Source organism: Prosopis cineraria, unplaced genomic scaffold, assembly GCF_029017545.1.
Source record: "Prosopis cineraria cultivar Desert tree isolate PC_DT_omini unplaced genomic scaffold, ASM2901754v1 PC4, whole genome shotgun sequence".
Lineage (NCBI taxonomy): Eukaryota > Viridiplantae > Streptophyta > Magnoliopsida > Fabales > Fabaceae > Prosopis > Prosopis cineraria.
In genome coordinates, this window is record NW_026555335.1 from 8,246,910 (window position 1) to 8,525,228 (window position 278,319).

Below are 278,319 nucleotides of genomic sequence, written 5' to 3' on the forward strand. Positions count from 1 at the left end.
ACTCAAACTGATCCATTTATCGCCGCCTATAAATACAGGCGCACTCTAGGCTGTCAAACCACACAAGAACCTTAATCTTCTCAAAACCCTCCCTCTTGTACTACGTATCAGTTTTGTTCTTAATTCTCCGTGCTCATCTATCATCATGGGAGTGTTCACTTACCAGAACGATAACGCCTCAACTGTGGCCACTTCCAGACTTTACAAAGCTCTGGTCGTTGATTTCGACAACCTCGTCCCAAAGATCATGGAAGGCGTCACCATTGAAATCCTCGAAGGGAATGGAGGACCTGGCACTCTCAAGAAGCTCACTTACCCCAGAGGTCACTTGCATACATGCATCATTATCTGTGTTGAACTCAGAACAAGCAAGCTAATTAATTGAAGAGACTCTAACAGATCAGATTGATGATGATAAATTTTGTGAATATGGTGCAGGTGAGGAAACAAAGTATTTGGTGCAGAAAGTGGAAGCAGTGGATGAAGCAAGCTATGCATATAACTACAGTATGATTGAAGGGAGTGGATTAGCAGAGGGAGTGGAGAAGATGACATTTGAGACCAAGTTAGTGGAAGGAGCTGATGGAGGATCTGTAGGCAAAGTCAGTATCACTTACTTCACCAAAACCGATGCTCCTCCAAGTGATGAAGAACTCGCTAATGGAAAAGCCAGTGGTGATGGCCTCTTCAGGGCTGTTGAGGCTTACCTTCTCGCTCATCCTGATCACTACAACTAATCAACTCACTCTCAACTCATATATATACACTACATATCATTGTTGTTATGGTTTGCTCCGTTTGTTATGACCAGGATTCTCTCTGAAGCACTTTACTTCTTTGAAGTATTTAAAGAGTATATATCCGTGTTCGTGTTCGTGTTCGTGTTTGTGATGATGATACAAGTTTTTGAATTTCTGGTACCGAATCAAAATATAATAATGAGAAAGTGTTTGCTTTTCTTTTCTTTCCCTACTTTCTTCTTGGGGTTGGATTTCTCAAATTCGATGTCAAGCTCGATGGTTGAGAGTAAATTGGAGGATGTAATGTAATATGAAATTGATGAATATATTTGTCACTTCTCTGGATATATGATGTAATAACTTTTACTTGTTATACTTGAATCAAAAGGAAGCATGTTAATTAATAATCTAGTGTTAGGGGGGAGAGACAAACTGGGTCAAAATTCCAATTATCAAGAACTGAAGACAAATATGAAAATTCCCTTGATTGAGTACGTTTGAGCTGTTGTTAATTCACGAGATGAGGATCCTTAATTAATTACGAATTGTATAGTGTATATAGTATATTATTATGCCGTCACGTATAGCGAAATATTCGAATCTGAAGGCTTGGACGGCATATACTGAGTACTATGGCGGTCAGAACAAAAAACAGACAAATGACAATTCACAGCACAGTGTATATATAATTTCCATCTAATTTACTAATTAAATTAAATAAAATTTTATTTGATATTCAAAAAGGAAAAAAAACTAAATGTTTACTAATTAATTGTTCATAACTAAAAGCTAAATTCACACACACACTTAAAGTCATATGAAATGCTAGATATTTTTGTTTGGCTAACTAAATGCGAGATAATTGATCGATCGAGGAGAGGAATAACACCGCATAGATCATAAATTAATTATCAAGATTAATGCAAAAATTGTTATACATAAGTAACAAATTTGTATACATATGTGATTGCGACTTTACGTTTATATCTTCTTTGATTTTTGGCTTTTTGTATTCACCTTGATTTTGATGATATTAGTTTGTAATATAAGAATCATTTTTTCTTTTGCTTCTTCCTTAAGATAAGTACTGACATCACTTGATAGATTATATATATTAATTGCCAGCTAATTCATTTGGACCATAATTAATTAAATTTAATCTAGTTTGATTTCACATGCAGGTACGTTGACTACACTCCAACATTATAATATATAAAAACAAATGTAAATTAAAAGAAAAGATCGATGTCAGTGAGTCAGTGACAGAATTCGGGTTTGGTTTCTGATATCTTCATCCCAGCTCACAAGAAATAGAAGGGAAGGGACGTGGAAGAAAGGACGGAAGCCGAAAGAAACTAAACAGTGTTTCTTCTTCTTCTGTTTTGTGTTGGTAAAAACCCTTCAAAGGATACCTCTCTATTTATATTTATAAGTAACTTTTATTATATTTTATTAGAATTTAAAATTTTTTTAAAATTAATTCTTTTCATTTGATTTATCTTTTTCATTTTCTTTCAGTTGATGTACTGTTTAGAATTGTGACATAAATATTTGATCTCCTTTGCCTAAAAATTGAATAAATTCTTTGATTTGCATTTGGTGTGATCACCTCAAGGCCCGGATTAATTTTTTCATTTTTTATTTTAATAAACATAATATTAAAAATATTTAAAAATTAATTTATATGGATGACATGAATTGATTTGAATTAAAATGGAAGGCTAAGATTGCTCCTAGCCCCGATGAGCACCAAATGCGGACGCGAGGGTGGAGTGGAGAGAGACAAATTAAATGAAACAAAGTGTGATGGGTTTGTTGGTTGTTCTGAGGAAGGGATGTTGAATTAAAAATTCATACGAGGTATCGTGGGTTAGACATGACTCTTAATTTGAATAACATAATAATTACAGAGTGTTTGGTTATTGATTAACTAGATAGATACATGGAGGAAGCATTAATTAAAAACCTGAATAATTAGGGAAGAAGAAATTTGACCCAAAAGAAACTGGGCGGAGATTCTGATATATTGCATTCAGTGGTTGTCAAACTTCATCGTTGTATAAAGCATCATGATTATATATAATGAATTATGTCAAAAATAATTGGGGAAAATACTAAAATTTGTTGCCTGTTATATAAATATAATTCACGACGGCAGGAAGAGCAACGTTGAATTGAATTATTGAATTAAATTAAACGTAAATTAAAAGGCATTATTTAGAATTTAGAACTGTTCACATGTGACTTTGTTTTAGTCGTCATCAGTAACACTTCCGACTCAATACAGCTATCATCAGTATAAAATATTACCATCATAAGTAACAATCTCTAGGGATCGCAGGTCAAAAATATTATTTCCTTCCCCTTTAAATGTAAAAAATTAGTAATTTAAAAAGTTTGCTTAAAAATAAAACCTCGATCTATTTTTTCTTAAATATACTCTTGTTGTTTGCACATATGATATATCAATAGGAATAGTTTTTAATATAAATCATTAATATTATAAGTATTTAAAGAAGTGAACCAACTCTTTTACAAATAATTAATAATTAATTTAACTAATTCTCTCAATATTTATGAATTAGTTATCGCTTTCATGTATTAAGTTAATTAAAGCATCCTTAACTCAGTTTTGTTATTCACTCAGTTGTTACCATAAGGATTTTTCCCCCCTAAAACAATCACTGATACAAAAATGACTTTTTACAATAGTTAAAAATAACTTTTTACAGTGGTTAAAGAGACGATGTTGTTTCAGGGGGTGTCTCTCTTTTTACATCGGTTATAAACTCGATGTAAAAATTAAATTTTTTACATTAGTTAAAGAGCCGATGTTGAAAATTATATACAAGAAAATAAAAAAAAATTTCACTTTAACTTTTTACACCGGTTATTACCATAACCGGTGTAAAAAATATTATATTCTATAATGGTTGTGGTAATAACCAGTGTAAAAAGTATTTTATTTTTTTTATACTATATTTATTTTATTGATTTTACCCATTTCTATGCATAAAAATTATCAAATCAGACAGTTCAATTAATTTATAATTGTTTAGCAAGTATTTATCAACTATGCAAAGCTATTTAACTATTAAAAAAATTAATAATTGTCTAAATTGTCAAAATTGCCATTCTTATGCATAAAAATTGCCAAATCAGACAACTCAATTCATTTACAATTATTTATCAAGCATTTATCAACTATACAAAATTATTTAACTATTAAGAAAACTAATACTTATCTAAATTGTGTCAACTATCAAAATTAAAACATATCTAAAAGTAACAAAAAACCTCACAAGTTCTCCGCAAAATAGGTTGCCCAACGTATGCAAATATCTGCAATTTTAGCTTTCAAAAATGCATCTGAATTATCGAACATCTAAAATTTGATTCATAAAATAGGCATATTAATCAATCTCAAATAACATAATAAAATAAAATTTTTAAAAATATATTTACCTCTTTTGTAAATTCGGTCATGCCTAATGTGATAATATTGAGCATGTGCTTCATGACATATAGACTGCATAAGTTCGTCCTCACCAGTTGTCTATGACTCTGTATAAGAATAAATCATAAAAAATTAGTAAGAAATCTTAATAATTGAACATATTAATAAAGTATAGCATTACCTTTGGCTCAATCCATGTGGGATCCTTAAGCTCATGTCCATGCTTTTGTAAGACTACATTTTGATATGTTCTCATTGCCCTATGATCAGGATTACCAAGTTAGTAAAAATATTCAAAAATAAATAAATTAAATAGTTTAGTAAAAGTATTCTTATAAGTCTATCGTCTTCTTCATTTCTTTCCCAAGTTTGTAATGGAGAGAGCATAAAAAGACGACAGTGTTGCTCTTCATTGAAAGAACAAATAACTACCAATGGTCCCTGCTAAATATGATACAAGTTAAAGTAAATTCATATTAAAAAACAATTAATTATAAATTGATCCTTACGAGTGCACATATGGAGCCATAAAAACATCCTTTTTGACTTCACATATTCTCTGTTGGAGGTACGCAGCCCTTAACTCTGGAGTATTACCTTTCTTTGTCATGTGATGAGGGCAAAGGAATCCAAACTTATCACCTTTGCCCGATGTAATGCACAAATAATGAAGATACCTACAATAATACAATTATATTAGTTTACTAAACTTGATGATTAAGTTTACTTACAACAATGCAATTATATTAAAGAAAAATATACTTACATCATAAATAATTCAATGTGTGGTGTGGTAAGCTGATTATTCGACAGAAGTCGAATCAAATCTTCTCATTCAATTGTCACTATCATGTCTTTCTTGCCCACAACCTCTAGATCCATTTCTAAACTCTTGAATTTGAATGATAAATCATACGCCATTAAGATCATTCGCTGATGTGGAGTCAACGAGGGTTGTGGAAGCTTTGGGAGATTCGGCGAAGAAAGCTTCTACATAATAAAAAGGCAAGAAATAGTTAATAAAAAACATATATTAGGAAGTTGCTATATAATAAAAATTCATGAAATTTCGTACCACAGCTTGAACTAGATTCACAAGTCTCTTAAGCCATAAGATAAAATTGCCAACAGCTTCAACCATAGTCTTCACCTCATCAGTAGGGAATGGAACCAAAGCATTTGGCACTTTTGGATTTGCAACCACCACTCTTACTTGATCATCTTGAATTTGCTTGTGGTGGATGGTTGACCCAAGCTATAGATGCTACCAAGCAACCAAGCATTTATCAGGATCTTCTAGAAATATCTCACATGGTTCACCAATGTTGTCACCAGAAGGACCCTCTGACACACGCTCAAAAATATTACTCCCTTTTGTACTATGAAATGCAGGAGACGTATGAATTGGTTCAGCAGTTGTCTCCTGTCGTGAGCTCATTATGCTCATCATCTCCTCCTTCATTTGCTCTTTCATTTGTAGAAGCCGAGGTGCAAATGAAGCTTCAAACTCATCCTTAGTTTGCTGCCTCACAGTGGATATTAATGTATCAAACTCTTCTCTAGTCACTACACCTCCTGAATTGGGATGTGCAGGTGCTCCAAAGTAGTCCTTAATGCCCACACCATATCCAACGCCTCTCACACGACCTGGATGCTCTGGCTTGCCTGTAGCAACTGTTAAGATATCATTTCTGCCCTCTGGAATGAAGCTTCCTTGAGCTTGTTGCTCCTTAAGAGTATCCTATAATATAAAAATAACAATATTAATTAATAATATATACAATTGTATAGAAATTTAAAGGAACAAGGAATAATAATTTTACTTACAATCCTCTCGGCAATCTCCCGTGCTATCTCACTTGTATAGCCTCCTTTCTTATACTGATGTCCATATCTCCATTTCTCCTCTCGAGAGACAGGTGATGGGGGAGAAAGGAGTATGGAAGGATCAGACTTGGATTCTTCTTCTCTCTTCTTCTGTTTCTTTGCCATTAGTATATCATCAACTCTAGCATACCCTCCACGAGATAAGGTGTGGGGGTATTGATTCTGCCTAACAATTTCTCGCCCTTTAGCTCGTTTTTCCTGTTAATAAATTAAATTTTAGATTTAAAATTGAAGTAAATCTAAATAAAACTTAAATAAATTAAAAATTAACAAACCATAGCCTTTTCAGAAGTTTGAATCCTGATAAATTCTTCCCAAGTATCTTCATCAAGGAACTGGTATGTATCAAGAAGATTGGACGAGCCTAACCCTCTGGCACCTTGATAAAGATATATCTTATAGCAAGATCAGTCTTAAAATTTCTCTAACGTGTTTCACAGTAAGAAATCAACTTGTGTCGATAATCTTGATTAGATAAAATATCGTATGTGAGCTACAATGAAGACATAAGATAATAATCAATAATTGCCCAATAATATATAACTGTAAAAAAATTTTAATTTTTAATTATTTACCCGAATACTTTTCCAAATCTGTTCCTTCACATGTTCTGACACATCAGGCCAGTCCTCAAACACAATAGGAGGCTTAGTACGCAATAGGAGGCCAAGAAAAGTAACAAACTTGGCTTTATGTGGCCCTATCGAATTCCATCTCCGGTCAAATTGAATTGGTAACCTACACCCAGCACTCATACTTAATGTCAGATCTCTTAATCGTGTGCCACATCTCCCCCTCCTTACAGACTGGCTCTGACTCGGCTCCTCACTAGGGGTGCCCTGACTCAGCTCCTCATTAGGAGCAACATCACCAATTGATTGGCTCTGAGTGTCATCACCTTGATTCTCCATATTCCTATTAATTCAAATAAATGAAATTAATTAAAAAAATAATCAAAGATAAGATAATTAAGAAAAACAATCCCACAACATAAATTTAATTGAACTAAATTAATATACTTTAATTTCAAAACTAAACTCATATAAAGATATTCTCCCAAATCCCTTCATGATGATCACTTCTTATGGCATGTTCATCATCTACTTCATCTACCACATCCAAAATTGGTAGCCCACTTGAGAAGTTAGGAGTTTCAGAAATATCAAAATTTGATTCATAATCGTCATTACTATCAATCATCCCTTTTCCTTTAAGTGCTATTGACCAATTTTTATTTGCTAGATCCATGACATAGAAAACTTGTTTAGCTTGGTCTGTCATAATAAATAGCTCATCTCCAAAAATTAGTTTTTTAAGATCAACCATTGTAAATCCAAACTTATCATTACGAATACTATTGACGTTAACCCACTTGCATTTGAAAACAGGAACTCTAAATTTTGTATAATCAACCTTCCAAATCTCTTCAATAACCCCAAAGTAAGTCCTGGATGCTAGTTTAGGTTTCTTATCTTTTGAATTAGAGAAGTGTACGGCTTCGGCCATTATCATAACTCCACTATTTTACACCGTACTCTTCTCATCCAAGGACTTTGTATAAAAGGAATACCTATTAATATCATAGGCACTTCAACATATAACATTAAAGTTAAGACCTCCCGCCAACCATTTAACTGTTTCAGAAACACCACTTTCATTCAAAATTTTTTGCTTGAACTAATTCATAAAAGTCTTTTTATGCTCTTTCAACAACTTTTGTTCTGTCATTCTCATCGGTAATTTGTTGCCTTTAAAAGTTCTTTATGAGAAGATATGTAATCTTTAACTTCATCAATATTATTCAAGATATATAAATGTACTTTTTGTAATTCATCATGATTCATGCTCTTCACTGATACTCCACGTGTGCCTTGACCATATTGCCTTTTCTCATGATGAGATTTAGGAAGTCCAATCGATTCTATACTTGACAAGTAATCAAAACAAAACTCTATAACTTCTTCAGCAACATATTTCTCAACTATCAATGCTTCGGGTCGAAATGAATTTCTGACATACCCTTTCAGTATTTTCATGTATCTCTCAACTGGGTACATCCATTGTAAATAAATAGAGCCACACAATTTTACCTCCCTTACTAGATGCACTATTAAGTAAACCATAATGTCAAAAAATGTAGGAAGAAAGTGTATCTCAAGTTGGCACAAGATAGTACAAGCTTCTTGTTCTAACTCTTCCAGTTTATGGGGATTAATAACTTTACTGCATATAGCATTGAAAAAAAAAACAAAGTCTGGTTATTGTAAGTCTTAAATCTTCTTTCAATATGCCTCGAATGGCCAAAGGTAATAGCTGTTGCATCAAGACATGGCAATCATGAGATTTTAAGCCTACCAATTTCAACTCTTTCACAGATACAAGCTTCATAATATTTGAAGAATACCTCGAAGGAGCTTTGATTCCATGTAAACACTCACAAAAACTTATTTTCTCAGATTTGCACAATGTATGAGAGGTTGGGGGACAATAAGTTCGTTTACCTTTTGGTCTTGGGTATAAGTCTTCCCGTATTCCCATTTCTTTCAAATCCAATCTTGCATTCACATCATCCTTAGTTTTACCTGGTATGTTCAGAAGCATTCCAATAATACTATCACACACGTTTTTCTCTGCATGCATAACATCAATACAATGCCTTACTTCAAGATTGCGCCAATGTGGGAGGTCAAAAAAGATAGACCTTTTTTTCCATATGCTTTTTGCACCAGTATTCTTTTTAGTTTTATCGAAGACAATATTAATATTTTTCACACGTTCATACACTTGATCCCCAGTCAAAGCATCTGGAGCATCATTGTGTTCTTGGTGACCATGAAAAGCTTTCTTCAATCTATGATATGGGTGATCTCGTCTAAGAAACCTCCGATGGCCAAAATAGACTGTCTTCCTTCCATGTTGAAGTTGATGGTAGTTTGTGCTTTCTTTACAAATTGGACAAGCTTTATGACCTTTCACGCTATAACCAGACAAATTTTCATATGCAGGAAAATCATTTATAATATAAAAGATCATAGCACGTAACTTAAAATTCTCCTTCTGATTTGCATCAAACACTTCCACACCTACCTCCCACAACACTTTCAAATCTTCAATCAGAGGTCTTAGGTAAATATCAATATTATTTCCTGGTTGTTTTGGTCCCGAAATCAACATGGATAGCATCATGTACTTCTGTTTCATGCACAACCTAGGTGATAGATTGTAAATCACTAAAAGAACAGGCCATAAACTATGTATACTACTAAGACTACTATAAGGATTCATTCCATCGGTAGAAAGTCCAAGCCTCAAGTTCCTTGGCTTATTGCCAAATTCAAGAAACAATTGATCAATTTTCTTCCATTGAGGAGAATCGGCTGGATGTCGAAGTTTTCCATCAGATATCCTTTCATTTGCATGCCATATCAAGTTCTTTGCATTATTAGTATTTGCAAACAAACGCTTGAACCTTGGTATAATTGGAAGATACCATAAGACCTTTGTAGGAGCCCCTTTCTCTTTGTACCGTGGTGCCTCACATTTCGGACACTTCTCCTCCCCTTCAAGCTCTTTTCTGTACAACACACAATCATTAGAACATGCATGTATTTTTTTATACTTCATACCCATTGGACACAAGATCTTCTTGGCATCATAATAATGATTTGGTAGTGCATTGCCTTTCGGAAACATTATTTGAAGTAACTCTAACAATCATGTGAAACTTTGGTCACTCCACCCAGCTCTTGCCTTTAAGATAACTAGTTTTAACACCCCAGATAACAAACTAAAATCAGTGCACTCCAGGTATAAAGGCTTCTCTGCGTAAGTGCACAAGTTATCATACACATGTGCTCGTTTAAAAGCCTCTTCCTCAACATCACGGATCATGTCCTCTAATCGATCTTCATTCATTTCTACTTCATCATCAAGATTATCAACTCCCACATATTGAGATGTGTTACTATAATTTTTCAATTGTTCACCATGCCAAATTCATATTGTATAATTTTTGCAAATCCCATCACAAACTAAGTGCTCTCTTATTTTCGCAACGCCTAGTCTCCTCTCATTCAAACAATTAACACAAGGACAGTAGAACCTTTCACTATTATCAACAGCATTTTTCTTAGCAAATTCAAAAAATTCTTTCACCCCATTATCATACTCATCACTCGTTCGTTTAGCATTCATCCAACTACGATCCATGTGTCACCTCCTAAAGAATATAACTAATGTTATTACCTTCAAATTATTTTAAGAAACTAAGTTCCTAATTAAATTAAGATTTGAAAAAATTTTGACAGAATCTCCCCTGAAAATTGGATCTCCCAAGACTTTTAAAAAAATTACAAGAAAAAATTGACAATTTTAACCAAATAAATGATCACATACAACAACCTGAGGCCTTATGAAGCTACTAACAGCACTCCCAGCAATAATCAATATCATTAAAAACTAAATTTAAGAAAATTAGAGGAAAGAATGAATTCAAAAAAAAATTTGACAGAATTTTTCCTAAAAATTGGACTTCCCAAAAGTTTTAGAAAATTTTACACAAGAAAATTAACAATTTTAAACCAAATAAATGATCACATGCAACAACCTGAGGCCTTATGAAACCACTAACAGCACTCTCAAGCAACAATCAATATCATTAAAAACTAAATTTAAGCATTATAAAATTTAAAAATTTATATTCAACACATACCTGGATGGCGGCAACTGCAGCAACAGCTCAACATTAAGAGGGGGGAAAAAGGAGTGGTGGAGGGGGCAAGAGGGAAGGAGAGGGGGAGGGGGGCGGCTGAGGGAGGGGAAGAGGGAGGGGGTGGGCAAGGGGATGAGGGGGAGGGGGAGTGGACGGCGGGACCAGGGGGAGGGGGGCGGCGGGACGAAGGGGAGAGGGAGGGGGTTGGGCGGACTGAGGGGGAGGGGGAGTAGGTGGCGAAGGGAGGAGGGGGAGGGGGAGGCGAGACAAGGGGGGCTCGGCGAACAAGGGGAGGGTTGGGTGGACGGGGGGAGGGGAGGGGAGGGGGAGGTGAGACGAGGGGGAGGGGGGCTCGACGGACGAGGGGGAGGGCTGGGCGGACCGGGGGGAGGGGGCTGGCGAGGTAGAAGATGAGGGGGAGTGGGCAGACGAAGGGGAGACGAGAGGGAGGGCGCGAGAAAGAGGAGAGGGAACTAATGAATGAAGGAAGGAAGGAAGGACGAATTTTAAAAAACACTTTTTACACCGGGTGCCCCTACCCGGTGTAAAAAGATCACTTTTTAATCCTTTTACACCAGGTGCTATCTTTTTACACCGGGTGGGGGCACCCGGTGTAAAAACTAGACTTTTAACACCGGGTTCTTGGACACCCGGTGTAAAAAGTGTCACATAATTCAATACAATTACAAAAATGCTACCGCCTTTATCTTTTACACCGTTTGCCTTCCAACCGATGTAAAAAGTACTTCATAAATTTTATATTTTGTACTAGTGAATGAACTAACTAAAATTATCAGATACAATCAGCACATTTAACCACTCTAATATTCACGTCTTCACCTGTATAAATACTTTGTAAATATATTTGAGTAAAATATTGCACTGCGCATATATAATTCCTTAAACACTAGGATAATAATTAGCCTCATTCTGATTTTATTGCATTAATTTAGTACAGTTCCAACGCTGATGAGATGAGACAAAATATATGATTTAAATAACAAGCGTGTGGAAAATGCGCTGCCTAAACAAATCACGAGCTGATACGATTTTAGGATTTCTGATATACCACATGAGCAGTATAAATACCAGTTAATGTATTTGCATATGCAAGCTCAGTCACGTACAAGCTTTAATTCCATCCAGTTAATTATTCCCTTATTCTTCATCATCAATATCAGTCATGGGTGTTTTCACTTTCGAACACGAGACGACTTCAGCCATTTCCCCAGCTAAGCTATTCCAGGCACTTATTCTTGACGCTGATAATCTCATCCCTAAGGTCGTGCCTCAGGCCATCGCCAGCTCTGAAATCCTTCAAGGCGATGGTGGTGCTGGTACTATCAAGAAGATCACCTTTGGCCCAGGTCTGTTGAAATCTTCATAGCTTTCGGCATTTTAATGAAGAGAGACAAGATAAGATTATTAATGTGTACGTACGTATTTGGAAATATTGCAGGAAGCCCGTACAAGAATGTGACGCACAAGGTGGAGGCTGTGGACAAGGAAAGCTTTGTGTACAGTTACAGTGTGATAGAGGGAGATGCATTAGCGGACAAGTACGAGAAGATAACGTACGAGACCAAGTTAGAGGCATCTGATAATGGAGGATGTGTGATTAAGGGTTCGAGCAAGTACGTGACCAAAGGTGACGATAGTATTCAAGTGGATGAAGCAGACGTCAAGGCTAACAGAGACAAGGCTTCGGGCCTGCTTAAGGCTGTGGAAGCCTACCTGTTGGCAAATCCTGGCCTCTACAACTAGACCCATTTAAACAAGTCAATCTCCACCATCTCATGACTCATATCATATCTCTTAATTGTTTTTCATATATATTTCTGAGTTTTTTTTGCCTTTCTAAGTTCATTCCGTGTGATTGTGATATGTTTGTTAAATTAAGATTGAGATGCCTGTTGTTGGGCCTCTCTTTCTCTGGATGCCATTCTGTTTTGGGCCTATAAAGTTTGTTCTATTGTTGTGTGTAGGGCTCACGGTAACGGTTGCAATTACCTGTATTTTTAATTAAGTTCCGCAATACCTAAATTTAATTCAATCAAAAAGTTATATAAAAACATATGATAATCTAATTAAGATATAAATTGTGTTGGAGCCAATGTCTTAAAAGCTAGACAAGATATTAATCGAACAAGTTAGGAGATCATGATTTTTATGAATTAACTTATTAGACAGACGATTGAACCCGATATAATATAGTTGAGTAAAAAATAATATTTATTTATATGTGTGTGTGAAATAAATTATTAATTTTCACAAACAAAATTATATATCTTCCCCTGATAAAAATAAATAAATAAATAATGTTTCAAGCTCAGCACAAATCAATATGACCGATACTATGCTCCAGGACATATAAACTAATCAAGGAGAAAATTAACAATGAGCTCATAGATTCACTGTGAGTTGCAGAAGGTGCTTGGAATTGGAGGAGATAGATGGAGCCACGGAGGCAGAGGGAATAGATTTATTTAAGGTAAGTTAGGCTGCGGATCGCATAAGAGCATTGATTTATTTATAAACAATCTTAATCCCTTTATGTAATTTTCAAAATTTGTGATCCCTAGATGTAATTAATTTCCCGCCACTCCTTTTTTTTGTTGTTCAAAGCAATGTTTTCATACCAGGATGGTCAAACTGTCATTCGATGACAAAAACAATATAGTTAAATCATTTAACTTGTTTTGACATTTGATCAGAATTGACTTGTTTTAAACTAGGTGGTTTTAAAGACTCGGAATAATAATCAGGAAGTGGGTTTTTATGGGTTGGGTGAATAGGGATAAATTTGGCATTTCAAAATTGGAAATCGCTTCTTCTGTTCTTCATTTCGGAATCATCACAGCTCGCGCAGGCGCCTCTCAATTCTCATCTCCACACTTCTCTATTCTCACTCTCACATCAAACTCAGCAACTCATCACTCAGCCTCGGCAACTCAGACTCAACTCCGAGTCTCATGTTCCATCTATAATCAAGCCTTTTATATTTGCAACTAATTATGTTAGGTTGCCTATCGGATAAGAGCATTTACATTTATTATGAAAAACCTTGATCCCTTTATGTAATTTTAACAATTATTGGTCCCTAAATGTAATTAATTTCCCGTCAACTTTTTTTATTCGGTTCAAAGGTTCATTCTAGGAACTCCTCTTTGTTGATGCTTCTCCGTCAAGTTTGTGTTGATGCTTACATAATGATTTTTTATTTAAAAAAAAAACAGAAAACAAAAACAGAGAGAGGTTGCAATGTGATTCTCATGCATATAAGATATATCAAAAATTAATCTACATATTTTTACTTGAGTTTAAATTAGATCCTTATGATTTATTTTGTCTTAATCAAACCCTTATAATTCAATTGATTAAATATATAAAAATTACTTCCTCCATTAAAGCATTTTGTAAGGACTTGGATGTTAAAAATGTAAGGTATTTTTAATCTTTTGAGGTGTAATTATTGTCTTTTTTTTAAAAGTGTCTTTCTTGATGAATGACTTTATATTTATTATAAGGTATTTAATAAAAATAAATATAAAAAATAAGATTAATTTAAAAGTAGGTAACTACTTTATTGAAGGTGAGATTTAATTAAAAATGCCTTATATTTTTTAACAAAAAAAGTAATTTATTTTGTTTTAGTCCTCAGTTGTTTAAATCCTTAATTTTTTAAAAAAACGAAATTAAAAACTTTTATGTGTTTATTAAACGATTATATAATTTTAGAATCAATAACATAATTATGGTACCTGCATATTAATTTTCCCAAAATTAAAAGAGAAACTTACCCAAAAAAAAATTAAAAGAGAAACACTTAGTTCCTTAGTTTTATATATTTAAAATATTTTTATATAATTAAATTAAGACAACTGAATTTTAATATGTTAACAATATTAATAAAAATATTTGTCGTAAAATAGCTAAGATTTAAAAAACTTACTTTGGTCAAATTAAAAACAAGAACATTAAGTATATAAAACTAATTATATAAGTTTGTTTTTCAGATTTGAAATAGTCATCAAAACATTTAATTAAGAGGATATTATCATTACGAAAATAAAACAAAATATCTTTATCCTTATTTTATATATGGAGGGAGATGCCATGCCTGTAGGTAGAACCAATATATATATATATATATATATATCAGACTATTGGAAATGTATGATACTTGTGTGATACTTAAAGAGAATGAAAAACTTGAAGATATGACCTTGGTACAATCCCTTCCATCCAAATTCCATGCGACATGTATTGTTCTTTATTTTTAAATTAGTTAATAATAGAATTAAAAAAATAAGAGTCCAGTTAAATGATAGCCACATGAGAAGATGCTCAGTCTGAACACCCTAACGTGGATGTCAAAGAGTGGAGATGACACACTGATTTCGAACGGAGCGTTTTTTCTTTTGTTTTTGGGCCAAAGGAGCGTAGTTGACATCTTGGACTCGCTTTAATACTAGTTGCAATAAAATTTATCAGATTTTTTTTAAAAAATACAATTGTACGTTATCATATTAATTTTTTAATCTTTTGAGGTGTAATTATTGTCTTTTTTTTAAAAGTGTCTTTCTTGATGAATGACTTTATATTTATTATAAGGTATTTAATAAAAATAAATATAAAAAATAAGATTAATTTAAAAGTAGGTAACTACTTTATTGAAGGTGAGATTAATTAAAAATGCCTTATATTTTTTAACAAAAAAAGTAATTTATTTTGTTTTAGTCCTCAGTTGTTTAAATCCTTAATTTTTTAAAAAAACGAAATTTAAAAACTTTTATGTGTTTATTAAACGATTATATAATTTTAGAATCAATAACATAATTATGGTACCTGCATATTAATTTTCCCAAAATTAAAAGAGAAACTTCACCCAAAAAAAAAATTAAAAGAGAAACACTTAGTTCCTTAGTTTTATATATTTAAAATATTTTTATATAATTAAATTAAGATAACTGAATTTTAATATGTTACAATATTAATAAAAATAATTTGTCGTTAAAATAGCTAAGATTTAAAAAACTTACTTTGGTCAAATTTAAAAACAAGAACATTAAGTATATAAATTAATTATATAAGTTTGTTTTTCAAATTTGAAATAGTCATCAAAACATTTAATTAAGAGAATATTATCATTACGAAAAAAAAACAAAATATCTTTATCCTTATTTTATATATGGAGGGAGATGCCCTGCCTGTAGGTAGTAAACCAATATATATATATATATATATATATAAAAGACTATTGAAAATGTATAATACTTGTGTGTGATACTTAAAGAGAATGAAAACTTGAAGATATGACCTTGTACAATCCCCTTCCATCCATAATTGATGCGACATGTATTGTTCTTTATTTTTAAATTAGTTAATAATAGAATTAAAAAAATAAGAGTCCAGTTAAATGATAGCCACATGAGAAGATGCTCAGTCTGAAACCCTAACGTGGATGTCAAAGAGTGGAGATGAGGGGCGGCACACCTGATAGGATCGAACGGAGCGTTGTTTTCTTTTGGTTTTTGGGCCAAAGGAGCGTAGTTGACATCTTGGACTCGCTTTAATACTAGTTGCAATAAAATTTATCAGATTTTTTTTTTAAAAAAATACAATTGTACGTTATCATATTAATTTTTAAATTATCAAATCATTACAATTATAATTAAAATTGAACACGAGATGAATGTATAAATTTTTTTGGCCTGTTGGCTTAAAAAGAAAAAAAAAATTCTCTTCAACTTGGTGACCTTTTATTTTTTGTTGTTTTTGAACTTTTACGTTCTTATTTACTTAATTCTTATTTTTCCAAAGGAAATTATACTTTTTTGAAATAAAATTAAAATAAAAAACGGGCTCAAAAGTGATAAGTTTTATTAATAAGTTTAATGGGTAAGGATGGTGACCTGTTGATAGCAATTTCAATCCCCCCAATAAAAATTGGGTCTAGTAAATGTGAATAATTTCTTGTGACATGGTAAATTAAGATTTGATTCCTTTCTAAAAATAGTTTATTATATCTAATATTTAATCATGTCTCAATTGATATTAATATTATTTTTAACAAGAAAAACGCACCCGGACAACAAGAAAAAAAGTTAGTTCAATACCATCGCTTTTCCGCAGGCGTTACATTGCGATTTTTTTTTAAAAAAAAAAAGATGTGAGAACATGCACCAAATAAAAACACAGAGAGATCTGAGAACATGATTTTGTATTATTAGGTTCTTTAAAGTTGGTTAAAAAAAAAAGATTCTTTAAAATAATTTTAACTTCATTGTTTACACATATATTTTTTATATCGTTCTTCGTTTGTAGGCCCCACAAATTCGTGCCTTGCTTAATAAAGTCCAAAGTTCAAACCCCCTGTTATTTCAAAACTATATAAATTTAAAATTAAAAAAATTGTCTCCCAATCGGATAAGGGAGTAGACAAATTGGTACAGGCCCTTTCATTGGTGATTTCAGGTCAAAGTGTGGACTTCGACTTTGATTATAGATTTTTATAATGATAATTTTATATTATATATTAATTAAGTAATATAATAATTATATCTTTGTTAAATGACTAACGTAACTGAATGCTTTTAATTAAATATCTCTAAAAAGAAAATATATATTTTATGAAATATTATAATTTCTCACACAAAATTACATCACATAAATGTAGCTAGAGTTTAATAAGTACTCTCTTAATCTCAAATTATAAGACATATTTAAAAAAATTTAACGTCCCAAAATATATAAAATATTTTGAGAAAATTAAGATTTTGTTAAAATATGTTTATTTCAAAATTATCATTTTTCTCTTTATTTAATTTTGTCTTCCTCTTTTTTTAATATATTAAATGAAAGGTGTTTTTAAAAATTATATTTTTGTTTTGAACAAATAAATTTGTTAAGTATATTTAATGATGTTTATTAGTATATAAGATTTTATTTAAAGTATTTTATAATTCGGGATGAAAGGAATATAAAATTTTTAAAATTCCTAATCAATTAATTACTCCCTCCGTCTCTATATATAAGTATTTTTAGTTAAATCTCGTATATTAATAAAAATTTAATATTTAGTTGAAATCACATTAAATCCCAATAATGTTTCAATTTTATCCTTGATAATGTCAATTAATTAAAGGAGAATCACATCTAGCCTCCCTTAAGAAATTTAATCACAAATAAGTATCAATAACAAGTCTCATTCAAAAAAAATAATAAATCATGTTTTTATTTAACAAAATTTGTTTCATAGTGATCTTTATCTGTGATTAATTTTCTTAAGGGGGCCAGATGTAATTTTGCCATTAATAATTAATATGTGATGGTGGGTAAAGCATCTAATTAATATATCTTACCCTTTTTAAGATAAAAAGTAAAATTATTTAATTACTCAAAAATATCATTACAACTTTTATATTTAGAAACAAAATAATTTTTAGAAAATATTCATATTATATATATATATATTATCTATATAAAAGGATGGAGGGAGTAGTAACTCTTTAGCTACCTTTCCGTCCAAATTAAACTTCAAGCAAATTTCATTCATAATACGCCTCCCAAATGTGTCGGAATGAAGCAAGAGTGAAATAAAATTTGGCACTCGAGTACACCAAAAAAATTATGCCACTTGATTTGTCGGTTGTCGGTTAGATGTTAAAAAAAAAAAATTCAAACCATTTTAATGTCACCTTTATCAACCAACTTATATTTTAAAACAGTGTAAAATTTCCCCCTAAAATGTGAGCAATATTTTTCAAATACGCCTGCACAGGTCTATCCCCATGTTCTTTTCTGCACTAAATGAAAAATTGAATTAACCTTCACATCATGGCATGCCAATTCTAGAAGAATGGCATCGTGTTGATATCTAAATCCGCCTTTCTTGACCAATTCTAGTCTTTATGCATCCTCTGGATTTTTCAATAAAATAAATAATGTAAAATACAAGCTATTTTAATTTCCTTAACGACATTAATGGTAGGCGGGCGAAAAAAAAAAAAAAAAAAAAAACAGGGACGAACGCCGGACTTTGTACCACGAGGTGGAACTCGATTTCGGTGCTCTTCGTGGTGGCAGCTTTTTTTTTCTTTTTTTAAATCACAAACTCATTATTATAATAATAATAAATAAATATTATAAAATTATTATTTTAATATTTATTTAAACAAATAAATATTAAGATGTTAAAATTGAACCTAAATAGTTTGACTTATTAAAATTTGATTTGAACAGTTTATATATAATTTTAGTCTAAACAATTTAAAATTGTATTGAAAAAATTAGATTTGAAATAAAAAATATTTTATTTTTTATTTTATTAATTTTGTACAGCTATCTATCTATGAAAAGTAATATTATTTAATACATAATCGGATATTAAATATAGATATTTTTTTAATAAGAATTCAAATATTGATTTATTACGGTGTAAGAAACTAACTCATTTTGCTAAACTCAATTTTAATTTTAAACTCTTCAAATTATTTTTTTAATCTTTTTAGTATAATTCTAAACAGTTTAAATTAAAATTTTTATTTGAACTACTTTGATTTAATTTTAGTATCTTAATATTTATTTATTTATTAAATATTAAAATAATACTTGTATAATATTTATTATAATGAGTTTGTGGTTTAAAAAAGGAAAAAAAAAAAAAAAACGTTGGTGCTGAGCACCAGGATGAGCACCGAAATCAATTCCCATGAGATGGGTGTGGAGTCTATAAATACAATGTCACCTTCCTCCCAAAACCACACCCATCCTCTCAAACCTGATCGTCTGCCTTGATCTTCTTCTTCGATCGTCTCAAAACTAGCTATAGCCCTCTCTGTTTCTTCTGATAATCATGGGTGTATTCACTTTCGAGGACGAGCACGTCTCCACCGTGCCTGCTGCTAGACTCTTCAACGCTCTCTTCAAACACTCTCACGTCATCCTTCCCAAGGTCATTCCCGACATTAAAAGCGTCGAGCTCATCGAAGGAACCGGCGGCCCAGGAAGCGTCGTCAAAGTTTCCTCCGTCGACGAAGGTGGGAATCCCAGGTACGGATTGCACAAAGTGGAAGTGGTGGATGAGGCAAGCTATGTGTACAACTACAGCATAGTGGAGGGCAATATTTTGTTGGAGCCGGTGGAGAAGATCTCCTTCGAGACCAGGTGGGTGGAAGGCGCTGCCGGCGGATCTGTCATCAAAGTTGTGATCAAGTACCACACCAAAGGCGACTCGTCGCCGCCGGAAGAGATGCTCAAGAACGGCAAGAGAAGGGAGGACATCTCTTCAAGTCCCTCGAAGGTTACATTGCCGCCAACCCCGATCTCTGCTAGAGTCTTTCTATAATTTTCTTTTGCGTTATGGAATTCGATTTGGTTTTGGAGCAAATTCAAGTTGTAATAAGGGGGTCGGATTGATATGACGTTGAGAACCACCTTGTTTGTGTTTTTGGTCAACATCGTCGTCCTCTCCTGCTGAGGATGTTGAAATTAAAGTTGTATTTTTCTGTTTGTGATTGGGTTGTTATGGGTTTACCATATTTGAAACTTCCCCTTGTATTCTGTAACAAGTATAAATTCAAAGAATGAACGCTGTTCCACTTCAATAAGAATATAAAATTATACATACATATTTATGTTTCACTTGAAATTCTAGAGTGACTTCACATGCATCATGGATGCTAGAATGACAAAAATATGGAATGAAAATTAGAGGGTTGAAAGAATATATTAATTAATTCAATTAAATGACAAACTCAAATGAATGTCTGGGTGGCTTACAATGTGCCATCAAGCAGCTCTAGAAACGGCTACTAACTAAGACCTAATTGGTATTTTTTGAGAGAAATACTTAAATAGATCGGATACATTATGTCATTTATAGTTTGTTAATAAAAATATAACATTTATATATCATTAAATATAAATTAATTCTGATATTAATTATAGTTGAAAGAAAAAAGATAAAAAATTAAATGAGTATTTTATTATAAAAATAAAATCAATTTAAAAAAATGTCATACAAGAATTAGATTACTTAGAATATTTTAATTAGATAAATTATAAATAACGTGTGTGTAATCAATTTATTTAAGTATTTCTCATTCTCTAAAGTAGAGCGGGCAATGTTTTCAGTTGGTAATTAATGAATTTAATTATTTAATTTGCGAGAATCAACTTAAGGAAGAAAAAGATATATTATATTGGTAAAACGAAAATTCCAACTTCATTCTTTGATGTTTGACTACAATTAATGCACAATATTTTTCATAGACTGGGGGTGGGGGTCAATGTTGCAGCCTTGCAGGGGGTAGAGAGTAAAGACCAGTTGTATTTTTTCACATGTTGAGGACAACATCAAGTAAAATGAATAACAACTTTTTTATTGGACAACAAAAAAATATAATATGTAATTCGGTAATTTTAGTTCAGGCAGACAATAAGATTCTCATAGTTTGTTGTTTGGTAATTAATGAATTTAATTATTTAATTTGCGAGAATCAACTTAAGGAAGAAAAAGATATATTAGATTGGTAAACGCAATTCCAACTTCATTCTTTGATGTTTTGACTACAAATAATGCACAATTTTTCATAGACTGGGGGTTGGGGGTCAATGTTGCAGCCTTGCAGGGGGGGAGAGAGTAAAGACCAGTTGTTATTTTTTACACATTTGAGGACAACACATCAGTAAAATGATAACAACTTTTTTATTGGACAACAAAAAAATCAATAGGTATTCGGTAATTTTAGTTCAGCAGCCACACAGATTCTCATAGTTTGTTGTGTTACGTTCAATTATAAGGAATTAAACCTTCTAATTATTTTCAGTTTTGATGAAAGTCCTTGAAGATGACACAAAATTTTACCCTTTCGCTGAAGTTTACGAAAAGTCCAAGGACTAATTCTTTGTAAAAATAAATTGATTACGGAGATCTTAGAGTCTTGACTCAATTTGCTTACAACTGTACAGATAACACTTGTGGAGGAAATATAGAGGAACATACTATTGATCTTGTTTGAGAATTATTGGCATGGATAAGATACTATCTCATTTATGCTCTGTTTAATAAAAAATATATTAATTCATCAAATAAAATCACGTGTATCATTATTTTGTTTAATTATAAGAGATTAAAGCCAAAAGAGGAGGAAATACAAATGATTAATTTAACTATTTTTCAGGTTTGTGATAGCCTCAACGGTCCCCATCAACTGAATTGTTATTGAATTCTAACCGGGCGTTGCATGTGGAGACATGCACGCCCTCCCTTCTTTGACTAATTCTTGTCTTCCAGCATCCGTTGGATTTTTCCACAAAAACAAATGAAAAAAGCAATAGCGTACATTTTCCTTGATGAAGACATTGTTATATTAATTTAGAAAAGGGGACATAACATACCTCATTAAAAAAAAGAAAGAAAAAGAAAAATCAGAGACAAATCCGTGTTCAACTTCTCGGCTGCCGAAAGGAGTACCATGAGCTATAAATGCCAATGTGCCTCCTCACAAACCCACACACATCCAGGACCTTATTCATCTTCCTCTGATCTTCTTCTTCGTCTCAAACCTAGCAAGCCCTCTCTGTGATAGTCATGGGTTTGTGTTCACTTTCGAAGCCGAGCACGTCTCCACCGTGCCTGCTGCTAGACTCTTCAACGCTCTCTTCAACCACACTCACGCCATCCTTCCCAAGGTCATTCCCGACATTAAAAGCGTCGGCGTCAGCTCATTGAAGGAACCGGCGGCCCTGGAAGCGTCGTCAAGGTTTCCTCCGTCGACGAAGGTGGGAATCCCAGGTACGGATTGCACAAAGTGGGAAGTGGTGGATGAGGCCAAGCTATGTGTACAACTACAGCATAGTGGAGGGCAACATATTGTTGGAGCCGGTGGAGAAGATCTCCTTCGAGACCCAGGTGGTGGAAGGCGCTGCCGGCGGATCTGTCATCAAGGTGGTGATCAAGTACCACACCAAAGGTGACGCGTCGCCGCCGGAGGAAATGCTCAAGAACGGCAAGGAGAAGGGAGGACATCTCTTCGAATCCCTCGAAGGTTACATTGCGGCCCAACCCCGATCTCTGCTAGAGTCCTTCTACAATTTTCTTTAGCGTTATGGAATTCGATTTGGTTTTGGAGCAAATTCAAGTTGTAATAAGATGGAGGGTCGGATTGATATGACGTTGAGAACCAACCTTCTTTGTGTTTGGTCATCGTCTCTCTCCTTATGATTATGGTGGTTTGAGGGTTATTTGTGAGTCAGTGTTTGGTCTCTGTATTTTGCCGTGAGTGATTTAGTTGTCAAGTGTTCATTATACTTTGTACTGTTGCTTGTATTTTGTAATAAGTATAATCCAAAGGATGAAAGCCATTCCACTTCAATAAGAATGCGCGAAACATATATATCATGGGGAGTTTTATTTGTATTTTTTAAAACACCACCTCTTATCTCTTAGATAGTCCAAATATGAATGGATTATTTGAACTAATATGAAATGTTTAACGTTAAACAAAATTAAATTTAATAAGTAATATATAACAAAAGAGAATGATTCATAGATTTAAGTTTTAACATTTTGGGTTAAGATCAATGTGATGTCATTTTGTTAATTTTGCTTACTCCTCTCTTTTAACATTATTAGCTATCCCCTCTTGGCTCTCGTACCATATTTCCCCCCTGTTTTTATAAGCTATAAATAACATTTTTATTAATCTATTGTTAAGTTCATTAGGATAGATTAGTGTAGAACATTATTGGTAATCCTTTTATCTGCGAGGGTCAAATTTTAAAACTTATACGGGAGAAAATAAAATCAGTAAAATAAATGGGAACTTCATGTTTTGACTAGTATAATAATATTATGCACCATATTTTGGATTTAGATTCGATGACTGTATTTAATACAGGTATTGAATACTTATATCATTTAAATCGTTTAAAATTTATATTAATAATTATAAATTTATACTTCACTTAAAATTAATAAATGAATGAATATATCTGAATCATTGATCTGAATTTCAATATTATAGATGGTAAAACATTCAATGTCTGTGTTAAGTTAGTCATCAAATTCAAATTCTTATATTTTCACATACTAGGGTCAGCAAATAATTACAGTTGAGGGGTAGAGCCGTAGAGGCCAATAATTATACTTTTCCTAAGTTGGAGAAAACATTAAATGAGTATTGTCATTGGCCCCAGCGACAAAAAAAAAGGCAGAATAGTTGAACATTTTAACAAGAAACAATGACAAATGACAAATGAATCACTCCAAAGTAGGCAAATGATGAGAACAATTCCTAAATGGTGTTTTGATTTTTATGAAAGATTAGTTACGTTTCATTGCTAACGGCCTGTTCTTGAGAAACTAAAAAAAACATTACCACGAAATGAGATAATTATTTTAAAGTCTTAATGACTTCTTTGACATAATTTTTGTGTGAAATTACATTTCTAACCCTCAACAAAATATTAAAGTGCATGGTGTTAAAAATTGAATTGTAAGTAGTTATATAAAAAATTATAAATTTGTTATTAATATAAAGAAGCATATTTGTTAGTCTAGTTATGCATTAACACGTATGGTTCTTATATTAACAGTTCCAGCTTATTGATTAGTACCCTAAGCATAGGTATTGACAATACATCTTGTCACTAATTCAGCTAATAGTCATAAAATAACAACTATGCTTCTCATATTAATAAATTTGTCTTTGTTATTAATAACTTTAATTTATATTTTAACAACCACAATATTTTCCATTATTTTGAAAGGGTCAGAAAAGTAATTGAAAAAAAATTATGCCAGATCAATCTCTAAGGACTTCAAAGTATTTATCTTATTTGTATTACTATTTATCATTTATCTATTTTAAAGAGTTAATTTGTCATTTTCACTTTTACAAGTTTGGCATCAATATCAATTCTTATATTTTTATGCTTTTCTTTTATTATTTTAATTACTTCCATTGGAGTAGATATATCCAATCGTCAAGAATTTGTAATATAGAAGCCAACTTTGGAAATCAGACGTGGGAAAATAGGTCAGAGGCTAGCATCAAGTTATTTAATTTATCAATCCAAACCGTATTCCTTGACTAATCCATGGTCTATCTTCTGATATATTTTTTTGACCAAAGCTCTATCTTCTCATTAACAAAAGGAGGAAGGAAAACAAAAAAAAATTGACAAACAATTCGCTTGTCTACTATTGCAATGAAATTTCAAAAGAAAAAACTAGGGCGAATTTATTATAGGATCATGAATATGATATTATTACACATGAGGCTCAATCAAATATATATGAAATTTCTACGTAGGGTATAAGACCAAATGAAATAAATTTTCTTGATTAAATAATGAATTAAGTGTCCTTAATAGAAATGAAAAAGAGAATGTTAATCATTACTTAACATGACTTATTAAATATAACATGACTTGTGAAATCCCTTACATATATTGCTTGTAAATTTATCAGGTCCTAATTAATTACATAACTTGTTAAAAACATTGGTTACGTTATTTTTAATTTTCTTATGTCACTTAATAAATCCATTATATATATTTAATACAAGTTGTAACATCCTGATTTTTTATATAATAAAGAAATTGTGGAATTTAGGTTTTGAGAAAAAAATGATAATAATAGGAATTTATATTATTTGAGGTTATTTAGAAATAATATTATGGTTAGGTATTTAATTATGAATTTAAAAATTTAAATTTAAAACCACATAAGCAATATATTAGTTAAGATATAATACATAAATATTTTTTTTATGTATGTGTTAAAAAAAAAAGAGAAGGTAGAAGGAACAAAAAAAAGAGGGTGGAAGGTTGTTTTTTCTAAGTCCCACATTGATTAGATGAGGGAAGAGAAGAGGTGCCTTCATGTATAAAAAAGAGGGGGTGTGTGCATTAGGAAGCATGAGAGGCTAAGATGCAATTTAGAGAAAATTGCAATTTTTGGCCCAAAGGTTTGAATAATTAAATTCAAACCTATAGTTTTTTTTAATATAATTTTGGGACCACAATCCCATTTTTATATTATTTTTCTCTCTTTCTCTCACGTTGCTCAGCGTTTTCTCGCAAGGGGGGATTATTTTTTTTTTCTTCAGGTATGTTCTAACTTTCTTGTTTAGATTAGCATTTAAAAATTTATTTAATTACAAAATTAATTTATAGTTATTTTCTAAATAATATTAGCTTTCTAGTGATATAATTATTTTGTAGGATAGAGTAAATATTCTGATTAGAATTTTTCTATAGGATAGTTAATCTGATGATATGATGTATTAAAATATAGGTTAAAACTCTTAGAGATATAATAAATATTATAGAATATTTTCTTGAGGTTGAAACTCATGTTTAAGAATTTTTGAGTTAAATCTAGATCTATATGGTCGAATTTATGTGGAATCTGAGATGTAGGGATGAACCTCTAATTATTAAATATTTATTTAAATATGAATAGGTATTTTTGAGGTTATAGAAAGGTGATTTGAGGCTTCAGGATAATTCTAAAGTTTTTAATTTATTTTTGGGCGAATTTTTAGAATATAGAAGGATGAATTGTGATACTAGAAGTAATTTGAGGCTTAAAAATAGTTTATTAGGGTACGAGAATTTTAGAAAAGAATTTGGGAAGTTAAATGAGACATAAATCTTAAATTAGTGTTAATATGGATTATAGATCTAAGACTTTCTAACTCTTTAAATTAGAGTTATGTATTTTAATGTAAATTAATACATAGTATTATGAAATAACTATGTAGATTGTGTTGACAAAGATAGTGGTGAAAGAGGAGTTGTGAAGGGGAACTTGTTATTCAAGACACAAGGTAATCATTATTAATGTGTTGTGATGGGTGTGTTTTGTGAATGGTTATGTGTTGTTTTATTGTTTGAAAAATTATGAATTAATAAAAATAAATACTGTATATATATACTTGTTTGAAATTATTGTCAAGTGGGTTAAAAATTTATTTTTGTTTATCATGATGAGATATTATTGTTCGGATATATTTCTGTTTGGATATTTGAATGATGCATGACTTGTCAGGGTATTTAATGTATGGTGATAATGGGAATTTCTGTTCGGTTAATATTACCACGTGGTAAGCCCTCATTGGACCCAATGAGTGGCGTGTCGCTTGGTCCAACTCACCTTTGGCCGGGTGATTTGGCGTCCGAGCATGGTGAAAGGAGGATATAAGGTGCAGTCATGCAAATTAAATACTTATTCGGTTTATTTGAAAGTATTGTTCGGTTAAATATTTTGTGTGCCCACTTAGCAATCGCATGATTAGTTACATCCGCATTCATCATTACATATTAATTTTTGGTTACTGGGACTTTTAAGTCTCATTCCCCGTGGTTAACATTTTTACAGGAGCGAGTCCGGCCGAGAAAGCACCAGAGGTGTAACTATGGTGTATGAGACACCATCTTTTACGTTGCCTCTTATTTTGGATTATACAATGTATCTTGTGCCAACTTAGGACATATCTTGTTTGTGGAGCATGTAAACTCTAATCCTGTTTATTAAATGCATTTATATGTCCAAGAGGATTATGTCTGTCCCTTTTGATTCATGATCTGATTTGAATAACATGCTATGAGGATCCTGACTGTCCCTCATGGTTCTAATTTCTTTTTGAGATATTTTAAGACCTGTGGTATATTGTCTTGGATGTATCATGGTAAGAAAATTTTCTACCATGATAATGGTTTTAATAATTTGCGAAAAATCGGTCTGTAAGTTTTGAGGGTGTTACACAAGTTAAATAATTAACAAGCAACGTAACATTGGACTTATCAAGTAAGGTAATGCAAGAAAATTAACAAAGTAACGTAATGCAAGAAAATTAACAAGTAATATAACCTTTTTAATAAGTTAAGATAATAGTTTAACAAGTTACACATTTAATTGAGGCCTAATAAATTCACAAGTAATGTAATGGATTTAACAAATTATGTTACACATTTAACAAGTCATATCAATTATTCAAATTCTCTTTTTTTTTTCATTTTTATTAAGGACCCTTTGATCATTTAATCAAAAACATTTATTTCACTTAATCCTCCTATCCTTTAGTGAAATTTCAAATTTGATGAGGCCTCATGTGAAATAATGTTACAGCCATGGATCATAATGAAATTCTCCCAAAAATACTATATCGCCTCCTATTTTCAATGGAGTTCCTCCATTGTCTCTCTCACAAGAGATAGTGGATAAAGGCTATTTAAATTTAATTTAAACAGTTTAAATTTAAAATATTTATTTATTAAAAAATTATGAAAAAAAATTAATATATATATTTTATTATTAATTTAGGTAGTATAAATTTAATATGTGTGATCTAAATTTAATATTAATTTTTAAAAAATTTAATATTAAATTTGGATCACCTATACTATAATTGGATTGTCTAAATTGATGATTAAATTTAATAAATTTTTTAGTTTTTATAAATTGAACTTCAGATATACTCTAGATAGTATAAATTTAATATTAAAATTCTAAAAAAATTAATAATAAATTTGGACTATCCATATTAAAATATGGATTGTCCAAATTGCCTATCAGATTTAATAAAGAAATTTACAATTTTTTATTTTAATAAATATAAAATAAAATTAAAAATTTAATTTAAATTATTCAAATTTAATATTAGTGAGAAGAGGGTGGGGGAGAGAAACGAGTCCATATTTAATGTGGTCCATATGTCAGTTTTGCAAAAAAGTTAATTTTTCCATTAAAAAATGTCATGGCTATAACTTAAGAACGCCGGCATGTGCCTAAACTAATGATACTAATTAATCATTAATTAACTAATTCCTCCATCTCAAATTATAAAATATTTTTAAATAAAATCTCATATATAAATAAATTTTATTAAATACACTAAACAACTTTATATTTTTAAAACAAAAATATAAATTTTAAAAAATATCAAAATCATTTAATACATTGAAAAGAGAAAGGACGTAAATTAATTACAGAGAGAGAAAGGATAATATTAAAATTTGTACATTTAATGAAATATTAATCTATCTAAAGTGTCTTATATTTCGAGATAAAAAAACTTATTCAAAAATGTCTTATAATTTGGGATGGAGAGAGTATTAACTATTAACTATTAACTAGTAATTAAATATCTTGTTTTCTTGAGTATCAACAGAACTTAAATTTGAATACCATCCCATATAGATGCATGTTACAAGATCCTTATTACGTAAGCTAATTTAATCTACTAAAAAGTCATGAGTAGCATCAATGAATTTTAAATGCCCTTTGCATCCAATATAGATCGTGTATTGTCAGCTCTAGTTATTAGTATGTCGATCTTCATCCATCCACTGGAAAATAATGCTTAATTTACTTTCTATGTAAACATGCTGCTTCTATTTATTCAGTCAATGTTTGGTATATGAAAAAATATTAAAAAATGAAAAATATATTAAGAACAAAATAGAATAGGTATATTTCTATTTTTTTAAAAAAATTATTTTTCAATTTCATTCAAATTAAGCAACTAAATTATAGTGATAAATGATTCAATTTAAAATTAATAATGTAAAGTAGGCAACTAAAATTTTGAAGCAATCTAAAGTCAAGAAAATTATTAGAAAAGCACTATAGAGTTCTAACATGCTCCATTGCACTCAACTTATCAAATAAATTAATTTTAATTTTAGTTTTAAGGGTTGGGATATTAGAATTAATTTTGAATATCTCTCAATTACTTAAAATCCTGATTAATTCTAACTCAACAATTCTTTGCCAAAATTAGATTAAGAACATTAAGTTCAAATTCCTTCTAACTACTTAGGTCCTTTAGGTATATTCTTATTCCAAAAGTAAATTAACTATAATTAATCTTAAACATTCAATTCCAATAATTTAAATGTAAATTCCTTTTTAAGTTCATTATATTCCTCCAAATTATCACATATTGGTGGCCAATCATCAAACAACAAAGCTAAATTGGAATTAAAACATAAAGCAACCATCAACCATAAAATAATCGGTAAATCAAGATACAACTAAAATAAATGAGTTTATAAGACTCTAAAGTATCAAAATTCAGCCACATATAACTAAATAAAACATCAAAAGCACAAAATAATAGTTCAAATTCAGACGTATAGGAGAAAGAAGGGGAAGAGTAATGAAAAATTCAATAAAACATGGATGATGATGAGTTATCATCGCCCTAAGCTCCAAATCCCCAAATCTCCAAAATAGTTTCAAGAACTTCAGAGACTTCCCAAAATGAAGTCTAGTTTGAAAAATATTAGTTCCCCTCTTTAATCTAATTGAAAAATTGAAGTTGTGAATTCTAGCATGAAATCTGTTATAACACCTGCTATAGTGTTTTTGTTTAGAATTTGCTTTATAACACTAACATATTATAGTGGTAACACTAAATTCCATTTTTTTCTCTTTAAAATCATATTTTTCTTTCTCCACATCTTTCAAGCTTTTGCAAAGATTTCTAAATTTAAAGTCACTCAAATTAACAATAAAAATTACTCTAAAAGAAATTAAAATATAATATTTATAAGACAAGCTAACTAATATTGAAATAAATACCTAAGACAAAAAAATTAATCAAAAATTAATATATGACTTTTTAATTAACCAATAAAACTTCTCAAAATACATAAAACTATAGAGTCACCAATTTTTCATTTCCTGTAATTTTTTAAAGTTTTTTTTATAATTTTCTCATCAACTAATGATAAAAATTAATTTTTATCAACATTATAAGTGGCATTGTGCCGTTTTAAAAGTTAAAAAGAAACATTGTAATAAAAATGAGTTTAGGGTCCTAGATTATACATAGTTCAGGGTTAAAAATGTAAATGAGTTTAGGGTCCTAGATTATACATAGTTTAGGGTTAAAAATGTTATACTTAGTTTAAGGTTAAAAATGCCTTTGAACCACAAATTGACCCTTAAATTAAATTGATATGTAAAGTATATTGACTCTCAAATTAATTTAATTTTAATCAATCAAACCTCTTATATATACACTGCGTATTGTTCTGTTGTTTTTTTAAATTCTCTAAGTATGTTATTTTTCTTCTGTCAACATAATTACATCTCTTTTCATTAATCTATATAATTGTCAACTAAATGTTTTGTTCCATGTCAATAATGGATTTTTATGATATTATATTCTCTTCAAATAATAAGTACTAAATTGATAATTAAAACAAATTTAAAGGATCAAATTGATAAGAATTAAATCTGAATAACAAATTAATAATTAAATCAAACTTAAGAGATTAAAAATTTCATTATGAATCCACTTGAATTTGCTTTCTATTCTTTCATTCATATACTTTTCAACTAAATCTTGCGTGGGACTTTCTTATTTTTCCTTATGTCTCTGAACATGCACATATGGGATGATTTGTTTTTGTTTTTAAGAAAAATGAACATGCTTAATTATGTTGGGAGTCAATCACACATTGAAAAGATCCAAGAGACCATTCCGGTTTGAATATGAATCAGGATACCTGCAATTATTTGCGGCTTTCTCGGACTGCAGAGGGCCGGGTTGGTAAGGTTGAGTGCGCCTGACTCGTCTTGTCGTCTTGGCCTATACGCAGCCCATGTGTACATTTTTTCATAACCTTAACACCTTCAAATGTGAAACCATCCACGTCATTTTTAATATATTCAAATCAAATTCTGAAGTCTTTAATTTGAACAAAACTCCTTGTTTACTAATACCTAACAATAAGTCGTATTTCCAAGATTTTCCCTGAAACCATCATTTCCACGAAACCCACCTCTGAGACATCTCTGCACCTATAAGAACACGGAAGCGAGAGCTGCGTATCTGCAGAAAGATTGAAACGACATACAAGATAATAGAAAATCAATCAGAATGGGAGTGACGGTGTTCACACAGGAGTATTCAAGCCCAATCGCAGCATCGCGAATGTTCAAAGCATTGATCGTAGATTCCAGCACTCTGCTCCCAAAGCTCTTGCCTCAGTTCGTCAAAGACGTCACTGTACTTCAAGGCGACGGAGGACCTGGAACCATCTAACAAGTTAACTTTGCTCCAGGTTTGTCTGCAATAAAACGAAGCAGCTGATTAATCTCTATCTCTCTCTCCATATATATATATATGACTAAGAGTAGAAATTAAAGTAATTAACTGGTTCTGTTTTGTTTGCAGAAGGGCCTTTCAAATATCTGAAGCACAGGATCGATGAGCTTGATAAGGAAGCTTTCGTATGCAAATACACGATGACAGAAGGGGGTCCGTTGGGGGAGAAGCTTGAGTCAATAGGTTATGAGGTGAAGTTTGAAGGAAGCAATGAAGGTGGTTGTCTCTGTAAGATGACGACCAAGTACAACACAGTGGGAGACCATGAGGTCAGAGACGAAGACGTTAGAGAAGGAAGAGAAAGCACTATTGGAATCTACAGAGTTGTGGAATCCTACCTCCATGACAACCCACAAGCCTGTGCTTGAATTCATTCACTTAATTCTCCTGGTTCTCATATATATCTTCGTTTTGAAGGAGTACAAGTTAAATAAACTCAAACCCATTCAATATTCTTAAATATAGTGTGCAAATAAAGTCATATGATATGAGCTAGAGATTTGTAATGATTGCACAATAATTGTTGCCATCATCAATATATATAATTTGTAATAAATATTATACATTTGTTGTTTCTTTACCCAAAAATTTAAAATGTTTAAATATTATAATTAAATTTTTCGTTTCTTTTCTTATTTGCCTTCCATTTTCTTTTTAAACCAACCATTCTCGTGACAGATTTATTAACATTTATGGTTATGGTTGCTGTGGATTTAGGTTAATAAATTTTTATTGGTGGTTAACCATTTCTTCAAAGATATTTCATGATCAATATACCAAATACTCCCTTTACTTTAGTCTTATTTGTGAAATTTTTTATACATAAAATTTTTTCACGATTCTCAATACAGGATACTTTACAAAATTTATCTATAAAGTATTAATAAATAAAGGAATTAATGCTAATGACCCTAAACTTAAAATTAATACTATGATATGTATATATATATATATAATGAATATGATCAATAGAGATGCTAATGACACTCATCTATATTCATGCTAAGATGAATTTCTTTTGTTGTAGAGAATTCATATTGTAAGTACTACCCTTATATTTTAGAAAATAATTTTTTTTTTGTAAACTTTTTTACTTTGGAATGCATCACGGATTCTCTATAGTATGAGATACTCCTTCCATTTAAGAATGTAAGATATTTTTTAAAAAGTTAAATGTTTAAAAATTTTTGTAAAGCATTTTTAACCTCTTGAAGTATAATCATTATCGTTTTTTCAAAAGTGTCCCTATTGATATTGACTTTATATTTATTATAAAATATCTAATAGGGATAAATATAAAAAGATATGATTAGTTTGAAAGTAGGTAAGAATTTATTAAAAGGTGAGATTCAATTAAAAATGTCTTACATTTTTAAATAAAAAGAGTATGCTTTTCATGACTAGTTTCCTGGTCAACATGAAAAAGTACAAGAGTGGCTTTGAACATAAATCTTGTAACACGTTGTTGGACTTGGAACCATGGCACGTAAGAAGCATAATGGAATTTGGCACCCTTCACAAAGTAACTTAGAATAATTTACCAATAAATTCAAACATCTTATGAAACTTGAGAAGGTTCAGTTTGTCTTCTTGATAATATCAATCCCATAAGATCATAAATATTAGTAGTTTAAAGCTGAAACTTTTTTCATCAACAAATCATTCCTCGCTTCATCCACTGAAGTTGCTTTAACCGTAAACCACATAAAGCTAGAAAATTTAATTTCTACCTTTATGAGATATATGAAGCCGTTGTTTTCCAAACTCAAAAGGCGAGCATCTTTTGGAAGTTTCAGCTCTCAAGTTTACAATTAATTAGACCTTTTTCTTTAAACAAGTTTTTTTTTTTTTTTTACTTGGCATGTACATTAAGTCATTAACATTAACGTTATAAAAGACAAGAAAATTGTCAGCTTACAAGATATAACCTAGGCTTAAATCACTTCCATACCCTAACGAAGCAATGCCAATTCTCGCTCCACCCAAAAAAGGAGATTCCTTGCATGTCCTCCATCTTTTGGCTTTTAAATATTCCCTAACATTTTACATATAGATGTCAAGTAAACAGATTCTATAATCATTATCCTCTGCCTTCAAGCAAGTTAATACCTCTTGGTCTCTCTAATTTCACACCTTTTCCTCATGGCTCCTGAGCTGCAGGTATGTCACCCAAAATCCATGCATATTTCATTTCAACACCACCCATGAATTGATGATACTTCATTATTTTGAAGCTTCCGCTCTGACAATTACTCAATGACATGCAGAGACCTCGAGTCACAGAGATACAGGTCCGGATGGACTGTAATGGCTGTGTGCAGAGGATAAAGAAAACTCTTAACAACATTAATGGTAAGCATAATATGATTACTCTTCCATGAATCTGTCTGTTACCTGTTTGAAAAATCTCATTTTCTCTGCAGGAATAAATGATATATACTTCGACCTCCCTCAACAAAAAATCACAGTCATTGGGTGGGCAGACCCAGAATATATCGTCAAAGCTATCAGAAGAACCAAGAGGAATGCCACCATTATTTGCACGCCTAATATTGAACCAACACGGTCTCCCATTCTAACACCAGAACAAGCCCCAGATGCAACACAGAAGAAAGAAGAAGATGGACCACCACCTGAGCAAGAAGAAAACTGCAAAGATCCTCCACCGCTTGAACAGCCTCCTGAGGCGACGGCATTGCCCAAACTAGATGATAGCTCAAGTCAGCAATCAGAGAGTTGCCCAGAAACAGAAGATGAGGGAGAGACTCATGAGATATACAAGCATCCACCTAACTATCGATCCAGATACGCTTCTGGTCATGATTATATTGAACAACGGGACAGATATCACAGGGAAGTATTTCTAAAAGAGCCACCCACACCATTATATGTGACACACTGCTATAACACGTGCCAGCCATCCCCTCATGTCACCGAATATGAATATGTCAGATCATACAAGCACACACATTATAGCCGTATGGAACTTTACAGTGGAGAATACTATAATGACAATGAAAATTTCACGTCATTGTTCAGTGATGAAAATCCCAATTCATGTACAATAGTCTAGATCGCCAAGAGATGGTTACCAGAAGTCAAGAAGACTATTTCTGCCAGATAAGTTGATGTATGAGATGATGGCAATAATTAGTAAAATTGTATAGCTTGGGAGTGGAAAATAGAATTATTTGGGTATGCGCGTGAGATTCAAGGCGCAGGAATTAGATTCTTTGCTTCTGGATATCAGAAGAAAAAGTTCCAGATTCCTTCCTTAAACGTACAAAAGCTCACATGGTATTTCGTGTGACAGAAGATACGAAGGTCTTGTATTTTACAACATTGCAGTCCCGGTCCACGCCGTCCTTAATTGAACATAGTTATATCAGAAATCAGAACAGCCTGAAGTAGAATCAGATGAGGATTTTTTTTTTAATTATTTTCAGTGACGTCCTTTTCCAACATGCACGAGATTTGTAATCTCTGCTGAGTTTATTCTAAAGCAGAAAGTTTATATGATGCTTGCACAGTGGAAGATAACATTTGATCAACAAGTATATTTTAATTATTTAAGCAACATAAAACTCCCTCTCCATTTAGGTATTTAACTCAACTATGCTTTGATCATCTTTGCTGAAAAGTTTGGAAGGTATTTATTAATTTTAGAGATCTTGCATAATTAATATATACTTTCAATATTTTAACTACTTAAAAGTAAAGTTGGGAATACGTGTGGGCCTGGCCTTGAAAGACCTGAGCCCTGAAGCCCGATTTTTTATTTTGAACCCCATTTATCAAGCCCGGCCCTTATGTGAAAAGCTTAAGGTCAGGCTTGATAAATGAGGTTCAAAATAAAATTAAACATTATGAATTAATTAAAATATTCTAAAATTAAAATTTTCATAATTTTTTAGAAAGTAAACAACACATATTTAAAAGTCTAGTAATAAAATTTAAATTTTGATTAAAAAATAGTTCATTTTTTATAAATACACAAACATAATAATTATAGAAAAATAAAAAAATATCAAGATTTTTATGCTATAAACTAATATTTATTAAATTATATTAAATGAATTTTAAAATAAATTAAAATTAATAATAATATAATGCATGTAAAATCAGGTGAGTAGGTCATTGGTTTCAAATATGTGTTCCATCAAAGATAATAATAATAATAATAATATAACAGGACTTAAAAGACTACTCGAGCCCGAATTCTTTTTTACAAAACTTATCAAGGCCAAGCCCTCAAGCTTGACTATTTTAAAAAAATTATTTTCAAATCTCGAACCCTTATTAAACAGGGCCTCCAAGCTCAGTCCTCCAGATCCGGCTTCTATTCCCAACTCTACTTAAAAGAACACGTTTTTAATATAAATTTGAATTTTAATGAAAATATATATTTTTATAATATATACTTTAATTTGACTTGTATTTCCTTTGTTAAAATTGTTACTCTAAAAAATGCAGAGAGCTTATTTTAATTAAAAATATACATTCGCATTAATTAAAGATATTTTATGAATAAATTTAAAACTAAACTGAAATGCAATATAACTTCAATTTCTTTTACTGTCATAGCAAAACAATAACCAATCGTGCCTTTCTCGGGGAGCATCTCCTTTGTTACTTTCTACCACTGACATGCATGGGATCTCTCTACTGCGCATAGCAGAGAATCAGAGTCCCAATGAGACACCAGATGTTTTTCATTATTGAAGTTAGGAGTATTTTTGTGATTTATCCAGGCTAAATCTTCTCAACTTAAGATGTTGCAAGAGAATGAACTCTCAGGGACAAAGAATTAACAATTAAGATGGTAAAGGAACATTGACATTTGGCCAGTACACGCTTCACAAGCTACTAACAAGTAGAATGAATAAAAAACTAAGCTTCATTGAACCTCATTTAATTAAAGTATCGCCCAAATCCATTACATGCTTTACATTAAAATCGCAATGAACTAATGCCAAAAAACTATGGAATTCTGAATGCACTACCAAAATTTCATCACTGATGAATGAAGATATGAAGCTGTACAAATAATATGCTGGTTTGCAATATGCAAGAATGCAATTCTAAGGATGAAAGCAAGGGGAAGACAAAAAGAATAATCCCGACAACTGTCTTATTGGAAGGAAGAATGTGGCCTTATCTGAGATGGCAAATGGTTAATTCTTTTTTCTTTTCTCTCTTTTCCTTATCCCCCAACAGGCTCAAGCAAGAGCGCTCGAGCATATGAATCTTTTGATGAGAAGGAAGGAAACAAAAAACAAAAAGGCTGCAGTAGATTTTTCGGTCCATCAACTTGACAAGAAATTTCATTTTTATCCCTTGATTTTGATGGTTCCAATCTCTTCATTATACCAAATTTTGTGAGGATTAGAATTAGTGATCCTCACATAGTTGGGTCTCTTCAATATGAAATTGGATCTCATAAATCAAGGGATAGAAGTAAAACTTCCTGACTTACGAAGCAAAAAAAAAAAATATAATGGGTTTGGCTGGAAAAAAAAAAAATCAGAGAACCGCTCTTTGTCCATTGATACTCAGCAGGGAAAAGCAGGAAGAAGAGGAGGAATTTGTTGGGTTCAGAAGATCAGGGCAGGGCTTTGGGAGAACAGAGTGAGAAAAGCCAGAGACATTTGAGCAATCCCACGAGCTGGAAGAAACAGGATTTATGGACAAGGTTATGTTGAAAAGACATATGTTACTGAAAGGTGATTCTAGAATTCCAAAGAAGCTTCCAGCAATTGTGATGTTTCTACCAATCACATTCTGCAAAGTAATGTGATTTAAAAATGGAAGAGCATCAGGATCAAACTTGTCATCCGGGTGAGACCCACAAAAGCCTGTGGCAGCAAAAGCTGTATTGACATTCTCCATTTCTACACCTGAAATGGCAATTTCTTTGATGTAACCACCTCGACCTCGGGTGGTTCTGAACTCAATGCCACTATTGGAGTTGTGAAGATGAACATATTCCACAAGAACATTTGATATGCCACCAGACATGTCACTGCCAAAAGCAAGAGTGGAGCCAGAAGATGCTCTAAGATGCATCCTTCTGATGTGAACATTTTTTGTGGGCCTGCCATAAGCAATGCCATACTCATCCCACCCACTTTTGAGCGCAATTGCATCATAACCCACTGTAATGGTACAATCCTCTATACAAACATTTTCTGAAGAATCTGAAAACATCAAGTGGCCAATTGTTAGCTTAACTATTTGATTCTCTCTATGCTCTAGTCTACACAGAGTGAACACTTCTATTTTCAGTTCTGTCAAGACAAGAAAACGAGAGCCAAACACCAAATCTGCCATGACAACTGAAGACACATTTCTGACTTGCATATCTACTTGTCAAAACATTTTTTTTTTTTTCATAGTGCACATGCTTGCTGAACATGACACAACCAAGAAGAAGCAGGAGGAAGAGGAGATAAAAAGAAAGAATAGAAATCCTATGTTGATCAGACAATGGAAGTTCTTTTTTGAATTTTGATGCATGTTTGTGTTTACGCTGTGTCCTATATTTATCTATATTGATATATTGGCATCTGTTCTTTGGAGCACAAAATAGTAAGAGAGTGAGAATTGAAAGAAAATGGCATCTCATAGACGTGAGAGGAGTCTCTCCTTTTTTCTATCATCATTTTCCCTCAGCTTCTTGATATCACTGTTGTAAATGAATTTGTTTTAGTCATGGGCTTGATGAATGGTCATAATTAAGAAGTGAAAGAAAAAGGACGGTAAAAAAAATGAAGAGACCCCTATCCCCTCATAGACTGGACAAAAACTAAAGCTAATGAATGGGTTATTAACAAGTTTTGGGTAGTATAGCCAAGAAAAAGAGGGCTGAACGCCACCACAACTGAAGACACATGTCTGACTTGCATAAGTGCATGTCAACACTTTTTTTTCCCAAGTGCAAATACTTGCCGAACATGACACACCCAGGAAGGAGGAGGAGGAGGAGATAAAAGAAAGACTAGAAATCCTATCTTGATCAGACAAGGTGGGGGTGATAAAAGAAAGACTAGAAATCCTATCTTGATCAGAGAGAAAAATGTTCTTTCATGATATTTTCATCATACGTGAACAATTTGAAATACATAGGCTAACATCTTTTCATTTTGTGTATGATCTTTTTTTTATTTTGATGCATGTCTGTGTTTATGTTATGTCCTATATTTGTCCATATTGATATATTGGTATCCGCGCTTTGGGATATAGTAAAATAGCGAGAATTGAAAACAAAATGGCACCTCAAAGACTGGAAGAAAACTAAAGCGAATGAGTTTATTACAAACCTGGTACTATACCAACAGTACAAGGGGATTCTGGAGGAGCAGAGATTGAGATATTTTGGATATATACGTTGCTGCATTACATCCACCAAACCAAATCAGTTATATACTTATCCTACCAAAAGCAAGTAATTACCTAAACGTTCAAAGAAGCACAGAATATACCTGCAATAAACAGGGTGGATGCTATATGCAGGGGCATTCAAGAATGTAAGATTTGAAACTACCACAGAATCAGATGCCACAAGTTCAACCAGATGAGGGCGACTGTAGTTCAAGGAATGAGAGCTGAACCACTCCCACCAAACCAATCCCATGCCATCAATGATTCCATTATTACCTGTTGACGATTAGAAAGTTCATGGCAGAATCAGACGAATGGCAAATCAGAAGGTTGCAGGAAGAGTTGCTAAAAGAGACAAATTAAAGAAGGAAAGATTTTTAACTAATCTTCCAAAATCCTTCATAAGCCATTCCAGTATATTGTTATATTCCCCAATTTAGAGGATTTTGGAACAGAAATTTTAAATTAACCATCTCTTTTCCTTTATTTTTCCCCCATATCATTTTCTCCCGATTACTTCTCTTCCCTTTGCCTTCTTCTCCCAACAGTCAAGCATATTATAAAGTTTGAAGCAGAAAAAACCTGTTATAACCACATCTTGTAAGCCGTGCCCATTGATCAAGCTCTGGTACCTTCCTCCAGGAACTTCAATCCCCCGCCCATAAGAAGGCAAGGGTTCAATAACTTCCCAATGATGTGGATCCTATACAAAGCAAGAAGAATGCCAGGTGAAAACTAAATTCTAATTTTTAATCGATGAAGCACTGCTAATTCAATAGACAAAAAATAAATAAATAAATAAACAAATCGTTTTTGAAATGTTTGCTGGCTATTCCTGTTAACTTTGTCACTACATCACTGACCTTTACAAAAAAATTTCCATATGTTCTGAAAAATCCAACCACGAACCCTTAAAAAACTTAAGATTTGTTCTAATTCCAAAACAGCATTGTACCAAGCAAAAAACAACTCTTAGAATTACGTATTTTATTGTGTAACTTACCCAAAGTAGGATTATAATAGAAAAACCATTCCTGATACAGGAAAAAAGAGATATTGATTCGAGAGACACAGAAATTTAAAATATTTTTTTGCTTGCCACGAATTAATCGCATACACATTATTATTATTTTTTTCCCCAAAGTAATGCTGCTTTATATGGCCACTGAGTAGGCCCCAGAATAAGAATGTGAACTACCTGCATATTTAACGGACAGCATAAAAGTTATGGCTCTCAAAACCAAGATAATGGAGGCAACAAGTAGTACCTGAGATGCAATAAGAACAGCACCTTTCTCCAGAAAGAGAGTAAGATGGCTTGTAAGATTGAAGCTTCCAGTGAGCCATTTTCCAGGTGGAACGTACAACTGAGCGCCACCCTTGTCAGCGAATGACTTAAGGTAGAAAACGGCGTTCTGAAAAGCGATTGTGTTGAGTGTTTTTCCATCCCCAACCGCACCAAACTCCGAAATGGAGACACTGTGCGGTCTTGGATCTAGCGCTGGCTTAAAATCGCATTGCCCATCACCGCCATCATCGCCATTGATTCTGACGGCATTGCTCAATGCCAGCAGCAAGAGCAACGCCACCTGGAAAAAAGGCACAAAGTGAAATTAAATGGGCAAATTCATTGATTCCCAGAAGATGTCCCACAGCTGCAATAAATATAACCATTGGAACATTATATGAATATCCCAGTTTGAGATGAGAATGAAGGAGAGCCAACGAAGACAGAGGTAAAGAAAATCTTCTTTGAGCCCATGTTTCAAATAGCTTCAAGGCAATTCTGTTAAGGATCAGCCCTATTTGGATTTTTCCGATGAATGGAAAGAGGCAAAGAAGAAAAAACCCAGACTTGTTGGATCAAAACGATAAGCCAAGAAAGAATCAAAGCTCACGTCTATCAACAACATTGAATTTGAATATAACATATGAAATGAATCGAAGACAGTGGAAATGGAACTTCGAACAAATTATATCCAGTCAAAGAGAGTGTATAGATCATAGAATCTGATTGAAACCTTTCATCAAGAGCAAGTAAGAGGCTTAAAATTGAACTTCCATTATCTGGCAAACGTGAAAGAGAACCCAGAGCAATGGAACAAACGCGTACTGGGACTCCAGAACCGTACATTCAATCAAAGACCGAAACTCTAAGAGACTCCCCCGGAAAAAAACAAAGAGACCTCACTGCGAAATGCCCGGTAGAAAATAAAAAACGAACCAAGAGAAACGAACTTACTATCATGATGGTGGTCAAAGTCTCTGACAATGGTGGCGAAGAACGAAGACAAAACAAGAACAGTCGCAAAGGCCAGCAGAGGCAGAGGAGGGAGAGAGGTAGAAGAAGCACCCAGAAAAGAAAAGGCAGGTATTTAAGCAATGAGCTAGAGGGAATAGAATAAAACCATTAATGAGAAACATGACAATACAAAAAACACGAGTAATGACCAATGGGGGGGTAAGATTAGGAAATGGAAACCGCAGGAAGGCATGGGATAAAAATGGACAGGCTTTTATTGTAATAAAATAAAAAGGTCGGGGGAAAGAAACAGAAAGAGAAAGGTGGAATGGAAGGAAGCCAAGCTGGGCGAAGGAGAATAATGGGGAAGCGAAGCGAGGGATACAATATTATTAAATGACACTAATTGGTAATAACAGTGTGCAAACGAATGTGATTATTGGGTCGTAACGTCTCTCGCCGACAACAATGTTTTCGAACGGCCCTCATGGCTGCACCGCAGGACCCAAGCCATGAGTACTGCTCTCTCTCTCTCATTCTCTCCACTTTTCTCTCTTCTTAAATACTACCATTAAACCATACCTTAATTTTTTTTTTAGTCAGAAGTGCTTGGTTCAATTGATTCAAGTAAAAAATATATATATTTAATTTCTTAGGTGAAGAAATTATCTTATTTATAAAGACTTGATCATGCTTTGTATGTTAAAAGGCAGAGCTTGTTACCTAGACAGTGATTTAATAATTCTCATTGTTAGGTAAATAATTTTTTTATTGTAAAATTTATGATAATGTAACATGATTAAATAGTTGGAATCATGTTTTAAAGTTGACACGACCCACCTACCCTACCTAGAAATGTCAACTCATATTTGATTTTTATGTTTTTCATAATATTTTATATACAATTCAAAACAAAAGATAATTTTTTAGTTGTCATTGGTAAAAAATATAATATAAAATTTTTATTTAAAAATTATGAATTCAAATCAGGGCTGTACTTATGGCTTTTTAACAATAAAAGGGCAAAAAAAAAAAAAACATCATTGGGAGCAGCATAACGCAACGCTTATCAGTGGCATGGACGCCAAAAGTAGAAGAGCGTTGTGTGTTTGATGTTGCCATGCTGGTGTTGGTAGAGTCAAGAGTGTGAATAAAGTTGATAAGCTCAAGAAAAAAAAAAAAAAAGATGATAAGTTGCCTGGTGAGATAGGGGCGTTGGGACACGTGTAAGAGGATGGGGTGAGGAGTGACTGGTGAGGGAGGGGGGGAGGGAAGGGGGTGGGTGAAACAGAAGGGATTGGATGGGGGCCATGTGGTTTGACAGAAAAGGATGGGGACGATGGGACCCGCCCCCAATCATCGCCAAGATGCTAGCCTGGCCTCCATCGCTTCCCTTGCCAAGTACATGCCCCTCTCAACACGTCACCGTTTTGTTCCTCTCCTTCAGCGGACAGCGCTCTTTTTGGTGGAGAATCGCAGTAAGGGCCCAGTGAACGTAATTACAGATAAGACTTTAATGAATTTAATATATTCCCTCCGTCTTTTTATATATAAAAGAGATTTTTTAAAATTTTTTTGATGTCTCAGTATAAAAGGCTGTTAGTATATTTTTTTAATAATTAAATTATTATATTTTTATTAAATTAAAAAAATATAAATATTCTCATTAATTTATTTTAAAAAAAAAAAGATTTATTTTTATTTACAGTAATTAGAGATAAAATTAAAATATTGCTATACTTTTAATCAGATAATTAATTTTTATTAATTTGCATGATTTAATTAAAAATATTTTATATATAGGGATGGAGGGAGTATCTTTAAAGACTCAGGGGCTTTATTTGTAATTATGTTTAATGTTGTAATGACTCAATTACCTCTCACATTCAAGTCACTCCTCAACTTCATACTTTCTTCCCTATCTTTTTCTTCCTCAGACTTCCTTCTTTCCCTTTCTCTTCCATGCCAATTTCCTATTGTTTTCTAAATGATTTCCCAGATAGTACTTATGGCATTGAATGGAAGGGAAAATATGATGTCTTGCATGCTTTCAATTATACAGTCATGAATCATAGGTAGCTAATACTGTGGGTAGCTGATGGCAAACTCACCATCACTACGAGCTATCACATGAGAGTTGATCATGTCTTATTCTACATTAGTAGAATTCCCACTAATATAATACATTTGATTGTAATCATACTTTTACAGCACCATCACACTAGATTCTCTGAAGAACATCATATTGTCATTTTCTTATACTTCATAAACCACGCTTCTTTTCCTTCCTTTTATTTTGTTGTAAAATATTTCATTGACCAAGGACCGTATATCTAAATAGACATTCTATTGTTAATAAATGAATTTTAATTGTTGTTTTTAGGACTTCTTGTTGTAAATTTCAAATGAGTTACTTATAAATTTTATCTTGCAATTTTCAAGTAGGACATAGTTGTTGATTTAATGAAAACAAGTTATTATTTATAAACTTTTTATTGTTTTTGATATAGATTTTTCTTTAGTCGATATACATGTTTGGGTGTAGATGCTATTTATGAAATTTATGTCGTCGTTTACAAAGTTTATGTTGTGCAAACTTTACAATTAACTTATGCAAATCAACAAATGTTTGTATGTATCATATAAACAGACCTTGTGTTATGAATATATGGACCTTTTGATGTTATTTATGGATGTTTTGTTATGAATTAGTTAATTATATCTTTCGATGAATTAGATTATAAGGAGGATAGCTTTTGCATCTTACTGTATAGTAGCATTTTAAAACTTTAACTTCTAATCTTCTAATAATGAAAAGATTGGATTATGTGTTATGAAAACATGAACACTATCTTGTTAATATTGGATATTCAATTGTAAAGTAATCAGATATAATATATTTGTTCTAAAAATTCAATGAAAACATATTGTCATGTGTGCCATATAAAAGGACTTTGTGTTGTTAATATGTGAAACTTGTCATGTTATTTGAAAATCTTCAACTTAATTAGACAGACCATATAAAATGTCCAGACAATTTATCGTTAATAAATGGACCTTGTCAGTTATATATAAACTTTTTGTTGTTTATAAACTTAAGAAATTTTTTTAAATGTTCAATTTAACAACATGAATCATGTGACATATATGGATATTATATTGTTAACAAATGTATACTTCATGTTATATATGAACTTTTTATTGTTTATAAACTTGAGAAACTTTTTTAAATATTCAGCTCAATAGCACAAACTATGTGAAACAAATGGATATTGTGTTGTTAATAAATGGACCTCATTATGTTATATATAGACTTTTTGTTATTCACAAACCTAAAAAACTTTTTGTTAAACCTAGCTAACCAATAAACTAGACACACATGAATTTTCAATTGGGAATATATGAATATTGTGTTGTGAATAGTAAATATCATGTTGTACATTGTCTTTCTAACTTATATATTTTGTTAAGCTTAGCTTACAAATCAACTAGACACACATGGACTTTCAGTTGAGAATATATGAACATTGTGTTGTGAATAATGAATATTATGTTGTACATTGTCTGCCTATCTTACATTTTGTTAAGCCTAGCTTACTAATAAACTGGACACATGTAGACTTTCAGTTGAGAATATATGAATATTGTATTGTGTATGGTGGATATTGTGTTATATATTGTTTGCCTAACCTGTACATTTTATTAAGTCTAGCCCATTGATAAACTGAATACGTATGGACTTTCAATTGAGAATATATAAACATTGTGTTATGTATAGTGGATATTGTATTGCACATTATTTACGTAACTTGTACATTATATTAAGTCTACTGATAAACTGGACACATTTGAACTTTTAATTGAAAATATATGAACATTGTGTTATGCATAGTGGATATTATGTTGTATATTATCGCACAGGTTGTGTTTTCAAATCATAAAGACAAAATCATACTTTTAGCCTTAAGAAAAATTGCAACAAGGACCCTTGAGCCTGCAGTGCAATAGCAAAATTTTCCAGACTCAAAGTACAATAATATGTCTTTTTTAAGGCTCTTAGTTCTATTTTCCATTTTTTTTCCTTGACAGGATGAAAGCTAAGGGGCTCAATGATAATTATATTTTTTAAAAAATTAAATATTAATTTAGTAATTTTAAATTTAATAGTTTTACTTATAAATGAGATATTTAAAATTTAAATGTAACTTTTTATTTATGATTGAAATTTTTATTTACAATTATATGAATTAATATTTATAATTTATTTTTCTAAATTTTGTTAAAATTTAATTATTATTAATTTAATATTTTATAGTTTTACTGTCATTCCCTCGTTTTTCCTCGCATCAGATTTTTTGCTAATGCCATGGGACCTCTATTTCACCCGAAAGAGTCCCACACTTTAATTTTAAATCGATAACACACACACACACACACACACACACACATTTTTGGAAAAGCCACACTCTGCTTCTCCTTCAATGAGTGTTTGTGTCTGTACATGAGAGGGACGTTTGCGTTTGTAGCTGTACACGGTGCCCTACAATCTCCAAAGGACCATTTTTTTAATATAAATTTTCAATATTATTTTTAGGTCTCTAATTATTGTGGCTTTTACTATTTTACAGAAAGGTTATTCATAAGTAACCTATGAATAATGCTGTACATATGTGTCTCATACTATGATTGTTGTCCTGGTGCTCACAATAAGTGAAAAGGAGAGCCACTTGAGTTGCATCACTTCAAGGATTAAAAGACAAATCTGTCTTTAATATTTTTACCCAGGCACACTTCATATTTTAAAGTATTTTTTTGATATAATTTTATTCTAATATTTTTTAAATTGGTGCAATATTGCCTTGACCTAATGAAAGGAAAGTATTGATCATTGCCACATAGCATCCACATCTTTTGTTTTTTTTTTAAATAAAAGTCAAATTTTTTTAATTAAAACTCAATTTTTTTCAACTCTAAAACCTAGATTCAATCTCTTCCCTGATGAGTTTAAGCTCTCTCTTGACTACCTTTGTGAATACGAACACTAACCCCTACTCCTCCAACTCTTAGATTCTAACATCACCACAACTTCTCCAATGTATAAGAGTTCGTTTGGATTTCAGTTGGATATAATTGATTATGAAAATAATTAATTAAATGATTGATTTTAATCATAATTGATTATGTTATAATACTATTTGTTTGGATATTATTTTTTTAAAATTAATTTTAACAAAATTAAAGATATTTAGATAATTGATTCATAATCAATTTTAGTTGTGTAAATTACTATAAAGGACATTACTTATTAAAATTAAATTATTAATAAATTTGTATCTAATATTATTAAATTTGTTAATTTTTTAAAAATAAAATATATTATTTAAATTATATATGTGATTAATTATAAAAATTTAAATTATATTAATATTAACAATTTTAATTTATGTAAATAAATAACTCAATACATCTTAATTAAAATAAATTTAATAAAAGAGAAAGACTTAATTCTTAAATACCAAACATTAATTTTATAATAATTAATAGAGATGATAATATAAAAGTTAATCTCTAATAACATCACAAATATAAGCCATATCTGATGAAGATGTTAAACACTGTCTAAAAATTCTGGCAACATAAAAAATATAACATTGTAACAAATGATGCAAAATCTCTCTTTCTAGACTTTTACAATAATTTTTGTAATGACCCTCAATTTTAAATTAAATTAAATTAATTTTTCTCTACTAATTATTATTTTATTTAAATTTGTTTTATAGCAAGTGTTAAGTAGAGGGTGATGGTTGATAGAAACTTATGTTAGTAATTTTTTTGAGGATCTAAAATTTAAATTTTACTAAAAAAAATAGAAAAAAAGAGAGTTTAATTTTATTTTTATTAAATTTTATATTTTTTTATAATTTTTTTGGACTTTTCTTACAATTTTTTCACATGCCTGTCTTGTAATTCGAATGAGAAGCTGACTCTAGCAGCTTGTGGAAAAAATTGATTTTTTAGATAAAATCGATTACCCAATTTATTAGTGTTCGGGTAATTGATTGAAAAATCAATTTTGAGTCAAACAAATTGATTATTATGCGCATCGAAACACGCACTAGCTGTCCCAATTCCGACGCAACCCCTCCTGCCCTCTCAGACTTTGGCGTGTCTACCCCTTCAACTCCTTCTAGCCTGTTTGTATAACAGATAAAATTGATTTTCTGAGCTAAAATCAATTTTTTAAAAAAGTTATCCGAACAACAATAATATTGGATAATCAATCACGAAGCAAAAAATTGATTTTTGATATAATCTTTTGGAGGTAGCTTCTCAATATCAAAAAATTTATTTTTTATATAAATAGATTATTACATTATTAATATAATTTAAAATTTTATAATTAATTAAATAAATAATTTAAATTATATATTTTATTTTTAAATAAAATTTAATAAATTTAATAATTTTATATACAAATTTATTAATAATTTAATTTTGAAAAAGAATATATTTTATGATAATTTATACAGTTAAAATTAATTTTAATTAAATTATCTAAACATTTTAATTTTGCTAAAATTAATTTTAAAAAAATAATATCCAAACAAAGTGAGTTATAATATAATTAATTATAATTAAAATTAATTATATTAATTAATTATTTCTATAATCAATTATATTTAATTAATATTCAAACGAACTCTTCATCCCTCAACTCGACCACTTCGTTATTAATAGCAAGTAACCATTGGAGTTGAAACTGTCAGATTTGTGTGAAGCTTCTTGGGAATTGGGGAAACATCTACATCAGCGTCTCCCTCATGGTTGCCTAATTTCAATAACAACAACAATCAAATGTTCACTGCAACAATTTGGTCATTACACATTTCACCACCACCGTTTCACTAATCACATATTTCACTTCAACAATTCGCAAATATGAAACTAAAAAAAATTGAAAGCTGAATAGACCCACGAGTATGATCCAGTGTAAAAATCCTAGATCTACAACCATAATGACATTCCAACGAAAGGAATACATAGTTGAATTTAAGGCTCAAATTTCATGAAGAACAAAGAAAGGTGCGTTTGATTGTGAATGGTGATGGCCGAAGAGTAATGGTGTCGAAGAAGTGATGATGATGTCGGAGAGGTAGGTACAAGAACTTACTAGAAATTCTTGAACCATGGTCGACTTCTGGTTTGTGTTTTGAGTGTCAGAGCCAGGGGGAGGGATGAAACTCGAAGCGGCCACATAGTCTCTTCTTCATCATTTTCAATTGGGTTCAGGCGAAAGCCATCACCGCATGTGGGTGTGACGTTGGAGTTGCCCAAGGAGAGAAAGCTTTGGGGTTAAAGAGATTTGATTTGCAAACGAGGAGGAAAGAGAAGGCGACGAAGGAAGAGGGTGGCTAGTTCGATGGGATTGATTGGAGAAGGGGAAGGGGGAAGGAAAAGTGAAGAAGACGATGGCTGTGTCTGGTTCCATGGAAGACGAAGGGGACAGGGGGTCTTTTTTTTTTAAAAAAAATTAAAAATAATGCCATGTGGGCTGCCAAATTGAAACTAATAGTCAACGGGGTTAAAGTTATTAGCGGGGGACATTGTACCAAATTGAAAGTTAAGAATATGGGGTGTATCTACACGAAAACTTTAAAGATAAATTCATTCCTCAACCTAAATTTTATATTATTGAGATGGGATGAGATAAATATGCGGAGAAGAATAATTGGGTCTTACACTTATATTCCAAAATTAAGTAATATATCCAATTACAAATGATACTTTCCAAAGTTGTACATATTTTTTTATTATTCATAGTATCTTTCTATTAAAAAAATTATATTTAAAATATAATTAGATATTAAATGTAGGCACTCCTTACAGTGAGGATTCAAATTGGTTGACCATGTTATGAGATATTAATCCTTTTTATTAGACTTAACTCTATTGGTAAGTTGCACATATATTTTGATACATAATTAACTATTATTAAATTGACTTTGTGAAACTTAGTTATCATTTTCCTTGTTGATGTTTAAAGCCAATGAGAGGAAGAAAATTCTTTCCATTTTTTTTCTCGCTCTTTTTTTTTTTTTTCGTTTTCAACCTCTTGGAGATAAGAAATTGCTTCTTATCATACATGACAGTTGCCTTAAATCTTGAATATTCTATTTTAAATTATAATTAATGTTAAGCTACGTGTATGTGTATATTTGTATGTATGTTCATTTACAAATTAATTACCCCCTCTATCTTAATTTTTTTAAAAAACATTTTAAGATAATTCAGCATCTTAAAATATAATACACTTGGATAAAAATAAGATTTTATCAATGATTCTTTTCTTATGTACCCTTCCCATTATATTCTCTCTTGTATTCTTTCACATATGAAGTGTTAAATAAAATCCATTTTTGAATTTTTATATTTTTGTCTTAAAAATAAGATTATAAAGTGTACTTAATAAACTTTTATTGATATATGTAATTATCTCTAAAAGTATCTAATTATTAATTGGGTTGGAGGGACTACTATATTAGGGACAAGAGGTTAATAATAATAATAATAATAATAATAATAATAATAATAATAATAATAATAATAATAATAATATAATTGTGATAAATTTATGACAAACTATATTATTAGCAAAAATTGAGTACTATATTTTTGACTTAATGAGTGGCCTAAATCTATTTACTTAATAAGCATCCCAACTACAGTAATTAAATTTTATTAACATTTAAAAATTATTAAAATATATTGTCTTTTAAAAATTTAAAACAATTCTCATGATTAAAATACTCCTTACCTACATTATACTCATAAAAAAATTGAAGATTTAATATTTTTTAAATATTATATGATAAAATCTATTATAATTATTTGAGTACGTTAAATAATTGTTATCGGACATTTATTAAATGAGAAGAATTGTACCATTTACTCAATTCAAATCGTTGATGGAAGTGGCGCTCACATGAGAGAATTTGAAATGCACTTGCACACCACTACGTGCTGTGTGACCTGTACCAACTACTTTTCATATCTTTAGAATTAGAATTGATCAGCGCCTACGTCCCAGTGAACGACATGTTCATATTATAATTATTATTATATGAAGGTTTACACACTCACAACGAGAAGGCAAAATCACTATAATTAATTCATTCAGAATAAACAGATTAAACCATTTTCTTTAATTTTTCGGCCACATAACACGAGAACATATAAACCTACCCTACTCAAGGAATCAGTCAGGTGCAAATCTCTACATAGATGGCACCCGAGAATTCAAAATACTTTATCAACTAGTTGTCTCTGGAAAGTGGTTCGTCACAGTGTCAGATTCACACACTCATAGAGAGAGCGACGTTTCAAAGTTAATATTAGTACCAGTAATTTGTGTTGTGTCGTAGTTCATGTGCATGAATAAGACAGCAGAGATGGCTTGAACCGCCAAAGCACAGTACCATACATAGCTGTCACAGGTTGGCTACAGGCAGTTCTATTTCCACACACACACACACACAAATACAAGCAATATAATCAAATGAAAAAACATACATTGCAACGTGCATACGTAGTCCAACATTAAAGACCACATTCATCAAACTTGTATTAGTAGGTTTTGCAGTGCAAACCATGGTTAAAAGGACAATAACCAAACCTTAATGCTCTAGGAAAGAAAATGAGAGAGAAAAGTAGAAGAGAAAGTAACTTTTTTCTTGTTTGAAGGAGGAAAGAAAAGTGAAAGAAAGAAAAAGTGAGAGAAAAAATAGAGTATGAAACACACTATATTTTCCCCTTAAGTTTTCTCACATAAGTGGAGAGATTTTAAAAAGAAAATCATTCTTCTGCAGCCCTTACTCTCATGTGTTTTCTCCCCAGCCCTAGGCCTTGACTACCTTAATTATTGTTTTCATCTTCAATGTAGACAGTGCTCAACTCAAACTCAGTGACAGGCAATGGTTTCTTCTTTTCACAATATACCACCTACACTCAGGCAACTCTGTTATTAATTACAAGGACACTATTCATGGAATGGGAACACAACATTGAGTGGGGATAATTTGGACAGAACCTTCAACTTAGATGAAAAACTATTATTGTATTTGATTTAAAAAAATACATAGTTTTAATTTTTTTTAAATAGAAAAATAACACAATTTTACTAAACTATTTGATATTAAATTATAATAACATGAAAATACACTTTTTATCAACTAATTCGATTTTAAATTATTTTGGTGATGTTAGTTTTAATATAATTTTTTAAATTTATTTTCATAAAAATAATTATATGAAATGTGATATATTTTAACATCAAGGTGTTATTATCATTATAATGGTTATTCATTTTCTTTCCTCCTTGTTTTCTCTTATCTATTCAAATACAGGAAGTGATAACATTTTTTTTTAATTTTTTCTTCTCTTCATTTTTTTCTCTCCAACTTTTTTTTAATCCAGTAAGGCTTAATGACTAAATCCTCTGTTTTTTTTTTAATATAATGACTAAATCCTCATTTCTTCAAGTTGTTTGTGAACTCGCATTGCGTGTCCGTGTGTTTGAGTCTAATATATTTCTCAAATAAAAAAAGAGGAAGAAAGTAGAGAGAGCTCCCCCCCCCCCCCGGGACATATGCGCATGTGGTATCTAGAATCCTTTGAACTCTAGCTAATTCAAATTGAAACTTCATTTGAAAACCCTACATTTAACTTTTTGGAAGTACTTTGAAACTTTTAAAAAATTAAAAGTTGTTTGGATTAAAAAAGTAAAATGAATGTACATTATGAAAATGCATTTCAAATGTGATTAAATATAGTTTTGGAAGATGTAACTTTTGATGGCTTTTGAAATTCACATTTGAAATGTAATTATTTATTTTACCTTACTATCCTTCTAACTATGTTCTTTTGTTTTGGTCTTCTCTGCCTCTTTTCTTCTATATTAAGAGGCTAAGATTAGATACTCCAGCACAATATATGGCTGTTATTTTTTTAACTTTTCTTTAAAGTGTTTTGTTTTGTATTATTATTGTTAATTTTTAAATCAAACATTCAATCATGTTAATTTTTCTTTTAACCTATCTGGGTCTATAATATTATGATCATGTAAAAAAAAAAAGAATCCCATTTAAATAAGCATGTAAATTTAACATATTAAATTTTATGTTATTTTAATTTTTTTATATTTTTTAAAAATTTTTAATATAGTATATTTATATAAAAAAATTACAAATCATTATAAATCAGTATCTTTTTTAATCATTGTATATTCAAAAGTATATTTTAAAAGCATAAATCATCATTAATTCAAATAAGTTTTAATTTATCAAATTAACTTTTAAAAAAATATATTTAAATATAAATTTTATTATAACAATTAATTTTTACTAAATAAACTTTTAACAAACTAAAAATCAAATACTCACACTGAATCAAGTCGAACCACAAGGGTGGCAAGTTCTGTCCTAATAAGTATTTAAAGCAGCAGCATACTATTAGATGTATGACAATTTCATATCGAGTGATTAAATAATTAATCACAACTATAAAAATATGTGGTGAGTCCTTCGAAAGTTGTTCAACCCATTTTGATGAAAGTGACAAACCGTACTTTGTAATTGATATAAAACTTCAATACAGTATCAAAGCTGGGCTGATTTGGAATTAAAAAGGACAAAAGGGAGAGAGAGAATAGATTGATATTAAAAAGAAAGAAGAGAAATAAAGAAAAAAAATAGTACGAGGTTATATTAATTATCTAATCGCTCGCTATGAAAATGTCATAGATCTCATATTCACTGCCCAAACTCGAGTTTTCTAGTTAATTTTGCACAGTATCTACCAAGCTTATCTAGGCGCTGGTTCGCAGAGAGAGTTTATGGAAAAAAGGTGGGTCAGGGAATGAGGTCAGTTTCGGTCACAGTGGAAACATGTGCAAGAGACACCTTTTATGTGGGTGGTGCATGAAGAGTCCTATCGGATCTCATGGATTTGGTTGACCAAAATCACATGCGCTGGGAGCAAAACATGCATGAAATAATTAAGACTAGCTAGTCTCCTTCTTAGGCCTCGCTTAAAGCCAAAATATACAGTCCCATCACATGCATGCATGCATTTGCTTTGCTCCCTCACCAGATGGAGAAACTTACAGTAAATACCGGTGTGTGTGTGTGTGTGTGTGTGTGGCCTGCCCAGATGAACGCATCCTCACTCAAAAGGCAAAAGACATCATTTAAATTATTAACGACCAAAACAGGAAAATCGGACATGTGTTTTAGAATTCAAAGTCAGACCCTGACCTGCACTGCAAGGAAAAGGAGAGAGCAGGGTCCCCTAACGGTCAAATGAAACTGTCATGTGTTGTGTTGTGTTCTATATATAGATGTAAAATAGATTTACTTATCCAAGGTCAGAAGCATTCTGAGGCTGGCATATATTATACCAGGATAAGGATAGTGAATGTACAAACCACAATCAGCTGCCAAAACTGACAGCGACTTCTTTCCAAAACCTTACATGGAGTTCGTTCATTAAAGTTGGGCGAAGAAAAAGACCCAAGAAAATGAAGTTTCTGATTTATAACAAAACTTTTTTAACTAGTTGAATGGCTAGTGTAGAAGCAGGGGAAAAATAAATTGCTGTCACGAAACTGAACACGCAAATAATTAACTTGTTTGGACGCTGGCTTTGTTATTAGAGTGAAGATGAACTTTGTAATCTATCTCTTTCCTTATTGATCCATTACATTTCACTCTCCTATACCTGAGTGTAAACTGTAAACCCAAAATATTTTGGTAGTACAAATAGCATCTGTCTTAATTGCTCATTTAGTACGAAAACAATCAATTATGATAGCCTTCTTCTTTTAATTGTTCATGACAGCCTCCTCCTCCTCCTTTTTTTTAAATTTTTCACCAAAGGAAACTTCCATTAATAGCAAGAGGGGTTCCAAAGAAACAAATTAAACTCTTCAAAAAAATTTAAAAAAAAACTTATCCAATCGCCTCTCTATCCATATGCTCAACTGGCTGCTGCAAGACAAAGGAAAAAGCACTTGAATCTTCTGCAGAATGGAGTAAAGCTAAGAAAGCGTAGGGGGTCAAAAACCCAATCGATAGGTCCCACCCCTTTTAAGGCAGAGGCTGAGAGAGAATCAGAAGCAGCATTCCCATCTTAAGATCGAAGAGATCAGTGAGCAGCCCTTGATATGACAGCAGTGTTTTAGAAAGGGACAATTATATTAAAATTTCACACAAAAAAATTAATTATTATAAGGTTCATTGATAATTGAATTACATTAATAACTAGACCTTATCATAATTAATTCTCTTATATGAGATCTAATTATAATTTTCTCTTTTAGAGTGTCATGATTTTGAATATAAGGTGATGAAAAACAATGTCAAGGTAAGATCATATCTAAAACCATCCAAATTTATACAGTTAAGAAGCGAGCTATCAAATATTGTAATATCAAAATTTTCATGCAATATTTGGCATCAAAATTTTTATGTGATGTTTGGCGAGCCATAGAATCAAAGCATTTTTTTATTTTTTTATAAACATGATCAAAATAATAATTTAATTCATCTAATATATGTCATTTATTTATATCATTTTCATATCACTTTTTCAAGCTTTTGACACTTTTTAGGAGTATTTTATGTATATTAGAAGCATTTTAGATCATATAGATCAATTGTATAATTTTCAAAACCTTTGAGGCAAAGTGAAAATTTTGAAAATTTAGGGGCAACCCGGTAATTTTTGAAAATAATTTCTTAAAAATAAAAAACTTATTATTTTCTAATTTTTATTTTTTTATTAATCTCATAAGTTTAATTTGAGTCAATTCAACTTATATTATAAGTTATTCATTAAAATATTTTTTTAAAGTACACACTTTTTATATTTTAACTGTACTTTTCATAAACTTTGGAGGTGTGTTAGATTTAATTTTTGTAATCAAGAACCCTTAAAAAACTTCACAAAAATTAATTCATCTCATAATTTTTCATTTAATTACTTTAATTTACTTCATCACATTTTCATAATTCACACCTAATTTGAATAAATTCATAAGACACATGAAATTATTTGTGCGCTACTTACTATTTAATAAGCTCATTATGTGTTTTAGGCTATGGGAAGATCTTGGATGATGGCGGCAGCCCCCTAGCACAAAATTCAGCCCTTGGATGATCAAAAGATCTCAAATAATTGATGAAATCTCAAAAGAACCTAAGGATATATAGTCATGAGAATTTCATCTTCCAAAATCAATTTCATTTTTCCTTATTTTTGTCATGTATTTTTTTCATCATCCCAATCATGTTATTTTTAAATTTTTCCATCCATTGTCAAATTATTAGTTGTCCTCCAAGTCCATTTATTACCATTTAAATAATTTATTTTCAAAAGTCATGACTAGATATACATGAAACATCATATGAAAGGACACTTTAAAGCACGTAAGGCTCACATTATTTTAGGGTACTTGGTGAGCATGATTCATAGTCATTAGATTGATCTTAAGGAGCCTCAAACACCCCAAAAACAATTAGAATTCATGCTGCACTACTGATTTACACTCTTCTTCTCCATCTATTCATCTTCATTTTCCTCTTGAGAAAGCCCATAAACTCTAGACCTCTTTCCACCCTTTCTCTACTTTAAACCATCGATTTCACAATCCAAACCCAGATTTAAACTGCCCTTAGTGTTCACAACAAACCCCGACAAACAGAATCAAAATCCCTTGCATTTCCTTAAAGGCCTAATTCTCAAGGTGCATCCATGGAATCTTCATTAAGGAGGAGCTATGGAGATTTAAATGAAGAGTGGCTAGACTTGTCTTCTCTTCTTAGGATACATGGATGACTCTCTTTGAGCTTTTGAATTTTGAAAATTTCTCTTATCTCTCACCTTTTATTTAATTCCTTGAATTTTAATACTTATAAAATTATAATGACAATGGTTGTTAGAATTGAGCTTTGTGTTGCTTGATTAAGTATCATATGAGGTTGTTATTGTTGTTTAATTCCCAATTGAGGTGCTGTCATGATGAGTTTCGTGTTGTCCAAATCTTTAATTAATCCAATCCCTTGTTGTTGCATTTAATTTTTAATTATCTCTGGTAAGCTTGTGAGATACGGTTTTTATAACACCCTCGATTTAATAGACAATAAATACTTTATTTTAAATGAAACTCACCAAGTTAATAAACAATGTGATCCTAACAAAATAACTGAGCTTTTCAAGCTTGTAAACCATTTCCATAATTAATTCCAAAATTCAAATAGATGGAAAATATATTTTAATAAAAATAATTTCCCCAACTTGCAATTCAATAAAAGTTTTTAAAACATTCTAAAAGACAAAAAATGCCATATTCATTAAAATGTTTCAAAACCAATAACATAATAAATAATACAAAATCCTAAGCTATAGCAATAACCAAAGTAAACTAGACATGTATGGTACAAGACAATTGAGTTATCACTCAATTCTCCGATGCCTTCCCTTGTAACCTTTTGAACCCTCACCTAAAATTTATAAGAGATAATGTGTGAAATCTAACAATTCAATAACAAATAGATATTCAAAATATACTAACAAACTAGTTCAAAATCTCCTTTTGCAACATATAATGACATGTATAAGGTCCTTCACAAACTCAATTTGCAAAAGAAAATACTATTTTTACAAGTCAAGAGTATGTAAAAAATAATCATACAACAGGTGATGTCATCCTTAACCCTCTCTTATACCTCTCATCCACCTTATTCCATTAGTAGGAGTCTAGCTTAAGGATGCACCCAATTAAAGTGCATTGTTTGCCAAACTAAACTCTCCTTCTTAAAAAAAGAGGTATCCAATGTCCCATAATCCTAAGGGAAAGGGGCCTGACAAGAAATGTGAAATTATTGGATCCTTAGTAGTGGCTTACCAAGTAGCCAAAATAATAATAAAATCTCCAACACATTCACCACAAACATATCCTCCGTTATACTCCTTACAAATGCATCACATTTAAAACAACTATAAATATACAAGCATGCTTAAAACGTTTAAATCATTGTATTCAGTTTCCAAAGCAACCAAGCATGCTTGACAAAGTTAAATCACAATCTAGTCTTCACTCAACACAAACTAGCATGCTTGAAAGGAATAAAGTAATGAAAAAACATAATCATTAGTCCTTATAATTTTATCGAGTTTGTTTTTATTTTTTGTTATTTTTTTTAGTATTTTCAGTCCTTATAGAGACTAAAAAGACTAAAAAAATTGAAATTATAGAGACTTAAAAAACAAATATCACCCAATTTTTTTAAAACTATAAGAACTAAAAATACTAAAAAAAACCCAAAGGATTAAAAGTAAAACCTGATAAAACTATATGAACTAATGATTGTATTTTTCCTAAAGTAATTATATACTTTAAGATGCAACACAAGTATGCTAGACAATTCAAAACCTAAATTTCCAATCTAAAATCAATCAAGCAAGCCCTCAATGAACACAACTTTCCCAAAACAATTTATATATAATAGTATAAAATAGTGGTTTCCTGATATAAAAAGAATAACCATCATTACCTCTTTTTTAAGCTAAAGCTACACGTATAGAAACGTGTTCAACACCACCAATTCAAACACTACTCTATAAAAACTAATAATAATAAATATAATTTATTAATAAGTATCAATAATTTATTTTATATATAAAATTAACTCTAACAGTTTCCAATGTTCCCTATTTAATTTCTAAATTATTTTATCCTTCAACTAAATTAATTTCCATTGATTTTATACCCTTTTTTCCCTCTACAAATTTAATAATAACCTTCTTATACTCAAATTTCCTTAAAGGATTGAAAATCTACCTCTAAAGTTTATCATCTAATTTCCCAATGTTATATATTCAACTCTAAACCTTATATTAAGCTCATTTATAAATAACTTTAATCTCCAAAGAAATTCTCTACACTATTAGACCATAAATCAATCGAAACCCATTAACCCTAAGTCTCTTGTAGCATTAAAACCTACTTTAGAGTCCTAAAAATCAATGATCTTGGCAAAACCAAACCATATAAATTTCTAATACAACCTCTTTAGCTCTTTTAACAACTCAAAAATGAGTTGGAAACACCTTACAAATTTAAAATATATCTAGCTCTAAATTTCTTTTTCTTACCCAATTCCAAAAATATCAAAAAGAAAAGACATGAGAGGGATAGCTAGATTACTTACCTAATTTTTACAAGTCTTAGAATAGATAAATCAGATTTTTGGAACTCAACAACATCCGAATCAAACTCACATTCGCATCAATATATCTTAGTCTCTCACTATCACGGTCTCTCGCTCCGGGGCCGTTGATGTCTCTAAGGTTGGGCGTTTTTTTCATAACGATTCAGTATCTGAAGTTGACAGTCACAAGTATTTTGAATTTAAGCATTATGGGGCCCCAAAGGGGGATGGCTCTTCCAAGTTCCAAGCATATTTTCTCTATTCCCATTACCCTAAAGATCAAACCCAAGAGTTAATAGTTAAGGGAATTCAGACCCGAGCTAACATGCATTGGTAAGTCTAGATGCTGTTCCCGGATGCCTTCAACTCACCCCTCTGAAATAGTACCTAAAGCTAAGACCTAAAAGCCTTAAAACAAATCATGGATCGTGCCCTACCACTGTCGTCATCATTATTATTATACCAAGTTGACAATGAAACCTACCAAGTTAACAATTATTATACGAAGTTGATTATGACGTCCCGGAGAAATTATGTGTACTATGATTTCTTGAATGAAGAGTATAGTTCCAGTGCTCATATATAGATTACCAAGTGGATGCCACCACCAAACAGCTGGGTTAAATTTAATGTTGATGGAGCAATAAATATTGCTAATAGAGAGGCGGGATGTGGAGGGGTTTTAAGAGATCATCTTAGGCATTGGATCATGGATTCTGTCATAACTTGAGAATTTGTAGCGCGTGTGAAGCAAAGAAATGGGCACTTTTGAAATGCTTTCAACTAGTCTGGGATTTTGGTTTTAAGAAAGTCTTATTGTAATATGATTGCAAGAGTCTTCTGGACAACTTAAATAGCACTCGAAATCATACCAATTTGAGAAGCTTGGTTTTCATGGAGATCTCTCAAATGCTACAATGGAACTGGGAGATCAAGCTGCAACACGTTGAAAGAGATCATAATAAAGTTGCAGTCAAGTTGGCGAAGGAAGGAATCTCATATTATGCTTTTTTTGAAGTTGCTCTTATATTTGTAAGGAGCTTGTTTTCTTCTGGTGTCCTGGGATTTCAATCCCCTTTTGCGTAATTTTACTTTAAACCTTTGGGCTTATTCCTCTTTATTACCCAAAAAAAAAATGAAAACCATTACTTTATTTCATTTATGATGTTTTCTCTTTTTGTTTCTTTTTATACTTATTATTTACTCCCTCCATTAAAAAATATAAAACATTTTTAACCGAATCTCACCCCTAATAAAGTAGTTACTTATTTTTAAATTAATTCTATTATTTCATATTTATCCCTATTAAATACCCTATAATAAATATAAAGTCACCATTAATAGGGGTACTTTTGAAAAAAAGGCAACGATTACACATCGAAAAACTAAAAATGCATTACATTTTTGAATATTCAACTCTTCAAAAAATACTTTATATTTTTTAATAGAGAGAGTATATTTTATTATTATTTTTTCTTTTGAAATTTTAATTTCTCCCAATCTCTTGTATTTTGATTTTGTTGACACTTTCTATAATTCGTCCAAGTCCTCTTTCTTGAAAGGCCAAAAGGTTAACTCTTAATTTGAAAATTTTGCTGACATATAATTTAAATTATAAAATAAGTTAAATTCCCTTCTTATTTAACCCCACTCAATCTTATTTAATTTTTCCTTCCTTAAAAAATATGTCTTGAAATTAAATATTCAAAATTCATTTTATTTTGAGTAGATTTTCCTTGTTCAAATCATTACATGATAAATTCCTATTACCATTAAATAATTTCTTCTTAATATTGCTTAAATTCTAGAAATAAAATTTAGAATGTTACAATTGTGCATTAAGCACATTTAGGGTTAGCTAATCATTTTTTCTAATCAATTGAGGTCTCGTTTGGCTAAAGCAGGGGCTGGAATTAGTGATTAACTTGATAATCAATTGGTAATTTTTAGGCATAATTAGTCCTAAGGATTAATTTAGACTCCTAGTTAATCTGAAGAACCTAAGAGTGATCATTCCTAGTGGTTACTAGGACGACTTTCAAACCAATTAGAGTTAAAAAGAAATTAATTAGATTGAGTAAGGATAAGTGAGGTGGTTTGTGTGCCTAGGAAGACCATAACTTTGCATTTTAATCACAAATTCATTCACTTTCCAAATCTGTCCAATCTTGAAAAATACAAAAAAAAAAGTTAGTTTTTAATGTTTGCTTGTTTTAATTCAAATTATTAAATCCAATCAAGTTGTTACTATTTTGGGTAGATTTAATCAATTAAGGTTTTGATTTTAATCAACTCTGTAAGAGATTCAATTGAGGTTGCTCCCTATACATATTAGGGTGTTTCTTAATTCAATTTGAATGCTTAAGCGACTAGTACACATCATCGTCATAAGTGAGATATTTGATTTTTTTGATTATCACTAATAGTGGATGGCTAGCAAAATGGTTGTGCCCCATGAGTGACAAAGCATTTATGGAATCAAAGTATATATTAATTTTAGAGAACTTCTCCTTCTCGCAAAGATTAAGAGCTTCCAAGACCTATGAGCTTAGCTGCTATGTTAGGATGATAGCCAAAGTATTTGAAAAATCCTTAATATCTAATTATTCTTGTTGTCTTTAATGATGCTTCTACAAGCAACATCATCGTTAATGTTAATTGACCCATCAGTGTCAATTCCAAGCTACCCCAGTCATATAGAACACCATTTAGCTTCATATTTGCTATCTATTTTACTTAAATGGTTGATTTTGGATTGAAGCTTTAGGGCATTAATAATCTATTGAGTGCAGGAGAAGGCATTGTCACTATTCAGGATATCATCTTTAGAGTAAATCATTTTGCATCTGGCTTTCCATATATTTTAATAGGTATGAGCGAAAAGTCTTTGCTAAAGTGTTCTTTTTATACTCATGCTACCTTTTCATTTTTAGTGTTCTAAATTATCCAATCTTGCACATAAAGAGAAAAAAATATTAAGTTTAGCAGGATTGACTAGTTTGTTTCAAACCCCTTCAACTTGTTTACAATCATATAAGATATGAATAGAAGAGTTAAGTGAGTTATAATTAAAAAGACAAGGATGTTGTTGAGGAGTATTTCTATTAATATGAACGTAGTTCATTTGGAGTTGATCCCAAATAGCATTGTAAAAGAAATATTTTATTTTTTCATAAGTAGAGTACTTCTAAACCTTGGACCAGATGTCAGAGTAGTTTTGGTCCTTCTAAATCTTCACAGCTTTGTATGCAGATTTGATAGAGAAGTTACCATCAGAGAAGAGTCTCTAAAAAACAATATCATCCTCGCCATGTTGATTAAGAGGTTGCACAAGCACAATCTATCTTATCACATTAGGGTGTAGTTAGCATTTTAAAAGATCAAAATTCTACTCTCTTATAGTATGACAAAAATTGGGGACCCTAGTATGATGAATAAAGTTGGCATTAAAGAAAGAAGGAAAGTCATGGCTTTGAACAATAACAATTCATCAGTTTCAACAATGAAGTAGTGATGATCACACTTAGTGAGGTCTTGACAAAAGAGATTGCTTTCTTTCATACTAGTATTTCAACCATTAGGCTAGAATCAGCTTGCACTTGTTTTGTCCAACCTATAAGAATCATGACAAATAAACCATCACAGTTAATTTTGATAAAACTATTACAAGGTAGAGACCATGACCTTGGAGATGGGTTCTGAGTAGGAGAATTTCTAGCATCTGTAAAATTAGAATTCCAAAATTATATAGTGGTGGCCTTTATTAGATATACAACCTTAGTAGGATCAATCTTAGCAGCAGGAAAAACCAAGGCTAATCTCCTTTTCCAAACATTCTCGCCTATCTCCTCTTCCAAATATTTGAACTCACATTTTCTACATAGACATTCCCAAAGTCAACTAGAGTGCTATCATCAGTAAAGAATCTACCACACCAATTAAAGAAAGCAAAAATAAATAATACACCAATTAGTATGTTTGAGGATATTCCTTACAGATAGGACATAGGGGATTCAAGGCATGTTTTTAGTTATAAAGTTCTTCCTTATTGGCGAGTTGTTGCATGCCTCTATAACAAGTGTTCTACTTTTTGTATTACTTTAAAGTGCCAGATATAACTCTAAATGGACTTACGAACAGAGAAGGTGTGTAACTAGTCTTGCAAATTCTTGTCTACAATAGATTTTAGTTGAAAATGAGCCATCTATAATGCCACCATGTACAAAAGTGTCATTTAAAGTGTTAAGCAAGGGGAATTCTTCTAATATATATTGGTAATATTCTCAGCTGTGCATTGATTTTCAATTGAAGATACATTCTAAGACCCATTGAGAATGAGGTATAGAACTTTCAGATCTTAATCTAACAACAACCCCATCAATTGTTTTTTAAATTACAAGTGTTGGATCAAATCTACGACCTCTTACTTATAAAGAAAAGAAAAGCTTGTATGTCATTAAATTACAAGAGCATTGACATGACCCTATTAATTTTAACAACCTTGAAATTACTCATGCTTAGGATCTAAGGGTCAAGTCAGACTTTTATTTTTCTACCAGAACCAATCCCCTTAAGGGGCATGTCAAGCTTAGTTTGGAAGTTACTCCAAACTAGTGTTTTGAAACTCGAACCAGATTGAATGGTCTAACAATTGATCACTTAATAAAACAGCTTAGTTTAACCATTTAGACCACTTGAACATTTGGACTGGGTTAACCCAAGTTATTTTAAGAAAATTGGATTTAACTTGAAAATCGGAGTGAGTCAAAGTCTCAAAAAAGGAAAAAAGGAAATTTAAGCTCAATCGTTTAGATTTGTTATTTCTTTTCTCTAATCTCTAGTTTTTTTTTTGGTCTTCTCTTCTCTAATAGCTAATCTCTTCTCCACAACCTAGGGTCAATTTCTAATCTCTCCTCCAGCCTTTGCCTCTAGCTCCAACTATCTAGCCTTTAATATCGAAATCGGAAGATCTTGAGTTGTAACATGACGATGTCATTATTGATATTTTTATATATCTTGGGTTTGTGGTGTTGTTGTTTGGACAATTAGAACATATTATACAATTATGGTGTTATTTGTAGTTGATATATTATGGTTTTTTTTTACAAATTAATATTTTATTTATATATTTATATATATAAATATTATTTTTATATTATCAATTCAACTGCTGAATTAATTGATTAAACTATAAGAATCAAGAGCCGTCGCTATTTTCGATTCAATGTCTAGTTTGCGTTGGAGCATTGAGAAAAAGACCCTCCAAGCCCTTTAAAACTTTAACCTAAAGATGATCAAGGTTATTTAGGACACGCCACCAAGCTCGTTTTGTGAGGGGGACAACATCATTAATGTTCATGAAATCACAGAAACCAATACCCCATCTATTTTGGCTGACACAAACTTGACCAAGCTCTTTGATATACACTACTTCCTCCGTTTTTAATTGTAAAAAAAAAATTATATCATATAACTCAAAAAAATCTATTAATTATATTAATTATGTTTAAAAATAAAAAAATTAAACTACAGTATTTTTTATTAATTGTGTTAATTAAATTTTTATTAATTATTTTTTATGATTATGAATGATAAAATTATGAGAGTCAATTTAAAAAGTTTGTAATGAATACCTATTAAAAAAATACAATTTTACTTATATAAAAAATAAATTAAAAATGATTGTTTTTTTTTCATAAATAGAAACGGAAAGAGTATTGTGTTTGTCATTCTACACCTAAGAAGAAGTCAAATCAGATTTGTTTCATTCAACTTTCCAAGGGAATCACTGCTAAAGAAAAAACCATTTACAATGTGCCACAACTCACTCATTCCAAGCTTTTCAATAAAAATGCCCCATTCACCATAAGGTATTGGTTAAATAGAACTATCATTTCAGTCTTTAGGAATTTACATGTTGCTTTAGCATAGGTGCGTCACAGCGCCAGTGGGCCTAGGTCACCATTTTTTGGTTCATGTAAATTTTTATTTTCTTTTTTCTTTTTAACTTTTAACTCACTCAAATCTATACCCTATATGCTTGCTGTTCATATTTAATTTCGAGACAAATTCACATAATATTTTATTAAACAGATTTATTACGGGACCTGGAATTGAATTGAGTTTCAGATTTTATGACCTATTAAATATATGACTTGTGAACACACAGTAATAAGCGATCATGCAATAGATGAAGTAAAGTAATATTATTGAAAAAATGATAATTAAATATCTTTGAAATAAGTAAATGATAATTATTATTTAGTTTTAAAGGACTTGTTTGATATTTTAATTTCTTGTGAAATGACAATTATGCTGCTGTCAAAATTCAAAACCCAAAAAGAAAAAATACCTGCAAACTTCCGGCATCAATCTTCATCATCTTCCCAAATTTAAGCAATTACTCAATCAAAATAAAACCCAAATTTGGAACCCATAATCAATGTCAAAATGTCAAAGCTCAAGTTGTTGGGATGGCAACGCTTTGATATGTGAACAAAACAAGAGGAACAAAGATCTTAGATTTGGGGGTGCCAGTAATAAGTAGATTCCACGACAAGAATCAATGGAAAGAAAAGAATTGATATGATTGCATTTGAATGTTTGCTCAGTCATATATACATAAACATCAAGCCAAGAAAATTCATATTTTACAAAATAACACAACACAATCGCATTCCCTTTATTAAAGCATCAAAGCTTCCAGATTCGCCTAGAACGCAGCAATAGAGCAAGCTCCCTTCTTTGCCCAAAGTCATAGCTGTTTTGGATGGACAAGATGTTGAGAAGACTTAAAATTGCCATCATCCTTGTCTGTTGTCAATCCCATGGTCGAACTCAAAATTGCCTAGCAACTTTTTTCACTGTTACCCTCTTCTTCTTCATCTTTGTCTTCAACCTCCACATATTTGATCCTTCGCCGCCGTCACCGCCATGTTCGGTCTCAAAATAGCACCAGCGACGATGATGAGTATGAGCTTGATGCTGGAGCTTCGAAGTTCCTCCATTCTCATGGGTTTTGAATTTTGACATTGATTATGGGTTTCTAGATTTGGATTTTATTTTGATCGAGTAATTTCTTAAATCTGGGTGGAAGACGAAGATTGATGCATGAGAGTTAGCAAGTTTTTCTCCCCCTTCCATGGGTTTTGAATTTTGACAACTGAGGACACAATTGTCATTTAACAAGAAATTAAAATGTCCAACAAATCCATTAAAATTAAATAATAATCATCATATTTTGCGGTATCCAATTGTTATTTTTATATTTTAAAAATATTAATTTTTTCTAATATTTATATATTAATTTTCACTTAGAAATATATGTTAGAATAATTTTCAAAATCTTGGATCAAGTATAAGATTACAAGCGTGGTTCGAGTGTCATAGGAAAAGATGTGAAATAAAAACATAAAAATAAAAATTGGGTAAAAGTATAAATTTGGTCACGTATTATTTTTTTTAAAAAGCATATGATAATATAAACTATCAGATGGTACAAAATAAATTGTAAACTTTCAAAACAAAACATTCATTAGCCTACTATTAATTTCAATAGATAAACGTTATGTGGGGCTTACAATGACATGTGGTGTTCCACGTCAGCGTGTATAAAGATACAAATTTAGTCATAAATTATTTTTTAAAGAGCAGTGGATAGCCTCTATAATAAAAAATAGACCATCTAACACATTTTCATCAATTTTGACCAAACATTGTTTATTTTCAGACTTATATGACCCACAATGCATCAAACTCTCCAATTTTCTTGCCTTCATTCTCAATTTTAGTTCAAAAAGAAGAAATTTAAAGAATTTTTATTTAAAGACATTCATGAAAATGACACCAACAAAGTAAAAAAAATGATTCGTGGATAAATTAAGCTAAAATAAGCTCCTTTCATGTATAATAAGATTAAGCTTCTATTTCATTGGCATGATCCACGTGAATGCCTTCAGATAAAATATTTTTGAACATTTTATTCTCAAGTTGAGACTAAGAATGAAGGCAAAAAGATTGAAGAGATTGACGCGTTATAGGTCTCATAAGTATAAAAATAAATGATATTTGATTAAAATTAATAAAAAAGTTTGGATAATCTATTTTTTTTAGTAGAAGCTATCCAATATTTCTTAAAAAATAATTCATGATTAAATTTGTACATTTACACATGCTAACATAGAGTATCACGTGTCATTGTGTCTCATATAATATCTGTCCACTGAAATTAACGACGGGCTACTAAATATTTTGTTCGTTAAAGTTTATGATTTATTTATGTCACATTATTTAATAGTTTAAATTGTTAAATATTTTAAAAAAATAATACCTGGTCAAATTTGTTACTTCACCTGTGGAAATTTGCCTTTTCTAGCTTTTGGTTTTGGGTCGCCCTATGCTTGTGTCCCCTGGCCATATGAAATCTTATCCTAATGGATCAGCTTTCCTTACAAAAAGAGCTCACAATAATTCTAGAGAAAAAAAAAATCACATTATATTTCCTCTAAACAACAACGAGAATGGGAATTTACCCCAAAAAAAAAAAAAAAGCAACAACAACAATAATGGGAACATTATAAAATGGTCTATAATTACTTCGTTAATCACGTTTAAGCAACTTCAAGCTAAAGTTTCGTTTGTGTATCGAGGGAATTGGAGTATAAGCAAAAGTGAGATTCAAGCTTTGAAGCTCGGAAAGTTGGAGTGAGAGTGATCAGAGCGGACGGTGAGAAAATGCCTTGGACTAGACTTTCAGGGTCAATATCATCACCGAAGGTGGACGTAGCAATCGACATGGGCAATCCATTATTGAATCTCACCCTCGATGGTTTCTTGAAGATCGGAGCTGTAAGTGTAAACCCTTCTATTCTTACCCTTTTCGGCGTCCAATTCGAACCGAACCTAACGTTGCCGTTCTCTTTTTCTTCTTCAGGTCGCTGCGACCAGGTCTGCTGCTGAGGATACCTATCATATTCTCAAAAGGGGTCATTCACGTCTCCATCCCTCTTCATTACTGTTCTTTCTCTGTGTTTTTTTCCCTGTTCAAAAGTTCGCTCATAGAAATATTTTTAAGGTTGGCGTTTTAATTATAAGATATCTTCAGTGAACTGATACGAGTTATGATACTGTTCTTTCTCTCTGTTTTTCCCCCTGTTCAAAAGTTTGCTCATAGAAATATTTCGAAGGTTGGCGTTTTAATTATAAGATATGTTCAGTGAACTGATACGAGTTATGATACTGTTCTTTCTCTGTGTTTTTTCCCCTGTTCAAAAGTTCCCTCATAGAAATATTTCTAAGGTTGGCGTTTTAATTATAAGATATGTTCAGTGAGCTGATACGAGTTATGATACTTGCTTGTCTTAGAAATGACATCTTCTTCCACATTGTGCTAAAACGTTAATTTGTTGTGTCACATTGTTCCTGCTATTTGGAATACATTGGTTTATTATATTGTGTTGTAATGTAATTACTTTACTTATTCCTTTGCTTTGTGTAGTTTCATCAAAACTTGATTATGTTCTTGGTACTTCTAGCTCTGTTTCGGGTGATTTCACTTGTAAATTCTAAGAGTCTGAGGCTAACAAATCATCCTTGTTTCCAGGAAATGTTTCACGTCACAATTTTGAGGATATGGTAAGTTCTTTGTTAAATGTGGAGCAAGTTCTTCTGATATTTCCTTTCCTTTGCGAAGTCTTCCTTTTAAGATGCATCACGGTGCCTTCAGGTCAAATTTAAAACATTATAATAATTAATATGTAAATAAGAATGCTTGAGTCTATTTTACCTATCCGTGATGCTTTCAAGTAATGGTCCTTTCGAAAAAGAATAGTTGAGGTGAGTAACAAAAAGATGAAAGCACAGACTTAAAAGCGCAAGTTTTAGAGATTTGTCTTCTATAGAGAAGCGAGCAAAAGGGACATTGACTTCTTCTTCTTCTTCTTCTTTTTGTCTATTTTGATTTTGGGATCGAAACTCCAATACCTCAGTCCATAAAGACTGTAATATCATTGAGCCAGAGCTTAATGGTAAAATACATTTACATTTCATTGAACACGTTATGCTCATTGAAGAGTGTTATTGCAGCTGAAGAAGATGTGTAAAGAAGGTGCATATTGGGGTAAGACTTGTGTTGCATGCATGACATTAGGTTAAATCTCATATTATTCAGGCCATTAAGGATCTTTCCCTTTTCTTTTTTCCTTTTTCACTCCAACAGGAACGATAGCTGGTTTATATGTTGGAACCGAGTATGGGGTAGAGAGGATCCGTGGTACCAGGGACTGGGTAAGTTTTATCGATGTCCAAACATCTCTGACACACCTCTAGTAGAGAACTATTTTAATGATAGAGATCCATGATGTGTTAAAAGCACCCATAGCTTGAAACAGATAATAGTACAACGATTCAGAATATTATATCAGTATCTCTATCAGTAAGTTTCTAATATATTACGCGCTATCAGGCAAGTTTTGGCAACTCAGACATCCATTTATGGGTGCGTTGTTGTCTGTAAAATTATCAATACAACTTTCTAAATTTAGCAGCAATTGAGATTCTGATCTTAATATTTTTATTTTCATTGGAATTTGGATGTAAAACAGAAGAACGCGATGATTGGGGGTGCAGTGACAGGGGCAGTCGTGTCAGCAGTGGGCAACAATAAGAAAGACAGGATTGTGATAGATGCCATTACAGGAGCTGCCATTGCTACAGCTGCAGAATTCATAAATTACCTCACCTGATTGATTTTTGTTTATATTCTACCTGCTTCCACTTAAGCCAAATACTAAGGCTTCAAAATAATCATCATTTATGCTTCTTTCTCTCCTGTTTCTGTTGAATAAAGCACATGTTGTGCTTATTCGTATCCTGCTCCTGTATAAATAGCATGTCACTTCTGGCATCGGGCACTACGATGAATCTTTGTTTTCAAAAAAGTAATCTTGTGACGAGTCAGACCTGATACTCCCAAACGTTAATGACACATAGAGCCGACCAAAAAAGACATGTCAAGAAATAAATAAGATCTGGAATGACAAATTTGTTTTTTTTTTTTTTTGGGAGGGGGGTTGTGGAATCTAAATGCGTTTATATTATAAATGCAAATGGTAGGTACTATAAAACCCCTGCTTCTGCTGGAAGGAGCAAGACCATGTGCCCCCAGTAGAGGAGAAGGGGGCGAAAAAAAAAAAAAAGGCATGTAAATTCTAGACAAGTTCCCTAGCTACGATGACGGCTGTGAGTTGTTTATAAATTATAACCATCTAATGGAGCAAAATTTTATCTAAGCAAAGCCTGCATGACTTTTCACCATTAACAAGCATCCTAAGACCGTCTTTGAGCTCTGGTATTCCTTCCTCCAAAACAGCGCACACAGGAAATATGGGAACATCTTTCACTCTCCTCTGCAACTCTTCATACACTTCCTCTGCCCCTTCCTCATCAATCTTGTTTGCCACCACCAACGATGGCCTGTTGGATAAGCCCTCCTGATGGTACTCGAGCTCTAAAATCAAATCTTTCAACTGTACCCATGGTGGAATTCCTTTTCGTGCATCTAAAGCAGCAGCCAAGTCTACTACATAAGCCAGAACCTTAGTGCGTTCTATATGTCGCAGAAATGCATGTCCAAGACCGCGGTTTTGGTGAGCACCCTTGATGAGTCCTGGTATGTCAGCCACTGTAATTGATAAGTCATCATAGTTTAGATTCCCTAAGTTGGGCCTAAGGGTTGTGAAGGCATAATGACCAACAGTAGGCTTAGCCCTTGATATGGCTCCAAGTAGAGTGCTTTTACCAGCATTAGGCATTCCCACAAAGCTCACATCAGCAATGCTCTTGAGTTCTAATATAAGAACTGTCTCAGAACCAGGCAAACCAGCACTAATGGATGAGCTATCATCATCAGAATTCTGGAGATTTGATGCTTTGTCTTTACCGGCTGCCTTAACTATCAGGGACTTCCTGGAATCTTTGGAAGCAGAAATGTTACCCAGACCACCCTCTCCTCCACGAGCAATAATAATTTGTTGACCTTCTTCTGTTAATTCAGCCACATTGCATAGAATCTGTTGTTCTCCTTCAGTTACTGTTGCCAATTTGGAAGTTCTGCATGATGCATCAGTTGATGAAGAGCTGCCAGTAGGCTGATCTGCTTTGATTTCCTCTTTGCCACTTGTGGCATTAAGGGTCAAACCATCACCAAGGTCAGAAAGATCATCAACAAGTGCACCAGGAATATCCCAAGGATCAGCATCTGTTGAAGATTGAATTTTCACTGTGGAAGGAATATCACCTTTGACGAGATGAAGCACAGTGCCAACTGGTACATGGACAACCTACCAAATATAATGTAGATTCTGAGAGAATCCATCAATTCTGCATTGCACGAAGGGCAAGACACAAGGGCATAAAAGAAAAAGAAAACGACAGTCTTGAAACAAGTAGCAGAAAGAATAAGGTGAAGTCAATTACTTTATCAGCCCCTCTAGTTCCTATCATATTCTTTGATGCTCCTTGTCCACCTCTCTCTGCTATCTGCTCACCAAAATAACTATCACTAGTATTTAAAATATGAGAAATTTGATCACTTCATAGAAGTTTGGTAGATGATATCTGTACATACCAGGTGGTGTTGCAAGCCACTGAAGTCCCAAACTTTGGGGGAGCATTCCAAAATCACATCACCTCCTCTTCCACCACCTCCTCCTAAAATTAGAAGTAGCAACGTCATGATCTCCATTTCCCTTTTGCTCCACTCAAATTTCTTAACTTTAATCGGAGAATATTAGAGATAGAATATTTCTACCCACTGAATAGTTACATTCAACAACGATTAACAATGAAAAACTATAGGTATTTCATGAACAATAATAGTCAGAAATCTTACAGCCAAAAATAACAAAAATAGTGAGAAATGAAAAGGGAAAATAAAAGCATGAAAGCAAGACTATTTAAAAATCGAACAGAAAATTAAAATGGAAAAAAATAATATATAAGTAAATATTTTCAGGAAAAAAACGAACCATCAGGTCTCCCTTTGCGATCATGACGGCTACGCCGAAAGCTAGAGCAGCCATTACCACCATCACCCCCTTTGGCAAATATCTTGAACCTATCTATCATTCTTCTCTCCTGCAAATAAAGACCCCAAATCCCAATGCATTTCTCAGAAACAAAAAGAAATCATAGGTGACCAAATTTATTATGCATTAGATTGTTAACAAGTGGTAGCAAAAGAACATACGATCAACCTGCAGAGGAGCGAGTTTGGATTTCTTGGAAGGTGAATCCGAGCAATAAAAATGAAGTGTAAAAGGCCATCTGGATGTAGAAATTTTTGTGAAAGATTCTATATATTTAAGGGACCTTGGCCGGAACACCAACATCTGTGCCAGATGGAACAACCACGCAGGGAACAGAGGACGCGGGGAACAAATTCAAATCTAGATTCCAAGCCAGATTGAACAAATCAATCTCACCAGATTTTGGGAGTAGAAAGAACCCTAGGGTTCGAACGTTTTTCACTGCTTGCCTGAGAACAACACGCAGGACCGACAACGGTGGACGGCGTCCAACGGAATGTGAGATGCTTGTAATCACGAGATTGTATTTTGTCGGGTTTTTCAAATAGAGGTTTTGGAAATTGAAAAACTTATTTTAAAGAATGTAAAGAAGATTTTAAATTTTAAATTTTATAAAAAATAATAAAATGAGTAAAAATATTTAAAAAAATAATCTTCATTTAAATTTATCAATTTCAACTTCAAATTATTTAAATCCTTCCAATAGAACTATATACCCTTCAATTTCATATTTTTAGTTTTTTGCTATGTTGCCAGGGATAAGCCAGGTAAAGTTGATCAAATAAGTAAAATAGGCAGTCAAATAGAAACATATTTCAACACATTTAATATAAATAAGAACAAGAATTCAGAGTATACATGAATATATTTTATATAATATAAACATACTCACTACAATATTAAGCATTTGTTAGAACCATTGTTTGGTTTAAAATATAAAACATTTAAAAATAAAAGTAAGAACAAAATGGGATGTCAATTCGCTGCAAACAAACAAATAAAAATAAATAAGGTAGAATGTAAGGAAGCATTTTTATCATTTATGAGAGAAGATAGGAATCAGAGCAAGAAAAATGAGCCTCAGTTCGATAATATATTATCGCTTACACCTTACGGTATAAAATGGGTTTAGTAATTTGAGGTAGACAGACAAAAAAAGAGTACACAGAACGCGCAAAAGGATGCATGAAAATCAGGGTTGGAACTGCTCCGCAAGTTTCATCAGACTGTAAGTTTCAGAATCCGGCCTAGCTCCTCCAAGAATCATCCTTCTCAAAAGATTTGGTTCATAAATTCTAGCTTTTACATAAGCCTTAATCAAGGTATTATATACAAATGTGTATCTACAGTACCTAGCCTTGTGAAGTTCTTCAAACAATCTCTCCACATTTCTTACATCACCTTTCTCAGCAAAAATATCAACAATTGAAAGAGTGGTTTCTAACCATGGGGTTGAATTTCTGACTCTGTTGCTAACTGTGAAACGCATGCCCAACTCTAATGTCTTCAAGGCTTGCTCCGTTATACCTACTTTCAAGCAGCCCAGAACAAGCTGGCGATAAGTTATGGCATTTGGTTTGCATCCATTTGCCTCCATACACTTGTAAATTCTAGTAGCTTTATCAATCAATCCATGTTTGCAATATACAGACATCATGCAATTGAATTGCTCTACAGACTTCAATCCTTTCCTTGACTTCATTTCTAACCACAGGTCTTCAGCTTGATTTAGATTTCCAATTCTACCAAATGCTTCAATGGCCAACATGTAACTTTTAGATCTAACCACTGGTTGTTCTTGAATGATGCCCCAGGTCCTCTCCAGCTCCTTCTGCTTCCTCAAATACCCATACAACATCAGTAGGACATCCAATGTTGACCAGTTCTTCCCAGTAGCCGACTTCTCAACAGCTTCAACATAGGCTTCAGCTGCAGTATACAATCTAGCCACTGCATGTGCAGTGGCTAAAATGCAATATGATATTTCATTTGGTTCGACCTTCGTTTGGTTCATCTGACTGAAGACCTTGACCAAACCTTCAATATCATGTTCATTAGCTTCTATTTTCATCAGAATATTGTAGGTGGAAACATGTGGGGTAACGTTATCAGATCTCATTTGAGCCAGTATTTTTGGTATCATTTTCCTGCGATTCGGTGATGAGTGTAAAATTATAAGGCGGTTGAAAACCAAGTGTGAGATGGGATAACATAATTCCCTCATTTTTTTCATGTACTCAAGTGAAAGCCTTATCACACCCTTGTCCAAGCATGTAATCACTAGATTGTTGTAGAGCAACTCATTATGATATTCAGGAGGAATATGGGAGAAGAGCTTCTCACCATGTGATATTCCATGAAGCTTTGATGTAAATTCCAAGAGATAAGAGTAATCTAGTTCCCTGGGCCTGTAAGGTCTTTCTCTGATCACCCATTCCATCACCTATCAATAGTCATGCATGAATAATTGAATATATATATATATATATATAAGCATTTATCTTTACCAGCATCTTAAATCAACTAGAGCTAAAAGCATCAAACAATGGGGTCAGTACAGAAGTGTAAATTCTTCTTTCTGGACAACTAAATTCTTTCACCATTTGAATACTCTTTTCCATCTTTATCATGTTCTACTTCAATTCATACAGTAACAGTATATGCAAGCTCCTGAGAGGGAAAGTACCCTTCATTCTCCTATCAGAATGATTTTCTGAAATCCAATAAATCAATACCAAACTGGTCATAAAGATGCTTTTGCTTGACTCAGTCGCTTATCAGAGCAAAATTAAATTAAAAACTAAAACTACCAAATCAAGCCCAACTGCAAATCTACTACTAGTCACGGAAAGCAAAAACACAAAGGAATAAGGGATATCACCTCAAGAGCACGTTTGTTCATCTTCAGCCTCCTTAGACGGTTAATGGCATGAAAGATGTCCCCTCTATGGATAGGGAACCCATCACCCATCCAGCTCTGGAAAGCAGACCCAACTGATTGTCCTTTGGAGAGCTTCTCAATTCTGTAAGATAAGCACTTAGGGTTATCTAACGTTTTGGAGTTATCTTCAGGAAAATTTTCTGCTGTATGAGTGCACAGGAATTTGAATTTGAGATGGATTTGAATGACACTCAAAGCAGTAGCGCAAGGAGTTTGATGAATTGCTTGAATGAGCCTCTCTTGTAAAATGGTTCCCAGTATTCGCATGCTTCCCCGACAGAACACAGAGGGAATGAGTAAGATGCAGGTGAGGGCTATATCAAATATGCCTACATCCCAACAACACAATACCCACATGATTAAAGTAAGTTTTCTGTTTCTGGTTTTCTTGGCAGGGTTGACCATGCTAACAAAAAGGCTCAAAAAGTAATTCATTCAAGATTAAACTTATAAAACACGTTAATAACAATAAATTCATTGAACAAGATAGCTGGGCGAGCATATTGGCAGCAGCGTCATCATTTAGGCTGGACTAACTTACCAAAGAGTAATGTTTAAATACAATTAAACAGAAAGAAGAAAGTGTAAAGATTAACATTCAGAAATAGTGACCAAGCTCCAGTGACGACTGCATGCATGAAAAATCATAAAAAACTTATACAGCCAGGAAGGAAACCAGGGGAGGGTAGTGGGTACAAGTTATAAAAGTGACCCACCATTAAAACGCGTGTTTACTACAAAAGATAATTAGAAGGATTGTCAGTAAACCTCAATGCCACAAAACATCAAATCAAAAATTAATAACGTTGTTTAAGACTCTCCAAGCATACTTAGCATCTGCAGAAGCGGACCTATATTGATGCCCCCACTGAAATCTTGGAAATATGCATAGTTGATATAACACTTTTAATTTTTGTTCCAGATAGTTTGACACAACTCGAGCCAAGTCATTTACAAGACCATGCATCACAAATATCTTTAGCGTTTTCTATATTGATGATAATATAAAATGCTCAATAAACAGAATGCCAATAGTAATACACAACAAATCCAACAATAACATTGCAAAACAACACAATCCAAAGCATACAAGTCGCTAGACGCTAGTAATCAAAATTAAAAGGGCAGAAGTATCACACCCAGTTACACACCATTCAAGCAAAAAGCTAGTACCACAAAAATAAATATTCCCAAAATTCAAAAGCGTCAATATTCAAACGATTACACGACCAGATTCAAAGCCAATTTAAAATGAAAAAATTAAAACACAGCAAGAACAACCACGCGGGGAACCGATGACGCGGGGAACATATTCAAATCTAGATTCAAAGCCAGATTGAACAAATCAATCTAACCAGATTTTGGGAGTAGAAAAGGCCCTCGAGTTAGAACCTTCTTCAATGCTTGCCCGAGAACAACCACGCAAAGCTGACAACGGTGGACAGCGTCCGACGGAGAGTGGAATGCTTGTTCGACGACAAAGAGAAATGGACCCGCTGCTCACGAGATTGTATTTTGTCGGCGTTATAATTAATTTCAGGGAGAATTTGGTATTGATCGAAATTAGTTGCTCTAAATAATAAATTTTATTTTATTATTTTATACTTACCGCGAAAGTATTATGGATCTTTTTTATATTTTTAGTTTTTATATAGCATTTCGTTTTCTTTTCTTTTCTTTTTTTTTTCTATATTCAATTCTTCTACATTTAAAAGGTGGGACAATATTGATATTTGAAAAAGGTTAGAAAATATCATTCAAGCTTAGGTAATTTAATATCAAATAAGAATCAAAATATTTTAAAATGTCATGGTAGAACTATAAGATTAATTTAAAAATAATTTTAGATGACAAAAGATCAGAACATTCATGCTTTTTTTTTAATTGATAAGTAGTCATTTATTAATTAATAAGTATTCATTTACATTTAACATAAAATTATTCGCTAATTGATGAATTTTAAAATTTAAAAAAACTTGATTATAGAAAAAGACAAGTGTAGATCATATTTTAAAAAGTAATCATTCATTAATTAATAAATACTTGTTCATATTTAATAAAAAATTATTTATTAATTGCTTATATGAAAAAATTTAGTTGTACAAAGGGATAAATGTAAATTATATTTTAATAAATAATTTTTCATTAATTAAAAAATACTCACTCGCATTTAACAAGAAATTATTTTTTAATTGATAAATTAAAAAAAAAGAAAAAGAAAATCAAGAGCATTATAGTCTTTTTTTATATAAAATTATTTTCAAATAAATCCAATGATCCTGCAATAATATTTTAAAATATTTTAATTATTATTTGATATTAAATTGCCTCAACGTTTTTTTAATGATATTTTTTCTAAAAAATATGAAAAAAATCTTTCATAATAGATAACTTTAATCTTTTACCACATTAAGTTGAAAAAAAAAACTACGATTAACTTAAAAGAAAAAAGGTAAAATAGATACTCAAGTTAAAATATACTTGAGAGAAAAACTTATACATTTAAGTTTTAGCCTTATATACTTAAAACATTTATTTTTAATTAAATCAAGATATATATCTTTTATAAATTATTTATTCTATAGTAAATTCTTGTTATTAATATTATTAATGCATGAAAATTCATATATTTTGATTTGATTGGATAAAAATATATTAAATATATAAAAGTAAGCACAAAAGTCTTCCTCTATATTCAAATAAATAATTTTATATTAACACAAAATGTACAGGAATAGTGAAGTTATGGAGCAGTCTTTAATCCCTTCCTTGATGAACTTCCATTATTTCTACAAGTCAATAAAAACTAGAAACATGAAATAAAACAAGACATGACATAACGTAAGATACAGCACAGGTGCGAGTGTTGTGCAGTTACTTGTTACAAAGTTTTGAATCAAAGGACATATCGTCGTCATCTTGCGAGTATATCAACCGCAGCGCCTCAGCCAGAATGAGTTCAATTATTTTCCACGTCTGTTTAGCCAGTAGAGCCTGACTGAAAGAAATCAAAGAAGCTATCTCCATGATCTGCAACCCACCCTCGCAACGAGGCCGACATAGTTCTGTCCATTTTGATAAGTGCATCTTCCTTTCATTCTCAGCATCTCCCCACAGAAATCTCATCACCTTCATATTCATCTCATTGCAGATCATCTTGGGAATCTGTAATTAGACAACGGCTATGAAACGTGGGCTCAGAGTTGTTGAGTGTGTGTGTGTGTGTGTGTGTGTGTTGCAAACTATCTAGGAGGATATACGTAACTATCGTTTTGTGTACATGTGTGTGTAGCAAACTATCAGAATTTGGAGGTTTTTGTATATCCACAAATTTGTTTGGGTACTATAAAAATGAATCATCCTACTTGCATGACTTGTTCATATGTTTGGTTAATATTTGAAATAATTAGGATAGATTAGATATTTAAAATTACGAAAAAATTTTGATAAAAAAATTGCATTCAAATCTATGAAAAATTATATATCCAAGTGCTGAATTTGATCCAAATCTAGTAGAGATTAAGTTTTGCCGGGTAAGATCCCCATGACTATCAATGATGAGGAGAGATTCAATAGACGTCCGAATATGGAGGATCTGGTTTAAGAAAGTGGCCAAGTGGGGGAGTATTAGCTCTGCAGCTTTACTTGTTCAGATCCTTCTTTTGGTCTTGCAATTGCACAAACTTAAGAGGCACTAAGCAGTGTAATGTTTAAACCCTTCCTTTTTTTTTATATATAAATTCAGACTTTTTACATCCTTTAACAACCCCTGGGAGGAGTGGGGAGTCTCTCCCTTTCTTCTCTCTCATTTTTTTCTCCTCCTTTTTTAATCATCACACTTCATCAGATTTGCAATTAAAATCAATAATGGAAATTGAAGAAAAACAGAAGAAAAAGGAGAGAAAAGAAAGAGAGAGACCCCTCTCCCCTGGAGGGCTTCCCTCCCCCCTCCTTTTGATTAAAGTGACATGGTGATTGCCTTAGCTGCACGATGCTTCTAATAGCACTGGCGAAATACAATCAATCAATCTATCTATCTACTATTACAGTAAAGTATAATAGTTTAATTATCCTCATTTGAGTAATACTCTCTCTGCTTTTTTATATTTTTTTCATTTTATAAAAATTTATATAATAATGGATTAGAGTACGTGAGATAAAAAAAACAAAATCAACACAAGTTAAATATGTAAAATACATGTAATTGAAAAAAATATCTTAACAAAAAATAAATTTGACGAGTAAAAGAAGAGACTAGCAAGAAAATAGTATAGGTTAAGAATTCTGCCAAGCAAATTGAGAGAATCATCGTATTAATATGCAATAGACTAATATTCTTAAAATTATAATATTTTACATCATGTACGATCATGACCGGGGGTAAATTCTAGTTGAATCACTAATCATCAAACACAAACTAAAAGGGATAATATAAACACACGATTAATGTATGTTTGGTATAAGAAAAAGCGGTAACTAAAAAAAATGAAGAATGTATCTAAAAATATGAAATAGGTGCATTTACCATTTTCTTTTTAGAAAACACTTTTCAACCCACAAACATTGCCTTAAATTTATCAAGCTTTAACTGCTGAGAATTCGGACAAAAACTAGAGAACAGAGAGGAGCCTCAATGCACCTAGCGCACGCATGCACCATCTGAATGGTGTTGAATAGGCCCATAATATAATTCATAAGCAATCTTTTCAGAACAGAGCAGCAAGCAAAATGATTTGCTCGAATAGTGAAAAGAAAAGACATCTACTTAAATCAAATTAGATTTGGTCTCTCCCCAAAGTACTGCAGACGTAAAAATTCCAAATACAAATTACTGATAAATGGATTTAGTTTCAAGCAAGGTTTCAGGATACTCTAACCGTGATACGGTGACAGAAGTCTTCCCCAGCCCAAATTGTGCGCCAGCACCAAGATTGAAGAAAAGATTGTGGTTTCAAATAAACGATAACTAAGCCAAAATCAATATATAACAAGTATTTTTCAAGAGCCATGAACGATGTATCTAATTTAATGCAGATAAGAAACGTCGAAGCAACACAGTACGTGATGCCAGTAGCCACTTGAACTGAGATACTAGAAGCAATAATCAAATGTGATGTTTGCTGGAGAAAATATTACATGTATTTTACGTATATGTTATCTTTACCTAACCATCTTTATGCTCGCCGAACACTGATACAACAATTAAGTAACAGTCAACCTAACAGTTTTACTATCATACAAGAATAAATAAAAAATTAATTCAAACAAACCATCATCTTTGGAGCTGCTCAGATGTGGAATTGTTGGTGACCGACGGTGATGCAGCTGTCCTACCATTTAGAGTCCCGTTATCAACAGGTGCTCTAACTCCCCACCTACCCTCAGAATCTGAGGGCTCCAAAACCTTAATGAATCCATCTGTCAGCCCAACAGCCAATTGATTTGGCTCTTGCGGATGTGCTGTAATAACATGAGGGTACACATTTTGGCTGCAGAGGGGACAAAAAGTTGAGAAATTGTCAAGAAAAACAACAAATCAGGGTAAGGGACAAGAGAATGTTACTTCTTTTATCACCTATTTATCATCAACATGAAACTGATCAATTACAAGACATTTATTGGATATCGTCCTATTACAAATGCCCATGTTTGATATGAATTACAAGTTGCCATGGAAATACTAGTTTCATATAAGAGTTAACACAGATGTAACGTAATAATATGGCTTTTAATTCATATAAGATGCCCCCCATATCTTGGATGCCATCCATCATCTTAGATATCATTGTACTAAACAGAGGCATTTTAAATCTTGACTAACAAACAAGATGTCAGGGTCAAGATAACAATATATCAAATGACTCTTGCAAATATTAAGCATATTTTCAACCCAGAAAAATATTAAGCATGTGTACAAATTTGTGTAGTCATGAGTATCAAGGCCAATGAAAAGATACCACTAAGAACAATAGGCAGAAAAATCTTGTATGCACCTGTTCGATGACTGCGGTAAATAAGCAGAAGAAGCTATACGACATCTGGGTCTCAAGCTATCAGCATCAAAAACTCCAATATTTCCATCAGTGAAAGCAGCAAAAATTAGTTGGCTATTACAGGAATAAGTCGCAGAGGCTATGGAACCAGGCATTGAATCTTGAGGCACCCACTGAAACGCAAGCAAACAAAAGCTATTAATATATTCATGATAACCACAAACACACACGCAGCACTGGGAGTAGCTATTTACCTGTCGAATTAATTCAACTTTTGAAGCATCATATATTGCTAACTGTGTCTCATGGCATACCAGCAAGTGTACTTGATCAGAGTGGAATTGCACTCGAGTATCACCAGCAGGTGCCTTACCAGTAGGCATTGGGATTGATAAAGATTTCTTCTTATCCCATGAGTCAATGCTCCAAAAGAAAATCTACCCAAAAAGAAAAAGAAAAAGAAAACCCATCAAGACATAGGCTAGTAGTAGAGTGAAATGATGATGAAAAATATGGTCAAACATACCTGAGCATCAGCACCAGATGAAACCAAGATATTGAGGTTAGTTGAGAAAGCTAAACCAGTAATACGTTTCTGGTGACCCTTCAATTTAGACTTGACCTACAAACAAAGCAAGTTACATCACTAACTGTTAACAAAGAAATGAAAATCAGAACTGCTTAAACTAATTACCTCATCAACCCTGACATTGTATATATGAATAGTTGAATCTTCCATTCCGATTGCAAGGATGTTATTATCTTGGGGATGAAATACAAGGAAAGTTGAGGCAGGAGGAGGTGGCATGAAAGTTGTCATTACCTGCAAATTAACAATATTGTCAAGCTGAGATACAGCCTGCAACACCACAGTATTGCAGGCATCGAAATAATAAAAACTGTCAAATTACCTTAAAAGTCATCATGTTGAACAGAGAAATTTTTCCTCCACATGCAGACATAACATAAGAATCATTCTTTGAAAGTGCTATGCAGGGAACTGCTTCTTCAGAATTGTCTGGAACATCATTGATCATCAGAAGACCACTGTTTGGTTGCCAATGCTGGGGAGTAACACTTGCTGTGGCCTTTAAGAACAACCAAAACAGACTAAGGAAATTTTAAAAGTAAAATATCCGGCAACTATAACAAAAATATAGGTGCACATGCAACAGATGAATGGATATGCCTGCAGACAAATGCTATTAACACATAAAGCAAAAGAAAGGCATTTTAATTATCTAGATTTTTCAGAATACAACACCTTTCCACTAGGATTCTGTTCACTACGACTCCATTTCCACAGTTTCTGAATCCCTTTAGAACCAAGAGCCAGAAGGCCAACACCAGAATTTGTGTAAAGAAGACGAGCAACCTTGGAAAAATTGAGTGGGGTTCAGGAATCATAAAATTCTTGACAAAAAATAGACAGTAACTACTTAAAACATCCAATACAATCAAGGATAGGTCCCAGGGAATACTTTGTTGGAGGGATCGGAACTGTCTGGCATGGTAACTGTTCGACACTGAGAAGGATCAACAATCTCAGTTAGTTCCCAAGGCTTGGACTTATCAGACACATCATCCAGACTTCTTTGCTTCTCTATGCTTCTAGCTGAAGAATCTCCTCCATTCTGAAGTAAAGAACAAAATGAGTTTGATCTACACATAATCAACATTAGACTAGAAGAGTTCTACAACAAATTGCATTGACTTAATTTTCTACATAAAAGATAGTTTTCATCTCAATTTTCAGTCAATGTAAATTGAGAACTGCTGAGTGTCGATATCAATTTTGTATTTTGTTTATCATACAAGCATTGGTGCAGGCCCAGCAGGTGAACTTCTGTCCACACGTTCTACTTTATTGATGAGTGGGTTGATATTTGCGACCAGAGAAGAACCAGATACCTATTCCAGCAAAATAGAACTAATCAAGTTCTGGACACTAAAAAACCAGGGAAAAAAAATTTGATCACAGAGAGTGAACGCAGAGGCTCAAAGAAAATAAAAACCTTAGTCTCCAACAGTGGTTTAGATGCTTCATAAGACCGAGCTTCAATGGCTCTTAAGTACTTGAGGCCTTCAGCATTTGCAAGGACTTTCAGACCACCATCTGCCGTAGTAACAGCAAGCAGATTTCCTTCTCTATTGAACCTCAACCGAGGAAGACTCTGGGGGAAGGCACCAGCCATGTAAGAAAACAATTTAGGAATGAATCAAAAAATGTAGACAAGACAAGGCAATACTCACAGGAAGACCACCCTCAGCATCTGTACTGGTAAGAACGTTGAGATTATCCATATCCCAAAACTTTATCTGGTTATCTTCACCAGCAGCCAAAAAGCGGTTTTTTGTTGTGTCAAATTGCACAATGCCAGCAGATTTCTTCCTAAATCCAGAATATGCTCTCTTTATTGCTCCTTCACTTTCATTCCACTCAACTAGGAAGGAATCTCCATCTTTACTTGTCCCACAAGAAAACAATCTGAAATATGAGGAAGAAACTTCAACTCAAATTAACACTCCAATGGGAACCAAAAGGGGGCCAAAGCATTAAATTAAAGGGTCACATATCCAACATTATTCTTCATTATATTACCTATTTCCATCAGCACTATAAAGCATTGTGGTGCACCACTGCCCAGGGGCATCATAATCGACCCTGGAGCCCATGTTGTCATACAACCAGGCCTTGATTTTTCCATCAACAGCAGTTGAAAATATAAACTGCAGAAACATGAAATAACAAATGTTTTCAAACCACCAATCAGTCATCAGAGTCCACAACAGGCTTCATAACAAAGCAATGTCATTATTTGCACAATACAGGTGTGCCTATTTCTTTCCAAACTAGACACAACAAAGCAACACATGGATATGATACAATCAAAGCCTAAATGGGAGAGAAGGATAACATTTTTACCTGGATGTTTTCCTTCTGGTGAGGACAAACAGAATAAACTGGTGCTTCATGACCTTCAAGGTTAAAGAGCTTCCGGCCACTCAAATCCCACACCTGTAACTCAAAGTTTATATCTCAGGATGCATCTAAACAGAGAACTAAACGCAAAGTAGAAGGCAATTTTTCTCACCTTTATCAACTTATCATCTCCACAAGTTACCATGCATAGTTGTTTGTTGGGGTAAGAAAATGCCAAATCATGCACACTACCAATATGAGCATCAATCTGTGAAGAAGCAGAGACATCAGTGAGCAACCATAAATAAGTATGAAATTCATGCAAGAAAACAACCAAAACATGCCTCCAAATGCTGCTTTAGATCATTAGGTCCTTGATAGGCATATAAATGAACCAAATGTTTTGTGAAAGCAATCCCTGAAAAGAAAAATTGATTGATTAATTAAAAAAGGAAAAGAAAAGAAAGGAATCTGAATCCCATTCAAAAACTTCACATACCAAGAAAATTGCCATCTGGACTCCATGACACACGGCTAACAGATATGGCTGAGTCCTTCACAATTGCAGCCTGAAAAGAGTCTCAATCACTAGATTGCAGCATTTATTGGAGAAAAAAAATTATATCATTTATGATATATAATTAAATTATATCATTTATGATATATAATTAAATTTACTACAGGAACTGGGAAAGGGAGAGGTAGAATGAGAGGCAAGCTACACTCTTTGGTGATCTGAAAATTTCACCATGTCCACTAATATGAGGGAAGAACTAATGCTGGAGGAAAAGGGATATATGAACTTTATTTAAAATGTCTAATTGTCAGCAGACACTAACCAGTAATATTTAGATACCCTCTAGTTTGAGCATCCTAGAATTTCCATAGATACAAGTTTTCTGTCTCTATTTTTTTAATTACGCTAAGCTAACAAGGAACATGGAAAACTTCATCCATTCCACTAATAAAGTTAACCCAAAGAAGGCTCCAAATATGGTGGTTTATCCCCAGTACTGCAGTCTCAAAGTAAATCACTTTCTCCCCTCTCTCCCTTTCCCTCCTTCCCGGGCAAAGCTTAAATATTGGTAAACATGAGTGATCTATGTCTTTACTTTTTCATTTGAGAAACATTGCAGTTACATAATGTAATGTAAACCTGAAATAAGACAGAGCAAGCAGCCATATCCCATATCTTGAATGGCTTTGTTATCAGTCTCTCTCGTTGCCCTGCTTCCCACAGTGAAATTTCACCATTGCCACAGCCAACTGTTTCAAAACAATATTCCCTAGTCAGTGTTTTAGCCATCTAAATCATATTGACTGGATGCACTCAGCCTTCATATCTTCTCCACATACCAGCAAGTAGCGAATGGAGGGAAGGATGAAAATCCATGGTAGTCACCGTTAATCCCTGAGGTAGTGTACAGTAAACAGTCCTAGGTAAGTCATCAATCGACCAAGAGGCTTGTTGAGGTGGCACAGGATATGTAACCTGCAGTATTGGAAAAGCAGTTAGCAACATAGAAAAGAAAGCATGCATCACAGCCAAGTCTATGGTGTGAATACCTCATCAACAGATTGTGCTGAACGCAACCGTTTCATCATTTGCTCGTGATCATTGTTTTGATAGTCCATCATTCCAAGAGCATTAGAAGGTGTTCTTGAATGCTTCAAGACAGAGACTGCAAGAAATTAAATGAAATGTGAGCACGCTAAAGGATACATATAATATTCAAAAGAATCTATTCAAACTGTATATTGAAAATTGAGAATACTTAAAACTTCACTAGTTCTTCAGCTTTTCAATCACTATATAATGAGGGCAGCAGATGTTGAGCGAAGGATTATATTCACAAAAGTCCCAGCATAAAGAAGAATAAGCTCTCTTAAGGAAAAGATTTCTATGAACATTGAACAAAGTACTCCTTGCACTTGCTAAGACAAAAAAATCAATCTGTCAAGAAAACTATAGAAGAAAGTTAATCATAGACCTTCTTTCACAATAATTATCTGTGTCAAGGATCCCATTGCCCATTTCTTGAGCACAAAATTCTCCCCTTGTTAAAAATCCCACCCCAAAAATAAATCCACTGACCCTAAAATGCCTCAGAGAATGTAAAAACAGTTTATAAAAGGACATAGATATATAATAGATTCATGAATTCCCTTTCACAATCTTGGCTATATAGTTTATTGAAATGTCATCTACTTCAAAAAGGCAGTCCTTGTACTGAATTAAACTTAATCAAGGGCAAGGTATCAAACCTCAATTTTTAATATTTCATTGACTTTAGGGATTGGAACCCTTTAAAACAAGCAAAAATAAGGACTATTGCAACCAGGCTTCTGATGATCTCTACTCCAGATGTTTTTCCCCAGCAAGAGAACCAGATTGCATCACTAAGACTGAAAAAATACCTTGATTTGGGGGAACAGGCAATGATGAAGCAGCAACCACAGATGATTGAACAGATGAGGAAGGATTAGCATTCACCATCCATCCTGCTAAAGCATTAGCATTGGCAGTTGGTGGGGCTGGAGGAAATGGCTGCACATAAGTAACAGATCTGAATTAAAAATCATGATAAAAAATGATGTTAGCAATGAATTTTCAAACACCAGATACGCCAAGATCATACTCCACCATGTGCTCCAAGTGGAGCATAAGTAGAAGGCTTTGCAACAGCTGCAACAGGAAAAGTGACAGGAGTAGGTGCTCGTGCTCCATTTGGGGGTGAACAAGTGTGATCAGTGAATAGAGTTTTTATGTCTGGATTTGGTCTTGGGTTTTTGCACAGCTGGTGCTGCCAATTCAAACTGAATAGCAAACATCAATGAAAGTATGAAACTTAACAATGAAAAAACATGATTAATTAACTTATAAATATTTAGAGAAATCATCAAAGGATGGAAATTTATTCTGCTTTAGCATGTAAGTTAAACCAGTATGTGAAAAAGAATAATCAAATGTATAAAACCCATAACAAGTTAATGATAAATATACATTTCTTACCTTTGATTAATCAGAGTTCGCAACCTCGATGCCTTCAAGGTGGGAAATATAAGCTTATCTCGGAAGAGGGGATTTGCTTCTATCAATTTTTTAAGTTCTAATAGCATTATGCTTCTTGCTGATTTGGTATCACCGTACTTTGACAACTGTTCATTTTCCCTGCAGTAAATTGAAGGCCAGATTTCAAGGCAACAATCTCAATGACTCTTATGATCATTTTATAATAGTACCTTACTGCACTCATAGCAACCAAAATTATTATTAATAAAAACAGAATTAAATTACCTGAAGTTATCAAGGGTTAAAAGTTGAGTAATTTCTTTGTACAAGTCTTCGTTAAATGTTGAAAAAACTTTTAGATCTTTCACCAAAATCTCAACAGCCCTCGCTTTGTCATGCCTGAACACAAATGATAAAAATTTAAGGAAGAGAATAAGGGAAAAGCCAAGGGGCTGAGTATGTACTGATAAGCATCAGCAATAGTTAATCAGCATAAAGAGAGAAATTCAAAATACTACAATTGAAACGCAGATAGAGAGTCAAAAAAAAAAAAATACTTGTCGAGAGCCTCGAGATACTTCTGCTTCCTAATCTCAAAGAATATTTTCATGGAGTATCGATTGTCATCCACTTTGGTAAACCCAGAAAGGTATTTCTCAACCTCGTCCCATTCTCCAGCCAGGGCTTTCTCCTCAAAATATTTCATATTGAAGAAGAAGCCTGATTCCTGCTCCAGCCTAAACTCCAGTACATACATTTCCAATTCACCACAGGCAAAAGACATATTAAAAAGGTAAAAAAAGAAAAAAGAAAACCAACACAATAAGTAGAATAACAGGGGAAGGGGCTTTACTTATGCACAGTCTCCTTGAATTTCTCCTCCTCGAGAAATTGAAGAATCAGAAACACCAATTCCCGGCTCAGAGACGACATTTTTGCTGCCGAACGCAACTGAATCAAAAGATACTCGAGAGAATTGACAGATTAGAACGAGGATGCAAGGATTTACGAGTTAGGGTTTCAATTGAAGGCAAATGAAAAAACCGATGGTTAGAGGTTGAAGAACTTGAAGTTTAATGTATTCTTTTACGAATCCAGCGCCGAAAGACGGCTGTTGCGCCGCCCGAGCTTCTGTAGGCGAAGTGCAGTGGGAAACTAAGGTTCAAAGCGCGCAGTGTGGAGAGGCAAGGTGGCTTCTAGGGTTTGCCGTTCCATTGCTTGTGGTTCAACGAAAACAGTAGAAGAGGAAGAAGAAAAAGCTGCCGAGAAAAAGAAAAAGATAAAAGAAGAAGAAGAAGCCAGAAAAAGAAAGAGAGAAATGACTCGTTCTCGCTTTTTTCGAGATGAGTGACAGGTTAACGTACTTATACACGACAAGTGATAAGTGAGTGCACTTATTGCTTCGTAAGAAGGCAAGAGAGAAAGAAAGAAAGATGGACACGTTGGCCGAAGCATTTATGCAGCGAGTCAGGCACGTTAGAGAGCCATTTTTATCCATTTTTTTAATTTTTGTGGTTGTCCGGTTCGATGGTTGATGACTTGATGTTACATTTTATTACCAAAGTACCCTTTCCACTTTGCGAAAATTACGGTAAAGGTCCATTCTGCAAAGCGCAAACTCACTGTCTCTTGGTGTTCTGAACTAGTGTCACATACTAGTTGACACGCGACCTACTCCTACCTACGTGGTTCTGGCACAAAACCCTTCGCTTTATTTCTTAATTATCAATATTAATATTAATATTAATTATTAGTTATTAATTATTGCTATTACTTATTTAAGCTTATTACTTCTGGTTGGAAGAAATAAAGCCTGTTTGAAAACTTATACTGAAAATAATTTTTTATTTTTTAAAATAAAAAATAAAAAAATTTATTTAACAATATATTTTGAAAAATAAAAAAATAAAATATTATTTAAAAAACAGAGAAATGAAAATAATTTTTAAATATTTTGTGATTATTGTTCTGAAAAATGAGAGAGAATAAAAAAAAATATCTATTTTTATTATTTTTTTTATTTTTAAAATATATTGCACAGAACATCAATTCTTAAAATAATAAAATAAAAATAATTTTAAAAAACCCCAAAACTTCGATTACTCTATTTTTCAGTACCGTTAAAAGGACTACTACGTCCAGTCTCTAGTTGTGGGCAGAGAATATCTTCAGTGCCCGCAAACAAACAAAAATTAAGTAGTAATGTAAAAATAAATAAATTTAAGTCGCCTTATTATATATTTAATTGCAAGAAATGAAAACTACACCTAATGTAAAATATATACCCCTCATGTCCTTTTTATAAAATAGAAAGAAAAATTTAGTGGCATTTGTTAATTTTTAATTATTCTCTTTATATTTTTATTATTATTAAATGCTTTGAATAAAAAAATTAATAATAAAATTTAAAAATATTTATTATGGGTAGGAATAAAGATGAAAACGTGTTAAGTTTTAAGATAAAATTAATGAAGTTTAAAATTTTTTAATTTCAGTAAAACATGTTAGAAATAACTTATAAATAGGAATAGAGGGAATATATATATAATAGGCTTAAAAATATATATATTTTGTTGGCAAAAAAAAAACAGATACTCCATACTTAGATTAAAGTTTTAATCTTAAAATGTTTGATTGATATATATATATATATATAAGTTAAAAATTCAATAATATGTTTCTCATCCTTTAAAATTTATAATGGACCAATAATTCTTCTATGAATTAAGGTTTATTTTTCCTCTAAACTTTTTTCAATATGTGTTAGGCACCTTGTATTAATAAATGAGAGAATTTTTTTCCTAAACTATTTTTTCAAGGAACAAAATACTTCTTACGTTAGTCACTCGTTAATTTTATCATTTTTCTACTAACATAATATATGATGGGGCCCACGCACAGTGACATATGGGATTGTGATCATGTCCTCTGATGCTAATTTATTCATAAATTTTTTTATTAAGAGCGTTAATAGAAAGACTTTAAAGTACCAATAATTCTTGAAAAAAATATTTTAGTACACCTAACATTCCTAAAAAAAAATAATTCAATGGCAAATTAGTATCAAAGAACATATATAGGATTCTAATTGTCATCACTAGAAAATGAAAAAGTTAATGGTTGAATAAAATGGATTTTTTTGCTCATTAGAAAAATAGTTTAGGAAAAAATTGTTACACTTATCAATACAAAGTAATCAACACTTCTTAAAAAACTTACAAATAAAAATAAACTTTAATCTTCTTTTATCATTGATTATTAACTAATAAATAATGCATTATGTTTTTCAAATTAAATCTCATTGTTCGGAAATAACAAGCAATCATATAAATGACAAAACCAAGTAACATTCTCCGCTAAGAGCATCAAACTTGCTTTTTCTTTTTGTTCTGTACGCAGGGGTGCGCATTAATAAAATTGGATTACTCATTGATTCACTAAACTGATCAAAGTGGATAAATTTAGAACTAGAGAATTGCTTGAAGTGAAATCTTTCATAGTTTTGTTTGTGCCCCAGAAAAAATAGTCAAGTTTAGATAAATAAGTTGAATTGGATTAAGTCATGAAATATTTTCATTCATACATGTGCATCATTACACACACGTGTATGTAACATTACAGCCTTCATGTCTTATTTACAAGGCAAAAAAAAAAAAAGATTTTGTTGTCTCATTGGTAAGTCATGTTGTTACATTTTTGTCACAAATTTCTCATGTTATCCCTCGTCACATCTTGGCAAGACATGAGAAAAAATACTCCTTTGATCTATATTACAAGACACTCCTAATTATCTTGCTAGAACTAATAAGAGGTTGTTAAGACTTTAATTTTGTCTAAAATAGGATAATCCAATCTTACCCCGATTTAAATGTAAAATTTTAAAATTTATATTATATTCTCTCTCATAGTTAATGAGTTTAAATAAGATAATATTATAATACTGTAATTAATATTTCATTAATTGCCTTATATTAAAAATTAAAAAATTCTTTAAAATGCATCTTATAATAGAGACTGGAGTAGTATATTGTTGAAAATATATATATATATATATATATATGTATATATATATTTAATATGCAAAAAATTTAGAACTTATTGAATTTTTAGATTAAGCTAGCGATTTTTAAATTTTTTTTAGTTCTAAAGAAATATGTTGAAAATAATTTATGAATAAAATCATGACAACATTTGATTTCACGAACCCGAGTTGATTTTAACTTGATAAACTTATTTTGTACCACAGTTATGAGCTACTCCCTTGATCCAAAATATAAGCAATTTTTAGAAAAAGAATTTACATGCTGATAAAGTCCTTGTTCCCATAAAAATATATGTTATTTTCTTTTTTACTCCTAGTTTCAATTATCAATGCATCTTACAACGAGTACAAGATGCATTAACATAAAGATTTAGGTTAATAAATGTAATGGATAATTTTTTTTATGTATAATAGGTTACTTATATTTTGAACCAATATTAGTTAATAAGAAGTGTTTATATTTTGAACCAAATGGAGTATTAGTTTAGTCAAAGTAGTAAAAATAAAAAAAATACTCCATTCATTTTAAATTATAAGATACTCATTCTATCCAAAATATAAGATATTTTTAACTATAATTTGAATACCAATCAAATTCAATTATATCCTTATTTTCAATTATAAATATCATAAGTTTTTTTTTTTACCCTTTTCTTCAACTGTCAATAATAAATGAAATAAGAGAGATAACATTTTTTAATAAAATACTATAATATAAAAAGCACGACTTTTTTTGCAAACTAATAAAATTTTAGCTATCATGAATAATGAGAAAAATGTAATAAATACTAATTACATCACACAACAAACTATGTTAATAAATATAGGGGTAAAATAGAAAAAAGATTTCAAAATATACTAAGTATCTTATGAGTGTCTTATAATTTTGACAAAAATAAGACTTCATTAATGACACATTTTTAATATTACCCTTTCCCCATACTATCTCTCTTTAATATTCTCTTATAAATGAAGTATTAAATAAAGATTATTTTTAAAATTTTATATTTTTATTTTAAAATAATAAGATTGTAAAATTTATTTGATGAACTTCATTAGCATGTATGATTTTATTTAGAAGCATCTTAGTAATTATTTAAAATGGGGGGAGTGCTGCATACATAAGTCATGAGTTTGCGCGCCCCAATTGCAGGACTTTCAAGTTTCAAGTTCCAAAGCATCAAATATTCTTCGAATGCACCTCTCTAGAAAGCGGCACATGAGAGAGCATTAGGGGGGAAAAAATTTGATGCAGGGAATAAAAACTAAGGAGTGTGAATATGCATGAAAGATTGATTTATTTGTGCTTTTGTTTATTTTATAACTATTCATCAAAACTTTGAACTTGGTAACAATATTCTACTAGCACCATTACAAAAGAGAGGTAAATAAATATATGACTCAACAAACATGATTTTATATCTTTCATCCATTCATGGTTGACATGTTAAACTAACCTAGCTACTTGTCTCGGATGCTCTTTCGGTATTTAAAATTTTAAATTTTAGGTATGACATGTTAAAAATCAAGTACAATTAAAATAGTTATTTTTAAAAAGGATATAGTTATTTTCTAATTGTTCATATATAAATCATAAATTTGTATAAAGAAAGTAATTATTTTCTATTCCATTTTAGTCAATAACCCAATTAAAATAGTCATTTCCTATGATAGTCAAGGAGAGTAAATATATTATTTTATAACAAATCAAAATGTCAAATAAATTTTAAAAAACTAAATAATAATTACTTCATTTATTCAAAAATATAAAGTATTTTTTGAGATGGGATGAAAAATATAAACATTTTGGGTCTTTCAAAGTGTAATTGATGAGATGTTTTTAAAAATACCCTTGATGGATATGTGTAATTGATAAAGTTTTCTAACTAAGATATTAAATTAAATTAAAGTAAATATATAAAGAATGTATAGTTTTGAAAACAACTTAACTAATCTCATTAGGAGGGTAGTTCGAATTAAAAAGCTTCATAACGTTAAACGGAAGGAAAATCACATTTTTCAATATTTAATTGTCATTTACAAATTTCTAAAATATTATTTAACTTTTAATAAATAATCAATTATTTGGATATAAAAATAGACAACAAATTATCAATACCAATATAAATTTAATATGAAACATAAAAATTACTTCCTCCATTTAAAAATATAAGGCATTTTTTAGGAGTTGGATATTTAAAAATACAAGATATTTTTAATCTTTTGAGGTATAATTATTGTCCTTTTTTTTAAAAGAGCCTCTATTGATAATGACTTTATATTTATTGTGGGATATTTAATAGGAATAAATATAAAAAGATAGGATTAGTTTGAAAATAAATAACGACATTATTAAAGGTAATATTCAGTTAAAAATGCCTTATATTTTTTAATGGAGATAGTATATTATAATACTCCTCCGTCCTAAATTATGGAGTACTTTTGAAGGAGTTTTTTCATTTCAAAATATAAAACACTTTAAGTATATTAAGGTTCTATTAAATGCATCAATTTCAATACCACCCTTTCTCTCTCTATAATTAATTTTCATATCTTTTCTTTTCAATATATTTTTAAAAGTTTATATTTTTATCTTAAAAAATAAAATTGTTAAGTGTATTTAATGAAACTTATTGATATGTAAAATTTTATTTAAAAATATCTTATAATTTGAGATAGAGAGAGTACTATGCAATTTTCAATACTAACACGGGTTCACTCCAAATTTGTAATTATAAACTACCATAAATGGTAAGTTTTGTATATACTCTAAACTATGAAGTTAACCCTCTATCTAAAAATGTAAAGTATTGTTTTAGGAGTTATGTGTTCTAAAAATATAAGATATTTTTAGTATTTTGATATGTAATTAATATATTTTTTAAAAAAATACTCCTAATAAATTAGTTACTTTTTATTTATTTTAAAATGAAACACTCTATTAAATATGAATAAATATAAAAAAATGATGTTAATTGAAAAATAACTAACTACTCATTATGATCTTATTTATAAGGTAAAGAGAATTTCTTTTATCATATTTATAAGTTATCTTATTAAATTTTTATTATAAATTTTTTTACTTGTCCTCTATTAAATACTGGGAGAAAAATATATTATTAATATATATATATATATTTAATATGGGTATTGTTGAAAAGTTATTAAAATTATAGAGAAAGTTCATAAGTTTTAAAATATTTTCTAGTTCTAATAAAATATATTAAATGATTTATGAATAGAATTTGGGAAATATTTGATTAAAATTATTATTAGATTAAGGAGTAGCTAATCAATTAATGTGTCGATGGGCGTCAGAGAGGCTTGCTGATGTCAGAATTACAGCTGTGACAGCGCCAATGACTTCATTTTGACAGGTGACTCTCTTCATGGTACTGTCCGTCTAATTAGGTATATTGGCATTTTCAGTTTATCAGCACTAATCTCACCACTGATTGCTATGCCTTTCGCTGTAGACACTCTTACTATTTATAGGAGCATGTACATGCCCACCCCAAGTATGCAAGTGCGTGCCTGCGTGGTAACCATTTATGAGAAACAATGATATTGAGGAAAAAAAGGTGTCCCTTTATCTTTTTAATAAAGTGTCTTATAGGTAAAAAAAAAAAAAAAAATTCTTCATCAGCCCTTTGAATAAGATCAAAGGGAATATAAAATAATTTAAGATAAAATTATACATTCTCCCCCTTCATATATATATATATATATATAAAAGATCTTTTAAAATTTTTTTTGTCCTTAAATATAAGAGGTTGTTAGCATATTTTTTAATAAATAAATTATTATACCCTTATTAAATTGGAAAGATAAAAAGATAACTAGTTTCATTAATTTATTTTAAAAATATATATTCATTTTTTATTTACAATAATTAAGGGCAAAATTAAAATATTATTGTATTTTTAGTTAGATAACAAACTTTTATTGATTTGTATGATTTAGTTAAAAATATTTTATATATAGGGACAAGAGAGTATATCAGTAAAAATAACACTTTACAAATTTATTTTTTAAAATAAAACTATGAACTTTTATAGATACCCCTACACAGTTATTTCTCTCTTTATCCCTATATATATAATATTTTTTGGAAACCTATCATGAGTAATTAGACAATTTTATTTCTATCTTAAAAAAAGGATGAGATATCAATTGCATGCTTTACCTACCATCATAATATTAATTATGACATTATTAGAGATAAAATTAAAAAAATTATCATGACTTTATGTGCTTTCAATTAAATAATAAACTTTTATTGGCATGCAAGCTAAAAACACCTTATATGTGATGATGAAAGAAGTGCATTGCAGTATCATTTTAATTCTCTCTCTAATTGAAGGATAGTATTAAAAAAATATTATTAATGAAACTTATTTTTCAAAATCTTATATTTTAAGATGACGGAATATTTTTAAAGTTATCTTATAATTTAATATGGAGGTAGTATAATAATATTAATATAAAATGTTCAAAATTTAGCTAATAATGATACTTATAATTTATGAATTATACTATATTTTTTCCTCATGAAATTTACTTATTTTGCATGTAAAAATTTAAGGGCAGTCCTAATGTAAATCTAAAATATTTTTTAAAATGAGAAATATTCTGTGTCAAGGGAGCCGTACAACATAAATTTTGTTTCTTTTATTCTATTCAATAATTTTTTTGATTAATTAAAATAAATGCCTTTAGGTTATAGTATTTTGTTTTGGATAGAAAGGCACGTTCTATTGTTGCACTAGTAGAAGGAAGCTTCCTATTATCAACTTTTATCTTGTTATCCACCTTCTCTCTAGTTCCTGGAGAGAAGGTTCAACTTCTTTCTTGATTTCTTAACTTGTTTTCTTCTTCTTGAGCTCTCGTATGATCTCTGAAAAGCCATTCGATCCCAACTTCACCTTCACAGCATCCATATCTCATAAGGAAATGATGAATCCCCCTGCATCCAAGGAGGAGATAGACTTCTTATTGAGAAATATTGTAAAGCCAGATGAGGTGATGCATGAAAAAAGCTCAGAAACGCTACAACATTCAAATGTTATCAGACCTACTGCAAATGAGAATACTCTTAATCATCCAATGGATACACGGCACACCTATGAAAATGCTACTAATCCAAGCAACAACAAGCCTGCATCATTCCAGAGTAATAGAGCTCCCTTATCATACAAAGAATCCTTAATTGGCTACAATGGGTGTTATGGAAACAACATTGAGGGAAATGCAAGCCACAAGAATGAGGATCTTGCTAAAGAATTAGATCATGACTGGTCACCTTCAGATAAAACTAAAAGACTTATGAAGCAATATCCGACCATTCATATTTCTAAGGAAGAATGGAAAAATATATGCCTTCCATGGACGGATGCCATAGTCATCAACATACTGGGTCTACACCTCGATCCTAAGTCCCTCAAACCCAGGTTCGCTGGAATATGACAGCTAAAAGATTTTAAGAATAGACCTAGTCAATTGTTATTACATTGTTAGAATAAGGGATCATCTAGCATATGATAGAATTCTCAATGAAGGCCTCTGGACAATGTTCGATCACTACATATTAATGCAATGGTGGTCACTTGATTTCAACCTGAATGATAACATTCTAGGGAAAATTTCTTTATGGGTTAGGCTCACAAACATTCCGATACAATGTTACAATAAAGAAATCCTATAGAGATTAGGAAATTGCATTGGGAAGACGCTGAAGGTGGACTCAAACTCACTATCAGAATCGATTACCAAGGATGAACAAGGGAAAATTGAAAGAGGAAAATTTATGTACTTAAGTGTTGAAATAGATCTTAAAAAAAAATTGGTGCCCAGACTCCTAATTCGAGATGAACTCTATAATGTTGAATATGAAATCTTATACTCGATTTGCTTCAGCTGTGGTTGTTATGGGCACAATAGAAATAGCTGCCTCAGAATTCTAAGAACACTAATCAAGAGAAGGACGCAGGACAAGGGAAGCATGAGCATGAATAGGAAAATAGTTCCCAACAGTAAAATAATAGAGCAACTAGAAATAATGAAGGAAGAAAAGCACCGGATTAGCCAGAAAAAAACCTTAACTTACCAGAAGAGGAGTACGGAAAATGGATGAAGTACAAGCATCCAAAAAATTCTCAATTTTCGAGATACCCAGTGGACCCTTGGCCTCAACGTCACAACCGAGATCTGGGCTTCTCTTCAGGTTGAGATTTGACGTCCTTACAACTCTAGATCGTGATCCTGACGGTGCAAGGCAAAGAAAATCCATGCCCAACGTTCCACCTACAGCTGCTCCTACTAAAATTGTCAGAAAAGAGTGGCGAAGAAAGGACATTGCAGGGGCTAAACATGCTCGACCGAAGGATATTGAGCAACTGGATGAAAAAGCTAGGGTTAAGTCAAGGAATAATGAAGTCACGTGTGTGTCCAGCAGTTTTGGGTTGACCTTTAAATGGGATGGGCCGAGTGAGGTTAATTTAGACAAAAACAAAGCAAAAGGAATTTAGCCCAATAATGCAAACAACAGGGCTTCTAAATGGGTTCACAATGTTATTAAAGGGAATAAAAGAGATTTAAACTCAAGTAGCAGGATGAGGACCGAAAATAGCACAGATATTGAGCCTGCTAATAATGTTGGAAAACCCGCATCAGGAAAAATTTATTCTCTTAATCCTAATATCTGGATCAATTCAAATTTTGGAAGAGAAAATCCAGCTCTAGAAATTCTCCATATCTCTTTTACCCCTCAAATTGATAACAGGAAACCTCCTGATCCAAATTACTCTCTTACAGCTGTACTAGAAACTCAATTTAATGAGGATACTCTAATGGAAATTCACAATCAAGTACTGAGACTGAATAATCCTCTTAATGATTTTGATCAAGCTGGCGTAGAGGATGATATACTGGATGATGATCGTCTTGATGAGGAATATGATCAGTAAATCTATAATGATAATTATGAAGATGATGATATTAGCGATGATCAAATTAAGGACTCGCAGGAACTTCGAGAGGCTTAAGCTTCTTCCAGGTTTTTCTATTCCTTTTTTTATGGATTTAATCTACTGGAATTGTAGAGATACTTGTGCTAAAAGTTTTCCTAAGCACATTAAAGAAATTACTAAATCTTTTAATACTCAAATTCTTCTTTTACTTGAGACTAGAGCTAGTGGTATTAGAGCTGATTCAATTGTTAGGAAGCTGGGTTTTTCTGACTGGATCCGTGTGGAAGCTACTGGTTATGTTGGCAGTATCAGGCTTTTTTGGAATAATGATTCTGTTAACATTGATTATATTTACTCTAATGTCCAATTGTTACACTGTAAGGTTAATATTTTAGCTGATAATTAATCTTATTTACTTTCTGGTGTTTATGGAGATCCTAATCCTCTTCACCGGGATCTTCTTTGGCAATCTATCAATTCTCTTGCTACTAATATTTGTGATCCTTGGCTCATCATTAGAGACTTTAAATCCTACCTCTCTTGTGATAATAAAATTGGTAGGGGAAGTGTCAATTAGAGATCCATGAAACAGTTTAGACATGCTTAAATTCTTCCAATCTTCTTGAACTTAACTTCTCTGGCGATAGATTTATTTGGAAATAAGGCAATGTTAAGGAACGACTTGATTGGGCTTTTTGCAACACTAAATGGAGGCTAAAATTTCCCCAAGCCAATTCCTTTCATATGCTTCGTTATGGTTCTGACCATCGCCCTATTAGAATTCAATTACTCGAGGAGCCTAAAAAGAATATTAATTCCACACCTTTTCGTTGCCACGCTGCTTGGATGATGGAAAATTCCTTCCACCCTGTGGTTAAAGAAGCTTGGTTGAACAATGATTGGAAGAATGGTACCATAAACTTTGCCAATACAGGTATCAAATGGAATAAAGAGAGAATTGATAGTATCTCTACTAAAAAGAAAAAAACTCCTACGAAGATTGGAAGGTATTAACAGAAACAAGAATCATAAAGATGATTATTTCCTAAGGAAACTGGAAAAATCTCTCTGGGAATAATATAACAAAGTTCTCTTGCAAGAGGAGTTGATATGGTTCCAAAAGTCTAGGTGCAAGTGGCTCAACTGGGGAGATCAAAACACTAAATTCTTCCACACCACATCCATTATCAGAAGGAAAAGAAACCAAATTTTATCTCTTAAAGCAAATGATGATAATTAGGTCGAGGACCAAAATTCCCTTAAAATCATGGTTGCCTCCTTCTATGAAGACCTCTTCAAGGAGGAATATAAGGATAGACCCAAGCTCATCACTAACAACAGCTTTCCCCTACTCTTTGATTCCCAACTCCTTATCCTGCACAGAGAAGTGATTGATGATAAAATTAAAAATGCCGCCTTTGCTATGACCCCCTTTAAAGCTCCTGGGCTTAATGGTATCAATGCCGGCTTTATTCACTCTTATTGGGATGATCTTAAAGTTAGCATAATAAACCTTGTTAAAGGAGTTTTTAGACAACCAGATTCTATCAGGGATATTAATGACACTTATATTACTCTGATTTCTAAGATTGACTATCCCATTAATATGAAAAAATTTTGTCCCATTTCTCTCTACAATGTTAGCTACAAGATTATCACCAAAATTCTCTCTAGCCGTCTACGTGAATGTATGAATCATCTAATTGTTAACACTCAAAGTAACTTCATTTAAGGACAATAAAGTAGTGATAATATTATCATCGCCCAAGAGATTATCCACTCTATGCGGAATAAAACTGAGAAGAAAGGCTTTATGGTGATTAAAGTTGATCTCAAAAAAGCTTTTAATAGACTATCTTAGAGCTTCATAGATGATACTCTCAAATCCATTGGGATGAATAAATCACTACAGGAAACTTATTCATAATGCTATCTCTACATCTCGCTTGAGGGTCCTTTGGAATGGTAAACCATCTCATGAATTCACTCCTTCTCGTGGTATCCATTAGGGGGATCCTCTTTCTCCCTATCTCTTTGTTCTTTGTATTGAACGCCTTAGTCATTGCATACTTAGTAGTATTGATAAAAATAATTGGAAACCAATTAGGCTAACACCTAACAAGCCTCTTATTTCTCACCTATTTTTTACTGATGATCTTTTGCTTTTTACAAAAACATCTTTCTCGCAAGCTCTTATTATTCAGCAATGTCTTTCAGACTTTTGTAATGCTTCCGGTCAGAAGATCAACACTGGAAAATCTAAACTCTTTTGCTCCAAAAATGTCAATATTAATAGAGCTTTACAAATTAGTAATGAATTGGGAATCCCTTTAACTGGCAACCTTGGAAAATATCTGGGTATTCCTATTATCCACGAGAGGATTACTAAGCTTACCTTTGCGCCCCTTATTAATAAAACTTATTCGCATTTAGGTAACTGGAAGAATCGCTACCTCAATATAGCTAGGAAATCTGTTCTCATAAAATCTGTACTTGTAGCTATTCCCAGCTATACCATGCAGACCATGCTCTTACCTAACAATGTCTTGGCTGAATTAGATAAAATTTCTAGAAAGTTTTTTTGGGACTCTACTGATGGGAACAGAAAGCCCCACCTTCTATCTTTGGATTGTGTTACTTGTGGAAAAAAAGAGAGGGGTCTTGGTTTTAAAAAACTCAAGAATCAAAATATCACTTTTATAATGAAGTTGTGTTGGGGTCTCATTACTAAACCTGATAGTATTTGGGCACAAATCATTCGTGATAAATACAACTGTGGTAAACCTACTATTCTAATAGTGATCAAACTGAACTCTTGCTCCTATCCTTGGAATAGTATATTCAAAATTTGGGATGTCTTCCTACCACACATTGGTTGGAAAATTAGTAAAGGAGATAAAAATCTCCTTTTGGTATGATAAATGGACTTCTCTTCCTGAACCTTTGGTTTATCATGCCTTTAATAATGCTGAGTCTATCCTTCATGCTAGAGTATTAGATTTATGCAAGACTAATGGTGGATGGAATTTTGATATTATCAACAGATATCTTCATCATGATATAGTCAAACGCATCGCCCATATCCAACCTCCAAATCAATCTAGTGGGGAGGACACACTTATTTGGAGACCTTCTTCTGACAGCAATTTCTCTATCAAATTGGCCTATAAAGCTATGGAGGACCACAAATATCAAAACCACTCACATATCTGGTCTATAATTTGGAAATGGCCCACATATGAGAAAAATCAATTTTTTTCTCTAGAAAGCTAGTTGGGATCGTCTTAAAGTCATGTACAATTTTTCTGATGGGAATAACCATCAGCAAGGCACCTGCCCATTCAGTTGTAACTCCCCTGACTCTTCCATTCATATTCTAAGGGATTACGGGGTAGCTAAAGAGGTTTGGGAAAAATTGGTATGCCCTAATAAATTTAATACTTTCTTCTCTTTTTCCACGCAGGACTGGATTCTTTGGAACGTAAAAAATGAAGTTAGAAGCACATCTATAAGGAGATTGCCTTGGAAGAAACTCTTTGCACAAACTTGCTGGAACATATGGAAAGCAAGATGCAAGAAGGCCTACTCTGAGGAAAATAATTTGGATAGTGATATAACTTTCACTAGTATGCAACAAATCATCTATGACATGAAGCTGCAATCCAAAGTTAATCTTCTAAGCAATCATGGCTCTCATGATACAACTAAGTGGATCTTGCCAAAGTCGGGATGGGTTAAACTAGATGTCGATGGCTCTGTCAACCTCAACGGAGTTGCAACTTGTGGTGGACTTATTAGAGATGATAAAGGCAACTGGATTAAGGGTTTTTCTAAAAGCATTGGCTATCTACCTAGCACTATTGCAGAGCTAATAGGAATCTTGAAAGGTCTCAAACTTTGCTGGAATGCCTAGATCCCTAAAGTCAACGTTTATTCTGATTCTATAGAGGCCTTATCTCTCATTAACTAGAGCAATACTCATAATCACCCCTATTCAGTCATCATCAAAAACATAAGAGATGTTACCATGCGTAATTGGGAGATAACTTTTGAGCATGTTTTCAGAGAAGCTAATAAATACGTTGACCTTATGGCACACAAGGCATCACCAGATAATTTCAATATTTGTCTTTTTGATATACTGCCAATTCATTATATAAGCCTTATAGCTTTTGACCTTACCTGATTTCGGTCCTTACACGATTTTACCGTGGCCTTTTATTCCAAAAAAAATTTTTATCTTGTTAGAGGTGTGAAGGAATTTCCTTCCCTGTTTGTTCGAAGCCTGCCTTGTTTCTTATGCGATAATTAATATAGTGCCCCTTTCCGACGACAATATTACACATATCAATAATTGATTCACAATTCTCAAAAAATATTAATCAGAATCTTAATTTTTTTTAAATACATTATTTTAATTTTATCCTCATTAAATATTTTACATAAGTGCTTTGACAGTGATAATTAAAATTCTAATGCTTTATTTAAAAAATAATAAATAAAATAGGAATATGGTTGAAAAAAATCATTTGCAAAAATTATCAAATGTACTATATTTTGAATTAAACAACGCTTCTGAAAATGTTTTATATTATAGTTTGAAGAGAGTATATAATATAAGGTTATTATCGCTTTGACATCATTAAATTAAATTCTTTTCTTAAAGCTCATAACAATTTTCGCACCGCACCACATTTAAACCTAGAACAACACTCCCTTCTTGTCAAGGATAGGAGAAACTAATCAATTCACACAATTTAAAAAAATTAGTTAAATATAATAATTATATTTAAAATTAATTTTTTTTACTAAATTATCCCTATAACTAATGAAACAAATTTATGTTGTGAGTAGTGACAATCAACATTAACTTTGTGAGGAATATATAGTTTAAAAAAATATATTGAATGTTTTTTAAAATTTATAATTTTGCTTATGAATATAAAAAGTAGGCACATTATAATTTTTATATATTCAAAAATAAAAGCACAACGTATTATCCACGGAAGCACACGCACAGACGTGCCCTGCTTAGTAGCCTATCGTTTATATTCCGAGTTCGGGACAATATTCTAAAGGCTAATTTCACGTGCATGCACAATTTTGCCGTCGCAACCTTTTTGTTTGGTTTATTAATTAGAAACTCCCGGCTTCTTAATTGATCACCAGGAAAACTTGAACCCCTACGTAAGAAATCTAATATCAACATTTACGTTTGATGGTTTAGAAGCAAATCGTGTCAAGATAGTTTAGTTTTCACCGAAATAAATTAAGAATCAAGGGTTAATTACACTAATAATGGACGACAAGATGATAAAAAAAAAAAACTGAAGTTAAATAGTGAAAGTGAAATGTTCTCAATATCTAACAACTCAAGTGTGACCTTGGCATCATCCTACGATCCTTTTTGATTTTCCGTTTTTCTCGTCATAGAAACTCGCCAGGATCTAAGACATTGAATATTTGAGCATGATGCTTCACCTGATCGAAATGTGCCTTGAAAATACTGATATAATAACACCTTTGATGTGACACGATAAGGAGCGCGCGCATCAAGATGCTTGTGAAACACATGACATTAGGTGATGTTTAGCTGGCGGCAGCGGAGACACATGTAATGGACAAGAAAAATGACATGTCTGAAAGTATAAAATTTTATATTTTATAATTTATATCTTTTATTTATTATATTTTATATTTTTTTATTTTCATATTTTAAATTTTAAACCCATTTCAATCTTACTTTTTTAACTTATATTTATTCAAATTTTTAACTTAACCTTATGAATATTAGCTTACAATTTCACTATACCTAAATATTAATATTATTTATTAATTGTTTAAAAAATAGAAAAAAATTTAATGTGATTAAATAGACTCACTTCTTGTCCTAAACATTACTCAGTGATTAGTTAAAAAAAAGATAATGATAAATAATAAAAATTCAAAATTCAAGAGTAAATTGGATGAATATTTTTTATTAGCTCGCTACACTTATGAATCTATAATTGAAAGCTGAATGAAAAATAAAAAAAAAATAATTAATTTAAAAGAGACATGAATGTCTTCTTTTATTGAGAATCCTAACTTTGTCATTGTTTCCTTAACTTAAGAATGAATAAATGAGAGCTACATAATAGTTGAGGGGATCTCCATCCCCTCGTCATCTTTCCTCTCTTATTCTCCTTCCCATCTCTAGATTAAGAGTTCAACACTCAACATTTAGCCAAATTCATTCATTTATTTTAATTATAATTTATAGTCAATATTGTAAGCTGCTTAGATCAAAAGTTTAGATATGTTTATTTCTATTTCATCATAATAGTATTATAAAATGTTAGATTTAACAGTTCAATTTGCAATCAAAGAGTGACGATGGGATGCAGAGAAAAAAATGATGGGAGATCCAAATACTAGCCAAAGCCAATATGAAAACGAAGTTTTATGATAGAGCATGGATGGTTTCCTCGTTGAACGGCGATTCCTTACGTAAAAAAAAAAAAAAAAAAAGCACCGAAAACTAAACTGATAATTAAACAAGTTAAGATATTAATTAATTAATGATCAAAATTATAGAATAATAGCTAGATAAATTATGAACAAAATATTTTACAGAACTGTCAAGATGCTGGTTCAAAAATTTACCACTTCATTTAGTTGTCATGACATGAAAATTTAAATCAAACTGTCCGGTCAAAACATTAAACCAATGTCTTGATTAATTTATGAATAATTTAATCATGATTCGACTATTATTTTTAATCTTTGAACTAGCCTTAACCTGAACTGGGTTTGTAAAAAATTTCTTTCATTATCAATTTTCAGTATTTTTTATTTTCTTAAATATTAATTAATAACTAGTAATTAATGCTCCTAAAATTATTTAAAAATTAACAATGAATATTCTGTGATTTTTTGTTTTATGTTGATTAATAAAGCGAGAGTGAATTGGAGGCTCGAACACTCGGGCAGATGAATCTCCTTGTCAAAGCTTCTGGTCGCACATGCTCCTGAAATCCTCTCGAATCCCCGAGAAGGTACAGCTCCGTCACCAGTTCTAAAGTAATTTATATTTTGATTGTTTTCTTCTTTCCTCGAAGTATCAAACGATCCCCATTGCATTGTGTACTTGTTTCTGCTAAAAATATATGTCCGTTATCAGTTTATTTGGTGATTATAGGAGATATTTGTTTCTTCTTTCCCGGTGACTGGAGCGGTTTGGATCTTGTGCGTTTGAAATTACTTGTTCAAGTACTTGCAGATTGCCTGTTTATTGTTTCGACTGCTCTTTCGATTGTTTCATTCGAGGAAAGCTGCATTACACTTTTGAATAGTGCACATTGTGTAGAATTACGAGTCTCCTTAGCCTCAACTGAGGATTAAGTTTAACTAGATTTTGTTCCATTATTCAAGGTTAAGTAACGGCTCAAGCCTATCGATGAAGCTCAAGCTTGGGCTTTGCTTATTTTCAGATAAATATACTTTCACTTAAATTTGACTCGTGAACTTCTTAGATTGAACTCACCAGTTTTTTTTTTTTTTTTAATCAATCAATAGTTTACACATGATGTAAAAATTTAGACGATAAATTTATGGCCAATTTAGTATCACGGAACTTGTGTTCAAATCACTGCATCTTTGCCATGTTTCATTCATCAAAGAAAAGAATTTATAAAGTAGAAAATGAAAAGGAGACTGAATAAAAAGGGGAATCTAGCATAAATTATGTGTATATTATTAAATTTAGAGGCTTAATAAATTAATACATTATGTTTTGGGTTGGTTTAGACCAATCTAAGGCAAGCCTTCAGGATCTTAAAGGTGTACAGACCTTGTTATCAAGTTCAAATTTAACTACTTTTGGCCTAAAAACTAAGCTTCAGCTCAAGGCCACTAATTTGGGGTGGGCCAAGTATACCAATCTATTGCACAAACACTTACTCCTCATAGGTTCTTAGTATTGGCTGATATTCTGGTGCTAGTTATAACTAAAAGTAACTTCTTCCGTTTACTGTTCTTTTATGAGCTGAAATCCTAATATGGCATTCATGCATGGATTTCTTACAACTCTAATAATAAAAAAATTATAGGATTTTGAAGAGGAATATTCAAGAAATTACTTGTTAGAGCTTAAGATATGCCATGGCTAATTAAATATTACTGCCTCTAATTCTGACTTGGAGCTTGCACAACTTAGGGGAGAGGATTAGACAACCAAGATATTGCCAAACAGGACAGAGTTAAGTATTTTCATGTGAGGAGAAAAGAATAAGAATCTGATAGTTCTTTCGATCCGTTAAGCTTTGTTTGTTTTTCTTCCATTTTCTCACATTCTAGTTCGAACTTCCAAATATCTGAAGACTGGTGACAGAAGATCAGCTCAAGGTGAAGAAATGATCCCTGAGGCAGGCTTATGCTTTTCTTTTTGTTTTTAAGGTATATTGACTGATTGGTTTGTTTTCTTTCTAAACTTCTGTATTTTCAATCTATTTAGTGTAGCTTGCCATTTTAATCATTTTCCTTTTCTTGTATCAATAGACCTGTATTAAGAATTGTTTACAAGCTGAAAGAGATGCTGTAGTTGAATAACTTCGGCCATGTTTTCTGATTCTTGTTTACAAATTACAATGGGTATGTTGTTTACTTAATAAAGAAGATGCTAGAGCTAGGCAATTGTAGTTGTCATTTGTCAATTTGAAATGTTCAATAAATTTAGAAAGTACTTTTAAGTTCATACTTGACATACAATTTTTGTTTTTTTGGTTGTTTTTACTAAAGCAAGAGAGCACAATGGCGTCTTGCAATCCATGTAGCCGACCCCACTAGTGGGATTTTTGTTGTTGTTGTTGTTGTTGTTTACTAAAAGCAAGAGAAAGTCACTTAACTACTGCACTGTGGAAAAGAAAGACCCCTACATATTGTCCCTCAGTAGATGAAAGCAAGCATCAGGTGGTCTGGTGAGGATGTATTTGGAGCCTGTTGAGTTTGTAATCTCCATGTTTTTGGTCCAATTCTCCTTTCATTTCAGTCCAATAAATAGACCCTGAAATGCACGCTTGCAACAAACTAAGTAAAACCAAGACAAATATGTCCAAATCTAGTCATATTTCAATGTAACTATGGGCTAAAAGCGGGTCTTTTACGTGAATAAAATGGGCTTGTCACACATTTTTTTACATCCCCCTTTTACTGGGACTTACAGGGGAGGGGGGATGAGTGAGGACATTTGCTGCTTAAGAAACTGGTAGTCATTGACTTGTGGACACACATGAACTTTTTTACAATTGACCATGTATCAGGAATTAAAGTGATTCACCTGTGCGAGTATTTGTAACAATACACCATTATACCATGGTTTTTAATGTTCTTTAATAGTTGGCTAATCAAGTAAATGAAAAACTTTGTGCAATCTTTATAGATTGATTTATCTAAGCCCATAGGTTTTGTTTTGTGGTTAATTTATTTCTGGATTCTGATTGGTTGGTGTTTAATGCTTTGATTTATGAAGATGGTGATGTGCAAAGTATTATTGAGCCATTTTGCTGGCAATATTGCTCTTCCCTATTTTGGTGTCATTTGATCCAATGTTTTAAAAACGAACTGAAAATATCAATGGGTCACAAGTCTCATGGTTTAATCGGTAACATAATAATTAAATAAAAAATATTTATATATATATATTAAAAAAACAGGTCAAACCGGTTTAATTGCTCTGGGTCTCTAGTTTTGCTTGGGTCTTCAAGAACCGTCTAGGTCAAAGTAGGCCAACCTAGGTCAATTACCAGAATGGGCCAAATGGTTGAACCAAACCATTTTCTTCTCTAGGTGATGGTTTGATCGGTCCGACCGTCCAGGTCAGTCTCGGTTGAAAACAGTGATTTGATCTCTTAATTTCATGGTTCTTGACTAAATCTGTATGACATTCAAAATTCTGTATTTTTCTTGCTCTACTCATTTGCTTGTCTTATAAATTCATATTTTATTAGATATATTTCCAAGTTTTCTTACCTGAAAAGGTTCACCTATGCAATGTATGACTCAAGAGATGTAGGCAATTTTAGAGAACTTAAACAGTTGACCATTCTGTCATACTGAGATGGAATGTTTGGAATGATAATTAGTTTGGCTGCCCCTTCCCAATAGCTCTACGAGTTTTCTGTTATGTCCAATGCATTTGGCTATGGTTTTAACTCTTCATTTAACCATATTGAGCTTGTAAAAATTCCTTTCATAGAAAGAAGCCAACAATTATCCAGTCCATTATTTGTTTTTGGTTGGCATGACAGGTGGAACCTAGATTGGATGTTTTTTTGGTGTAAAACTTGGGTGTGTGAATTTCAAGAGAACCTGTAGCAGTTTCTTTCTTAAATAATATAAATGTGAAGTTGTAATGTGTTCTGTATTTTATGTTCCCTAGGATAAAAGAAAGATGGAAAAGGGTTAAGAGGTAAGCATATAAGATAGACTATCGTCATCCGGAAATGGTGAGAAATTGGACACAGTAACTATATTTGTTTATTACAACCATCTGATATTCCATACTACTGACTAATCCATATTCAAGTATTATTAGCTCCAAATAGGAGATAGCTCTCCCAACATTGGGTTTCATTCATAAGGTTCGAACTTTCAACCTTACTTAAGAAATATTGAATTTCTTCTGCTCAACTTGACATCTTAATCATTGTTACTTAAAGAGTGTTTTTTTTTTTTTTTGGGTATAATTTTACAATAGTAGTGTCAAACTGCTAATATTTTTCAATTCTAAAGATTTAGGTAGTACTTGTCTTCACCCATACTGAAATTTGATATCCTTGGTCAAAATGGACATGCTTCATTTATATTTTTCTTATTTTGGATCTAGCTATGACTGGTATATGAAGTTATTTGAAGACATGAAGCATTAAAAATATTAAGCAAGACAAAATTTATGCGACACTTCAGGAAAGCTAGCATGAATGTAAAGGCTTGACGTGTTTTCTTTACGCAAGCCGCTCTATTGAGTCAATAGTTACTTCTTATATGAATCTACAACTCAAAACAATTTCTCTATATGTTCTAGAACAGCATGTTTGAAATTGCAAAACAAATAAGGAACTCTACTTTGCAATAAAAGGAGATCATGCTGTTGTCCCTAACATAAAAGTACCTTGCAAATTACATTAAGACAACAATAAGAATCTTAAATTTGTACTTGTATCTTTAAACTTCCAGGTGCCAGTCTGCCAATTTTCTCCTTGATAATAACAATGTAGGTTCTTGTTCTCTTTTCCATTTGACTATTCTTTGTTTATTCTGCTGAAATGTTTCATATTAAGATTACAAGTTTATTTGTTATCGCGCTTTCCTTATAATGATAACAAGTGGGTTTAAAAGTTGTTCAAATATAGTTTTCATTTAGGCAATAGATGCATTCTAAATAGCTTTATATGCATCTGTGTTGTTATATTTTACTGCTAGGCTGTTTCTGATATTCCTGTTAACTCATGTTTCTTCTATATTATGTTGTGTTTGCAAGTATATTGGGATTGGAGATGGCGCAAATCCGAGACGGAGACCAAATTGAATACATAGCAATACTGAAATTGTGTTTGACAGAGTAACTTTTTTGATTTACCATGCATTGCGAAATCTCGCTGATATATGAATTGATGAAGCTATACTTTCTTTTTGTTTTTTTTTTTAACCTAAAAAATTGGATACCTGAGAGTTGCCTCTTCTTTGATTTTGATGGTTCATGCTGGTTGAAACATGGCTTGTTGGGGTATACTGCACCCAACTTAGGAGTTTGGATAGTGAGATTATTAACCTTCATGAAGCAATAGCGGCTCTTGTTGCAATGGCTGAGTTTCATGTTCACAAGAGGAGTATATCCTTGAAAATTCTCAGTTCTGTTGAACCATCAGAAAGCTGGCTTTAGGTCGCCCCGGTTTCCGTTCCACTTTGTGGGAGAAAACTTCTAAAAAGGGAAGAACCAGCTATGGGCAATGGTCTCAGGTAATCTTCATTTGATCTTATACCTGTTACAATATCAGGGTGCTGAGCACCGTGATGTCTTTTGTTTTCTTATGGTCTTGTCTCTGTTATTGCAGCTGTAAGGATATGCTTTTTAGAATAATAGTCAGATTCGAAACAGGAACTTGCAGGAAGTGAAAAAAGTGAGCCGGAGCCTGAATTTCTCAATAACTCAACCAGACACCTAGCAACTGAAGGGGAAAGTCACATCAGACAAAGCATAAAACTTATTCCTATTGGACAAATTGGCATAAAGTGGTTGGTTGCTGGATCACATTTAAACCGAATTATGCCGCAATATCTTGTTCAGTTTCTTCTATAGATTTAGATACATAAGCTACCTTATAAATCAATGTAGATACTGTCATAAAGACGACGTAACCTAATGTTCGTAACTTTTTTTGGCCAACGCCTAATGTAGTCAGTAACACTCGTCTGATTATTGCAATTGCAGTTTTCTTTCAACTATCATACGGACTTTGTGTGTCGTTTTATACGTATCAAAACGGACTAGTTCTATAGAGCTAGCTCTGCAAAAGCGAGTGGATTTGGTCCGCCTCCTGCTATGTGCTCTATGTGCCCCATTTTCTCTAGATTGTTCAGATTGAATTTTCACATTTTAGATTTTACTGTCATCATTTTTGTTAAGAGAATTTATAATTATTTTTAATTAAAGTAAGTTTCAGGTTCTTTTAATCCGTTTTCTTTTTTGGGGCACGCTCTGTAGTCTATTGTACCCTAATTCAACGTGAGCAAAATGATCTTTCACTATGCAGGTTTAGAAACAGTTGGATATCTAATGATGAATTGGTGTCAGAATACTACAATCTATCCTATAAGGAAGCCAGAATACTGCAATATCAATCACATTGCATTAATTAAATGCTTAAAATTACATAGCGAATGTAAAAAAGATTTTGTCCTGGCATCATGACGGGACATAAGCAAATTTGCTGGTGAACATTCTCCTTTCTGGTCTGACTTCAAAAACTGGGGAGTCATACTGGGCTCCTCCCCTATCATTAAGTATATTATTTGCTGTCTGTAAGTACCAAAACCTATCAGAATTCTTGAAAATTTGGCTTCTCAGATGAGGATAGCCTTGGTACAAGTAGTCTGATGGATTGAACACAGGTGTTTCTTTCTCTGTTCTGCGTTGAGACTTGCTTCTTTCTAAATAATCTGCTGGATTGTAAAGTGGAGATTCTTTCCTTGACATTGAATTTGCTCTCAAACAGTTCTCTATCACCTTAGCCTCCTCCTTGAATCTCTCTCTAATCTCCTTTATATTTTTCCAAAGCTTATAGGATCTTGACCTGCTGATAATGTTCCATACCTTGAAACTTGAACCGCCATTGGAATTTCGAGGAGCACTGTCAGACGATGAATATGGGATCCTTTTGCACTCAAAGCAGAAATTCTTCCATCTCTCTAACTCGAAGGCTTTTCTCTTTGCAGCATCAGACAAACATGTATATGCCTGCAGAAAAAGAAGGGGGAAGATGCTGGGGATGAGATTTGTATCGACTCACTTCAAATTAAACATATGAACTGCAGTTTTGTTGTTAAAATATCTAGTTCAGTTTCGTATTTTGAACATTTCTTGAATATGTGAACTGCATTTATGTTCCCAAAATATCTGGGTCAGTTTCGTGTTTTCAACATTTCTCGGTTACAGATCAATCACGCCCAGACCAACGGAGAACGGGAAGAAAGAAAGAGAATTACAAACGAACCTCAGAGACAAGCTTGAAGGCAATTTCAGCCTTGGGATGGTTATTCTTGTCCGGGTGAAGTTGCAAGGCTGTGACAAGAACAGCCGACATCATTTTTGGAAGACACAATGCATATTGCACATGATGCTGGAAAGAGAGAGAGAGAGAGAGAGAGAGAGAGAGGAAAAAGACAAGAAAGGAAAATTCAACCCACCTAGCTTATGGTATCGCTTGCGAATGGTATTTGACCCTGCATTTTCTTCCACCTATGAGAAATGAGAACCCACGAGGCCACAATATAGAAATTCACATCATACAGAAAAGAACCCAGAAAAAAATTCTTTGCATTAACAAAACGGAAGAGTCATCAACTTACTCCAAGAATGTGGTACCAATCAATGAAAGAAGGTGGCTTAGCTGGGTTTGAGAGAAGCCTATGGACGCATACCACAGAACGAGTAGAGATGGAGCAAATGTCCAAAACTAACTGGGTTTTCAAATCTGATTCTTCCTGTCCCATTCTCCCCATTGATGAGAGTGAGAGGAAGAAATGCTCTCGGGAATTTTGGAGAAAGAAGAGCAAAACGCGAAAAAGGGAATATGAATAGTGAATTGTTGTGTGAATTATGAAAATGTGTGAGAGAGAGAGAGAGAGAGAGAGAGAGAGAGAGAGAGTAATAGCAGAGAGGTGGAGCGGTTAAGAAAAAAGAGCAAGGTATGCGGAGGAGATTTTTGAAAGTGGAATCAGTTGGTGAGAATAAGATGGAGAGAGACCTTAACGTTACCTTCTCCACATGGCATCCCTCGAGAATTACTAGGCCAATTCTACAGCCCTTAACGTTTTTTTACCTTCCTCAATAATATCTCACTTCAAATTTGAATTCCATTTCTCTGTAGTCAAATCTCAATTTTACCGCACTGGCATTTAATGCCCCCCTTCAAAATTGGAACTTATTAGTTCCGAAAATAATAGCATATAACCCAACTAATAATAATAAAAGAGTTAAGTCAACACCAATCTACCCTAAAATCTCAAGTTTTATTTTTGATAGGAGTGTTAATACTCCAAATTTCAAAAATATTAGAATTAAAAAAAATAATTGAAAATGCAAGATTGAAGAAAGTTTTATTGTTGCATTTCTTATAACAATGCACTTAGAGGCTGAAAACAGAAACCCATCAGAACGAAATGTGAAAAAGATAAAAGCTAACAAGTGGTTTTGAAGGCAGATTTGTTGTGGGATGGAAGCTATTCGCAGGGTTTAGTTGATTGGCGGAGGGCATTATGGAAACAGAGAAACCAACAAAGCATTTACAGAAGGGAAGCCTATTTGACTTAGGTAGATGCCAATATTAATATTTTGGTACCAAATCTTTTAATTTCTGTGATAAATTTGCACGTGAAGTTGGGAGTGTTGGGCAGGGTGACCCACAAATATAATGCCTGGTTGAAACTAGGCAATGAAAAAAAGGTACCCATAGCATGGTAGGTGTTAAAAAAAAATAAAAAAGAGAGAGAGATCTCTTGTTCAAAAAGCTTGTATCATTTTTCCCTCTTCTTCTTGGAATTCATTATCTCTTGTTAGTTGGATCTTAGTTGAAATTCTTTCTTTTACGGGAAAGTTAGTTGTCCTTTGATTTTGGCCTCTTGCAATTTCCTCATTTTGGATTGATTTGTTTCCCCCAGTCACCCCTTTTTTAACGTGTTGGAGCCTTATTCATTAAATACCCTGCTTTCTACCATTTATGCTCGGTTGGCGCCTCGCCCTTATTCAAGTAATGATTTTAAATGCTATCTAGATTAGTCTACACTATACTCATTCTCGTCGTTTTTTTTTTTTGGTCAGTCATTCTCATCATATTTACAACACAAAGAGAGAAATTTATATATCTTATTTATAAGTCATATCATTATTTTTCCCTTTTGCCTTTTATTAGATGTTTGTAAGGTAAAATATGTTATTGAATGATGCATTTTTGTAGAAATGAAGTTGAAAACTTATTAAATTTTTTAACTTTTTTCTTGTTTTGAAAAAACATATTGAAAGTCATTTGTAAATAAAACTAAAGAAGTATTACTTAAACAAGTAATAGGATTTATTTTACAATTATACTTGCTCGAATTCATAGTGTGGGTCATTTTGTAGTCGTTCAAATATGGTATAGTTATCTCCTTCATTTAATGGGAGTATAATTGAAAAAAATTACTTCATCTAGACTGTATATAGGATATTAGTAACTATTTCATGATTTTTAAAGAAAGTTAGGCAAAATCTTAATTTATTAAAAATGATTATATTTTCATTAAATATCCTATATAATATAAGTGTTTTAATAATAACAATTGAAGTTTTAATACATCATTTTTTTTAAAAAAATAGTGATAAATGAAGCAGGGATATAGTTGTAAAAATAATTAAAAGCTACATAATGCTTATACTTTGAATCAAGTAGGGTTTCTAGAAGATACCTATATTATGGTTTGGAGGGAGTACATTTTTTTTAAAAAAAAAAGATGAATGTTTAGGCTAACTTTTTTTTTAGAATTGTAAATTAATTATCAATACCTTGTACTATCTTTATTCTAAATTTTAAGACATTTTTAGATAAAATCATATACTCTCTCTATTAAAAAATATGAGACATTTTTAATCGAATCTCACTCCCAATAAAGTAATTGTCTACTTTCTTACTATTCCTATCTTTCTATATTTACTTCTATTAAACACCCTATAATAAATATAAATTCATTATTAATAAGGGCAGTTTTGAAAAAAAGCAATAATTACAATTCAAAAGACTAAAAATGCCTTACATTTTTGAATATCCAACTTCTCAAAAAATGCTTTACATTTTTGAATGGAGGGAGTATATTAAGAAATTTTATTAAATGAGTATACTTCACAACCTTACCTTTCCAAGATAAAAATATAAACTTTAAAAAATATTATTTATTTAACAGTCAATTATGAAAAAATATTAAAGAGAGAGAGAGAGAGAATGTATGACAATGATAATATTAGAAAAATATTATTAATGAAATCTTATTTTTATCAAGATGATTTATATTTTAAAACATTAAATATCTCCAAAAGTATTTTATAATTTGTGATGAAGGTAATATTATGAATTGGAGGGAGTACATAATTGTAAATTGTAAATGCATCACTTCTAAATGATTCAGTTTAATACTCCCTCCGTCGTAAATTATAAGATACTTTTAGATAAACTCTTACATATTAATGATTCTCATTAAATATACTTAATGACCTTATTTTTTCAAAATAAAAATATAAAATTTTAAAAATACCCTTCATTTAATAACCTTAAATCCACACTTAATTAGTATTAAATAGAGAGAGAGAAATGATAATATTAGAATAAGCTTATTTAATGAAATCTTAATCTTCTCAAAATGTCTTATATTTTAAAATTATAAATTTTTTTAAAAATATTTTATAATTTAAGAAGGAAGGAGTATTATTTTTGTGATCTCTTCATGCCCATAAAAATTGAGGAAGGCTGTCCCCCATGCAAATAATGCAAGTTTTTCATTTTGTGGTGGATTAAAAGATTGCACTTATGTCCATTATTAGGCCAAGTCAAAAAGATTACAAAACAATGTTGAATGCATTGGGAAGTGAAATTTTTTTAGAATATAGCAGCAAGTGCATAGAAGGTAGCTTTTGTTTTCGAATAGGGTGAAATTCCAGTTGGAATATTTATAGAATATAGATGCAAATTTAATTCATGGATGCCTCTCACATCCCAATAAACAGGTCAAAGCAAATCAAAATCCAATGCATGAAATTTATATTTAATTTATAATACCAACATAAATTTCTGACGCCCAATGAAATATTTCCCAGCACAAAGTCAACATTTTCAACTTGCTCGATGCAGGCTTGACAAATAAAGATAATTTTAAAATAAATTATTGTGGATAAAATCAGCCCCTCTTTGAACTGATTCTTGCTTTGTTTTTTAAAAAAAGTAATCAATCATCCAATTTTTTAAATCAAAATTATTCTGGGGACAAAAAAATGGAAGCATTGAGTTTTGTGAAAATATGGCATGCACCTTTGGAAAAGAGAGAAAAAATAATAAAAAAATATACTGCATGAGAGAAAGGTAAAGTTCATTGCCTTTATTTTGAAATTTGAATGTGGTTAATACTTGCTATTCATCGAGTCTTGGCAAATTATTCTTGTGGGCGAGAGTCAAGTGGGCTGAGTTTCTAAGTCTAAAATAAATTAATAAGTGGGCTAGCTTTAAAAGAACGATGTTTTGATTGTTATGCCAAACACTAAATTAAGTTTTCATGAAACACACTAGTCGCTTTTCAATCAATTTCCAAAAGTTTTCAACGCCGCTTGTTTGAGTAATTAGGAATTCAGACAATTTAATTTGAGATATCATGTTTGAGCTTCAAGACACACAGTTACGTAGCTGAATTCGTCAGTGGCACTTACAAAACCACTACATTAAGAGCCTAACATACGTGAAGATCCAGATTAGTTTACAATGGCATGGGTGGGTAATGAACTGAAAATACTGACACTTTCTAAGATACCGGGTAGAAAACTATAAAAAAAAAAATCCAGAAGTTGATTTTTAAATTTAGATATCTTATATTCGATTTGTTCTTGCCAACTTGAATTTAATTACTTTTGGACCAACATATACATATAATTTATTTTTGGTGACACTATATGTAAAGTCTAATGAATTGAGGGTTTAGGGGCTGGATACATTGGCACATAAAAAGAAAAGAAAAAGAAAAAGACCACTTGAGTAAAAGTTGACGCTGAATTATAAAATATGAGCACCTACTTTTCGCAAGTTCTAAACGAAGTGTGGCTATCTACTGCTTTTTCACCGTGGGATTTAACATTTTAAATATTTGTATTTTACTTAAATTATTCACATTTTTAAATATTGATAATTTATTTTTTTTAAATAATTCATTTAGTAAAAAAAATTAAAAAATAATTTTTACTTCAGTAAAATAAAACGATAACTATGGATATTTTGGAAGAAAAAAAAGATTAAATCATCTAAAGGCAATCAGACAATGAAGTTGTTGTTGTTGCAAGGATAAATAAAAAGCATACGACCTCATGGCTGCAATTTCCAGAAACACTTATAGATGTTCTATAAATAATTACCTAACGTTTAAAGATTGAAAGTATCTAAATTCATATAGTAATATTTAAAAGTATGAATTAGTAATTAATAAAGGGGCAATTCTTATCACCGATACAGGGAGTTTCAAGATCAAACCTTCACATGGTTAAAGGGCGGAAGATTCTGTGTATGTGTAGGTGTGCTGTGACTGTGTATAAAACCCCATTTTCCGTGAGAAAGGATTAAATATAAAAAAAAAAAGCTAGCAATTAACAGTAGTAAACAAAGAATAAGGCAATGTTTGGGATACTTGAACCCACAATTGGAGCGCTTAAAACTATAAATAACAACAAGAAAAAGAATAAATAGTATTCATTACTTACCAATTATTTCATCCGTTTAAAAATATAAAATATTCTTTTAAGAATTAAATATTAAAAAATATAAGTCATTTTTAATCTTTTAAAATATAATCATTATCTTTTTTTTAAAGTATCTCTATTGATAATAACTTTATATTTATTATAGAGTGTTTAATAGGAATAAATATAAAAAGATAAGGTTAATTTGAAAATAAGTAACTATTTTATTGAGAGTAAGATTCTTTTATAAATATCTTACATTTTTGAACGTAGAGAGTTTTAATATTTCTTAACAATCAAAAATAATTACAATTTCTCCCACTGCTTCAAAATAATTTTAGTTTTTTTTTCAATTTTGATTCAAAATATAACCAACATAGTACATGTAAAAACTGTTTTTTTTTTCATTTTATCCCTGATATTTATTAACCTATATCTTTATATAAATTTATATTTCACTCATCATAAAATGTATTAGTAATTAGAACTAATGATAAAAATAAAAAATAATATACTCCTTCTGATTTTGATTATAAGAGACTTGTAACCGATTAATGCATTTAAAAAAATTATTTTTTTTTGATATTATAAAAGAGTAAGATATACTTTTATTTTTACCCTTAATTTTAAATAATAATACAACTAATATATTAAATGCTTTTATACTAATTAAGAAGGGATAAAATTAGAAAAGTAATTTAATTATTATAAAATATTTTATGTTTTTAGATAAAAATTATTTTTAAAAACAGGAGGGAGTATGTTTTTTGATGGTGATTATTTTGTCAGAGGAGAGACTGGCATCTACGTCGCTTGGGCCACACTCATCAATGTTGCTTGGGTCGTCTGTGAAGAAGCCTGACAGGGTGAGTGAGAGGAGAGATGGGGTTAGAGTCGGGAATAAGGGTCGGACTTAACGGCTGCTCGTTTAAGCCCGTTTTAATAAGGGTTAGTGTTTAAAAATTTGACATTTTTTAGAGTAATTGAGCTTCGAAACCCGGCCCTTTTAAGCCCTAGAAAAAGGGGCTCGGGCTCGGGCAGCCCGTGAAGCCCATTTTACTATTCACAAAGTATTGTTTTCACCTCTTTTCAAATAATGTGCAAATATTGATTTGTATTTTGTACCAGCAATTGGTTGAATTGTTTTGTGCCATTTTATAATAATTTTTATATTTTATCTTGTGATATATGTATAGATATATATTTGATAATAAAATAATTTAATTAATAATTATTGTAGGTGATAATAAAGAAGCTGCAGAAATAATTAATATTGAGCATCCACCTCCATCTTTCACAAGTGGACCTACATCTGAGGGTTTTAATATTTTATTTATGGATAATAATGAGGGAGATCTTGATTAGGATTGATAATGATGTTTGCCTTCATCTTATTTGGACTTTTAAATTTTTTGTTCATTTTTTAGATTATGTGAGACTTTAGTTTGATATATGTTAAATTTTAAAATATTCTAAATAAATTTTAATGTTGAATTTTATTTTATTCTTATCCAGACTTACGGGCCCGGCCTTGAGTCCTATAAATAAGGGCTGGGCTTCAATTTTAAAATAAAATTGGGGTAATCGGGCTTTATGGCCTAGGCCCATAAGGGCCGAGCCCGTATGGGTTAGGCCCGCCCGTTTACCAACTCTAGATGAGGCAGACGAGAGAGAGGAGGGGGTGGGAAGGTAATATGGTTTCAAAATAATCCAAGCTCGCAGTCTGTTAGTTTTTTTTTAAATCTTAATTTTTTTTATAAAATATTATTTAAGCACTACTCAAACAAAATTAATCATAAACAAAAATTAATATAAAATGAATTGTTATTAAAATAAAAACATGAACTTATCTTTTCTAAAATGAAACTTGTTATTAATCCTTATTTATGATTAATTTTTTAAGTGATCCTTAATTGTAATTCTTTCATTTTTTTTGACTTCATCATACCTTCTCTAGCTGCTTAAAAAAAAAAAGAGGTTGCTGATTATTAAAATCAAAAAAATATTTATATTTAATAAACTTATTTTTTTTTATCGATGAAAATCCCAAAACTTAGCTTAATCGTTTTCTAAATTTGAGCAGGTTCAGTTTATGCTATGCTTTAGAGTTACTAAATTTGCATGCTTTTTTAGTTAAAAAATGACTTTTAATCAACGCAAATTATAAAAAAGTAACATCAAATAATAAAATAAAACTCGATGAACCTTGTCCCAGATCTATCTTAAATAATAAAAGTAAGGTTATTAAATATCTTAAATAACAAATCTTGTATTCTCTGATGTTTGTATGACAGCTTTAATTGTGGCAAAAAAAAAAAAAAAACTTTAAGGTAATATGACAGTTTGTGATTACTGTCTTCGATCATAAATTGGCCATTTATGGGAGAAGTACAATCTAGAGGGTAAGGATTTTAGATTAAACTTATAAAACTTTTTGTCGTAGTTATTGGTTGTGATAGATATTTGATTGTATTTGAGATTTGTGACATATTTTAAAATATTTGATTTTGCTTACAATAATTTGAAAAACCTAAAAAGATAGATTTGTTATTTTAAAAATATTTTTTTAAAAATAATTATACTATCATTTAAAGTTGGTAACATGGGCCAACTCACATGTTTGCAGGCTGGTCTGTATGTAAGTCACGAGTTGACTTGTGTTATCAACTCTAGATGATATTAGTAATTTAATTTAAATAAGATTGAGATTGAAATTAAATGTCTCACTTTTTTATATCAAATATAAAAAGATGACATTACTTAATTTTAATTGCTATTGCAACTTCAATTTTTTATATCAAACATGACTGTGGTGTTTAAATATACATCATTATTATTTTTATTTTTAAATTTTCTGTTATTTTTTTAAAATAAAGACTAATATATTGATGATAAAACTCAATTCAAAATACAAGCAAAGGAACAAAATAAAAAATTATGAAAACTTTTATTAAAGCATCATTTTTTACAAATAAAGGTAGGATTTTTTTTTTGGTCAAACACAAATAAAAGTGGGATTTAAACTCGAAGCAATTCAGCTACCGTTCACCCATTCACCATCAATAATTAAATTCTGCTGACCTAAAAAGATTTTAAATCTTGAGTGGATATTAAAAAAATCAAAATTTTTTGCGCACAAAACTTGATTCGTGGCCCTAGCATGTCATTCTCGCTACGTTTTAATCATCGGCCACGCGAGAATACCATAATACCATACAACCATTACCATACACTTTTCAGAAAAAGCGCAAATTTGTGGTGCTGTTTCCTTTTGAGTTCCCCTTTTGTCTGGCTCCAAACATTATACCTGTCGTTATCATGCTAATTATTTTAGTATTATGCTCTTTTCACCTGTAAAATTGAAAAAAGAAAAAGAAAATCTAATACCATCTCGGAAAAAAAAAGTAAAAAAATTATGGCTGATTCGAATTTCCTATACTTTATTCTAAAAATTTTTTGTCAGCTAAAACACCCCAAGGTTAAGCTTTTTAACAGCATCATATATTATATAATTTCTCACATGTATTGCAAGTTAATTGAAAAAATGGAAAAAATATAGAGTTACTCATACATCTTGATCTGATTTTAAAAATAATTAATTCATTAATGACCACTATTCATACAAATTTTAAAATTAATAAGACACAGCCAGGCTTTCTTTTAAATTATTATGAAATTGAACTTCAGTGGAAAATAGTAATAAATAAGCAGACAGTCAAAATAAAAAGTGATAGTTGAACCATGAGTGGCATGTTGCATCCTACCCTTACCTGTATCGGAAACGACGATAGAGATTTTCGGGTTGGATCCAGGCAGAGGCAGTCAGAAGAGCCTGTGACCCGAAACGGTGGGGTCCACTTTGAATCCTTGTGGGCGTGGGCGTGGGTCCCTCTCTCGGTTTGTCCTTATCTTCCCCACATCCATAATCTTCCCTTCTCCCGAATTATCGTTCCGTCTTGATCCCTGCCGTGTCCACTCCCCCACTCATTCTCATATCTTCCTTCCTATTTTGCCCTTCCCAATAATTTTCATTATTAATTAATATACATGCAATATTAATACGAGCAAAAGTTATCAATAAAATGATCCATTGCCCCATAATCTCTACCTACTACTTTATTTTTATTATAAAATAAATTATCATTATTTTTATACAAGTAAAATAACATATTTTAATAAATATTTATTACGTATTTTTTAAATCACTCTTCATAATTTATATTAACAAAAATAATTAATGCATATTTTTATTGATTAATGTAAAACATTTTAATTTATTTTTTTATTTTTAAATGTAATTTTATTAATTGATTGATTTTTTTAAATTATGTATATAATTTTTTTTATATGCAAAAATAGAGGGAATATATTGTTTAGAGCATTTAATTAATATCCAATTAAGTTTGCAATTTAATATCATGATTTAAAGAAGAAAAGGGTGTCTTCGTCATTCAGACAAAACAGTAGACCAGCTTCCTGCATCTCTGGTGTTACTTTTCCCCCAGAAAGCCACATTCTCCGCTTCTCTCAACTACGGTTCAGAGTTCGAACGCTGAACCCAAATATTGTTTCTTACTCTTTGATTGTCTTCATCCTAAACTTGTTTTCTTCTTCACCGCATTTCGTTCTCGTTACCTCTTAGCGTCTACGGCTCTATTCTTTTCTTGATCTTCCGTAGGCTGCCTTCTTCTGGCTGATTCACAGAAATTCCATGGCAGCTGGCACAATGGCGACCGCAGCCGGAGCGGCGGTGGTGCTGTACTTTGTCCTGAGTAGGAGGCTAGCGAGGAAGGGGATTGAAGATGAGGATCCGGATGGGGATTCCTCGAAATCCAGTAGATCGATTAGACGGAAGAGGCTTGCTCGGAGGCCAGCTCAAGCTCCGGCAACTCTGTTGGAATCGATTGTTACTTTAACCGAAACTTTGAGGTTCACTTATTCGGAGACTTTGGGCAAGTGGCCCATCGGCGACTTGGCCTTCGGCATTAATTATTTCATGCGCAAGCAGGTTCGCCCAGAAATCAAAATTTCGTACCAGTTCAATTTTTTTGACATTCCTGGCTTTTTGCTCAGTTGAATTGATGCTCTTAGCACGAAGCTGAAACTGATGGCCTTCATTTAAATTCATTGCTTGAACGATTTTGTGTTATTTGGGTATTAGAAGTTCTGTGGTAAGTTAGTGTCTTGCCTTTGGTCGGGAGATTTCAAATAGTATAAAATTCTTGCAGGGCAATTTACCTGTTGCAAGTGTATATGCGGGTAATGATTGTGTACTTCTCAGAGGCCCCGAAATTATAGCGGAGTTGTATAGTCTCTTGAGGTTGTTGACTCTATGTATGCATTTCTCGAAGAAACCTTTTCCTGTATTTTTAGAGTCTTCGGGATTCTCAGTGGACGATGTCCTTCTACAGAAGCCCAAAGCTGGGGTACGTGGTCCTTAACCTCATTCTGTCTCAATTTTCAAGTATGTCTTTTTATGTTTATCTGGGGTGGATATGGAGAATATTAAGCCGTGTCTCTCTCAAGAACTCGGTCATTCTTGTTGTTGTTGTTGTTGTTGTGGTTCATAATTCGTGGTCTCTTACCTGCCAGCATGTTCTATTATATGGGAAATATGTTTCTGTCACTTTTATTTTCCTTTCTTATTCAACCACCATATAATTTTCAAAATTCTAGTTTGTTTTAGATTTTCATCATTCTTATGGCCATTGTAGATGAAAACTGACTTAGTGCCTTGTATTCTTATTGCAGCTTTTGAAACCTGCTTTCACAATTATACGTGATACAAGATCAAAATGTTTCCTTCTATTGATTCGAGGTACTCATAGCATTAAAGACACATTGACAGCTGCAACTGGTGCTGTGGTCCCTTTCCATCATTCCGTTTTGAATGATGGTGGCATAAGCAACTTAATTTTGGGATATGCACATTGTGGCATGGTTGCGGCTGCACGTTGGATTGCAAAGCTCTGCACTCCTTCTCTACATAAGGCTCTTGATGAATATCCTGACTTCAAATTAAAGGTATAATTTTTTTTTTTTGTACGATGAAATATAATGTGGAACAGCCCTCTGTATTGAATTGAAAACTGAAAACTAAATGAACAACAATAATCTGGCATAGATTCTCGCATTATATTTTCTATTTTATTTGTTTCCTTCTTTGTATCTTTGCTCTAGTAGCCATATTCCTTCAGTTTTTTTTTTTTTTTTTTTTATGGTCATGTGAATCCGTTATGTGCTTGCCTGGATAACTGAGTTTACTAAACCATTGTCCTTTTATCTTCTGCAGGTTGTTGGGCACTCACTCGGAGGTGGTACTGCAGCACTGTTAACCTACATTCTTAGAGAACAGAAGGAGTTCTCCTCAACTACCTGTGTCACATTTGCCCCAGGCATGTAGCTAAGCTACCTTTTTCTTCATACTTAGAAATATCACTTTAGTAAGTGAGTGAATTAATTACATAGTTCTTGTACATTATAACTTCATCACATTATCTTCCCATTTTTAGAGTTGATTAATTGTGGAAGGATCTAGAGGGGATTTATATTTCTAGCTAACTGCACAAATTAAACAGAATTTTCCTTAAAATATTGTAATGGCCAAATATGTTGGTGGTGGTCATTATTTGAAGTTACTCTTATAATCATTTTGGCCAGTCTTTTCAAATTTCAAATTACTGTATTAAATGTTATTATTGTGACTTACAAGCATAAGATAACAAAAAAATTTTTGTGATTCACTAGAGTGGGATGCGCTACATCCCTGTAGCTTGACATCCATTCTCAGTTGTCTGATGACGTATTTGAGCATTATCTGTGACAGATTAACAGCAAGCTTGCCTATATTGGCATCTTTGTGGTAAATTTCAAGTCTAAGATATAGTTACTTTTTCCTAGTCCAGAAGCAGAAGTTAATTATAGAATGAAATCTTATGCTGTAACATACAATACATTTATTTTGTACTAAATGGTTTACACATATCTGTTTGTGGCATCCACTTCACAATGTTGAGTTTTCTCTAATATAAGAAACTCGCCTGTCTTCTTGTACTAAGCTCTACTAAAAATCTAATCCCTTGTATCATAATTGTCACCTTCACAGCTGCCTGCATGACTTGGGAATTAGCAGAATCAGGGAAGCACTTTATCACTACTATTATAAATGGTTCTGACTTAGTGCCGACATTCTCAACTTCTTCTATTGACGATCTACGTTCTGAGGTGCTCTAGCCTCTAACAACTTCTGACTCTAAATGATACTAATGGTTTCTGCATTAATTTGGAGGTTATCTAATAAAAATGCATGGATCATCACTCAAGTTTGTTGTCATTAGGTGACTGCATCTTCTTGGTTGAATGATTTGCGGGATCAAGTTGAGCGTACGAAGGTCCTGAATGTTGTCTATCGCTCTGCAACTGCCCTTGGATCACGTCTGCCATCAATATCTAGTGCGAAAGCCAAGGTAGCTGGTGCAGGTGCTATTCTCCGGCCAGTAACCAGTGGCACTCAGGTAGCTGTGATCTGTGTCTGTATTTGGCCTTGTGATAGAAATCAGGAAAGTTTTTTTTTTTCCTGGTAAGCTTGGAAAGATTTTTTTAGGAGAAGGAAACTTTAGTAGATTTATGTATTTTATATTTTTAGTAGCTTTCTTTCTTTCTTTTACTAATTTATTTGTCTTTATTTTGTCTTTATTAGACTTTCTTTGGGTTTTTATATTTTGGGATTATTGTAAATAGCCCCAGGCTATTGTCATTTTAAATCTAGGGTGGTTATTTTCTGCCGTCCTTTCTCCCTACTCGCCTTTTTTCTCTTTATCTCTCTATTTCTTCCTCATCCTTCTTCCCTTCCTCCCCCTTCCCCTTTTTATTTGGGTTTCCACATCACATTGCCATTGTTCTGTCCAAGACTTAGAGATATTTCAAGGAAGGGATTCTTCTGGCGTTGGCAAGATTTTAAAGTTAGCTACTGGTATCTATGCATCTGATATGAGGGAAAAATCAAGAGATACTACTCTCCAACCTGCCTGGGGATTCTCCCCATAAAAGTTATTGTTTGCCTTAGATTCTGTTTTGTATTTGCAGGTCGTGATGAGGAGTGCACAAAGTGTTGCTGAAGCTGTTGTCAGAACTCGCTCATCATTGTCATCATGGTCTTGCATGAGTGCACGCCGCCGAAGTGTTGGCCCGTCTCCTAACTCTAAAATGGAGAGTTTAGGTGAAGCCGCTGTAATATCTGAGACAACTACTGAATCTCTTTTGACTGAAGAGGTAGCCAGAGAGCCTATCTCAAGTGAGCATGCTTCCTCTAATGACAGATTGGACTCCGATGAGATAGATGAAGAGGAACAACTCATCCATGCGAATCAAGATATCACCACTTCTACCATAGACGACATCACTGAAGGTGAATTGTGGTATGAACTGGAAAAGGAGCTTCAAAAACAAGATAGTACCCTAAATATTCATGCTCAGGAAGAAGAGGCAGCTGCAGCAAAAGAGATCACTGAAGAAGAGATTCAGCTTGCTGATGCTGCTGAATGCAGCAATCCAATTGCAACATCTGACAGCTTGGACAGCCACCACTTTTATCCCCCTGGCAGAATCATGCATATTGTCTCTGTGCCTCATCCCTCAGATGATTCAAATTCAACTTCTGATGATCCCATTGAGGATCATGTCTGCTTATATGAAACACCTAGAGAGCTGTACAGCAAGCTTAGACTTTCTAAAACTATGATAAATGATCATTATATGCCTATGTACAAGAAGATGATGGAACTACTAATCCGAGAACTTGAAAAAGGTAGTGATTGTAATATTGTTATGTGAAGAGTATAGCAGATTTGGGGGGGGGGGGGATTATATAATTGAATACAAATACCGGCTGCCTTAGGCTTCATTCCTCAAGTGTAGTCGAGAAAGATGTGATCACAATCAAAATCGATATAATATTTCCAGTAGTAATCTGAATGTACAGAAAAATTTTTAGACGTTCAAGAATGAATTAGCTTAGTCCTCAATGGCTATACCCGGGACGCATCTGCTTGTGGGAAGAACTATCAAAGCTTTTAACGACCGAGTCATGTATTCTCTGCTTTGACGTCTGCAATTTTTTTTTTTTTTTTTGGCCACATGACATCTGCAATTAATACTCTCTAATTAGTGCATCCGGATGTAGAAGATTGATTCACTTCATCATATTATTTTTTTTCCCCTTTCTAACCCTTGGTTTTAATGGGTTTGTTGATTGATCCTATAGTTTCATCTGATTTGTATTTAAATTCTTAATTTGTCGATCCCCTGACTACTGATTAGAACCAGGAATTTTAATTGCATATCAATATTATTCGCAACTTTTTGGATAAAAGGTCTCAAGTAAACTTCAAAAATATACAGTGTAGGATCCTTTCAATAATGAGTATATTGTCGATCAATTCAATCACTAGTCTAATTTTAAAAAGATTGGTCTCAATCTAACAACGTCTTTTTTTCAGGTCTACCAAATTTCAGCAGACAAAACTCAAAAGCCGGTTTCCGGTTACGTGGAAATATAATATACTGATAAGTAATAATCATTAGCAAGGATTTAAACACTGAAATGTGAAAATTAACAACAAAATGAATTGCGTTATAGCAAGGAAAATATTTGGAAAAAGATATACTTTGAGAAATAAAATAAAGGAAAAATGACAACAAAGTCTCTTTAAAATATATAAAGGACAATTTGATTCTTTGAAATGTTATAATTTCTTTGAAGTCTTGAGGAATTTTTCTGTCATTAATGAATTTATATAATCTATTAAATTACTCTTATTGAAAATAAATAATTCACAAGTTTTGTTTAAATATTTACAACTTTTATTCTTATATTCACAACAATGCAATAACAAATAAAAAAATTAATATCCAAAGTTGTGATTTGCTGTTACATTATTGTGAATATAAGAAGAAAAATTATAAATATTTTTTTCAATAAGAGTAATTTAATAATTTATATAAATTCATTAATGATATAAAAGTTACGAGAAATTAAATTGTTATTTATATATTTTAGAGGAATTTTATTATCATTTTTCCCAAAATAAAATCTCAAATAATTTTTTGGCAAAACACATTTTACATATTTTATATGCTCTCATTTTGCCTATTAAGTGGTTTAAGTATAAGTAAACTTGAATTAATATGAAAATCTCACATCAAATAAAAATAAGTTTAATAATTAATATATAATAAAAAATGAACCATAAATTTAGGCATTAAAATTTTGAATTAAGATGCAATATCCTTCAAGGCAGCCCGAAACTTGAGGTTACAATACATAATATTTGGAGAACCAAATTAAAATGGATCAAATTTTTAAGAAAGACAAGGAAATATTCATGCAAGAAAGATCACAAGTATATTATTATTTAGGCCAAGAATATTTCATAACTAAATCACGACGGTCAACACCTCTTTCTAACTACCACCACTTAACATGTCAGAAATATGTTTGTAGCGAATGGAATATTACAATTTAGATTATCAACCACCATAGCGTTGCCTGAGGGAATCTGGAGGTTTCTCTTCCATGATCCCAGAACCTGTTGTTGCCAAATACTCGCGAATTGTTGTTTTACGGTCGGCTAGGTAGGTGTGATCCATAAAATTGTTGTAAGCCACGTCACCAAGATTCTTTGCAGCCAATACACTACAAAAGATTTCATGAATTCCCAGTTAATTTACATTGAGATTCCAATGATATATTGAATCTTAAAAGAGAGAGCCTGGGCCTAGGAAAGGGAAGGAAAATTTTCCTCACAATTTTCTCCCTGCCCAGATTTATTTTTGCTTGGAGTAGAAGAAAATGAGAATAATACCAATATTCCAACCTGTTGGTTTCCAAGCTTCCAAGAAGTTGAGGAAGAAATAAACTATTCACTAATATCCTTCCATTATTTCTTTCTTTTAAATGTCAAGAAATTAAATATTTATAATCAATTTAATAAATCACAATTTTGTAAAAACCATTAATGATCCATCAACAACTCTCATTTAAGCTTCAATTCCTTTTCCCTGTCTATTTTAAATATCTGAATAATGGGAAAGGAGAATAATTTATTTAACTTCATTTTTTCTTCCCTTCTAACTCCTAAGGCATTTGGTAGGGATTCTTAGGAAGGTATCTTAATTTCCCCTCACTCTTGGATACTCGTTTATCAAACATTTGTCCATTTGAGCTTGGTATGTTTGAAAGTTGTATACCATCCCTGTACTATTCAGGAGATATAAACACAACTAAAATTTCCATATTTCTTATATTCAAACATCTTAAAATAGGTTTCCAACTGCTTGGTGTATCAAACAGCTTCGTAAGCAATCTCTATGAAATTTCTACTCTATTTGGTTGGTTAGCTGGAAAGAAAACTGAAAAAGGCAAAAGTGAACCAAGGATCCCTGATTATGCATCTAGCAGCAAGAACCATTGAACTTGGAAAATGTAAAACCAAAAATCCAAATTAACGAGGTACCGTTTTATACCTTATATTCTTTTAGTTATTGAAGCAATAACAAACAAACGGACTTTAATCTAAAATGCACTTACCAGTGTCGAAGATAAACACGACAAGGTAAGACATCATCTCTCCAAATCCTATCAATATTCCACCGTCCGTATTGCTGAAAATAGATTTCCTTGCTTCCTGGAGGAAATAGCATCCACCAACAACAAATGAAACAATCTAGTTCAGAGCAAGGGCAAAAAGAGAAATTTAATTTTCACACAGATTTTTGAAGTGACTCCTAGTATCAATCAACAATATTCTGATGAGAGGAAATTCCAATAATCTGATTATCCATTTCACCCTATTGCACGGCTGATAATTTATGAAATAAATTTATTACATCAGTTCGGCAGAACTAATTATTTATCGTATGACAATCAGGGGCAGCTATTAACCCCAGTCCAACAGGGAGCCTCTCTACCTTGATGTAATTAGTAGATGATTAGGATGGAGTTACAACATGTGGTCATTTGAATAAATCAGCCCTCCACGAGTAGAAAGTAACATGACAACATGCTGAAGCTTTATAAAAATTAAAAAGCAAGTCTATATTTGTCCTTCGGGCGATTACAGGTACTTCCATCTTTTCAACTCATTCAGCTCCAACAGAAACATGGTTAATTATCTGCCTGGTTGATTTCTGTAACGATTCGTATTTTCAATGAAAGGCACCAATTATGCCACACAAATGGACACGAGCATATAAATGCAAAGGAACGTGAAGAAGAATTGAATGAATATTGGCAGTTTCGACTTAATGGAAACCATACATCTCTCAATCCCTCAAGTGGATAAATAAAATGATAAGAAGGATTACCTTTACATCTAATGTTGAAAAACTCTTCATCACTATAACGGGCACAAAGGACCTATGAAAAATTAAACGCATCAGATGACTAGTTTGCTAAGTAAATATTATCGTTCTATACGATGTATTTGCTTAAAAAAGATGCTCTGACATCACAAAATCAGTTCCTCATTTGCCACATACCGCTGGATTGTCAAAAGATGTCCCATCAAGCGTTTCAGGAAGAACCTAGGATGTAAATGATTGAGCATTTGAACATTTCAACCCAGAAATACATATCTGAAGACAATTAAACTATAAAAGCAATAAGGTTCACAATCTAAAAGCTTACAGCAAGAAACCGAAACTCAAGCTCCCTCCTCATAAAAGCTGGAATCTGAACATATATAAGATCCTAATATGTTAGAATAAGATCCTAATATATTAGCTCTAGTGCTTTGTTAACTGGATCCTCACTCAAAAAGGGACCAAAATGTAGGTGCCTACCTCTGATTTTGTGATCTCAAAAACTGTTACAACAAGAGTTTCTCCTGCACATGGCTCCACGCTCAAGCTGGAAATCTCCTGAGAACTTTTTAATCAGCGCTCAGTAAAAACATCATATATAAAAGTATCTTAGGCTTGATTCATAAAATAAAACTGCATCCACACACACACACACACACACACACACACAATCTGTATGAAAAACAATCTAAAATTTGCGACGCATACTTTGCAATCCTTGTTCTTTCCTCCGCTTTCATGGCATTATGGCAATTAAACACGTAAATCACTGGTGCTTATTGAGTAAGAATTAACCTCAGTTTCTGGCTTGGCAATGCCACGCTCAAAGAACACCGGAGCTACGTGAGCAAACACCCGTCGAAACCCATTCAATCTCGCAACTCTGAAGTTCACCAAATCCGGGAACGTACTTCTGGCACTTCTCTCTGCCCCATAAGGCACAATTACCATAACTATCACATCGTTGATGAATGCAAAGTGTCACTGTATTGTACTGTACGTACCGGATAGGAGGGATCCGAAGCCGCAGATGGACAGGTAGCCATCGGGTGACAAAAGAGTTTCAAAATCGGATTCATTTTTCAATTCCCGGAAATCTAGCTGCTTAGCTGAAGAAGTTAATCGGAGGCCGTTGGAGGACATGGAAATCGGAGATTGTCGCCCGAGACAGGATTTGAAGAGAGAAGTAAAAGGAGTCGACGAGAGTGGATAGGAGTGTGTGACGGAGAGAGAGGTGCGGTGATGCCACGCGCGAGAGGCGACTGCAGGAGAGGGTAAGAGCGGTAGAGAGATAAACATCAGAAGACACGCCGTGGGCGGAGATTGGTCATCGGAGCTGGAGTTGGCAGTGCTGAATCCAGGGATTCGGTGGCATATTTGTAATTTTATTCGATATCGAGGAGTTTTTGGTCAATTCATCGGATAGTTTCGGACGCTACCGATTCGCGCCAGCGCCAGGTAAATGCGAATATTATTATTATTATTAGGTTAAAATGCAAAAAATTTTTAATTTTAAAGTAGTTGCATATGAATGCTTTTATATTTAAATGTTTAAAGTTAATTCTTATAATTTTTAATTTTATTTTTTCAAAGCCCCCATTTTTAATTGACTTTATGGTATTATTAAGAATTTAATATGCTAAATTAAGAAAACTTCTACAGAAACTTAAGTAGGATTTTATTTAAGCAAATAATAAATGTATAAAAATTATATTATTTTTTAAATATTTATTTTTGTATTATTTTTATTAATTTTTGGTGTATAATTTTCCTATAACAGAGGTTAAACTTTTATTTGTATAATTCTTATCAATAACAGTTTTCAAATTTTTTTCATTTGTTTAATATAAAATGCTATTTTAATTAATAAAAAATAATAAAATTATATTTTTTCTCTTAAATTGTCAGAACAAAGTTGCTTAACTAAAAAACATGAAAGCATCATCATGTATTAAAAATAAAAATTATAGTTTTGCCCTTCCTTAAATTGTGTTAAAAATTAATAAAATATTTTTCTATATCATGCGCTATTGTATTTCATTAATATGACAAATTCTATTAAAAACACAATAGAGTTAATTAATAGTAGATGTTTTGAAAAAAAAATTTAAAAACTAAAGGAGTTAATTTTAAATATTTAACTGTAAGGTGAAGAGGTCATATACAACTACTTCATAGTTTAAGAGTTTTATGCATTTTGATCTTATTATTTTTGAATAAGAAATGACAAGAAATAATTTTCTAAAAATACTAATCTCATAAAGGTTTCATAAAAAAAGAGACATCAAATTAATTAAATTTAAGGGTAAAATAAATCATATTAAATGAAATTTAACAATAATTCAAGTTGGGGAAGAAATAAGATGTGACTTTGAGCTTTGTTTACATAGAGTAGAGACCAATCTTCATGCTAAGTTTATATGCTTTGAATGCAAGTTTCAAGTTCTATTAAGTAAAATGATATATTCCAGTAACGATCGTTAATGTTATTTATGTACTTGTTTTTCTCGCAAAATAAATAGGATACCTCGAATTACCCTTATAATATAATTGAAGAGAAAATATGAATTTTTACTTTAAGCATCCTATCTTTGTCATTCTGAAAAAAACTAGTCTTAATACTATTCCTAGAACAAGACCAGCCTATGATGTCTCATACTGTATCATCTTATATCCAAAGACAGCTTTAAACTACAGACTGCGTGCTATCTTGTCTCAGCCATTAGTGTTGGCAATCCATGATTTGGATGCTTGTATTAAAATTCAAGCAAACAAATGATCACATAAGGTAGAGCCATGTAGGAAAAATTGAAGCACAGACTTCAAATATTTATTATCAAATCATTCCATTTAAAACATGACAAGTGAATATATATCATACACTTCACCAAGTATAGAAGTCTCATACACAGTGGCCAGAACAGTGTGAAGTATTCTGTGTTCTACGTGAGATTGAGTGTTATTTGACACGTTTAGAAGTTTAAGGTGAATGAGATGAAGAAGAAGAAGAGTGAAAGAAGAGACAAATAGCCGACATGTCATCCACGGCAATGTTTCTTCTCTTGCGTTTCCATTCATATGCAGCACATTGAACCAGTCTCTGAGCTGCTTTTTCCTTCTGAGGCACTGAGGATACAATCTTCACTGCTTCATCGTTGGAAATGACATCCCACACCTGAAAAAGAAACAAGGATGATAAATTGCCTGGACACTTCAGTTCGGGAATTCTGATCGAAATAAGAATACATAGTTACAAACATACCCCATCTGATGCCAAGATGATGAACTGATCCTTGGTGGTGAGTGTCCTTTGAGTGACTTGAGGCACAGAGATTAGTCCAAAGTCCTTGACACAGTAATCACCAAAGGCTCTTGATATGGCAAGCCCTGGAGTTTTACCAGTTGGAAGCCACACTCTGTACACTCCTGGTTCATCTTCCATACAGAACACCTTCCCTCTACACTGCTTTATGCGCTCTGCTTCCTCTGAAGTATACAAAGGCAACACTCAATTTCTCTTACACCAACAAATTTTATGTTAGACTGGGTCTATACTCCATAGTAAGTAAACATATGAATATATCACTAGTACGTCATACTTAAATGTATGTTTTACCTGGTACGTTTGGCTTCAAATCAGTGGTAAGTTGAAGAGGAATCAATGTTCCATCTTCATCCTCTGAAGCAGTCGCCAAGACTGCCCTAGAATCACCTAAATTTGCTATGGTGAGAAGTTTACCCTGAAACATAATGCAGAAAGTTTAGACTAATTCTGATAAATACATCAAAAAGAGATCTGGCATTGCTCTGCATATTGAGAGTGTGAAAAATAATGGGATACAAAGAGTTGTTTATTTACTCCCATATACTGTCACATATCTACATGTAACTTGTCCATTAGAGGTTCATTATTTGGCCACACTAATACTTGTAAAATAACAAAATTTGTAGTGTCGCCATGCAATGCGTCTAATACGGAAGTCAAGCATCAAAGAGCTTCCTTTTTTTGAAGAACATAATAGTTGATAGACAGGGACAGATCCGCGTTTGCTATAGTGAGGGCAATTGAACCCACAACCCAAAAAAAAAAAAAAAAAACTTAAAATGACCTAGGTTATATTTTTATTGCTCCCTCACTTTAAAAGAATTTCATTTATTTCCTTATAAAATTTTACTTATCCCATTAGAAAATTTATTATCTAAAACTATAATATATATATATATATATATATATATATATGTATAACCTTGAATAACAATAGCTTTATGATGGAAAACTAATAGTTCAGAAAAAAATGTTTATGAAAAAAATTTTGTATAAAAAATTCTCAAACATGTAATTTCTTTGGAGGCAAAATGATAATAAGAAAATGAAGAGGTTTTTGTGTGCAAAATTCTCTACCATACAAATGAGGTATACTCCCTCAAGAGAACATTTTTTAGGTGTTGGATGTTAAAAAATGTAAGATATTTTTAATATTTTAATGTGTAATTAATATATTTTTTAAAAAGTGCTTCTTATAAATAAATCACTTTATATTTATTTTAAAGTAAAATATCTTATTAAATAGGAGTAAATATGAAAAAAAAAATGGTGTTAATTTGAAAACAACTAACTAGTTAATTGAGGTAAATTTTGGTTAAGTGAGGGAATATAAATTTTATTTAATGAAAATTAAAAAACATGATGCTATATATAAAGAGAGTCTTTTATGTTATTCTAATTCTACCTTTATGTGTTTTTTTAAATATTAATTTTATTAACTTATATAAAAAATATAATTATTTTTTATAAAAAATATAAATATTTATCTTAAGTATAAATTATGCCTCCATTGATTTATTTTTCTGGATCTGTCACTGTTCATAGAATGAGAAAATATAGTTAATTTGCGGTTCATGATTAGGACACTAGTAACAAGGAGCAGTAAAACTAAAAGTAAGAACTTTAACATGGATATGCAACACTAATCCCTGAAAAATAAAAAAATAAAATAAAATTGAAGTGTTGTGATGTGTCTAATAGCAAGGTCCCTCCTTTTTGAGGCTTGCATTACTTCATATATAGAATGAAATATTAGATCATCTAACATGAACTTTGATTTTTCTTTCCATCATGCCGTCATGACATTCATTGAGAAGGAGAATGAGTGTTAGAAATAAGCTTATAATCAAAACCTCTATCTTATTGATAAGTCCGAAAAGGTTTCGCGCCAGCTTAACCCTCAGAGCTGACAGTGATTTTAGAATGGGCATAATCATAGACACAATTTGCCAAACTAAAAATCACCAATTTCTTAAATTCTGGGGACATGCTCTTTCAGATTTTGAGGAGATGCATCAAATAGAATTTCATAACTTACGGATTCAAATGTTCTCCATCAGTAGAACACAAGAACAGTTCAACCTAAGGCTTCTGAATGCAAATAAGTAAATAAACTAATAATGCACTACTTGAAAATAGTGAGTTATATGAATTTCAATAACCTGTTTAATAATTGTCAAAGCAGTAGCGCCGCTTTGAAAGGAATCAAACCGAGTATGGTTCTTCAGATCCTGATCCACAGCAGCACAAGTCTTTAAATAGGATTGCTTCCATAGGTCAAACCAATGAAGGTTTCTGTCTTCTTCCAGTTTAAAATCCAGATCAAGTGATGTTGCAGCCAAGGCTCCTTGCCAATTGCAGAGTAAAGAAACAGGTACTAATTCTCTGACCTTTTTGGCTACAAAGTGTCCCCAAGGGCCATGTCCATCAAATATTCCACAGAAGATCATATCATCTTGGCAACCAAATCCCTATCACGCCAAACAAATCAAAACATCGTAATTATTCAGAAAATTTTTAAGGTCTGTTGAAATCAGTTTATCTCCTTAATGTCTCAATTGTCTCATTCAACTCCCTTATTCCTTGTTCTTTATGAAGCATCTTGTAAGATTTTGGAACGTTTTAAGCCAAAATCTATGTAACATTCTATTCATATGGTAATCAAACTTCTTCAGGCTTCAGTTAAATGATCTTTGAAGCAGTTATGATAGATAAGCAAAAAGGGCAGAATTGGCATACCTCCCAAACAGCAAGACGATCCTGATTGATCCCTTTTGTGCCTCTCTTGGAGAAGAAAGATGCAACAGTATTCGCCTTATGAGACTTTACAGTTCCAGATGAACTCAATAACAAATCATTCTTCTTTGCTTCCTTTGCCAATGCTTCCACAACTTTCCTTCCATCTTCATCTCTCTGATTATTTTTTCTCTTCTGAGGGACATAGTTCTTGCTAATCCAGTAACAAGAGATGGAAAGAGAACCATGGCGGCCACCACTACATTCCGATCACGCTGCAAGAAGAATCTGACCCTTGAATTTGATGTGTTTGTAACTAGATTGAAGTGGGAAAACGTAGAAGATCCTCTTAAATTCAAGAAATTTAAATCATGTTTATGATTTCGTGGCTACCCTTATTTTGCCTTTCCAGGACAAAATGAAGACGCAAGGTTTTTCTCCAAAAGCAGAGAGTCTTCCCTATGCATTACTCAAAATTCACAACAAAGGAACAAGAAAAAGGACAAAATATTCAATACCTTCGAATCCCAGTGACACTGACGGAGGAGAAAAGCGTCTGCCCGCAAAATCTGAGGAACTGAAAGGTAATTCAACTGAAGTTATCGGGGTATATTTACTTGCACTCCAATAACCAAAACTGCAATCACAACTGTGTTACGACGTGACGTTTAATTATTTCACCTTGTAGTCTAAGGAGGTGGCTGGTGTGGTGATATTACATATCACCCTTTCCATGACGTCCTCCAGATTCTGAAGAAATGAACAATTTGAACACTAAAATGGTGTTTTCCTTCCTTTTTAATCGTCCCATTACTTATATTATCAGTTACATCATAGCCTCCCTATTGCTGAGCTCCAACAAGTATAAAATTGCAAAATAAATCGTTGAATTCAATAAATAAGTATATTTCCTTAGGAGCAAACAAAATAGATCAACCAGAGCGTTTGAATAATATATTGTTCGCACCGAACTAAATTTAACGAATTAAATAAAATATCATAAATGGTCGGTAAATAACAATGAAGAAATATCAGTTTAAATTAATAAGAATTGACAAGGACTGAAAGAATAAAAAAAACTTACTTTTTGTGGACGAGATCAGATTGTCTCTAGTGGTTTGGTTTAAATTAATTAATGTTCAATGCTGATCATATAGGAAATAGACTAATTCACTAAATATGTTTAAACAGTTGTAATAATTGAAAAATCAATCGATTGGGCAACTTCTAGCCAAGTAACAAGTAAATACACCAAATACAAGGATGTGGCTTGGCCAGCTGTTTTGGTGAGGCCCAGGATGTCAAGGGTCAAATAAAATGGACACTGTGTGAAATTATATTATGACCCACCACCACCAAACAATGAAGCAAAGATCAACAAACATACTTTCATGGCCTGGATTGATCTTGGGTGATGGGCCCCACACTTGCATGATTGTTGTATGCTAATTCTTGAAGTTTATAGAGCCATTTTTATTGAAGTTTAGTGCACATGATAAAGGACATGTGACATGACCTGACATGACATGGAAGGAAGAAAAGTAATGATATGATACTCGAGGACTCCCAATTTAGAGAATAATAATTAAAGACAAAAGTTCGTTTCTAAATTTTTTTTTTTAAAAGGATCAAAATAGAGAGAATGAGATATAGGTGCTTAATGGATTAATTAATTTAAATTAAATTTTAAGTATTAAATTTTAAAAATTTATAACTTAATTTTTTAATTTTATAATTTTGTTATAATAAATTTATAATTTGTGTTTGAAATTTTAATTAAAAAATAATTTTTTATTCTTCAATTATATTAAAATTGAAAAAATAAATTATAAATTTATTATAATATAGTTGTAAATTTGAAAAATGGACTTGTAAATTTATGAGATTTGATACTTAAATCTACCTTGAATTAATTGATTCTTTTAAAACGTCTCTATCATTCTTCCATTAAAACATCCCACTTGTTGAAAAAATAGTGACTTGTTAAAGTTAGAAATTAGAAGCTCAATTATAGAAGTTGAAAATTTAGTTATAAATATGTGAAGTTTAGTGGTATATTATGCAAAATCTTATTTTTCATATTTATGTGTTATTTTAAAAGCTAAAATTTAAAAAATTAGTTGGAAAACTATGAATAATGCAATTGTAAGTCATAAAAGCTCAGTTGCTAATGAGTTTTTTGTGTTAATAATTGAGCTTTGGTTGTTAAAAACTACAATTTAGATTTTTGGTTTTTAAAAGTGTTGTTTCTGGCTACTTAAGGGCATTTGGGTCCATATTGTTTTCCAAAATTAGCAAATAATCTTAAGTAATCCTTAATTGTCATTTATGACCTCTGGTGTTTAAACTTCATTATTTTCCTACGTCCTTCATTGTCATTTCACCCTTTGATAGATTGTGAAACGCTTTCACACGCCTATTCAAGTGTTGCTATATATTACTTCATGCTTATTTGAATTTCAATTGGGTATAATAAATTATAAAAATAATTAATTAAATAGTAAATTTTAATCATAATTGATTATGTTATAACGTTATGTTTGGAAACTATTTTTTTAAAATTAATTTTAATAGAACTGAAGATATTTGGATAATTTAATTATAATTAATTTTAGCTATATAAATTACTATATAATTTAATTTTTAAATACCAAACATTAATTTTTTGAGGATACAAAATTTAAATTTTATTAAAAAAAAAGAGAAAAAAGAAAGTTTAATTTTATTTTTATTAAATTATGTGTTTTCTTTATAATTTTTTCATTAGCCTTTCTTTGTAAGTTTTTCTAACGCTTTTTGATAAATTTTTTGCGGAAGCTAATGGAAGGAGCTTACGGTAAAACATACGTCCTTACTCATAATCAATTTTTGATCATTTTTGACTGTTTGGGTAACTTTTTATATTAATTGATTTTTTGCCTCAAAAATTGATTAATGAGGCAATCCAAACAGGCATTTCAATGTCGTTCATTCATGGGAAAGATAACAAGCAAGAAAAGTTTAAACTAATAAAGTGATAATTTTTATTAACAGTTATTCTTATTTAGAAATATAGTTGATGCAATACACCTAACCCAACTCAAAAAAAAAAAAGCAAGTCCATGAGGATAAGGCTTTTAGAAGTGCTAGATTTAATGCTCCATGCATGATCTAGAATAATGAAGATTCTGGGTCATAATGGTTCATATAGATTTTGACAAAGACTTAGGATGTCCATTCCAGAGAGTTTTTATATTGCATATTGGGGGGGCTGCATCTAGCGATATATCAGAACTACTGGAGCTGGAAAAAATTATAAATGCGCAAATAAAAACTAATGGTTGTTTCCTGAACATGATCCACCATCTGAGTTGAGCCTAAGGATGAGGAACTGCTTTAATGTGAGTATGTGACACGTGAACCACGCTTCTGTCCAAATCATGAAGAAGAATGGGAAATTGACAATAAAATCCCTCTAAAAAAAATGTAAATGATAATATAGTCTTTCAAAATATCATAATTCTCTATAAATTTTTGAGAACTTTTTTATTATTAATAAATTTATATAAATTACTAAATTACCCTGGTTAAGAATAAATGATTTACAAGTTTTGTTTAAATATTCACAATTTTTTTTTCTATATTTACAATAATGTAACAGTAAATAAAGAATTTAACATACAAAATTGTAATTTGCTGTTGTATTGCTGTAAATATAAAAAAAAAACTTGTGAATATTTAAATAAAACTTGTGAATCATTTATTTTTAACAATAACAAAAAAGTCTCAAAGAACTTTTAAAAAATTATGAAATTTTGAGGGATCAATTTGTTCTTTACATATTTCAAAGAAATTTTATTGATATTTTTTCAAAAAGAATTAATGTTGAAAGGGGACATTGATATGTATGCACCTTTAGTAAACCTGAAAGCTACAGAAGGATTTAATAAGTTCGAAATTACTAAATTGATTTGACTGATATATACATATCAATGAAAGTAAGTTGAATTAGTAAGGATTTGACTCAAATTATATAAGATTATGAGATTAAATCTTGTTTCTCATGTGAGAATTTTATTGGTGAATAATATGTAAGTACTTTTATACACGTTTTTTAAGCCTGAAAACAATTCCTTAATTTTGATAAGCTCTTGAACCTAATTCAACTAAACCTTTTGTTTATGAAAAAAAAAGGATATATATAAATATATATGTAGATTATATTAATTACAAACAAATATATAAATATGACAAATAGATTTAATCTAAGTTTGTTTTATAAACTAAGTTTACCTATAAAATCTTCAATAATGTGTATAATGAGTTAATACGACATCCACGCTGAAGACTGAAGAGAAGATAAACCCAAGGGCATGAATTGAGGACTAAAAGGGAAAAGGCATTAAATTTCATAATATCAGTAAGCTGAGGAATTTTATACAAGAATGAATGGCTGCAGATGTATTCTTTACAAGAACAACGTAACAAGACCCTTATTTCCCCTCGTATAAATGAAAACAATAATACAAAAATAATTATTATATACTCTCAGACATCAAACTCAATGGAAAACTTGAGAAGCGTAGTACTCGCTTTCATTGAAGGCAGGTTTTAAATTTTCTTGACACATGAACTGCAAGGAAAAAGAAACAAGATGACCCTTCACTGAAGCTAATCTCTCCAAGGGATCGGTATTCTTGATAGTTCCATTATGAAAAGATTCCAACACGTTTGGGGCAATTCCTATATCAATAGTTGTGTGGCCAATTTTTTCTTTCCAGCGAGCTGTGCTTTGTCTGAAAGCAACTCTGCAAAATTACGTGTTTATAATGAACGTTAGGACAAGAGAAAATAACAATAAATTAGGGCCTCATGATACTTTAATGCTTGGTGTTGACTGGAGGTTCCAAGTTCTATAACTAGTGGGCAAAATCATTGATGAGGACAAGAAAATAAGGATGAAATACCAAAGAGAATTACCACTGCCATACCTGGTGTGTATCAGATCATTTGGTACGCAAGAAAAGACATCTTGATAAATTGCAGTATTTCTCTGAAACACACCCAGATACATTTATTAGTTTTTTATAGTATATTTCGTAATTAATTTATCCCAAATATGTAATAACTAGTAGTGTAAGTTCTTGGGATTTAACTGCCAAATAATGTTAGTAGCCAACTGAGCTGTTATTTTATATCTGTTGCTAGTATAATTCAGAGAGATTAATTAAGATATATTCCACAGATCAAATGATTAATACACAAGAACATTTTATGCCTTCAGTTACCTTTGCCCTTGCCATCCAAATGTCCTTGTAAGTAGACTCCACAATTGGGTCAACTATTTGATCAATCTGAGAAGAATATGAACATAGTCAGTAGATATCAACAACACGAACCGCATTATCTCCTTCAGATAAGAATGAAATCTGCGAACCTCTTCTGCTTGGAGACCCAAGTGTTCAGACCATAATGACATTCGAAGAGTCATCGAGAACTTTCCTGCTTTCCATGGTTTCCCACCCATATATGATCCAGTTAACTCTCTGTCTTCTATTACAACGCCAATCTGAAATTCCTTTGAGACAATTAATGGGACTGAATATGACACCACAATTACAAAATAATAGTTGCAAAAAAAAAAATCATAAATGCCCCCAAAAAAAAAAAAAAAAACCAGAGTGGCGAACAAGATTAATCCAAAGTGTTCTAGTTTCAGGGTATGAAAAAGGTGTTGGCAATAAAAAAAAAAAAAAAAAGGTTTTCTGACAAGAATATCAAGTAGTAACTTCCAAGATGGAAGAAATGATTTACTACTTATTTCTTTTAGATTGGAAGTCCAGACCTTCCAAAAGGGTGAAGGAAATAACATATGCACAAAGAGATGGGAAGAAATTCTAAGCTATCCATGAAAATAAATAATATTTGCAATCTCTGCCAGAGATTCCATTAAAATATATAATGAAAAGAAAAAGATACAAAATATCAATTGCCCTGCTTCTAAATAAAAAATTTGCTTGCATTGTCGCTCGTCCAATGAAAATTATTGAAAAGAGGGATCATGAAATAATAGTAGGAGAAGAGAGAGAACCACTGGATAAATAATTGAAGACTTCAACGACACACTAAAACTTCAGACAATTGTCAACAGAAGAGAGAAATCCATAATGCACTTGAAAAATTTTGGAGCTATACCTCTGAGTCTCTGGAGCCAAGTAAACTTCTATCGTTAATATTAGCAGATCCTATCAAAGTTGTACAGTCATCGACGATCATGATTTTACTGTGAACATACACCTGCAGCGTACATAGGCGACTGAGATTTCTGGTACTCCTTACTCAAATACAACTGATACAAGTAACAAAAGTACCTGGCTGGTTGCCAAAGGACCCCCATCATATAGCCTTCCATAAGCCCTGAGGCCAAAGAAAGATATGTAATCATGGGCTTTTGGACCCAGGAGATCACACAGATTATGCAATATAGATTTTTGTCCTCTGCAAATGGTTCGATACTGCCAATGCATTATGGCTCTGACAGATGCCGCACCACTATCATCAAGGCCCCCCTGCATGATTATGAAGGTCCAACAACTGTGCAGGAAATATTTATTGTCAAAGTAGAAACAGTATAGAAAAAAAGTAAAAATAATTAGAACCTGGAAGCCAGGAAGGAGTGGGATGACAATTATAACTCTAAAAATTTTTTGATCATTGTAAGCTCGCATAATCCGTTGATATAAAGCTTCTAACACACGATTTTGTATCATCTCATCTGCTGAAAGACCTGAGATAAAAAATTGATTCTGGAACAAAGTGCCAAGGATGAAACAGAACAATCAGAAGAAGCCACAGAACAGGCATAGGAAATAATACTGAAACAGGGATGATAAGCATTGAAAAGTATCATCGACATTGAATCTCAACCCTAGCTTTCACAATCAATGACAGATCCAAAAGAAAAAACCCAGAAAAAAGGAATCAAACAACTTCAGTTCAGCTTCTGTTTGATCATGTAGAGTTTGGTTTTAGCATGGGGCATGTTGATTTAGTCATCTAATTTACAGTCAAATCTCTTAGTGTAACCTGGGAAGTTCTGTTTTTGGGCCAACAACCTGGGAAGTTCAAAGGAGTAGAGATTTTGAAAATTCTATATTTAAGATAAAAGCACTAAGAAAGTTGTTTTATTGAATACCCTAGCAAGAAACCTTAGTGGTGCAGCAGACCTGTTAGAGAAGGTTGATGGGCTAATTCTTGAGAAGTGAGATTTCAAGCAGCTACACCATTGTGTTAACTAGGAGAATCTTGTGGTAGCAACTCATCAGAAGCAAGTAAAAACATTCTAGGAGCTATTTCTCTATGACGACATAATCAAAGGAAATTAAACAGCGCCCTTTACAAAATAGTAATATTGTAATGTTGTCCTAGCTGTAAAATATGCTCCTTAGATGTTAATTTGAATTTAGCCACAAGCTTCTAGAAGGGCTTTATTACTAATGAAGCAGAAACAAAATTAGCTATGATCATTTACCAAAATATCTTTTAAAGATGGTATTCGATCTAATCTAGATACAAAAGAAAAGTACATTAGATACCTCGATGTAGATGAAGTATTCAGCTTTCTCAATTAGAGAGCAATAAGCATTGTGGATGCTCTGTTCAGTTTGGCTTGTCCCAGCAGACCATTGACTAACACTCCTAATAACCTAACAATAAAAGTAATAGCATAGATTACAACATCCAATATGGGGAAAAAACAAACAAAATTAGAGTGAGTGAGAAAGCAAGAGATAGACAGAGAGATATATATATATATATATATATATATATAAAGAGAGAGAGAGAGAACCAATTAAGAAAACAGTCAGACTATGTGATGTGCCCTAATGAAAATAAATCCGTCGAGGTATCTAAGTGATACTTATTTTTAATGCAATTTAGGCAAAGTTACATTAATCATGGTTGAAACATCTGTCTCTATGAATGAATGATATTAATTTGGCGGTGAAAATATTAATCATTAATCACCACGCCTTTTTATGCATTTCAATCTACAAAGGGTTTAATCATATGGTATAAAATATTAAAAGGAAAAAAGAATCTGGTGGCACAATTATCTTTGAGCAGACCACTTCTATTCGGACAATAGGCAGCCATCAGTAACATACCTGACAGCGGCATGAAGCACGGGGACCAACTTGTCCAGATACATCTGCAAAGCCTCCCTGATCACCCCGTTCTTGTGCCTCCCACCATTCTGAATCTGTGCCTTTTGTGCTGACACAAGCAATTCTCTCTTGAGACATTTTTCCACTTTCATTAATATAATCAAGCTCATCTACAAAGCCTTTCATTGGTTTATCTGAGCTAACTGGTTGAATTTTGGCCTTCTGGAATAGGGGAGGAAGACCAGCACTCATCTTGGTTTGTTGATTGAGATTTGAAAAGGTTCTTAACCCATTTGATTCCTGGTATCCTTTAGGAGTATGCGGCCCACCAGATTCCTGAGGCAAAAGCAGAGGAATATTTTGGGATGGTGATAAGGAAAAGGAATCATCCCTTCTGATTCTTCTATGATTGATAGGCCTCTCATTTTCAATCTCCAATTCTTTGTCTTTACCCAAGTAGTGTGGAATAACCATGTGATGCTGGGGCATAAGTAATGGTATTGCTTGCTCATATGGAGCCTTGTTCCTCTAAAGGGAAAAGGGAAAAGACACACAAAATACATACTTCAAATTAGGAATTTAGGAACACACAGTGTTGAGCATTCAGACATTTTATTCTAATAATGGATGAAATCATCTGACCTTCGCATAATTCCAGCGCTGAACAAAGTGCCTAGCAATGTCACGACAAGGTGGTCCCCAAAGGGCACAGTGAACATCATGCCATGGCATACGAGGATATTTTCCACGATCTAATTCATCTTTCATTGTATCTTCCCAGGAATTTGGTTCAGATTCCCTGGAAAAGATTAAATAAATCAATGAATTGTGACATTAAATTATATCTAATCCAACAAGACAGAGTTAGTCAGAGTATAGTTGCTATAAAAAAGAAATGAAATCCTATTAAAGTATCTACATAAATTTGAATGGGTAACTACTCCAGTAAATCCTTCAAAATTATGATGGTCCATGCAGCCTACCAAATATGTCCTTCAGCCTTCCAATAAGAATTTCATTTCATTCAACTATTATCCCCATATTTTTCATATCCTGATTCAATTGTGAAAAATGCATAGAATTTTACGAAGAACATTTGTGTTTTTTTTTTTTTCATTACCCCTTTAGTTGATGCACACAATTTACCTAGGGTTATAATAGTCCTTTCCAGGCCACATCAAAGGAGGGAAATCTCCCACTCTGTGCGCAGGTGTGTCATAACGACCAAAGCATAAATCCAGTCCTCCAATAAAGCAAATCTGGTGATCAACAATAACCAGTTTTTCATGGTGGGACCTGTGCGTAATCATGAGTCCATATTATGAATCACAAATATGTACTATAATTGATATTGCTGATAAAATCAAAACAATAAAATTCTATATATAATTGTGTGTTTGTGTATGTGTATAAATAAGTCTTGGGGAATTTGCATACCACAAGTAAATGCCACTAGAAAAGTGATCAGGATAACGTAATACCCTCACATTCTCATGAATGCTGAGAAGCTTTTTCTTGCTGTATATGCTGTTGATTTTCAAGGCAAGAGCCACCTCTTTGTAGAGAAGAATAAAAATCTGCATCAAAAGGCCAGCATTCATGCCTATCCCAATTCTTCTCAACTCAAATTTGGAAAATAGTAAAGTCAAATCTTCATCATTTATTAGAGAGTGGCTGCTGAGTTAGCAGTTAGGGTTTTGGTATTCAACTCTGATAACAAGTAAGATAATTGAGACAGCCATGAAATAAGCCAACAATAATTGCATGATCCAGAACTCAGGAGCTGAAAGGAGATTACGGTGAAAAAAAGAGAGCTGAAAGGAGATACCTCAGCTCTTATGCCTCTTTATGTTACTGAAAATAACAGAGTTTTACAACAAAACTAACTCCTATAGAAAGCAAAACAATAAGATAATTAACTCAATCAAACTTAAGACCCTAAATCTTTTTTCCCCCTTAAAAAAAGCCCCAAGACCTAAACGAAACTTCAAACTCAATAACAACTGTCACTAACAATCAGCTAGTGAGCAAGTGATCTGAAATCCTTTCTAACAGTATGATCATCTCATGGACCAGTGAATTAATAAGCAATGAAAACTTTAACTGACACTACCCATTCGGAACTTAGACACTACATCTTTTAGGGACTAACTTCTTCCATAAATTAAGGTCACTCATCCAACAACCAAAAGCATTCTAAAGCCATTTGGTTTTGATTAGAAAGAGAATTATATGGCAGAATTAATTGAAATTCTTAAAACTGAAGCAGCTGTGTAATCAGTGCAGCCAACAAGTGTTCACAACCTTAGGTCCACGGTGACTTGGAATAAGTCACATTAATAAAGAACTACAGGGGATGGCTTATTGGGATACCTGGCCTTAATGTAAAATAGAAAAAGTGATTTCTTTAACATGATCACAACCTTTTTACATTAGTGATATTAATAGAAGCTATAAATTACCACATTCAACCAATCATTAACTTAACTGAAAGCCAATATCATACTAAAAAGAAAAACCTTGCGATGGCTGAATAACTTTCACAGTTTAAACATCTCGATGTCAAAAGTAATTCAAAACATTGCTTTCTTAGAATAATTGATCAGGCTCTCCTTTGCTTAATTAGGCATTGTAAAGGGAATGGCCTACAGTTCCATTTCAAAGGGATACCTGGCCTTAATGTAAAAAAGGCCAAACCAAAAAAAGAAGAGAAATAAAAGAAAGAAAGAAAGAAAGAACACCTGAACCCCTTGCTTAGCCTTTGCTTCCAGCAAATTATCAAGCCTTGATAAAGCATGAGAGTGAAAAGGACGCCGCAGATACAGCTCTGGGCAAAGCCACCACCCACAAATAAATATCTGCATGAAACTCTCAATCACTGAACAGAAACTAAGAACAATCATAATATTGTGAACTTGACCTCCTGCATAATTTTGAAGTCCTAGCACAGAGAAAAAGAACCTCCGATTTTGCATCCTCAATTGAAGAAGAAATGGCTTCAAATGCTGCTTGACCATCTATGAACCACTGAGCCTGGCTATCATCTTCAATCAAGCCTCTTGGAGGAGCAAAAGAACCATAGCGATGAGGATGACACCAGCCTTCAGGAGGTTTTACTCCAGCATCATTTATAGCAGTAACCCAATCTTTAACTTTATCACTACTCTTTGCTCTTACCCTAATGCTCCGATTTCCAGAAGTCACCTGGAAGTATATAGTTACCAATTGAAGAGAATCTCTCTTAATCTTGAATCAGACATGGTCGAATAGACAGTGGTTATTTTGTGACCAATAAACAAAAGATTAAAAAGCAACACAGAGAGAATATTAACTGCCACTCTAATATCCACTAGAAATGTAAGAACAGAGATAGAACATGCGACCTTGAATGAATGGCGTAAAGGGTTTGGTTCAATCATTTCTGTTGCTAGTGATACACAACCTTCTCGATTCCCATCTGAAGCACGGAGCACATCAAAAGCAATGATGTCCAGAGGTTGGGTATCAAAAGGATCTGCCAGAAATGCCAAGAATCCAGGTTTTAGTACAGCCCAAACCTGCATATAACAAAACAGACAAAAAAAAAAATTGGTAATCTAAAACCAAAATCAATAGTAAGTTATAACTCAAATATAAGGAATTGAAAACTGATGCTCCATTGATATATTTGGAGAATTTCAAACTATGATCAATCGCAACACACATGGTTGTAAGTTGTATCAAACTCTAAAGCAACAACAGACAGGTAAAACAGAGGAAATAAACCAAAAGGAGGGATGTGATCTTGGAAACATCATAATTACTTTTGGGAAATAATATCATAAGACTCCCATTATTCATACCTATGTCAGAAGGCACAAGTGTGACTAGCTATAGGATAAGGATGAGGAAGGCTAAAGGGAAGGTGGAGAAGAATGAGCCTTGGGGAGTTTTTAGAAGTTATTCATTTTTGTAGCTGTAGCTATCTCTCAGTTATTTGTTCCAGTTATCTTAATCTACTGCTTCAGTTATCTTTAGAGTATTATAAATTGTAATATCTAGCCTAGAAGGAGATAGATCAGATTTGACCCCTTCTCTATCAGGACATTCTCCTATGGTTTAACGGAGAAGACTGCGTTCAGATTCTAGCACTTTGTGTTCTGAATTCTGATAATGTTCTTACGTATTAACTCCTGTCATTTCCACATCTTATCATAAAAGAAAAGATAATTCCAGTTATTCAATGATATGCCAGTCAATATGGAAAAATGTGGTAAATCATAGTTTATGAGGAATCCTTATCTAAAACTAACAACTCCATTCAAATACAGTTGAAAGGCAGACAAAAACTCTTGATGGAATTTATGTGAAAAAATAATGCATAACTTGGCCCCAACCACAGGTTTAATCTGTATATAGCCACAAGGATATCCTTGACATGGTACTGCCGTACCGGGGCTTTTAAGAGAATAAAATAGTTTCAATCGGCACCAATATATATTACATGCGAATGACTTTAGCATATTTACATCTATTTCGATTGAATGTATGACTGAACAACACTGCATAAATTTCATACCCAATTTATTGCATTTACAAGTACCAAAGCAAATTTGACACAAAGTTATCAACCCATGTCATAAGCACAATGTCACGCTACCTTTTGCCAGTTGTCATTGCAACAACTGAAACATTGAACAATACAACATTGTCTAGAATCATCCTCCTTTGAAATGTTTGGCAGATGCTTAACCATCACATATTCTTCTTTCAACTTGGAGCCATATTCAGGTACGAAAGATAACTTTGAGGCCTCCAAAAACTTGCAAACCTACAGCACGCAATACAACTACTTATTGTAAATGCAGGTACCTAATCATAATAGCAAGTACAGGAATGTAACAAAAATTCAGAGGCAGAGACGCAGAGTGATGATAATATAGCAAAGTGTTAGACTTAATAAAGCATACATAAACTATGGCTAAAAACATAAGATGTCCCTTGAGTTTCAAGGTTCATACTTTTAAATAAATGCTGAAAATATTAGCAAGAAAAATTGGCTAAAATTATTTGAATTTTAGCCTACCACAAGCTGACAAGCATGACAAGTTGGAAAAGAAATCAAATGAAGCATTTTGAGGTATTTCCTTAGTATGACACATGGTAAAAAAAAAAGGTTGGATTTAATAATAATGTCAAGCTCCTTCTAGAGCTCAAGCAAATTAATGGAGTAGGTTCTTCTCATTAAATGGATTTGCAAGGGTCGTGCACATCAAAATACCTAATTATTCTAAGGGAAAGCTGACGTCACAAAGGGAAATCCAACCCAAAATGTATATATGCTGCTATTTTCAGTCATTATTTGATGCTTAAATAATGAGAAATCTGTTGGTCATCTGCTTTTTTGAATCACCACTCAGCAGTGATTTAGAATGTGGTCGTTTAACTGCCAGGTCTCAAATGAGTTATGCTCAATCCAGCAAAGATTTTAAAATAAGACAAATCTGAGATCAAGAGCAAATGAATTTTAGGCATTTTCATGTCTATTTTCTTTCTTCTTATGACTTGAAAAGGGAGATTCGGAAATTTGACGATTCTCAGGTAAACATTGTCTCTTCCTTTTCCTCACCCTGTTTCTCTTCTTCTGTTTTTTCTATGGCTGATGGCTGTGTGACAACTAGTAGTGTGCCTCCACGAGCAAGGAAACACTATCTTACCATTTTTTTTTTACTTATGAGAAACACTAATACTAATTTCTGTAAACATATTCCAACAAGTAAAGAAAAATGTATGCTTGTTTTTAAGTTATTTGGGCTTTCAAATGCTACAGATTCAAAATGAAAAAAGAAAACTTCAGTTGAATTGGCAAGCACTGATTAATTAATTTGCACACCAGCAATGAAGACAAATGAGATTAAAATTACAATATTATTTTTTAATTATTATTTAATTTTCATAGCAATTGTATATTTTTCTGGAATATTGAGGATACGAGTCCTCTAAGTATACTATATACGTAGGAAAGTTCAAGAAAGTTGATGATGTATAGTCCACTTTATTTTGATTCTAAAAGGGTTTCGTTGTGAATATGATTCCAAGGATTATACTTGAACCCTGCTAAACTATAGAGTTCTACCAACTGGATTCAAGGTCATCTTCTGTAGAGCACCTACCCTTAATGTTTTTGAGCTTTTGTCCTGCATCACAGTATATTCATTGATCACCCTTACATTTGTAATATGTAATAGTTTAAAAGAGACTACTAACCTACTTGGCCAGAAAATCTGAGTCAACTCAAAAATATGAATTAAACAAACCAAAAGGGTTAGTACACATGGTACAAACACAACCGCTCATATATAACACATTTCATTTAACCTAGCCATCACACGCTCACTATTCTAACAATTCCTATAAGCTAAAGAGTATCCAAACTTCACCTTGTTAGAAACAAAACCCAACAGTAAAAGAATATCATATCCTTACTAAGAACCATAGAACTTTGACAAATCACCATGACTGACAAAACCACCTAATTGCAATGGACAAACAATTCCAAGAATTCTGACTCACTTCCCATAAGAAGTCCCCTTGACATTCTCCAAGTTTCACTCCTGGGTCACACGGTTAAACAAATTAACAAAGCGTCTTCTTCACCCTACTTCTCTTGGGAAGCCCTTTTGACATTCTTCTAGCGAGTCTCCACTCCTTGGGTTGTGCAATAGTCTATTGGTATCACTGACTTTCTCAGTTAGGCAGGTGTCTATTTCTAGCTTTAAATTAGTTAAAATACAGGTAAGCCAACTAATAAATAGCCCATGCAGCTTAAGCCAATCATCACACACACACATACACCGATCTAGAGTAATTCTTTGCTACCACAAATTTTCTATGATGATGACCAGCACAAGCCAACTCCGCCTATGTTTATAGCCGGTCCCAAGCCCGGGTAAAGGAGGAGGGTTGTGTTAGGCCATCAACAGCCAATGTAAAACTTCGTTGAATCTATCATGAACATGGACAATAGACGTTATAATGAGCACAATGGCGTCTTACAATCCATGTAGCCGACCCCACCTAGTGGGATAAAAGCTTGTTGTTGTTGTTGTTGTTGCTGACCAGCACAAGCCACCCTGGATTAATGCAACTTGTCTTCATTGCATATATTACATTATCAGATTAAAGCTTCATTATATCAAAAACAGATGCTTTAGCCTTTTGTATTACTTGTATTTCTATGACACTTGAATGAACATAATATTATGACAGTTAGATAAAGAAAGAGTTCCATCAATAACAAGGACAAGTATCATCATCAATAAGTACATGCATGAAGCAAACCTCTGGAGAGTTAACGATGCTAATATTTCCAAAAAAGTGATTGAGATATCCTTGCATAGCAACCATCGCTCTGTCTGAGATAGACTGCTGCCCACCTAAGGCTGGCCGTATAATTGGTAAGGCAGCAATAGATGGAACATCCCTGGACCAAAAACCACATATAAAGTAATTGTGACCAAATAACTCAACGAAATTCTAAAGAATATTGTAAAATAAGTGGCAATGATCACCTGTCTTTAGCACATTCATCATAATGCAAGATAGTGTCATCCTCTACTTCTTCATCATCTTGCACCATGGTGGTGTTTTCTCCAATTCCTAGATTTTGAAGCCATTCTTTAACCTTGATATAATGTTTCAGTGATCATCACAATCCCAAACTTTGCTAGGCAAACAATATATCCTCAAATAACATGAAAATGTGATTGAAGAATGAGGATGGTAGAAGGAATCATATGAATGACAAAAAACATTTTAATATGAGGAAGTAACCAGAAAATCCATATAAAGATTATTGGGCAACACACCTGCTCTTGCTTTTCATTAATTTCCTCAATAAATGCACGTTTCTTCAAGGCAAAATGTAAATATATCACTTGAGAAGCTTTCTTCACCAACTCCCACTTGAACTAAAATGAAAATGAGATATATAATTATAAGAATAGTCCAGTGACAGGAGACTCAATCAAGTAAATAAAAACACCCATTGTCTGATGTTTCTTAGTGCCAAATTCAAACCATAGCTAAACTGTTTAGTGCCGGACTGTAAAAGGCATATCGATTTGATTAATCAATCACAGCCTAAAATGAAAGGAGGAAGTCATCAAATTAGGCTGCAAAAGAAAAGAAGTCTAAAAAGTTAAATTTTAAGGTAAGAAAACTGAAGATAAAGGGCCTACCATAAAAAAAGGGCGTTTATTTCTAATTCCTCAGTCCAGCATAGAACATTGCATTATTCTCCATTTTCTTTTCTTTCTTTTTTTCCTTTTTTTTCTTTTTTACCCCTTCTCCTCCCTAATAAAGCTGTGGCGAACGTACCTACGTTATTTACTGATACAGTGCCAAAAGATATTATTATATTCGGATTACTCATTTGCTTTCCTAATTCTTCACTTGCTTGCTTTTACTATTACATATTAGCTTCGTCATTTCACACTTCAGACGTCTATTCCAGAAACGGAAAAGGATCTGGGCTTATTAGATGTAGGACTCTCAAAGAATTCCAAATAAGGCACTAGTAGGAAGACAATGAAGAGAGATGAAGGATTGGTACTTGTTTGTATTGAAACTCGATGGTGTAAGAAAGAAGCATGGGACTGATGTCGCCAGCGTCGGGACGAGAGACGGAGACGATGGTAGCTTTGGGCATCTCATCGAAAATCCGATTGGGCTCAGGGCCGCCTTGCCGGTGCGATGCGACGGGCGACATTATCGTTGGCGGCGGATCTGGTGGGAGTTGAACGTACCGGGAGCCGCCCCCGGTCACCGATTCCTCCGACGCCATGGGAATTCAAAACCGTGAAGGTATAAAACGACGCCAATGTCGTCGGTCGTTTTTAGATCCAAACTTCCAAAGCATGCAGAATCGGAAAAGCGTTGTTCTGGGTGAGACAATGGTGTCTCCCGCGCGTTTGCTGCGATGGTGGTCTGGTGATCCATCGTCCCCAGGTGTCAATTCCTACTTGCTATGTTTAGCATGAGAAAGTTTGGGCAAATTACATTTTATTCCTTCGAATCACAGGAGAGCCAACTGCTCGTGGACTCGTTGCGTGTTTGGTTTTAGTTGGTTTCAGCACGCATTTGGAAATGAAAAGTGCAATCCATATATATTTATTTTTAAGCCAAAGTTTACAAGTTTGATAATCAAGAAGCAATAAAGAAGTGAGGATGACTTATCATATCGTCAAGCACCGTAAAACTCCATTTTTATTTAGTTTCTCTTTTTCTTTGCCCGACTTTTGGACCAGTGTTAGTTGTGTTCGTGTGCGTCATGACAAGCACCGTAACGTCTTGAAGTTTGACATTCTATCTTCTATTTTGGGGTGTTTTTGGAAGTCCCTTGACCTTGGTTAAAACGTAACCAAAGTAATTCAAATAATTCAATTAAAAATAAGATTACTATAAATATAAAGTATAAACCAAACAGTTTACATTGGCAAAAGGGAAAAAAAAAAAAAACTAAATAGTGTAACTCATCTTATCTTAAATATATGTACATCAATATCAACATTTTTGGGACAACGTATCAATGTTAATATTTATAGAAAGTTAAATGATTCCCAAGTAATAAGCAACTTAACTCATTTCTTAAATTATGTACAAACACTATTATACTAACAACAATGAATATCTTGAGATGCTACTGGACCATAAAAGCTTAGAATTAGATAAACTCAATTCCATCCAATATAGGCATAATTTTAAGAAAGGTTCAAGCTACCAAATAATTTCATTTACCGGTCCTCATTAAAGAAATATACGCACTAAATATGAACGTGGTTCGTTATGAATCTACAATTTTAATTCAGTAAGCTGAATAATCAAGCCAAATCTCATGACTTTACTAAGTAACATAATCTGATCATTATTATCAATTAACCGATCTTAAAACTTATAAATAAACATATTTACAAACTCAGAGGAGGACATCTCCACTATTAAGATTATTCTTTGCTGACATTATCTAATTAAACTCTTAAAAATAAGTTATCCTTGCCTGACCCTCTTGTTAAACATACCTCCTATAATGTTGATTTTCCCTTCATGTTAAAGTCACGAATTTCTATATGCCTATTAGTGATTGGAATTTTGACAGTCTAAGTCGATACCTCCACCTTGATGCTATTAAACAAATTGTTCTCATGCAACCTTTTAATAAACATAGCAATGAGGATGTTCTTCTTTGGAGACCCTCGAATGATGGTAACTTTATTATAAAATCTGCTTATAAAGCATGGAGACTCAACAAGCTCAGGAAGACTCTAATATATGGTACAAATTTTAAAAATTACCTACTTATAAAAAAAAATCAAGTATTTCTTTTAGAAAGTTGCTTGGGATCGACTCCAAATAATGTCACTCTCAGTGACGGAAATGTTACTCAGCAACATACTTGCACCCTTAGTTGTAACTCTCTAAACTTTTCTATTCATATTTTATTTTGGCTTTTTAAAGAGGTTTGAAAAAAATTAGTAAATCCTTTCAAGCATAGTATTTTCTTTTCTCTTCTTGTACAGGATTGAATAACATGAAATGCTCAAGACGAAGCGAGAAGCCTATCTACATGAAGATTGTCCTCAAGGAAACTTTTTGCCCTTGCATGTTAGAACATTTTGAGAACAAGATGCAAGAAAGTTTACTTTGAAGATATTAACTTAAACAATGACATTGTTTTCTCCAGCACCCACAAAATTATCAATGATTTAAAGTTTCAATCCTACAATGAGAAATTGGAGGACCTATTAGAGATAACAAGATTAATTGGATTAAAGAATTCTTCAAAAATATTGATTATTAACTCAACACAACAGTTGAATTTATAAAAATTTTAAAAGAACTAAACATTTGCTGGAATGTAAATATTTTTAAGTGAATGTTTACTTTGATTTTATAAAAACTTCATCCCTCATTGAATGTAACTTCTAGCCACCCTTTCTCAACAATTATCAAAAACATTAAAAATCTCACAATGAAAAATTGAGAGATCACCTTTGATCATACATATAAAGAAATCAACTTTTGCACCTCTAGCTCATAAAATTTCAAGAGAATATTTTAATATTATTTATTTAACAGATCACGCTTGACATGACTTGATATTTTAATATTGGTTTTGTTACACGGTTTTACTGTGGCAATGCATTAAAAAATAAAACACAAGGTATTATATTTCTTTTGGATTCTCGACTTCCCAGTAATCATGGATCTCTCCGGTAATTTGCATGACACGATCGAAGGTATTTTCTTTATGTCATGCAACGTCGTAATGTTGACTACTTTTTTCAAAATTTCTTTATTTTTCTAAATAAAAGCAGTAGGATGACATTATAGAATGCAATTACGCAGACTAACAGTTGGCTCATTCCTTTTTTATTAAAAAAAAAAAAATCAAGTTCTGCTCATTTTACTACATAAAGTAGGGGGGGGGGATTAGATGACGGACGGGGTTTTAGGACTAAGGATCATATATAATAAGAAATAGACAGGAGGAAGATGAAGGGAAGCCCCATAACAAAGAGACTTGCTTCCAACAAAATTCTTCTGTATTAAAAACCTCAAAAGGATACAGCGCACAGAAGGTTTAGCCCCCCAAAAGAAAACAAAGAAAGAAAGAAAAGGAAAGGAAAAATACGAACATACAGGTTACTGTACCTTCATCAGCTTGAATTCTCTACATTTGGCGCAAGAGAAAAATGTGACTTGAGCACGTACTAAATTAAGAAGATAATATTACAGCTTAGTTCGAACGTTCGCTTCCCACAGATAACAAAATAGCTCCAAGATAGACACTTCTATTCAACATCCGACAATCAACCTCCATTCTTTAGCATCCGTGCACTGGAATCTCAGCTCAGCATCACTTCTTTGTTTTCTTAGCACCCCTAAAGGAAAGATAACATCCAAATTTGTAAATGATATAAAAACAGATATAATTCAGGAAAGTTATATAGTCAACAGATTAATGCTTACTCAGCCTGTGGTTGTGATGCTGCCTGAGGTACTCTCTCTCCAGGCCCCTATACAGTTCACATACATACAACGTTAACTTACCAATCAGTTTATGAATTTCTTCAGTTTACCACATATAGCAGCAGCAAGGATAAAGTCTGGTGAATCACAAGTCTAAAGATGGCAAGCAAACTATTGGGTGAAAAATGAATTTTTATGCTAGCCAGCAGCATTTCGATGACAAGAAAATAAAATTGTATCTCTTCCGAGTTTTATGGGTCAAGGAGAAGAATGGAGATGAAACCACGGCATACCTGTGCCAACCGCTCCTCTTTCCTTGCCAGCTTTCTCTCCCTGCTTGCCTTGCTCTTAGCACGCTTGGCCTCAAATTGGTCAGACAGAGTTTTCTCCCTGGCCTTTTCAGCCTTGGATTTGTGGATGCTCTCCATTAAAACACGCTTGTTCTTGAAGACATTACCTTTCACCTTCATGTACATGTCATGGTACATGTGCTTGTCAATTTTTTTAGCTTCACGATACTTGCGAAGCAGACGCCTCAACACACGCATTCTCCTCATCCATAGTACTTTTGTTGGCAGTCGTGCCTCCCTAGTACCCTTACGCTTACCTTAAGTAATAAAAATCAAATGAGCCCCCATCAATGACTTCTTAAGACAAAAATGTGCGACAGAACAAACCACAAATTCTAACAATAAATCATACCATATCCAGAATGCCGACCCTTTCTCTTGGCCTCCTTCATTCTTCGAGCACGAGATCTAGAGTGAATCTTTGTGGGCTTCCTAATTACGAAGCCATCCTTCACAAGTTTTCTGATGTTTTGTCCTGTCATTAGCCATTAAGCCATTATTACAATGGATGTCATCAAGAGTTCAACACCCATGCAACAGAAGAAGCTGACAAGCTTACAATCCTGACCAGAAGAAACATCTGGGAGACCAAGTCTATATTTTAAAATGGATGATAATTTCACCAACATGTCCAACAAGACAACATTCCTGCCTCAAGATCAACAAGCAAAATATTGAATTCATGACTAAGCTGCTTAGGGAACAAGTTACAACCAATTTAGGCAATTTTCACCAGTCACTTTCTTTATCTCTCTCTTTTAACTAATCTTAGATAACAAGGTCATTTTTGGCAAAACTTGGATGGTTTAAACCACTTCCTCAAAAGATTGAAACGATCTCAAAGCACTAATAGTCATTCGCGAGACTTAAAAATACAGTTCGTTCGGAGAATATTGCCTCAAACGAGGCAGAACACATTAGCACAGGTGCACACATAGAGGAGAGAACGTGCTTCAATAAACTGAATAGCGCATCAGCTTCATTACTCACTCACAGATGATAGTACACTAGTATTTATAGACAGCGCTCTACATGTTTGTTTTCGGAACACTCGCAAACTAACTAACCTAACCAGATATATATTTAGTTCTAACAGCTAAACTACTACCAGCTTAATTAATAATATTCCTGCCATTACATAAAAGATTTAACACCTGAATGAGATAGGACAAGAACTGGAAACCAAATTGGCCACTTCACCTCTATATTATATCGTGCATCATGATGAATAGAAAAAGGAAACAAATTTGTCCGTTTCTATATCTATCAAAGCCCATGTATATACGAGCAACACCAATTTCCATCTCAGGAAATATAAGATACAGGTGAAGTGGGAAATAAGTTGGCTGAATTCAATAATTGGTTTGCTAAAAACAACTTGCATATGTAATCCTGGTCTGTATTGGTCTATAAGCGAGACTCTGTTATTCTTTGCTAGAAAGCAAGATATCCGACACCAACACCGACAAAGATGAAAAATGAAATTTGATCTTCCTTGAAAAGCAATTTTTCCAGAACCTGCTATTCACATCCAAACTATCAAAAAAATACGCTTTCGATTCCCAATAAAATTAATCATTTTTCAAACAGAAACCGGGCTCAAGACATATCATCATCATCATCATACACATATTTTCCGTGGATCCATCTGTGTAAAGTATAAACTAACGAGTGTTCACCTCATGTTACACTCAATAACAAAAACTTTTAATCCACGATTTATAAGCGAACTCAACAACTTGGATCAAAGCTAATTATGATAAAGTTTCGTTGTAACTGGGGTAATATACTGGCATGAAAGATAAAAAAATTGGAGAAAGAAATAAGAGAAGTACTAGAATTGGCCATGGAAATCTCGTTGACTTCATTGGGATCAAGCCAAACCTTCCCTTCCCGCATTTGAGTACACTGGCAGCTAGCCGCTTCTGAAGCTTCAGTGAAACCATGACCAGGCTTCCCCGCTTCCGCGTGTGGTCGTGAGTGGAAACTTGAGACTTGAGAGAGCTTTTCAGTTTTCAGGCGGTTCCTTTTATCCGGAGAAGATGATGACCAGAGTCGGCAGTTAGGGTTTTGAAGTCACTAATGCCACAATTACCGGATTTCATTTTTTATATTATTTTTATCCAACATAAATATTCTTGGAGGACGAAAGCCGAAAAGCGTCAATCCATTTCTTTTTTTTTTTTTCCAACAATATATTAATATCCGTCTAAAATATAAAATTTGTAATAAATTAATTGAATCATTCTTAAATTACGAATAATATAATTTATTTTTACATTAGCAAAACTAAATCTAAAGACTCGTGCTTCTTATAGAGTCCAAAAATAAAGTCTGGTTGTTTGTTACATGCCTCATGTACAAATTGTCCTCTTATTCAAATAATTTTATTGGATACACAGTCAATAAAATATGAGTATCTTTTTGGGGTTTATCATTCATAATATAACAATCTAAAGTTTAATTTTTTACTAGAAGAGAGATACCCATACTTGATAGTTGTCTGTGATTTAAATATAATTATTTTTATAAAATATATATATATATATATATATGGTTTTGGACAGTTAAAAAATCCAAAACAAAAACGCTGTAAAAAAATTGCGTGATCCACAGTAAATGGTGGAACTTGATTCTCGGGCTCCACATTAGTAGAGTTGGAAATATAGGCAGGCTTGACCCTTAAAGGCCTGATTCTTATGAATTTAGCTTTTAAGGGCTTGAGCCTTGAAATCTAATTTTTTATTTTAAACCCTGTTTCTCAAGTCCAACCCTTATGTAAAGGGCTCAGAGTCGGGCCCATAAACTTTTTTCAAAAAAATAAAAAAATAAAATTAAAGGTTATAAATTAATTAAAATATTCTGAAATTAAAAGAAATAAAATTCTCATAATTTTTTAAAAATTAAACAACACACATTTAGAAGTCTAGTAATAAAATATAATTTTGATTAAAAAATAATTTATTTTTTATAAATATACAAACATAATAATTATAGAAAAATAAAAAATATCAAAAATTTTATATTATACACTGATATTTATTAAATTATATTAAATTAATTTTATAAAAATTAAATTTAATAATAAATAATGTGTGTAAGATCAGGTAAGCAGGTCATTGGCTTCAAATACGTGTTTCACTAAAGAAAATAATAATAATAATAATAATAATAATATAACAAGGCTTGAAGGGCTACCCGAACCCGAGCCTTATTTTACAGTACTTATCAGGACAAAGCCTTCAAATCCGATTACTTTTTAAAAAAATTTATTTTCAAAGGCCAAACCTTTATTTAAATTCAAGCCTGCCCCTTATTCCCGACTCTACACATGAGACAAGGGCTTTGAGATTTTGTCTTGTTAACATAAAAATAAATCATACTATTTACGATTTTAGAATGATTTACTTTAATTTTTGTTTGGCCAAGATTTACTTTAGATGAAAGTGCACATTTAATTTATTAACTTCATATAATATTTTATTTTGACTTCTTAATACAGATAGTTTATTTAACAATAAATTTTTTATATAAAATTTTTAAATATTAATAAAATATTTTTAAATATTAATATATTAAGTTTAATTTTTTAAAATGAAAATGATATTTGAAAAAAATTAATCAATTTAAAGTTAATTCTATTAAAATTAAATGACTGAAAATATATTTTATAAAATAAAATAATTAAATTAAAAATTTATATAATTAAAATTAAAAAATTAAATGTATATTTTAAACTTTAATTTATTATAAATTTATATTTTATTTTTTATTGAACTGAAATTTTTTTAATACAGCATTATTATTATTATTATTATTATTATTATTATTATTATATAGTAATAAATTTTTTTAAGTTAAATTTAAGGTGTACAGTGATATTTTAAAGCAGACGTCCGTCCCAGCTCCGTTCCCATGGAAGCGCTTCGTTTTGATGAAAATTCGGAATCCGTTATGTTGAGTCGTTGACGTTTGTTATTTCGCGTGCTCCGCAATTTTCATTTTCGTCCATAGGGTCCTGAAGCTTTGTTGATTCCGGGAAAAAATCGCGATGGTAATGGACATTTTCGTCGCCGATACTGTAACACTAGCCGCTGCGAAAGGCCTTGGGGTTGCCAAGCTCCTCCTCCTTCGAAGCTGTTGTGCCACCTGTAATCTCTCCGTAACCGATTCGTACGCCGAACAATCGTCTTCTTGTTCCCCGCCATCTTCCAAATTTCTCCAGATCTCGGCCTTGATTTTGCCGGTGGACGCACTTGCACCGCCGCCGGTGAAATCCAATACATACAGAATGCCGCGTCGGACCCTTATCCGCAGAAAACAACGGGCGAAGCGCCGGTTGTCTGGTGGTGATTCGGGGGACACAGGTGATGAGGGATTCTTCTTTGGTGATGGCGGCAATCGTCCTTTTGGCCGCGGCGGTTTCGGTGGCGGTGGTGGGAGTTGGAATTTTAATCGATTCGGAGAAGGGCATAGTTGGGATGATTCATCGTCTTCGTATTCGGACCCTGCGTTCGATTTCGTCTATCAGGTTCTGTCCTGGATTATGCTTTCCAATTGTCTGCATTTTGCTTTCAAAAAGATTGTTCGAGATTTTACCGATGGAATTGTGGATGCCGATAGAGAAAAAGTTCCCAGGAGATTGGCGCCAATTTGCTGATTTGGTGCTTTTATCACATGTAAATCAATGCTTGCCGGTGGAAATTGTCATGATTGGGGATTACTTCTGTATTTGGACAGGATTTTAGATCTTCATTTTCGTTCATGTAAATATTGTATATAATTCTCATTTAATCTATTATATGATTGTAGATTCTTTGTTTGGATACGCTATTGTGTTTTAGTATACTGCACTTATTGCTTTTGTTACAGTTTGCTAGTGAATTGTCATTCAGTTCTTTTAAATGTTGGTTATTGCCACCAAAATCACAGGATCTAATTGAGGCTACTACTAATTTAGTTTGCAGGTTTCATCTCGCTTTTTGCTAGGTTCCCTTCAATGTTGTTATTCTTATCAATGCTACATGTATTGTTACAATGTGTGTTACTAATTCTTGCTCAGTTTAGATGCTGCTTATTAGTACCACACTAAGTCACAGGGTCTAATCTATGCTACTTTGTAGGTAGTTATCAATATCCGTTTCTACTCCCCTTTTAATTTAATGTTCTACTGTTATCAAAGTGGTCAATGCAAGCATTTGTTCTTGCATTGTGCTAATAAATTGTTATTTTATTCAATTTATGATGTTGCTTATTACCGCCCTAAGTCAAGCTGGTCTATGCTACCAAAGTTGCAGCGTCTCTCCTTGCTTCAGTTGAATGGCTTACAGTTATCAAAAGTAGTCAATTCAAACATTTATTGTTGATGTGTGTGCTAGTGAATTGCTGTTCAGTTTAGATGTGTTAATTGTTGCCACTTAAAGTCACCGGCGTCTAGTCTGTGGTTCTTGGCGGTTTTAGTAGGTTATCTTGTTTATGATGTTGAGAGGCATTTATTGGCCTTGTGGCCAACTTCCACACGGATTTTGATCAAAAGTTCAAAGTTAGCTTGCAATCTGCTCATAGTACTGCACAACTACGTAGCCATAATCGTGGACTGTATCTGCGGAAAGGGCAAAAGGAGGAATAGCTTGAGACTCTAGGCAATAACTTCTTGTGGATCTTTTTAGTTTTGCGTGAAGCACCTCTTATCTTGTCCCACACCAAACTAAGAGGACTTCGACAAGCCCAGATTAATCCAATTGAACCGGGATGAGATCCTTTCAAATCAAAGCTTTATCAACAATGATTTGGTATTCTCTGAGCTCAAATTTAAGACCTCTAGTTAAGTTGATTTAACTTTTTAACTAGTTGAACTAAATGTCCGGTGGTAAATTCTTATGGATCTTTTCTGAGTGATTTATCAATAAAACTTGGTTGAGGTGGACTTACACTATGATATTTGATTGTCTTCTCTCTCTCTCTCTCTCCCTCCCCCTCATGTTGATGATAGGTCTTAGTTTTTTCCATGGGTTTCGACCGAATGCAGTATTTTTGTTTCTACCTTCTTATTTGTTTAGCTCTCCTTTCTGGCTGTATTTTAAGGTTGATATTGCCTCAGGAACTTTTTTAGGAAATATACCGTCGTCCTGTTCTGTCCTTTATTGATTGATAGATGAATATTGAAAAAGGATCACGCTAGTAACAAATGCCAGGATTTAATTAGCTTTATACAAATTATGCCTTGTCCTTGGCATTATTTGCATTTCAAAGTTGTCGGGTGAGATTGGCCTTGACAGCTTGTGTTTCTTTCTTGTTCTTAAAGAATACTTTTTGCATCCCTAGATATAAATCCTAATTCTTATCTTTCTTTTGTTCCTAAATATAAACCTCAATACAAATTTTTAGGTATAAGTAATATTTGTTTTCAAAAATTTCCCTATAGAGAATATAAATTTCCTATTTCACCCATTAATTTTTATAAGTAGATGCACTTTTTCTCATGACATGAAATAAAAGAGTATAAACTAATTTTTACTCAATACTGATTTTGATATCCCATTGATTTGTGTGTTTTTCAGTATTAGGGTTTATGTCCAGGGACCAGGAAGTGCTTTCTTGTTTCTTTCTGCCATAGTGGCCTCCGTTTTTCGGGAACCAACGAAGGGGTCACTATTTTACAAGAACCAGTTTATTATGAGGGTTTGAGTTCAAATCCTGGGGGAAAAAATATTATGTTATTTTAGAGCACTTCATAGGAAAAATCGAAGAGTAAACGTTTGTCTATCAATGATTCTTCAACTGTACCAGAACGTGAGTCGCTCCATGAGGCAGTGGCTGATACTTTGAGACAAGAAGTTGCCGTAAAGATGGTAGAGAATTCTGGGGAAGTCTTGAGATGTCAATTTAGTAACTTACTAAAGGCAACTTAATTATGAAAATTTTGAATGACTTGCAAGAGGCACGCTTTTCTCTTATTAGCCAGAAAATAAATGAATAAAAACATTATATAATAACGTATTATCATGTTTCAATCCATTCCCCGTCTGTCTGTCTGTCTTTTTCTTCTTTTTTCCCCAGAAAGGGTTGTGACTTGTGAGCGAGTTTATTCCCTTTCAGATTACATGAAGTGAATTTTGAATTTGGGACGCATCAAGTGAGAAATTGAGTACAAGCACTAACATCTGTTGCCTGCTTACGGAGCTTTTGATAACCCACATGCCAACCTTTTGATTTTACAGCCCAGAAAAAGTTAGCATGCTATGACACGTAATGGTGTCATGATCTTCATTTCATCCAGTCTCACCAGCCTGACTTTTTAAGGGGAGAGGTTTCTGTCATTTTACATACATTTTCCTTAGTGTTGTTCGTGGCTTATTTCCAGTGTTTTCAAACAAAAAAAAAACATTTTAAAGTTATTTAATTATTTGTTTATAAGTACTTGTTTAACCAAAAAAAATATAAATGAGCTGGGTCTTAAAAACTCATGAAAATTAAAACATGTTTTTAAGCTTAAAAAATGCTTACAGATCAATCTCAATAACATTCTCATATCAACAATGAAATTTGAGTTATTGGCTAAATTAATAAATTATTAGCAACTAAGCTAGCGTCCATTGGTAGCTTGTCTACTAGTATTAGTTAGTTATTAAATTAAGTCATATTATAGTTATAATAGGGAATTAGTGTATCAAATTAAAACTTGTATTTCTAAAAATGAATGCATTAAATTTATATTGGGAAAAATTAAAAACTGGTAAAAACTCATGAAAATTAAAACATGCTTTTAAACTTAAAAAATACTTAGAGATCAATCTCAATAACATTCTCATATCAACAATGAAATTTGAGTTATTGGCTAAATTAATAAATTATTAGCAACTGAACTAGTGTCCATTGGTAGCCTGTTTACTAGTAGTAGTTAGTTATTAAATTAAGTCATATTATAGTTATAATAGGGAATTAGTGTATCAAATTAAAACTGGTATTTCTAAAAATGAATGCATTAAATTTATATTGGGAAAAATTAATTTTTTTAGTTCTTTAATTTTAAATTTACTTGCAATTTAGTCCCTCAAGTATAACTCGCTGCAACTCAATTCTTTAATTATGATTCGTTATGATTCAATCCCTCAACTTTTGATTCATGTATAACTTAATCCTTATTTTTCAATTTTTTCAAAAAATATCCTTATCAAATAAGAGGAATAAAAAAATGTTCATATCTTACTTGAAAATATCTCCTCTTACTCTTTGATATGGAATCTAAACTAGTATAAAAAAATAAAACTAATAAAAATTGAGATGTTAAAGTATAAATAAGTTAAAAATTAAAAAAATTAAATTGTAAGTAAATTATATTTAAGAGACTGAATTATAAATAAATTAAAAGTTAAAAAAATAAAGATTAACTTTTCTTTTATATTAAGTTTTCTTTTTTACAAGTGCGAAGGTAAGCGACGACTTATACAATCCAGCTAAAGCTGTTACTGATGTGATTAATAGCTTTCATGATCTGCCCCTGCCAACATGGGAGGGCAAAATCTAAAACCATCAAAAATATTGGTGGACCAAAAACAAATTTCACATTTTTATAAAAAATTTAAAAAAAAATATGAAAGGAGCATTGGAATTGGGGAGGGCTTCCCCCACCCCCAACTCTGCATTCGTCACTGGCCACGAGGAACTTGCACATGATTCTTTTTGTAAATAACCACGTGTCCGCATACTATAAACATGGGGTTAGATTTTGACCCCCATCACTATGGTTAGACCAGAACAATTCGAAACTGATTTTAATAGTTCAGATTTAAAATTTTTGAACTCTAATTTTTCATATAGAAAATTATTCTTTGCTAAAGTGACAGTTCTAAAATTATCTTTTATTTTAAATAATAAAATTGTATCAGATAAGAACCATCCAAATTGGTGCGCGCGAAACCGGATCCCTGACTGTCACAGATCGTCAATGTAATACTACTGTTGTCTTGTGATTGTTTGACATAGATAGATAGCCTAACACTGATGAGTGATGGCCATAGTACTAAACGTATAAAAAGAAAACTTAGAAAAAAATTGATATAGCATCTTAATCCTCTTAATTTTGTTTATTAATAAAAAAATTATTAACTCTATAAATTCAAAATATTGTAAAATGAGTTTTTAAATTTTTCAGAGCGATTAACGAGATTTTTTAAAAATAAAAATCGGTCGAGAACATATTTTTAGGATTAGATTTTTTTAATTTTTGTAAAAATGAGTATTTAATTATGATCATTTGCCGGAAGTTCCGAAAGGTAATGTCAAAGCACAGTGAAGTTTAAATTATGACAAAACCGTACGTGGCATTCATCTGCTGGGAAATTACTTTTATTTTTTAAAAAGAAAAATAAAAGCCAGCAATGATTAAGAAAAACAAACAAACAGTTTGGATCCATGAATCTAGCGTGGATTTCGGACGGAGATTGAGGCTCTTTATGGATTTCCCCGAACCAGTTTTATGTTTATCTTAATGCTGAATATTCTCTGATAAGATACAACTAGTGACTTTTATTGGCAATAATCCGAATTAAGAGGGGCCACGCACACGGTGATGATTCTTTGTTCATTATCATTATTATTTAATTATTTATATATAAGTGCAAATGGGGACACCAAAACGATTTGTTTTTGGTTGTGTCACTTCAGGGTGTCTTAGATTTCAATTCACATAAACAGCCAAATTAGAAGTGGACCTTTTAATTATTTGGGTTAGTTTCATGAACCTCACTCCCGAATCGTGTTATTATTTTATTATTTAGTAAACAACTTGGTTTTCTCACTAAGTATTCTTTCAGTATAATAATCTTTCGTTGTCATTATTCTTAAATAAATGCTAATAATTAGTATCACTGTGTTATATGCATGTAAGTACAGTGTGACATGTGGATCTTCAGCTATTATTTGCCGACTATGGAAAAAATATTACGTGCACAGCTCAGCTAGTAGTACGCAGAATAAAATAAAGAAATGAAAAATAATAATTTTATGGATAGGAAATTTTTTTTTCCACATCACTGGATAATAAAAATAAAATAAAAAGGTTTTTCTGTAGTTACAAGAGTTTGACATTTTATACCTCTATCACCGCATTACTCAACTCTTATCAATTATAGTCTAAATTGGCCTTATTAGGTGCAAAGATAGCTGACATATATATATATATATATATATAAACGAAATATATTTTTCCCTTGCAATATACAAGATATATAATAAATAAAAAAAATTTGAAGATTGTATTCAAATTTATTGAATTTAAATAATTCAAATATGCAGATAAATATAAAAAAGGAATAAAATTAAGATTTCATGAAATCAATAAAATATGGGAAAATATTGAAAAAATGTTGCGTCTAACTTAAAATGATCAAACTATTTATAAACTATAATCATTGTATTTTTTAAGATAATTTTGCTTCATTTTTTTTTAGTGAATTTACCTATCATAAGCGTTGCTCAAAATAATCAAAATGAAATCAATTTTTCGAAGATGAAAAGAATTATCCAAACTATTGTACTTTAGATATGAGGACGTGGCCGGGTTCCACTTGTTAATTAAATTCTTTACATTAAATATGTTTTTCAGAACAGTGCACTTCAACAAAATATAGTTTGTCATCTAATTTTCGGCAAAAAAAATTAATTTATTACACATTTTCTAAGTTTTATCTATTTTAAATTTATTTTTTAATTACTAAATGTAATTTTTTTTATCTTTAATATTTTCTTTGTTATATATTTTGGCTTATACATTCTTTAGTCTTAGAGGTCTTATGTCCATATTTTTAATTGTGGATCATGTACGAATACTCATGTAAAATACAGATTCTCAAGTTGTAGATATTGAAGTTTGAAGTGCAAATGCAAAAAAAAAAAACAATAATTATAAAAAGTATATGTTAATTTTTAAGGGTCATTATTTATTATTTATACTTTTCTTTTTCTATTTTATATATCATGAGATTCGAGGATGAGCAAAGTTTGAATATGAGCGAACAACGAGAAGACGAAAAAATCAACGCACGATTAAGAAGTGAATTGCATACAGAGTATCTAATCATCTAGAGTACTTATTGGATATAGCGGTCCCACTAACTGCGAAGCGACGAAAAGAAGGGCATAGTTCATGAACCTAGCTAGGAATTTTTTGAAATTTTTTATTTATTTGTCGACATCAAGAAGTATTCTGTTAATTAAATTAAATTATTCTGTTATAATGTATTTGGCTCGTGCTTGTCCGATCCAGAGCTTAAACTATTATTAATTGACTTGCAATGACAACTTTATACTTTTGGGTTAACTGTATGTTCATTCTTAAAATATTTTTTAAAAAACATCTAACACTTTAACATTTTATTAAAATAAATTTTTTGTTAAAATTATTAAAATAAAATATTTTTATCCTTTTATCAAAATTTCAACATTGATCTTGAAGGTTGATTATTAAAAAATTTGATAAAAATAGTAAAAATATTTCGTTGTAATAACTTTAAAAATAAAATTATTTCAATAAAAATATTAAAATATTGGGTGCTCTTTAAAAAATATTTTAAAAATAAAAATACACATTTATTTTTTTATTTTTCCTGCTAGGCCGTCCTCCGAAATTTAAAGTAATAATTTGTTAGCGTACAAAGAACATTGTCTTTTTTTTTTCTAAACTTAGTTTATTATTGAGTGCACTAAGCACATAGCATGCATGTTATTGAATACTTTAATTAACAAGAAATTTGAGTATAATATTGTCCACCAACAAGGGTCGAGGACATAGAACTTATTCATTAAATTTTACTCTCTCTATTTAAAAATATAAGACATTTTAAATTAAATTTTAACTTCCAATAAATTAACTAACCATTTAAACTAACATCCTCTTCTCATGTTTATTCTTATTTCATGAGTTAATTATTTCACTTAAAAATAAATATAAAATTATTTATTTATTAGGAGCAAATGTATATTAATTATTCCTTAAAATATTATTCAACACTTCAAAAACTAATAGTATTTATTGCCAAGATTTTTTTTAAAAGACATTAATATGTACACAACACACACACACACACATTTTCCAGTTAGATAAATTTTTTGAGCGTAATTCTGTCGACACTTTTTTGTAATCTTTACTATATCTTTTTTCTATTCGCTACCTTTGGAGGCAAAAACTAGTAGTATTTGTAATTAATTACCCATACAAGCACGATGGTTTTTCCCTTCTTTTGAAAGGCACTGGAAACTGTACTTGCCTGTCGATTTAATAATAATAATAATAATAAAACTGAAAAACTAAACTTGTCATTAAATTGGACAATGCACTAATTATATTCAAACATTAACAGTCAAATCATAATTATGAAACTGTGTGATCATATTAATTACAAACAAGGCATTTTATTGAATAAGTTAAAATACTGGTTTTACAATTTACTAGTTAAATCAGCATGTGAAATTAATCAAATTTTCAATACTATGCTTTTAATTAATGACAAAAAGTCACAAAATATTAGACTTTTAAACAACAAAGTGTAAAAAATTAGGCATATATTCCATTTGTCTTTCTATATTAAAATACTTTTTTTGTCCTAAATTATAAGACACTTTTAAAAAAGATTTAACGTTTTAAAATATGAGACACTTTGATAAAAATAAGGTTTCATTAATGATAATTTTTTAATATTATTCTTTCTATATATTCTCTCTCTTTAATATTCTTTTATCAATTGAATATTAAATGAAGAGTATTTTTAAATATTTATATTTTTATTTTAAAAAAAGTAAAATTATAAAGTGTATTTAATGAATTTTATTGATATATAAAATTTTATTTAAAAATATTTTATAATTTAAGATGGAGGGAGTAGTTAAGGCAATCAAACTGGATAAGGCGCAATACCTTCAAAGTTCAAACATTAGGTGGTTCCATTTTCTCCCTTTTAATTATAGACAACATTTTTGACAGCAATAAGAGAATAAATCATTAAATACAATTGAACTCCTTTCGGCCTTCTCAATCCAAGAATAAATGCAATATCCCACACATACAAGAGGATGTAAGAATACGTATAGGGAACAAGAATAGCTAGCCAGGGTTAGGCAGATACATGTATGCAAGTCAAATATTGCGTACAATGTGAACCCAAACAACATGACTTACCAACTCTCTCTTACCTTATTTTAGTCAAATCAAACCCTAAACTTTTACCTTTGTCCACCTTCACTGTTTCTTTTTTTTCCTTTTATTGTCATGAATTATGATGGAACCTTCATTCTAAAATGTCGCCCTAAAATTATTATATCTGCTTAAAGTTGTCATGATAAATTCACTGGATTCACTGTTGCATCCACGCTTTGTCGTATTAATTTCCAACCACTTGTTATTCCTCACTGGACACGAAGGTTATTGGAGAGTCTCGTGTTTGTTACTTTTTCAAAAACTTTTGTATTGTTATTTAAATTTATGGACAAGAATGCTCCGCAATGACAGAGCCAAGATCTCGAATCGGAGTAATGTTAGAATTAGAATTTTTGGCACTAGAAAAAAATTTTTATCTCTTTCAAATTTATTATTCTCTTTTCTTCTTTTTTCTCTTTATTTTTTTAATTTAACCTCCAATTGCGCACTTGCAAGTACAGCAAACCAATGAAGGGCATTCAACGAGCTAATTCTAAAGTCTCAAATCTTCATTCTTTATTTACTAGTTTCTAACTAATATTCGAGGTGAGGATGAGCAGGTCTAAATATTCGAGGTGAGGATGAGCAGGTCTAATTTAATTTAGTCAAATTAGGTCTTTTTTATCTATTTTTTAAAGGATTAATAATTAAATAATATCAACACTTAGGTATAGTAAAATTATAGGTTAATATGGGCTTTGAGTTAAAAAAAATTAAATTTTAGATCTAAGCTAAAAACTAAAATTAAAATGAGTTTAAAGTTTAATATATTAAAATAAAGAAGCAAAGTATAAGGATACCCAAAAAAAACAATAAAAGAAGCAAAGTGTGAGAAGAAAAGAGGACAAACTACAAAATATGAAAATTCATACCTCACACATGTCATTTTCCTTGAGTATGCCCCTCCAACTAGAGGTGGGAAACAGGCAAACTTGGCCTATACGAGCTCGGCCCATAACCCATAACGATTAGGCCCTTAAGTTTGATTTTTTAAAAATAGACTAATTTAAAGTCCGACTCTTATTCAAATGGCTTAAAGCCGGGCCCATAAACCCTTGATTATTATTTTCTTATTTTTAAAAATTAAAAATTTCAATTATAACATTTCATATATTATTAAAATACAAATTATAGTATTAAAAAATTAAAACAAATAATAGAAAATTAAATCTTAAAGCATAAACATATATTTTTAAAAATAAAATTAAATCTTAAAGTATAAACATATATTTTTAAAAATAAATAATTGAAAACTAAATTTTAAAGTATAAACATATATTTTAAAGTTTAAATTCAATTTAAAAGATAAAAATATTTTACCTTTTTAGAGTTAAAATGAAAAAGGGCCACCTGAGTCAAAGCTCATTTTTTTAGGGTATATCAGGGCTGAGTTTCAAAACCTGATTTTCATAAAAAATGACATTTTTTAAGCCCAAATTTTTTTTAAAAATGGGTTTAAATGGTCAAGCCCAACCCTTGTTCCGGACTATACTTTCAACTACATGTGGCTCTAGAGTGTTGTTATTTAATATATATATATATATATATAGAGAGAGAGAGAGAGAGAGAGAGAGAGAGAGAGAGAGAGAGAGAGAGAGAGAGAGAGAGAGAGAGCAAATGATATGTTCTGCTTAAAAGTTAAGTCTATCCATATTATTAAAAGTTAGGAAACTTGTATCGATTTATTGAAGAATAAGATCTCCACATTCATAACAAGCTAAATTAGTGAGTTAAATATATTATTTATTACTTATGAATATACTATGATTTGGTATGAAATTTATATTGTACACGAATGTTAATTTTCCATGAAGGATAACAAATAATTTTAAATCAAGGAAAAATCTTATTTCAGAACAAACTAATAATAACTTATTCAAGTAAATTATATATATTCTTCCAACGACTTCTTTCTCCTCATTTGAAACTTTTTTCAAACGTGTCCCACTTCCCTTTTCTGTTGTTTCTTACACGTCTCTTGGTCTTATATCAATCTCCGCACATTCAAATGATGAAAGGCATCGATCAGACCAACGTCTAATTTTTGCGTCAAAGTTCATTGCATTCGCCATTAAGAATATTTTCTTTTAAATTTGGACATAAATAGATTTGATAAATATGTACGGTCCTCTTCTTTTGTCAACCATGCCTCGAGTTAGCTAATCACTTCAGAGTTCAAACATTGAACAGTGAAGACGATTTAAATTAAGTTCTTTACCAACAAAGGAAAAAGAAAAAACTCTTACCAAAACAACAGATACGTACATCTTTTCTGGTCTATCAATGCATTGTTCAATCCGGGTGCAAATCATTGCGCAAGAATCTCTTATTTGCAAATGATAAATTTGTAGTTTGACTGTATTTTAATACTTGGATTGAATGATACCAAAATTTCAGTAATGTGCCGATATGCTTCAAAGTAATTATCAATCTATCATTCAAGGTTATGTGCATATATAGATTTTAAAAGTTATTACATAGTTTAAATTAAATTAAATTAAATTAAAAATATTTATATTAAAAATGTTAAAATATTGGCATACTTAGCTCCATTTATCATTATTTGTATAGATAAAGCATATGGTGATAACAATTGACTAATAATTTATTAAAATTTGTAAGTAACTATTATTTTAAAGGAAAACTAATTAAAAATTGATTTTTTAAATAAATTAAAAATTTTAAGTATTTGGATTGGCCTAAATAAGTCAAGAGTCTTGGAGCGAGATTTGATTATATAAGTTTTTTTTTAGTTCGAATCTATTTGAGCCAGCACGAAGTGATCCTACTTGTATTACTAGCTTTGAAATTAAAAATACATGACAAAATATTTAATACATGGCAAAATATTTAATGTTGCCAATTTTCCCCTCTTTTTTTTTTGTTCATATGTTCTTCTATTATATTGGAAATAATTATGTTCTAAATATAATTGAACATTAAATGTAAAGTACCTAATATAAATTCAAACATTAATTTCTTATATTATAATGGACCAGCCTTTTCGATCTGTTACACCCAACATAAATACTTTTGTACTCGTAAAAACATCAACTGAGATTGGGTCTATTGGGAAAAAAAAAAAAATTGGGTCTATTTTTTAAGGATCTCAAGGACACACTTATGACTTATTCCACATTAATGATCAACCTGCTACATTTTTCCAAAAAAAAAAAAAAAACATTACCGCACGTGTTTGGCCAGAGCTTACTATCCGCGACTAATCGCTTGGGATTTGAAACTTTCAAATTAACACCATCATCATCATCAATCACAATAAGTACCTTTGTGTGTGACGGTGGAAACTTCAGAACATGATTGAAGGTTAAACGATAGTATGATAAGATATTCATATAATTTATACTTTGTTTATAAATAATCTGCAAACATATAACAAAAAAAAAAGTTTAATTGAATTAGGTTTCGCGACTCATTAGGATCAGGTCGTTACGACATTTCTTTAAACTCAAAGAATACTTATAAAAATATTTAAATATTGTTCATTAATAAAGTTCTCATATTGATAGTGGAATTTGACTCCACAGCCTTGTTCCAGATTGACTTTTGTTGATTTCCTTTTAATATACAAATAAAAATATATCTTACTTATTGGACACATGGAAAGATAAGTTTTGAGATGAGTTTATGTTATATTTTATTTAAAATAAACAAATTATGAAAAAAAGTGCTTATTTTATGTTTCATATTATATTATAGTATTTTCTATTGCACGTGTGTTTCTTCTATTTTTTCAAGGTTAAGGGGCAAAAATACTTAAAAATTTTTTTAAAAAGAGTATTAAGTATTTTTATTTTTTAGTTAAAACAATGTCATCTTAAAAGTGTTAAAGATAAAGCAAGGTCACTCCAGGTTCAAAAAAAAGTGCAATTTTGCGTCGTTGAATCTAAAAAACAAGGTTGACTATTAAAAATGATTTTTGACCATTTCCACATGTCCTTTTGCATTTGTTCCTGAATTGTCCTTCTCTCTCACACATGCAAGAAACCCATCTTTTTTATATTTTCTCTAATCCAGAGTGTAGAAAATCTTGCTATTTTTCGTTGATTGAGCGTACCAATTCAGTTTCCATAAAAACCAATGGAAAAGAGTGACACGATGAGGAATTCCTTGTTTTTATCCAACTAGATTTTGCAAACCCGTGCGTTGCACGAGGATGATTCTATCTTTTGGCTTCATGGATCCGGGCTTTTCCAAATTCTGGAGATGGAGAGAAAAACAACAATTCAAAAAGAGGAAAACCAAAACATGCGTCAAATTATTAATCAAAACAAGAGACTTAATAATTAATGAATGTTTGGATTAACAATAAGGATAAAATTGCTTTTTTTTTTTTAAACTTTTAAAATGACATTGTTTCAATAAAAAAATAACGATGCCAGTCCTCCTTTCATGAAACATTTGGGACATTTTTTGTCTTTCAACTCTTTTTTTAATTGAAGATAGTTATATTCAAAATATATTCAGGCATTAAATACAAAAACCTCTTTTTATGAAACTTTAAACCTTAATTGTACTTGTTAAAGCTTGATGTACTTTATTTTTAAATAGGTAAAATAAAGAAAAAATAGCATTCAAGCATTACCGTATACAATTTATACCCTATAAAAACTAAATAATTTTAGAATAGCTCTATTAGTGAATGATTTGAGACGTTTAACCTATTTAATTTTGACAACAACTTATTTGTAATTAACAATAATACATTAGGACGTTTAACAAGTAAAATAAGTAAAGTTTTAAAGCTCTCAATTTATAATTGTCTATGTTAGATTAACAAGTGACATTCATAAAATAACAACAATTCATTTGAAATTAACAATAATCTATTATGGTTTTAACAAGTTAAAAAAATTAATAGAAAATATTTAGTTGTATGTGTTAGTCATTCACTAACAAGTACCCGCTTGGTTTTAATAACTTATTTGCAACTAACAACAATACATTGAGATATTTAATAAGTAAAATGAGTAAAGTTTTGAAACCCTCAATTTATAATTGTCCATATTAGATTAATAAATAACATTTATAAAATAATAAGTTTTGTTCAGAAATTAATAACACATCATTACGTTATCACATGGAAGTAATTTTGTGTTTTGTTTAATACTTATATAATTTTTTTTTTTGCCATGGCCACCAAGCTTTTTAGTTGCCAAGGTCATTGAAATCAAATACTCTTTTAGCCACCTAAAAAGTTTACTTTTCAAATAAAATATTGTTAGTGCTGGAGCTCTAGCGACTAGTGGTCGATGACCTTGTCGATAGCAAGGTCTCCGACAACCTGACCATGATAATGAGAGTTTTTTTTTTACTATTTAAGGAGCATTTCAGTCTTTTTATTTATAAAATTAATATATCAAAGATTAAAAGATTACAAAGCTACTTTAAAATCATTTGATCTTTATGAAATATAAATTTTATATAATAATTCTCTAATGTTACTTTTTCTAAAATAAAAATAAAAAAGAATAATGACATTTTTATAACAATTAAAATTGAACAAATAATAATGATATAACTTAAATAAAGAAAATATATAATTTATTTAAATTTCAAGTATATATATAAAAGAAAAGAACTAATCAAATGATAAATCAATCAAGCTGACTGATATGAAAACTTTGACTATTAATTGCATTCTTTGACCACAGTAAAAAATTACTCTATTCGTTCGGAAGCATGAGTCTCTTGAAACGAACGCCGATGCCACACCATAGTATAGCTAGTCACATTCATCAATATATATATATATATATATTATTTTAAATTATAAAACACTTTTAAATAAAATTTTATATATTAATAAATCTTATTAAATATATCTAACAATATTATCTTTTTAAAATAAAAATATAAATTTTTAAAAATATTTATTATTTAATATATTAAAAAAATAAAAATTAATTATAAAAAAATAAAAAATAATATTAAAATTAATACATTTAATGAAACTTTAATTCATTAAAAAATATTTTATATTTTAAAATAAAAAATTTTTTTAAAAATATTTTATAATTTAAAACGGATGAAATATTATATATACAGAGTTAGTTGGTGTTTCCAGTACGGGGAGGATTTGGGATTTACCAGGGAAGCATGAACCAACTTTGGAAACGGGCAATCAGTGGGGAGGTGATGAGACAGACCAGACAAAACACGACAACCACACCGCCATGTACTACTATGATTCACTGTCCCATTACATTCAACTTCATCCATCAAACATGCATCCGACCAGCCACACCACCATATAGTTCTACTACTGTTACAAATACACACATGCACACCACCCTCGCCTTTATTTCTCCAGTATTTACGATGCCACCACCTTAGTTAAAGTCTTTCACCTACTCACCCCCACCGACCCCAAAAAAATAAAAAAAGACACAAACACAACCATAATCCTTAAGAGAACCTTAACCATAACCATCCACACGAGTTTGTTCATACAGACAGTCAATAAAAGTCGCTTCATCTAATAATACCCTCCATTAATTCAACCTCGCCACCACTGGACCACCAAGGGTGCTTCCCTAAATTAGACCTCAGTACAAGAGCTCACTATTTGCCATGTGATTCAACACGACGTCGTCCAGCATCCACATCTCCACCGACTCCGCCCACTCGTCGCCGTCGCTGCTCCCTCCTCCGCTCACCGCCTGCTGCTGCTCGCTCGTCTCTTCCTCGGGCTCCAGTCCCAGCAGCGACTCCAGGTCTGATATCTGCTGCTTCAGCTCCAGATCCGCCTGGTACGGCGTCGGTGGCCCGGTTGGATGGTTGCTCCCGTCACTCAGCTCTGGGCTCAGGCACCGCTTCTTGGCGGGTCGCTCCGGCTGAGGACTCGGGGCGGTAGCGGCCGGGAAGTTGAGCTTGGCTTTGTCGCCGCGGATGCGCTTGGCCGCTTCGTCGTAGGCTCTGGCGGCTTCTTCGGCGGTGTTGTAGGTGCCGAGCCACACCCGGACGCCCTTGTGTGGGTCCCTTATCTCTGCGGCCCACTTGCCCCACGGCCTCTGCCTTATTCCTCTGTACACGTTCTTGCGTGCTCTCTGTCCAGTGCTCTTCCCGCCTGCTTTCTCTGCGCTAACGCTTTTCTTCTCCTTCTTCTCGCCTGCCTCTTCACACAGTAACCACACATTTTATCATTACTATATTCCAGAATTTTCTGGCCAAGTTTTATTTTCTTGGGAGATGGCGTCTTTCCCGGAAAATTTTGAGAGAAGTGTTGCGTGAATCTAAGACAATTCTGATATTTCAGGAGGTTTGAGTATCTCGATAATCAATAATTATTTCAGTCGAGTGACAAATTATTTTATTAACATGCATCCATATGTATAATATTGAAACAATCAAGAGAGCTCAATCCTTCTAAAGAAAAGTTTTTTTAGCTTTCAGATTTCCCTCCTTTATTGCTTACTTTTCAATAAGCATAAAAAATGTAAAGAAAACTCTCTTTCCTACCGCCAAATAATTCATCGCTTAAACTTTACTCCATTTCTAATCTGACTCGTTGTTGTGTGCACACCCTACCTAACCACCACCAAACAAACATATTGAATATAATTAACACAATTCACCAGGTGATGAATATAGCATACCACTTCAGAAGAATTATTCTCATGCTATCTAAGATCGAAGCTACCAGTTATTAAACGTATTACGATTAAAAAGCTCTTATACACTGATGAATAACCTCCCTCCCCAAAAAAATATTGATTTCATACACAAGAATGCTCAAAGAAAATGACGGTCTAGACATAAACAACTGGATTTTCTGAACAAAATACGAAAACGTTGCCATCAAACACTGCATAAGAAAACTAGAATTAAGGAAACAAACGACAAGAGAAGAATATTTTACCTTTACTGATTGGGACTTGAGGGAGTTTCCGAGGCGTTTGGTTTTTGGCAGAACCGGCGTTAATATCGAAGCCAAGGAGGTCGGAGAAAGGGTCGAGCTCGGACCAGAAGTCACCGGCGGTGAGTTTCCGGCCTCGCTTGACGGCAATGAAATCGGAAATGATAGCTCCACCACACATGATCAAAACAGAGAGAGAGAGAGAGAGAGAGACAAGAAAAGATGAAGCAAGATTCTCGTTTCTGTCACTGTAAACGAACGAGCGAGAGAGTGTATGAATCCCCGAATCCAAAATGAACGTGAAGGAGAGAAAGTGAGAGGACAGGGGTCATAGAGGTCTCTGGAATTTATAGAACGACGTTAGCCCCACACTAGACGACAAACTCCCTCCTAATCATGATTTCTCTCTTTGATAATCGCACGGTCCTGCTTGAGCGAGATTCCCAGGGTGGCCGTTGGATCTCTGAACGGTTGGCTCTTGGGTTGAGGGAGGTCGGGCCCACGTGTGGGGTTGGTTAGAGTTGATAAACGGGCGGGCCAAGCTCATATGGGCTCGGCCCTTATGGGCTTAGGCCCTAAAGCCCGGTTACCCTAATTTTACCTCAAAATTAAAGTCCGGCCCTTATTTATAGGGCTTAGGGCCAGGCCCATAAGCCCGGATAAGAATAAAATAAAATAAAATAAAATTTAATATTAAAATTTATTTAGAATATTTTAAAATTTAACATATATCAAACCAAAGTCTCACATAATCTAAAAAATGAACAAAAAATTTAAAAGTCCAAATAAGATGAAGGCAAACATCATCATCAATCCTAATCAAGATCTCCCTCATTATCATCCATAAATAAAATATTAAAACCCTCAGATGTAAGTCTACTTGTGAAAGATGGAGGCGGAGGCTCAATATTAATTATTTCTGCAGCTTCTTCTTCATCACCTACCATAATTATTAATTAAATTGTTTTATTATCAAATATATATCTATACATATATCACAAGATAAAATATAAAAATTACTATAAAATGGCACAAAACAATTCAACCAATTGCTGGTACAAAATACAAATCAATGTTTGCACATTATCTGAAAAGAGGTAAAAAAATACTTTGTGAATAGTAAAACGGGCTTCACGGGCCGCCCGAGCCCGAGCCGGTTTTTCTAGAGCTTAAAAGGGCCGGGCTTTGAAGCCCGGTTATCCTAAAAAATGCTAAATTTTTAAACCCGAACCCTTATTAAAACGGACTTAAACGGGCGGCCCGTCAAGCCCGGCCCTTATTCCCGACTCTAGGGTTGGTCCACGTTTCGGCTACTGGTTGGGATGTGTAGAAAACGACGGTGTGGTTGAGTGTAGGATTTTGTTAGGAATAACGCACGTCAGTTTGCCCCACAAATTAAGGGGTTCTCTGAGGAATCCCGGCATGTACCGTACAGAGACACTTCAATTTTGGTTTGACTCTAGACCTTTGCCCCTAGACGGCATCAGAATCACGATTTTAGCCCTGTTCTCTATTTTTTTTATTTTTAAATTGTCATGAATTTTTTTTTCTTTTTTTTTTTTGGTTCTTCACGTAAATTAGATGCTTTCAGTTTTGAACTTCTAATTGAGAGAAAAAAGAGTCAAAAAGTAATGCTATTCACATTTTTTTGGCTTGAATCGCATGCCACTCTCATTTTGATGGTATGTAAATCTGATTCTAGTTCTAGTTTCTCAATCAGCTTATAAAAGTTAAATTTTTAATGGTTTTGGAGATTCAATTTCACTCTTTTCATTCATGTTACATACAGCAGTAATGAACTTTGAATATGTGTATCTCTTAGGAGGATTTCTTTTATACATTCTCGTTGGATTTTGCTAGTGGATACAATCCTATGTAGCTAAAATGCCTACATGTGGTGGAAAAGAAAATAAATATTTGATTTTTTTTCTTTAAAAAGAGATCCTCTTTATTATTGGTTAAAAAAAAGATCCACTTTATTTTAAAAGGGGGAAAAATCTATTTCAATAAATTAAATTTTGTGATCTGTATAGAATTTTTAATAAAAGTAACACATAAATATAACAATGCTTGTCAAAGCTAGAAAAAAATATAAGACCCATTTGCTTAATAGAATGAAATGAATTGAAAAAATAAAGGTAAAAATAATATAAATAAAGCGGATAAGTGAACACATTCATAAAAAGAATGTATAATTTAATTCATGAGATTGAAAATCATGATTTATGATAATTTTAGAAGAATGTGATGATTCTTACATTCGTAATATGTATTAATAAATTTTATCATGTTTATTATGGAGGAATGATAGTTTAATTCATTTTTATTTTTACTTTTTAAGTTATTTAATTTAATTTTATTTTATTCTAATAATCAAACAGTATCACGGATCATGGTGAAGGACTTGGAATAGTAAATTGAAACACTTAAAAGTAAAAACGTTAATAAAAGAATTCAAAAAAATGAAGCTTAAGATTCCGCGAATGTGAAGAGATATCATTTGCTAAACTTTACTTTATGTTGAATGTTTGAATAAATCAAGAAAAGAACAAGCGTGAAAAATCCCGGATTTTGGAAACATAAAACCCATGGAATGACAAACTTCACTTTTTATTCAATAATTGAATAAATCTCATTTATTAAGAAATGAATGAGCATGGAAAGCTTATGATTCTAAAAATGTAAAAAATTATCAAATGGCAAACTTTACTCTTTTTTTATTGTTTGAACAAATCTCGTTTATCAAGAAATAAACGAGTATGGAAAGTCTATGATTTTAAAAACGTAGAAAACTATCATATAACAAACTTCACACTTTATTTAATATTTGAATAAATTTTGTTCATCAAGAAATAAACGAGCACGAAAAGCTCGTGATTCTGAAAGTATAAAAAAACTGTCAAATGACAAATTTCACTATATTTAATGTTTGAATAAATCTTGTTTACCGACAAATGAATGAATATGTGAAACCATGATCCTTAAAATGTAAAAAACTATCAAATGACAAATTTCACTGTTTATTCAATGTTTGAATAAATCAAGAAATGAATGAGCATGGAAATCCTAGACTCTAAAAAAAATAAAAAGCTATCAAGTGACAAATTTCAATCTCTGTTCAATGTTTGGATAAATCTCGTTTACCAAAAAATGAACGAGCATAGAAAGCTTATGATTTTTAAAACAAAAAAAAGTCAAATAACAAACTTTACTGTTTACTCAATGTTTGGATAAATCTTATTTATCAAGAAATTAATGAGCATGTAAAGCCCATGATACTAAAAGCATAAAACATTGTCAAATGACAAATTTCTCTCTTTATTCAATGTTTGAATAAATCTCATTTATCAAGAAATAAATGAGCATGGAAGGCCTTGAGTTATGGGAAAAAAAGTTGTCAAGTGACAAACTTCACCCTCTATTCAATGTTTGAATAAATCTCGTTTATCAATAAATGAACAAGCAGAAAAAGCTTACGATTCTTAAAAAAAAAAAAAACTGTCAAATAACAAACTTCACTTTTTGTTCAATGTTTGAATAAATCTTGTTTATTAAGAAATGAACAAGCACAGAAAGCTCGTGATTCTTAAAACATACTAAAAAAACTGTCAAATAACAAACTTAACTTTTTATTTAATGTTTGAATCAATCTTGTTTATCAAGGAATGAATGAACATGTAAAGCCCATGATCCAAAAAGCGTGAAAAAGTGCTAAATGACAAATTTTAATCTTTATTCAGTGTTTAAATAAATTTCATTTATCAAGAAATGAATGAGGGTGAAAAGCCTAGGATTTTGAAAGAAAATAAAAGCTGTCAAATGACAAATTTCACCTTTTGTTCAATAGTTGAATAAATCTTTTTTATCCAAAAATGAACGAATATGAAAAGTCTAGGATTCTAAAAACCAAAAAAAAAAAAAAAAACAAAAAAACAAAAGGCTAAATGACGAATTTCACTCTTTGTTCTATGTTTAAATGAATTTTTTTTTTAAGAAATGAATGAGCGTGGTGTTGTTGCACACATTATAAGATAATGTAATATAAACATATTTAAATATATATTATCACATTCAATATGTTTAGTTTTTTAACCTTATTATATTGAATATTATAATCCGCCATGAATTTAAAACAACAAGTAAATCAAGTTTAAAAAGAAAACAACTTAACAAAAAAATTGAAAAGCCAACCTCATGATTATGAGAATGTAAAAGACTAAAATAAAATACCTCTTTCTTTTGGAATGGTGAAAATCTAGCTCAATAAATTATTTTTTTTATTTGCATGGAATTTTAATAAAAAGTAGTAATATACAGATATAATAATTCATATAAAAGCAAAAAGTTAATGCACCCTTCATCATTCATGGTTTGAATGAATCTCATTTCTCAAGAAATATAAATGACCATGTTTTAGCCGTAACCACCAGATTATTGCAAGGTATATGTTGTTAATGTAGTTTAGTTCAGTTGTTAATAAATTTTATAGTAATTAATTTTTTTATGTGGGACCTCAATATAATTTTCCCATGTAAATTTTTTTAAATTATCTCATTAAATATGTTTAGTTTTTTTGGTCAGATTAAATATGCTTAGTTATTTCCTTTGTTCAATATTATAAATTATTTTTAATGAAATCACATCCTAATGAGTTAGTTTATTTTTTTGAAATTACATATTTTTTTCATACTTATCCTTATTTAATAGAATGTTTCAATTAAAAAATTTAGTTAATTAATTACACCCTTCAATTAAAGATATTTTTGAAAAATCTCATTGATTGCATATTGAAAGATCCAAAATTTTTTATATTTTTTTAATATCTCTCACTTTAAAAAAATACTTTATATTTTTTAACAATAAAAGTATATATTTATACCAAACGTTATAATCCTGTTTACTACCTTTGAAAAGAAAAAGAGAGTAATGTAATTCTTGCAGTCTACCAAACAAAATAAGGTAGTAGTTACGGAATTGAACACGTGACCTTCTACAAGTAGGGAAAAACTTGGTTCCATTATATTATATATAAATAATAAATGTATTGGCTCAATATTAAATTTTGCACATTTTCATGATAGAAACAACCCCATCAAAGTGGTTAGGGCTTGATAGTTGATAGTTGATAGAAACAACCCTATCTATAGTTCTAAGCATTGCATAAAGTATACAAACTATCCATCAAGTTGCTATTGGGAATAACACTCCCACAAAGCAAAGGTTCGAATTAGCTCAAGTGGATGATACTAATACACCAAGTTTCTCATAATTTTGGTGATATAATAAAAAAGGGTAAATAATAATTAATTGAACTTCATAGCTTTGTCGAGTTTGTATCCATGTACTTTAAAACATGAACAACTCAGTTTTTAATTTGTCCACGGCGTCATAAATAATTTAAAATATTATTAACATTGAACAGCGTCAGTTCCAAGTGGGTTTAAAAAGCCACATCACTAGCTGCCATGTCACGATTATCCCCAACAAGATTTGGACCCGACGATCTGTCCCTGTTAGCCCCATCGAAGATTTGAAGACGAGAGAGATACACAAAGGCTAAAGTTTGAAACAACCTTTTTGAAGAATAGATCAAAAGCATCCTCAAATTTCAGACAAAAACATAATAAAGTTCCTGGAAGCACCAAACTGGAATGTAAGATATGATAACCAAATCAAAGCCATTTAGTTATATATGAGTGTGCACACACGCACGTAGAACTGAGATTATTGTTGTGTTATTTACTATTGATTTGATTGTTTTTTTTTCTTTGTTTTCTATATATTCGCAGGAGAGTCGAGATTTATTTGACACGATATTTTATTGAAAGAAGACTTATCAAATGTGTTATTTTGTGAGCATATAGTTGAAGATTATGATGTTGCGTCTCTTGTCTGTTTATTGGAAAGACGATAATGCCGTATCATTGAAGTACGTTGTGCGTGCACACATTGTACATCATACGTACGTACATGTGTGTGCCAACCATATATCCATCCAGCTAGCTTGAAGAAGTGGATATCTTAACACTCTACAAGATGATGAAAAGATGAGAAAGAAAAGTAACACAACAATGACAGAAATTTGTTAGGATCAGATTTCTAAAGGGGGTTAAACTCTGTCAAATTCTCAATAGTATTGAAAATTGAGTCAATTTGATCAGTTGAATTGGTAAATCATTAAATTGATGTCTTGACAAGTTTAATGAAATACTTTGATCATAACTAATTTAATTATAATTTGATTATATTTTTGATTGTGAACCAAGGAATGATATTTTTAGTACCTCCAGATTATAATATTTTAATAGCATACTCTATACTCACATATCATGATTCAGTAGAAAATATAAAATAAAAATAGATGTTGGTCTTAGTGTTTATAATTTTGGAAGAAGACGAATTTATTGGGCAAGACCTATGCAGTTATATATCTATTTTGGGAAAGAAGAAAGAAAAACAACGGAAGGAAATGAACAAATTGGGGGCTCATTGATGGCATGAACATGCAACTTGGGCGCTCATGACAGTAAAGAGAAGGAGCAAAAGTGGCTAAAATACGAACAACTTGACATTTTAGGACGTCAGAGTCCCTCCTCGACAAGATAATTCATTTCTTGTGATTCAAAAGCGATAGCGTTGACATTATTAATTAATCAATAATTCTTATTTAAATTTGAAGTCCCCCCATTTTTGGGTTAGGAAAGGATAAGATCATTCATAGGACCGTCTAAATTTGATACAATATTTTTAATAAGCTATTATTTTAATAAGTATAGAATTTAAACCAAAGGCAATCTCATAAATGTTAGTCTATCACTCCATCAAAAAATAATGTCTGTGTACCTTTAACATCAATTTTGAATGATCAAAATCTCATTACAATGACAAGGGCCATGATGCAGAAGCTCAACCTTGTCCTTCTTCTTCTTCTTCTTAATTAAAAGGATAGGCATTAACGACCTAAATTTATAGGTGGGATTAAACCAGCAACCTCCTATGTAAAAAAGAATTTACATGCTACTAAACTATAGGATTATTGGTTGGGAGGCTAAACTCTAGTGAAGCTTCAAGTTACAATTTGTTCAAATGAATGCATCAGTGCAGAAGTCCATGACCTTAAAGGGGCGAGAGGTCCCCTACCTTTGCTTCGCCATCAGTTTCCTTTATATATATATATATATATATATCATCACTCCTATTTGTAGATAGAGAGCATTTATTCCTATCCGTTTTGAAGTGAACTAGCGATGGAGCCAAAAGGCTACTTAAAAGCAAGTTAATTCCCATTTACATTTAATTAAAGACGAAGGCCCATTTTTATTAATTGTATATTGACAAATTAAAAATATTTTATATTTTTTAATATCTAATCTAAAAAAAATGCCTTATAATTTCTTTAATGGAGGGAGTATTTTACCGTGGAATGAAAATAACAATTAGGGCAAAAATTTTTATGCTAAAAGGTAAGTTAAAATTTTTGGTTAGTTTGATTTGTTGCGAGGAGAAGTGGTAATTGCAGAAGGTGACATATTTTCCCTAGAGAAAGGGTTTGGTATATGGTGGAGGATGTGCCCAGATTCTGTTATGGTCCCCCTTTCTGACCTCTGCTCTCCTAGCTTTGGGATTCTACATCTCATCATTATCATCAATCTCCAATCCAACTTTCACTCCTTTTTATTTTCTGTTTCTTTTCCTAATAATAATCGGTGTCCTCCCATATATATATATATATATATATATATTTGTACAAGAAGGGGCAAAGCCTTAAAAAACAAATAAACTACAGCAAACAAAAAAAGGACACAAAAGAACAGAACCTAACCCTTATCAAAACCAAACCCACATTTATGTGCAAGACAGATCAGGGTGACACAATCAACCGTGTAAAACCACACATGCAAGAGAATCAGCACACTGATTCCCTCTCATGCCACATGCTCCGCATTCACCAGCCATTCCTTATTCCAACAGTGGCGAAGCTGCTTGACAAACACCATAGAATCAACTTCCATTTCCACCTTTCTAAATCTCACACAATTAAACGCCCCATGGGCCATAACTCTGCTTCTAATGCACTGCAGAAATCAAGCCTCACCAAACATCCAATTTCCATTAAGAGGAGCACACCAACGAATTACACCATAACTCGTTCCTCCTAGCCTCAGTTGTTATTTCGATAAATTTGTGGTGAATCAAACAACCTTCCCTCCATAAGATATATATACATATATAAGAATTTTTGATAATTATAATCTCGCAAACCAAACAAAATAAACTCAAAACTTCTCTGTACCCAAAAGAATAATACTTTTAAAGATTATTCTTCATGTTTTTAAATTCTCACTCCAGCATTTTTTATGTTATAAAAACATTTTAAATTTATTCATCCATCACAGATAACAAATACGAGCAGTGATAATGATTAAATTATATGTATTTCTTCTTGTTTTTTTTTCCTACTCAATTTCCTTTAGTTGGAAAACCTTGAAGTTACTCACGCAATTCTCTGGTTTCTCCATCTCTGCCATGCAGCAAGGCCGATGTACCATTTCCTAATGGAAGTGTCTGGAAGCTAATGATAGAATCAAAAACATTGTTTCATGCTGAGATTTCAACCACAGCTAACTCCAAAGGGTCACGTTTGTTAACAGGATTGATACACCGTTGGAGTAAACAAATCCCATTCCAGAGATTTGACAACCATTAACTTGATCTACTATTAAAACTGCCCAAAACATATACAACCATATTATAACTATGAATTGATGTATTTGGTAGCACCTACAGATGAATTTCCAGGCTTACACTTGTAAGGACTAAGCATATTAAAAAAAAATGATACCAAAGATTAGATCCAGCACTGTAGAATGCACTGAAGTGCACTTAGAGGATAAAGAAATCCACAAGTTATTTATATTCATAAAGCAACAGTAACACTCTAATTGCTGTTGAGATCTGTAATTCCCGCCAATGTATGCAGACAATCTGGAAACATGAAAGAAAGAGCACGAAGAGGAAAAGAAATTTGTATGTCATATTCATGTTCAAGTCTTGGCTAAAAAATATGCCGTAACCATAACAATTGCAGGACGTGTGCCATAAACAAGAGAAACCTTGTACAGAAGATCAGATGGAGGGCGGCAACAATCAGAACAGTGTATAAACAGAAATTAAATTACCATCACCCCCTGCCTATTGAGGGTGACGGGTTAGGGCAATAAAACTATTAAATTGAGACATCAAGGATTCTAGATTGGTCAAAAGAAAAAATCACTAATCAGCCATCTTATTCAACTTGTGAATGGTACTTTTTGCAACTCTATTGGAAGGATCAATCTTCAGAACAGTCCTCAGGTCTTCAGCACCAAGTTTGTACTTTTCCATGCTTTCATACAAAAGAGCACGCTGTACAAGAACAGATACATTTGTTTCATCGTTCTCAAGCACCTACACAACACAATGCAAATCAAATTACACTTCATAAAGATTTGTGCTGGTAATAACAAGGAAAGGTTGGATTTAATGCCTTGGTTATCTCTTTCGAGCCTTTTCAAACTTTTTTTTTTTTTAAATATCAGAACGGCAAGTTACAACCCTTTTCAAACTTCAGCCACTGAATATACATGCTGTCAAGATTCTTCAATAAGATAATAGCGACATTGGTTTTAAATAGATTCGGTCACCACCTAAAAATCTCACCAGCCCTTTTGGTTCACCGTTCAGTTATTGTCAACTTCATTTACTAAAAGCACAGTATGTTGAAGTTAGCTTATTTGTTTTCCCAGATAAAAGCAGCCTAATTAATCCAACGAACACATCTTGACAATACAAACATTGTCTAGTGGTTCAATAATTCACACAATTGTCTACTCATGAGTTTATCCCCAGCATGTAGCATAAAAGTCATTGAAATTTCAAATTATATCTTTGTACAATCAGCTACTGCTTTCTTATACTCCCCAACTACTTTGAAACATGAAGCCCTGCATGACAAAACTTCCGTAGTGCCTGCATTATCACCTGCTTTCTCAAGAAGGATCATAGCCCAGGAAAGCCACTTTCTAGCGTCAGCAAATTGTCCCTGCTTGTAATTGTCCATCCCTTTGCTTTTTGCTGCAGAACCAGACATACCAGCAGGAAGAGAGGGAAGTCCTTCAAGCTCAGTGGTTGTATCACCCACATCATGGCCTCCCCCACCAAATTCAGAATCTAAGCCCCAATCATCAACTTCTGAAGAGGGCTGTCCTCCAAATCCTTCAGAAGCCACAGCAGCACTTCCAGTTGTGGCTGAGGAAGTTGAGAAGAACATGTCCAACGGATCGCCCCTAGAAGTTTGCGAGGGCTTTTGACTCAAAGACGCAGATCAATTAAGATTGATACCATTTTTTGTTGAACTACTTGATAGGAATGTAGAAGAGCTCGGTTTGGAACCACTCTGAAAATGACCAAAACCATCATCCCCTGTATCATTATTCATTATCCTTTGCTTTGCTAGCTGAATTAAGACTACCAGATTGTTTGGATCCAAAACCAGCCAAAGAACCAAATGGATCTTTATTAGAACTCATTCCATTTCCAGCTACACCACCTCCAACATTCATGGTGCGCAACGAAGGACCACCAAGATTGGTACTCTTATTGAAACTCGTGCCACTATTACCATTGTAGCCGCTAGGATAGTTCCCCATATTCCCAGAAGATCCCCAACTTCCACTACTTTGAACTGTACCGCCAGTTTTAGGCAAAGAATCCGCCATGTTCTCCATAGAAAAAGGACTCTTGTTCGATGTGGTACCAGACGCCTTCGAAAGGCGCCCCATTTTTCAGGGGAACATTGCTACTACTCTTTGAACTCTGCCCTAAAGCAGAACCTACCAAATCCCCAAAGAGATTAGGATCTTTATTAATAGGTCCGATGCTCGATTTCGAAGCCGAAGGTTGAGTCGATCCCCAGCTCCTGCCGAATACATCCCCAACCATTGAAACGGGCCCATTCGGCAAGCCGGGCTGAGCCGCCAGACTGGGCACCGGCTGGTGAGTCCATGATGGCTTGCTTAGTTGCCAAGCGGGTCTTGGTTGAGTAGACGAAAATGTGGAGGAGGAAGAAGTGAAAAATGAATTGGACGAGGTATGGTTTTTCTGGTCGTTGAGAGATTTGGGTCGATTCGATCCGATCCCAAGATCAAAGTCGAAATTGAAGTTGTTCAAAGCGGCTGAGGAACCTTTCTGTTGATTGGATTTGCCACAATTCGAATTCATTTCAGTAAACGTGCAAAAGAAAATTTGCAACCTATGGACGGGATCGGGAGAATAGAGGATCTACGTGTACCTGGTACAGGAAGATTCGTGATTGTAAATGGATTATCTGCAAATCTCCCTGTCGCGAGAAGGAGGTCCAGAATACTGGAGATGTCCATATATTGGCGGGGAAAGCCGAATGGATGACTTCAATTTTGGAATTTTTATAGTGGCAGACAACAACTGAATTATGAATTTCTTTTCCATTGAACGCGGCATTACTCTTATTGAATTTTTAAATTAAATTGCAAAACTTACATTTACACACACCTGCAACCAGCCCTTTGATTTGGGAATAATATTTGGCTTATTATTGCGAATTGCAAAGAAAATAATATTAATTTAATGTATTGAAAGAGACTAATTACCCTTATAAAATATCTCTTCTTAATTTTTTTATAAATAAATTTTAATATATTTTATGAAAATAAAAAAAAATATTAAAACTCATTAATTTCATTTTAAAATTTTATATGTTTTTACATATACTCTTAATAAAGACATAAAGAATTATTTTTAACAATTTCTTCTAGTATTTAATAAGGGATAAAGTAGCAAATTTGGCTATCAATTATTTTTTCAAGAGTATTGGGTAGCTTATATACGAAATTAACTTTTAACTTTTAAAAATGAAGCATTCAATAGTTCACCATTAATTTTACTCGACGAATTTTATGTGGGGCTCACAAATGACATGTGGTGGTACAAATTTAACCACGAATTATTTTTAAGGAGCACTGGGTAGCTTCTACTATAAAAAATAAATTATCCAATACATTTCCATTAATTTTAACTAAACACTATTTAATTTTAGATTTATGAGACTCACAACGTGTCAATCTCTTTAATTTTCTTGCCTTTGTTCTTAGTTTCAACTCGGGAAGAAAATATTTAAAGAGTTTTTATTTAAAAATATTCACAAGAACGATGCTAATGAAATAGAAAAATAATTTATGACTAAAATAATCTAAAATCAAGCTTCTCTTATATGTAGTAAGATCAAATTTTTACTTCAATGGCATCATCTTCATAAATGTCTTTAAATAAAAACTCTATAAACTTCTTCCTTTTAGATTAAGACTGAGAACAAAAGCAATAAGTTTGGAGAGATTGATGTGTCATGGGTTTTTATTGGTATGAAAATAAATAATATTTAGTAAAAACTGATAGGAATATGTTAAATGATCCATTTTTTTATAATAGAAGTTACCTAATGCTCTTTAGAAAATAGTTTGTGTTTAAATTTATACTTTACCCAAGTTGAAGTAAAGTGCCATGTGTCATTTGTGGGTAAAATTAATAATGGGCTATTAGATGTTTCATTTTTGAAAGTTAAAAATTTATTTTACACCATTTAATAGTATAGGCTACTCAATACTTATGAAAAATAGTTGATGACTAAATTTATTATTTTATCTTTTAATGAGGGCATAAAGATAGTTGGTCAAAAAAAAATAGAAAAGTAAAGATGAATATAAAAAATAATAAAATATTTTATATAAATTAATCTTTTTCCTTCCCTAAAAATAAACCGAAGGAGTACTTTTTGACAAAATTCATCAAATATAATTTACAATTTTAATTTTTTAAAATTTTTAAAAATATCTTTCATTAATAAAAATGAAGACAATAAATGAATTTGGAGAGTAAAATAGTAAAGATATGGTCCAAATTTTTAGGGATATGTAGCTCAACAATGGCAGATTCGCGTGTTGTCTCAATGATCAATGAAGAATGGCAGGTGCCGGTCAAGCATGAGTAAAATTAATCTACACTCTATTTCTTATAAATAGAACTAAAAAAGTATATCCTAGATCACCTAAAAAAAAATCAATTTTCTCTATTTTCTTGATAGCAGCACAACAACAGATAAATAGCAGACCAAGCCCTTTTTTTTTTTTTTGTTGGGTAACGCCATGTGATGGGCGCCGTTTGAGCTTCTGTGGGGATGTCCCTCACGTGCACGGTGCTCCGTTTTGTCTTTTCTTTTATTTATTAAACATCATTTTTTTTTGGTCATGGGCAGGAAGTTGTATATTTTCAGAAAATTAAATTATAAAATAACATTAATATTTTTTATTTGCTTTTATGCTCTTCTAACATTTCACTAAATGACTATAGTTCAAAGACACTGAATAACACACTTTAACAACAAAATAAGACATCAACTATCATAAGTTTTTCTGTATATGTAATTACTTTGATCAGATGTAAATAAATTTACACACAAAAGTTCTAAAGATATTGGTCCAAGACAAAATTAACAAAGGATCTTGAAGAACAACTAATGTTATATCCAAAATATATTTGACAACATTAAAAATGAACTATAATTCTACCTTACACAAAATTAATCACAATTATGTCATTCCCATTCATCATTTTTTCAGTAGGTTGCAAATAAATGCAATCCAACTAAAGACCCAACTTAGTTTAAAAAAAAAAACTAAATAACACATTAATATTATTGATCTCAAATACATAGTATGTGACAACAATGATAGTTTACAGTATCATGTATTCTATAAAAAAATAATTTTGAAAACATACATAAACAAATCTAATTAGATGATATCTCAACGTGAACTTCTGTTCTCGTTGAGAGCATAGTGTCCATTAAAGCTTATTAGTCAAACCTTGAAAGAGGTCACATTTAGAGGTTTGAAAAAAGTATAGCATACATTAGAGAGAAAACGAGTCAAAGCTTAGTATCATAAAGATGATAGAATAATAATTTCGAAGAGAATAAAAGCATGATTATTGCATTATGTATTTGTAGCAATTCTACACAAATATAATTGAAAGCCAAACACGTTCATTTGAAGTCTCGGCTATGTATATTAATTTGCTTTTATTGCAAATTTAGCATAAGTGATAGGGGAATTGAGATAATTTCCAATACATATCCCAAAACATGTCAAGACTTTACCCCAAGGTGACCTCAAGTAATTTTACTACATACTACGTTACTTCTCAAACTTCAACACTCATGTTTTCACCCTTAAGAGTGAATCAAAAGAACTGTCTGCATTTCATTCTCATTCTACTGCTATCAATTATAATTGTCAGATATCTGAATTGCATATCAAAACAAAACTGATAAGCCTTTACGTCCACGTTTTGTACTTGAATCAATCTTCCGAGTACATATAATTTTTTCTTTATCATGCCGCCAAATATCATCACTAAATGAATGTCCAGTGAACTCAAACCTTAGCTTTCTCAGACTAGCGAACTTGTTTCACATGTATAGAAATTTCTCAAGCATTGCTACTCAGCTATTGTTCAGATTTGCTTGGGTTGCTCCACTTGATGCTGAGTTTTGGCTATCCATTGGGCTTGATTGCTGCAGGGGTACTCCCTGACCTTGGCTCAGATTCTGTAAATGGGCAGGCTCTCTCCTATCAACCCGCATTGTTTCCCTGCGCCGATCATACCTCGGCCGAGGCCTGTTCCTTGTTGTTTGCCTTTCACTATATCTGTACTGTGGCCGAGGGATTACTTTCCCGTCAATAAATAAATCACCTGGAGTCCAACACACAGTGATCGATCAAGGGAGGGGAACAGGCATACACAAATATTAATCAATGCCAAAATTTCAGGCTCATGCACTCACCTCCATAATCTTTGTTGGGAACATCAATATATGAATCCGGCAACACCCAAAGAACACCAGGTAATCCTATCAGGGAAGGTTAAAAAAAAAAACACACACACAAAAATCAAGCATTACTATCAAGACTTAGGTGCAGTTCCTTTGGCATTCGTTATAACATTCATCAATTCGATAACCTAGAGCAATGAACTTCAGATATTTTTATCCAACCAAATTATCCAAGATGACACGCATGTAAACAAGCTGTCAATAGCTCAAAAGTCACTGCTTTGACCAGCAAACTTTTATCATACGAAAGTTGATAGCCTCTGATAGTCTGATATGAAATGGACTTGTGTCAATAATGAAACCAAGATTTCAAAAAATAGTCCTAGTAATTAAAGCACCAAACCAGAAAGAACTACCTCGACATTGGATTATAAAATTATCAAAACTATAATTTCATTGAAGCATAAAAAATTAAATTCACTCTAAGACTTTGATAACTCAGGTACAGCTGGGATAAACTATTTCCGTGGAGCAGCAAAAAACACCAACAGAAATAAAGGACGCAGAGGAAAGAGCCTCAATTTTTATACACCAAAGACCACGATTACCTTTAACCTTGTAAGAAAGCTCTTCGGAAATCAGGGCACCAAAACCAGTATACGTGGCAGTAGAAACTGAGTATATTTTCTTTTTGGCCTCCTCCTCACTGTACCCAGCCAAACAAGTCCTCATGAGAAGAAAAGCCCCAGAAGAACTAAGGTCCCATTAGAATAGGAAGAGCGAATTTGTTTACCTTCCTACGACCTGGGCTAGGGTTTTGACATATGCGTTGATCATTTCCTCGTCAGTGGGTTTGGGATTATCGGGAAACTCCATGACAATGAGCCAGTGCTCGTAGTCGCAGCCATCGAGAAGAATCGTCTCTTTAGGAGGGCGGTTGCTCCAGTTCGGCGACGGGTCGTTCAAGGGCGAGTAACCCGACCCGGAAGTTTTTAATCGATTTGGAACCAGAAGGGCTTGTCTGGCGGCGAGCAAGGCCAGTGGGAAACGAGAGCGACAAACAGTTGTACGAGAAGACGAAGAATGAGAGAGAGCTCGAATGAGGGAAGATGCTAAGATGCGCCGGACAAAGTGCGCCATTCGTCACCAGAATATCGCCGACCAGCGAGCTATCAAATTTGTCAGTCCATCGGGTTTAAGACCTTGGGTGTACAAAATCACAGAGAAAGGCAATATGAACGACGACGCCGTTTTGAAACGTTGTTTTGGAGCAAGTTAGAACTTAGGAGTCCAAAACTCCAAATAGTGAGGGAATTAACGATTTCTTTCTTTCTTTATTTTTTTTAATATTACATATTTTTTTTATTAAAAAATATAACTTTTAATAAAATAATTACTTATCTTCAAATTAACCTCATTTTTTTATATTGATCTTTATTTAATAAATTATTTTACCTTAAAATAAATATAAAATAATTTATTTAATAAAAACGCTTTTAAAAACAAAGCAATAATTATATTTTAAAAAATTAAAAATATTTTTATAAAATATCTAAATTTTTAAAAAATATATTAAATATTTAATTCTTCAAAAAATACATTACATTTTTTAATGAAAAGAGTAATTAACAATATTTATTTACTAAATTTCTTCCTAATCTCTGTAGTAACATGATTGAGAAATGAACTGTTACATAAGTTCAATTTAAATTTTTTATAAAAGCATTTTTAACTTTTTTTTTTTTTGCCAAAAAGCATTTATCGCAATTAAGAACCTCAAATTATTGAAATTTTAATCAAAGGTCTTCATCATTTAATCATTTATTCTTGGTAGAAACTCCAAAGTCCTAAGGTCCACGAGTTTTCAAATAAACAACAAGTAGGTTAACTTGTGCTTATTTGGAGAGGTTAGAGCTAAAAAAAAAAATGCAGATAGAGCTTAGATACAATCTGAAGGCTCGCGCAAGCTGGCCAATCGTTAAATATATATATATATATATATAAAATAAAATGAAGCTGAAAAACTAATGCAAAATAAAGTAACAGAAGGGACGTTGAACAAGCGATGCCCCATACAGCCACAGTTTCAGCACGTCCAAAAATAATTGTGCTCCGAATTAATAGGCCTTTCAGAACTAAGAATTAAGAAATTTTAAACCATCAATGCCACCCCTTGTAACAAAGCTGTACGTTTCGAAATCTTGCAGTACTGTGGAATTCAGATTGATGCCAACCATCTGCACATTCTCACAAGGAACATCTGAGCTGCACAGCAGAGTTACTGCAAACTTGGTGCTGTAAGTTCCACTGATGTTCTTGAACTTCATGTCCCTCAGCTTCACTCCGGATGGCTGTAACTCAAAACAAGAAACAATCAAATCATTAACAAAATCCGAAAAAAAAAAACAGCCTTTATCTGTGTGTGCTTCTTAATTGCTCACCTTCATAGTCTTGCAGGTCCGTGAGGGGCAGTATTCTTGGTCTACTATTATTGGGTTTGAGACATTAATCATGGCTATGTCCTCAAACACTAAATTTGAAGCCTGACCATGTGGAGCCCCTGGCCAGGTTTTCACTCTCACACCATTCTGAGTACCATTGATTGTACAGTTGGAAACATGAACCCCATCAACGTCCATCTCATCTGGGTATTTTCCCAGGCTTCCCACACTGTTCAAAACAGAAAATTGAACTTCTCATTTATGTCAACACAAACACTTGTAGGTGTGTTAGATTTGTGTCCAACATTATTATGATAAAATATGAATTAGAACCTGATTCCATGGCCTGGACCGCAATGCACAAATGAGACAGATAAGTTGGTGGTGCCTGGTCCAATGGAGACACAGTCATCTCCAACTCCAATTATTGAGGAGGTGATGCTGATGGTAGAGGAGAGACTAATGTGGATTCCATCAGTGTTCGGGCTGTCAGCAGGTGCTTTGATGTTTATGTTTGACACATTCATGTTGTCACACTTGTAGATCACAACATGGAAGAACTTGCTATTCAGCAAACTTATGCTGCTCACTGTCCCATGTGAAACATTCATGAACCTTAGACTCTGCAGAGCCCAAAATTGTTCGGTTAGTTTGAAAATATAGCATTTGATAGGTGCAATTCTTTCAATATTGTTTTAGCAATATTAGCATATACGTATCTCTTCTTACCTTGAAGTTGCAATGGAACTTACTTAAGAACCTCTGAACAAATAAACAGTATAAACAAATACAAGAATACAAAAAACACATTAAATTGGAGTTAAACTGATGAAAGAATGAAATTTGGGACTCACACTAGGGAGATTGAAGCAATGCTTGTGCTTGTGGCAAGCATTCTTTGACCATGATTCAGCACCTTGACCATCCAACACTGCCATGCTGTTGATTCCAGTAAGATTGATGCCATTCAATCCTCTGAGCACAATCCAATCAGAAGATTGGAAGGAATTGAAGCTGCTTGGAGCCTTTAGGGTCCCACCGATCTCTATCTTTGGGGACTCATTATTGCGGCAGGGCCCTGAAAATGAGACTGGGCCAACCAAGAATGTTCCTTCTGGAATTAACAACACTGAGTTTCCTGCAGCTGAGCATGCATCCTCCCAAGCTGCTAAGAATGCCTATTATATTTATAAAAAAACTTCAATCAATATCAATATAAAATATAAAATATAAAATCGACAGCTGTGAATAGTAAGACTCATTCTTCACATTTAGTCCACCCGGAGGAGTTAATTTGTTTGTGCATCTTTACAGGTTTACGGTAGAGAAATGTTGATTGAACCTGATGTTTGGCCTTAAATTTGTGATTGAAGCTTAACTGATATATGATGAAAGAAAATATTTGATTGAAATGGCTCGCTAGCTAGCCTTAGTTTTACCATCAAAATCTCACTTTTAGAAAGAAGATCTTCACTTTTAGGTATTATAATCTCACTTTTCATTTGCTTTACCATCAAAATTTGACGACCAGTCCTATCACTTTTCTAGTTTGTGAAGAAAACTCCCTGTCATTAATTAATCGAATATTTTACTAGTAGAAATGTGATCAAATCCCAGCTGGACTTTTTTTTTTGGTCAAACCCCTTTCCAATAGATTAAATAATGAAACCTGAACTCATGTCGACCCATAACCAACGTCTCAGGTGCAAGACAATAACTTACAGAGCTACTTTCTGTCTTCCCATCAGAATCTGCTCCGTATTTTGTGACATCAAAATATCTCACTGCTCTTGAATTCTGGGCAGGTGATTCATCCACAGGTTCAGGAACTGGAGCCATTGCCATGCCAATTCTAGAAGTGGCTGCATATGCTACTACTGCTATACTTATGCTTAATGCTACTCTCTCCATTTTTAGCAGATTCGCTGAAACTATGACTTCTCAGATCTTAATTGAGTTTAAGAATAGCACCAACTTCTTATCCTGTGATATTTAATCTTGAGTTTCTTGAACTACAGCCATTAATCTTGTTACTCTATATTAATTTTTGAACGCTTACCTATCTTTCTGGGGGGAGTTTCTTTCTAGTTGTAACAGTTTAACTAGCATTCAAGAGTTATATTTTCAATATCATAAAGTTCATTTAGTATCCAGAGATCTGTTAAATTTCATCAATATAGCTCTTTGGGTAATGTGATTCCATTGTTCTCTCATTACTGAGCGAAGTTGCTGTTTGAGAATAGAAACAAGAAAGATAAAACTTGCATGTCATTTCTATAAAAGACCTGGAGGTTCACCCAACTTGCGTTAAACCTTTGAGGAATTAATTTATTTAAAATACTACAAGAACTGGCCTTTGATTATATCTAATTCATATTTCTTACTTCACATTGTCTGACATGAGAAAACTTCAAGGTTCTTATGCCACTTTTAACCTAGGTCATATTAAGTATGTCATATGAAACATAAAAAGGGATGTTTGCCACTTGAAGATGGCCATTACTCACCGCAGCATACTTAACCTTCGTTTCCTTAAAGAGACTTACTGACATGCAACCTTGAGATTTATCTGACCAAATAAATATACCATACAGGAAACCGAAGAGGTGTAAAATAATCTTTTAAGCGAATCAATTAAGATGCCATAGGACTGAAGACTTGTTCATGTACATATTAACTGATCAACTGCCACAAATGAATTATTCAATAATTACTTTGTCAAGCCTCCTTCAGTTTTTGAAGTTATGGTCCTCTCATCTACTTAGCATGCTTACTAAGCATTACTTAGATTTGTACCCAAACTATATGGAATTTTTCCAAACTTACAACGTTACAAGTACAAATATAAAGGAAAAGTCCATCCTAAAAAACTAGCTTGTTGAATTTATAAACCTCACCCCACTTGTGAGATCCCCAATAAGGGGCTCATAAAAATGCCACCTTGTTTGAGAGCTGACATTTTTAAAAGGTCAACTCAATGGCACTTTACTCAGCCTTTTGTCAGTTAGAACTCTTTGTGGATTGTCCTTTCCATGACATCAGACTCTCAATGAAAACACCAAATGTTATGGGCACAAGTTGTGAAGCCTTAACAGCAACTTCCTTCCAAATATATACATTGAAGTTGGCTATACATTCAAATCCTGGGTTGAAGTTTATAGTATAAATGAACTTAGCTGTTGAAGTTGGTTTTTCTTAATTGGTTTTAAGGGAGTTCATCATTATAATCGCCTAGGGAGAATATACAACCAAAGCAAAATCCAAAACTATCCCTAATGCTTCACAGTATAATAATAAAAAGTTATACCAATAAATCGAAAGAATAGGACATTTTCCCCATTTCATCATATAGAATCGACACATTTTTGAGATAGGCATTATCTGTACTGTACTGGTGCTGCTACAAGAATAAGCTCCCGTTGACCCCCCCAATCTGTCCCTCATTCCCTTCCTCGCTATATGATAATAAGAAGATTGGCCTAATTATTAAGAACAAGGCAATGGGGTATTTATGCCGACATAGGAGGGTTTGACACTGACACATCTGCTGGTGACAGGTTTGCCTCCCATCTTAAGGTCAATGTTAGAAAGCACAACGTTTTGGCATGGGAACAGTTCGCTGCACCTTAAGTCCACTCCGATTGGTGATGATGATGTACCCCTTATATTTGAAAAATGTATGTTGCTCAGCTTCACCAATGATGGCTGTACAATCAAACATAAACACTCAGATTTTAGCCTTCTTTACTTTCATTCTTGATCAGGAAAGTGAGACTGATTGGATTCTAAGACTACTCGCTGTTGTAAGTGAGAATAAAAAGGATCACATGATTGTGGAGCTGAAACTTCCAGGGAATAATTTAATTACCTTGGCTTTGCAGTTTTCAGGATCGCATTGGTACTGTTCATCAATGATAATGGGGTTTTTAACATTGTTCATTGCAATGCCAGAGAAGAATATGGACGAAGCCGCTCCAGGATACTTATCCGGCCATGCTTTGAGTCTCAGACCATTGGTTGTACCCACCAAGGTGCTGTCCTGCACTTGAATGTTGCTCACCTCCAGCTCATCCTCATACTTCCCAAGGCTACCAATACTGTGTCAGCGAAAGACAATCAGAAACAAGCACTATCCATGAACTAGTCCTATTGAAAGAATTTACCAACAGGTTATTGAAACAGCATGTTGTTATTATTACCTGATGCCATGTCCAGGGCCGCAGGTGAGTCTGTTGATGGCGACATTCTTGACTCCTTGAATGATAGAAACACAGTCATCTCCTGTTCCAATGGTATTCCTGGAGGCAATGATATTGATGGAGTGGCTTATATGAATGCCATCGGTGTTGGGGCTATCATCGGGTGCAATCAGCTTAACTTTCCGTACTCTGATGTTTGCAGAGTTTGTGATGAAGATGTGAAAGCCTTTGGAGTTCGAAGACTTGATGTTCTGTATCAGTCCATTAGTCACGTTGTTGAAGAATATGCTCTGCAATACCCATCTCTTCCATCAATATCAAATTATCAAATCTATGTCAAGTCACAATACTATTTTATGAACCGTGAAGAGAACTTACGCTGGGGAGTCTGACGCATGTACTGCCAGAGTTTTTGTCACAGTCGACGTTGAATTCCCAGAAAGACTTGCCCTGACCGTCGAAGGTACCGCCACCAATGAGTTTGATGCCAACGAGGTTTTCGAACATGAGCCATTCGCCATTCTCATACACAGATGGATCTGTGGAAGCCAAAACGGTTCCTTCAACTTGAACTGTGATGCCTCTTGGATTGCTGCATGGCCCTTGGAAGAACATTGAATCAACCAAGAAAGAACCTGCTGGCACGTACATCCTCGCAGGCGTTGGGGATTTGCAGGTTGATTGCCATGCTTGCATGAAACCCTGCATTGATAATATTCAATATCACACCCATTTACTCGATGAATAAGCTCAAGATTTAACTAATTAACTAATCATACATACCTGAGTGCTGTCACTCTTGCCGTCAGGCTTGGCCCCAAAAGTCATGACGTTGAAAATTTTCTCACCAGCAACAAGAGTGTCCTTGGCTAAATTAATACCCTTGAATAGGTCTGGCCCCGCGACTGGTATTTTCCTTTTACCTCCACCACCACCATTGTCATCACAACACACCAGAGTAATGCACAATGCAAGAACGATTGCTCTTCCTGCATTGTCCATTATATATTGCACTTCGATTCCTCAAACCCCTTTTGCTGTTGATGTGTGCGAATATATGGATCGATCTTCTTCTTTTTCTGTGTATAAATATGTCTTTTGAAGCACGTCGTAGCCTCCTGGGAATGGAGGCTAGGACTTGAAATGGGGAAAATATAGTCCCTCTTTACGTATCCTTTGGGGAGGCTTTCACGAAAATATGAGGGAAATGATCCCGCTAATTGGCTTCCCCTATTTGATTTATACCCTGTCTTTTGAAGGTTGACACTAACCATTGATTCTATTTTTGGCTTCTGATATACGTGGAGTATGTTTTGCATTTTGTGGATATTAAATGGGACCTAAAATTAGTGATGTTGTCTAGTATGCATTGTACCACATAATTTGGCCTATTTTTGCTCCCTCAACCTCTCATTTAACTGACGTATTTCCAAAAAAAAAAAAGGGTTACATTTATAATATAAACATGAAGGATTTGTTTAATAACAAGAAAAGTGAAGATTAGTTCAATTCATAAGAATTCAATTCATGCCATATTATATAGGGGTGTAGGTTAAAACCTATTGAATGAGTATTTTGCATATAAGTGTATATAAATACACTTTGTGCCATAAAACTTTAGTGTCAAAAATTCAATTTACGTAAATTATTTTCTGAAAATAGAGAGAATTATTTTAAAATTTCTTATAATTAAATATCACAAAATTATTGACAATTGTATTTTAGTTACTACTAACTTTTGCCCTCAAATTTGTAGTATGTTATTTTGCCACAAAGGGAGTTGAGCGTAACTCTAAAAGAACAAAAACTTTCTGTCACCTCAATTGAAGTGGAAAATATGCTGTCTCCACGAGTCATGAAATATGCTTCCATGGGCCAACCGAACCGAATAACAAATACGTCAATATTTCACATATCGTTTCTCTCTTACACCCACTCCCTTGCAAAAATTCTGATTCTAGACCCTTTAACCTGCTGCTCTTTGTGTGTCATGCATAGGTTGTTGCTGAGAGCCTGGGGTAGGTTCACAGTCTACTGAATTTAATCTTTACCCCTACCGTTAATAATTTTTACAGTAACGACAACCTTATCTTATTCCACCTAGGGGATCAACTGCATGACTTTCGTGCGGTTAATAATTTTTATTTAAGTGAAAACTATATGTAGTTTAAATCAAGAATATAACACTGGTTTGCATGTTCATAAATTAATGAATTTATATCCCCTACCTTTAACGAAAGAATAAGGCAAAGTCCAGTGATTTTTTGATCGAAAAGAAAGCCAAGAAGAAAAAAAATGAAACTTAACACAGATCAGAATTTATTCATTTATTAATTCAACAAATAAACTTTAGAAAAATTGAACAGCATCTCAGGCATGCATTTGTTAATGATCTCAGAGTTTGCGCGATTAAAATCAGATTTAAGTCAAGCACAGCGAATAGGTGTCCATTAATAATTTGGCTTCGCAACTTCTTTTTCGAGGTAAATTCTTGACCTTGAGGTCTCAGTTAATCCGAACCGGTTACTACAACGAAGATCTCATTAGAGAAGCAGTAAGATTATAAGAACAAATTAAACTTGGCTGATATACGAATATACATCAGCAATAACTTCGCTCTGCACATGATTTGCAGGGAGTTATACATACATACATACATACATACATATATGAGCCTAGGGAGAAGTTTAGAGATCTTGGAGATGCAAGAAGATCCTTGATCTTGGGCCTATATCTGTTAAGCTTCAAGATGCATTAATACATATATATATATATGTATGTAGTACAATAGTATTATACTGGCCTATGATCTGGTCATCTGGAAAAAGCCTTAAGCGCCATGAAAAAGGAAGACAAAAGAAAATATCTAAGCTACTGGTTATTGACTACCTGCTAGCTAGCTAGTTTGAGACAAAAAGGTGAAATTTTGGTGGTGATGATCATGTTCTTCAATCTTACTAACCCACCAAACCTGTGTGGCTGAGCTCCGTTCGGCTATCTCGTTTGAAGGACCTTGAAGCAGCTTCGTTGCATTTAATGAGATCATCGTCTGGTTGCAGCTGAATTACTGTGGTGGCAGTCATGTAAGTTGGATAGAACTTGTATTGGCACAGATTCTGAGGCGCCCGAGGGTTTTCCAAACTCTTTTGTCGACCGAATATCTTTGCAATCTCCACCTGAGGTGCCATTGTTTAGCTTTGCTCTTGCCTGCTTCTGAAACTGCACTCAAAAGAGAAACTCAGAAAAAGTTCTAAGAGGAACTGACTTGTGCTTGAATTCGCTTTGAGTACAGAAGCTGAAGCTCATGCCCATTTTATATATAAAGCAATGATACAGTAGCTTCCCTCATTGTGGGACCATATTTCGCCATATTATTCCTGAGAATCAAATTAACAAGTGTGATGAAGTAGATAATTATTCTATTGTTTGTGCCATATCTCAAATGAAGATTACATGCAAATTAAATGCGCCAGAGATTCTCACCGTAAGTTCTTGCATAAAATGGTTTGTTTTAGAAGGGAACTTCTAGCTTTAGGCTGAAACGGATAAGTTCTACTCATGAGTCAGCTTCGCATATTGGAAATAGAAATTACAGAATCATGAGGGAGAGATGTGTTAAATCGTGGGTCAAGTGAGAGAATAGTAGTGGTGTTGATAAAATTGAAATTCTGTGGATGGGATGTGGCATAAATAATTTAATCTAGCTTCGTGTCAACCTATTGAGTAATATTTATTTTTCTTTGGTTTGAAGAAGGAGATTCTACACCCTAACAATGGAGGAATAAGGGATAACTACGACCCAAGGGGATAGTGGACCTCACCATCAAGTGGCTCTTTTCGAATATATGGATTTTCCACATCATGTAATTCTCACAATAATTTTAGTAGTCTTTTTTAAAAAATTTTGAAAACTGAAAATAAAATGTCCAATCACGAAGATTTTTCTTTCTTTCTTTGTTTTTTTTAGAAAGTAATGAAACATTGTATTAAAAGAAAATTAACTACTGTGCGTGTCGTGCAAGCTATGTAGGAAGATTCGTGTGAAGATACCATGAGAGACATGAGGGTCATTAGTGATCAATGATCAACATGATTTAATTGTCTGATCTAAAATTAAAAGGTTGGCCTTAATGTGTTGACCAAAACACAAACACACACATGAATGATTGACGTATTTCGTAAATGAACTGTGACGAATATATACCTTCCTGATCTTCATATTCTGTATACTCGTATTTCATAAGTCATGCACAATAATCTGAATCAGCCAATTAATTAATAAGTTTGAATTTCAAACATTAAGAGATCTTCATGATTATATTAGATTCTTCTAGATTGTATGTCGTGTATGTGCCTGTATAAATTAAAGTTTAAAATGAGCTGCCCATGACTAAAAAAATATTTATATCATATGCAAATTATATATAAATTTACAAACTTTATTTAACAGTTAAATCACCTCAAATATATGCATATGCTTGAGAACACGAATGTTTAAAAATTGTGAAGTATTTTATGGAATTATATGAAAATGAATATAGTTAGGTTCATTTTATGAACTATGATCGGGTGAATGCATGCATGAGGATTGAGGCCGGTCCACTTCACAAATCACAAACACAATCATGAATATTGCAAGTTAATTCAGGTTTTTGTTCCAATTCAGCTTCTCAAATAAGCTTTACATTGATCCCTCCCTGGCTCCCTCCCAACAGTAAATAAAATTATATGCTTTTCATCTTTTGGTGGGTAGGCAAGATAAATATATATGTTTAAAGATCAGGTTTCATTCATTAATTTTAGCTCAGTATTTAAGTTTTAGTTGCAGCTCAGTGTTTAAATTTTAGCTTGGTGTAACTTAATTTTATATTTTTCACTTTCTTGAAACTTAATCCTTAAACCTTAATCCTTAAACTTTCTCGTTGGTCCGGGAAAAAAAAATCCTTAAACTTTTTCTGCAGAACTTAATCATTACAATTTGTCATTTAAGACATTAGTTCATAAGTTTCAAGAAATAACTTTAGTTTTTATAATTTTATTTTTTTAAAAAATATATAAATTGATATTTTAAATTGTTAAAACTATAGGACTAAGCCTTACTAAGTCAAATTAAGAGACTGAATTTTAACTGAATTAAAATTATAAAAATTTAGTTGAACTTAGTCAAAATTTAAAGGTTGAGTTTTAAATCAAATCAAAATTATATAATAACTAATAATTTTTTTCAGAATGATTAATATCAATGCCCTTAGCTATATAATATAATACATAGGATAATATCAAATTCAACTTTGGAATAAATACCAGTCGAGAAATTCTTGCACAGACTTAGTATATCACGCCATTCATATTCCATCTAATAAAATCACATCAATTCAATAGATCTAAATCTTAAATGTCATTATTTTTAATGACTTTATTTTTATAACAAAATGTATAGAATAAATTTATATTTAATATTATTTTTATTAGATGGAGCATGAATAATGTGATGCATCAGGTCCATATAAAAATTTAAAGGTGATATAATAGTTTGGAGATAAATTCACAATTTTGCATTAATTACTCCCAGATATCGATGTTACCAAAAAAATCAACAAGAATACTTATCTTTTTGAATTTACGTCGCGTACCAAAAAAATGGAGACGAGGGAAAGGAAATAAATTATTCCGAAATCATTATCAAGAAGAATTCGCAAATTAGTGAACAAATCTATCATCTTGTTCATGTGTGGGTATGGGTGAAAACCTTTGATGGACCAATAAGAATGCAGAATATTAAAGGGGATAATCTTTTGCAATTTTCACCTTTTTCTCCTAACTTCGTCACCTTCTAGATAGCTGGAAGTCAATAATTTCGTGGCTTCTTTAAATTAATTAACTTAACTCATTCAATCTGCTCTCGTTTTCATGTGGAATCTCGCTCTGGTCTGGACTCTGGTGATGAATAATTTGAATGCGTGTTGTGTCAATATAATCAATAAATTACATGTTCGAATATTGTGTGTGTGACTACAATTGAATCCCTTGTACTTTTCAAATCGTGCGAGAATTTTCTCTACCTCTGTTTAAGTTCATACAATATAACGAAGCCTTCCATTTTTTCTCTTGGATCCAATAGAGCCATTGATTTAGGTTAAATAACTCAATGAGCTAGCTTGAATAATTCAGAATTGAATTTGAAAATTTAAAATTTTTTCTTTACTTTGAATTTATTCATGTTGCCCAAACAAGCCTGAACCAACGAATTTAACCCAGAAACTTTATTTTTTTAAACAATAAAAGGAAAAATGAAATTAGTCAACAGAGATTAGTCCCCAAAACCCAACTCATATATATTTTTCATATAAAGAAAGTAAAATTAACGTTCACTTTTTATTCACAAACCATCTTCGAGATTTCCAATTTTCACATCACTTCACACTCAAATAAAGTTTCAAACAACTGTTTGTTTTGATTTTTTTAACAAATGTTAATGAAAAATAAATACAAAAGGTTACTTCATATATTTTTATTTTTACTTTTTTAATGCTTAGTCTTACACTAGTAAAGTAAAGGCAAGAAATATGTGAGTTGCTTGAAAAATCTTAAATTTTTAAAGTAAAAATTGAAATTAACTCAAAAAAATAAAATTAAATAAAATAGGATTAAAAAAAAAGCTCTAATAATTTAGATATTCAGGTCATCTCAAATAATCTTGAAAACCAGATATATTAAGTTTGGTTATATAGTCTGTTTATGCATTCAAGAATTTTAGGCCCGGCTTGTTCCAATTAGCTGCTCTAGATATAATACTTCCTCTATTATCAAATATAACGGAAATCATTAGGAGTTTCTCTCTCTTTTTTTGGGTTATCCAAAAATTCCTCGGGGGGTAATTCTTGAAGGGATTTGAGGGTCTTTTAAGGGGTTATCCTTTCTTAAAAGATATTTTTTCATACATACTCCCAAAAATTGAATCCCAAAGTGATGCTTAAAGGCAAGACCCCTGCTATTTGTGCTACACTCACTTGGTATCTCTCTCTCTCTCTTGTAATCTAGTATTCAGTATCTCCTTGTTTTTATTTATAAGTAAAACTATAAATTTCAAGAAGTGTTTATTCACTTTTTTTTTTCAAATTGTCCCTTATAAAGTTCATATTTATTTTCACTAGATAAATTTATTTCATTAATTACATCATTTCAAGTACAATTATTATATTTAACTAATTTTCTTGAACTATATGAATTATTTATTTTCTCCTATATATATTTGAACAATAAAGCCAGTATAATATAGTGACATTGAGATAGTAACTTTGCCAGTGGGAGACTGGCCGGCAATTGCGGGTGACATGAGAAACCCATCTTAATGATTCCGTTTCTGAAAAGTTAAGGATTTTGGAATTTCAGACATGACTTAAGAAATGCAACGAAGTTATGTTAATTAATCCATTAATAATTATGTGAAGCACCTTGCAGAATAGAGCTAGATATTTTAGATATTTTTACATCTCAACGTACGTCTAAATATCTTGAAAGTTTAGAATATCATATTGTACAGTACTTTTAATCAGGAAAATTATATTAAAAATAAAGGAGAATATCTTTTGGCAGTGATTGCAAACTAACTTTAATTTTAACTGACTCTATCCAATATCCCCCCCAACACACACACACTCACACACACAGTCTGTGTGATGAATGTATATATTTGTTTGTGTTGTTTCATTTTTTTTTTTTGGGTTTTTGGGAGGTTATTTTGGGTTTTCCAATAGATACATATCTGAGAAACAGCTCTATAAGAAGAAACCAAAGGGATGCATTTCCAAGTTCTTTATGGATCCAGTTCCTTTACAAAAATGTTTCTTTTTCTTTTTTATTCACGTCGACCAGTATTCTTTGAGATTAGACGGTCCCTTTATTCGTTTCATCATAGTTGACAGAAGTCAAGAGAGAAAAAAAAAAGAAAATTTTAAAAAGTGCCGACTCTGTTAATATGAAAAGCTCTCAAGAATTATTTTTAAGTAATGCAAGTTGTCACAAACTTAAGGGCATCTTGAATTTGAAAAAGGTTTACAGTATATTATATTGAGATTTATTCTTAAGCAAAGCAAGTTATTAAAAACTCAAGAGTATATTGAATTTGAGAGAGAGTGCTAGGATATATAATTTACTAAGATTTATTTTGTTGAAATTTGTTATCTTTAATATTTATTCTATGAAGATTTGAAGAATATTTTATATTTAGTTATTATTAGGACTGTTTATATATTAATATAAGCTTTTCATATGAATAGGGTATGACACTTCTGTCCCAGGAAAAAAAAAAGAATGGGGTATGACACTTTTTAAGCCTCTTTTTCTTCTCTCTTAGTTATTTTAAGCAATAATAATTAATTTAGTTTATTAAAAAATAATATTTAATTCAGGCACAAGATTAAGGATGGGTTTTTCTGTGGAAGGACTAAGCAAATTCTCGTCTCGCCCCAAAGCACCTTAATAATTATTATATTTATTTTTTATCATTTTTCCTCTATTAAATATTAAAAAGTTTATCAAATGTTAAAGTATTTTATTTTTAAAGTAGCCATGTAGGTATATTTAATAGAAGTAAAGTTAAAAATTTGTTAAAGTTTTAGACAAAATCAATAATATTTAAGATTTTTCTTATTTTGGTGAAAATCATAGAAGTAACTTATAAATAGTACTAGAGAAAATATTATACACATATTAAGAATCACTTCATATCAATATGTGATGGGAGAATGGCTAAGAAGTCTCAAGAGGACTAATTAATTTAAATTAAATTCTAAAATATTAAATTTTAAAAATTTGCAAGTTAAACTCTCAACTTTGCAGTGACGAATTTACAATTTATTTTTTAAATTTTAATATGATTGAAGAATAAATAAATTTATTTTTTTGTTAAAGTTTGAAACACAAATTATAAATTTGTCATAATAAAATTATAAAATTGAGAGTCAAACTTGTAAATTTTTAGACTTTGATACTTTAAGACTTAATTTAAATTAATTGATCCATTTAAAACCCATCTATCATTCTCCCATATATGATTCATGCATGATAGGAGAAAATAAATATTAAATGTATTGTACAATATGATATTATAAACTTTTAAGATATTTAGACGTACGTGGAGATTTTGGAAAATATCTAGCTCCATTACTCAAAGTGCTTCACATAATTATTAACAAATTAATTATCATTACTTCGTTGCGGTTGAAGTCATGTCTGAAATTCCAATGTTACTGCTTGAAGATATTTAGACGTACGTGGAGATTTTGTAAAATATCTAAAATATCCAGCTCCATTCCTCGACGCACTTCACGTAACTATTAACGAATCAATTATCATTACTTCATTGCAGTTGAAGTCCAATATGAATGACCCATCCCTATATGATTATCTGCCTCAATCAAATATTATTGCTTGAAAGAAGTTAGGAGAGATGAAAAGGAAATTTGAAAAAGTACAGTATTTTATCAATGTGAAAAACTTATAACATATACATGTATGTATGTATGTATGTGTATCTATACATACATAAATACATATGTATGTATGTATCTATGTATGTATAGTTCCTTTTTTTATTAATTAAAAGATGCATTTATTAATCAAAAGAGTAATACAAACTCTGAGGTTCAACACAACCATCTGCTGCTGCCTCTTGATGTAGAGGTGGGGAGAGATCATAAATACGAATAGGAAACTAAATTATGAGCTAAACAAGCAAGATAATCAATAATAAAGTTATAATTCATACTAACATAATGAATCAAAATCCTCCAATCTCTATGGTAAAGCAATCTAGCATTCTCAATAATGTCCTTGAAAGGGTGTTTCGCAATATATGCATATTTTATCAACTTGATGGCTCGAATACAATTGCTATAAATATCCAACTCTTTGAAACCAATGGACCAGCAAAGTTGAAGGCCTTGAACTATAGCCAAAATCTCCGTAATCGCTGGAGGAACATTGATATTCTTACAACTAAAACCCCTAACTTAATTTCCTTTCTTATCTCAAATAACAACACCACAACTACTTTTTCCATCAGCCTTCACGGACCCATCTACCTCAAGTTTGACCACATCATTCTCTTGACGAGCTTTAACTCGAGAAAGATTTGTCTCAAAGTTTAAAAAAAGGGCTAAGTGAATAAGATCAATATCTAAAGAGGCTCTAAAAAAGGTAGAGAGTGTTGTGTGATGATTATCTATAAAGTCAATATAGAAAACCTTCTCATATCTTTCTACCTAAATGTTCCAACATATATAACCAAACAAAATATCCCAATTCACCTTTTTCATAAAGCATCTTCTTACATCTTTAGAGAGGTTCCAATTAGCCTAATCAGCTCTAGTAAGGTTTATGAAGGTGTTTTAATGTCTCTCCTGAACAACTTCCTTCCTTCCACTTATCTGTAGCATGCAGATAGTCATGTATCAAATGCATTGAATCTTCCAAGGAATTGCACTCAAAAGGGCATCTTTGCTCTATTGTTAATCCCCTTTGTAGTCTTAATTCCACCGTATGAGCTCTTCCATATGTAAACAGCCACATTAAAGACTTGCTCTTCTCAAGAATTGACCATCTCCAAATCTTTTTCTAGATTCTGTTAGTGTTCCTTTTTAATACCTGAAGACACAAAACAACAGGTAGATTTAACATTAAAATGCCCATTTGATGATGGTTTTCAAAAGTATTTATCCTCTCCTCTCTCCTCACTAGAAGGGTGGGCATAGGTACTGTAGGCAAATATGTTAGGCTAGAGCCAAGAGTTAAGCTTTTATAAATCCTACTAACCATTTTGATCAACATAGTCCACAACCCTCTCATTTTTGTTAATAAACCCCTCTTTTCCCCCTACAAGTTCAATGAGGGGTACATTTATCATAGATCAGTTTTCAAACAGATTGAAGTATTCCTACCATTTCTCACTTTTTTTCCCCAACCCTTCCTTGAATTTAATCTAGACCTCACAAATTCTTCTTCAAGTGTAAGCATATTCTTTCCTCTTTTTGATCTTCGAAATGCTAAAGCTATCACATTTATATTTGGTCTTTAATGCATATAACCATAAAGCATCTTTATCACTAACAAGATTCTAGCAAAGTTTTATAATGAAAGTCTCATTTTGTCATCTAAGGCCTTTAATACCCAAACCTATATCCTTACTTTCCTACGTCACATTTTCCTATGAGATAAGGTGGATTTTCCTACTATTCCCTTCGTTACCCCAGAAGAAATTACGACTCATATGTTCAAGCTTGTCCAGGAGTCTTTTTAAGAGGAGCATAATCTGTATATGGTATGAAGGCAAGGTCGCTAGTACTGCCTTAATGAGGGTTTCTCTACCAGCTATATTAAGGAATCTCCCTTTCTAATTAGAAAGCCTTTTTTGAGTCATCTCCATAATAGGGGCAAATAACACATAAGAAGCCCTTTTATAAATGAGAGGAATGCCCAACTATTTTCCCACATCACTAGTTAAGACCACATTCATCTACCTACTTAACTCATGTGCTTTAGAGAAGTGAATAGATTTGAGGAAACATACTCTAGTCTTCGACTTATTCATTTTCTGCCTTGATACTGCATAAAACCTTTCCATACATGCCAAAGAGTCTCCGCTTGGTTGGATGATGTTTTCCTAAAAAGGATCAAATCATCAGTAAAGAAGAGATAGGAGATTTTTGGACCACCTACAGCAACTTGGTTTGGAGTCCAAAGCAGATCCTCAACAGCATCCTCAATTACATGATTTAATCTTTCCATACATAGAGCATAAATATAAAGAGATATGAGATCCCATTGTCTAATCCCTCTAGTTGGCTTGAAGCTCTCTATAGAAGTAACATTTCATAAAACTTGAAAAGATAAACTCTTAATGCAAGACATGAAAAATTTGCACGTATGGGAATCAAAGCCAATATGGCAAGAGTGTTGTGAAAAAAATCCAATCCAAATGATCATAAGCTTTCTCCACGTCAACTTTAACTGCCGTATCTCCTTTCTTCTTCTTTGATATCTTCATTGTATGAATAAATTTTTGAACAATAATGATATTATCACTAATTTACCTGCTTGCAATGAAACTACATTGATGCTTACTTATTAGAGTACTCATCACCTTGCAAATTCTCCTACTTAGTACTCCTTCCATCCTAAATTATAAGGTACTTTTAAATGAGTTTCTCCATCTCAAAATATAAAATATTTTGGGTAAATTAAAGTTTCATTAAATACACAAATTTTAATTTTCTCTCTCTATAATTAATTTCCGTCCCTTCTATTTTTTTAATATATTAAATGACAAATATATTTGAAAGCTTATATTTCTATTTTGGAAAGATAAGGTTGTTAAGTGTATTTTATGAGGTTTATTAGTATATGAGAATGTCTAAAAATATCTTATAATTTGGGATGAAGGGAGTACTTTAGATAGAATTTTGTCGCTTACATTACATAATGGGATAGATCTAAAATCTTTTATAGTTTTTGGTATGCCAACCTTCAAAATTAGGACTAAGTGAGTAGAATTAATATTCTCCAACCTATCCGAGTCCTTAAAAATGTTCTTCACCATGGTACAAACATCCTCACCAATAATGCGCTAGAATTTATTGTAGAAAAAAGCTTGGATCTCATTTGGTCTTAGAGCTTTGAAAGAGCCCAAGTCAAAAGCAGCCTTTTTAATCTCATGGTTACTGACTTCACGATGGATTTCCTCCAAATCACCAACATCCAAACATGGAAAGTGATGTCTTGTTGACAAAGCAGGAACAGCTATGTCATCTCTTTCAAATAAAGATTTATAATAACTTATCGTCATTTTTTCAATTCCTCTTTATCAAAAATCTACTCATCATTTTCATTATTCAACCCTTCAATTCTATTTTATGTCCTTCTCGCTATAGTGGATGCATGAAAAAATCTGCTATTATTTTCTCCTCACTTAAACCAATTACAACAAGATTTTTGAAACCACGAGTTCCTCTTGGATAAGAGTCTTATTGTAGTCTTTCTAGGAATCCTGTTCCAATTGGGCTAAAAAAAATGAGAATCGTGATGACTCTTGGCTCTGTCCACTCCCTGGATTCTATTCAAGAGGCTATTCTTCTTATTTGCAATGTCACCCACATTTTTCTAGTTCCAATCTTTAATAAAAGTAGCAAGAGGGACTCAACTTTCTCATTCCACACTCCAGAACTCCAAGCATTTTCCACTACCTCCATAAAACTTCTTCCAAAAGCCAAGTAGCTTGATAATGGAAAAGAGAAATCCCCTTATTAGAAGGTCTAGGCTAGTCAATACACACAAGAATAGGTCTGTGATCTGACTCAAAATTGGGAAGGTGATGTACCAAGGTGCAAGGAAACGAATTACCCTAAGAGTGGCTAATGAATGCCCAATCAATACATTCTTTTAGGTTATTACGTTTTCATGTAAATTTATCACCCACACAATCCACCACCTGTAGCAGAGATCTTTGTGTACAGTTACCAAACAAATTAATAGAATGAAAATTTGTTTTTGAACCCCCCGCATATGTATAGTCTAATAATAACTATTGAAAATTATAATAATGACTAATGAATATTCTAATAATCACTAATAAATATAAAATATTTCTTAAATTTTGACAAATAAATCTCAATAAATAATATATTATAATGATAGTTATATTTATTTCAATAATTTTTTTCAATTTATCCCCGAAAAAGTGAGTACGAAGAAGATAAAGGACAAGCATGTATGTATTGCGTTTTCAAAGATGAAAATATTAACGAAGAATAGTAATGAAGAATCAAAATTTTATATCACTCAATGACTAATTGTTGTCAAAATCTGAATAAAAAAAGCCCGATTAAACTGTTATTAATTTAAAATAAATTATTGTTAAAATCTAAATGGATATTTATTGATAAAAAATTAATTTTAATTGATAAATATCCATTTGAATTTTGACAATAAATAGTTCTTAACTGATATAAATTTTTTTCAGTGGTCCTTGATTGATTTTTTCCCAAATACTAGATTGCCACACGTGTGTAACGTTCTCTTTTTGTAACTTAAGGACGCGGATAATTATATGCTTCATAATTAAGTCCACTTAACACAAAACAGGGACTGGGAAATCCATAAACAGGACGAAATTTTTGGGAACTCGAGTTCGAGATTGTAAATAAAACAAGTTATATTGGAAGAATTTTCGGTTATTTGTGATCTATTGTGGCTCAAATTTAGATTACTTGACGATATCGAACATGATAGAATTCTGAAGAGAAAATGACACAACAGATAAATATATGTAATGAGTGCCAAAATATTTTTGTTTTGGGAAAATTTTTGCTATGGACCTGAAGAAAATAATATTTATTATAAAGGATCATAAAAATTAGAATTAGGTTAATGGACCAAGATAAATATAATTGACTATTATGACCTCAATATAAAACTTATTAATAACCTCAAAATTAACGGACATAAATTACAAAAGAAAATATTTTAAAAATAAAGTTTTTTGGATTAAAAAAAGTATTAAATTTAATTAAGTAAACATATTTTAAAATAATTTCCTTTTAAATAATTAATTAAATTTAATTTTAAAATTATTACTTTAAAAAAAATTAAATCAATATACTTTAAAGGCACAAGAAAATTTTTACTTGCTTTGATTTCTGGTATTATTTATCATTTTCAGTAACATAACTATGAAATTTAATTTGAGACGTGGTTAGAGAAAATATAGGAGATCTGATTAAGAATAGCTTTGTATTTTAAAATTTATATTCTAATATTTGTTCCTTTTCAATAATTACTATTTTAAGATCCTTTCTAATAAATATTGTTTTCCCAGGTCCTTAGCAATAATTTTCCCTTTTGTTTTCCCCTTTCTTGCTTTGTTTTGAATTTTAGATCTAGTTCCTGTTAGTTTTAAAAATTGAATCGAATTGCAGGTTGAACCGATAAATTAACAAATCAGATAGTTCAGTTTAAAGCATCCCATGATGAACAGTGGTCTTTGAGAAGGGAGGAAAAGTTTTACCTATTCTATCTACTCATTTTTTTATTCAAATAACTATCTTATATTATATCCAATGCCACTATATATATGTGTGTGTGTGTGTCTTGTGTTTTTTTATGAGATGTAATCTTTTTAAAAAATATTTTAAATTTTACATAAATTAAATACTTGATATTTAAGCAATCATAGCTTTTTCCAAACCAATATGAGTTGGTTCTCATTAGAGCCGAGAATTCGAGCGGGCTGGGCCTATTCGAGCTTGGCCTGAATATGCCTGGTCCGAATAGGCCTGAACCCCGAACAAGCCCGACTCTTTGAAAAAGCCCGAATAGTCAAACTCGGCCCAAATTTTTTGAAGTTTTGGACAGCCCGAATACCAGAATTTAATTTTTAAAATTATTTTTAATTATTTTTTTACTTTGAAATTAATTATTTTATTTTATAAAAAATATAAAATATATTTTTTTAATACTTAAATGATGTCTAGGACTCAAATATATAGTATTTTAGTATAAAATGATCTAAAACTTAAAAAATTAATTAATATTTATTATATTTTATATATTTTTAAAAAAATATAATTGTTTTATTCGGGTATTCGGGCATATTCAGCCGGCCCAAATAGGCCCGAACATTAAAAAACATCTTTTTTTTAAGCCTGATCTAAAATTTTTTGGGCCAATTCGGGCCAGCCCATCAGGCTAGCCTAAATTACCGACTCTAGTTCTTATACCATAAAAATGTTTTAGGTTTTTTTATTTAAAAAAAGTATCCAGATTCAGAAAATAACAAGACTGTAGGTCCAACTAAATTTTGAGGGCCTTTCGTGAGAGTAGATTGAGCAAAGTTTGGGCCAAGGCCTGCTTATGTGGCCGCATGCACAATAATTGGGTTAGTTCAACAAATGGCTAGAGTATATAACAAGAAAGAAAGAGAAGAAATGCGCAGAAACTGTAATGAATTTTATATTGTTGCTTTCTAGCTGCTAGCCTTTTATGAGCACATATTTAGGAGCGGTGGAACTTTTCATACATGAAGAAGCAGACAAGAGGTGGGAAATTAAAGAAAAAATATTTGCAAACAAATTGATGTTATTGACATCTAAGTTCGCTTTTGCCAGGAATATGCGTTATAAGACACTCATGGTTGTAATTATATTGCTCCCAAAGCTAAATAATTCATTCATATGAATTTAAGAAATGAGGTAAGTTAATTAGTTGTTTATATAAATAATATCACTCCTCATTTTAATCATTTTTATTAGAAACTACTCTTTTCTTTTTTGCTAAAATAGAGAGCCAATTTTATTAATCACTAAAAAAAATATTACAATTATTAATTACCGAAGTCAAAAAAACATTTTAAAAAACTTAGAATACAATGTAACATACAATTCACAAAAGAAAAAAAAATACAAAACCAAAAAAACACAGCAGAATTAATTATAAAAAAGGAAATTTCCCTTGTTGATTACTTCTGTGTGCGATCAATATGGGTAGTATAAAAAAAAATAATAAATATGAGCGATAAAGATGCATTGTGGACCAGTCTTATATTTTCGATGAAAACCAACTCTTCAACAAGCATCTATATTTAGAATCAAAGGGATGTTATATTATAAGCTCGGTTGATTCACAAAAGGAATGTTATATTAATTCCCTATATCAATAGCATAAGCGAAATTGAACTAATTTGAAGAAGAACTAACAATGAGAACAATAATCAACAATACTACCATTATTTCTCTATTTGTGTGAATATATATACACGCACACTATCTCTCTGGTCCTTGTTATAACTACAATGCACCTTTCTAAAAGAGATTGATGTTTTTTAATATAAGACACTTATTGAGTTATTAATTATATTTTTTTTAGTGTTACCCCTATTTAAACATGTTAATCATGAGAGAGAATGTAATGCAAATTTAAAATTTTTTCATTTAAATATGGGTAAAATTAAAAGTTCTTTTAAAAAAGGTTAATGATTTAACCACTCCCCTTGATTTTAGTGAGATAATTAGATGTGCCTTATAATAAGAATTGAGGAAATACACTACTAGTATTAAATACTCTAGTTCAGTAATTCTATTCAAACGTGAATCTTTGAAACCTGGGGAAAAGTAAGGAACCGAAGAATAAAGATTAATTGGCAGTTATTAATGTAAGGATTATTCCTAAACTAACTTTATTTCTGTAGTTAGTGCAGGGAAAAGTACTGGATGAGTATAAATGTCAGTGAAAGTCATATAATTAATGTTGGGATGATGTTGTAACTTTATTTCTTTAATAAAGTTCATTGATGTTTATTGAGATAATCTTCTTTGTCTTGTTTGGGGAACATGCATATTAGATATAAAGAAGTCCAACGTTATTAAGAATATACAAAGCTTAAGGATGCACCAAAGCAAATAGTTTAAGTCATTTTGATGAAATTAACTACTCTCAAGCATATTAATTATAAATAATTAATATAAAAAACTAGTAATTAGACAATATATTACAAATATATAAAGTTGTGATGTGTCTGTCAATTGACTTGAACTATTTTAATAAAGTATACTATTTTAATTTAAGTATATTTAATATAAAGAATTCAACAACGCTATTAGTATTAAATGCTCTAGTTCAGTAATTCTTTTCCAGAGCGAATCTTTGAAACCTGGGGAAAAGGGCTGGATGAGTAAAAAAGGAACCGAAGAATATAATGAAGATTAATTGGCAGTTAGTGCAGGGATTATTCCCACACTAACTTTATTTCTGTAGTTAGTGTAGGGAAAAGTACTGGATGAGTAAAGTGTTAGTGAAAGTCGTATAATTAATATTTGGGATACTGCTGTAACTTTATTTCTTTAAAAAAGTTCATGATTTTTATTGAGATAATCTCCTTTGTCTTGTTTCGGCAACACACATATTAGAGATAAAGAAGTCCAATGTTGTTAGAAATATACAAAGCTAATGATGTATCTAAACTATTTTGATGAAATTGACTACCCCCAAAGACACTAATTATAAATAATTAATATAAAAAACTTGTAATTAGATAATATATTACGAATATATAAAGTTTGGGATGTGTTTATCTGACTGACTTAAATTATTTTGATGAAGTATATTATTCTTGAACATATTTAATATAAAGAATTTAAATGCTAGCATGTGCATTTTAATGATTTAAGCGATCCTTTATTTAAGCTTGATATATATAGGTAACGGGAACATATTCAATGTCATCATAATTTGGGAATGATTTTGGTGAAGATAAGGATCAAAATTAAAGATGATGAATTGTGGGAAAGAACCCAACCACATATCCCTTTCTGCTCATATTATTTTTCAATCTTCGCCCAGAAGGAAACGTAGTGAATCTAATTCCTCCCTGTGGATAATATTTCTTCTTTCCTTTATTTTAACTTGCAAGCTAAGTCGCCATTCTTTTAATTTTAATTCTTTCGGTGTTCAGAAAACGGCTGGAGATCTTGTGTTATTAAAATTACGTTCCTAGTGGAAAGTATATTTAACATCCATTGATTAATTAATTGATTGCAAAAAACACTTGATAGTGATATTCCGCTAAGTCCTATTTGCCAAGGACACTTGATAGTGATATTCCACAAAATCCTATTCAATTAATTATATTCAACGCATTGCTCTTTGTATACTCCCTCTGGAACTAATTATAAGGCAAAGTTGATGAACTTCACAATTCTTGAAGAATGATAGTTAATAATATATCTTTAAATTTGTTTTAAAAAAAGTTTCCTTTTTAATTTTACCCTTCACTACAATTAATGATCATAACAAATCATTAGCTTTTTTTTTTAAAAAAAAAACTGCAACAAATTTAGCTATTACTATATCTTATATATACATTATACATATATAATTGTGTGGATGTTTAGTTTTCAATTTGCCTGTCAAAAGCTCGTATGTCAAAAGGTTATTTGCCAAACTGAAATAGGTAAAATATTAGTTACTATAATGAGATTTATATTTAGATATATTTTTTAAAATTAATTTGATAACCTTAAGATGTGTTTGGTTCAAGAAAAGAGGGGAGGGGATCGATGGAGGGGAGGATATTGTTTTTATATTATATTATTTGGTTTTGTTGGATGGGATAGGACATAATATCTAATTTACTTTTATACGTATAGATATTAGTTTTTATTTTGTTACTTATATCTTATATAAATTAGGTTAAAATGTACAAAGCTCTCCCAAATTTTGATATAGCTGTGCATAACACTTCTCAACTTTAATCATCTAAAATTAATCACCATAACCATTATTCGTTTTTTTACCACATAACCCACACCGTTAATAACCCTGTTATCTTGTTAACAGAGTTTGTCATATCAAATTAATGCAATATACATGACTCCTAATATGCAAAAAAAATATTTTAATTATTTTTTTAACAAAATTTTAATGACGAGCAAAATTGTAATTTTCTCTTTTAACACACTTCAATGTGGTCATGACTGCTCTCATTATTTAGTGATTGTTGTAATCACGCTGCTCTTTATTATTGTTATTTTATTATTTTTAGAAAACTCACAAATTCCACTTAATTTTGGGTGTTTCAGGGATTTTTTTGAAAAAAATAATGATAAGAGTTAAAAATAGTAAGGGAGTATGTGGGAAAACATTAAAAGTTAGGGAAATTATTTTTTAAACATTTAAAGGTGAGGGGAATTATATGCCACTGTATCAAAATTTATGGTAGTTTTATATTTTACACCAAATTTTTTTTTGAAAAGTCATTTGAAACGGGTTTGTTTGGATAATTAGATTAGTAATTAAAAAGTCACAAGATAGAACTTGCTGGTCAACAACAATCACGAGTTAAAAATACAGAGTTTTTACATGAGGGCTAAAAAATATATCACAGCACTATACCAATCATGACTGCTTCAGAATTAGACCTCGCCTGAGGGAGTTTTTTTTTTTTTTTTTAAATAACCAAGGCCATTTATGAAATATAAGAAAATAAATGAAGGCAACTTACTTAGGATATTTGACTCGCTTCTCAAAAAATCCCAATTTCCCCAAACCAGTTTCTATTATTTATATTTTCGAGCAGGTGTTATATATACTCGATATATATGTGTGCTCGTGCGCGGCTCATGGTTTTAGTTTGACAGCTGAGGAATTTCAATACAAAAAAATTAAATTTAAATCCTTTGAAATTAAAATCGGTATATTAGTTGATTTTTTTTTAAAGAAAGAGAGAGAAATGACTTTATATTTTTTAAAAATAATAAACCGAGCAAAAATATTAAAAAAAGAAAGAAAACTTCACCTAAATTTTCCGATCCCAACTTTAGAGTATTTAAATAAAAAATAATAATCGGAATATGGAAATAGTACCATGCCTAGCTAGGATTTCACCGAGACAAATAGTAATCAAGGCACCAATCCAAATATAAGTGAGAGCCGCGCCCAGCGCGGAACACCACAGATATATTTACACACACACACACACACACACACACACACGCATAACATCAACTAAACAGATGAAGCAATACAGCAGACAGACACAGATATAATACTCGAGACAGGGTCTTCATCAGAAGACCTTCACACACGCACACATATATATTTGCAGCAGGTCTCTGAGCTCCTTTTTCTTGCTACATACATAAATATAAACAGATGATGGAGCACAGAGCAAAATGTATGTGTTGGAGGGTTTAATAAGATTTAAGGTGTTGGAGGGTTTAATAAGATTTAAGGAATCTACCCCAGCGAGTGGATGGAACTGGAGGTTTGGGGGCTTGGGAGGTGCAGAATCTTTAGTGTTGATCATGTCTGCATAAACGACGACGTTGCTCCTTCTCTGTGGACCATAGTACTTGTCTATCAGCGCGAACCCTTCAAGCCCGATCTTTCTCAGCTCTGCTGGTGATGCCATATCAAACTGATGATGATGATGATGATTTGTTCACAACTCTCCTATGATGATATGTTCCTTTGTTTTTAAGGAGGAACAAGCTCCAGGGCACCCTTTATAGGCACCCACATGGTTGATTCCTCTCACTAGCATCTTCTTGTGGGCCAACCTACGAGAGGCTCTCCTGCATCAAATTTAACTTCATAATGAGAAAATATTTCTTGACGTATGTATATGAATTTGAGTTGATGTTCAGAGTCTTTATATCTTGGAATTAATAAATTATATATAAGAAAATAAAAGAATATTTATAAACTTAAATTATGAGGGTGTTTTTCTGTCACTCTTTGCCTATTTATTCTATTCTCCTATTTTTTAAACTTCGCCTTTCATAAAGTGATATTAAGGTTTGGTTTCATAAGATATTATATGAAACAGATGTTGGAAGCCCTTTTTATTTTAATTTTTAAAAAATTGAAAAGGCCACTTTACTTGCCCATAATTAAGCTATTATTTTTGTTTCATTTTTTATAAATGAGTTAATTGATTAGGTAAGTTGGACCAACCCACCGAGTAACAAATTTCTCAATCACTATGTGTTAAAATACTTTAAATTCGGTTTCATCTTTGTACAGATCGAGAAGGGGAAGCGCAAACGAATCACACACACACGTGTCTAATAATTGAAGTCTCCTCTACTGGGCTTTGGCCTCTTTTTTTTTTTAACCACAAACAAAAAATAACAATTAACAATTGAAGTCTTCTCTTCGTTAAAAACTTACGATTGTGTGTGGGTTATTGTGTCCCAAAAGAATTTGGGAAGAAACCTATTTATATAAGTAGGTACACTGTACACTTCAATAAGTTAGTCTTTTGGAGAGAGAATAATGATCCGATAATAAAGTAGTATTAGAGTTAGATTTGAGTTTGCCTAAGCTTAGAAAGAGTCCTGATTTTATAACAAGTACGTTATACACCCCAACTTGTTAGTCTTTAGTAATGGTCTCATAACAGGGGTGTAGATGCATTTGGCAAATAGTTTTTAAAAGTATTTTATATTTTTAATTGTACCGTGTGTTGAATATTGATGATCATGACTTTAGGCGTCATTGACGATTTGTAAATAACATGTACTATATTATAAGTGTTACTCATACTCACACATTAAATGGACCAGCTAGACACAAGGTAAAGTTTGAGCAAAATAAAAAATAAAACAAAATAAAGACACACGCTAAGTACAAATTATTTTTTAAAAAATATAAAAAAGTTGTTACTACAGTATATTTAATTGACAATTGAGAATATCAAAATTATAGCAACTTCCTCAGCTATTGCTTAACGTCCAAATTCTCAAACAAAACTGAAAGAAATAGAACAAGAAGTACATTTCAGCCTTAATAATAAATAGAAAGCAAGTAAATTAAATTAATTTGTTGAGTTTTGATTAAAATGAAACAGAGGTTATAATTTTTCTTAGAGTAAAATACACTGGAGAGAAACGAATTAAAATGAAATTGATACTACTTGTGTGGTGATGATATATGCACAAAAAAAAAAAATAACGGCAAGACTTTTGCACTTAGAATTATATACTTAACATGCTTATATCTAATCAAATCATGACATGTGGATCATAATATATTAGTTTAATTAATAACAAAAATTTATTATAGAATAAATAATCTATAAAAGATCCACATATCTTAATTTAATTGGATAGAAGCACTTTAAGTATATAAGTTTTTTTCAATAATTAATTTTATTCTTGATAAGAACATAACGATATTTGTGCAGAAAATTAGTGGGGAGGAATCAAATTCCCCTGTTATTGATTTTGTTTTTTTTCTTTAATCTGTTCACATCACATGTACAAGAGTATCCTACAAGTTACAAGAAACATAGCCATCATTTGGTGTAGTGGGAAATGAAAAAAAAGAAAAAGAAAAAGAAAAAAAAAGAACCATGCAACCTTGAACCTTATCTAACTGGAAATAATGCAACAGAAATCTAAAACATGACTTTGTTTGTTATTGAGTTGGGTTCTTATTTTGCAAAGTAAGAAGTTCAGGTCTCCTTCTATAGAAATCCAAACTGGTTTTAATTGCTTTAGGGTATAATAATAACCAAGAATATTTCTTCATTATTGGTTTTAAGAATAATTTCTCTCCACTCGTCTAAACATTGAACCGACCTTTTCCCTTTAGTTAGGAATATATACCACAAACAATGATTGTACAAAGGAAATCTTTACACTTTTTTAGATACCGTATATATGGTATGAGATGCTAATGTATATGACAAGAAGCCATTTTTCCTCCTGTGCTAATATGTTATTTGTCATTCCAATATTTAATTACTAAATATATATCCAAATTCTGTAGAAAAAATATTTATGAGTTTAACATGCAGGATCCCACGTCAAGTCTATTACAAGCTCTGTGATCTTGATTTTCTTATCATTTTTAAATTAAATACTCAAATTTTTTTATTCTCTTTCTTTATATTCATTCTTTCCACGTTTGTAACCTATACACATTTTTTAACTTCACTTTTGATGCTTTTGAAATTCAACAATTAATTAATACTCCCTTCATTTAAAAATATAAGGCATTTTTAATCAAAATTTTTTCCTAATAAAGTAGTTATATACTTTTCAACTAACTATATCTTTTCATATTTATCCCTATTAAACCCCTTACAATAAATATAAATTCATTATTAATAGGGGTACTTTTAAAAAAAGACAATAATTACATATCAAAAAACTAAAAATGTCTTATATTTTTAAACATCAAACTCTTCAAAAAATGCCTTACATTTTGAACAAGGGAGTATGAAAAATGTTGAATTTAAAACGATTCTGTATATATAGGTTTTTTCTTGGGACAATTCCGTACATATAGGTTAATTCTTTGGGGGCATACAAACGGTAAAAATAGACCTTTTTTAATTAAATTTGATGTGTACTCCATCTGATCTTATTTATAAATCACTTTCAATATGTTTTATGATAATTAAAAAAAACTTAAATCTCATTAATTTTGTCCAAAAATTTAATAAGTTTCAACTTCATTCGTATAAATATATATATATATATATATTAAGAACATATTTTTCAGAACTAAGAACAAACCAAAACAAAAGAAGGGAACAAATATCATCATTTAGGTTTGAGATGAGGAAAACTACATGAAGAGCACTGGGAAAGAATCTGCTAGTCCCAGAGATCCTTTTAAGCTCAAATTATATCACCCCAGTTTTCATGGAAAACGAAACAGCACAGACAACAAGATGAATCTAATTCCCCTTGCAAAATACTTCTTTAATTTCTTACTCCTTTTGTTAAAAAATATAAAATATTTTTAATTGAATCTCACCATATAAAAAAATAGTTACTTATTTTAAATTAATACAATCTTTTTATATTTACTCAATTTAATATGATATTTCACTCTAAAATAAATATAAAGTAATTTATTAATGAGAGATGTTTTTGAAGGAAAAGGTAATGATTACACTTTTTTTATCAACTTATACCTTAAAAAAATAAAAAAAAGTCTTATATTTTTAATATCTAACTCTTTAAAAAATACTTTATATTTTTGAATGAATGAAATAATTATTTGCAAGTCATTCATCAATATTCTATTTTTATTCTAAATTCTGCTAAGATTAACATGGTCGAAAGCTTTAAAAAAATTTGCGTTTTCAGGGGTAACTGGCTAGAACAACCCGTTCACAAGGGGTTTCGAATTTTTTACGGGTGAAAAAAAAAGAAATGAAAATAATAAGAGGAAAACATATATAATAATAATAATAATAATAAAATTTGACATCTCTACAGCAAAATAATGGCAGAAGAAATTTTACTTTGTGAACCTTTTTTTAATGTCTTTTTAGTTTCTGCTATAAAACCCGTTAGTCCCTCTTATTTAAAACTGTTAAATGTGGATCAATAGTGTTAAGAATTTCGTCATAGAGCATGCACGTGACTCAAATTAAATTTTCCACATCCACGGGGGAAAAAACAATCAGAATCATCTTCTGAAATCATATCATCGATATCTTCTGAAATCAATATACATCAAAGACGGTTAATGTACAGAAAAGAAAAATTATAAACCTTGCGAGGGAAGCGGCGGAATATCGTAGTCGATGTGACTGGCCTGGAACGATCGGTGACCGATGGAGTGGCAGACCTGCCGGCGGCGAGGTTACAATTTGATTTTGCTGTTTGAGAACTTAAGTTGGATGGCAATAATTCTTGATTTGGAGCAGGGGTTACAAAGATGGCTGTTGTATTGGATGGATCCAATCCAAGATTGAATTCGTGAGAGTGATATATAGATGGCCAAAAATTTTCTTGAAAAAATTGTGTGCATATGAATAAACATATATTTATGTGTTTATATGAATAAACAATGTGTGTATAATGCGTTCTCCCTCTTGCAACCGTCTCCTTCATCTCGCCGATCTGTTCTCAGTTTAAGTATGGATCGAATGTATTGAAAACTACCAAACCCACAATACGCAAAAACTTGCACGTTCTTCAACAAAATGAAAATAGATTAGGGATGCGAGCTTGATTTCAAGGATTACTAATTAAACACACAAGAGAGATATATAGTCTTTGTGTGTGTTTGTAGAGAGAGCAAGTGGTTAATTAATTGGTAAATGAAGGGAACTTTTCATATATAACTTGCACTCCAAGTTATAAGTACAGATATATCAATATACATGAGATCCATCAGTCCTAAGCTTCAGAAGATCTTCGCATATATTTGCAGGTCTCCGAGCTGCTTTTTCTCGCTACACAAATACACACACATATCATACATATGATATTAGAAGATGATCGATAAGGTGTAAACCTACGTGCTGGAGGGTTTAATTAAGATTTAAGGGATCTGCCCCAACGAGTCTGATGGGTTTTTGAAGCCTTGTTGGCAGTGCAGCTGACGACCACGATCCCGTATGGTGCATCTTTACGGTTCACGGGCGGTTCGTCCATTCCACCGTTAACCACCACGCCGCCCCGTCTCTGTGGACCGAAGTACTTGTCTATCAGACCGAACCCTTCAACGCCGATCTTCCTCAGCTCTGCCGGAGACGCCATCGATGTCGTCCAAACCGTAACACTAACTTCACTTATTTATGATCTGATTTCTCTTTCTTAATTTGGTTTCAAGCTCAGCCCTCCTTTTTAGGGGCGACCAGAGCATCATTAATGTGAAACCAGGAATATTTCTCCCTTAATTATGGATTACAGATTCTTTTAAAATTACTTATGTGTACGTCCATAGAATGAATTTAAATCCTTTAAAGTTGATAGGGATGAATTTATATGATTTTTTTTAATATTTTCTCTCATAAAATTAATCATTTAATTTTTATAGTTTTAACATAGTTATAACTCAGTTCTTGATTTTTGACTCGTTATAATTCAGTTTTTCAAGTTTTGACTTAATTATAAATCAATCCTTGAACTTTACCTCTTGCAATTTAGTCCTTGATGTTTTAACCTTTTAAATATTAGTCCCTACATTTTAAAAAATAAATTTATAAAAATTAAAAATATTTTAAAATTTTAATATTTAGAAATATTAAATGGGTTTAGTAATTTAAAATATTAGTAATAAATTCTAAAATATTTTTAATCTTTATAATTTTATTTTTTTAAATGTAGGGACTAATATTTAAGAGGTTGAAACTTCATGGACTAAATTGTAAGAGGCAAAGTTCAAGAATCGATTTACAATCGAGTCAAAACTTCAATTATTGAGATATAACTAGTTAAAGATTAGAGATTAAGTTATAACTGAGTTAAAACTATAAAGATCAAATGATTAATTTTTTTATTATTTTTTATAAAAATATAAAATCTTTATTTGATAAGACAAATCAATTTCAAAGGATTTCAACTAAGGGCAAGATTAGATATTTAACCTCATATACTTAATATACTTTTATCTAGTCAAATTAAAACATATTGATTTTAATGTGTTAATAATATTAATATTAAGAGTTTGTTATGAAATAAATAACCTATAAAAAAATTCATATGTTTTGATTTAATTAGAAATAAACACTTTAAATATATAAATCTAAGTGTATAAATTTTTCCCTAAAATCATTATTAACTTAAGCATGTAAATATGATTGCATTATTGAACTAATATTTTCATGAATGTCATTGACTCCTTAAATTATTGTATCGGCGGGGATAATAGTGTTTTAGGAAAGAATGTCTTAGCAGAAAAGGAAATTTCGGAGAAACAAAGAAGAGTTCCACAAGTAAAGGTTAAAGCATTTTAGCGAATCCGATTCCCCAACTTTCCCTCTTTTCACAGTCATAATACTCATTTTGGGCCCGCACGTGCCGGCCTCTTCAACAACTCGATCGATTTTTCCCCTTAAATTCTATTTTCCTTGTATTTATTTTTTAATTCTAAATTACATCAAATTTTATTCATTTAGATTAGATTAGATTCGTTCGAAGTGGGCAGAAGCCCAATGATGCTTCTTTAGACGTATTGGATTGGATCAAAAGGAATTGGACAAATTAAATGAGCCTAGTATTCGGCCGATTATACATGTTGATCAATTAATCAGACCAAAAAATTAAGAATTTCACAGTACGATTTTTTTTTTCCAGATAGAAACTTATTCTTAAACACTAAAAGAATTGGGCAGATGATGATTGAATGTAATAATTAACTATTTTTTTAAATACTCACAAGTATTTTTTTATTAAATGAAATTATGTTTAAAGTATGATCGAATACTAAATATAGATTTTTTTTCAACAAGTTTTTAAACTTTCATATTCGATAACATGAAGGGAATTGATCCGCTGCCAATTCTTGGCATTGTTTTAAATTTGAATGGTCTAAATTTGTACTTTTTTAATTCATAAATTTTTACTGAGTCATATATATTTAGAAAAATTATATTTTATTTTGTATCTTGTGTCTATTAAAATAAAAATGCTTAAAACATAATAATAAATCTAAATCACCTTCATTTCAATCTGGACAATCTAGAATTCTTGATGCTACTGTTAAAATATAATTACATTAGATAAAATGTGATACAAGAGTAATCTACAATTTACAAGAAATAGGCCTGCTTTGAAGTTTACTCGTCTTATTGGAAATCTAATGATTTGCTTTGTTCTTAGCTAGTTGGCTTCTTTGCCTCGAAAGTGTTAACCCAAGCTGATTTTTCTTTAGCATATAATCAAGAATATTACTTAATTATTGGTTTAAAGAATTATTTTTTCCCCACCTGTCCATCTAAAAATTGAACCGACTTAGTCTCCTTTAGCTAGCTACGAACATATACCATATACAATTATTTGTTTTGGTAGACGGAAAACTTTACACAATCTTACGTTACATTTTCTTTTGGTATTTTAAGGTAATTTCGTTTGTAATTAATATTTTTTTATTTGGAAGCAATCAGTATTTTTAAAAGTTACTGTCATTATCCTTTATGATGTCTGTTAGAAAAAATGACATATTCCTTTTTTTGATAAATAAAAATATGATATATCCCAACCCTTCATCAATCATCATATTATATATTCTGATTCCCTTCAGATGTGTATACTTGAAGCTAGAAATACTGGGAAGTAAAATCGTATAGAAGAAGGGAGATATCCGATATGTATTGGATATATACCCCATCACGTACGGGATAAGGTTATTTATTTATTTATTTATTTTCCTGAGTAAAAAGTTCACCGAGTGGATTGATTAGAAGAAAGTTTTGGGGGGGGGGGTATCACTGGGTAGAACAATGTCAATATAATGAATTGATGACAGGATTAATTGGATCGCCTCAGTGAGGAGCTCCTTCAATTAATGAAAATCAATTCATCAATTAATATTAAAGATCTTTGTTTATTTTTAGGGGATAATATAAGTTATAGTCACCGGATAACTTTTTTTTCAATTATATATCGACTTAGTCTCTGAACGTTGGCATAATTTGGTCCTTGTAATTTATAGAGTTAATAAATTAGAGCAAAACTTAAATACTTAATTTTATATATTTAATATACTTTTATCCAGTTAAATCAAAATAAGTGAAGTTTAATGTGTTAATAATATTAATAATAATATTTTGCTGCTATTACAAAATTAATAATTATAAAAGGTTTACATATTTTAATTTAATTAAAAATAAGCACTTTAAATATATAAAGCTTAGTATTGTTCCCAAACGTCAAAAAAATATAAGGACTGAATTATATGTTTCAAATAAAAAAGTTATAAAGATTGAATTTTTTTAAGTCAAAGTTCAGGAATTCAATTGATAATTACTTAATTGCTATCCTTACTGTCATCTTTACCAAAAATGCTCTAACTAAATATGGAAAAAAAACATTGATCCAATATTACGTATCTCCTCAAAGATCTCTCAAACATAATTACCCAATTGCTTTGTAGACTTATGGAAATTAAATGACTGATAACCATAAATAAGAAAAGCTTACTCCCTTCATTCAAAAATGTAAAGAATTTTTGAGGAGTTGGATGTTAAAAAATATAAGATATTTTTAGTCTTTTGAGGTGTAATTATTGTCTTTTTTTTTTTCAAAAGTGTCTCTATTAATAATAACTTCATATTGATTATAGCATATTTAATAAAAGTAAATATAGAAAGACAGGGTTACTTGGAAAGCAAGTAACTACTTCATTAAAAGTAAGATCCGATTAAAAATGTCTTATATTTTTAAACGAACGGAGTATAAAAAGAGACAAATCAATTGAACGTATTCTACCTCGAGGGGAAAAAAAAAACAAAAACAAAAACAGCTGCACGTAACGAAAGCAGCATATGTGAATAATTACATACAAAGAAGATTAATATTGCTTTGCTGATGTAAGTTATTAAATTTACCAAACAAATTAAACTTCTGATGATGAGCAATAAGATATGCTCGAACTTATTGCAGCCCCAAATTTAAATGATCTTCATGACTATTTATGCTTAATGAAAACTTAGAAGCACAGACAAAGTGATTATTAACAGGTACGTAAAATGAGAATTTTATTCTCACTTACTTATAAGGTACACAACCAGAAGAAGATGCTAGTTGCACATGCAGAACAGTATTCCTCAGCTGCAGAAAACCTTCACATTAGAAAGTTTCTGAGCTGCTTGATACTTAACTTATATCCATAGAAACATATAATACAAGAGTATAGCAGCATACATGAAGCAGACCTGACACGTAGAGTACGAGAGTAGCAGCAGCTTAATGCGTAGTAGACCTAGTTGATAAAGTTAAAGGCAACACATACAAAAGTGGGCAAGGCTTAAGGTTTGAAGTTGAATCGTCCCCATCGAGTTGGTGGTTTAGGCTTTGGATGACTCACAACGCTGACTCCAAAGGAAGCAGAAGTATCCGTGCAACTGAGGATGAGTGCAAGAGGAGGATCAATATCCCTCGTCTTATTGCCATTAACGGTCCTTGTGCCAGGACCATAGAACTTGTCTATCAGAGCAAAACCATCCAAACCAATCTCTCTCAGGTTTGCAGGTGGTGCCATATCTGAAACAGCAAGCTAGAGAGTAAAGGGGCTAGTGGGAAGCTATATATATAATCTGTGTTTATCTGGTTTCCTGCTTTCAAGATTGAAGCTTGAGTTCACTCATATATATAGATAGCACATAGCAGAGTGGTTTTCTTCTGCCATCGGAGGAAGCAAATAATGATTCTACTATTATGGTTTAAAAGAATCTTTTCTTGCCGTCGTGCCTAACTTTTCTTTTGGCACATAAAATCAGTCATATTATTTAGGGCAGGTAGGAATGCATGTCTGTATTCCAAGTTCTATATCTAATCTGTTTAGCTTGTGGTTTCAATGCCATATAGAAAATTTTAGATTCTGTATCTCATCGCACTTTCAGTTGTAATCTCATGCATGTCTCTATTATATTTATACATTGCGTGCTCCCCACTAATATATAACATCTAGAAATGAAAAATGGTTTGAGCCTTACAAGTGGGAGCTAAATCTTTCAAAGGCGATTTAAATATCTAAAAAAATGTAACCTCATTTTCGATACTAATTAATTAGAAAATAAAATTGGAACTTTTATTGAAACTCCTTTTATTTAATTTATAATTAAACCGTAATATAAAACTTGATCGGTGAAGGAATATATTCATTTTTATCCTCAAGCTAGTTCATGAATGAATTAGGAAGGAGACAGAGAAGCTCTCTGAAGTACTTCATTTATTTATCTTTATATGCTTTTTCTTAGGTAACGTAAGCCCCATGACGTACGAAGCTGCGATGTTGGAAACAATATGAAAGGAACAACCCACCAAATCAAATATTCATTTTTTAAAAAAGGGAAAAAAAAGAGAAAAAAAATCCGCCCCCACCCCCCACCATTTGATTACTCAATTATTGTTGTGATCAAACCTTGGGTATATGTTGGTAAAAAAAAAAAAAAACCGTGGGTATTTGAAAGTTGGACCGACGCATAAAATTATAAATGGCGGTTCTTAACTTACTTCGTTCTTGAGAAATGGTAATGATCTACCTTGTTTCAAATTATATGGTCAAAAGTCAAAGGGAAGAATAATGTCAAAGTGGGACGATACATGGATCGAACTTTTGCTTTTTCTCTTGTCATGATCTTATCTTTAGCTTGTACATCTATATATTTAAAATAAGTTCCAGATTTGGTCGGCCTAATTATTGATCTCATTCCAAAAAGTGACACGTAGCTGACATTTGGTAAAGATCAGATTATAGAAACAAAAATGAAAAGTGTACTTGGTTTATATATAGAAAAATAAATAAATACTTCTTTAAAATGATGTAAATAGAAGAGGAGTATATATAAATAAAAGGGAAAAATCCCCCCCACCACAAACCCGCCTTAAGGATTTTACGAGAGAAAAGAAAACAGGAAAAGAGAAGATGGAAGGAAAGAAGTGAAAATTAAGGGCCTGTTTAGTGTTTGTTTTCATTTTTTATTTTTAAACACTGTTTTGTAGTATAATTTTTAAAATTATTTTCAGAACAAAATCAAATGAAAATGCGTTTTGTCATGTTAATTTAAAAACAGATTTAGATTTAACAAAATATATTGATAGTGATAGTTATAGGCAGTTAATTGTAATAATTTAATAATAAAAAGTGATCAAGGTAATTATAATTTTTAATAATTTAAAAATAAAAATAAAATGAAAATAACTTAAAGTTATTTCTATTTTTTTTTGTTTTTAAAAACAAAAAATGAAAACGACTTCAAAAACAATTAAATCAAAAACACTTAATCAAATAAGTTTTTTAAATTTTTCTGTTTTTAAAAATAAAAAACAAACAAGCCCTAAAGAAAATGTTTTCTTTCGTCGTTTTCTATAAGAGTACAAGAGAAATATACAGAAAAAAGTGATTAGTTTTCCAATAACAATAATCTATACGGAAAAAAGTGTCTGTTTTTTTTTTGACTTATTTAGGAAAATTTTTTTGAAAAGAAATATTTCTCCAAAATTTTCTCCACTTTCAAAGAAAAATCTCTAGAGGAAGAAAAGCATGCGTACATATTTGTTCTGTTTTTTTTTCTTTTTCTCCTTGTTTTCTTTTAAAGAGATCATAATAAATACTTTTACCAAAAAAGCGAGATCATAATATCTATTTTTCCATCTTGAATAGATGTCGATCGTCTAGTTTTAATCTCCCTTCGCTTTTCTCCCAATTCAAAAACTAGTTATCACACCGAACCCTTCAACTTCGATATTCCTCAGCTCCGCCGGAGATGCCAATGTCGTCGGAACCCTAACACTAACTTTCACTTATTTATGATCTGATTTCTCTTTCTTAATTTGGTTTCAAGTTCAAGCCTTCCTTTTTATAGGGACGATCACGGCATTGTTAATGTGAAACCAAAGAGAATATTTATCAGTTACTATGGATTACAAGATTCATTTCAAGTTACTTATGTGCACTATGCTGCCTAGGGATTTAAATCCTTCAAAATTGATATCCATATGAATTTAATTATGTGAAGTTTGTTTAATATTTTCACTCATTTTATTTGTTTAATAAAACATAAAATCTTAACTTTCGTCCTTAAAAAGACAAACTAATATTCTTCATATAATTCACCGCTTTTCAACTTAATAGGAATTAAATTAATAGTTCTAATTTGAGCACGTTATATAATATGATGATGGTGTTATATATTAAAGAATATTTCATAAATGCCATTGATTCTTTAAATTATTGTACCAGTGGGAATAATAGTGTATTAGGAAGAATGTTTTTGTAGAAAAGAAAATTTCGGAGAAACAGAGAAATGTGCCACAAGTAAATTAAGGTTAAAGCCTTTTAGCAAATTTTGGATTTAAATCTTCTGAAGTTTTGTAAAGTTTTTTTTTTAAGAAAGAGAGAGAATATTTTTATTTATCTAAAATGTAATAAAATAGTAAAAAAAATTTACCTTAATTCATTAATCTCAATTTCAGAGAATTTAAATTCAGCTGATTTCCTATTATTCTTTTTCCTCTTTTCGCACTCATAATATTCTTCATTTGGGCCCGCACGGTGCCAACCTCTTCATTCTTCAACAATTTGATATTTAAAATTTTATTTTTCTTGTATTTATTTTTAACTCTAAATTACATCAAGTTTTAATTATTTAGATTTAGATTTGTTGTAAGTGGACTGAAGCCCCAAATTCATGATGCCTCTTCTAAACTTGGTTATTTGGGCTAGCTCGAACCTGCTAGAAAAAAAGTTAAGGGCGCTCTTGATTATATAAGTTTTTTTTAAAAATAAGATACTTTAAATTCAATTTGAATAAGCTCAATATAAATAAGTATGACTTTTGAAATTACTGACTCTATATGTATATAGAGTTAGTAATTTAAACCAAACCCAATAGGCCAGCTTAAACTCACTCGAAAAAGTTAGGGTTGAGCTTGATCATAATAACAATTGAAAACTATTGATAAAAGAATGAAAACTATTACCAAAAACTAAATACAATATTTTTGAACTTGTACTTATTCCAATATTACCTATTATAAAAGTAAATAATTTTTGCACTCTATAGCCACATATTTAAACAACTGCAAGCAACAATTCTCATATCAACCTATTGCAATATTTTAAAATGCTGCCTGTCATGTTGTAATGGACAACAATAAAGAAATATTGTATAGATATAAAATAGAAAAAGTTTGGAATTTTTATTCGTACTTGATATTCAAACTCTAAACCTCATGGGAGTCAGAAGTCACTGTTGCTAGTTTTCCAAAGAAACTATCATGTCACTTAGTGCAAATTTTTTTATATATAGATAATTTTTAAGTAGTTTTTTAATTTAACTAATTAATAATTTAAAAAATTAATCAATTATTATTTAATTAACAAAAGTATAACAAAAATATTGAAAGGTGTAAAAGTAAATGGGTTTTAGGTATAAAAATACAATACACAATGGTTATTAAATGTTGCAAAAAGAAACATTTAAAGACAACATTTATGTAATTGTTGTCTATTAAAAAAAGGGACAATTTTCAGGTGTGGTGAAAAAATTTATTGTATAAGCAACAGTTCTAATATTTTTTATTTAAAAAATGCAATTCAATAGTTTAAAAGTATTGTCTATTTTATGTTAGGCAATATTTTTCAAATGTCATCAAATATATATTGCTTAAAATAATAATCAATTATAACGCTTACATTGGATTGGGATCAAAAGGAATTGGACAAATTAGAGATAGCCGAGTGTTAATTCGGCCGACTATGCATGTCGATCAATTAATTAATTAGACCCAAAAAAAAAAAGAATTTCATAGTACGAAAATCTCATTTCATTAGAAAATATTTGATTTTATAAAAATTTAGCTTAAAATAATAAATAATTGGGATGATTGAATGTAATAGTATATATCTAATTGTACATATATAAAATATAATGCAAACCGAAGCTGATTTTTCTTTAGCATAAAATCAAGAATATTACTTGATTATTGTCTTAAAGGATCATTCTCTCCACTTGTCCATCTAAAAATTGAACCGGCTTTTTCTCCTTTAGGTAGCTAGGAACATATACCATATACAATTAATTGTTCTGGTACACAGAAGCCTTTACAATGTAGTGCTTTACATTTTCTTTTGGCATTAAATTTGGAACTTTAAGGTGAGTTCTTTTGTAATTTAATTTTAAATTCAGTATTTTTAAAACTTATTGTTATCCTTTAAACATATGATATATTCCTTTTTTGATAAATATAAACTTGATATATCCCAACCCTTCATCAATCATCATATTATATATTCCGATTCCCTTCAGATGTGTATACTTGAAGCTAGAATACTGGGAAGTAAAATCGTATAGAAGAAGGGAGATATCCGATATGTATAAGGTACATCCCTATCACGAGTGGGATAATTTTTTGTTTTTTTGGCTTCCTAAAAAAAAAGCCACTCATCAGATTATGATCTACTGATGTTGGAGAAGGAGTAACAATTTTTTAAAAAATAATTAACCATTAAAGACATTTGTTTATTTTTTTAGGGGATAATATATGAGTTCTAGTTGTTAAACTTTCTTTCAATTATTGACATACTTCACAAATTTCATGAATTTTGATTCAGTATAATTCCATTTGTGTAATTTATTGTGCGAATGAATTATAGGGGTTGAGTTGCGCATAAAAATACTATAAGCTAGGAGACTAAATTTTTTCAAATCAAATAAAAAAGTATAAGAATTAAGTTTTTCGGAGTCAAATTTCAGAGATTCAATTGATATAATTACCTAATCGATGTCCTTAAAACTATCTTGTCTTTACGAAAAATTCTCTTAACTAAATACAATAAAATTTAACCCAATATTACGTATCTCTCTCAAAGATCTTTCGAACATAAATACCTAATTGCTTCACATAGATTTAGTGAAATGACTTATAAGTTATAACCATAAATATAAAAGTTTATAACCAGAGACAAATCAATCGTACGTATACATGTAAATAATAACATATGAAAAAAGACTACTATTTCTTGTGTTGATGTAAGTTATTACAATTTACCATTAAACAAATTAAACTTAATTCTGACCAATAAGATATGTTTGAACTTATTGTAGTCAGAAATTTAAATGCTCATGACTACTGTTTATGCGCACTGAAAACTTGGAAGGATAGACAGTGATTAATAAGAGGTACGTAAAATGAAAGTTTTATTCTCACATATAGTACAGACAACCACAAGAAGGTGCTAGTTAATTACATGTAAATAACAGTGGTCCTCAGCTACAGAATACCTTCACATTTGAAAGTCTTTGAGCTGCTTGATGCATATAGCTTATATTATAGAAACATATATACAGCAGAAAACATGAAGCAGAGACCCAGCTAGCTAGCTGATGATTGATTCACATATATATATATATATATATAAACGCAGACACGATGCAAGAGCAGCAGCTTAGTGGTAGACCTAGTTGCGAGTTAAAAGGTAACAAAAAAGTGGTTAATAAATCTTAAGGTTTGAGGTTGAATCTTCCCCAACGAGTTGGTGGTTTAGGCTTTGGATTACTCACAACGCTGACTCCACAGGAAGCGGCAGTATCTGTGGTACTGAGGATGAGTGCAGGATCAGGTTCATCCCTCATCTTATTGCCATTAGGGGTCCTCCTGCTTGGACCATAGAACTTGTCTATCAGAGCAAAACCATCTAAACCAATCTCTCTCAGGTTTGCAGGTGGTGCCATATCTGAAACAGCAAGCTAGAGAGTAAAGGGGCTGGGCAACTATATAGATTACAATCTGTGTTTATCTGGTTTCTTGGTTTCAAGACTGAAGCATGAGTTCACTTATTTATATAGATAGCAGAGAGCGGTTCTCTTCTACTATCCCGGGGAAGCAAAGAATAATTATATTATTATGGATTAAAAGAATCTTTTCTTGCCATCGTGCCTCCAGCTTCTCTTTCGGCACGTAAAATCAGTCAAATTATTTATGGTAGGTGGCAGTGCATGTTTATATTCCGAGTTCTACAACTAATCTGTTTATCTTATGGTTTAAATGCCTTATAGAAAATTTTAGATTCTATGTCATTGCATTTTCAGTTCTAATCACATGTTTATTACATTTATACATTGCGTGTTCCCACTGATATATAACATCTAGATATGAAAGATGCTGCAAGTCTTACAAGTGGGCTAAACCTTTCGAAGGCGATTTAAATATTTGAAAAAAGTAACACTAAGTAATTAGAAAATAAAATTGGACCTTTTATTGAAACTACTTTTATTTATAAATAAACTGTAATATAAAACTTGATCAGCGAAGGAATATATTCATTTTTGTCCTCAAGCTAGGTTGGTGAGTGAATTAGGAAGGAGATGGAGTAGCTCTGACGTACTTCATTCATCTTTATGTGTTTTTTCTCAGGTAACGTAAGCCCCATGACGTATATGAAGTGATGCTGGAAACAATCTCAAAGGAACAACCCCACTAATAAATCAACACTTCACATTTTTAAAAAGAAAAAAAAATCCGCTCTCCTTATTTGATTACTTAATTGTTCTGAACAAACTTAATAGCTAGGTATGTGAAAATTGGACCGATGCATAATTAAATGGAGGTTCTTAACTTAATTCGATCTTGAGAAATGATAATGATCTATCTTGTTTCAAACTATATGGTCAAAAGTGAAAGGGGACAAGAATGGCAAACCGATGCATCGAACTTTTTTAGGCACCTAAGCGCTTTTTGTTTAACCAAAATATATTAAGATTGGCTAATAATAGCCCCTAACAAACCATGTCCAACAAGAACTAATGGGCTTAAAGCAACTTGGACAAGAAATAAACAGACCTTAATAAAATATAATTCATACAAATAAAAAGAGATTTCCTCCGTCTAGCTGAAGTAACTTGGACGTGAAATAAACAAATCTAAATAAAATCTAATTCATACACATAAAAAGAAATTTCCTCAGTCAAGCCAATAAACTGAAAAACAATACGAATTGGCAATGCAATTCTTCCTTCAAGCAAGGCTAAACCATCAACAACCTAAAATAAATATATATGTAATGAAGGGTAAGAATGAAAATTTATGACAAAATTTAATGATTACGAATAGTATAAAAAAAATATTCTCCCCCTACCTCATAAAAAGAAGGGAAATTATTGCTATGGACCTAGATATAATATTTATTATAAACGACCATAAAAATTAAAATCAGGCTGAAGGACTAAGGATAAATGTAATTGACTATTATAACCTTAATATAAACTCTATTAATAAAACCATAAAATTAACGGTACTGCCTACGTTGCAAAAAATCTTTTAATATAAAGCTATGCGGATTTCAATTCCACAAAAATAAAAACAAAATATAGTATTAAATTTAATTAAATAACACTACTAAAAAAGTATTATTTTTTAGGGTCACAAGTGTCAAAATATGGATCAATGACTGTCAATATTTGTTTTATTGACACTTAACTGACCGTTAATAAGTGTTGACAAATATATTGTCAAAAATAGTATTATCAACAGTAACTGACCGTGTATAAAATTTTAAAACTATTTTTGACAATTTTTTGTCGTAAAAAATAATCATATTTAATTGGTGTACAATTTTTTACGACCACTAAAATTGACATTCTTATTTTATTTCCAACAATTTTTGTAAAATATTTTCAACAATTTTGGCCGTCAAAATATATATAAAGATTATAATATTAAATTGAAATATATTAAATATTAGTTGAGCAAAAATATATTAAATATTCTTATTTTGTTTATATAAATAATTTATAACTTATAAATTATTTACACATACACAAAAAGGGGATGGAGAAGGGGGAATGCATTTGTATAAATATCAAGCAATACTTGTTCATATAAATGGTAACAAGATATAAAATGTAAAGCATTCAAGTAAACCATTTAAATTCACGTGTACAGAACAATTGCATCTAATCAAAGTAGGGAAGGTAAATTTTCATTATCGTCCTAATTACATCTAAAATTTCTTTTCTATCAAAAGTTTCATCTTTATTGTCAGGAAATTTATTCAAATCAAATCCAGAATTTGCAACCACAGCTATGTTGGGCTTTGGAATTTCTTCTATATCAAATATTTCATCATCCTCATCAGGGAATTTATTCAAATTAAATCCCAAAGTTGCAGCTACATTAATGTTGGTCTCTAATATTTTAGAAGCTTGTCCTTTTGGGTCTTGAGCTTTTTTGGAATCTACAACATCGAAGGAGCTTTGAATTGTTTCATAATCCTTCAATGAATCTTCAACTCTCTCAATATTTTCTTGAGTTGTTTCACAATCATCTAATGAATCTTCAACTCTCTCTATCTTAGCTTGAGTTGTTTCACAACGATCCAATGAATCTTCAACTATCTCCATTTCTGTTGAAGTGTTTAAAACATTGACTCCACTAGCCAATTTTATACCTGTATATAGAAGCATTCACAAATCAAACATTTACTCATTTTAATTTTTTTTAACGTGCAAGGAAAAATTGCATGTTGGACTCTATTTACTCAATACGTTATTCCTTCAACAAACTTATTCAATATGTTATTCCTTCAACAAACTTATTTTCATAAAAATAACAAGCATAGCTACCAACTTTAAGTCCATAACTGACTAGATTAGAACATGCTCCGACATAAGCAAAGTAAATGGGAACAACAATTACAATAGATTTATGGAGAGCAAAATAGGGGAGGGGGAACAAAACAAAAACTGAAAAAAGCTTGTTTATTAAATCATTAAATGCACTTTAGCTTGTTTCATCATAATGCCTAGGAGAATTAATAGTACAGGAAAACCTGGGGATGTAGAAAGCAGCAAATTAATGCTAAAATCACTAGCTTCGTTGGCAGTCACTTCTACCACCCATTTCTTATTCAGCATAGCTCTAATTTCTGCAATAATATTATGATCAATATGAGTTGTGATGTCACCACCCTTCATAAGTTGAGCAGTACTAGAAGAGTTTGTTTCCACTACCACCCATCTCAAACCAAAACTCCCGTGCATTTTTCAACCCAATTAGACATGCCCAAAGTTCAGCTGATAAAGGGTCTTTTGCTCCCACGTTAAGTATGAAGGTAAACAAAAATTGGCCTTCATTATTTTGGATAACACCCCTGCACATTTGGTTTGTTGAAGAACACAATCTAAGTTTTGTCCATCCAACACTAGGCGGGGTATAACTTCTAGTTGATAAGCATGAAGCTGAATTTATCTCAATCTTCTTTTGAACCTCTTCCATGCTATTGAAATAGCTTTTGCCCTGTTAGACTTTAAACAAGGATTTTGGCACAACTTGGTTTGAAATAAGCCTATATAGATTGGTGGCAGCAATTATAGATGGCGTGCCCACTTAGCACAATGTCATTGAGGATGATCGTGTGCTATCTTAATGATGTAGTAACCGCTTGATTAAAAACAAGAGGGAATTTAAAAATAAGATTAGCAGCAGTGGAAGATTTATGAAGTAGGGCAAATTCAAATGGGTGAAGATTTAGCGCTTAACATTGCTCTCTTCTGTCAAGAAAAGTAAATAAGTTGTGGAAAATTGAAATTTAAATGTAATTTTTTATATGGCAGTATGTGATGAAGGCAAGCAAAATAATAAAACAAAGAAGGAATGTATGAACGAGATTACCTGCTACCCATCTTTTGGCACACCACTCCTCTTCACCCGGCCTCATCGAATACCACCTATGGATCCCAACCTCCATCTGTTAATCATAGGTCCCTCTTAACTTTGTTGACAATGGTGCTCTCATTTGCATAACCCATATTAGCAAATCAGAGATGAAAAAGATATAAAATTGAACCCATTTTCAAACCTTTCCCTTCAATTTTTCGAAGGCAATGGTGCTGTTTGCAATTAGAAGAGGCAAAAAGCATTACTTTGAGGGGAGATGAGGCGCCGTCTAAGAAACGAGAGAACGATTCAAGGGTTTGCAATTAAAAGAGGGAAAAATAGAAGCGCCGTTTGAGAGCAAAGAAAATAGAGGATGTGATTAGCCATATACAATAAATGACACACGGAAGGGCTTTGCAATTAGCCATACACAATAATATTTTATAAATCCATTATAAAACAATATAATAAATAAAAGTTAAACATAACAAATTTAATCTAGGCAATTTAAATTAGGTTTGTTTTAAATTTTTTCATAGCCTTTCATTATGAGAATTTACTAATTTAAGATATTGAAAAAATTAATATTTTCGACCTTAAAAAAATGTCGTCAAAAATATTTGTTGAAAATACTACATTGATATGGTGTTGAAAATACTTCTTTAATATTGACAATATTATTTTGGCGGCCAATACTATTCATTGAAAAACAGACTTTTTTCAACTTTAAGTTGGGACTGTCAAAAATATTAAGTTGAAAATGCTTTGTTTTGTTGTAGTGTAAATATATTTTAAATAAAATTTATTTCTTAAATAATTAATTGAATATAATTTTAAAATCATTACTTTAAAAATTAAATAAATATAATTTAAAAATATTTATTTTTTTGAAAAATATTACATTTTATTTTTTTTCATTAGTTTAAAAAGATATTTTCAGTGTCAACTTTTCTTTGTAGGACTTATTTGCGAATCTTTAAGGCACAAGACTTTTTCACTTGCTTTGATTGACAGCATTATTTGTTTCTTTACTATTACCGGTAACGTAACTGTCAAATTCAATTTGAGATGTGATTAGAAAAAAATATAGAAAATTTGATTAGAGGTAATTTTGTATTTTAAAATTTATATTGTGTTATTTGGTCCTTCTCAATAATTAGTATTTTTAAGGTCCTTTATAATGAATATTTTCAAGTCCTTAACAATAATTTTCCCTAAGTAGAACCGAAGGTAAGGGAGTATTGCTGAGGATCGTGAATTGTACCCCAACCACTTGGTGAGGGATTACCACCCATGCTAGTCTGAATTAGTAATAAATATAAGTACTACAAATTTGTAAATCACCGTACTCGTTGCAAATCTTATGAATTATGACTGTCAGTTTGATCATTTTATTTTTTACAATCTTGATCAGTTTCATTCTTTCTACCCATCAAATGGACCTAAGTTTTAAAATTTTGAGGTAAGATGTAATGCTGGCTTCATTCACATATACATATATATAAGCAACTCTTAGGTGAAACATTATTTTCACTTTCTAGCCTCCTTACTTGACCATTGACTTAATTATAATCAATCTTGCATGTTTGAAAGTTCTAGTGATGCCATTTGTTCAGCCTTCTCCTTTGAATGCAGATTTGTCCCCACTTGTCATTCTTGAGATAAGATTTTACCTCACAATCACATGTTTTGAATAATAATTGAACTGAATATCATTTTAGATCGATAATCCTATCCATAGGAACTAATTAACAAAGTTAGAAAATAGCGTGAGTTCTTTTGCCGTCTTTGAGTGGAATCAGATGTCGTGGAAAATCAGCATCATATCCTACACATTTCCAGAACTGTTCTTTTTTATTTTTTTTAATGGATCGAAACGGCCTTCTTTAATTTCTAGAAACTTAGAATTCTTCTTTTTCTGAAACGAATTAACGCGCAATAATAGGGAATGGAACCTAGCATTATCATATATATACATATATATATGAAGAGGAAGAAAAGACAGAAGACTTGGAAAGAGATGATCTCCAAGTCGGTTGTTGGTATACGGATATGCATTATGATTTGTGAGATAGAGACACTCGTGCTTGCAAGAATATAACAACCGGCCACATCTACAAAGAAACGAATATATCTGTCCATTATTTTTGTAAGATATATTCATCTAAATTGTTGTTTCAACAAAATTCTTGAAATACTCCATATAATATTATTTACTCTTAAATCCAAGTTCTTCTTTTGTCCAGTTCTTAGGCTCGTTAGCAATTGATTGATTCACAGAAGGAATATATTCCCTAATTACTCCCTGGTCCTTATTTACAAGAACCTATGTATTAATAACTTTACGTATTAATTAAGAAATTCAGTTAAAATTAATAGATACTTTTAAAATTTTAGAATCACTTTCAATGAAATTTATTAATTACCAAAGGTTATTGAGAGAGTTAATTTTTAAGTCAGTCGGGAATATTAAAACAAAAGATATTTATGGAAAAAATATAATATTCTGGATAAATAATCTTTTATCAAGAACCATGGGAATTTCCTTATGATAAGAACCTAAAAGTGTACACTATAAAAAATAGCAGATTAGCGATGGAATGAATTTTTGTTACTAAATTAGCAACAAAATTTAGTGACATAATGTTCTGTTACTAAAATTTTGTCATTGTTCCGTCACTAAATCGTCAAAAATAATTTATTGATGAAAAAATTCATTGCCAATGGTCAGGATATCTTATTTTAATTTAGTGACAAAATTTGTCATGGAAAATTTGATCACAAAGCTTTTTGTCATAATTCCATCACAAATTATTTTAATTTAATTTTATTATTTATAATATATATATAATTTATTTAATAATTTATTATTATGATATAAATAAATAATTTAAAAATTATAATTTAAAATAATTTATTTTTTAAAATTATTTTATATTATTAATAATAATTTAAATTTTATACTTAATTATTCTTATTTAAAAATAAAATAATTAAAAATTTAAAAATTTAAAATATTATATAGATACAAATTATAATATAATATATAATGGTAATAAAATATTTTTAATTTAATATTAAATTTATTATCAAACATAATATTTTAAATAAAATAGAAATAATTATTATATATAAATTAATTTTTCCATATTAATATATAAATATATAAATTTAAATACTATATTTAATAATAATTTAAATAATATATTAATTAACATATGTGTATGTGGTTAAGTATTATATATTTCATTTATCAATTAAGACTAAAGATTCTTTTCAGCTTAACTGGCAACAAGGTGGATGCAAAGGCACTAAAGAGTGTGAGATTATGAGTTCAAACTAGACCAAGGCATAATTGAAGGTAATAATATTTGATACGACAGTGACAAATGAGATGGTAATGATGTGGTGGTGACATGACGGTGAGGTGACACTAGTTCACCAGGTGACTAGACAGTGGTGAGGTGGCATCAGTCCACCGGGTAACGTGGCAATGATATTTTGGCTCATCTAATAATTAGCAACAGAATAAGCCTGATGAAAAGTTTGCGACAAAATGCATTCTGTCGTAAAGTTAGTATCAATTTTTGTCACTATTTCATTGCTAATTAATGACGGAATTGCAAATTCTATTGTTAACGAATTAGTGACAGTGTTGTTACTAGCAGAAATATTCCATCGCTAATCTGTTTAGTGATGGAATTTTCACTAATTTTTTGTCGCTTATTAACTATTTTTTTTTGTAGTGTATCAACCAAACAAATTTGTGGGAAGAAGGAAATGAAAGCAATTAAAGACAATAGTGGCCCCAAAAAAATATTAATTCCCCTCTTAATGATGTCCCAAAACTACTCTTGCTGGTTTTATTTATAGACAAAAAAGTATTTATTTTGTTTTTATTTATAGAGCATATTAATAATTATTATGTATATATTTACCTTTTGTCTCTAATAAATGTTGGGAAGATTATTAAATGATAGAGTATTTAATTTTTGAAGTATATATATTTAATAAAGGTTAAGTCAAAAACTTGATGAATTTTCAGATGGAGTTAATAAAATTTAAAGTTTTTTTATCTCAATAAAACATGTTGAAAGTGACTTATAAATAAGATCAATGCTATCGGTGCTAAAGATGAGAAATTGCAACTCATAAATGTGTTGGCTCAATAAAGCCCAATAAGTCAAGAATATATCTTGGCAAAGACAAAGGGATTCACTTGGGACTCATATATACACTTACAAAGGGATTAGTATGAAGCCGATGACCCTGTGACTCAGTGGCAAATGGCATCAAGTATTTAGTTTGCCCTGTATACTACTCTATATACTGCTCAACAGATGCGCGCACTCACAAGTATACAATAATTTTCTCAAATTATGTGAGTTGATTGAATTTCTCTTATATTTTTCCCTATTTGATTTGTTTAATTAGGCTCAGAGATCGGTGATAGTTAAACATATAACATATTCATTCTTATCCTCTAACAGAAGGAGAATTTGAAAAGGTGTAAACCTACGTGTTAGAGGGTTCAATTAAGATTTAAGGGATCTGCCTAATGACTTCCAATATTTTATTGAATTTTTTGGCAAAATATAACTAAGTGGATGATTGTGTGTGAAAATATGCATGTAAATGTGATTGAAAGTTAGTGAACTAATTTTATCTTTAATTCTGAGTTTCATACATGTACAGAGGCCTAATTTAAGGGCCCAAAGATGAAAATTTTAAAGCTCAAGTCAAAGGAATTAAATCTAAAAAGAAAATCTAAACAAGTCACGTTCATTGCAGCAAAAGCATGTTTTACTGTAGCGAAGCGCGATTTTAGTAAAATGCATAGTTTTGATCTTCAGGAACTTTTAGGGGTTGGGGATATCATTTTCAACCATTCTTCACCTCCAATAGTCACAGAATGTCTAGGGAGAGTAAAAAGAGCCAAATGAGTGTTGGAGAAACTTGGCTTTGGTGGAAAATCAAGGGTTTCGCTCAAGATTGTTTCATTTAAGCTTTTCTTCTCTTTTTTCCTTTTACTTTGCTATATATATTGCTGATTTTACTGTCATGAAAGCCATGTGTGGCTGATTTTCTCTTAATTTAGGGTAGTTATGAATTGATCCTTGAATTAGAGCATGTTTGAACCATTTATTTAAGCTAAATATTAGTTTTGTTTACTTAATCTTGTGCCTATATGTTTACTTAATGCTTGGCCACCATTGAGTGTGAATTTGGGAGTTTAAGTTTTGTTTTGGAAAAGAAAAATTTGAATTAGACCATTAGTTTCAGTAATGTAGGATTAGAATTTATTCTAATTTTTCAATAAGATAGGAATATACTTATTAGACCCATATAATTACATTAAAGTGAGTTTTATGCCTTTTTGTCTCTGGGTATTTGTGTTAGGAATAGCATATTAATTCAAGAGATGGGTGTAATTAATCAAAAGATAATTATTTCTATTAATACTCTAGATTAACAAATTAATTTTAAATGAATTTATTTAGATAATTACATACTCTATGAATTTAAGAAAGGATTAGCAACCCTAGGTTGCCTTGATTGTTTGTAACTGTTGGAATTTTAATTTTAGTGGATTCATATAATTTTAATTTCTTAGTTTGTAATATCAAATCCAAATTTTATTTTACTTGACTTAAATGAAAGTGAAAAATTTATTATCAAATTGTCAATTAACTTGATTCTTTATGGAATTGACCTTGATTTATCAGTTACTATTTTATAACCCGCACACTTGCAGAATTCATTATATATTTGTGAGCATCACTGCCCCAACGAGTCTGCTGAGTTTTTGAAGCCTTGTTGGCACTGCAACTGACGACCACGATCTCGTATGGTGCACTTTACTATTCATGGATCTTCGTCCATTCCACCGTCAACCACCACGCCGCCCCGTCTCTGTGGACCGAAGTACTTGTTTATCAGAGCAAACCCTTCAATGCTGATCTTCCTTAGCTTTGCCAGCGATGCCATTGATGCCGTCCGAACCCTAACACTACACTTATTTATGATCTAATTTCTCTTTCTTAATTTGGTTTCCAGCTCAGGCCTCCTTTTTATTGGGACAACCAGAGCATCATTAAGGCAAAACCATGAATATTTCTTCCTTAATTAAGGATTACATGTTCTTTTAAAATTACTTATGTGTACGTACATAGAATGGATTTAAATCCTTTAAAGTTGATATGGATGAATTTATATGATTTTTTTAATATTTTCTCTCATTTTATTATTTTTTATAAAAATATAAAATCTTTATTTTATAAGACAAATCAATTTCAGAGGATTTCAAGTAAGGGCAAGATTAGATATTTAACCTCATATACTTAATATACTTTTATCTAGTCAAATTAAAACAGGTTGATTTTAATGTGTTAATAATATTAATATTAAGAGTTTGTTATGAAATAAATAACTTATGAAATATCCATATGTTTTGATTTAATTAAAAATAAACACTTTAAATATATAAATCTAAGGATATAAATTCTTCCCTAAAATCAATATTAACTTAAGCATGCAAATATGATCGTGTTATCGAACTAATATTTTCATGAATGTCATTGATTCTTTAAATTATTGTATCGGTGGGGATGATAGTGTATTAGGAAAGAATGTTTTCGCAGAAAGGGAAATTTCGGAGAAACAAAGAAATGTTTCACAAGTAAAGGTTAAAGCCTTTCAGCGAATCCGATTCCCCTACTTTCCCCCTTTTCACATTCATAATACTCATTTTGGGCCCGCACGTGCCGGCCTCTTCAACAACTCGATCGATTTTTTCCCCTTAAAATTTATTTTCCTTGTATTTATTTGTTCATTCTAAATTACATCAAATTTTATTCATTTAATTAGATTAGATTAGATTTGTTCGAAGTGGACAGAAGCCCAGTGATGCGTCTTTAGACGTATTGGATTTGGATCAAAAGGAATTGGATAAATTAGAGTGAGCCTAGTATTCGGCCGACTATATATGTTGATCAATTAATTAGACCAAAAAATTAAGAATTTCATAGTACGATTTTTTTCAGGTAGAAATTTATTCTTAAACAATAAAAGAATTGGGCAAATGATGATCGAGTGTAGTAATGTATATCCAAGCACACATATCACATATAATGCAATTATATGCACAATTATAAGTTTTTTTTATTACTCAAAAACATTCTCTTATTAGAGACATTTTTGTTCTAAATATGGTTCGACATTGAATACTGGCATTTCTTCCAACAAAGATTTGAACCTTCATATTTGACAGCATGAAGGGAATTTGCCAGCCACCAATTCTTGGCAGTGTTTTAAAATTGAGTGATCTAAATTTATATTTTTAATTCATAAATTTTTACAAAGTCACATGTAGTTAGAAAAAGCATATCTTATTTTAAGGAGAATCACATTCAACCCCCTACTAAAAAAATTTATCACAGATAAGTACCAAGAATAAGTCCCATTCGAGAAAAAATAAATCATGTTTTTATTTTAACAACAATCTATTTTGCATTGGTCTTTATCTATGATTAATTATCACTAATGATTTGCTATGTTTCTTAGCTAATTGGCTTCTCTGCCTCGAAAGTATTTTAGAAACAAACCCAACCTGATTTTTCTTTGGCATGTAATCAAGAATATTACTTAATTATTGGTTTAAAGAATCATTTTTGTCCACCTGTCCATCTAAAAAATGAACCGACTTTGTCTCCTTTAGCTGGCTAAGAGCATACTCCCTCCGTCTCTCTACATAAAATATTTTCTAAAAGTTTATTTTATCCCTAAATATAAGAGATGGCAATAATATTTTTGAATAGTTAGACAATTTTATCTTTGTCTTATAAAATAGAATAGATTAAATTATGATATTATTAGGAGTAAAATTAAAAAGATCATTGTGTTTTTATGTGAGTTCAAGTAAATAATAAACTTTTATTGATATGCGAGATTTGGGTAAAAACATCTTATATATAAGGATAGAAGGAGTATTCTTTAGCTAAAAAATCTATATATAAGATATTTTTAAATGAATTATGCAAACAAATAAAAGTTAGTTATCTAATTAAAAGCATAGCAATATTTCAATTTTTTTCCCTAATTATTATAAATAAAAAATGAATTTTTTTAAAGTAAGTTAATGAGAGTACTTATCTTTTTCTCTTTCCAATTTAATAAGGGTATGATAATCTATTTATTAAAAAATATGCTATATTTAAGGATAAAAAAATGTTTTAGAAAACTTTTTGTATATAGGGATGGGGGAGGTATACTAAATACAATTATTTCTTTTGGTACACGGAAAACTTTACACAATCTTACTTTACATTTTCTTTTGGCATTTTAAGGTATGTTCGTTTGTAATTTATTTATTTTTAATTTGGAAGCATTCAGTATTTTTAAAAATTAATGTCATTATCCTTTAGGATATCTGTTATAAAAAAAATGATATATTCCTTTTTTGATAAACAAAAATGCGATATATCTTCCCAACCCTTCATCAATTATCATATTATATATTCTGATTCCCTTCAGATTTGTATACTTGAAGCTAGAAATACTGGGACGTAAAATCGTATAGAAGAAGGGAGATATATGCCTGATATGTATTAGATATATACCCCGTCACGTACGGGATAATTTTTTTTTTTTTCCCCTTGCGTAAAAAGTTCACTAAGTCGATTGATTAGAATCAGGAGGAGGCGGGGGGTGTCACAGGGTAGAACGATGTCAATGTAATAAGCTGGTAACAGGATTAATTTGGATCCCCTCAACGAGGAGCTCCCTCAATTAATGAAATGAACATCAATTCATCAATTAATGCTCTAATGATGTTGGGAAAAGACTTATTAACTATTAAAGACCTCTGTTTATTTTTTAGGGGATAATATAAGTTATAGTCCCTAGATAACTTTTTTTCAATTATATATCAACTTAGTCTTTGAACTTTAACATAATGTGGTCCTCGTAATTTATTAAGTTAATAAATTGGGAAAAAATTTAAATACTTAATCTTATATACTTAATACATTTTTATCTAATTAGATTAAGACAAGTGAATTTTAATGTATTAATAATATTAATAACAAGATTTTGCTATTATTATAAAATAAATAATTTATAAAAGGTCTACATGTCTTGATTATTTAATTAAAAACAAGCACTTTTAAGTATGTAAATCTTAATATTTTTTCAAAAAGTCTTAAAAACAGTCACTTTAATTAAAATATGAGGACTGAATTGTATGTTTCAAATCAAAATATTATACATACTGAATTTTTCTGAGTCAAAGTTCAAGGATTCAATTGATAATTGCTTAATTGATGTCCTTAATCTCATCTTTACCAAAAATACTCTAACTAGTTATGAAAAAAAAAATTGATCCAATGTTACGTATCCCCTCAACGATCTCTAAAACATAATCAACTAATTGCTTCATAGACTTGGGGAAATTAAATGACTTACAGCCATAAATATGAAACGCTTATAAAAAGAGACAAATCAATTGTGCGTATTTTATCCCGAGAAGAAGGGATAGGCGGGACAGCTGTACGTAACGAAAGCAGTACATGTGAATAATTACATAAAAAGAAGATTAATATTGCTTTGCTGAGATAAGTTAGTAAAATTTACCAAACAAATTAAACTTCTGATGATGAGCAATAAGTTATGCTCGAACTTATTGTAGGCACAAATTTAAATGATCTTCATGACTATTTATGCTTAATGAAAACTTAGAAGCACAGACAAAGTGATTATTAACAGGTACTTAAGAAGAGAATTTTATTCTCACTTACTTATATAGTACACAACCACAAGAAGATATTAGTTGCACATTCAGAAAAGTGGTCCTCAGCTGCAGAAAACCTTCACATTAGAAAGTCTCTGAGCTGCTTGATACGTAACCTATATCCATAGAAACATATGACACAAGAGTATAGCAGCATACATGAAGCAGACCTGACACGTAGAGTACGAGAGCAGCAGCAGCTTAATGCGTAGTAGACCTAGTTGATGAAGTTAAAGGCAACACATACAAAAGTGGGCAAGGCTTAAGGTTTGAAGTTGAATCGTCCCCAACGAGTTGGTGGTTTAGGCTTTGGATGACCCACAACGCTGACTCCAAAGGAAGCAGAAGTTTCTGTGCTACTGAGGATGAATGCAGGAGGAGGATCGATATCCCTCGTCTTATTGCCATTAACGGTCCTTCTGGTTGGACCATAGAACTTGTCTATCAGGGCAAAACCATCCAAACCAATCTCTCTCAGGTTTGCAGGTGGTGCCATATCTGAAACAGCAAGCTAGTAGGGCTGGTGGGAAGCTATATATATAATCTGTGTTTATGTGGTTTCTTGCTTTCAAGATTGAAGCATGAGTTCACTTATATATATATATAGATAGCACATAGCAGAGTGGTTCTCTTCTACCACCCCGAGGAAGCAAAGAATAAATTCTACTATTATGGATTAAAAGAATCTTTTCTTGCCATCGTGCCTTTAGCTTCTCTTTCGGTCAATCAAATTATTTATGGCAGGTAGCAATGCATGTTTATATTCCAAGTTCTACATCTAATCTGTTTAGCTGTTTTATTAACCGTATATGGTTTCAATGCCATATAGAAAATTTTACATTCTATATCTCATCGCACTTTCAGTTCTAATCTCTTGCATGTCTCTATTATATTTATACATTGCGTGTTCCCCACTAATATATAACGTATAGAAATGAAAGATGTTGAGCCTTACAAGTGGGAGCTAAATCTTTCAAAGGCGATTTAAATATTTTAAAAAAGTATCCTTATTTTTATACTAATTACTTAGAAAATAAAATTGGAACTTTTACCGTAATATAAAACTTGATCTGTGAAGGAATATATTCATTTTTATCCTCAAGCTAGTTGATGAATGAATTAGAGGAAGGAGATAGAGAAGCTCTCTGAAGCACTTCATTTATTTATCTTTATGTGTTTTTTTCTTAGGTGTCGTAAGCCCCATGACGTATGAAGTAGCGATGTTGGAAACAATGTGAAAGGCACAACCCACTAAATCAAATATTCACTTTTTAAAAAGGAAAAAAAAAATCCCCCCTCCAATTTGTTTACTCAATTATTGTTGTGATCAAACCTTGGGTATGTGAAAGTTGGACCGACGCATAAAATTATAAATGGCGGTTCTTAACTTGCTTCGTTCTTGAGAAATGATAATGATCTACCTTTTTTCAAATTATATGGTCAAAAGTCAAAGGGAAGAATAATGTCAAATGGGGACGATACATAGATCGAACTTTTGCTTTTTCTCTTGTCATGATCTTATCTTTAGTTTGTACATCTATATATTTAAAATAAGTTCCAGATTAGGTCGGCCTAATTATTGATCTCATTCCAAAAAGCGATATGTTGCTGACATTTGGTAAAGATCAGATTATAGAAACAAAGATGAAAAGTGTACTTGATTTATATATAGAAAAATAAATAAATACTTCCTTAAAATGATGTAAATAGAAGAGAAGTATATATAAATAAAAGGGAAAAATCCCCCCCAGCCCTGCTTATGGATCTTGCGAGAGAAAAGAAAACAAGAAAAGAGAATATGGAAGGAAAGAAGTGAAAATTAAAGAAAATGTTTTCTTTCCTCATATTTCTCTAAAAGTACGAGAGAAAATAGATAGAAAAAAGTGATTACTTTTCCAACAACAATAATCTATACGAAAAAGATATGGATATTATGTGTCTTTTTTTTTTTTGCTTATTTAGGAAAAATTTTGAAAAGAATATATTTTCTCCAAAATCTTTCCACTTTCAAAGAAAAATCTCTTGGAAGAAAAGCATGCGTGCATATTTTTGTTCTGTTTTTTTTTTCCTTTCTTTGCTCCATGTTTCCTTTTGTTATCTCAAGAGATCATAAATATATATTTTTCCCTCTTGAATATTTGTCGTCTAGTTTTATCTCCCCTTTACTTTTCTCCCAATTCAAAACTAAGTCTCACACCAAACCCTTCAACTCCAATCTTCCTCAGCTCCGCCGGTCGGAACCCTAACACTAACTTCGCTTATTTATGATCTGATTTTTCTTTCTTAGTTTGGTGATCTGATTTCTCTTTCTTAATTTGGTTTCAAGTTCAAGCTTCCCTTTTTATAGGGACGACCACAGCATTGTTAATGTAAAACCAAGAATATTTATCCGTTAATTATGGATTGCAAGATTCATTTCACGTTACTTATGTGTACATATGCCGCCTAGGATTTAAATCCTTCAAAATTGATATCCATATGAATTTAGTTATGTGATTTTTTTAATATTTTTACTCATTTTATTTTTTTTATAAAACATAAAATCTTCTCTCTCATCCTTAAAAAGACAAACTAATATTCTTCATATAATTCACCGGTTTTCAACTTAATAGGATTTAAATTAATATTTTTAATTCAAGCACGTATATATGATTGTTGTGTTATATATTAAACTAATATTTCATAAATGCCATTGATTCTTTAAACTATTGTATCGGTAGGAATAATAGTGTATTAGGGAAGAATGTTTTCGTAGAAAAGAAAATTTCGGAGAAACAGAGAAATGTCGCACAAGTAAAGGTTAAAGACTTTTAGCGAATTTAATTGAATTTAAAGAGAGAGAATATTATATATGTTATAAAAATAATAAAATAAGTGAAAATACTAAAAAAAAACTTTACCTAAATTTATTAATCTCAATTTCAGAAAATTTTCATCCAAACCGATCGCTATTATTCTTTTTTCTCTTTTCGCACCCATAATATTCATTTTGGGCCCGCACGCGCCAGCCTCTTCATTCTTCAACAGCTCGATTTTTTTTCTTAAAATTTATTTTTCGTGTATTTATTCTTAACTTCATTCTTCAACAGCTCGATTTTTTTTTTTGTATTTATTCTTAACTCCAGATTACATCAAGTTTTAATTATTTAGATTTAGATTTGTTGTAAGTGGACTGAAGCCCAAATTTATGATGCCTCTTCTAAACTGGTAATTCGAACCAATCCAAATCTGTCAGAAAAAAGTTATGGCTGAGCTTGATTATATGAGGTTTTTTTTTTTAAAGGGTAAGATATTTTAAATCTAATTTAAATAAACTCAACTCAAATTGAGCCCAACTGTTAGAATTACCAGCTCTACATGTATGTAGGGTTGGTAATTCAAACCAAGCCCGAACTCACTGAAAAAAAAATTAGAGATAGACTTGATTATTTGAGCTTTTTTAAAAGATAGAATATTTTAAGTTTAATTTAAATAAGCCCTGCCTATTGAATTAGCGGCTCTAACCTCTCCAATAACATTGGATTGGATCAAAAGGAATTGGACAAAGTAGAGATAGCCGAGTATTAATTCAGCCGACTATGCATGTTGATCAATTAATTAATTAGACCCATAAAAAAATAAGAATTTCATAGTGCGAAAATTTTATTTCATTAGAAAATATTTGATTTTATAAAAATTTAGTTTGAAATGATAAAATAATTGGGATGATTGATTGTAATAATATATATCTAATAGTACATATATCAAATATAATGCAAATCAAAGCTGATTTTTCTGTAGCATATAATCAAGAATATTACTTAATTATTGTTTTAAAGAATCATTTTTCTCCACTTGTCCATCTAAAAATTGAACCGGCTTTTTCTCCTTTAGCTAGCTAGGAACATGTACCATATACAATTAATTGTTCTGGTGCACATAAGCCTTTACATTGCAGTGCTTTACATTTTCGTTTGGTATTAAATTTGGAACTTTAAGGTGAGTTCTTTTGTAATTTAATTTTAAATTCTGTATTTTTAAAAATTATTGTCATCCTTTATGTATGTTAAAAATATGATATATTCCTTTTTTGATAAATAAAAACATGATATATCCCAATCCTTCATCAATCATCATATTATATATTCCGATTCCCTTCGGATGTGTATACTTGAAGCTAGAAATACTGGGAAGTAAAATCGTATACAAGAAGGAAGACATCCGATACGTATTAGATACATCCCCATCACGAATGGGATAAGCTTTTTTTTTTTTTTTTTTTTTGCTTCCTAAAAAAAAGCCACTCATCAGATAATGATCTAGTGATCTGGAGAAGGAGTAACAATTTTTTTAAAAAAAATAATTAACTATTAAAGACATTTGTTTATTTTTTTAGGGGATAATATATAAGTTCTAGTTGCTAAACTTTCTTTCAATTATTGACTTACTTCACCAATTTCATGAATTTTGATTCAGTATAACTCCATTTGTGTAATTTATTGTGCGAATGAATTATAGGGGTGAGTTGTGCATCAAAAAACTATAAGCTAGGAGATTAAATTTTTTTCAAATCAAGAAAGTATAAGAATTAAGTTTTTCGGAGTCAAATTTCAGAGATTCAATTGATATAATTACCTAATCGATGTCCTTAAAACTATCTTGTCTTTTCGAAAAATACTCTTAACTAAATACAATAAAATTTAACCCAATATTACGTATCTCTCTCAAAGATCTTTCGAACATAATTACCTAATTGCTTCACATAGATTTAGTGAAATGACTTATCAGTTTATAACCAGAGACAAATCAATCGTACGTATATATGTAAATAATAACATATAAGAAAAGACTAATATTTCTTGTGTTGATATAAGTTATTACAATTTACCATTAAACAAATTAAACTTAATTCTGACCAATAAGATATGTTTGAACTTATTGTAGTCAGAAATTTAAATGCTCGTGACTACTATTTATGCCTACTGGAAACTTGGAAGGATAGACAGTGATTAATAAGAGGTACGTAAAATGAAAATTTTATTCTTACATATAGTACAGGCAACCACAAGAAGGTGCTAGTTAATTAATTACATGTAAACAGCAGTGGTGCTCAGCTACAGAAAACCTTCACATTTGAAAGTCTTTGAGCTGCTTGATACATATAGCTTTTATTATAGAAACATATATGCAGCAGAAAACATGAAGCAGAGGCCTAGCTGGCTAGCTGATGATTGATTCACATATATATAAACGCAGACACAATACAAGAGTAGCAGCTTAGTGGTAGACCTAGTTACGAGCTAAAAGGTAACAACAAAGTGGTTAATAAAGCTTAAGGTTTGAGGTTGAATCTTCCCCAACGAGTTGGTGGTTTAGGCTTTGGATAACTCACAACGCTGGCTCCACAGGAAGTGGCAGTATCTGGGGTACTGAGGATGAGTGCAGGATCAGGTTCATCCCTCATCTTACTGCCATTAGGGGTCCTCCTGCTTGGGCCATAGAACTTGTCTATCAGAGCAAAACTATCCAAACCAATCTCTCTCAGGTTTGCAGGTGGTGCCATATCTGAAACAGCAAGCTAGAGAGTAAAGGGGCTGGGCGGCTATATATATTACAATCTGTGTTTATCTGGTTTCTTGGTTTCAAGACTGAAGCATGAGTTCACTTCTTTATATAGATAGCAGAGCGGTTCTCTTCTACCATCCCGACGAAGCAAAGAATAATTCTATTATTATGGATTAAAGGAATCTTTTCTTGCCATCGTGCCTCTAGCTTCTCTTTCGGCACGTAAAATCAGTCAAATTATTTAGGGTCGGTAGGTAGCATTGCATGTTTACATTCCAAGTTCTACATCCAATCTGCTTATCTTTTTTACTGTATATATGGTTTAAATGCCATATAGAAAATTTTAGATTCTATCTCATTGCACTTTCAATTCTAATCCCATGTCTCTATTATATATATATTTATACATTGCGTGTTCCCACTAATATATAACATCTAGATATGAAAGATGCTGTAAGTCTTTCAAGTGGGCTAAAGCTTTCGAAGGCGATTTAAATATTTAAAAAAAGTAACACTAATTAATTAGAAAATAAAATTGGACCTTTTATTGAAACTACTTTTATTTATAAATAAACTGTAATATAAAACTTCATCAGCGAAGGAATATATTTATTTTTGTCCTCAAGCTAGGGTGAATGAAGTAGGAAGGAGATGAGCAGCTCTGACGTACTTCATATATCTTTATGTGTTTTTTTCTTAGGCAACGTAACCCCCATGACGTATATGAAGTGATGTTGGAAACAATCTGAAAGGAACAAACCCACTAATAAATCAACACTTCACTTTTTAAAAAAGAAAAAAAATCCGCCCTCCTTATTTGATTACTTAATTGTTCTGATCGAACTTATTAGCTAGGTATGTGAAAATTGGACCGACGCATAATTAAATGGAGGTTATTAACTTAATTCGATCTTGAGAAATGATAATATCTATCTTGTTTCAAACTATATGGTCAAAAGTGAAAGGGGACAATAATGTCAAACCGATACATCGAACTTTTTTAGGCACCTAAGAGCTTTTGTTGAACCAAAATATATTAAGATTGGGCTAATATTAGCCCCCTAATAAACCATACCCAACAAGAACTAATGGGCTTAAAGCAACTTGGACAAAAAATAAACAGACCTTAATAACATATAATTCATACAGATAAAAAGAGATTTCCTCCGTCTAGCTGAAGTAACTTGGATAAGAAATAAACAAACCTAAATAAAATCTAATTCATACGCATAAAAAGAAATTTCCCGCATCAAGCCAATAAACTGAAAAACAATACGAATTGCCAATGCCGTTCTTCCTTCAAGTAAGGCTAAACCATCAACAACCTAAAATAAATACATATGTAATGAAGGATAAGAATGAAAAGTTATGACAAAAATTTAATGACATGATTACGAATAGTATAAAAAAATCATTCTCCCTCTACCTCATAAAAAAGAAGGGAAAATTATTGCTATGGATCTGGATATAATATTTATTATAAAGGACCGTAAAAATTAAAATCAGGCTGAAGGACCAAGGATAAATGTAATTGACTATTATAACCTTAATATAAACTCTATTAATAAAACCTTAAAATTAACGGCACTGCATACTTTACAAAAAATCTTTTAATATAAAGCTGTGCGGATTTCAATTCCACAAAAATAAACACAAAAATACAGTATTAAATTTAATTAAATAAATATATTTTAAATAATAATTACTTTTTAAATAATTAATTGAATATAATTTTAAAATTATTACTTTTAAAAAATGAAATAAATACAATTTAAAAATATTTATTTTTTAAAAAAGTATTACATTTTATTTTTTTCATTAGTTTAAAAAGATTTTTTAGTGTCAACTTATCTTTATAGGACTTATTTGCGAATCTTTAAGGAACAAGAATTTTTTACTTGCTTTGATTGACAGCATTATTTGTTTCTTTACTATTACCAGTAACGTAACTGTCAAAATTCAATTTGAGATGTGATTAGAAAAAATATAGAAAATTTGATTAGGGGTAATTTTGTATTTTAAAATTTATAGTTTGTTATTTGGTCCTTCTCAATAATTAGTATTTTTAAGGTCCTTGATAATAAATATTTTCAAGTCCTTAACAATAATTTTCCCTAAATAGAACCGAAGGGAAGGGAGTATTGCACGAGGATCGTGAATTGTCCCCCAACCACTTGGTGAGGGATTACCACTCATGCTAGTCTGAATTAGTAATAAATATAAGTATTACAAGTTTGTAAATCACCATGCTCTTTAAAAATCTTATGAATCATGCCCCTCGATTTGATCATTTTATTTTTTATAATCTTGCCACCAAATGGACCTAAGTTTTAAAATTGAGGTAAGATGTAATGCTGGCTTCATTCATATATACATATATATAAGCAACTCTTAGGTGAAACATTATTTTCACTTTCTAGCCTCCTTACTTGACCATTGACTTAATTGTAATCAATCTTGCATGTTTGAAAGTTCTAATGATGCCACTTGTTCAGCCTTCTCGTTTGAATGCAGATTTGTCCCCACTTGTCATTCTTGAGATAAGATTTTACCTCACAATCACATGTTTTGAATAATAATTGAACTGAATATCATTTTAGATCGATAATCCTATCCATAGGAACTAATTAACAAAGTTAGAAAATAGCGTGAGTTCTTTTGCCGTCTTTGAGTGGAATCAGATGTCGTGGAAAATCAGCATCATATCCTACACATTTCCAGAACTGTTCTTTTTTTTTTTTAATGGATCGAAACGGCCTTCTTTAATTTCTAGAAACTTGGAGTTCTTCTTTTTCTGAAATGAATTAACGCACAATAATAGGGAATGGAACCTGGCATTAGCATATATGAAGAGGAAGAAAAGACAGAAGATTTGGAAAGAGACGATCTCTAAGTCGGTTGTTGGTATACGGATATGCATATTATGACTCGTGAGATAGAAATACTCATGCTTGCAAGAATATAACAACCGGCCACATCTACAAAGAAACAAATATATCTGTCCATTATTTTTGTAAGAAATATTCATTTAATTTGTTGTTTCAACAAAATTCTTGAAATACTCCATATAATATTATTTACTCTTAAATCCAAGTTGTTCTTTTGTCCAGTTCTTAGGCTCGTAAGCAATTGATTCACAAAAGGAATATATTCCCTGATTACTCCCTGGTCCTTATTTACAAGAACCTATGTATTGATAACTTTACGTATTAATTAGGAAATTCAGTTAAAATTAATATATGCTTTTAAAATTTTAGAATCACTTTCAATGAAATTTGTTAATTACCAAAAGTTATTGAGTAAGTTAATTTTTGAGTCAGCCGGGAATATTAAAACAAAAGATATTTATGGAAAAAATATAATATTTTGGATAAATAATCTTTTATCAAGAACATGGGAATTTCTTTATAATGAGAACCTAGAAGTGTATCAATCGAACAAACTTGTGGAAAGAAGGAAATGAAAGCAATTAAAGACAACAGTGGCCCCTAAAAACGATATTAATTACTCTCTTAATATTGTCTCAAAATTACTCTTGCCGGTTCTACTTATAGAAAGATAAAGCATTTCTTTTTGTTTTATTTATAGGGCATATCAATAGTTATTGTGTATATATTTACCTTTTGTCCCTGATAAATGTTGGAAAGATTATTAAATGATAAAATATTTAATTTTTAAAATATATATATTTAATAAAGGTAAAGTTGAAAACTTGATGAATTTTTAAATGGAGTTAATGAGATTCAAATTTTTTTTTTATTTTAATAAAATATATTAAAAGTGACTTATTATTGATAAATGCTGAAGATGAGAAATTGCAACTCATAAATGTGTTGGCTCAATAAAGCCCAATAAGCCAAGAAAATATCTTGGCAAAGGCAAAGGGATTCACTTGGGACTCATATATACACTTACAGAGGGATTAGGATAAAGCCGATGACCCTGTGACTCAGGCAAATGGTATCAATTATTTAGTTTGTCCTATATACTACTCTATATACTACTCAACAGATGCTCGCGCTCACAAGTATACAATAATTTTCTTAAATTGTGTGAGTTGATTGAAATTCTCTTATATTTTTCCCTATTTGATTTGTTTGATTAGGCTGAGATCGGCGATAATTAAACATAGAATATATTCATTCTTATCCTCCAACAGAAGGAGAATTTGAAAAGGTGTAAACCTACGTGTTAGAGGGTTTAATTAAGATTTAAGGGATCTGCCTAATGACTTCCAATATTTTATTAAATTTATTAGTGTTTTAATGTAATTAGAAGTCATTTATTTAAATTTTTTAGCAAAATATGTTTAAGTGGATGATTGTGTGTGAAAATGTGTATGTAAATGTAATTAAAAGTTAGGGAACAATTTTATCTTTAATTTTGAGTTTTATACATGTGGGGAGGCTCAATTTTAAGGGCCTAAAGATGAAAATTTTAGAGTTCAAGTCAAAGGAATTAAATTTAAAAATAAAATCTGAAAAGATCATGTCGCTAAAGCAAAGTGTTATTTTAATAAAATATATAGTTTTGATCTTCAGTGCACTTTTAAGGGTTGAGGACCTCATTTTCAACCATTATTTACTTCCAACAGTTACAAAACGTTCAAGGAGAGCAAAAGGAGCCAAAGGAGGGCTGGAGAAGTTTGGATTTGGTAAAAAATCAAGGGTTTCACTCAAAATTACTCCATTTAAGCTTTTTCTTCTCCTTCTTTTTACTTTGTTATATAGATTGCTAATTTTACTGTCATGAATATCATGGGTGGCTGATTTTCTCTTAATTTAGGGTAGTTATGAACTAATTATTAAATTAAAATATGTTTAAACCATTTATTTAAGCTAAATATTAGTTTTGTTTTACTTAATCTTGTGCCTATATATTTACTTAATGCTTGGCCACCATTCAGTGTAAACTTGAGGGTTTAGGTTTTGCCTTGGAAGAAAAAATCTGAATTAGACCATTAACTTGGGTAATGTGAGATTAAAATTTATCCTAATTTTTTAATAAGATAGGAATATACTTATTGGACCCATACAAACACATTATAGTGAGTTTGTGTCTTTTTGCCTTTTGGGTATTTGTGTTAGGAATGGCATATTAATTCAAGAGATAGGTGTAATTAATCAAAAGATAATTATTCCTATCAATACTCTAAATTGACAAATTAATTTTAAGTAAATTACTTAGCTAATTACATGCTCTATGAATTGAAGAAGGGATTAGCCACCCTAAGTTATCTTGATTATTTGTGGCTATTGGAATTTTGATTTTAGTGGATTTATACAATTTCAATATTTTAGTTTGCAATATAAAATCTAAATTTTGTTTTGCTTGACTTAAATGAAAGTGAAAAATTTATTGCCTAGTTACCAATTAATTTGATTCTCTCTAAGATTGATCTTGATTTATCTGTTACTATTTTATTACCTGTACACTTGCGAATCCATTACATATTTGTGAGCATCACTGACCCAACAAGTCTGATGAGTTTTTGAAGCCTTGTTGGCACTGCAGCTGACGCCCACGATCCCGTATGGTGCACTTTACTATTCATGGATGGTTCGTCCATTCCACCGTTAACCACCACGCTGCCCCGTCTCTGTGGACCCAAGTACTTGTTTATCAGAGCGAACCCTTCAACGCTGATCTTCCTTAGCTTTGCCAGAGATACCATCGATGTCGTCCGAACCCTAACACTAACTTCACTTATTTATAATATGATTTCTCTTTCTTAATTTGGTTTCAAGCTCAGGCCTCCTTTTTATTGGGACAACCAGAGCATCATCAATGTAAAACCATGATTATTTCTCCCTTAATTATGGATTACATATTCTTTAAAATTACTTATGTGTACGTGCATAGAACGGATTTAAATCCTTTAAAGTTGATATGGATGAATTTATATGAATTTTTTTAATATTTTCTCTCATTTTTTTATTTTTTATAAAAATACAAAATCTTTATTTTATGAGACAAATCAATTTCAGAGGATTTCAATTAAGGGCAAGATTAGATATTTAACCTCATATACTTAATATACTTTTATCTAGTCAAATTAAAATGTGTTAATGATATTAATATTAAGAGTTTGTTATGAAATAAATAACTTATGAAATATCCATATGTTTTGATTTAATTAAAAATAAACACTTTAAATATATAAATCTAAGGATATAAATTCTTCTCTAAAATCAATATTAACTTAAGCATGTAAATAAGATCGTGTTATCGAACTAATATTTTCATGAATGTCATTGATTCTTTAAATTATTGTATCGGTGGGGATGATAGTGTATTAGTAAAGAATGTTTTGGCAGAAAAGGAAATTTTGGAGAAAGAAAGAAATGTTCCACAAGTAAAGGTTAAAGCCTTTTAGCGAATCCGATTCCCCTACGTTCCACGTGCCGGCCTCTTCAACAACTCGATCGATTTTTTCCCCTTAAAATTTATTTTCCTTGTATTTATTTTTTAACTCTAAATTGCATCAAATTTTATTTATTTAATTAGATCATATTAGATTCGTCCGAAGTGGACAGAAGCCCAGTGATGCGTCTTTAGACGTATTGGATTGGATCAAAAGGAATTGGACAAATTAGAGTGAGCCTAGTATTTGGCCGACTCTATATGTTGATCAATTAATTAGACCAAAAAATTAAGAATCTCATTGTACGATTTTTTTCAAATAGAAATTTATTCTTAAACAATTAAAAAATTGGGCAAATGATGACCGAGTGTAATAATGTATATCCAAGCACACACGACACATATAATGCAATTATATGCACAATTATAAGTATTTTTTTATTACTCAAAAATATTCTCTTATTAAAGGCAATTTTGTTCTAAGTATGGTTTGACGTTGAATACTAGCATTTCTTCCAACAAAGATTTGAACCTTCATATTTGACAGCATGAAGGGAATTTACCAGCCACCAATTCTTGGCAGTGTTTTAAAATTGAATGGTCTAAATTTATATTTTTTAATTCATAAATTTTTACAAAGTCATGTGTAGTTTGAAAAAGCATATCTTATTTTAGGGAGAATCACATTCAACCCCCTACTAAAAAAATTTATCACAGACAAATACCAACAACAAGTTCCATTCGAGAAAAAATAAGTCATGTTTTCATTTTAATGACAATTCATTCTGTAGTGGTCTTTATTTGTGATTAATTATCACTAATGATTTGCTGTGTTTCTTAGCTAGTTTGGCTTCTTTGTCTCGATAGTATTTTAGAAACAAACCCAGCCTGATTTTTCTTTAGCATGTAATCAAGAATGTTACTTAATTATTCGTTAGAATCATTTTTGTCCACCTGTCCATCTAAAAAATGAACCGACTTTGTCTCCTTTAGCTAGTTAAAAACATACTTCCTCCATCTCTATATATAAAGTATTTTTTAAAAGTTTATTTTATCCCTAAATATAAGGGAGGCAATGATATTTTTGAGTAATTAGATAATTTTACCCTTATCTTATACAATAGAATAGATAATTAATTATATGTTTTCCCTACCACCATCATGATATTAATTATGATATTATTAGGGGTAAAATTAAAAAAATTATTGTGTTTTTATGTGAGTTCAACTAAATAACAAACCTTTATTGGTATGTGAGATTTGGGTAAAAATATCTTATATATAGAGATGGAAGGAGTACTCTTTAGCAAAAAAATCTATAGATAAGATATTTTTAATTGAATTACGCAAACGAATGAAAGTTAGTTATTTAATTAAACACACAACAATATTTAATTTTGTCCCTAATTATTATAAATAAAAAATATTTTTAAAAATAAATTAATGAGAGTACTTATCTTTTTATCTTTCCAATTTAATAAGGGTATGATAGTTCATTCATTAAAAAATATGCTAGCAATCTCCTATACAAAAAACTAAATACAATTATTTCTTTTGGTACACGGAAAACTTTACACAATCTTACTTTACATTTTCTTTTGGCATTTTAAGGTAAGTTCGTTTGAAATTTATTTATTTTTAATTTGGAAGCATTCAGTATTTTTAAAAATTAGTGTCATTATCCTTTATGATATCTGTTATAAAAAAAAGATATATTCCTTTTTTGATAAATAAAAATATGATATATCTTCCCAACCCTTCATCAATTATCATATTATATATTCTGATTCCCTTCAGATGTGTACATTTGAAGCTAGAAATACTGGGACGTAAAATCGTATAGAAGAAGGGAGATATATATCTGATATGTATTAGATATATACCCCGTCACGTATGGGATAAGTTTTTTTTTTTTTCCTGAGTAAAAAGTTCAATAAGTGGATTGATTAGAAGAAGGAAGGGGGGGTCACTGTGTAGAACAATGTCAATATAATAAGCTGGTAACAGAATTAATTTGGATCCCCTCAACGAGGAGCTCCCTCAATTAATGAAATGAACATCATTCATCAATTACTGCTCTAATGATGTTGGGGAAGGACTTATTAACTATTAAAGACCTATGTTTATTTTTAGGGGATAATATAAGTTATAGTCCCCAGATAACTTTTTTTCAATTATATATCGACTTAGTCCCTAAACTTTAACATAATTTGGTCCTCATAATTTATTGGGTTAACAAATTAGGGCAAAATTTACATACTAAACCTTATATATTTAATATAGATTAAGACAAGTGAATTTTAACGTATTAATAATATTAATAACAAGATTTTGCTACTGTTACAAAATAAAAAATTTATAAAAAAGCCTACATGTCTTAATTATTTAATTAAAAGCAAGCACTTTAAATATATAAATCTTAATATTTTTCCAAAAAGTCCTAAAAACAAGCACTTTAATTAAAATATAAGGACTGAATTGTATGTTTCAAATCAAAAAATTGTAAAGATTGAATTTTTTGAGTCAAAGTTTAGGGATTCAATTGATAATTGCTTAATTGATGTCCTTAATCTCATCTTTACCAAAAATACTCTAACTAGTTATGAAAAAAAAATTGATCCAATGTTACGTATCTCTTCAAAGATCCCTCAAAGATAATTAACTAGTTACTCCATAGGCTTGGGAAAATTAAATGACTTATAACCATAAATATGAAACGCTTATAAAAAGAGACAAATCAATTGTGCTTATTTTATCCCGAGAAGAAGGGGTAGGCGGGACAGCTGTGCGTAACGAAAGCAGTACATGTGAATAATTACATATAAAGAAGATTAATATTGCTTTGCTGATATAAGTAAGTAAAATTTACCAAACAAATTAAACTTCTGATGATGAGCAATAAGATATGCTCGAACTTGTTGTAGGCACAAATTTAAATGATCTTCATGACTATTTTTGCTTAATGAAAACTTAGAAGCAAAGACAAAGTGATTATTAACAGGTACGTAAAATGAGAATTTTATTCTCACTTACTTATATAGTACACAACCACAAGAAAATACTAGTTGCACATGCAGAACAATTGTCCTCAGCTGCAGAAACCTTCACATGAGAAAGTCTCTGAGCTGCTTGATACGTAACCTATTTCCATAGAAACATATGATACAAGAGTATAGCAGCATACATGAAGCAGACCTAATACGTAGAGTACATGAGTAGCAGCAGCTTAATACCGTAGTAGACCTAGTTGATGAAGTTAAAGGCAACACATACAAAAGTGTTAAGGCTTAAGTTTTGAAGTTGAATCGTCCCCAACGAGTTGGTGGTTTAGGCTTTGGACGACCCACAACGCTGACTCCAAAGGAAGCAGAAGTTTCTGTTCTACTGAGGATGAATGCAGGAGGAGGATCGATATCCCTCGTCCTATTGCCATCAACGGTCCTTCTGGTTGGACCATAGAACTTGTCTATCAGAGCAAAACCATCCAAACCAATCTCTCTCAGGTTTGCAGGTGGTGCCATATCTGAAACAGCAAGCTACAGGGCTGGTGGGAAGCAATATATATAATCTTTGTTTATCTGGTTTCTTGCTGTCAACATTGAAGCATGAGTTCACTTATATATATAGATAGCACATAGCAGAGTGGTTCTCCTCTACCATCCCGAGGAAGCAAAGAATAAATTCTACTATTATGGATTAAAAGAATCTTTTCTTGCCATCGTGACTGTAGCTTCTCTTTCGGCACAAAAAATCAGTCAAATTATTTATGGCAGGTAGCAATGCATGTTTATATTCCAGTTCTACATCCAATCTGTTTAGCTTTTTTATTAACTGTATATGGTTTCAATGCCATATAGAAAATTTTAGGTTCTATATCTCATCGCACTTTCAGTTCTAAGCTCATGCATGTCTCTATTATATCTATACATTGCGTGCTCCCCACTAAATATATAACGTATAGAAATGAAAGATGTTTTGAGTCTTACAAGTGGGAGCTAAATCTTTCAAAGGCGATTTAAATATTTTAAAAAAGTAACCTTATTTTTTATACTAATTACTTAGAAAATAAAATTGGAACTTTTACCGTAATATAAAACTTGATCTGTGCAGGAATATATTCATTTTTATCCTCAAGCTAGTTGATGAATGAATTAGAGGAAGGAGATAGAGAAGCTCTCTGAAGCACTTCATTTATTTATCTTTATGTGTTTTTTTCTTAGGTGACGTAAGACCCATGACTTACGAAGTAGCGATGTTGGAAACAATGTGAAAGGAACAACCCACTAAGTCAAATATTCACTTTTTAAAAAGGAAAAAAAAAAATCGCCCCCCCACCATTTGATTACTCAATTATTGTTGCGATCAACCTTGGGTATGTGAAAGTTACGTTGGACCGTCAACACATAAAATTATAAATGGCGGTTCTTAACTTGCTTCGTTCTTGAGAAATGATAATGATCTACCTTGTTTCAAATTATATGGTCAAAAGTGAAAGGGAAGAATAATGTCAAATGGGGACGATATATGGATCGAACTTTTGCTTTTTCTCCTGTCATGATCTTACCTTTAGTTTGTACATCTATATATTTATAATAAGTTCCAGATTAGGTCGGCCTAATTATTGATCTCATTCCAAAAAGTGATACGTAGCTGACATTTGGTAAAGATCAGATTATAGAAGCAAAAATGAAAAGTGTACTTGGTTTACATATAGGAAAAAAAATACTTCTTTAAATGATGTAAATAGAAGAGGAATATATATAAATATATAAATATATATATACAAGGGAAAAATTCCCGCGCCTCACGAGAGGAAAGAAAACAGGAAAAGAGAAAATGGAAGGAAAGAAGTGAAAATTAAAGAAAATGTTTTCTTTCCTCATATTTCTCTAAAAGTACAGGAGAAAATATATAGAAAAAAGTGATTAATTTTCCAATAACAATAATCTATACGGAAAAGATATAGATATCATGTGTCTTTTTTTTTTTTTGCTTATTTAGGAAAAATTTTGAAAAGAATATATTTTCTCCAAAATCTCTCCACCTTCAAAGAAAAATCTCTGGCGAGAAAAGCATGCATGCATATTTGTTCTGTTTTTTTTTCCCTTTCTTTTCTCCTTGTTTTCTTTTGTTATCTCAAGAGATCATAAATATATATTTTTTCCACTTGAATATTTGTCGTCTAGTTTTATCTCCCCTTTACTTTTCTCCCAATTCAAAACTAGTTGTCACACCAAACCCTTGAACTCTGATCTTCCTCAGCTCCGCCGGTCGGAACCCTAACGCTAACTTCACTTATTTATTGCTGATTTCTCTTTCTTAATCTGGTTTCAAGTTCAAGCCTCCCTTTTTATGGGGACGACCACAGCAATGTTAATGTAAAACCGAGAATATTTATCCGTTAATTACGGATTACAAGATTCATTTCAAGTTACTTATGTGTGCATATGCTGCCTAGGATTTAAATCCTTCAAAATTGATATCCATATGAATTTAATTATGTGAAGTTTTTTTTAATATTTTCACTCATTTTATTTTTTTTATAAAACACAAAATCTTCTCTCTCATCCTTCAAAAGACAAAATAATATTATTCATATAATTCACCGGTTTTCAACTTAATAGGATTTAAATTAATATTTTTAATTTAAGCATGTGTATATGATTACTGTGTTATATATTAAACTAATATTTCACAAATGCCATTGATTCTTTAAACTATTGTATCGGTGGGAATAACAGTGCATTAGGGAAGAATGTTTTCGTAGAAAAGAAAATTTCGGAGAAACAGAGAAATGTCGCACAAGTAAAGGTTAAAGCCTTTTAGCGAATTTAATTGAATTTAAAAAGAGAGAATATTATATATTTTATAAAATTAATAAAATAAGTGAAAATACTAAAAAAAATTTACCTGAATTTATTAATCTCAATTTCAGAAAATTTCAATCCAAACCGATTGCCTATTATTCTTTTTTTCTCTTTTCGCACCCATAACATTCATTTTGGGCCCACACGTGCCAGCCTCTTCATTCTTCAACAACTCGATTTTTTTCTTAAATTTTATTTTTCTTGTATTTATTCTTAACTATAAATTACATCAAGTTTTAATTATTTAGATTTAGATTCATTGTGAGTGGACTGAAGCCCAAATTCATGATGCCTCTTCTAAATCCGGTAATTTGAACCAATCCAAACCCGTTAGAAAAAAGTTAAGACTAAACTTGATTATAAGTTTTTTTAAAAAAGTAAGATATTTTAAATTCAATTTGAATAAACTCAACTTAAATTGAGCCCAATTGTTAGAATTACTGGCTTTACATGTATGTAGAGCCGGTAATTCAGATCAAGCCTGAACTCGCTAGAAAAAAGTTAGGGATAAACTTAATTATATGTTCTTTTTTAAAAGGCAGGATACTTTAAGTCTAATTTAAATAAGCCCTGCCTGTTGAATTACCGACTCTAACCTCTTCAATAGCATTGGATTGGATCAAAAGGAATTGGACAAATTAGAGATAGCTGAGTATTAATTCGGCCGACTATACATATTGATCAATTAATTAATTAGACCCAAAAAAATAAGAATTTCATAGTATGAAAATTTTATTTCATTAGAAAATATTTGATTTTATAAAAATTTAGTTTAAAATAATAAAATAATTGGGATGATTGAATTGTAATAATACATATAATATATCAAATATAATGCAAACCAAAGCTGATTTTTCTTTAGCATATAATTAAGAATATTACTTAATTACTGTTTTAAAGAATCATTTTTCTCCACTTGTCCATCTAAAAAGTGAACCGGCCTTTTCTCTTTAGCTAGCTAGGAACATATACGATATACAATCAATTGTTCTGGTACACAGGAGCCTTTACTATTTATGGTAGGTAGCAATGCATGTTTATATTCCAAGTTCTACAACTAATCTGTTTATCTTATGGTTTAAATGCCATATAGAAAATTTTAGATTCTATCTCATAGCACTTTCAGTTCTAATCCCATGTCTCTATTATATTTATACATTGCGCGTTCCCACTAATATATAACATCTAGATATGAAAGATGCTGTAAGTCTTACAAGTGGGCTAAATCTTTCGAAGGCGATTTAAATATTTTAGAAAGGTAACACTAATCAATTAGAAAATAAAATTGGACCTTTTATTGAAACTACTTTTATCTGTAAAACTTGATCAGCAAAGGAACATATTCATTTTTGTCCTCAAGCTAGGTTGGTGAATGAATTAGGAAGGAGATGGAGAGGCTCTGAAGTACTTCATTTATCTTTACATTTTTTCTTAGGTGACGTAAGTCATGGCAACGTACTTCATTTATCTCTATGAAGCGGTGACGTTGGAAACAAACCCAATAAATCAAAACTTCACTTTTTTAAAAAGGAAAAAAAAAAATCCGCTCTCCTTATTTGATTACTTAATTGTTCTGATCAAACTTATTACCTAGGTATGTGAAAATTGGACCGACGCATAATTAAATGGAGGTTCTTACTTGACTCGATCTTGAGAAATGATAATGATCTATCTTGTTTCAAACTATACGGTCAAAAGTGAAAGGGAACAATAATGTCAAACGGGGCAATACATAGAAATTTTGCCTTTTCTCTATTTTATCTTCAGTTTGTACGTCTATTTAAAATAAGTTCCAGATTAGGTTCGGCCAAATTATTGATCTTATTCCAAAAAGTGATACATAGCTTACATTTGGTAAAGATCATATTATAGAAACAAAAATGAAAAGTGTACCTGGTTTATATATAGAAAAGAAAAAAAATACTTCTTTAAATGTTATAAATAGAAGAGGATCATATATATATAAGAGGAAAAATTTGCCCCATGCATGGATTTTATTCGGAGTCTGATTTTATGTCAGCCTATTGGAAATGAAATTGATTTTACTAGAGAAAGAAAATAGGAAAAGAGGAAATGGAAGGAAAAAAGTGGAAATTAAAGAAAATGTTTTCCTTCCCTCGTGTTTGAATGAAAGTACTGGAGAAAATATATAGAAAAAGGTGATTTTCGTTTCCCAATAACAATATTACCTATATGAAAAAGATATAGACCTCATGCGCCTGTTTTTTTTTTATTTAGGAAATTTTGAAAAGAATATATTTTCTCTAAAATTTCTCCACTTTCAAAGAAAAATCTCTTGGGAGAAAAGCATACATATTAATTATTTATGTTCTGTTTTTTCTTTTCTCCTTATTTTCTCTCGGTATGTAAAGAGATAAATATCTATTTTTCCCTCTTGAATATTTGTCGTCCAGTTTTATCTCCCCTTTGCTTCTCTCCCAATTCAAAACTAGGTAGGTGTAAATTTAACAATCGAAAACAAATTTCAGAACAAATAATTACAATTTCTTCCTTCATAAAGGACGAAGTTTTTTGAAGGGCGCCAAAATAACACAGATGTACTGCGATCCACTAAAGATGCACTCAAGTTATAAACAATGTATATATATAGTATCTAATTATAATTAAGCTGCAGAAGACCTTCACATATTATCAGATCTCCGAGCAGTTTTCTACGTGTTTAATGAGTTGAAATACAAAGCCACACTGAATTCAGAATCTAAACCCGGGACGAACCTGTGGTTTTCTCTTGGTTCTGCAGTTCAGAGTCATAACCCCGCCACCAAAGTGAGACGCCGCATCTCTGCTGTTAATAATAGGAGTCTCGTCCATTTCATCATTGGCCACTTGAACCACCCAACGTCGTTGCCTTTTAGGGAATACATCGTTCATGGCACTGCACTTTCTTGTCTGGCCGCCACAGTACTTATCTATCAGACTAAACCCTTCAAAAGTGATCCTCCTCAGGTCTGAAGGAAGTGCCATAGATGATAGAGGATAGATATGTGCAATCAAGCACAGATAGATCCGACAGATCAAAAGTATGAAGCTGCGATGGATGTGTATCACAGTAAAATGGGAATCTAGCTAGCTGTAATTAATAGCTGTGTTATCTTGTTTCTTGCTTCCAAGTAAGAAGCATGAGTCAGCTTATATGGACACTTCTATCCAAGTGCTTCTTTAGGAGAAAGCGGATAGAGAATATAATATTTCTCGTGGACTATGTGGGTTTCAAAGAATCTTATCTACGCGAGCCCCTTCTTTCGGCACATAAAATCAAAATGAATCAATGTACAGAAATCCATAGTTGAACTTCTTTGATTCATTATGTTTATTTTGTCCAACATTATTATCATAGGGTTGTCTAATGTTACGTTAGTGCCATGATGTAGTTGCCATGTTTGATATAATCTGAAAGGAATCAGTTTCGGAAACATAAGAGAACGAAAGGAACTCAGTAAAAGCAATTCTCAAGACTGACAGTCTCTGCCCTCCTTATTTGACTATTGTCTTTGCTCCTAACGAATTAGAATATAATACATGCTTGCACACGCGCGCGCGCGCGCGCGCACATATATATATGATTGTTCCACCGAAGCGTGTACATGTTGACCCAGTCTTAGGACAATTTTGCATTTCATTCATTTTAGTTTTTTTTCTTCTTGCAAGGACATTTAATTTTTTTTCCCCTTTGAGATAGCCATCATCTGATGATGTTATTCATTAATTTGAATTTGTAATGGATGGAACCCTAAACATGAAGGTAATCCTCTTAATTTTTTCCTATTTGTGTGTGTGTGTGTGTGTAAGCTTCAAATCCAAGCGTTAGGATCCCTGTATAAAATAAAGTATATGTTTTTAAGTACCAACAAAAAAGGATGCGTATTAGGATATTAAAGTGTGAGTGAATTTGAGTTAATACATAAAGTCTTATAACAAATAAAAATTAAGTTTAACAACTAATATGTAATTAATAAAGTAGAATAATCCATGAACTTGAACTTTAAAATTTTGAATTTAGATGTATCATCCTACCTCTATACTCTTTGCTGATTTATTCTCTAAATATTGAAAGTCAGTGTGGATGAGTGTGGAAAAATGACACCTTAAGACGGTCAGTATTTTTTTTTTTTCCATTTGGTGTTGGTCCAAAAAGATGAAATATTGGAGATGGTGAAATAAACATGCTACTACTTCGGGGGAAAGATTAATGTGCGAAGTTTTTTCATAAAACCAATTCTTCAGCACCAGCATAATCAGTTCAGATCAATTATTATTTGTTTGAATAATATTATTATATTATTAATATTCCCATATCAGTTGGAAGTTGAGAAGGAAGGTTCTTATGAAGTAATAGACTCGTTAATCTTTAATGATGGACTGATGGTGGTGATCTTATTTAATAATTAGTTTCTGTGGGTTAATTAATTTCTTTGGTTTATTCATGAAACGTAATTAATTCCAGGGAATATATGCACATATTTATCATCAAAATAGTGGTAAAGTTGATAGGAATTAGTGTGGACATATGAAACTAATCCTCTCGGAAGCTTCCAAAATGTTTGACCAAGTGGTCGTCCTCTTCATTCGTGTGGTCAGAGATTCTTTTCCAATTCAAACGGTCCAGCTTTAAAGGTGATTCTAGTTCCCCCATACCACCTTTAAAAGTGTAATTTTAACGTCCATTGGCCTTCAAGCTAATAACATCCCAAAAAAAAAAAAGTAATACTATGCCTAAAATTAAATGTATGAAGCTATGAATGTTTAAGGAAAAGAATTCAATGTTCGTTTTATTTAGACGTTCGTTTCGTCAATTTGGCTTTAGTCAATGAGAATAATGTTAGTGCATTTCACCATCACAATCCAGCAGGTAAGCAAAACTATAGTACGAACTATTTGAGGAAAAAATTGTCTCTAATTATTGTTTTAGGTGGAACTTGTCGTTTTCTGATCTGAAACAAATTTGTATCTAAATAAATGTCTGAAATTATATATAATCTGGCTCCAAATAATTCATGAACGTTGGAAGTTGTAATTGTACCTCAAAACCTTTTAAATTTCCTATATTTTAAGATTTATATATATATATATATATACATATTATTTTCACTCAAGATACTCATTTTCCAAGTTTCTACAAATTGAGATAGAATAATTATTTTATAAGGCTTAAAATTTTTCAAATTTATCACAAAATACACATACTCTAGCACTATAAAGCAAAGGAATTAGGACTTGTTTGAAAACCTGCTTTGAAAACTTTTTTCTTCTCTAAAACAAAAGAACAAAAAAATTTGTTGTATAACATGTTTTCAAAAAGTATTCTGAAGAATAAAAAAATAAAATATTATTTTGAAGAGAAAAAAATAAAAATAACTTTTAAGTGTTTTGAAATTATTATTTTAAAAAATAAAAGAGAATAAAAAAAGCACATATTTTTATCATTTTTTTATTCTCAAAATATGTTCTATAAAATATCAGTTCTTAAAATAATAAAATAAAAATAACTTCAAACAGTCCCTTTATCATTTGCCCCAAAATTCTATGCACGTACTTGATGGGTGAAAAATGTGAATTTTTTTCCCTTAAAGCTCATAATCGAAGGATCATCACTACATATATTAAGTAATGGAAGTAATTAAGATCATGTTGGAGTCGGAACAACTCTTCAGACTGATCATTATAGTAGCTAGTGATCTTTCTTTCTTTTTTTACCACCTTTGTTTTGGTTTTCTCGTCAGGCCTTAAAAGCTTGATAATGGACACAGAATATATTCATGCCCCAAAACATGATCAATTATATATCGAAATTAGGCACAAGTAATAGAAAGCGAATTTCCTAGGGGAAGATATGCCTATATGCCTAAATCAAAAAATCGTTACGTTCTATCACATTGAGGTGGTCTTTTCTGGCCGGTTAAGATAACCCACATTCATGCGGGAAATTATTCATCTCAACGTATTGGAGTCTTCAAACCCAAAAAAAAAAAAAAAAAATTGACTTGCAGAATACAGGCACGAATCCAGAAAAGAACATATGGGGGGCAGAAATGAAAAATGCTTAAAATATGGGGGTCTAATATTAATTTTCACTTTTTTTACAAGTAAAATAAAAAAAATTAAATTTTTTTCAAGGGCCAATCAAATTGGGGGGACCCCCCCCCCCCCCTTCGTCGCTGGCAGGATATGATTCCCAATGGAATCTAATTCTTTTCTGCAAGCTAATTAAGTTACCAATTCTTCTACGGTCTTCGTTAATTCTATATATTTAAAAAGAAATTATAGGAACTGTTGATAAATTTAATTATCTTTAAGTTTCAGTGCACGTAGTAAGGAGCAAGTTCATTTTTTTTTAAAAAAAAAAAGATCATTTAATAAAGTTGACGGGCTCTAATTTAATTTCCTGCGAGATAATGACAATAACTGTTTGGTATTCATTAGATCATTAGTTCAGATTAAATAAAAGCTCTTTCGTCTAGTGAATATTTGTCGACAATTTAAAAAATTATTTCGCTGGATTGAGAAAAAAAAATGTTCTTAATTGCTATTATTTTTAACTGATCATCATGTTTTCTTATATATTACATGCGTTAGAGAATTGAGTCACATTATGTACTATTTACCTGTTAATAGTGTGATTTGTCATAAATTTTATATTTTTTGTTAATTGATATTTATGTTTGTGTTTATTGAATCGTTAGCATATATTGGAGTTGAGATATATACCCAAAAATGGATCTCCACCTCAACCTTATATTAACCTAACTCGATGTAGCTAGATATAATACGTTTTAGCTGTAATGTGTCATGAAGAGAACAGAATACAAATCGACTGCGCAAAAAAAAAAAAAAACAATCTAATTACCGTAGGAAGTATATGGTCTTGGCAGAATCAAATTGTAAGAATTGACTAGGATTTGTCTTAATGAAATGAGCTATGACTATTCAAGCACATTAGGTTTTGAGTTTGAATTCATGTGAATGTTAAAAAACATTTTTGAAAAAGTTACTTCCAATTGGACCTGACAATACTCAAATCTAACCCCATCACATAATCATATAAAAAATTATAATTAATGCTAAAGGAAGTTAGCATTTTCATTCTTCAATTATATTTTCTATTTTTCTTGAATCAGTTCCCTAAATTATTTTCAATTTGATATACATAATGTTGCATAACAAACGTACGTATTTAATTTATATATCTCTAAGTTGTTACAATGGTTGCTTTTAAACATAGTGGAAGAAATAAGCTAATTACTCCCTATGTCCCAAATTATAAGACATTTTTGAGAAAGGTTTGACATTCCAAAATATAAAATAATTTCAAAAAATTAAAGTTTTATTAAATATACTTATTTCAATATTATTGAGTATATTTAAAAAAATAAAATTATTGAGTATATTTAATGAGATTTATTGATATATGAAATTTAATCCAAAAGTATCTTATAATTTTGGATGAGGGTAATATTAGTGTCATCTTGACAATTTCAGGAAGTATTTTATAAGACGAGTGCATGGATGGAAATAAATTAAACATATACTATTTCCCATCTTTTTTATAAGTAATTAATAGCAACTTAACGTAAATCAATCAAGTTAGTTTAAATTAGCTATTTCTTGTAAAATTTCAAAATTACCCCTCAATAAAAATCATTAGTGATAGGATTTTGTTTAATTTAATTAGTTTAGAAATGTTTTGGTTAGTTAGAGATATTATGTAAAAAATTGATACTTTAAACAAAACATGTTATATTAAAAACCATGTTGGAGTTATAAATAAATTCAGGGATATTATCATTAGTACAAAATATGAAATTAAAGGGATACTTTCTACATCGGTTGGAAGGCAAACGATGCAGAAAGCTAAGGCGATGGCATTTTCATAATTTTGGTAAAGCATAGTATAGTTTTTACAATAGGTGAAAAGGGATTCGTTATAGAAAAAGGACTTCTTACAATGGGTGGAGACAATGGGTGACAATTCACCCACTGTAGAAAAGACTTTAAATTTATTTTCTCCCACTCATTTTTGCTCCAACAGTGTCTCCTCCCTCATTTACCTCCTGTTTGATGCGCGCCTCCCTTCCCTTATTTCCTCCTCTTCATTTCATGCCTCTAGCAGTGTCTCCTTCCTCCTCTCCCTCAAGCTCGGCCGACGCCCCTCCCCTTCCCCCGCCCCCCTTCGGTGAGCTGTTCCTTCCCCTTTCCCCTCCCCTTCCTGCACCCCCTCCTCTTTGTTAGTAGCTTCATAAAATCTTAGATTGTTGCATGTGATCATTAATTTGATTTAAAATTGTCAATTTTCTCTATTAAAATTTTCTAAAAGTCTTGGGAGGTCCAATTTTTAGGGAAGACTCTGCCAAAAATTTTTAAAATTCATTCTTTTCCCTAAATTGCTTAAATTTGGTTTTTAAGAAGGCCTCATCAGGTTGTTTACATACAGTCATTTATTTAGGAATTTAGATTTTTGAAATAGTTTGAAGGTAATAACATTAGTTATATTCTTTAAGAGTTGATATATGGATCATAGTTGGATGAACACTAGACAAACAAGTGATGAGTATGATAATGGGGTGAAGGAATTTTTAGAATTTGCTAAGAAAAATACTGTTGACAGTAGTAAAAGGTTCTATTATTCTTGTGTTAATTGTTTAAATGAGAAGAGATTAGGTGCTGCTGAAATAAAAGAGCATTTGATTTGTGATGGGATTTGCAAGAATTATACAGTATAGATTTGGCATAGTGAACGATTAGAAAATTATGATAACACATCTCAATATGTAGAAGTTGATAATCTGGATGATGAAATAGATATGAATGAAGATCAGTTAGAGGACATGATCCGTAATGTTAGGGAAGAGGCTTTTGAACTAATACATGTATACGATAACTTGTGCACTGATGTGGAGAAGCCTCTATACTCAGGGTGGACTGATTTTAGTTTGTTATCTAAGTTGTAAAAATTAGTTACCTTGAAAGCAAAAGCTGGGTGGAGTGACCAAATTTTGACATAGGTAAGAAAGACATGATAGTGACAATTGAACAGGAAGTTTTGCTTCGACTTTTGTCAAATAGTCGGCTTACCATACCATACATTGAACTATTTATGATATAAGTTTGTGTTTCTTTAATACAATTAACTTAATTATTAAGTCTAGTGATCTAACACGATTGTATTACTGTAGGTACTTTCATCATTTGTGCATCACATCGAGCAAAGGTGATAAGTTTGGGTTCCTTTGCCTGTATCACACATGACAAAGAAAAGGAATACTCTAGAGTTAAGGGCCCAATATCTCCAGCAAAGAATATGTAAAGTCAAAAAGGATGTTTTTATGGCTTTATATGTGCACTCGTAAGGATCAATTTGTAATTAATAGTTTTTTCGATGTGGATTTACTTTAACTCATCATATTTTGCAAGGACCATTGGCAGTTGTTTGTTCTTTTAATGAAGAGCAACATTATTGTCTTTTTATATTCCCTCCATTACAAACTTAGGAAGAAAATGAAGAAGATGATAGACTCGTAAGTATATTTATGCAAAAATATTTAATATAATTTACACTGAATATTTTAATTATTAACTTAGTGATCTTGATCATAGAGCAATGAAAACATATCAAAATTTAGTCTTGCAAAAGCACGGATATGAGCTTAAGGATCCTATGTGGATCGAGCCAAAGGTGATGCTATAGTTTATGAATATGTTCAATTACTAAGATTTCTTACTGATTTCTTATTATTTGTTCTTATACAAAGCCATAGACAACCAGTAAAGATGAACTTGTACGACCTATATGTGATGAGACACATGCTCAACATTATCACATTCGGCATGACTGAATTTACAAAAGAGGTAAATATATTTTTTAAAATTTTTTTTACTATGTTATTTGAGAGCACTTAATAAGCCTCTTTTACAAATTATATTTTAGATGTTTGACAATTCGAATCCATTTCCTGAAGCTAAAATTGAAGACATCCGCATACGTTGGGCTTGGGGAGAATTTATGAGTTTTGTAGAAAGTTTCATGCAATTTAAGAAGTTTATTAGTTGTAGACAACTTTTAAAAACATTTATTGACACAATGATTAGTTTTGGATAGCTTTATAGTTTTTAAATAGTTTATAGATAAATTTTAGTTTTGAATAGTTGTTAATTTAATTTTATATTGAAAATTGTACATAAATTGTGCTGTCTAGTTTGGCTATGGTAATTTTTGTATACAAAGTAGGGTAAATTTAAAAAAATGGACTATTTATTTTTTAAAAAAAATATATTTTTTAAAGCGATTATTACCATAACCGGTGTAGAAATTAACTATTCTACATCAATTAATGTAATAATCGGTGTAGAATATTAAACTTTTTACAACAGTTGGGTTCCAATCACTATAGAAAGTATTTCTACAGCGATTGTCTCTGCAATCAATGTAGAAAGTCTACTTTTTACAACAGTTGAATCTGAAACCAATGTAGAAAGTATACATTCTACACCAGTTGGGGATATACCCGATATAGAAAGTGCTGCAGTTTTTAATTTTTAATTTGTGGATTCATCTTCTACATCGATTATGGTTGGTCAATGTAGAAAATATATTTTTTACAGCGGTCATAGAACCGATATAGAAAGTTAGACTTTTTACATTCCTTGTAACAACATCACCTATTTAACCATTCTAAAAAATTATTTTTAACTGCTGTAAAAAGTTACTTTTTGTAGTAGTGTATCATATTTAAAATCTTGAACCAAATTATAACATGGACAGTTTGTGGTGAATATGAAGAGGTGACATTAATTAAAGGGCATTAAATTGGCTTATCATTGCCCGGCCATTATTCACAGTTTCTTTATTGATGATTCTATTTTTCTTTTTTGCAAGTTGATTTTGCTGTTTGTTGAAAATTTAAAAGCATCCTTGATCTATATTGTCATGCTTCTAATCAAAAAGTTGATAGCTCCAAGTCTTGTTTGTTTTTCTCAAAAAATAGCCCTAATCTAATAAAAGAGGAGATTGATCATTTTTTTTAGATCGTGCTTGTAGATGTTCCAGGGAGTTATATGTGGCTTCCTATCATTGGGGGATGATTAAAGGCATATGCCTGAATTTTGTCATTGATAGAGTTAGAAGAAAAACCCAAGGTTGGCAAATGAATTTCTTATCTGAAGCTGGAAGAGAGGTACACATCAAATCTGTGATTAACTCCATTATGGTGTACTCTATGTTTTTTTTCATATCCTAAGAAAGTGTGTAATAAGGAGCTTGGTTGTATCAGGAAAATTCATTGGATTTCCCTTGACAAGTTAAAGAAAAACAAACACTACAAAAAAAAATGACTTTCAGTGGCGATTTTCAATAGTGACGCTAAAAAGTTGCCACTGAAAGTGAGACTTTCTACGGCGACAAGATATAGTCGTCGCTGATTGTCAGACTTTCAGTGGTGACAAATGCATGTTGCCACAGAAAGTTACACTTTCAGTGGCGATGTCTGTTGTTGCAACTAAAAGTTCAAAATCAGCGATGACTTTTTAGTGTCGCCGCTGATTGTCAGCATTTTTATAATTTTTTTAAAAAAATTATGTTGCAAGTT

At 31.7% G+C, this 278,319-nt stretch overlaps 20 protein-coding genes, 3 long non-coding RNA genes and 4 pseudogenes across 68 annotated transcripts; 11 read left to right on the plus strand and 16 right to left on the minus strand.

Annotated features, from left to right (window-relative positions):
• Positions 1–47: 47 nt before the first annotated feature.
• On the plus strand, positions 48–1,085 carry LOC129309617 (class-10 pathogenesis-related protein 1-like). Its single transcript, XM_054951259.1, has 2 exons — positions 48–323; positions 439–1,085. Exons 1-2 carry the CDS (start codon positions 146–148, stop codon positions 735–737), a joined length of 477 nt encoding a protein of 158 aa, XP_054807234.1. The 5' UTR covers positions 48–145; the 3' UTR covers positions 738–1,085.
• Positions 1,086–11,895: 10,810 nt separating this feature from the next.
• On the plus strand, positions 11,896–12,732 carry LOC129309904 (major strawberry allergen Fra a 1.06-like). The gene is made up of 2 exons (XM_054951657.1): positions 11,896–12,162; positions 12,255–12,732. Exons 1-2 carry the CDS (start codon positions 11,979–11,981, stop codon positions 12,557–12,559), a joined length of 489 nt encoding a protein of 162 aa, XP_054807632.1. The 5' UTR covers positions 11,896–11,978; the 3' UTR covers positions 12,560–12,732.
• A 6,820-nt stretch (positions 12,733–19,552) lies between these two features.
• Positions 19,553–20,425, plus strand: LOC129308016 (class-10 pathogenesis-related protein 1-like; annotated as a pseudogene).
• A 1,869-nt stretch (positions 20,426–22,294) lies between these two features.
• On the plus strand, positions 22,295–23,201 carry LOC129308017 (major strawberry allergen Fra a 1-2-like). The gene has a single exon (XM_054948971.1). It carries the CDS (start codon positions 22,626–22,628, stop codon positions 22,902–22,904), a length of 279 nt encoding a protein of 92 aa, XP_054804946.1. The 5' UTR covers positions 22,295–22,625; the 3' UTR covers positions 22,905–23,201.
• Positions 23,202–25,763: 2,562 nt separating this feature from the next.
• LOC129308059 (uncharacterized) lies at positions 25,764–27,555 on the plus strand. The gene is made up of 3 exons (XR_008592531.1): positions 25,764–25,914; positions 26,572–26,637; positions 27,189–27,555. It is a non-coding gene; the product is annotated as an uncharacterized LOC129308059 (long non-coding RNA).
• A 4,025-nt stretch (positions 27,556–31,580) lies between these two features.
• On the plus strand, positions 31,581–32,556 carry LOC129310120 (pathogenesis-related protein STH-2-like; annotated as a pseudogene).
• Positions 32,557–34,007: 1,451 nt separating this feature from the next.
• LOC129309999 (heavy metal-associated isoprenylated plant protein 36-like) lies at positions 34,008–35,483 on the plus strand. The gene is made up of 3 exons (XM_054951807.1): positions 34,008–34,089; positions 34,197–34,281; positions 34,353–35,483. Exons 1-3 carry the CDS (start codon positions 34,072–34,074, stop codon positions 35,000–35,002), a joined length of 753 nt encoding a protein of 250 aa, XP_054807782.1. The 5' UTR covers positions 34,008–34,071; the 3' UTR covers positions 35,003–35,483.
• A 1,325-nt stretch (positions 35,484–36,808) lies between these two features.
• On the minus strand, positions 36,809–41,881 carry LOC129308180 (probable polygalacturonase). The gene is made up of 6 exons (XM_054949221.1): positions 41,552–41,881; positions 40,578–40,898; positions 39,892–40,012; positions 39,411–39,585; positions 39,249–39,319; positions 36,809–38,126 (listed from the first exon to the last, which is right to left on the minus strand). Exons 1-6 carry the CDS (start codon positions 41,555–41,557, stop codon positions 37,453–37,455), a joined length of 1,368 nt encoding a protein of 455 aa, XP_054805196.1. The 5' UTR covers positions 41,558–41,881; the 3' UTR covers positions 36,809–37,452.
• Positions 41,882–67,411: 25,530 nt separating this feature from the next.
• On the plus strand, positions 67,412–69,637 carry LOC129309197 (outer envelope pore protein 16, chloroplastic). Its single transcript, XM_054950626.1, has 6 exons — positions 67,412–67,665; positions 67,751–67,802; positions 68,420–68,451; positions 68,902–68,935; positions 69,035–69,102; positions 69,420–69,637. The coding sequence occupies exons 1-6, from the start codon at positions 67,552–67,554 to the stop codon at positions 69,558–69,560; spliced, it is 441 nt and encodes a 146-aa protein (XP_054806601.1). The 5' UTR covers positions 67,412–67,551; the 3' UTR covers positions 69,561–69,637.
• A 424-nt stretch (positions 69,638–70,061) lies between these two features.
• On the minus strand, positions 70,062–72,448 carry LOC129309196 (probable GTP-binding protein OBGM, mitochondrial). Of its 3 annotated transcripts, XM_054950624.1 has the most exons (6): positions 72,072–72,448; positions 71,844–71,952; positions 71,444–71,526; positions 71,293–71,355; positions 70,616–71,156; positions 70,062–70,498 (listed from the first exon to the last, which is right to left on the minus strand). In XM_054950624.1, exons 1-6 carry the CDS (start codon positions 72,204–72,206, stop codon positions 70,083–70,085), a joined length of 1,347 nt encoding a protein of 448 aa, XP_054806599.1. In that variant the 5' UTR covers positions 72,207–72,448; the 3' UTR covers positions 70,062–70,082. The 3 variants fall into 3 exon arrangements, with proteins under 3 accessions (XP_054806599.1, XP_054806598.1, XP_054806600.1); XM_054950623.1 differs by having other exon boundaries at positions 70,062–71,156; XM_054950625.1 differs by having other exon boundaries at positions 70,062–71,156; positions 72,065–72,197.
• A 468-nt stretch (positions 72,449–72,916) lies between these two features.
• On the minus strand, positions 72,917–76,365 carry LOC129307842 (pentatricopeptide repeat-containing protein At1g07590, mitochondrial). Of its 5 annotated transcripts, none has more exons than XM_054948768.1 (3): positions 76,237–76,365; positions 74,785–74,926; positions 72,917–74,346 (listed from the first exon to the last, which is right to left on the minus strand). In XM_054948768.1, the coding sequence occupies exons 2-3, from the start codon at positions 74,872–74,874 to the stop codon at positions 73,096–73,098; spliced, it is 1,341 nt and encodes a 446-aa protein (XP_054804743.1). In that variant the 5' UTR covers positions 74,875–74,926; positions 76,237–76,365; the 3' UTR covers positions 72,917–73,095. The 5 variants fall into 5 exon arrangements, with proteins under 5 accessions (XP_054804743.1, XP_054804741.1, XP_054804742.1 ...); XM_054948766.1 differs by having other exon boundaries at positions 74,785–75,173; positions 76,237–76,362; XM_054948767.1 differs by having other exon boundaries at positions 76,200–76,362.
• Positions 76,366–79,884: 3,519 nt separating this feature from the next.
• Positions 79,885–88,103, minus strand: LOC129308645 (topless-related protein 2-like). The gene is made up of 25 exons (XM_054949910.1): positions 87,627–88,103; positions 87,331–87,510; positions 87,059–87,172; positions 86,774–86,932; positions 86,400–86,577; positions 86,179–86,308; positions 85,327–85,442; positions 85,117–85,252; positions 84,917–85,026; positions 84,260–84,329; positions 84,105–84,178; positions 83,933–84,028; positions 83,764–83,856; positions 83,440–83,567; positions 83,091–83,325; positions 82,853–83,011; positions 82,653–82,748; positions 82,319–82,471; positions 82,102–82,212; positions 81,749–81,925; positions 81,532–81,660; positions 81,364–81,459; positions 81,092–81,274; positions 80,838–81,010; positions 79,885–80,333 (listed from the first exon to the last, which is right to left on the minus strand). The coding sequence occupies exons 1-25, from the start codon at positions 87,704–87,706 to the stop codon at positions 80,117–80,119; spliced, it is 3,393 nt and encodes a 1,130-aa protein (XP_054805885.1). The 5' UTR covers positions 87,707–88,103; the 3' UTR covers positions 79,885–80,116.
• Positions 88,104–104,754: 16,651 nt separating this feature from the next.
• LOC129308657 (uncharacterized) lies at positions 104,755–110,269 on the plus strand. Of its 35 annotated transcripts, none has more exons than XR_008592657.1 (7): positions 104,765–104,820; positions 105,981–106,022; positions 106,144–106,219; positions 106,322–106,414; positions 106,650–106,740; positions 108,201–109,780; positions 109,876–110,269. XR_008592657.1 is itself a non-coding variant. In XM_054949934.1 (5 exons), exons 1-4 carry the CDS (start codon positions 106,381–106,383, stop codon positions 109,701–109,703), a joined length of 342 nt encoding a protein of 113 aa, XP_054805909.1. In that variant the 5' UTR covers positions 106,233–106,380; the 3' UTR covers positions 109,704–109,780; positions 109,876–110,269. The 35 variants fall into 35 exon arrangements, 2 of the variants coding, with proteins under 2 accessions (XP_054805909.1, XP_054805910.1); XR_008592659.1 differs by having other exon boundaries at positions 104,788–104,820; positions 105,981–106,037; XR_008592677.1 differs by lacking the exon at positions 104,765–104,820 and having other exon boundaries at positions 104,830–106,219; positions 108,201–109,034; positions 109,302–109,382; positions 109,568–109,780.
• Positions 110,270–110,547: 278 nt separating this feature from the next.
• On the minus strand, positions 110,548–112,214 carry LOC129308656 (pre-mRNA-splicing factor cwf23). The gene is made up of 4 exons (XM_054949933.1): positions 111,890–112,214; positions 111,728–111,779; positions 111,535–111,602; positions 110,548–111,278 (listed from the first exon to the last, which is right to left on the minus strand). The coding sequence occupies exons 1-4, from the start codon at positions 112,040–112,042 to the stop codon at positions 110,727–110,729; spliced, it is 825 nt and encodes a 274-aa protein (XP_054805908.1). The 5' UTR covers positions 112,043–112,214; the 3' UTR covers positions 110,548–110,726.
• A 9,260-nt stretch (positions 112,215–121,474) lies between these two features.
• Positions 121,475–125,835, plus strand: LOC129310150 (uncharacterized). The gene is made up of 7 exons (XM_054952017.1): positions 121,475–122,010; positions 122,231–122,428; positions 122,754–123,026; positions 123,295–123,397; positions 124,108–124,226; positions 124,340–124,516; positions 125,088–125,835. The coding sequence occupies exons 1-7, from the start codon at positions 121,714–121,716 to the stop codon at positions 125,832–125,834; spliced, it is 1,914 nt and encodes a 637-aa protein (XP_054807992.1). The 5' UTR covers positions 121,475–121,713; the 3' UTR covers position 125,835.
• Positions 125,836–127,379: 1,544 nt separating this feature from the next.
• On the minus strand, positions 127,380–130,728 carry LOC129309389 (uncharacterized). Its single transcript, XM_054950959.1, has 8 exons — positions 130,367–130,728; positions 130,158–130,288; positions 129,843–129,920; positions 129,688–129,732; positions 129,540–129,584; positions 129,366–129,417; positions 128,590–128,686; positions 127,380–127,695 (listed from the first exon to the last, which is right to left on the minus strand). The coding sequence occupies exons 1-8, from the start codon at positions 130,659–130,661 to the stop codon at positions 127,530–127,532; spliced, it is 909 nt and encodes a 302-aa protein (XP_054806934.1). The 5' UTR covers positions 130,662–130,728; the 3' UTR covers positions 127,380–127,529.
• A 1,433-nt stretch (positions 130,729–132,161) lies between these two features.
• LOC129308074 (probable protein phosphatase 2C 34) lies at positions 132,162–136,204 on the minus strand (annotated as a pseudogene).
• A 3,600-nt stretch (positions 136,205–139,804) lies between these two features.
• LOC129308798 (phospholipase D zeta 1-like) lies at positions 139,805–152,672 on the minus strand. 5 transcript variants are annotated; one of them, XM_054950175.1, is made up of 21 exons: positions 152,164–152,672; positions 151,418–151,519; positions 151,121–151,233; positions 150,891–151,032; positions 149,723–149,746; positions 148,210–148,380; positions 146,954–147,127; positions 146,532–146,774; positions 146,312–146,428; positions 145,008–145,147; positions 144,717–144,866; positions 144,213–144,369; positions 143,571–144,098; positions 142,998–143,108; positions 142,062–142,208; positions 141,774–141,971; positions 141,598–141,699; positions 140,840–140,971; positions 140,691–140,756; positions 140,394–140,455; positions 139,805–140,210 (listed from the first exon to the last, which is right to left on the minus strand). In XM_054950175.1, exons 1-21 carry the CDS (start codon positions 152,392–152,394, stop codon positions 139,964–139,966), a joined length of 3,357 nt encoding a protein of 1,118 aa, XP_054806150.1. In that variant the 5' UTR covers positions 152,395–152,672; the 3' UTR covers positions 139,805–139,963. The 5 variants fall into 5 exon arrangements, with proteins under 5 accessions (XP_054806150.1, XP_054806151.1, XP_054806152.1 ...); XM_054950176.1 differs by lacking the exon at positions 149,723–149,746; XM_054950177.1 differs by having other exon boundaries at positions 140,840–140,980; positions 141,774–142,208; positions 143,571–143,906.
• Positions 152,673–155,134: 2,462 nt separating this feature from the next.
• Positions 155,135–158,009, minus strand: LOC129309330 (60S ribosomal protein L19-1-like; annotated as a pseudogene).
• A 1,874-nt stretch (positions 158,010–159,883) lies between these two features.
• LOC129310063 (uncharacterized) lies at positions 159,884–160,757 on the plus strand. The gene has a single exon (XM_054951899.1). The coding sequence runs from the start codon at positions 159,981–159,983 to the stop codon at positions 160,587–160,589; it is 609 nt and encodes a 202-aa protein (XP_054807874.1). The 5' UTR covers positions 159,884–159,980; the 3' UTR covers positions 160,590–160,757.
• A 14,537-nt stretch (positions 160,758–175,294) lies between these two features.
• LOC129307945 (ethylene-responsive transcription factor RAP2-3-like) lies at positions 175,295–177,318 on the minus strand. 2 transcript variants are annotated; one of them, XM_054948897.1, is made up of 2 exons: positions 177,001–177,318; positions 175,295–176,250 (listed from the first exon to the last, which is right to left on the minus strand). In XM_054948897.1, the coding sequence occupies exons 1-2, from the start codon at positions 177,176–177,178 to the stop codon at positions 175,688–175,690; spliced, it is 741 nt and encodes a 246-aa protein (XP_054804872.1). In that variant the 5' UTR covers positions 177,179–177,318; the 3' UTR covers positions 175,295–175,687. The 2 variants fall into 2 exon arrangements, with proteins under 2 accessions (XP_054804872.1, XP_054804871.1); XM_054948896.1 differs by having other exon boundaries at positions 175,295–176,256; positions 177,001–177,317.
• Positions 177,319–186,034: 8,716 nt separating this feature from the next.
• Positions 186,035–188,570, minus strand: LOC129309886 (uncharacterized). The gene is given in 4 exon segments (XM_054951635.1): positions 186,035–186,446; positions 186,925–187,477; positions 187,479–187,787; positions 187,789–188,570. Coding segments are annotated over 4 exon segments (1,506 nt in total). The 5' UTR covers positions 188,257–188,570; the 3' UTR covers positions 186,035–186,270.
• A 2,733-nt stretch (positions 188,571–191,303) lies between these two features.
• On the minus strand, positions 191,304–193,116 carry LOC129309495 (multiple organellar RNA editing factor 3, mitochondrial). Its single transcript, XM_054951092.1, has 4 exons — positions 192,693–193,116; positions 192,508–192,605; positions 191,912–191,977; positions 191,304–191,820 (listed from the first exon to the last, which is right to left on the minus strand). Exons 1-4 carry the CDS (start codon positions 193,037–193,039, stop codon positions 191,570–191,572), a joined length of 762 nt encoding a protein of 253 aa, XP_054807067.1. The 5' UTR covers positions 193,040–193,116; the 3' UTR covers positions 191,304–191,569.
• An 801-nt stretch (positions 193,117–193,917) lies between these two features.
• Positions 193,918–197,522, minus strand: LOC129308437 (exopolygalacturonase-like). Its single transcript, XM_054949545.1, has 5 exons — positions 196,063–197,522; positions 195,195–195,518; positions 194,674–194,963; positions 194,341–194,569; positions 193,918–194,250 (listed from the first exon to the last, which is right to left on the minus strand). The coding sequence occupies exons 1-5, from the start codon at positions 196,249–196,251 to the stop codon at positions 194,035–194,037; spliced, it is 1,248 nt and encodes a 415-aa protein (XP_054805520.1). The 5' UTR covers positions 196,252–197,522; the 3' UTR covers positions 193,918–194,034.
• Positions 197,523–197,650: 128 nt separating this feature from the next.
• On the minus strand, positions 197,651–199,755 carry LOC129308436 (polygalacturonase-like). Its single transcript, XM_054949544.1, has 5 exons — positions 199,323–199,755; positions 198,918–199,241; positions 198,540–198,829; positions 198,209–198,437; positions 197,651–198,045 (listed from the first exon to the last, which is right to left on the minus strand). The coding sequence occupies exons 1-5, from the start codon at positions 199,539–199,541 to the stop codon at positions 197,827–197,829; spliced, it is 1,281 nt and encodes a 426-aa protein (XP_054805519.1). The 5' UTR covers positions 199,542–199,755; the 3' UTR covers positions 197,651–197,826.
• A 1,307-nt stretch (positions 199,756–201,062) lies between these two features.
• Positions 201,063–202,993, minus strand: LOC129309909 (uncharacterized). The gene is made up of 2 exons (XR_008592972.1): positions 202,023–202,993; positions 201,063–201,916 (listed from the first exon to the last, which is right to left on the minus strand). It is a non-coding gene; the product is annotated as an uncharacterized LOC129309909 (long non-coding RNA).
• Positions 202,994–218,984: 15,991 nt separating this feature from the next.
• Positions 218,985–224,649, minus strand: LOC129309738 (uncharacterized). Its single transcript, XR_008592955.1, has 2 exons — positions 223,604–224,649; positions 218,985–219,661 (listed from the first exon to the last, which is right to left on the minus strand). It is a non-coding gene; the product is annotated as an uncharacterized LOC129309738 (long non-coding RNA).
• Between the last annotated feature and the right edge of the window lie 53,670 nt (positions 224,650–278,319).

Excerpts from the sequence above, each read along its gene's own strand:
- LOC129308017 (XM_054948971.1), top strand. The coding sequence starts at position 22,626 with ATGAGGCCAAGCTATGTGTACAACTACAGCATAGTGGAGGGCAACATA.
- LOC129309495 (XM_054951092.1), bottom strand. The coding sequence starts at position 193,039 with ATGGCGCACTTTGTCCGGCGCATCTTAGCATCTTCCCTCATTCGAGCT. Across the intron at positions 192,606-192,692 it reads CTAGCCCAGGTCGTAGGAAG|TGAGGAGGAGGCCAAAAAGA; the intron begins GTAAACAAATTC and ends GGCTGGGTACAG. Across the intron at positions 191,821-191,911 it reads TCCCAACAAAGATTATGGAG|GTGATTTATTTATTGACGGG; the intron begins GTGAGTGCATGA and ends GTTGGACTCCAG.
- LOC129308656 (XM_054949933.1), bottom strand. The coding sequence starts at position 112,042 with ATGGGGAGAATGGGACAGGAAGAATCAGATTTGAAAACCCAGTTAGTT. Across the intron at positions 111,603-111,727 it reads CAAGCGATACCATAAGCTAG|CCTTGCAACTTCACCCGGAC; the intron begins GTGGGTTGAATT and ends TTCTTGTCACAG. Across the intron at positions 111,279-111,534 it reads CCTTCAAGCTTGTCTCTGAG|GCATATACATGTTTGTCTGA; the intron begins GTTCGTTTGTAA and ends CTTTTTCTGCAG.
- LOC129308798 (XM_054950174.1), bottom strand. The coding sequence starts at position 152,394 with ATGGCGTCGGAGGAATCGGTGACCGGGGGCGGCTCCCGGTACGTTCAA. Across the intron at positions 148,381-149,722 it reads AAAGCTCAAAAACATTAAGG|GTTTGCAAGTTTTTGGAGGC; the intron begins GTAGGTGCTCTA and ends TGCGTGCTGTAG. Across the intron at positions 141,700-141,773 it reads GTCCTTTGGCAACCAGCCAG|GTGTATGTTCACAGTAAAAT; the intron begins GTACTTTTGTTA and ends TGTACGCTGCAG.
- LOC129308645 (XM_054949910.1), bottom strand. The coding sequence starts at position 87,706 with ATGTCGTCTCTGAGCCGGGAATTGGTGTTTCTGATTCTTCAATTTCTC. Across the intron at positions 87,173-87,330 it reads TATCTCGAGGCTCTCGACAA|GCATGACAAAGCGAGGGCTG; the intron begins GTATTTTTTTTT and ends ATTTGTGTTCAG. Across the intron at positions 86,309-86,399 it reads CACTTGGAGCACATGGTGGA|CCATTTCCTCCAGCCCCACC; the intron begins GTATGATCTTGG and ends ACTTATGTGCAG.
- LOC129307945 (XM_054948896.1), bottom strand. The coding sequence starts at position 177,178 with ATGTGTGGTGGAGCTATCATTTCCGATTTCATTGCCGTCAAGCGAGGC. Across the intron at positions 176,257-177,000 it reads TCAAGTCCCAATCAGTAAAG|AGGCAGGCGAGAAGAAGGAG; the intron begins GTAAAATATTCT and ends TACTGTGTGAAG.
- LOC129308657 (XM_054949934.1), top strand. The coding sequence starts at position 106,381 with ATGTTTTCTGATTCTTGTTTACAAATTACAATGG. Across the intron at positions 106,415-106,649 it reads TTGTTTACAAATTACAATGG|CAAGAGAAAGTCACTTAACT; the intron begins GTATGTTGTTTA and ends GTTTACTAAAAG. Across the intron at positions 106,741-109,301 it reads AGCAAGCATCAGGTGGTCTG|TATATTGGGATTGGAGATGG; the intron begins GTGAGGATGTAT and ends TGTGTTTGCAAG.
- LOC129309389 (XM_054950959.1), bottom strand. The coding sequence starts at position 130,661 with ATGTTTATCTCTCTACCGCTCTTACCCTCTCCTGCAGTCGCCTCTCGC. Across the intron at positions 130,289-130,366 it reads CTTCGGATCCCTCCTATCCG|AGAGAAGTGCCAGAAGTACG; the intron begins GTACGTACAGTA and ends CTTATGGGGCAG. Across the intron at positions 127,696-128,589 it reads CGTGTTTATCTTCGACACTG|TGTATTGGCTGCAAAGAATC; the intron begins GTAAGTGCATTT and ends AATCTTTTGTAG.
- LOC129308437 (XM_054949545.1), bottom strand. The coding sequence starts at position 196,251 with ATGGAGAGAGTAGCATTAAGCATAAGTATAGCAGTAGTAGCATATGCA. Across the intron at positions 194,570-194,673 it reads GGTCCAGGCCATGGAATCAG|TGTGGGAAGCCTGGGAAAAT; the intron begins GTTCTAATTCAT and ends TGTTTTGAACAG. Across the intron at positions 194,251-194,340 it reads GGACCTGCAAGACTATGAAG|CCATCCGGAGTGAAGCTGAG; the intron begins GTGAGCAATTAA and ends TTTGAGTTACAG.
- LOC129309196 (XM_054950623.1), bottom strand. The coding sequence starts at position 72,206 with ATGTTGGTGTTCCGGCCAAGGTCCCTTAAATATATAGAATCTTTCACA. Across the intron at positions 71,527-71,843 it reads TCGCAAAGGGAGACCTGATG|GAGGAGGTGGTGGAAGAGGA; the intron begins GTTCGTTTTTTT and ends TTCTAATTTTAG. Across the intron at positions 71,157-71,292 it reads GAACTAGAGGGGCTGATAAA|GTTGTCCATGTACCAGTTGG; the intron begins GTAATTGACTTC and ends TATATTTGGTAG.
- LOC129310063 (XM_054951899.1), top strand. The coding sequence starts at position 159,981 with ATGGTAATGGACATTTTCGTCGCCGATACTGTAACACTAGCCGCTGCG.
- LOC129309999 (XM_054951807.1), top strand. Across the intron at positions 34,282-34,352 it reads AACTCTTAACAACATTAATG|GAATAAATGATATATACTTC; the intron begins GTAAGCATAATA and ends TTTTCTCTGCAG.
- LOC129309617 (XM_054951259.1), top strand. The coding sequence starts at position 146 with ATGGGAGTGTTCACTTACCAGAACGATAACGCCTCAACTGTGGCCACT. Across the intron at positions 324-438 it reads GAAGCTCACTTACCCCAGAG|GTGAGGAAACAAAGTATTTG; the intron begins GTCACTTGCATA and ends AATATGGTGCAG.
- LOC129308180 (XM_054949221.1), bottom strand. Across the intron at positions 40,013-40,577 it reads CTGTTCTTATTGCATCTCAG|GATCCACATCATTGGGAAGT; the intron begins GTACTACTTGTT and ends TGCTTTGTATAG. Across the intron at positions 39,586-39,891 it reads ACAAGATGTGGTTATAACAG|GTAATAATGGAATCATTGAT; the intron begins GTTTTTTCTGCT and ends AATCGTCAACAG.
- LOC129309904 (XM_054951657.1), top strand. The coding sequence starts at position 11,979 with ATGGGTGTTTTCACTTTCGAACACGAGACGACTTCAGCCATTTCCCCA. Across the intron at positions 12,163-12,254 it reads GAAGATCACCTTTGGCCCAG|GAAGCCCGTACAAGAATGTG; the intron begins GTCTGTTGAAAT and ends GAAATATTGCAG.
- LOC129308436 (XM_054949544.1), bottom strand. The coding sequence starts at position 199,541 with ATGGACAATGCAGGAAGAGCAATCGTTCTTGCATTGTGCATTACTCTG. Across the intron at positions 198,830-198,917 it reads CATGCGTCAGACTCCCCAGC|AGCATATTCTTCAACAACGT; the intron begins GTAAGTTCTCTT and ends TGGGTATTGCAG. Across the intron at positions 198,438-198,539 it reads GGCCCTGGACATGGCATCAG|TATTGGTAGCCTTGGGAAGT; the intron begins GTAATAATAACA and ends TCGCTGACACAG.
- LOC129307842 (XM_054948764.1), bottom strand. The coding sequence starts at position 75,279 with ATGAATTACTTTTTGAGCCTTTTTGTTAGCATGGTCAACCCTGCCAAG. Across the intron at positions 74,347-74,784 it reads TGAACAAACGTGCTCTTGAG|GTGATGGAATGGGTGATCAG; the intron begins GTGATATCCCTT and ends GACTATTGATAG.
- LOC129309197 (XM_054950626.1), top strand. The coding sequence starts at position 67,552 with ATGCCTTGGACTAGACTTTCAGGGTCAATATCATCACCGAAGGTGGAC. Across the intron at positions 68,452-68,901 it reads GTCACAATTTTGAGGATATG|CTGAAGAAGATGTGTAAAGA; the intron begins GTAAGTTCTTTG and ends GTGTTATTGCAG. Across the intron at positions 68,936-69,034 it reads TAAAGAAGGTGCATATTGGG|GAACGATAGCTGGTTTATAT; the intron begins GTAAGACTTGTG and ends TCACTCCAACAG.
- LOC129310150 (XM_054952017.1), top strand. The coding sequence starts at position 121,714 with ATGGCAGCTGGCACAATGGCGACCGCAGCCGGAGCGGCGGTGGTGCTG. Across the intron at positions 122,011-122,230 it reads ATTATTTCATGCGCAAGCAG|GGCAATTTACCTGTTGCAAG; the intron begins GTTCGCCCAGAA and ends AAATTCTTGCAG. Across the intron at positions 123,027-123,294 it reads ATCCTGACTTCAAATTAAAG|GTTGTTGGGCACTCACTCGG; the intron begins GTATAATTTTTT and ends TATCTTCTGCAG.